Genomic DNA, 228,044 nt, shown 5'->3' with positions numbered 1-228,044 from the left:
GTGGCTGGATAGGAAAACCCAGAGTTGACTGAACTAGTTGATAACCAGCTTTGTAGTACCAGTTATCCAGACGACCAATGTTAGGGTTAGTCAAGCCAGATAATGAAAAGATATCCTGGGTAAGTTGAATTGGCTTTGTAGTACAGGCCTCAGGTCTGGCTCTTAAGTCTGCATCCTTGCCGCCTTGCTTATCAGTGACACTGCCTAGATTATGAAAGCCCTGCCTTCTAATGCTTGTGGTTTTAAGTAAAAGTCTTCAACAACTATTAGATGGACATTCGTCAAATTTTTCATCTAGAGCCATTTTCAGTTCTAATAAGAAATACTTTAGTTTATGACCAAATACTGACAAAACTAACGGTATCCCCATCAGCTATACTTTGTGCTTAGTGCTATTTAGCAAATGTTAGGATGCTAACCTGCTTAGACAGTGAACATGTGTAACATCAGCATTCGAGCATGTTAGCAAGCTAATATGAGGATTTTGCTTAAAGCACAGATGTGCCTACGAACAGCCTCACAGAGCTGCAGACTTATTTTTTGTGTCAGCCCGTTTTCCTGCCCTTGAAGTTCACTTTGCCTGTCTGTGTGGTATTTTTGGTGCCTGGTGCAGAGCGCATGGTGCACAGGTGGAGGAGATGCACAAACAGGTGGGAGGTGTATTCAGATTAATGATATGAATGAGAATAATAATTAATCTATGAATTAATATGAGTGAGTCTTAGAGTATCTGGTGTGTCCGCAGCTGCTTTAGACTGTCTGAATAGCTTCAGTTTATTAAATCCCTTCAGCCATCTGAAACAAGCATAACAGCTTTGTTAATAAGTCTGCGACCTCTGAGTAAAGATATGCTGCACCAGAGCTCAGTGCGGTTACACAAGGCTGTCCGCTGTGTTTACCTTGATTAAATTACATTCAAATGACACCAGGTGGACAAAGTAACCACACAAACGCCAACACACGTTAGATGGGTCTGTTCTAACTCATTCTGCTCGTTTATTAGGGGGACACAGCTTCCTTTACAACTTTTAAAGGACTAAAGTAACTGGTACATGTTTAATTCTTGAAAATGCATTTTGCTAAACGCTGCTGTGTCACCTTTTAAAACGTAAAACCCAGTAACACAGGACAGTTAAATAGTGTTGGATTGCTGTGATCACATGAACCGCCTCACCAAACTATTTTTTATCATTTATCTCAAACATCATTGTTATAATTAACCGTCTATGAGGCCCAACACCACCTGCGTCTGGCTACATATTTGTGGTGCTGCGTGTTCACATCATGACGTTCTGTTCTTCTCAATACACCTTCCTGACGAAGCCAGATTCTTCATTTGCAGAGCTGTTGTCATCATACATGTATTACTTATAACCACACCCTTCTATCTATTTTCATCTTCACCAAGCACTTTTTCACTTTGCACTACCTCTCATACATGAACCAAAAAACAGGTGTGCTTGTAGACATCTAGTATGGTGTTCTCCCAGTGCTGGAATTTCTAACTGTAATACAATACCTTGACTTTGAGGGCATAAGGGTAAAAATTTGTATTAAAAGATAAATATAACAAGGCTATACCAATAACCTTTCTTTTCTTTGGTAGTAGCAGAGAACAGCAGAACATCTGTATTAAACATTAACAACAAGAGTGAGAGAGAAAGCACAGCTGGTACCAGTGCATTGACGCAGCAGGAAATGAGTATTGAAAGTGTTTCAAATATTCTGAATCAATAGTATTAATAGAATGTTTTTGACAACACTAGCACCTACACAGTCTGTACGCTCAAGACCTACCACTCTGCAATGGCCGTTGGTCTTGCAAGATTAAAAAAGTGACTTTACTGCTTGTAATGTTGAAACTACAGAGAATTATCACTGAATTTTCTGCAGCTTCTCTCAATAGAGTTTTGGCTCTTTCTTTAGCTTCAGTGGTTTTGTTCACTCTCACCACTCTCATAGCATTTAGCATTTTTAGCTACAGTAGGCAGCTGTCTTTAGCAACAAAACAAACTCTGTAAAAACCTGTTGTACACTACCTGCTCAGTACCAAACTGCAGACAGACACAGTTAGCAACTAGCTGGTTCCCATAGTGGAGCATTTAGCAGCTAAAGAGACAGATATTTGCCTCAGGAGTTGGTAGAGACCAAAAACAGAGCTAAAAGAGAGTAAATCTTGGACTTACATTCATCAGGTGGACAGAAACATGACTTTGAACGAGTGATAAAGTTGCTCTTGTAGCTGCTGGATGTGTTAATAAGTGACCATAATAAGTGCTTATACTACACTATGCTAGCTAATTGCAGTATGTTTACCTGTGCTGCCATTAACAGACCAGATTTAGAATATCCTCCTAAAACTTACAGGCCTAGCATTGGGAGCCACTTTGGTTTTGCTGTGAATTATGAGGATGATGGGGAGAGAGAAACAACAGTATGTCACATCTGCTACACGACAGTAGGATACCTCAGTAGAAATACTCCAGACATGTCGGCTCATTTACCCCAATGTCACCCCAAAGTGTGTCAACCAGTAGAACTAGACGAAAACAAGGAGCAACACTCACACCAGATCAGGGGTCGCGTTAACCGGATATTCTCGGTCATTGACCAGTTTTTTACAACAATGAGCGGAAAATCTGAAGGCCGTCGGTTATTTTGACCGGTTGCAATTACCACCCCTGCCCACTTGGCGGCAGAGTGCACAGTCAGTGGTTTAAGTGGCTGCCGTTTTCACACTGCGGAGCAAAAGTCATTCATCTGCTTCATGTAGCATTAGGCTTGTTCGAGATGAACTGCGCCTCGCCTGGAAAGTAGACGAGAGCAGGCGGCCGCAGCGGGGGGCGGTGACAAAAAGCTGCGGTGAAGTTGGACAGTTTCCCGACAGTTTCCAGCAGCCTTCAGTCTGTGCAGGAAGTCAGACACACTCACATCCTGTCTGGAATGATGTCAATTCATTAAAAAAGTGATCAGACCCATATATCAGTTTGTTTTCACCATCAGTCACACAACATGTTTTCTGTTCACAGAATAAACCTTCAGGTCAGACAAATACAATCTTAATCTCTAAAATTCAACAAAAATGAGTCGTTTATCTAAAACGTCATCTTGTTGAGTCAACATCTAAACCAATCAACTGTTAGATCAGGTGAGAGCCAGGCGGTGCAGTCGGTGGAGAGCAACTGCAGCACCTGGCTCTACAAACTGCGGCCGCCTCGCTCTCGCGGTTTTATCGCCGTCCACTTTTGTAATACGTCAGAGCAAGTCGGGATGAAGTCGGACACAAAACTAACCGGCATGCATTATGCGCCGATCGCCGGTGATCGAATCTGCGCAGGCCTGGTTCATCTCGAACAAACCTAATGTTGACATAACGCCCTGGACACACTGGACGCGGAACCGAAGCGCAGCGCCCAGCAGCGGAGGCAGTTTTCCGTCAGCGCCCATGTTAACATGACTGTCCAGACAGGTCGCTGAGCAGAGCGGAGCGCCCGCGGAGGCAGCGCTTCAGTTCGGCGTCTGGTCTATTTTTCATGCGAGCCGCGAGCGTTTCTGTCAAGCTGGATAGAGCGGATCGTACCAAACAGGAAGTCGGACACAGAAAAGACGAGAGAATCTGGCCAATTTTCAAAATAAAATAACACAGCACGCACTGTGGGACGTGAGGAGAAAATACCGTGTTTATAATTTAAAAAAACACAACAGTGCATAACCGAACACATTTTTCAATACCATAATCACTTCATTACAATTTTAATTTTGTGTCACCGAGCCTACAGGCATAACTACTACGGGTGTGTGGATGTCTGTTCATCTTTTCGTTCATGTCCTTATTAATGCACACTTTATAACTTGCTTGTTGGATTTATTAAAAACGAACGAATGAAAACTAAATGTCTTTGAATATCTTGATTATCATTTAAAAACAAAAATTAAAATGGCCGGTAAAAATAGATTATGACCGGATTTTTATGACCCTGTCGGTCAAAATGACCGGCGACGAAAAAGTCTAGCGCAACGTCTGCACCAGATGCTAACATTATGCCCACAGCATTTAGGCAGCTGTTCCCAACTGATTCAGACAGGGCAAAAGAAATCACTGCAGTGATTGGTAGCAATGCATTTATAACCGCAGATATGAAACCCTACTCATGCTTAATGTAATTCAGACCTGTTAGTCCTGCTTTGTATGGAAAAAAAGGCAAAATTATGATTAGATTGGATAACACAATTTATCTGTCATTTCATCAACAGAACGGCTTCATTTGTTTGTACTTCATTTTATTTTATAAGAAGCTGTTTTAATTTTATATGCTGCTAGAAACTAACCCCAGATGGTGGGTCATTGTTTAAAGTCAAAAAAACATCATACTGTATGAAGTTAGGTTGAGAAATTAGAAATGTTAAAAACTGAAGGAAATTGCTTTTGGTATTTCTACTTTTTTTGCTGTATTGAAAATGTACCAAGCTGTGACACCACTGCAACATATGGAACCGAACTGTGAATTTTGTGAACAGTTACACCCTGTGTTAATAGTGGCAGTGGACTCACTCAATCTTTTGAGAGGCCAGACTTCAAAGCTTCAGGCTACAGAATTAATCTGATGAGCCGCTGTGATCTGACTAATTGGCACTGCTGGAAATTTTGCCAGTGAATAATTTGAATGTGAATGTATAATAATGAACGTGTTTTAGAGATGACCACTTTTTTTTTTTTTTTCAATGTAGCAACTGTCACACTAATTAGTGAATCCTACAATCAGCCCAAAGATGAGGAAGAGGAAAGAGAAATGGCGAAGAGTGTATTTGAGGCATTAGTGAAATAGATGTAAAATTAAGTCCCTTTTAAATTGGAAATCTGAACTAAAACAACATGTATCCATTAGTTACATGATCAGCGAGGCCAGCACAATGATTCTGTTTTAAATTAGCTGAACAAATTGACACATCAATAGTTATATTTAATCCTTTTGCATCATTTATAGTGTTTTTAGGAAAAGCCAGAGCTTTAGTTTATCTACAGTTATATGTCTGTTTTATGTTGATGATTAAATTATCATTTTAAAGCCTAGGGTGGAGAGAGAAAGCGAAGGAAAGAATGCTAAGACCACAATGTCCTGGTCAAAAAGGGGCACATCTGATGTTCTCTGTGAGATGTTTATTTTGGGCTTCAAAACTCTCTCACCCGCACAGACAGATGTGAAAATAAAGTAAAACATCTGAAACCTCTTATAATCGTTACCAGAATACATATTAATTTATTGTCATCTCATTGTTAGATTAAGTTGACTCAACAGTTAACAAGTGACTAATACTGTTTTGCTGTTGCTGCTCTAAGTGTTTCTCTCTGTCACAACATGGAGTAGCTACATGCCAAATTAAAAGGTGAAATTAATACAGAGACATTTTAATAGGAACATGGATAAATTAATAGCTCCTCTCATTACTCTGCTAATGGCACATCGTTCAGCTCACCACAAGAACACTTTAATTCGTCCTCCAGCTGTGAAAATACTTTTCATATACTCATTGGCTTTGCTTCTCTGTTTTGTTGTAGGAGCGTTTCAGAGGAGAAATAAAACCATGTGACAATTAATTGGCTGCACATACTGTACATAGGTCTGTTCGTTATTATTATCAGTCACTTAAGGAAGCAGCAAAAGTAATTAACTTGGTGACAGATTTGCTTTGTCTAGGCTGACATCATTACCGGTTTCACAGGGTAAAAACTGACTGCTAAAGCCAGGATATCAGCGTCCTCGTTAATATATCAACATCCTCCGTTGACAATTTATTATCTAGGGCAGAAGAGGACCAGTCCAAAGTTTTGTTTCTTCTCATTTTATGGGGAATGAAACTGAACTGGATTGAGAGTGCCAGTAGGACTGCTGAAAGAAATAAAGGTTCAGTGATAAGAATTCATCATTGAATGGATTAAACTATTAATGGCTGCAGATCGGGCTGCAGCTAATCATTATTTTTTAGTCATTTCAATCACTGATTTCTTTTTCAGGTTAATCGTTTAATCACTGAAATACCCCAATGCCCAGAGTTATTTGTTATAGCTTAACTAGCAAACACAACCTCACAGTTTTTGCATTAACAATGTGAAGTAATGAGGCCATTAAAGGAGTAGTTTCACATTTTAGGAAATAAACATTTTGGCCTTTTTTTTGCCAAGAGTTAGATGAGAAGATTGATACCACTCTAATTTCTGTACATTAAATATGAAGATAGAAACTCTGTCTAAAGCACATAACTCTCCATCAAACTGTGTTTTGTTTTAATGTCTTGGTTTGTGTACGGATTAAACTAACAAGATGTAACTTTTTAATTAGGAAGCTTTAGAGGTTCTGCTAGGTCAACCCAGTTGCCAGAATAAATGTTGGCATTGTACGTTTCCGCAAACTGTGGTAAGGAGTATGGTTCATATGCAGGCAATATGTTGAAAATTTGTGTTTCTTTTTTAGTTTCAATTTTTTGTTGTGACAAAGCTGTGGTTAGTGTGTTTAGGTTTAAAAAGGCATAAAAACCAATTGGTCAGGGTTAGGCAAATGTATTTTGCGGAGATCGGCGGGGGGAGCAGCTAGCACACCTAATGGCAGACAGCGCCCCAGACTAATGTCCAAGAACACAAAATTGAAACCACAACATGCTCATCCGTAGTGATCCAAGTGTCCTGAAGCCCTGACATAAAAAGTTGTTTCGAAAAACGTCATTTGAACTCTGTTTTTAGCCTCACTGTAGCCTGTAGCTCTGACTGCTTCTCTGTGCTCTGCGCTCACGTGTGCGCGCTTGCACGAGACCAGCGAAAGCATGAGCTTTCCTTACCCGTGTTTACATCACGTGACACGTGCACCGCAGGGAGGGACAACAGTAACCACAGTAGCTAAAAGATAATTTGCACTACGGTCTTTTAGCAAAGGACAGCTCAACATGTCTGAAGACTTTGAAATTGAGGAGGAACAGCATTTCTTTGTTGGGCCGTATTTGTTTGAGCCCGAGTATACAGACACTGAACTCAGGCTACTGGACGAAGCAGCCGCTGCAGCTCATGAGCCTAACCCTCAGCCAGCCGCAGAATACCGGAGTCGAGCACTGGAAACCTGGTGGTGTAGTTGTTTCAAATGCAAAGCAGTGCCAACGGATGAGGAAAGTCTTTGCTGCTCAGACTGGGAATTGGCGATGCCTGCACTTGAGCTCACCCTGAGCGCGCACACGTGAGCACGGAGCACAGAGAAGCAGTCAGAGCTACAGGCTACAATGAGGCTAAAAACTGAGTTCAAATGACGTTTTTCAAAACAACTTTTTACGTCGGGGCTTCAGGACACTTGGATCACTACGGATGAGCATGTTGGAGATATTTTGTAGTTTCAATTTTGAGTTCTTGGATGTTAGTCTGGGGCGCCGTCAGCCATTAGGTGTGCTAGCCGCTCCACCCGCCGATCTCTGCAAGGGATGTGAGGACTCTAAAACTTCACCAGAGCCTTCCTCTGCATGAGGGTGAGTAGATAATGGCTTAATTTTCATTTTTGGGTGCACTATCCCTTTAAAATACCCACCTTTGTCGCTACAAACATGAATGGAAATGACCTGACCACTCATAAAAAAAACCCCTGCTTTTGTGGCCACAGACACAACTGAAAATGTCCTGTCCTCTAATTAAAAAATACCTGCATTTGCTGCTCCAACCCGGCTTGAAATGTCCCGAACTCTCATTAAAAAGACATTCACTATTGTCACCATAAACATGGCTCAAAATATCCAGACCTCACGTTAAAACATACCCAGTTTGTCGCTACAAACATGACTGGAAATGTCTCAATCTCTTGTAAAAAACAAACAAACAAAAAAACCCAAAAATGCCTTTGTCACTAATAGCATGGCTGGAAAGGTCCTGAACTCTCATTTATAGAAACTTGCATTTGTTGTCATAAACAGGGCTGGAAATGTTCTAATATCTCATCAGAAAAAAACAAAACACTACACACTTGTAACTACAAACACAGCTGAGAATGTTCCGACCTCTCAAACAGTGGGTCTTCTGCTGTCTGCTGCTTGGCAACTGTTTCACCTACCACCATCCCCTCATCCTGATGATGAGAAACTCAGCTCATATACTGTACATGTAATCTGAACTACAACGCTTTAGAAATGTTGATATGATATGTATGTAACACACAAATGTAACACATCAGTAGTTTGCAGAAACTTTTACAGAAAACAGGAAATTTTATTCCAGCCACTGGGCTGGGTATGTATGTAGGGAGGAATTTATCTGTTTTCTCAGTGTTTTGATGCTGAGATAACTGTCTTTAAAATGTTTTATGTTTTCTGTCTCAGGTGCCATTTTTACCCCATTTGATACATTAGCTGCTAAACATTGTCTTATGAACCTGAAAATGATGTTGCTGTAAGAAAAAAGCCTTTTTTTAAATTATTAAGCCTAAAAAATACAGCAGCATTAAAAGTAACATCATAGGTTGTGAAAAATAATGATTCATGATGTATGAAATAGGAACCTTAATTCACATTGTGTTAAAAAAAGAGAGGCTGTGAGAGGAAATGGATGCTTGCTGTATATCTGCATGTGACCCTACATGTGCTTTTTCTGCTCCAAACACTTATCCAATGTACATATGATAAATTATTAAGTCCAGTATTTATGTACTCATGTGTACCTTTGTGCACTTCCTACTCATAAAATCTTTTCCCTCTGCGATCCTTTGTCTTAATCTACCCTCCACTTTGAGGACTGAGCCAAATTGTAGTTTAGGCACTTAACTCTGGCAATAATCCATCTTCTGTGAGTGTCACAGCAAAGTCAAAAGGAAGTGTTTAGATAAAGACTCAGTATTTCATCCTTGACACAGCAGAGGGTAGTTCAGGAAGTGGGTGCCAGGGTTACAGTATCCCTTTAAAACATTCATGATTTCCACAATATTCTGTAAGTCAGCTTGTCACCGATACTCTGTTCAGTATAGGGCACAAAAGCTCCAGTACAGCTTTACATGTTACTGCTTCTTGAAAAATGTCAAATCCTGGAGCTTATTACTAAGAAGCTCTGAGTCCTTGATTTGTAGTAACCCTCTCCTGGGCTTCCTTGTGTGTGTGTGTGAGCCAACTGGTATCAACGCCGTCCGCTGTCTGACCATCATTATAATGAGGACACAAACTCCTCTCTCACCTTAAGCTTCAGCAGAGGACATTATATAGGATGATTCACGTTTCAGACGGCTGCAGCCTTCTGTAAACTCAAACATCCTTTGTCCTCTGTGCCAGCTCTGCCTTTTGTGATGTGGGTGCATGCCTTGGCCAGTGACAGTTGGAGAGTTGTGCAGGGAGCATAAATCAGAATGGGATCCATGAGTGAGCAGTGAAGAGACTCTTGAGTCAGAAGAGACAAATTCACCAGAGCCCCCTTGACTCCCCTTTCTGTCCAAGTGTCGACTTGGAAACAAACAAGATTAATGTGTTGTTGTCTGGGCTTGTGTGAGACGTGAACTCTCAAGGGAGGGAGAGAGGAATACAGAGAAGACAAACACAAATAATTATTTACATGGGAACTAGGGCTGCAACTAACGAGTATTTCCATTGTCGATTAATCCGTCTATTATTTCCTTGATTGGTTGGTCTATAAAATGTCACACAATGGTGGAAAATGTCAGTCAGTGTTTCCCAAAGCCCATGATGATGTCTCGAAATGTCTTGTTTGTCTGCAACCCAAAGATATTTATTTTACTGTCATAAAGAAGTAAAGAAACCAGAAAATATTCACGTTTAAGAAGGTGCAATCAGAGAGTTTGGGCTTTTTTTCTGTACAAAAATACTCAAACGGATTAATGGACTATCAGATTAACTAGTGAATAGTTTGATAGTTGACAAGTAATTGATTAATCATTGCAGCTCTTCTGAGAAGTGACGTGAGACTTGCTGCGTAACAGAAGGAGGACAGTATTTCAGACAGTGCCCTGTTATATTCATTTATTTCTCTTACATAGCTTTTATATTTGTTTGCACTTAAAGTAATGAAACACAAGTAGTTTGAAGGTTGTGTCTAAAAGGTTGCTTCTGGAAGCAGTGGTGGAATATCTCTCTCACTTTCTGTATGTGTGCGCATCATTACCTAGGTTTTTATTTGTGTCTCCGGGTCGCTCCATCACTCGGCTCTTCCGACACAAATTCTGTGTCTATCTTTTCTGCCTGCCCTCCTTTTCCTCACCGGCATTTCCGTAGTTATTATTCACCACATGTCTGCGGTTAAAACGTTTGCACACAGCAGTGGGCTCATCTCCCACATAGCTGTCATTTTAATGGTTGTTTGTCCGATAGGAGGAACGGGAACTAACAGGCGAGGGTTATTAGCAAGGTCACCTATCGTCCTATTGTAACATCCACTGAGAACAGCACTCATAAAGATGAGCTGTTGGCCCAGAGAGAGAGAGAGAGAGAGAGAGAACTGTACTCCTCTGTACTGAGGTCCCCCTTGTCCTTCTGTATCACCTTGGAAATAATGCCAATTTGTAATTTTTCTCTGGCAGGCAAGGGCTGTCCTCATACACTTAATTTTTGGAACGGAGCCTGTAATTTATAATCTGCGTGAACATACAGTAGCTTCAGTCAAATCAAGGCTCCCCAGTTCCCAGCAGTCGACAGTATTAATGCTTCTCTTCTGCCCTCTTGTGGCTTTCCTGATTCTCTGCACCAACACCCCTCACCTCCAGTTTTGGGAATCCAGAGCCCAGTTGTTAAAAAAAATATTCTACATCAGAATGATGCAGATTTGGAAATCCCATTTTTTGTCTTCAAGGATCAGCTAATCCATTTTACTTTTGTGCCGGTTTTTCAAAGCAACACTGGATTGGATCAGACTTATCAAGATTACCAGGTCCAGCTAACCAGTGCTCTAAATGGGATTACATTATCACAGTGTGTGCTACTAGCTCTGTAAAGAACAACTAGTTTCAAAGCCAGCTTGGGGTCACTTTAAGTATTTTTTTGTATTCAGAGTGACAGAAAATAGGATAGGGGATGCAATTGTTAGAAACTAGATTTGACTTTGTTGATGTAATTAATATAAAGTAATAAATGAAAGTTAAATATTTTTGTTTGATAATGACAATATTTTAGTGGATTATTTTACTGGATTTTTTTAACTACTGAAAGGCTTAATAGGTATGATAATGTCATACTTTATGTGCTGTCACTGTAACGGTTAAAAAATCAGGTGCAAAATATAAATACATGTATATATATTTGAATAATTTTAAAGTTTTATTATAGTTTGTTCCTGAAATCCACCCTGAATCCACCCTACTGCTGTAATTAGGATAATCCAGGTTTTTTGATTCATTCAAAGGTATTTGCATTTCTACTAAAGACTTTTAACAACAAATACTGAAGGTCTGATCTTTTTTTTTACTTTGAACAACCCATTTTCAAAATTTGATTCACTTGCATAGCCAAAATCTGAGAAGATTACCTCTGGACAACTGGGTCCAGCTGTTTTAAAAGATGCAGTCTGCATCAGAATAACCATGAATTGGAAATTCCATGTTTGCTGTCCAGGATCAGTTAATTAATTTTACTTTTGTGATGGATTTTCAAATCAACATTGGATTAGATCAATCTAATTCAGATAAAGACTTTTCAAGATTACCAAATCTGGATAATCCGAGCTTTGAATGAGACTACATATCACAATGTGACAACAACACCCTGTTTTGTTTTGGGGTTTTTTGTTTGTTTTTTTGTTTTTATCAATGGTCTCTCAATCCTACTAAAAAGTAATGAACAACAGATACTGAAGGTTTGATCCTGATCAAAACCAAAACTGGATTACAGTACACGATCTATCCAATTTTAGAATCCTTTTTTTTATTTTGAACAACCCATTTTAAGGATTTGATCTAATCCCATAGCCAAAATCTGATCAGATTAGTTTTGAATAAGTGGGTCCAGTGTTGGACCAGAAAAGTCCTTAATATAATGTATCTATACATTTAATCCAATATATATGTATCTAACACCTCTCGTGTGACACATCTGTTGACCAAGAAAGCATGAATAGTAAAGAAACTTGTTTATTGAATTCTCAGTGTTGAAAAACCTTAAAAATAAACTGTATATCACTTGAAACATTTTATGCAGGTTTACAATCAGAATAGGAACACATGCTCACAAATTGAAATCATATAAAAACATAACATCTTGGATATTTCTAGTCTAGACATAAGAAAAATCAGTACAAAAACTTAAACATGTAAACATTGTTAAACAATACAATAATCTGTAAGCTTTGCAGGAACAGTACATTTAAACGTGCAGCTGTTTATCTTTCGGCTTTAACTAATGGTCCATTACAACAAGGAGTTAATTTAAGCACCTTTGTGATTCAGTTTCAAGATACTGCTTTATTAGTGCAGTTTTAGCTGCCATTTTTGTTTTTATTTTGTACTGTAACCATCTGTATTTCAGTGCAGATTCAAAACCTTTGTGTCTTACAATGCAAATAATAAGGTAGGGTTTTAGTGGACCCCCAGTACACCTGCAAAGTATTTCCCCTTTTTCATTCATTTTTTAAAATCTATCGTCCGTATAAACTGAGCTAATTCAAAGTGAAGGTGTCCCCTCGTTCCAGCTCAGGCTTCAGATCTAAACTCTGTTGTGTCGGCTCCACCTGGGAGGTGCAGTTTCTGAGTTCGCCTCTCAGCTCTGACAGCTGCTGAGCATGGCTGGACAGAGTCCCGTTGACTTGCGTGAGAAGCCCGTTCGATTGTCTCTCCAACTCCTCCCTGATTCTCTCCAGGTCATCTGCCAAGGAATTCAGGCCCTTACACTGGTCCTCCACACTGGCAACACGTCCTCCGACCTCAGTTACCTCTTTCTGGACCCCCATAGCTGTGCTCCGGCAGCCCCGGACCTCCTCAGCTAGCCGCCTCTTCATCTCCTGCAGCTCACCTTTAACGCGGGTCAGTCTGCGCTCACCTGCCCCAAGCATGGACGCCTGATGTCCAACCAGCTGCACCACACCCTTTATCTGCTGGGCCAGACGAGCCTCTCTCCCATGCCAGGAGCTGTTGGCTTGATCCACCTGCTGGACCACCGTCCCCAGGGAATCCTGGAGGTTTTTGAGGGTGTGGTTGACTGTGCGCATGTTAAACTTGAGGATTGTGAGCTCTCCCTGGATGGGGTACTCTCCTTCTGCTTGTTTCTGCTGGTCCCTGAGGGTCAGACGCCTCAAGATGTTCTGTAGTGTGACGTTGAGGCTATTCAAACGGCCACCCTGGATGTCCAGTGCCTCTTTCACATTCTGTTCCTCTGCCAGCTCAGTGCTTGGAGCAGCAGAGTCTCCCTGGATGGCAGATGGCTTTTGGGGTGAGGAACAAGAAGAGGAGCAGAGAGTCTCAAGGCTGCTCAGGTGCTTCTGCACTCTGTCCACATCCACCTCAAGTCTCCCTCGAAGGGACTCGAGCTCTGTCTCCAGAGTGGGAACAGCATGACCCTCCAGCAGTGCGGGTGCAGTGGCATTACCCAGCTCCTCCAACGCCGTCAGTAAACGGCCTTCCAGAGCCCTTAGCTTACTCTCCATTCTGGCCTCCATGCCCTGTCCTGTCTCAGCTCTGCCATGGATACCACTGTGCCTTCCAGGTTCATCGCTTTGAATCTGCCCAGTCAGGTTGAGCTTGGTCTCTACATACCCCAGTCGTCCCTCCAGTATTCCCTCTATGTGGTCCTTGTGTCCTCCCAGCTCCACTCTCAGGTGGCCCTGGGACTGGTTGAGGCCTGCCACTGATGTTTCCAGCATCTGCACCCTTTCAGTCAGTCCACTAACTGTATCAGAGCAGTTCCCCGTAGCCTTTAAACCATGTATCTGAACCTGGAGGTTTCTCAACTCTGTTCTCAAGTTTGTGTTGCTTTCCTCCAGAGCGTCCTCCATCTGCTCCTGCCTCACACTTTGCTCCCTCTGGCACTGACGACGCAAATCCCCAGCTTTCTCCTTGCACCGGTCCTCTGCACTCTCTACACGCTTCTCAAACCCACCAAGAATTTCTGTCCTGGCTCCACTCAGCTTGGCATCCATCAACTTCTCCATAGCTTTCTGGGCATTTCCCCCAAGATTGCCAGTGGAGTCCGATACCACTCCCGCTGTGTTTGACATCTTCTTTAGTGCCCCATCATGCCCCATCACCGTTGTTTTGAGTTCCTGCAGCTCTGCTGTCTTGGCTTGCAGCTCTGTCCTGAGCTCCTCTATTCTTCCATTCAGTTCTGTAAGGCCTGGAAAAACATGTCTGCCATCTAGACCCTCTGTCGCAGGGTCTCCCCCAGGAATCTCTACAAACCCTACAGTGGATAGAGCAGAGGCTACAGCTGGAGCAGGAACAGGACCAGGGGCAGCAGAGAGCAGAGCTGACAGCATCCTGTTGGCATCCTCTCTCAGTGAAGCTCGTAGACTATCTTCCAGTCCATTTACAGTTCCCCTCAGGGTCTCAAGACCCTGGTTTAGACGTTGCACATCCTCCTCCATTCGATATATTCGCTCCTCTGTCTCACTGTCTCGAGCAGGGCCTAAAGAGAGAAGGAAAAGCTGTAAACATTCGAATAAACCTAATACACTTTCTACTTTAAAATCTGGATCAATATGATATGATAAAAAAAAATAGTCTTATTTGGTGAAGACACTACATAGTCACACCCAGTTGGAATTAGTATGTAATTTGGAACTCGTACACACCTGTGGTCTCACCCTCAGGCTGTTCACCACCAGAGGGAGGAAGTGGGATTTCCTCTGGTATGTGTTCCTCAGGTCCTTGGCTATGGTCATGCTCATGTTCATGCTCATGTTCTTGGTCATGCTCTGTGTGATGAGGTTCCTGGTGCTCTGGCATTTGCTCTGGCTCAGACGGAAAAGGCTCAAAGGAGGTGTCTGGGTAGGAGGAGGTCCTTGGAGGCCCAAAGTGGCGCATTGGGTAAGAGTTAAAACTGCCGGTGGGAGGTCCTTTGGGTTGACTCCACGGGTTGGCCTTCACAACAGTGTTCATAGGTGGGCCCTTAAACATGGGACCCTTGAACATGGGACCTTTGTACTGTGGCCCCTTAAACTGTGGGCCTTTCATGGGCGGACCCTTGAATGGCGGCATCATTTTGATGGGGTGTTGGTAGACCGGATGTCCCTCCATGCAGCCATAACCAGAGTATCCAGGACAACAACGCCACTCCAGCTCTGTGACGGTTTTATGCGCCACCTTGTACATTGGCTTGTACATCAGACGATACCTTAGGGAAACAACAAGCCATCAGTCAGAAACATGCTCTTGACGTTAATATTTTGTACCCTAAAGTGATGTAAATCCCATTTTTTAAAAATGTCAACACAGCATGATGAGAGCTGTTGTTTACTTACTGGAGAGTTGGACATTTTTGACCCCAGGAACACTTGTTGTACTCTGCTTTTACATATGGAGCTGCCCCATCCTGCACCGTGAAGGATACTGTCTTTTCAACCACATAGGCACAGTGGTTTCTTTCAAAGAGGAGATAAATGAGACAGAATTGAAGTGTGTTTTAGTTGGCTTCAAAATACAAAATGTTGCCACTCAAAGTAAAATATACATTAAGATGTTAAGTGATGTAGTCTTGACTCCTGACAGCATGAGACAGATAGAGAGAGGACTTACTTGTGTCTGCTGGTGGGTTTCCCTTGGTCGTGGTGTTGCATGAGCCCAGCTTTATACTGGTTGAACTGAAATGGTCTGTAGAACTTAGTTTCAACCAGTGACAAAAATAGAGTCATGAACACAAAAGGACTCACAGCCATCACAAAATGCATCCTTAAATATCCAATGTCAAAAGCTGAGTGTAAAGAGTCTTCAAACTGAGGTAAAGGTGATCTCACAGAAGAAAGAAAAGCATTTGTCCGTCACGGTCAAGTAATACCCTAAATATTCCACTCCGTTCTCTTGATATGGAAATTACTGAATTTCCTGGTGTCTGACAGAACAAGATATCTCAAAACACAGAAACTCAGAGAAACGACTATAAAATTGCCGTCAGAAAAAGACTTGAGTCTCCGCAGTACAACCTTTTTGGCTGTGCTATAAAGCAGAATGCCACCCTGTGAATGTTGACCCTAACGCAGGCTGTGGGTGTGGTGGACTCTGTTAGAGTGACAACAGTCCACTGTGAGTTTGGCGGACTACAGGCGCCACTAATAGGGCCCCACTGGCACAATCTGCATATCTCCTCCCACTCAACCTCCTCAAAGTAACACCAGAGTGACACTGGAGGAGGGAAGAGAGCCCTCACCTTCACCGTTAGTGTTATCCCCGTGGTATTCTGTAGTTCTCATCCTTATAGAAAATCCAGTTTTTTATTACACATCTAGTTTGAAGGCTGCCTTCTACCAATCAGAGACTGAAGTCCCATAAGCTATTTTCCCATGGTGACATCACGGCAAACCAGAGGGGAAATAGCGCATCACATCCAGAGTGTACAGCACCAGGCCTTGTCCCAAAATAGACACTTTTAAGAAAACATTTTAGTGGAAATAAATAACTTTAACTGATTCAATGAGTCATTTGCAGTTTCACTGTACCAGCCGTGTTTACTTAGACTTGCATGTCTGTCTTTGACACAAGCATATGCTACTGGCAGGATAATGTTAAGGGACAACTTAGGGACAACTTAGGAATCATGTATTTCTTCTTTCGAGTATGAAGAAGAGTTACTCTGTATTGTGTATGATCATTAAGTGAAAGAGGCCTAAAGTACATTGACCTTTGGGTCACTTGGACATTACTTTGAACTAATGTAAATGAGAAAAGTCGCCAACTGCATCAATCAAAAGCATTTTAATGCTCCTTATAAGCATTATCCTCTGTTGCCAGTTCCACAGTGTGTCTGCACGTCCCTAAAAAGTCCTAAAGTATCTTAAATTTTATAAATATCAGGCCTTAAAAATCAATAAATGGACTTATGTTGGAATTTGTGAGGTCTTAATGGCCACAAACATATGATCTAGTTTCATTTATCAATCTTAAAGTTATTTTTTTGTCAATTAAGTCAAGCTCCCCTGTGTGAAAGTCCACATTTCTTTTTTGTAACTCTAGTTTTATTTAAGAAACAAAGAACATCAGGTCATCATGGGTGTGACAAATGAGGTCAAATCACAGTACATTTTTCGCTTACATCCTGGCATAGTGTCACACTTTTCTCAGCAGCATTTATACCTGTACCATTTATATCTCCCAATATTTTGTACAACTTGCAACCCTTTGCCAGTTATGGCTTTCCTACTACTTGCTATAAGTACCTTTAATAAATATTTATTTTGTGTGGGACAGTTTTTCTTACTGATTGATCTACTGATTCGTATTTCGATTAATTGCTTATTCTATAAATGTAAATATATGTCCATCCATTGCACTTTCCCAGAACTCAACATGCGGTGACGAAAGTAGTAAAAGTAGTAATTCCACAGTGTAGAAAATGTCTGTTATAAGTCCTGTATTTAAAAATATTGAAGTAAAAGCACACAAATTATACTTAAAGTACCAAAAATTAAAGTTTTCATTGTGCCAAATGACCCATTTCAGAATATTTTTATTATATTATTGGATTATAATTATGACTGCATTAATGTGTACATCCCTAATGTTGCAGCTGGTAAAGATGGCGCTAGTTTTACTTCTTTGCTACAACCTTATAGGTAGTTTAATCTAAAGACTAATAACTAGATCTGCTGCAGTAATGGATTAAGCGATTAGTTCTCAACTATTAAATTAATCACCAATTAATTTGATTATCAATTAACTGATGTAGTTTTAAGAAAAAAAAAATCAAAATTCTCTGATTCCAGTGTGTTAAACGTGAATATTGTGTGGTTTCTTTACTCCTCTGTGAAAGTAATCTAAATATCGTTGGGTTGTGGATGAAATAAAATGTTTGAGGATGTTGTATTTGGCCTTGGGAAACACTGATTGACATTTTTCATCATTTTCTGACATTTCATAGCCCAAACAACTAATCTATTAATCGTTAAATAATCTACAAGTTTATCAACAGTAAAAAAGTAGCTAGTTGCAGCCCCTACAATACATCCAAAATTATTAATTGGTTATCCGAATCAATAAAGTAACTAGTAACTAAAGCTGTCAAATAAGTGTAGTAACAAGTACAGTAGTTGAGTCTGGAAATGGAAATATTCTATTTGAATATCTCAAAATTGTAGTACAGTAGTTGAGTAACTAGCAAATAAGAAATATATAATATTGTATGAAATCTGTTTGGGAGTCCACACACACCTTATCTACATGCTCGAGTGGCTGATCTGTTATGATACTGTTGAGGTTATGTGATGGCCCGACAGCCTCTAAAGTGAAATCTGTGAAACATCTTGGGTTCTTTCACTTCACACATTGGCACAGTTTAAACCTAACAGCAAACCTCCAGGAGCAGGAACAAATAAAAACAAATACCCTGTGTTGGAGGCTGTGACGGTACACACCCATGCCTGAGTGCCTCGCCCCACAAGCCCACACATTCATTCACAACATGAGTCTTTGTACAGTTGAATAACCCTGACGCAGGCTGAGTATAGAAAGACGTCTGGCAGCCCCACTGTATCACAGCGAGAACACTCTCCACTTTAAGGCCACTTAGACAGAGCCACATTTCACCTGCATATATTCATTATGATAAATTTAGTCCTACATTTTTCCAACAAAGCTCAGCTTTCGCTTTTCAAATGAAATGGAATTTACAACATCGGCTTTTGGAGGGCAAACTGAACACTTGTGAATAAAGCCTTCAAATTAAACTTGTGCTACAGCGAAGTTTTAAACAGCTGTAAGTATTTCCTGTTGGCCTTTAAAACTGTTGATTGCACTTCTTGTTCCCAGCCTTTTCCACTATTCTATTACAGCAGAGAATGCAGGGCAGCATGTAATTCATTTACAAGGTAAAAATTTAATTATATGGTTCACAAGGCTTTCTGTGATTATGCAGATACTCCAGAGGACGTGGGGTGAGGATGGAGCAGGAAAAATACCAGTTTCCAAACAATAGTTTGAAGGTCTGTTTTTTTTTTCTCAGCATAAAGCAGTATTGAAAATTAACAAAGTACATTTACTTAATTACTGTACTTAAATTTGAAGGTGCTGAGTGGTTAGCGTGGGTGTCCATGTACAAAGGCAGTGTCCTTGCCACAACGACTGCAGGTTCAATTCAACCTGCGTCCCTTTGCTGCATGTCATCCCCTCTCCTTCTCTGCCTTTCATGCTTCATTTGTCCTGTCGAATAAAGATAAAGCCCGTGGTTCCCAACCATTTTGACTCATGTTTGATTTGGGCTAAAGCTGTCATGTTACCCAAATTTTAAACTTTGATACAATACTAGTATGAAGAATGATACTCAGTACCTCTTTTCATACCACGGCAAAATGAAAATAGGTCCTAGGGACACAAAAGAGGATTTCTTTTTTAAATTAACAACCTGCACACAGTGCTGGTACAGAAAAAGTCTCTGAACACGCCTCCAGTCACGTGGTGGGTTCGTTCCTGGAGAGAATGCTGTAACAGCCACAGGTTGAGGACCAGTTGATTTTCTTCACTGTTGTTTCATCTGTGCAGCCTGGGGTTGAAAATCTAATTGCACAGCTGTGCTTTTTTTATAGCTATGGTACTTTAAGTGATATCAAATGTATAATAATGTAGATTGTATTGTTTTAAACACGTGGTATTGAAACAGTATTGAAGTACCAATACTTCTGATAGCCTTAGCTGAGACCCTTTGTTACTTGTGTTTCAGTGTTTGGCAGTTCCACCAGAGAGTGATGTCCTTTCTAAGCTGATCAGATAGTTCCCTTTTAAATATTCATTCATTCATTCATCTTCTAACCGCTTCATCCTCTTGAGGGTCGTGGGGGGGCTGGAGCCTATCCCAGCTGACATCGGGCGAGAGGCAGGGTACACCCTGGACAGGTCGCCAGACTATCACAGGGCTGAAACATAGAGACAGACAACCATTCACACTCACACCTACGGACAATTTAGAGTTATCAATTAACCTAGTCCCCAATCTGCATGTCTTTGGACTGTGGGAGGAAGCCGGAGTGCCCGGAGAGAACCCACGCTGACACGGGGAGAACATGCAAACTCCGCACAGAAGGGCTCCCACACCCGGGATCGAACCGGAAACCCTCTTGCTGTGAGGCGACAGTGCTAACCATCACACCACCATGCCACCCACTTTTAAATAACTAATTAAAAAAATTTGATTAACAGATCTTATTTCCTCTCCCCTTAATTGTATCACAAACCCTCAGATTTACCTTGTGACCCTTTGGTGGGGCCTGACTTCTAGATTGGGAACCTCTGGACTAAACTGTCTAACTGTATATAAACTGGTTAAAACTAGCTCCACCAGCATCAGTATGAACAGTCTATCAGTGACAGGAGCACCAGGACTTTTACCTTTTGATACTTATAGTACATGTCACCAATACTAATGTACTCTTTCATGAGTAGAATTTGAATGAAGGACTTTTACGTGAAATGGAGGATTGAAGTTCTTCTACTGGATTCTTCTACCAGTGGTGCTCTCAGAAATGTTTCAGATGGGGCCACTGAAAGTCTTGGGGTGGCGCACCAAAACCAAAAACCATAACTGAATTTCAGGAATTCCATAGTTGAAAAGTATGTCAATATGACAGTACATTGATTGTCACGAACAAAACATGTACTGGGAACAAGCCCTCTCAAGTTTAGGGGAGATTCTTGTGTACCCATATAACCTTTTTTCATTCAGATATCTTAACGTGAGAGTTCAGGGGACCTCCCTATGAAAATGGCCATGCCAGTTAGTCCCTCGCCAACATTTAGCCTAATTTTGGAGCATTATTACGCCCCCTTCCCGACAAGCTGTGTTGACATGGTTGGTACCAGTGAATGCCTTACGTTGTCTAGTTTCACAAGATACCACTACCTACCCAGCTTAAAAATAAGCGCAGTAATATCGGCCTCCAATTATTTTCACCAGCGGGGGGCCATACATACTGCACACACACACCCCTCCCTCCCTACTGTCTTCTCCTGGCCTATATAGGTACAGAGCACCATTAATGCCACACATTCTTGAAAAATGTTTTGCCCTGACCATTGTAACATGACCTCATTTTGAACAAGAGTAACACTGTGTCCATTATTTAGCAGCGATCTTTTGATTGACCCTTTCTCAGAAGCAGGCCTATTTCCTGTATCCTGTTTGTACCAGGTCCCACCTCTTTTACCTGAAAACACCCTGCTCAGTGCAGATACACAACAGTATGAGTGTGTGTGTGTGTGTGTTACATATTCTCTGTGAGCTCTTTTACCCTCCTGATTTGTAAACAAGCTCTCATTGTATGATGTGAAACACGTTAGAGAGCACACAGCATCCAGGCTCGGACGTTCTGGTGCTGCAAAACAAGTGCGGCTTTATTCTGCAGGCCGGTGGCGGCTCCGCCCGGAGTTTTCCTTGAATGGCATCACACAGTTACAGCTGTTTTAGCTTCCACTCACCTGCCTGTCATAAAGCCTACGTCAGGCTGAAGCTGTTCATGGACTCCTCCACATTTCCACATGATGAACAGGGTGAAGCTAAACTTGCCTGCATCAAAAAAGTGGAGTGAGAGTCTATGCCACATATGGTTAGTTTGTGTTTATCCCTTCCCTATTTCTTTGTGTCTATTTAGTTTTAACACCAGTGGTCCAAATTCTGAGCTGGCCTGTAAATCTCCTTATGTGTGTCTTTAGTTCTCAGCAGAGTCGGTGTGTTGCTGGACTGTGTGGCTTTGGCAGTGCTCCCCCAACTGTGCTGGCTCATTTAATATTTGCTTTCTCAGCATTCGTTTTAACTTGCATGGAATAACAGATGAGTTGGAGCATGATCCAAAGAGTGTGAAGGTTTATACATTTTTCATAGTTTCTTCAAGCACTGAGGTGAACCTAACCAACAGCATGAGCCTGATAAAACCTGATTCTGAACACAGTTCGACCAAAATCTCAAGTCAGCTCAAGTTCCTGAATACAACATGTTGATTTATCAATGACTATAACCTGACAGGGAGGAATACATCACGCATTCATGCATGAGCATTAAAAAATAGTCCATGCATCTTTTATTCATCAGGTTTACTGTTAAGAGGAAGCGGTGCAGATGCAGGTTTAGAAACTGCTGTGTCTAATTTGCAGCATTGTGTGTTTATTTTAAAGTGGCCTATATCCACTCTCGTGTGTGCACAACCGTGTAAAAGAACAAACAAGAGTAATTGGTCTCAACACTTCACAAACCTGAACCCTGTTTCCTGTGGCGGTGCGCCCACACTGACATGCTTTTTACCTCTTATGTAAGATTGTTCTGTTTTAGTTTAATCTAGTTAAGTGATCTTGTTTTCTTTTGGTGCATATGGAAAAAGATTTAATTCTGAGGCGTCACCATCTGAAGAATTTAATCATTAGAAAAGACAAATGTTGGTCTGAACAAACGTAATTTGGTGGCCACATGGGGAGCCAGAGGTCACGGCACACTTCACACGTTAGCCAAGAAGTTCAGTGTGTTTGCTGTTGGCAGACTCATGGCAGTGTGTACACATCTGGAGACAGCCAACACACACACACACACACACACACACACGTCTCTGTCAGGATAGTCAGCACTATACAGAATCTCTCTTCTCTTAAAATTGACATTCGAAGCTTTCCATTTGTTCTGCTATAATTGTTCCTGCTTTGTCTTTTGTGTCTGATAAATAGCTCGACATAATTTACAATTGCCTGCACGCACCTATCTATATTGAATTCACTCGAAACAGTTTGAACAGAAGTGTAGAGACAGTTTCATTGCTATTCTGTTGAGAGGGGACCAGCTCTGCCCCCTGTTTATTTCGTGTGAGCTGCTGCATTAAACATTTCTTGCCTGATATCAGACAGAATTGTCAACTTGGTGGAGAGGATGGATTCAAAGGTCTGGAGCCAGGCGAAAACATTCCAGCAGGATATCAAAGTGTCAACTTAAAAGAAAAGGTCCATACTGGATCATTTTTATTGCTTTGAAAAAAGGCATTAAGCATCCACATATTTCAGTTCTTTTCTTGGTACGATAACTGTCTTTTTTTCTTTCTTTTTTTTACTGTAGATAAGCAAATGTACACAGTATGATAAATGTCAATTTTAATACCACAGTATAGTATTTTTACAGTTTACTGCTGCAACCCTACTCACTATTAAACTTTAATATTGTATTAAATCAAGATATTTGTAACATGGCCAAATGGTTGGTACTTGTATCTCAGATAAGATGCCCCAACAGTAGGACATACTGGACGGAGTTTGAAATATCATTGAAAAATGTCTTCTATAAGTATGTTTCCAGTATATAAATACTCAAATATAAATATCATTGGATATATGGATGGCTACGTGAGTTTTGTACTACAGTATTGGAGGTTTTACAGTATATTGCAGCCCATTTAAATCCACCCCTGTAACATAAACGCTGGTACAGTCACTAGTATTTTTCTGTTTTTTAGTTTTATTCAGAGGTGGAAAAGTATTCAGATGTTTTATTTATAAGTAAAAGTAGCAGTACTACAGTGTAAAAAATACTGTGTCACAAGTAAAAGTCCTGCATTCAAAATCTTACTTACATACAAGTGTTAGCATCAAAATATACTTAAAGTACCAACAGTAAAAGTACATTAGAATGGCTCTTTTCAGAATAATGCACATTATATTACTGGATTATAATTACGGTTGCATTAATGTGTACTAACTTAAATGTTTAAGCTGGTAAAGGTGGAGCTAATTTCCACCACTTTAAATACTGATGGGTAGCTTGATTTACAATAACACATCATAATTTATTAGTTGATTTATATTTTGTATTCATAATACAACTCCGCAGATAACTAGTAACTAAAGCTGTCAAATAAATGTAGTGGAGTAAAAAGTGCAATATTTTCCTAGATTTATAAAGTAGCATGAAATGGAAATAATCAAGTAAAGTATGAGTACCCTTGAAATTATACTTAAGTACAGTTGTAGAGACTGCAGGAAATGTCGCTGATACCTGTTTTCCACCAACATGGAACCCAAGTAGTTCTGGTTCCCGCACTCAGTTTCGAAACCGCTCAGAGCATTTCGACCAAAAATTAATGGATTCAGAATCCAAAAAGTTGGTTCACAGCTGGAACCAAAACATAGCAGGTTTTTCTTGACCTGAAGTGTGAACCATGACGACATCAGTTGGAGGTTGGAAAGAGAGGATGGAGAAGTCGAGAGAGAAATGATGTGAAAACAAATACCTTTCAGTGGACTGATTAATAGTTGACCCATGCATGTTTTATGGGTGAAAACAAACATCTGTAATATCAGAACAAAAATCTGCAAAAAATCAACGTAATCTGCGATTTTGCTACTATGGTTTACTTCTATTGTGCAGCGCGTCCTTGATTACAAGTGTTCCACCCAAAACTGGTTTGCTAGATAGAAGCACTGTTGCTGGAATCCTGAACAGAAGCGGTTAAAGAACCAGAGCTAATTCGGTGGAAAAGAGGTATGCGGGGCTGAGGTCGGGCCTAGTTTGCTTGTCCGATGCGTCAACAAAGACGATTTGCTGAGATTCAAAACATAAATGAATTTTAATATTGAAAAAGAATCAACTTATTGTAACATGCACAAACCTGTAATCAAAATAATGGTAGTGACCAAAAAAAGTGCTGTCAACAAAAAATTTGGTGACCCACTCACCCTCTCTCCTACTAACCACACAGGTGAACAGATGCTCATATCAGTCATGAGTGTCTCCGCCCATATCCATGCCCAGAGTAGTCTTTCTTTGTCTCATCATAAATAAAGCCACTTCTTATTTAGAGGTTAAATTCTGACCACCTTTAGCAGAAGTAAGGAGCAAAAAAAATAAATCAGCAGGACTTCTCAGGGGTTTCTCAACACTGAGAACAGATAAAAACACAGAGTCGAGACCTGAATTTGTTCACTGAGACAAATTTCTGAAATTGTACAGGCTCGTTTATAATAAGCCCGTCAGGTTTTCTTTTGGATCTTACTTTTATCTCAAGAGCTCATTATTTCAGACAAATAAAGATGACTGCAGGAAGGCTATTTCTCAGTTATGTCTAGGAGAAACAGGCTGGACAAGGAAGGCATCTTATTTTGAATTTTCCTCTCCTCTGGGTGTGACACAACTCTCCAATAACCACAATCACAAAATAATAAATAACAATATCCCAAACACTAACAAAAACATGTAAATGTACAAAATATAAACCATCCTAAACCTTATAAATGTTGTCAATATAGTGTCAAACCAACATCACTGTGATAAAGATATACAAGAGGCACCATTTTGATTGTAGACAGACTGCCGTTAGTTGATATATAATAAAAAAGACACTCAAAATACAAAAGATTACATCCTATAATGCTATTTTCAGTAGTCTTTATATCAATTGGGTTGCCTTTAAGTAATATAGTATGAAATGTGTTGGGAGTAGTAGTAGTCGTAGTAATTTATGTATTTGACTTTGTAAATATATTGAAAAATGGTCAAATATTGCTCAGTAACATCACACAGACACACAGAATGACACTGCCCCCCTGTGTTAACTACTGGTTTAGATGTTAAGAGGAGAAATTGCCTCCTCAGTTTTTGACTTTTATTGTAAAGATGCTTTAAATTATTGCTAAAAAAGAAACTATTAACTCTAATTTGTGGCCGTAGTGTTACAGTACAATGTGTAATAATGTGTGGACTAAAAATAACACACTGTGTAGGATTATCTGGATATATGAAATGACCATAGAAACAATTCCTTTGTTAAACATTAAAACAAAAGTCAGCTGCTTGGTGTAAACCTCAAATGTATTCTATTAATATTTTAAGCTCTTTGATGTTCTCTCCTGTGGAAACTATTAATTCAAGCGGTCCCTTTCATCTTTAAGCGCTCTAACCAGGCCAAATGTGTACATGCTTAAAGTTTAAGAGGAGCTCCAACGCTCCAGTCTGTGTTTCCTTAGAAACATCTGCACTCATAGCCGCACCATGCCAATTACACTCAAGCTAGTCAACTGGGTTTACAATCCCATGTGCAGTTTGTGGTGTAGCTGGGATAAATTACAATGTATTCCTGTGACCGCTGTTTCCAAAAGCCAGGCTAGAGCCAATGAGGCAGTAATCAGCAGTGGTGAATGGGAGATCACTGCGAGTAATTCAGGCATCGATTGTGGGAGGATGTAGGAGAATATCTGGCAGACGTCATTATCTAGTGCGGAGTCATTTCAAATAAACATCAATCACATAATGTAATATCAAAACCAGCAGGGAGCTCTGCCTCGCATCCACTCTTGGCATCTTTTTATTCATATAAACCCAAAGAGAGAATGTTAACTCAGGACATTCAAGGCAACCAGAATAACACACCATCACTAAATCTGATGATAGTGTGAGCAGGGCTGTAACCAGAAACAGTGGACCCCGTGAACTGAACAGCATTCTGGGCCCTGAGACTACCTGCTACCTGTGTGACACATAGATAAGCGAGTTACAATGTGTAATTTACGTGGTTGTTTATTAGCAAATATCAACTATTGCTTTCATAAATATATATTTACTAAAGTGTAATGCAATTCACATACAAATGGAAACTTTCTCATAGGCTTAGAATGATTTCTCTATATATACACAGACAGGGTGCGGTCTGATGGAGGCTGCCCTCTTGCGTCGCCATATTTGAATACAGTGGCCGAAAGGGATATACGCGCTTCACCTTTCGCGTTTACCTAGAACTTGCCGTCACTGGAGACAGAGAAGGTGAAGCTCAATCTGGGGTGCTTCTGCGTGAACCTGCTTTGTACTTTTATGATTCTGTTGCACTTTAAATGGAGGACCACACACATGTTTTGCCCCGTTAGAGGGAAACCACGCCACCAAATAAAAGAAAAAGATCAGATAAGCGAGGACGGGACAAAACGCGAGTGAATATCGGCGTTGCTTATTCCAGGTGGAAAGAACTCCTGTGGAAGAACACTCTGGAAACGCATATATTATAATCATACCAACCTATATTTGCCACACTGTGCCGTGACTATCATATAAAACGTGTTATTTTAGCATTACTGTGCTAATGTTTGCTCGTGTTACCAAAACAATTAGAGATAAAACACTCCTAACATAACGTTATATCTCACAGATAACCTATATCTCACTGGTAAGCTACAACATATTGTAGTGTCCACCAGGACGTGTGGAAAGGATGACGCAGTTATTCGGCAAACCACCGTTTATTACTGAACAGTACAGGTTACTGTTGGCCGTAACTACACCAAAACAACCAACAAACAAGAACTTAACTGTAACTCCAACTGTGCACTCCTGCTCTCTCCTCCAGCTCGCTCATACACACACCAGCACGCGCACTCACACAGCCCTCATCCCTGTCACACTCGCACACTCGCCATTAACTCACAGAACATTGACATTATAACAGAACATTTACTGCAGGGTTGCTACAATATCGTAACATGGTTTAGATTCCTAAATAAATATTCACCTCGTCGCTAGATAGGCCTACTCCTGAAAAACTCGTGGATGATGCCATCTCTGTCTGCGCATGGCTTTCTGTCCTACGAGGCCACCGTCACTTACCCGACGGGAGGGGTGAGCGAGTGAGCCCAGCAATCTAGAATTTGACCGCTGATGTCACTGTTACTCACCATTTTTACACACTGAGGCTTTAAAGGCACAGAATGTAATTTCTGCCGCTAGGGTTCTCTCAATCAAAACAATAACAAAAGATGGACTTTGATGACATTGTGAAGTAACGTGGAATCATGGGAGTTTGGTTGTTTGTTTTTTTTTCAACATAGATTGCCATTGAAAATCTATCTGACGTGACTCGGGCAGAAATCATGTTCGTATTAAAGTCTTATTCATGTTATACTTATTATAACAGAATTAATAAGTAGACTGGCTATGACATTAAATGCTGCTTATACACTGATGCATCAGTAGTAACAAGTCAGTTATAAATTATAATGATAATAATACAAACACTGAAAAAGTCCACTCTGCATAATCAGCACTTTACCTTTTGATACTTGAAGGTTATTTCCCTGACACCTACATACTTAGGAAAGATTTTGAATGCAGGACCATAACCTGTAAAAGAATATTTTGACGTTGTATTATTGCTGCTTTTACTTAAGTCAAAACTTTCTCTACCACTGGTGCATTTCACAAAAACATCTACCCTTGACCTTTTAAAGAACAGGTATTGAATTTAATCCGAGGTAGACTGAACAATAGCGTATTTATCTGTGTTTATTTGTTGACTGTGTTCAGTTGTGAATTATCTGATATCTCATGACAGTGTCAAGTCTCACAGCTTTGTAGTAAGAGAAAAGGACTGTACGGGGAGGCGATGCACCATGTGAGGCTGTGATCTGCATTTTAATTCAGAACAATAAAAATACTGTGTTAAAGCAGAGACGCAGTAGTAAAAGCCTTGAGTGTCAGCTGTCTATGAAATTAGCTTTTTATAGTAGGAGGATTCAGAAGTCTACAAGGTCATTAAACTTGTCCTCAGAAGGTCTTCAGATACTCTGTGGCAAACATCTGTGTCTCTCCAACAGTGCACAACAGTTTCCACTGATCAAGTGCCATCCACAGCCCTGTTTGATATTGTGGTTTTCACACTGATCTCTCTAATTAACTTTCATCATCACACTTTCACCATCACAGTTCCCTGCCAAAATCTGTTTTAGTCTGTACAGAAAAAAAAATCCAGTTTTTCCTCTGTTGATTGCAGTTTGTTAACACATGCAGCTGCCCTGTCAGATTTTTGTTTTGTACATTTCAACCAAACTGTTTTAAAAACCAGAGCAGCCTGATGTAAATGTATGAGATATTTATAAATACACAGATGAGAACCATGAAATTTTTTTAGTCCAGACCCTTCAGGGGCAATTTCTCAGCTACTCCCCAAAGCTCAAGTAAGATTTGTAGCAGTAGAAAAACAAAATTCAGTTTGCCCTCATTTTTTAATCTTTTTTATGTATTTGGTGTGCTGAATTTATCGTGGGAAGTCCCTGCCCACTTAGACATGTCCCTCCTGCTAATGCTGAGTGGATTCAGACAGGACTGATGTTGGGATGTAAAGTTATTACCAATATATGGAAAACTCCTCTTGCCTCTTGACAAATGGCAGCATTGTCATTTAAAGGTTTAGTTTGTAGGATTTAGGGCCTTTATTGGCAGACAAATGTTTTCAGTAGTTTACTGTGTTGTTCTACAGTAGCCCAGAACGGACACATCAGATGCTGGCTCTAGAAAGGGTCATCCACATTTTTGCCTCCTACATGCTAGAAGTTTCATGTGGTTGCAGTGTGCAACCTCACCACTAGATGCCACCAAACCCCACACACTAGACCTTTAAACGGAGGTCATGAATTGGTGGACATTAAAGGTCCAGTGTGTTAGACTTAGGGGGATTTAGTTGCATCTAGCAGTGAGGATTACATATTGCAACCAGCTGAAACTTCTCCTGGTAAGGATTCCTTCATTGTTCAGGAGGATTTTACTGGGAGCCGAATTATCCACAGAGGTCTCCTCCTCTCCAAAATAAACGTTCCAGGTGATTTAAATTGGTAAAAACACTAAATAAAGCAATTTCAAGTCAGCAATCAGTGTTTCTCTGACGTTTAGCATGTCGTAGATGGGCTGCTAGCCCAGCACCTGTGCTCACCTTTTTTCTCTAATAAATTAAAATGCAGGTATTCAAGAGGTTTCGACCATGACCCAAATTATCCACAGAGGTCTCTTCCTCTCCAAAACTAACAGAGCAGGGGCCTCATTTATAAAACTATGCAGAGAATTCACACTAAATGTTTGCGCATGTACAAATGAGATAATATTCTGATTTAATATAAAACCGTGCGCATGCCTGCCAGTACACTATTTCCTTTTATAAATCCTGAGTCATCTGAAATTGTGCACACATGGATCAGCCCCATATCCCACCCTCTACATGGCCACATTCAACCACAAATGGTCAGTGCAAAACTTCACATGAATGTCAATGCATTGACATGAGCCGGCTGATCAGTGGTTCTTATTGGTGAATCATGGCAGCGACCAAGAAGAATGAGTTTTTCTGACACACAAATCGAGGTGCTTGTCGCTCGAAAGCACTTATTGTTTGGTGGGGTCACATTCAAAAAAAAGAAAAGAAAAGAAAAGAAAAGAAAAGGCAGCAAATGGCAACATGTTTCTGCTGTTAATGTGAGTTCATCAAACAAGACTGTCCCTGAAATTTAAAAAGAATTGCACCCCGTTGTCTTTGCTAATTTATACAATCCATATGTGAAGGTGTTGAGGATGTGCCGGGTGAGGTGACTGGAGGAGGCAGAGTGTGTGTGGCAGCACTGCAGTGTCTCCAGTGCGCTCTGTGCGCCTGACAGCACAGTTGTCTTCCCTGCAGCGATTTTACACACAAAAACTATCTGAAAGCTAAAATTGTACTGATGATATATGCACAGTATTACAACTGTTGATGCAGTGTGCTGCATTTATTTAATGCTGTTTGATGTTATCTTTGAGTTCCACGACCGACAGTGATAATTTAGTCTAGGCAACGTGGTTGAGGTGAAAATGACTCAGTATATTCATGCTTATTATCATGCTTATTATCGAGAAAATGAGAGCCAGACTTTCCTGAGTCCTGCCACCTGCCACAGCCTGGCATCATCCAGCTGCTCTCATTGGCTCCACAGCTGACCACAGGTGTCAGCAGTCTGGCCTCGACCCTCTGCGCTCACAGGGCGGGGAACGTGATGGTGAGACAGCATTAATGAAATATTGAGTGGTATTTGATTTGAGATTTGAGTTGACTAATATAATTTACAATCAAAAGGTGCTTATGGAAAAATTATGGCTCACTGGCACGAATAACACTGCTGCATTTGAATGTTTATGAAGTGGATATATAAGAAACGTGTGATATGAGGTGAATTTAAATTTGTGTGAGAGAACTCATTATGTGAATAACGATTCCTCTCAGTCTGGCTTCAATGCACCACCACACCATCTGAGTGGCCAATTTCCCCCATCTCCAAAATGTTGGTGTGCATGGGTCAGAGTTTCCCTAAATTTATGCACATTTTCTCATCAAAGTTTTTTTTTTATAACTCCCAATTCATGCTAAGAAAATGCCATACGCACATTTCAAGCCCTTTTTTGGGCGTAAACAATGCTTATAAATGAGACCCCAGGTGATTTCAACCAGTATAAACACTGAATAAATCAGTTTCACGTTACAAATCAATGTTTCTCCAGTGCTGTTTGGCATGTCGGAGATGTGCTGCTAGCCCAGCACCTGTGCTCACCTTTTTTCTAATAACCTAAGATCCAGATGTTCAGTTTTTTTAGTGGGAGCAAAATTATCTGCAGAGGACTCTTCCTCTTCAAAACAAATATTCCTGGTGATTTAAACCGGTGAAAACACTGAATAAAGCACCTTCATGTTAAAAAAAATGTGTTTCCCAGACGCTCTTGTTGTAGAGGGGCTGCTAACTACAGCAGCCGATGTGAAAGCGCAACACATTGTCACTCCAACCTCGTCAATTCAAGTCAAGTCAGGATTTATTTCTAGAGCACATTTAAAGTGCTGCACATAGTTTACACATATCGACGTTTGGTCATGGGCTTTCCACGGTCAGATATGACGTAAAAGGTACCCTGGGTGTGTTGGTTGTTGACGTTCTGGGATGCTGTGTCAAGTTCTGCCTGTTACATGCATTGTCTTCTTTCAAAATACACTTCAGTTTTCATAGGACATGTACAGTTTGCCTACAGTCTCTTTCACAATAAAAGCACTACGTCTGTACAACACTGCAAATTGACTTTTTTTTTTTTCTTTTTTTTTCCTTCAATAACTAACACACATGGTTAGGTTTAGGAAAAAAGAACAGGGTTTGGCTTCAGAATCTTAGGGGACACGAACACCGCTCTCTCGGGTGAAAGTCATTCACTACCTCCCACCTGCCCCAGTTGGACTTTTGCTGCCTTAACTTTTGTCCTTGTCCCGCTGTGCTTCCCTCTGACACCGCCAGGCACTGTTAAACTATAAGAACAACTAAGCGTGTATCATTCTGACAATACAGACGCCTTTTTTCGTTGGTTTCTGACGCTGCAAGTCACTGCCCAAACGCTGTATTTTGACAACTTCAGAGGTGGACCAGGCTTGAAAACGCGAATGGCCCTTTCTAGAGCCAGTGTTTGGTTTGTTCGTTCTGGGCTTCTGTAGGAACATGGCGGTTCAACATGGCGGTCTCCATGGACGAGGACCTGCTCCCTACAGTAGATATAAACGGCTCATTCTAAGGTAACGAGAACACAACAATTCTTGTTTTCAGGCAATTATTCACTAAAGAAAACAGTTATTACAGTATATTTAATGTCTGTGAACAGACCTAAATCAATGGTTCCCAACTGGTGGTTCGTGGTCCAAAAGTGGGTCGCAGGTCCCTTGTGAATGGACTGGCAGTGAAAAACACACTTTATGTTGGAGTTCAGTTAATTTCCTGCACAGAGCTTTCATTTTGATCTGCTGATGACATTGTTAAATGCAAGTATGATGCCGGATGTATTAAACTGTGTGGACCTTCAACCAATGACTAAGGAGAAATGTTGACCCAGTGGCTGGACCAGTAGGGAACCACTGCTCTAAATCCAACAAACTGGACCTTTAATTGAGACCAGTGGGATGTACACTTACTTGTTTACCCTCCCCTTTTCTTTCACACCATCTTCTTATGCAGTGATGAAACTGTATGTAGTTTTTCCTGTTACTTTTACTCACAGCCCTCCTGTGTTCCCTCATGCTCAGTCATTCATTTCAAGTTTTTTAAATCATTTTCTTAAATTACTTTATATCTCGCCTTTAATCGTGGTGAAAAATAAAACTGTATAAACAGCAAAGTAAGAGAAAAGGAAATGACATAATTGTATGCTTATTTAAATGATTATGATTAGTTTGTGGAGGTCATAGGTCAGCTACTCCAGGGCTACCCTTTACTTTAAGAGATGTGATCAATAAATAAACAGTGGGGAGGAGGGAGCAGGATCGATGCTCTCTCCTCTCTGATGTCCTGCAGCTCTTCTGGACAAACCCCCCACACAGAGGGTCCATCACACAGAGGGCCCACTGCCCACAGGCGCGCACAGAGCTCCCTTTCTTTAAGAAAAGGCAGAAAGGAGGGAATTCCTCACGGTGGATGCTGCAGTGATGAGAAGCCTTTTCATCCGGCTGTTTTTCAGAGTCTCCACTGGCTGCGATAATTACAGGGCCCGGGGCTGCACTTTGAGCTCGCTGCGCTCATGCAGGCTCTTGAGAAAAAGCCGCGCGTCTGATTCTCACGACACAGATATAAAACCGCACACAAATTCACTCACACAGGCGCGCGCACGCTCCTCGCGCACCACTGAGCCAGCGGAACCAGTCAGCCAGCTGCTCGGGGGACATTCCTGTCGTGTCTCCTGCAACTTCAGTCCACAGGCTCCGGCAGAGAGTGACACCGGCGGACGGCGTGAGCTGGTTTGAGGGCATTCTCCCAGTCAGACCAGTTAAGACTGGAGAAGGATGTGGAGCGTCATTCCTGCTGCTGCCTGACGGCTCTGAAACTTTTGTCGGTAAACACAACGCGGAGAGGAGCAGAGGAGGAGAGGAGGGCGCAGGACCCGCTGCCTGTGTGTCGCTCACCGGAGACGATGGAAGACTCTGACTAGATCCAGTACGGCTCGGAAACACCATGGCAGTGGACGGTAGGCGCTTTCTGTGGGTTACTTTAATCGAAATTACCTTTTAAAATAGCTGGAAACTTCAACTTTAAAGCGCACATGGAGCTTGTTAGTTCAACTCAATACGCGTGAGACCGGTTAACCAGGTTTGTTAGTGGTCGCGTCAGTTGGGAAAACGCCTGCTGCACCATCATGTCAATATGTACATAAAGTGTGAGGTCATAACTGTACATTAAATCTACCTCATACCTTAGGAAATAAGATTAAAGCTCAGTAACTTAACCGTCAGTGCCGCATGAGTGCCTGTATGGACATTATATGAACATGATGGCGAGGTCTGCTCATGGTCAGTGTCATGGTGCTGAAACGGACAGCGCGCCAGAGGACACCAGTATCACCAGTCTGATAGTGGGACTGTTGCTGTGGCCAGTTTGCATTTTATTTAGGTTACTCTTAATTGCCACTATTTAAAGCCCCTATCTGTAGAATTGAATGTGATTTACAGCCTTTATGTCCTTCTCACTGTGAAAAGAAAACCCTCTTGAAAATTGATGCAGTTTGTGTGTTGCTTCCTGTTTAATGTACACTACAGATTCAACTCCAGCACCAAGTGAAACATACTGCAGGCAGGAAACACTTCACAGCATGTTTAGCGAAGATTTTTGTTCATAAAAGAGTTTTTCCATCCGGTGCAGGCAGTTTATATATGCTGGTTAATGAGGACTTTTTCCTCCCATGCATGAGGAAGTGAAGAAAAAAAAACCCGTCTGACAAGTGGTCTTAATTAAATGTGTTTTAATCCGGGATAAAGGGGCACATTTATGGTTACAGCAGCAGCCTTAGGGAGCAATAACACTGTGAAGAAGAGTTCGTGTGTACGCAGCCTTAGAGTTACACCTCAAAGAAACAAAAATGGCACACAGAGTTTTATTCGTGATAATCTGATGCCGCTGGTTTGCCTTGATGATTGCAGGACTCAGCTTTGCTCCGCTCTCAGCAGGAGACGATGAGTGACGGAAAGGAGAGGCACGGAGCCAGAACACCAAAAGACACCCTTTCATCTCCTCAAACCCTTGTCCCCTCTGACAGTCGCTCTCGTTATGTCCTCTTTTCAGATTCTCTTCTCAGTTTAAGATACTGAAAATGCAAGTTAATGCGCCAACACACACACACGCACACACACACACAAGCGCAGCTGCACACACAGCTTCAAACACGGTAAGAAAATTCTTCAAATCTGCCACATGAATCAGTAATGACCTGTGGCTTTCTGCCAGGATCTGTGCCAGTAACAGCGTGTTTACTGTAGTTCCACACTTTCTTTAATTACTGGATGTTGGGAAGCCACCTGCTGTTGAGTGGTTTTGGATGTCTGCCCGCAGGCCGCCTCATAATGATGAGAAAGTGGCTGGTCTCACAGCTCCGACATTCACCTACAAGCTCCGCTCAAAGTGATAGTGTTGTTTGAACACTGACTTCCGTGAATTACCCAGGAGCTTCTGTGGGCTCAGGTGACTTTGAACCTAATGCCTGCTCAGTATCAATAGAGCAGGTATGAGCAGGTACTTCATGATGAGATCATCTCTGAATGACAGGGTGTCCAGGTGGGTTCAGCTCTGGCTTTTGTTTTCAAGGCAGGCAGAGTTGAAGGAGTGTTTTCGCAGAGCCTGTCTTATGCTGTTTTTACAGTGTCAGTAGTTACACATAGATCCCGCTGTCTAGTCATTATACCTCCTGCTTTTATCTCTCCAGCGGCATCCAGTTTCAGTTTCTGCAGGCCAGCTGTGGAGTACAGGGCTCTGCCTGAGGACTTCAAGCACCAGCTGAGCCGACGGACAGGTGGGAATCTAACCTGGCATGATGGGCGTGGGCAGAAAACCGCAGGGGGCAGGACAGTGAAGCTGCTGCAGCAGCCGGGCACAGAGGGCCTGCAGGTACTGATCACACACATCACCCCAACATCTTGAATAGCACCCCTGGTTCATGAACTGATGTTGTGGGATAACCCTCAAGTTTTCTCACTCTCTACAGTCAAGGACATGTTTTTTTTCATCCATATTAAGCTTGATGGTACTCAACAAAAGGTAATCAATGTCACAGACGTTGATAAACCGAGACGACCCACTCTAGATTAATTTTCTGTATCTCTGCCATGGGTTTTGGCTCTGCCCTGCCGCTTTAGGAGACTCGCAGCAGCCCTGACTCCATTCATTCCAATGGGAAAAGTGAACATGAGTACAGAATATGACCGTTTCCTTCGGCCTGTGGTCACTGAAGTAAATAGTGGACCAAGTTTTCACAAGCCCCAAACCTTTTAAACATTCTGAAACTAACATGACATTTACTACACTTCTAAATAAGGTGGAGGTATGCAGGGGAAATATGACCGGGGCCCCTTAGGAGGCCAGAAGTTTATACTATTTTGTACCTTTGGCGCAGCTTGTTATGCATTATCTTTTCTTACAGAGTGTCTTTGTCGGTGTGTCCTTGGGGTTGTTAGCCATTTCTTGGTGCCATTTGTGATTTGAACACTCCCTATGCTATTCTGTGTCATGACTGAAATCACAGGCTAACATACGGAGTGGTGAGGTGCTGTGAGTTTTAACAATCTGGTAATTAACCATAAACACAACTGGGCCGTGAAAGAGAGACAGCTAATGCTAACCATACCTCCCCACCCCCTGACAACACAACACTGACTCAGTAGGTGTTGCAATAACATGAACCATAAGTAACACCTAGTGAGAATCAGTGCTAACATTTGCAAGCATGTGAAAGAAGTGGGGGGAAAGCTCACACAATATAAGATACTGCGAAGATACTATCACACACCATTAAGACTCCACAGAATGAAGCTGATGAAATATATTTTTGGGTGGAAATATAAACCTGAAATACACCATATATAAGAATGAAGTGTGGTCAGACCACTTTGGGTCCAGGTGTTTACTGCGGGACCGGTCCAAAAATACCAAACATATCCAAGTGTGCATTTTCTGTTATTATAGCGGGGATAATAACAGTCTGTCGGGTTATTTTGAGACACTGAAAGCAAACAAAGGCCCCAGAGCTGAAACTATGTGTTAGTGCAATGATAGAGGCAGCATCATATGAATGTATGTTCAGTAGAATAAGTGGAGATCAGGAGGAAGGGCCGTCTCCCTGGAGCCAGTTCTGGGTTTACGTTAAAATGGAAGATAGGTCTAAATAGATATCACGCTCCTCTGTGACGATGTGATCCTGTTGTAGGACTTAAGATATATGTCTGACATTTTCCTTTATTCAGTTCTTTATTCATTTTAATTCAATAAGCTTTATCAGCATGACACTTCATAGGTGTAGCCAAAGCACAATTACAGTTTCAGACAGTGAAATCAATTGACTGCGGTGGAATATAATAGGTAATTAAATTGTTCAAGAGACAAATAACAACATTTTATTAATATAAAATTAAAGACATACCTTGTAAAGAAAAAAAAAACTTGCTAGTGCTATGTACCAAGCCTTTCATACACTAATAGAAATTCCAAAAACATGACCAAACTACAATTTCACTTTCTGAGTACTGTAGAACACAAATTTAACAGCATGACAGACATCTTAAATCAAAAATGGTATGGAAACGTTCTTTGGGCTTGTTGGAAAAGGAGGAAAAAACCTCTTAGTGTTTGTAAGATATGTGGATTTTGTCATTTTTTTGATCAGTTGTAAAATATGCACAACGGCTGCAGTGTCAGCATCCTCTTGTTTCTTAAAATCTCTTCACACAAAGAGTGAGGAGCATTTAAATTTCTGTTTGACTTTAAAGGAGCTCCATGTGATATTCAGAGCATATCTATGATTCAGAGGTCGTCTGCACACGGCTCTCAACATGAATCACTGAATCAGTGGCTAGCAGCTAACTGGCTAACAGTGCTGACAGAGCTAACAGTGTAAACAGGGAGGGAACCAGATGGTGGGTGTTAGCTTCTGTGATGACGCCGTCCAGATATTAGCGGTAACCGCCATAGGAGTGCAGTGCAGAGCGGCAGTGATAAGCTAGCCAGTGGGATACACACACAGGCACCACTGGACCGTCTACCACAAAGAAAGCAGAGAAGCTCGGATTATAGCACACACAGACTGAGCCAGACTTTGTTCTCTGCCCAGGATGCCATCACTCCACTGTACCTTGCATAGCAAATAGTGGTTTGCTGCTTTATTGATTCTCTAAATTAGTGGTTCCCAACTGGTCCAGCCACGGGTCCAGATTTCTCCTCAGTCATTAGTTCAAAGTCCACACAGTTAAATATATTCAGCGTCATATTGCGTTTGGCCCTGTCGTCGATCTAGTTTGCTGTCTCTGTCGAGTAGCTGTCCATTAGTCATCAGCCCTTCAGCAAGAAAAGGCACTTCAAAATAAAAGCTATGTGCTAGAAATTCACCATACTTCAAAATAAAGTTTGTTTTTTACAAACTTGACACGTTTGCGAGTCACTTGTGGTCCATTCAGAATGAACCCTGACCCACCAGTTGTGAACCACTGCTCTATATATCATACAGAGCTCATTTAAATCACTAAGTACAGGCATTCGAGTTTCCTCACTTGGACTGATCGAGCACATGTCCTATATTAATATGTTATACTATGAAATGTTTTTATGGTCCATATTAACTGTAGTGGTGGCACTATTTGGAATATATAAGATACCATTATAGCCACATGACAATAGAAGGAAAGTAGTTGTGTTATGTGTTTTCATATTTCCTTTTCATTATCAGTTTCCCTGTATTCCTACATAAAGTAACGCAGATACAAAACACATCTAATACTTACTTGAAAAATCATTAAAATAAATATGTTCATTGCTGAGTATACATGGAAGCGATCCTCACCGGTGTTCAGTAACTCTTCTCTCAGATTTCTGTGCAGAAAAGTCCTGAAGAAAAGAAATCATAGTCAGACAAATGTGGCCGGTCACCACATATTGTTGCAAATGGGCACTTTGTTAGCAGAGAATGGAAGTGGCTCTCTCCCCAGCGGGTTGGTGGGCTCTAACAGCCTTTTAGTATGGCTTTAAATAGCACTGGCCCTCCAACACTGGCGCTGTGCTGAAGCAACTCTGTTGACTGAGAGCAGACAGACACAGAGTTTAGTTTGATACTGAATTCTTGATATACAGATTGTGATTCTTTTTGCAGGGTGTGCAGAGCCTTTGTTTTTATAGATCTCTTTATGTGAAACATCGTCAGATCCACTTCCAGCAGCCTTTCTGTTCCAGTCTAAGTTTTATATTTTTTAGTTGATATTCATTTTGTTATCAGCAGCATTGTCTGCTCACCCAGTCAACAGAGACGATCCATTTGTGCTGCAAACCGTCCTCATTTAAAGCCTTTATTTACAAGTCAGAAAGCGCGTGTCTTTGTCTTCACCCCATGAAAGGCTCTTTAAAGGCGGCAATGAGCTGCAGCCAAAGCTGCAAACATAGAACTGGGCTGGGCTGATAACAGTTGTACACAATGCGTTGTTTGTTTGTTTCAATCCTCTTGGATGCACATAATGTAGTGGCCGGTTTATTTTTGTTTTGAGGAACATAAAGTTAATCAGTGCTGTGTGTTCGGAAGACGTGCTGCACTGGAACACGTGAATAGCTCTTTAACTTCTTCCACAGTTTTGCTTTTCATCCCTCAGTTAGTTTTATCTGCTCTTTATACCCACTCTGCAGCCACAGCCTCCTCACTGGTTTATTGTACATGTTGGTTTGAGAGTGACCATGTGAAAACACTCATTATAGTCTCTGTCAGCAGCACAATAACATTCAGAAAGAAAATAATAATCATTTAGGTCTTTTTTTTTTAAGTAAGAATGCAAAACATTTTTTAATCCCAACTTCTACATAATGAGGATTTGCTACTTTTTTGTTTTATTTTATTAAAAAAAAGTGAACATCGGTCTAACAAAACAATCTGTTTGCTCATTGGGCTTAAGAAAATTGTGATTTTCACAGTTGTGTGACATTTTATTGGTCGGACAATTCATCACATAATCAACAAAATAATCAGGAGATTACTTAATAATGAAAATCATTATTCGCAGCCTTAGTAGATCGTGGGGATTTTGGGGACATTACTGCATTTTGGACGCTGTCTGTTTGGCAAACATAATTTATTTAAGATGTATTGAGGAAACTGTTTTTAAATCAAATGTGCTAGAACCATTACAAGGACAATAAAATGACTGCTACACAGTATGAGAAGTCTTTGTCCTTTGTGTGATATGAAGGCCCAATTCAGAAGTGACTAACACACAAATCACAGCAATGCAGAAATACAGGCAGCACTTAAAAACTGAGTGTTATAAGATGAAGGTCTGAAGTGAGATACACCGAGCTCACAACCAAAAAATGGAAGTGCTGCACTGAGTTGAACTGAGTTGAAAGGTAAAAGTAAAATGAAAGGAAAGGAAATCTGGTGGTATAAGTATAAATAATCTTTATACGTGGTGGCAGGAAGTTTAAAGATAAAAGCAGAAACTTAAACTGTAGGACAATGGTGGAGTGGAAGTCAGGAGGCAGAAAAACACTCGACTCAAACTTGCTGCTCTGAATGTGTCTACATTTGTTTATTTATTAGTTATTTTGATTCCCATTAGCTCCATGAACTGTGACAACAACAGCAGCTACTCTTCCTGGGCTCCGCATGTATTCACAATACATGATGCACATAATTTATGACATGACATCCCTACTCATGCTAAGGCTCAGCAGTATTCACTACAGAAGTCTACCTAGTACAATAGATAGATCTGTGCAATATTACCACCTCTTAGAGGACTGAAATAATCAATAAAGCAAATTACACCAGTCCTATATCCAGCTACTGATTAACTTCTTGTGTAAATAAATACAAACTTAAAGGGTAAGTTTGGTATTTTTTTAAAGATTATTTTTTGGGCTTTTTGCCTTTAATGGACAGGACAGATTGAAATGGGGTGAGAGAGAGAGAGTGGGGGTTGACATGCAGCAAAGGGTTGCAAGCCGGAGTCAAACCTGCGACCGCTGCAGCGAGGCATCGCCTCTGTACATGGGGCGCCGGCACTATCCACTATGTTACAGACAGCACAAGTTTGGTATTTTTTAATCCAGACCTTGTTTTCCCATGTTTGTGTGTCTAAGTGACTATTAGGAACAACAGTTTTTGAAACTGGTCCAGTACTGAGCTTGAGCAGCAGCTGTATATCCACTCAGGCTTGTAGTGAAGTGTAAGACCCCGATCACGCAGAAAGCATTTTGCAGGTTGCAAAATGCGAGGCACACCAAACTGCCCTTTTTTTTTTTCTTTTTTTTTTTAATTTAATGCCACAAAAAAATGCTTGCTGCACCCCATCACCTCCTTACGCTAACCTTCCCATGTAATCAGTCTTAATTAGTAAGTAGTAATTAGTAGCTAGTCACTAAAATGTTGAGGCAGAGGGTACTTCCTGTAGCTCTGGTTGAGGGTGAGAGGCTGTCAGCAGATAGTTTGTTGGGCACAGTGAAACAGAGATCTGTGTGGGTACATGAGACCCTAAAAAAGAGGGTGGATCACAGGGAGTATCCCCAGTTGGTCCAGGAGCTTCACCTCCATGATGGCCTTACAGCACTTACATGCTTCCATGCCTACTGTTTTCTATTGAAAAGGGGGGTAAGTGCGGTTTGTAAAGTTGTATACCTCTGGGTATCCAAAAAAACCCGCTACCACCAGTTTCTCCTCCATTGTTTACTAACTGCAAACTTGTTGTTGTGACCATCACAGAAGGCCCACCTCTCAGATCTTCCAGTTGGATAGTGGGAAGAAAACAGAGATAATGTGCGTCGCTATTCCATTCTGAGTTTTTTCAACTCGAGGAGTTGAGAGTTCAAAAATGCCAGCCGCCAAGAGCGCAGAAACACAAGGCACGTAGCAACACAAAAACAGCAAGCAAAAAGCTTCATTCTCATTAAAAACAATTACAAAATGTCACCTCCAGCTGCTGAGATGCTTTCTGTGTGATCAGAGCCTAACTCAAGTTGGATTTTGAGCCACTTTATTTTCCAGTGAGAAAAGATTATTGTTTTTGGCTCTGGGTGTTTCATCAGATCATTTAATGCAAACTGATTGTAGATATAAAGATATTTAATGGATGGATGAACACAAATTTACACAAAAACAACTAATTACAAAATAATTATACTGATACTGAAACATTAGCCTTAGAAGATAAATACTTCTAATGAGATGATATTAAAATATAATGAGAATTGTGGGCGTCTCAAAGATGTAGTGGTTAGCACTGTTGCCTTTACAGCAAGAGAGTTCCAGGTTGAGGTCCGCCTTCTGTGTGAAGTTTGCATTGAGTTTGCTCCCCGTGTCAGCGTGGGTTTTCTCCAGGTGCTCCAGCTTCCTCCCACAGTCCAAAGACATGCAGGTTAATTGGTGACTAAATTGTCCGTACGTGTGAATGTGAGTGTGAATGGTTGTCTGTCTCTATGTGTCAGCCCTGTGATAGTCTGGCGACCTGTCCAGGGTGAACCCCACCTCTCGCCCAATGTCAGCTGGGATAGGCTCCAGCACCCCTGTGACCTTCTACCAGGTTGAGTGGTTACTGATAGTGAATGAATGAATGAATAATTGGAATTGTATTGTAAGAATATTTCTTAGCTGGGACATACCGTATATATGCCTTGAAAAGTAACATGTTGGTCTTTATCAGATGGAGTCATCAGTCTGACACATTGCAGAGACCTCCAGCACTGTTTTGTCTCCACTCAGATCCAAGCCAGCCTTTCTTTCTGATTTCTTTTTGAAGCACCACTTTGCTCCAGTTGAGAAAATCTTGAGTAGGAGAAACGCTGAACCTGCTGAATTTTTTAAACTGATTGAGTGATCAAAGGCCCAGTTTGATTAGTCCGCCGTAGTTTTACATCCTGTACATCTTTTAAGATTAAAGAGCTGGATCTCATGATCACACTGGCCTACATGCTCCTCTGCCTGCGCTGTAACTGTTGGAGGAGCTGCCGCCGCTGCATGTTCGCTGATCTTCCAGACAACTTAGAAGTTCACATCTATGCAGAGCGTGTTTGATCTGCATGCACATATGGTCGCAGTCGTCCCTGTTTGCTTTGATTAGGAAACCTGTTCTTGATCTTATAGAGGCCTGATCTTGTCAGGTCCTCTTGTATAGGCCCATCTATACCTGCAGCCCACCATAAAACTGGAGTTTGTCATTTTGATATGAGCTTTAGAACTGCAGGAAGGAGGGATGTTATCTAACAGAGCCAAGCTAGCAGTTTCCCCCTTTTTCCAGTCTTTATGCTAAGCTAAGTTAGCTGTAGCTTGATATTGACCATACAAACATGAGAGGGCTAACAATCTTCTCATCCAATTTGCAGCCAGAAAGAGGATACGTGAATTCTTGTAATAATGTCCATCTTCTCTGTACTTAACTGTCTGTCCATCTGTCTGTCTGCAGTACCGTTCCAGTGACAATTATGGGATATATCACACGAGCCCAACACAGCCCAGTCTGATCCGCCCCGTCGTGCTCTGGTCACAACAAGATGTTTGTAAATGGCTGAAGAAGCACTGTCCGCACAACTACCTAACCTATGTGGAGGCGTTCTCCCAGCACGCCATCACAGGTCACACTGCTCAGACAATCAGAAGACATACGAAATAAATGTGCATTAAAGAATTACAAAATAAAAGTGACATCTGATTTTTGCTTTCACCCTCCAGGCCGTGCATTGTTGCGTCTGAACGGCGAGAAGCTTGAGAGGATGGGACTGGTGCAAGAAACTCTTCGACAGGAGCTGCTGCAACAGGTGCTGCAGCTTCAGGTGCAGGAGGAGGGACGCAACCTGCAGCTGCTCAGCAGAAGTGAGGGTGTGTGTTTTTATTTTGTACAACTCCATTCTCAAATCTCGACTGTAAAGGAATAGTCTGACATTTTGGGATGAATCTTATTCACCCTCTTGCAGAGAGTTAGATGAAAAGATTGATAGCACTCTCATGTCTGTACATGAGATATGGCATTACAGACAGCAGCGGGTTAGCTAAGAATTAAAGAAGTGAGACATAACTTGTTATTTCATGAGCTAAAGAGGTGCTGGTAGGTGTATCTGGACAGAGCTAATCTACCAGTTTCCCCCTTTTTCCAGTATTTGTGCTAAGCTAAGCTAACCGGCTAATGACAGTACCTTCATATTTACTGTACCAACACTGAAGTGGTGTCAATCTTCTCAGCTAATGCTGGGTTCACACTGGAAGCAGAAGCACCACGTGGAGTGCTGCCCGCTTCCTTTCAGCAACCATGTTAACAGATTGGGCTTTTCTGTGGTGCTGAACTCTGCAGCCAGCTCGTGATCTGTGGTGATAGTTTCTGTGTCTGATGTTTTTCCTACACAAGCTGTGAGCCAATCTGGCAAGAATGCTGATGATGCTGATAATCTATTATGCAGAATATAAAGGATGTATTATGTATTACATAAATGATCTGAATCTTATAAATGATAGAATATGCACCCCATACTTAGTTTTTCCACATATTTGTCAACAGAGAGCAAGAGAGACGAGCACATACAGCAGAGAGCAGAATCGTGTCCTGCTCATTAGGGAGAAATGCGCTTCAGGGGCCACATGTATGAAACTGTGTAGATTCACTACTAAAACTATGTGTACTCACAAAATGGAAATGTGCACACGTATGCTTTTCATCACATTCATAAAGCTGTGTGTCACTGGATTCAATTTTATAAATCTCAATCATTGTGGCGCTGGGTGCACATGTACAAGCCTTATTTCTACACTCACAGTCCGTCATAAATGGATGTAGAAATGCCCTTTAACATGTATTTTTATATCGATACTTGTGCCCCTCCACCACTAATAAGACCTGTCAATGAGAAATAAGGCACTTAAGTTGCAATATCACCACTGTGTCGCATCGGAGATGTTTTTCAAGAGTGTCAGAGCAGCTGTCATTTTGCATGGCTGTGGCTTTTTGTAGAGTCTGTACCAATAATTCATCACATTTCTGCAAACCATCATCGCAGTAAATTTTCAATCATCATGATTCTTATTAAACATCAGAGGGACAATCGGTATTTCATTCATTTAGCTTCCATGTTGAAACTGACTTCACAAAGTGTGCCACAATGATAAAATTAAATGTTCATTAACCAGGACATGAATGTAGATAAAAACGAGCTGTGTCTTGATTCTGGGGCTGCAGCCTTCGAAGGCCAAATTTGAAGACAGATTGCGTCAAATCAGCATGACCGAGACTGTCCCATTTCGAAGGCTCCGTCAAATGCAGCCTTCTTTCCCAGAATTTGGAGGATGCAACGGATGAATCCTTCGTGGTCCAGCCTATCCCAAGATGCATTGTGCGCCGGTGACGATTATATATTAAGTTAACTAACAGTTGTCAACATTACCGTTAGCAAAAAGCACACAGCTTAAACAATCTTAATTTAATAAGTTGACCTGAAAACAGTCCGTCAGCCTGAAATATATCAAACGGCGGTGTCTCCGGCAGTGAATCGTCTCCTCAAGTATCAAATAAAAAATATATATAATAACAATCTCTGGGTCCATGATTTAGCGCTAACAAACTTACTACCTTACTCCTTCGTTTGGAGAGCATTCGGTTTGGCTGATGCGGTCTTCAAAGGACATGGCTGATGTAGACCACCAAGGCCGCGTCCTTCAAAGGCTGCAGCCCCTGAATTTAGACACAGTTAATGAAAGAAATCACTCATAAATAATTTTAAATCAACTTTATAAATTCACCTTTGACATACAGTGCAATAAAATAACACAGTAGTGAAACTGACTAGGAACCTAAAAGCAGTGTTATCTGTCTCTCAATTTATATGGTTTTTGTGCATATTTATCATTAATGCGTCTGGCCCTGGTGTGAACAGCCAGGCCTCTGCGTCCAGTGTGAACACGGCCTAACTCTGCCTGAAAACAAATAAACCTGATCCCGAGTTGTTTTAAATGTTTGCAAATATCCACAAAGTATTAATCCTTCTGTCTTTCACAGGTTCCTTTGGAAGGATATCGTAGCCAGATTGCTGGAAGATGTGGATGCGGTGGAACTATGGGATATTTACTCAAATAAACTCCAATGTGAATCAGATCTGTGGGATAAATCCATCTGATGAGCAGCGATGTCCAGAGTTATGTTGCTGAGAGGAAGTTGGCAGCTTTTCACTCTGCATGATGAACAAACATAATCTCTACGAACTGACTATGAACTGTGATGAAAAAGCTCCAAGACAATCCATCAATTTATGGCTCTGTTCTGTGATTAATTATTATTAACTGTTTCTGTCTTACTTTCTCTACCTCTTTCTCTCTCTATCAGACTTTTTTAATGTCAGGAAACAAAACAAATAAATAAAAATATCAAAATATTAGTGCTTTTTGTTTTGTTTTGTTTTGTTTTGTTTTTTTCAAATGTCTACTTTAAGGTCAGGGTCGTGTTCGTTCCCCTTGAGAGAGCAGCTGCGAGGGAGCACGTGATGACGAACTACATTTCCCATAATCCCACAGCACCGTAAAGAAGAATCCATCCATGGCTTTAAACAGCCGACGTCGGCTCGGAGGTCGCAGGATCCCCATGGAAACGGAGTGCGGGAGAATAATGTCGTCCCGCTCGGACAGGTACACCATCCTATCAGTATTTTCTACCTGTGTTTGAATTCTTTGTGTCAAAATGTGATTTTAAGTTTATATTGAGTGCTGATCCGGTCATGTAACGCTAACCACACTGACTCCCCCTCTCTTCCTCCTCCTCCTCCTCTTCCTCCTCCTCCTCACACAGCAGAAACAGACGTGTATCGTCTTTAATATTAATATTATTGAATAAAAAGCCCTGTCTGTTGGTATATATTAATGATATGTACAGTGTAGAGTCTGAATGGAGGCTGTAGCTTCATCAAATGCGCTGGAAGCATGAATCTCTTCAGAAGTAGGTGAGCTGCATGTTGACATCAGTCCTGCGTCACAGGCTCACTCATGAGAAACCTCTGGAATATCCCTGAAATATACTTAAAGTTATACTTTAACAAGGCAGTTTTTGACACACAGGGTTTTTTTTTTTCAACATTATTGTTATGTTCCAGTTTTCTAATATAGAGTGACCTTAAAAAAATAATATGTCCAAAAGCATGCAACACTCCTAAACTATATATAAGAATGGGATTCCTCTTCCTCTTAACCTTCTGTTAAACATATTTCCCAGTCTGTGTGTAGCTGCAAATAGACAGTGTTAGAGGAAGTATTAACATCAGTGACAGTACTAGAAGAAGAAGTTTTTTGGGGCTTTATTATTTGTAACCCACACAAGACAATCTACAAATGTGTACCATCTACGAAGTAAATGTGCTTCACTACCTCCGTTACCTTCCACCACCACCACTGCAAACTGCAGATACAAATAATAAAGTCAGATACATTACATTACAATGACTATACTTGACATTTGTGGGTTGTATTTCCTACAGATTTGTTGCAGTAAGAATTGAACAAAATTATGCAAACAAATGGGAAAGAAGTCACAGGAGGCAATCCACAAATGCGTAAATATGACCTCACGTGTATTTGCTATGGCGAAACTCTTTACATTTGTAAAACCTGTAACATTTTTATGTGAAATTTAAGTATGTGTTTACAGAGTAAGTTATGCGCATTTGCAAATCACGCTGTATTTTTGTGGATTTGACTTCACACAGCTCAAATGTAAAAAGTCATGTTTATTGTGGATCGTGGTACACATTTGTAGATTGTCTTGTGTGGGCTACAAATGATTAAGTCCAATAAAAACTAATTAACTTTTTCACTCTGTTGTCATACACACACACACACACACAGGCCTGAAATACACACATGCACAAACAGGACCTATACATGCATTAAATGGAAAGATGTCAGAGCGAGGGGGCTGCTCATGGACAGGCGCCTTGAGCAGTTGGGTGTTTGGTGCCATAGGGTGCTTCGGCAGTTCCTCAGAGTTGAACTGGCACCTCTCTAGCTACCAGTCCCCACTCCATATTGGGTCCAGACATCACTTTGGCCGGTAACCCTCTGGCTCCCAACCCAGGTCCCTGTGGACTGAGCTACTGCGGAAGTCAAAGCCCTTAATTCAAAATTTTAACATATGGTAACATATGTACATAAATTCTCAAAAGTAAAAGTGCTCCTGCCAGTGTGATGTTATCATATTGCATCTTTAGAGACACTTTAATATTGCATTTGGTTGAGTTGGTTGCGTTTGGTTTTGGTTTGGTTTTTGACCCTGCTCTGTGATTTTACTTGGTCTTCCACTTTGTGGCTGAGTTGTTGTTGTTCCTGAACGCTTCTACTTTCTAATAATATCACTTACAGTTGACTGTGTATCCAGCAGGGATGAAATTTCATGAACCATCTTATTGCAAAGGTGGCATCCTATCATGGTACCACACTTGAAGTCACTGAGCTCTTTAGAAACCCAAGTGTTTGCAAATGGAGACTGCATGGCGAGGTGCTTGGTTTTATATACCTGTGGCAACGGGTCTCATTGAAACACCTAAATTCAATCATTATCAGGTGTGGCCAAATACTTTTGTCTTTAAAGTGTATTTCAGTGTGGCTGTTTCTCTGGTGTTGTAGAGATCTGTAGAGATCTGATGAGTTAACTAAGAGGAAGGATCAGCTGAAAGCGAACGTCTCGTCCTGCCTTTGCTTACAGGTGCCTCTATTAATACCAGCCAAGCAGCTCTTTGCTCTCAGAGTTACAGTGATCCTCTTAGTGTCTCTCACACACCCACAGAGGGGAAGGAGGACACATGGACATCAGCACTGAAGAAGAAGTAGTCTGATTTTTCATATGATCGTTTATCCTCCACAGACACAGATGTGTTGATGCATGCAGTAAAAGCAGAGTAGAAACAAACCTGTAATTTACGCACGTCTACAACTTTCGGTCAGTGTTACCACGGTGACAGGCGAGCTGGAGGGTAGGAAGTTGTCATCTGAGGCAGATATGACTCTGCTGGACTGTGCAGGAGCCAGAATCTCTGGCTGCTGGTCCCTGAGGTCTGACCGCAGGTAAGATCTCTGTGTTGTTTTCTCTCAGCGCAGACGGGATACTAGTTTTCATCCTCACAGAGCTCACAAGCACACTGTGTAAGTGTGTGAGTGGGTTATAAATATAGTCTCTAAAAAGAGGTTGTTGAGAGGTCAGAGGAAGTGCAGGATGTAGGTTAGTTTGCAGGGATTTTGGTGTGTTTTGTTTGTGCTCAGTCACAGTGGGTTGCCTGTAGTCTCTCCTCAGTTTGTGTGCACGTACAGTATGTAGCTGTGCATCACGTACAGTAGGAAGCAAACAGAATCACTAATTTAATTTCTAATTACTGCCTGTGGGAACGCGGGAGTGCCTCAATGTGGCAGCAGATTGTGACGCAACAGCTTGGCGGACTTTTACTCATTCCATAGTAAACATTTGTGTGAGAGCCTAATCGTAATTACAGGGGTTTAAACTGTGATTTGTTGGTTAGAGTATCAAAGAGTGGCAATAAGGCGGTGGTGGAAGAAGTTCTCAGATCTGTTACTCAAGGAAAGTACCAATTCCACAATGTAAAAAAACACAATCACAAGTTACAGTACAGCTTGAAAATGTATCATCGGGTAAATGTACTTACAGAATCAAAACTAAAAGCACTCAGTATAGAGAAATAGTCCATGTGTGTGTGTATGATATATCTAATGATACAGTATGTGTTCATTTTGGGCAGCATTTTACTCTTGGTTGTGGTGGAGCTAATTCTTAACAGTTTTATATAAGGCTGCAACTACTGCTTATTTTGTCATGAATACATCTCTTGCTTATTTTCTTGATGAATTCATTGATTGTTTGGTTTGTTAAACGTAAGAAAACAGTGACTAATATCCATCACAGTTACCCAGAGCACAAAGTGACACCTTCACAATGCTTTGCTTTGTCTGTCAACAGTGCAAACCCCTAAACTATTCAGTTTACTGTAATTTAAGACAAGTAAAAAACCAAAATTGCCACATTTGAGGAGCTGAAACCATGAAACGTTTGACGTAAACGAGGAATCGCTTATTATAACATATAATTGTTTATGGTCAAATTGTATACACTGTTTGTTGGTTTAAATATAATTATACAAATAAAATATTTCCCTCTGAAATGTAGTATAAAGTGTCATGAAACAGAAATGCCAAACGTACCTCAGATGTGTATTTAAGCATGTGGATGCCGCCCACTGCTCAGAGGGAAACTCATAAACAGTCACTCAACAATGTGTTTGTGTGACATGTTTTCTTCTTGCACCGCAGGTTTTGGCATATTTGAAACTGCACCTCAGCACTTTAGTTCAGACAGAAATATGCAAATACTTCTTTCAAATACTTTTCTTGCTTAAATGTACTCTACACACACATGAAATAAGAGTTGCTGATTATTTTTCTCTCATTTGACCTACTGATGAATCAACTAATTGTTTCAGCTCTGTTCTGTACTTCACTGCAGTTATTTGTCCTCTTTATATCTGTTTAAAATCTAAATCAAAGCTTGACATGTGCCACTCATGACCTCATATCAGTCTGCAGTTTCAATAGTTTGGAGAAAAAACATCATCTGACAAAATATTTTTAAATCAAGGTCCATTTCAGAGGTTTTTCTGGATCTTTTAATCAAATCTCACGGCCTTCATCAGCGGAAGGAGTTTGCTTAGTATAGTAGCGATACAGTGAGGAAGCTCTGATGAAGACTGTGGTTTAAAGCTTGATACAGTAAGTGGACCGTGAGTTAGAATTATTTGTCAAACCCTTTTCAAGTTCATCATACTCAGTGTTTAGTACTTTTAGTACACATTTAGTGTTGTATAATATGGAAGCACAATACATTCACTTGAGAAAAAATGCTGTTTATTTAAATTAGCAAGATTATTATCTCATTAATTCAGAAAAACAAGCAGATTTTTTCCATAAAAAACTTTTCTCCAAATTCTGAGATAATAATCTCGTTAATTCAGAAACGCAGGGAAGTTTTTTAAAGTGAATGCCCAATCGCCAGAAGGAAATGACGGCACTAAACGATTCTGCAAACCATGTAAACATTACATTTGTACATTTTATACATATATCAGTGTTTCTAAAGTGTTGTAGTGCTGATATCGGTTATATTAGCTGAATTTGTCGTCGGGAGGTGGAGGGGATGGTGGATGGTGAGACGGCTGCTAAGCTGCAGACTAATGTTCAAGACCAACAAGCAACAAAACTGTTTTTTAGTGAGACGTCGGCGGCATTTCCAGGCTATTATTGTCATACAAAACCTGAGTATTTTAAACCTAAATATAACACCTTTCTACCCATAACCATGTGATATTTGTGCCTAAACATAACCATACATTAACCACAGTCAAGTCAGCTTTATTTATATAGCACATTTCATACGACAAGCAGAAACTCAGTGTGCGTGAGATACAGACCAGACATGAAGATAATAAAGTATTACATATATGAAAACAAGCAGGACACGATGAAAGCAAACAAAATAAGAAGGTATTATCATTATTCTTAAGGGGAGATAATAGCAGTAATAATGATACTAATCCCTAAAAACAAATGAAAATACACTTAAAAACCTAACAAAAGCTTGGGAAAAAATATGTTTTTAGTTTGCTGTTAAAAGAGAACACTTGTAGCAGACTGTTGGTCATGTGGAAGAGAATTCCAGAGTAAGACCATAATGACTAAAAGCACCATGAACTGATTGAGAGTTGATTTTTGGTACAATGAGTCGACCTTTATTAGATGATCTAAGGGTTCTCTATACTCTGTGAGCATGTCAGCAGCATAGGAAGGAGCTAAACCATTAAAACATTTAAAAACAAGAAGTATTTAAAAGCCAGTGAAGATTAGATGAAATAGGATTTATGTGGTCAGACCTTTTAGTTTTCGTCATAACTGTGGCTGCTGCATTCTGAATAAGCTGGAGTTTATTTAATGTCTGCTTTGTCAGTCCAGCAAAAAGTGCATTACAGTAATACAGTTTACTGGAAATGAAAGCGTGAACCAGCTTTTCAGAGTCTGACCACAGTGTTGTTGAGCGCAAATGTTACATATCTGTAGTTTGCAGAAATGTAGTGTCGACATTTATTTTGGCGCCTGGATTGGAATGCAATAAGTGTAAAATAAAAACATGATAGCAGAGGACTTTTATTTTGACAATATTTAAGACCTTTACATCATAAATTGGTGAATGAAAATGAACCATAAAGCAAGAAATTGAGTGTTTGATGCTCAAAATTTTCTGGCGAAGGACCCCAAACCCTCCATTTCACGTGTCCAACCAAATGTTGAGAGGAAACATATGCCCTTGCATTACACTCCTGTATTGTAAGACCTGGGTTTTGTTTACAAAATATATCGTTATGTGTCGTCAGACTATCATCAAAGATATAAGAAATGATAAAAGAGATCTGGCAGCATACAAAAAGTACATTTCACCAGATCTCTTATGTGATTCTTTCATCTTGTATCTACACTGTGTTTTTAATGTGTGAGTGTGGCAGTTATTTGATCCCTCACACAGTGTAAAGCTCTGACTGTGTACACTGTGTGTGTTCAGGCTGTAACCTGCCCCGCTGTGTGTTGTTTTGCAGTGGGAGTGGGGAGGACTCGTTGGACCGGCTCCTGCCCCCCGCTGGGGCCCCTCGCAGGAAGAGCACTACCTCACTGAGTAAAACTGAGCCTCCTCTGCTCCGCACGGGCACACGCACCATCTACACCGCCGGCAGGCCGCCCTGGTATGACGAGCACGGAGCGCAGTCAAAAGAGGCCTTTGTCATTGGTATGACGCTCGCTGATAATGTTCTCACTCCTTTCTTCTTTCACCACCTTCGTGCCAAAATTGTGGCTTTGAGCTGCAGAACCTGTCCTTTTCTGTCCCCTTATACCCATAAACACTTTACTGCTATCACACATGCATACCGCCAGACAACATTAGACACACTCTGAAAAACACACATAATGGGCCATTGAAATGCTGTGTGGATCTGCAGGGTTGTGTGGGGGCAGCGCCTCAGGGAAGACCACCGTGGCCAATAAGATTATTGAGGCTCTGGATGTGCCGTGGGTTGTGCTGTTGTCTATGGATTCTTTCTACAAGGTGAGAGGTTCATGCATCTTAGTCTGTTTTTGTCTTATTTTATTTGGCTGTTAGCAATTATCTGCTGGTTCATTGTGGGAAGAAATTAATGTCTTTGGGTGAAGCATTTTATTATTACCTCCGCCAAGGACGTTATGATTTCAGTTTGTTTTTTTGTGTCTCAGCAGAATTACAGAAAAACTACTGGCCCGATTTTCATGAAACTTGGTGGAAGGGTGTAGCATGGGCCGAGGAAGAGCCTATTAAATTTTAGAGGGGATTCAAATCACAGGGCAAATACACAAATTATTTTTCACTTTCATTAGAGGGCAGCTCGTGTATTTTTCAACCTGGACCCTATTTTTCCATGTCTTTATGTCTAATGGGAACAATAATTTTTGAAATTGGTCCAGTATTGAGTGAGAGCACTGCAGCCAGCAGCGGCAAAACAGGTTGCAGTGTAATTTTAACAGGCAATGCAATGCCAATCATCCACCAAAAGAGCTTGTTTTTTCCACTGATAGGCTTAGATTGATATCACAAGTGTCTGAAAACATTATGTAACTCAACTCAGTTCAACTCAAATTTATTTATAAAGCACATTTAAAAATTACTCACATTTACGCAAGTGCTGTACAAAAGGAATAAAATGCTAAAAACGCATACATAGGAGGTGACATAACTGTCAGGTACATAGCTCACACATTTAGAGACACATGGGGTTTTACATACAGTAGGTAGAAAGGCTGCCGAGCTGGTCAGAAATTCCTCTGATGGACCCGGCGGGGCCAAAGAGGACAACTTCTTATTTGCCCTCATTCAGCTGAGGGAAGTTCTATGCCATCCAGTTCTTCATGTCCTCGAGGCAATTAATGAGACTGGCAACACTGGACTTGTGGTTAGACTTAAGAGGGCGATACAGCTGTGTGTTGTCAGCATAGGAGTGGAAGGAGGTGTTCTGTTTTTTAATAATATGGCCAAGAATAAGCATGTACAATGAAAAGAGAATAGGGCCTAAGATGGAGCCTTGAGGGACCCCACAGGAAAGAGTGGCTGACGAAAGGATCCCTACAGAGACAGACCTTTGTGAAAGAGTAACATTCTTTTTGCTAAACCAGAAACAGCCCCGAAATCTCTATCGCCAAACCCACCAGACTCCATTTAAATAAACAATATTTTATCATCTTAAAACACACTTAATTCAAAAGCCATCTTGGTTTGTCTTTTCACTGTTCCAACAATCACTAACTCCACATTGGCTGAGATAAACCTTTAATTCACCCAGTTAAATGTTAAAATATGTGGGGGGTGCATACGCTAAAATAACTGTTTATTTAAATGGGGTCTGGTGGGTTTGCCAATGGTGATTTTTAGGGGCTTACTCTTAATCAGAAAGGTCTGTCTCTGTAGGGATCCTTTCCATAATGTTGTCAGACACTTACAATAATAATCTAAGCCTGTCAGTGGCAAAAACAAGCCCTTTTAGTGGACGTAATTTCACGGTGCACGAATGCCAAGAGTGGTTACATTGCAGCCTGTTGTGCAGTTCCCTGCTGTAGCCCTGTCGCACAATACTGAACCAGTTTTAAAAAAATGCTGTCTCCATTAGTCACCTAGTCACAGTAACATGAGTAGATAGGGTTGAGATTGAAAATACAAGAAAGGGCATCTGGCCTTGGCGAAATCTTAAAATCCAATAGATGGTAGTAAATAGTGAATAGTGACAAAACAAAGCCAACTGTAGAAATACGATGACTCCTCACTCACAGGTGCCAGTCATCCTTTGGGGTCGCCTACACATGTAGCTGCTCAAACTTCATACAGATAGCAGTCGTCAGAGAACAGGGAGAACAGGTACAACTGTGACGACGCTTTCCTTTCAAACTAAGGTGTGGCAATGGAAACATAAACAATCACGTCATGCAACTAATGATACTCTCACTCACATTCAAATGTGAATTGTCTCCAATAAACTCTGCCACATGTAATCACTTAAAGTGGACTCAGTTGTCTTTGATAACAAGCTGTTCATGACGTTATTTCATATAGGCAATTTGTACATACTAATAAAGTGTTTTCTGCTTTTCACAAATGCTGCATATGTAAAATGTTTCCAATTCAGTAGCACGTAATAAATGCACAGCTGAGATGATGAAGCTTCAAACAGACACAACCATATCTGACATCATTCTGATACTTTTGGAAATGTATCCAGACATATAAAATGGTTGCAGTTGTAGATTTGCATATCATAAAAGACGATCAACCTTGGTGGAGGTCTGCGTTCTCTGAGTGCCCTTGTAGTTTTACATGAATTGAAATACACCTTCAGTCACAACCTCAAAGAGCTCTTTATCCTGCGCTGCTGTCACAGTTTGAGTTAATAACCTGTTGTAGATTACAGCCTGTGAATGACAATGTAGATGTTTTGTTCATGCAGGGAACCAATAAAAACTCAGCATGTACCTGCAGATCAGGATAAAGGGGGAACAAATTTCTATTCAGGTGAACCTAGAAACAAATTACACTGAAAGCACTATTATTACCTTTGTGCCCTATCGTAACAACTGTGTTGAAAAGGACAAAACTTTCACTTAGTAAAAAAAACAAACACTTTAATATCACTTATGATAGATTGATTTTCTCTCAGCTCACACTGCACTTTTCTTTATGCTGCATCTATCACTATGACAGGACATAAAAGCCTCAATTTAACTTCAACTTAAACTTTATTGTCCACAAGGGGATTTTTTTCCCTTCCTAAAATGCAGAACACCAGCTTGAACATAAAACTCAATAAATACATATAACAGTTTTTTTTTTTAGACAATGCTAAATATCCCCCACAGGAGCTCCCATAAAACAATGTACAATGACATCAAGTATAAAACCTAGGATACATCCAGCGATTGTCATCCTGCCCAGTTATCCATAATTAAAGAGCATCATCAAATGTTGTATAGAGAACTGCTCATCAGCTGAATTGTTTAACAGGCGGCATGATAAGTGGAAATGTAATCTACATAAAAAGACAGCCTATGAACAAATTAACTCGAAGGCTGTGAGGGAAGAGAGGGAGAGCAGAGAGCTTTATTGTTATTGATGTTTAGTGGAAAGATTTTTTTTTTTGGGTCCATAAAGGTACAGTATGCAGGATTTATCTTTAGACTCATACAGAAGTAATCCTCTTCAATCAAAACTAGAGGTGCGTGGTTGTGTATTTATCTGAAGAGATTCTTATTTTCTTCTTTAGTTGTGTTCAGGACGTTTATAGTCACAGCACACAGATGAGGTTGGGACTTTATAAAAAGGTAGCAACCAGCTGCCAAATCATAAACAGCACGCATGCAAGAGGAAGCTACTAAAATTGCGGACACAGCGCCCAAAAAGCACAGACATAGTGAATAATATTGAATCTATGGTTTCAATTTCGCTGGCGATACAGTTTACAAACAATAAGTCCTGCATAGTATACCAGAGAAATAGAGAACTGGGTGAGAAGATAGCGGTCCATGCAACTAGTAGTAGAAGTAGTTACAGCACAACTTGTGTTTACATTTTAGTTCGTATATAGCTTGTTAATCAGTGAGCTTTGGAAGTGCTGGTAGGTAGATTTACTTTTATTTTTTTAACCTGTGGACCAAGCAGCAACTTCCAGGGCTGAAAAATGAAGCTGATGCACAAGTGCCAATAACTGCAGTTCCTTGAGTGACCACTTGAGGCTGGCTCCAAAAGCGAGTCAATACCCAAAGACCTCCATGTTAAAATGCCTGAATTAATAGCAGAAATAAACATGTTTACAGCCTAGTACAAAACCAGTTTTGGTCTCTATAGCTTATTTCAACATTCATGACAACTGTACAGGGAGCGATTGTTTTTACATAAATCACCTATTTATATTTATTTAGGCTTAAAGTTACACATAATTATGGGCAGGCAGCTTTGAGTGACAGGCTGTCTGCCAAAAGTGTCCTCATCTTCTCAGTCAGATTCACCCCTCGCTCCGCAGTGCCAGTGTCTTGCCTAAATATGGTCACGTCACCTCCAAAAATCAAGATGGCAGCAGCAACCAATGGGTGACGGCAACAGCAAGTCAATCCCCACAGACCCGCATGTTAAGATGGTCAACATTACAGCAGAAATAAACATGTTTACAGCCTAGTACAAAAACAGTTTGGGTCGACTCTATGGGGAGTTAATTTTTATATAACCCACCAGTGTAAATGTTGTTAAGGCTCAAGGTTACACATGATCAAGGGCCTGGTTGCTCTGAGTGACAGGCTGTCTGCGATCCACCCCTCGCTCCTTCATAGCTCCAACTTCTTGTCCAAAATGGTCACTTCTGGCTTAAAAGAAACAACTTGGTGACAGCCAAACTCAAGGCTTCAAAACGAGAGTCCACAGAACTACGTCCATTACACAGTGTATTGTTTGGATGGAGCCAGGCTAGCTGTTTCCCTCTGTTTCCAGTCTTTCTGTTAAGCTAAGCTAAACTTCCAGCTTTAGCTTCATATTGACTGTACAAACATGTGAATGCTGATGATATTATCATTGAATAAACAAGTTGAATCTTTAAAATCTCCAAACAGGCTTCATCAGTAACATCCTGTACACTTGCTGTGTTTCACAGGTTTTAACCCCAGAGGAACAGACTTTAGCAGCAAGTAACGACTACAACTTTGATCATCCGGGGGCGTTTGACTTTGAGCTGCTGGTTGCCACCCTGCGAAAGCTGAAGCAGGGCAAGAGTGTGAAGATCCCGGTGTATGATTTCACCACACACAGACGACAGAAAGACTGGGTGAGGTGTCTCATTTCTGCTGGAAACTCCTCAGTGATGATTTCCTCAAAGACTTTGGCTGTTTAAAGATTTAATATGTATCCTGTAATTCTGGAAAGAAGAGACGTTGAACGCAGTGATGAGATGTTGAGTTTCCCTGTGGATTGATTTTTAAAGCTAAAAAATATATTCTAGGCTTAAATAAAATATTGTTATTTTTAAAAGTTGTTTCCCAACGTGACATCCTGCTGCTTTAATCTGAAAACAGCTGAACTGGCTGTTGATGAAGCAGCTTTGAAGACTGTTGGTTTTCTCTTTGTGCAGAAAAATGTGTACGGTGCCAGTGTAATCATATTTGAGGGAATTATGTCTTTTGCGGACAAAGAGCTTCTTCAGGTAAGGCAATATGTTTTCTTTTTGAAGAATGCTTGAGTGAAGTAAAGCAATCACCAGCAGGTATTATTGTTGTTTGAGCAGCTGCTTTTGCTGAAGTGAATATTATTGAACCGTTCGAGGTGTCTGTGTTTGCTCTCCCCACCTGCAGCTCCTGGATATGAAAATCTTTGTGGACACAGACTCAGACATTCGGCTGGTCCGCCGGCTGCGCAGGGACATCACAGAGCGCGGACGAGACATTGAAGGCGTCATCAAGCAATACAACAAGTTTGTGAAGCCGGCCTTTGAGCAGTACATTGAGCCGACCATGAGGCTGGCTGATATTGTTGTGCCGAGAGGTGAGACAGTGGGACTTCCTCTCTGCCGAGAAACACTTAACCATAACATTCAGACGCACTGTTGACTGCAGAGAACGTACCAACAACATGTCCTTGTTTTCCCCTCTCAGGTGGTGGGAATATGGTGGCCATTGATCTGATAGTGCAGCATGTTCACAGCCAGCTGGAGGAGGTGAGTAGGCAGAACACTTATTGTTGATAGGAGCGTGGCGCCACCATGTGTCCGAAAGCTGTAACATACAGACAGAAAGAGAGAGTCCCAGATGCTTGTACACACAGGGGGTCTGCAGGTCCTTGAAAAGTCTAAAAATGTTCTAAAATTTATTTTTTAGAAATATTGCACCTTAAAAACCATTAACTAGTCGTTAAATGTGAATGTGTGAAGTCCTAACTGCCACAAAAATGTTTTATCTAATTTCATTTACCATCTTTTAATTTCTTTTCTATGAAATTAGTCAAGCTTTTCTTCATTAAAGTCCACATTTATGCTACTTATAATCTTTAAACCTACCACTGAACCCGATACTTTTTTTTTTACTTTATACTTGCACTTACTTGTTGGCAAAATTTAAATTAACCTAACTCAGTAATAACCATATTCCTACGTAAAACCTGCCTCTGAATGGGGCCACATATGTACTACTTAGCTTTATACTAACCTGCAATGATAGAATGTGACAAAGATGATTTGTCCAAAAGTTATTCTTAAATTTAGTTAAAAAAAAAAATATCTTGAAAATGGCTTAAAAACATCAGCTTTAAGTGTGTGATAACTGCAGGGACCTGCTTGCGAACTAACCTGCTTACTCTAATTATTAAATCAGAATTTCTAATCACAAACTTTCAGACTATCACTTTGGAAAACAAAGTTTAGTTTAGTTTAGTTTAGTTTAGTTTATGTAAATGGAACATACAGTTTAAAAGACTTATTTGAACACCTCAACAAGAAATAATTTAACATAATTTTTTAATCATACAAATGTAATGATCATCATCATTATTAAGGATGGGTGCTGCAGTATTTTACTGAATACCAATTAGAGGTGAAACTGTGAAGATTTCATGTCACACTGATAGTGATTGTAGATATCAGTATTATCACTGTGTCATTAAGATGTGATGAAGAAGTACTGACACGCACACTGAAATCATTTCACCCAGTTTTATATTGAAAACTACAAATAAAATCAACAGCACTTTTGTTTGCATATATTGAAATAATTGCATAGTCAGTACCTTATGGAAACATATGAAAACCATGATGATGACGACGACGACGACATTGAAATAAGTTTAGGAAAAGCTACAATGCCCGGCTGATTGGGGAAACTATGAAGCCTTTTTAAAAATGAAACCATATAATTGTTACTAGATTTTAAAGATTTACATCATCAGCAGGAATTAATGGTTTTGGGGCTTCTCACTTTCTTTACTGTCTTTCTCTTACCCTCTCTTAATGCAGCGTGAGCTCAGTGTCAGGTACGCTGCAATGTATTTCGATTTTACCTTCTGTGTTTTATTGTGACTGGAGATTTTGCGTCAGTCTTGTATACCGACTGAGTTCTTTCTGTGTGTCTGTCATTCTGCGTTTAGTGACTTGGTCTTAATGGTAACTCAAGACACAATAACACAGTAAAACCTTGTGATCCTAACAACCTCTCCTCCCTCTCAGGGCACTCCTGGCCTCCGCTCAGCAGACTCAGCCGCTGCCTCAGACGCTGAGCGTGTTAGAGAGCACGCCGCAGGTCAAAGGCCTGCACACCATCATCAGGTATCCACCTGTGCTCAATTAATACAGTGTTGAGTCTCTGTAACAGTTCATACAATGAAACCTTTTCTCTTTCCGTAACACAGGAATAAAGAAACCAGTCGAGATGAGTTTATCTTCTATTCAAAGAGATTAATGCGGCTCCTCATAGAACATGCACTAACGTTTCTACCGTCTCAGGTGGGTAGACTGTAAAGTAAATGTTAAAGTGGCTTTAATTAATATTTACTCAGGACTACTTTTATGTGAAAGGTGTAGTGATAAACCCACAGAGAGTTATCACCTGTCATCTGCAGTTCCCCTCACGTCTGTGTATCTTTGTTTTGGTTTTACACCTTGCCGTAGTTTTACTGTTTTGGTTCACCCTATTCTGTAATCTGTGTGGTTTGCATACTCCCTCCCAGACAGCCATCAGTTTGAAAATCAACTTGCAGAGACATGAAACTTGCTTGAGATAATTACAATAATGACACCCTGGCTGTTATTATAATTATGGGTTTGTCGCAGTGTTTGTCGCATGACAACGAAGCTGAGACTATTTTGAAAACTTCAAACTCCAGCTCACCGCCCCGAGACTCAACATCTTCAAGTTGTCTTTTTCCCTGTATCCGTGTTTACTTATTGTTTCTCTCAAGTGTTTCTAAAGACAAAGCCTCAAGCAGCCGGCTCTCACATGTCAGTTGTCATAGTTTGAATGTACCAACAACAAAGAGTTTTCAAAACAGTTACAGCTCACAACAACGTACCTGACAGGAAATAAAGGAGCCCACACGCTGCCTGTGATGTGGTGTCTCGAGCAAAGTTCAGGTCTCTGCAAGTTGATTCCCAAAATCACCAGATTTCTACAAACTATCATACAAATGTCTGTGGAATATTGTTGGTGTTAAAGTTAAAGCTGTAGTTGGTAACTTTTTATAAAAAATAACCTTTTGTCTATTTGCTGAAACTCTCACTAAATCTACTAGTGATGCATGGGGTGACCCACAACCTGTGGGTCAGGTGGTTCAGTTAAACTTGTAAGAAAGTATTGCAGGTTTTGGGTGGGTGGGCCATTTAGTGACAAAGCAGCATTCTGAGTCAGTTATTAATAACTTATAGAAACATTGCACAATAGTCCACCTTCCACCCTTTCTTCCCCTTTTCTTCCTGAATAAAACACACATTTAAATTGTGACATTGACTGGAAATGACATACAAAAAGCCAACAGCAAATTGGTGTATGTCATGGTCATTAGCAGAAACTTCTAATCTCCAGTTTGTGGGTTGGGTTCGGTTCCTTGATAAATGCATATGTTTGTGATTTGGGTGGGACAGAGTAGCCCTCATAAGGGGCTGGGTCATTGCAGTTGTCGTCAGCTAATCTTCGAGTTATCTTTACTTCATCTGCACCGCCGCCTCTGTACTGTTCTCTGACTTAACTCTGTGGTGTGTGTGTGTGTGTGTGTGTGTGTGTGTGTGTGAGTGTGTGTGTGTGTGTGTGAGTGTGTGGAGGAGGTCAGCCCAACGTGCAGACAGCAGGAGAGAGGCTGCAGCGTGATGATTAATGAAACCAAAACTTTAAAACAGTAATGATAAAGGAGCTGATAACATGGGAGCTTATTAATACAACGGTGTGTCATCATTTTGCCCCAGGGCCATTTAATAGCGGGTCTGGGTACTCATCCCTAGCTGGGCCACTCAGAGGTACTTCTTGGCCGGATGTGGCCTGTGGGCCGCCAATTGAATAGGCCTGGCCTATGTTAATGTGTGTGACCATGCTGTAATACTGTGTGGATGTAGTAACAGTTTCAGCAAATATGACAAATGGTTATTTTCATAAAAGTTACCAGCTGTAGCTTTAAGTGTACACTGTTTATGGTGAGTGTGCCAAAGACAGTAATACGGTTTATATACACAGAAATGCTTCACATTAACAAGATAAAGTTCTTTATATACACACAAAAACATGCATAAATAGTTAAATTTGTATCTGCAGCTGTGGGAGTTGTGTAATAAAAATAGATTTCTTTGTATCTTCTATCAGTCGTGTGTAGTTCAGACTCCACAGGGCCATGAGTACGAGGGCCGCAGTTACAACGGCAAAGGGGTGAGTGATGCTCTTGTTTTCCAAGGTCTTGTTAACTTCCAGTCGAGTGTGTCCGCAGGGCTTCTGTCATCACAACCTGCTCCACTGCCTCGTCTCCACAGATCACCGGTGTGTCGGTCCTGCGGGCGGGAGAGACCATGGAGCCCGCCCTGAGGGCCGTGTGCAAGGACGTCCGCATCGGCAAGATCCTCATCCAGACCAACCTTGACTCAGGTGAACCGGAGGTAGATAAAATGAGTCATTTTGGTACCAAACGCTCCTCACGTCAATATCTTTGACACGTGTGTCATCTTTTTAAACTTTACATGATAAGATAATGTCACAGAAATCTCATCAAATCATCATCAAATGTTTTGATTGTTTTTGGGGTTTTTTTTCCTCTTTCTTCCACATGATGTGTGTCTCCGTGGTAACTACCCTTCCTGCTTTCGTAACCATGGTAACCTGTCTCCTCCTCTCTGGCCTCGCCAGCTGCATTACCTGCGTCTGCCCAAAGACATCAGCGAAGATCATGTCATCCTAATGGACAGCACAGTCTCCACCGGCGCTGCTGCCATGATGGCAGTGCGAGTCCTGTTGGTGGGTGGATATTAACATCATTATTCTTCCCCTCTCCTCTTGGCTGGTCACATGTGTTTTATTACTCACGTGTGTGGTTATTGATTGGAAGTTTATTTTTGTCCCGCTGAGATTAGATTAGCGTTATTTCTGCAAAGTAAAGTGTCAGATATTTCCTTCCCTTGCTTTCCACTTAACCCTGTGATGATGATCAGGCGCTGACAGTTGTTGCTGTGATGTGTGTGGCTGAGCAGGATCATGAGGTGCAGGAAGAAAAGATTGTGTTGGTGTCGCTGTTGATGGCGGAGCTCGGGGTGCACTCTGTGGCCTACGCCTTCCCGAAAGTCAAAATCATCACCACGGCTGTGGACAAGAGTCTGGATGATTTGTTACATGTAATTCCTGGTATCGGTAAGCCATTACATGCACACACTCCCTCATTCTGTTAAGGCATGTGTCACACATTTTGTCCAAGTAGAACTTATTCATCTTTTTTAAGTCTCTAAACGTCTGGAGAACTTAAATTGGAATCACAGATGACGTACAAAACTATAACTTCTACTTCATGAGTTGTTTTTAGCACACAACCCCGGCCTCAGTGTGCATGGTTTTTGCTTTCATGCACGAGATAAAAATGTCCACGGTCTTTGCAGCAGATAAAAGATAATAAACCTTTGTGTTTCAAGTTGACAGATTTCATTTCATGTCCCAGTAGATTCTAATTTTATGCTTGTGTCACTTCAGATCTGGAGCAAGCAATGCTCTCAATTAGCACTGTAACTAAACTACACAATATGCATATTGGGTAGGCCAAACTGTCGTCTGTAAACATAAATAATGACATACAATTACATAATGAAACATTACTTTCAACATTAGGATGAATATTCAGTGTGTTATGTTACACCAATTAATTAGTCTCTCTGTTTGTGGATCAAACAGTTTCATCATTTACGAAAACCATCACTGAGTGCTTATTTCCAAGTCTTCCAACCTTTGCAGCCATTTAGTTTTACTGTGCTTTCATGCTGTTTTTTCATTATTTTCTAACCCGCTGATACACAGCAGCTCTGGGTCCACTGTCGTGTGTTTTCAGGGGACTTTGGGGACCGGTACTTTGGGACAGACGGGTCCGACAGCTGGAGTGATGACGACCAGGACCAGCCGTCATACTGACACACACATCTGTGAGCCACTGTGAAAGAAAATACAAACACTACTTGAAAACTCTCGTTATTGTGCATCCTCCTCTTCAGACACAGACCAGCAAAAAACATAAAAATCACTTTGTGTACTTTACATGAACTTTTGTACTCTTATACAACACATGACTGTTGGTCAGGTTGTATGCAGGTAGGATATTCTGTTGTATTTACATCTGAGTGTTCATAATTTTCATATGGATGGGTGACAGAGCTGAAACGGTGCCATTACTTTTAAGGTACAACAATGCAATAACAGTGTTATTATATACTAAATGATTTTATCCAGGATTGCACCAGCTGTTCATGAATCCGCTCACAGTAATTTCTAAGTAGTTTCAAACTAAATTGGGTTTCACCATTATACCTTAACTACTAAGGACTTTATATGTAAATCGGTTGCTCACTAGCATCTGTAACATTGTGCAATGTAAACAGAAAGTCACTTAAAGCTGTAATACACTTTACCAAACAAGAGTTTACAGCTATGCCACTGGCTCTCTGAAGCTTTGAGCTAAACGCTAACACCAACATGCTAACGTGCTCACAATGACAGTGCTAATGTGCTGATATTTAGCAGCTAATGTTTACTACTGGTATGTTCATCCTTAGTTTAACATTAGCAGGCCAACAACTGTGTGAAATATGTGTTTAAGTGTTAGTAGCCTAAGCTATTCATGCAGTTTAGAATTAGCTGAGTGGGACATATCCATTTAAGCTAACCCAACTGACTGTGTAATCTACATTTTATGTGTGCTGTGGGTAATTTTGTGAAAAGTAATTTTAAATCTTCAGTTTGCATCATTTCTAAACAACAGATTATTCATCAAGTGTCACGTAAGACATGTCGACCAAACCATCAACTCTTTACTCTTTATATAAACTGCTCATATTAGCAAGCTAACATTACCTTTGTGAGTTGGTTTAGTTAGCTCTGCGACAATTTCACCAGGCAGTTAGCACCCAACTGACTTAAGTGTAATTTCCATTTTGAAATGTAGTAATTAAAATTCTCCGTTTACATCATTATTAAACAGCATTTTAATGTCAGGTCTAACGTATAAACCACAAACCATTACCTTTTTACTCTTTATCTAAACAGCTCATATTAGCAAGCTAACGTTAGCTTTGTCAGTTGGTTCATTTAGCTCTGCTACAGTTACACCTGGCAGTTAGCAGTAGTCAACGTCCGATTATGCTAACCCAACTGCCATAATCATATTTTGAGCTGTACTCAGGGTAATTTTGGGAAAAGTAAATTAAAATCTTCAGTTTTCATCATTATCAGGCAGTATTTTAAGTGTTAGGTGAGACGTTTGGACTAAACACCATTAACTATTTAAGCTTTATCTAACTGGCTCATATTAGCAAGCTAACAGTAGCGTTCACAGTTATCTCAGTTATATCTGCTACAGTTTTACCTGGCAGTTAGCAGTAGGAAATGTCTGATTATGCTAACCCAACTGGCTTTAGTGTAATCTTCATTTTGAGCTGTACTGTGAGTAGTTTACATCAGCAGTAATGTCAGGTCTGATGTGTCGACCAATAAAATGAACTTTTCACTCTTTATTTAAACGACTCATATTAGCAAGCTAACATTAGCTTTTTCAGTTGGTTCAGTTAGCTCTGCTATAGTTTCACCCATAGGTTTCACCTGGCAGTGAGCAGGTGTGAGTATCCAATTATGCTAACCCAACTGACTCTAGTGTAATCTACATTTTGAACTGTACTGTGGGTAATTTAGCGGGAACTGCCCATTGGTCCGACAGCCCATTATTCCGACAGCCCATTGGTCCGACATCCCATTGTTCCGATCATATTAAACCCATTGTTCTGAAGTCCCGTTGTTCCGAAATCATCATGATGCCCCGTGGTTAAGGTCTGGTTAGGTTTAGGCACAAAAACACTTGGTTAGGGTTAGGAAAAGATCATGGTGTGGGTTAAAATGGAAAAAGAAAGTGACAAACACATAAGCCGTGAGCCTGCTTTGCCTCAAGCCTTTCCCAGCTGACCCAGAGCCGGTCGCGGCGCACCATCAAGGCAGAAATACACCTGCCAGGAGCTGTTCAGCACTGCGGAAAGCTCCCCACACAACCCGGACCCCAGAGTTAATAACAGGAGGTTATGGTGTTTCATTCTCTCCTCTCTATGACACTTGTATCTCGACCAGTAGCCTACTTTTGTTGCGTTTGCTGATCCTCTATGGTACACAAACACAGTATAGCCTAGTACAATCACATATCGGAACAACGGGACGTCGGACTAATGGGATGTTGGACCAATGGGCTGTCGGATCAATGACATGGACCCAATTTAGCAAGCTAATGTTAGCCTTGTCAGTTGGTTCAGTTAGCTCTACCACAGTTTCACCTGGCAGTTGGCAGTAGTAAATATGTGATTATGCTAACTTAACTGACTTGAGTGTATTCTACATTGTCAAGTAGGCCTGTGTTAAACCGCTTGGTTTCATTTTTCGTAAAATCTGACCCAAAAACCCTGTGACTCAATTATGTTAATCCATTTGAGGAAAAAAAAAAAACGCGGCTAATTATAACTAGGCTTAGATTTAATTCATGATCAGCTGGTGCAACTGGTTCAAGAATATTCTCTGGTATAAATTCACTCATACTTTGCTCTAATAAAACATTTTTATATATGTGATAAATGCACATCTACAGTAGAGTAGAGATTTTATATTTAACATGTACCACAAATCTTAATCTTGTAGGTTTACACATTCACAATAAAATGCCTACAGAAGTATATAATAAATCTTAAATTCAGGGTAAAAGAAAACATGTTGGAGATTTAATTCAGTTTTCTGTCCTCACTGCCTCTTTCTACTTCTACTGGACATGTTTATGTGTCTGGGCTGATCGTCCAGCTGTGGATCAGATCATCAGAGCGAGGTCACGGAGGGTCACAGGCTCACTCCTGAATATTTTCCACGGTCCTCTGACTCTCAGGGTTCAGATACGGGCCACTCGGCTCCACAGTGTGATGCACTTTAAAGCCTGAGGGGGTCAGTATAGCTCACATTTAGCTTCTCTCTGATTTATAGTGTGTCTGTGAGAAATAACTGTGTCTTTACAGTACAGAAGAATGCACACAGATTCACCTGAAACACTTCATTTACACAAGTTAAAATAAGGATATCTGATGTCATGAATGGCAGGTTTACAGTCTTGGAAACGTTCTTTTTATTCATGATTTTACTGATTGATGTGGTGAAGGATACAGTGTTGTAAAGCTCAGTGACAAACATGAGATAATGGTGTTAATGTGATTTCAGGGCTACAAAATGAGCAATAAAAACCTGGAGCCTCGCCGTTTTCCCTCCCCCCGTTGTGTTCACACAGTTTACTCCAGACAACGAGCACACCTCGTGATCCGCTGGTGATAATAGTGATTCCCCCAGCTGGTTTGTGACCTCACGCTCAGTGTTATCTGTCTGATCCTGGTGTCTTTTCACTCGTCATGTACCTTCAATGAATCTGGCAAGTCTCATTCATGTGTTTATTCAGCCATTCATACTCCTCATAGTGAGATTAACACATCACATAAGCTGTGAATGTTGTATCATCTTCACACCTACAGCATCTCTCCACTCCTACACGTTTGTTTTGGGCTGTTTTTCTTTTTTTTCTCTCCCCCCGTGTGATAGCGCCTCACCGAGCGGGTGACACTGTGATCACGGATGTCATACGACGCACGCTGTATTCTCCAAGACAGCAGAAGACTCGCTCGCCCATGTGACTACTGCCTCAAGGTTAACCTGTTACCATGGAGACAAGCCCGCCAATGAAAATTCAGCAGACGGTTGCGATGTTGACTGCAAGCTTTTTGTTTTAAGGGGTGACCTATTTTTTTTTTCCTCTCCCCAACCCCCCCCCCCCCCCCCCCGACCACCACCACTACCACCCCTCCACAGCTACTCAGACGCAGACCCCACTACTCTGGCACATGTGCACGTGCACACACACATTCACACAGATGAGGGGGAAAAAGGCTACTCAGACACACGTGCACGTCACACTCCATGTGAAATGAGGTTGTAAGGTTGTACACAAAAGAAGCAAGGGACAAAGGAAACAAGCATATAAAATAATATATGAAACACATTTTTAGATCTTAATTTGACCCTGACATTATCAGTGCATAGGTATGTAAAGATTTTTCTTTGATACGAGCTGAAGACGTGAATCTACAGGCAGCTTTTAGAGATCAGAAGTAAAGGTTTAAATTAAAAGAGAGTCTTTGATCCATCTGTCGACAGCAAAATGAACTCTTGGTGATATTTAGTCTTTTACAAAGAAGGTCATCTTCGTCACTCAGCGAATTCCGCTGTCTTTCACTTTTTAATAACTGACACTATGAGATAAAACATCTTTTTTTTTAAAGTGCCACTTTATTACAAAAGTATAAACTTGACTGACATTTCATGAATAGTAATCTTGATATAAAACATTACAATCTTTTGCACTTTAGCACTTAATTACACGCTTTGTCGAGTACAAGACCCTGTAGTCTGAATAGCAAACACACAACATTAGCTGCCACATTTAACTTAGCTGTTGGCTTTTCCAAGAACACACCGTAGCTTCATGGCTTCAAAAACAACAAACAGAATTACACTGAAGAATTTACATTGCAGCTGTTTTTCGCAGTTTTTGTGTCACAAGATAAGTCATTCCAAAAACACAATTAAACATAATAGAAAAAGATAGATTTCTTGACACTGATGATATATTTATTATTCTTTCTCTTTTGTAATGTACATACACATTGCATCAACATACAGTATAATCACATTGTTTGCTGGGGATATTTGGTCAAATGAGATCGTCGTTACTGTCCAGGATTCAGGTGTAAATTTCCGTTATCTTCGGGGGGTGATGCTCTGCCGCTTCGTTTGCTTCACATTTTTGTCATTTCTGCAATATTTTTCACACTGATAACAGAGAGAGGAGTTCATCGATGGAGTGATGATGGGACATGACGTTTGCTAATACACATCAGTTCTACTGTAGCTTTCCAAGCTGCACTATGGTGAAACCCAAGCAGATTCATATGACCACAAGGCAGGGACTATGTAGATGAACGGTCCACAGACGTGAGTGAGGACTGAGCAGAGAGGGAGGCGTGTATGTGTGTGTATGTATGTGTGTGTGCGCGTGTGTGTGTGTGTGTGTGTGTGTGTGTGTGTGTGTGAAGGCGGGGGGTTGAGTGGACTGTCTCCACCTTTAGGACTCGAGCAGTTCTCTTTTGTTTCATCTGTACCGTGTGTGTGTGGCGAGAGAAAATTAACTCCTCTCCGCTGCACAGAGTCCCACTGAGCCAAACACATCCTTAATCTAACTGGCTTTGTGCTCTACAGAGAAATAAAGCAACACACTAAAAATAAATAAACAACCAACGACAATAGAAAAGAAAACATTCATATAGAGGTACCACATGACAGTGCTTGATTTTTTGTTTGTTTTTTTTATCCACTTTTTTTTTAAGCATGCAACTTGTAGCAGGCAAAGTGCAGAAACAGGATCAACAAAGTAAAACACTTCATTTACAGACGGCAGTGGAGACAGTGTTCAGTCCATGTCAGATGAAACAAAACATGACGGAGGGAAGTATCCGGTCGGTTTTTAAACATGATGATGGTCTAAATTAGTCGAAGCTTTTTAGGAGGAATGCAAAATGTGTGCAATTCTTTTTTAATAATACTCTCATAATTGTTTCTCTTGGTCCCTGAGCTTTCAAGTATTTTGATTAGTAATTCGTTCCTTTATATCATTTAAATTCTGTCCTGAATCACATCTTGACCAACTACAGGGAAGGCCTGCTCATGATAAGTGCTACCAAAAGATTTCACACAACGCTGTGTGAAGTCCCACTAGGACTTTTTTACCCGCTAGAATTGAGGAAGAATTTAGGCTTTTTACTCTTTTTGTGCTTTGCACATATTTATCAGTAAAATAGAAGTGCTACTGTTACCTACAGATTGCTCTGCGATGGTCTTGTGCTCATTTATTATTCACTACCTTTGGATTCCTTTTAAGGTTTATAGATTGGACTTTGTGTTCAGCCCAGGTCATAACAGATCAACATTATTGCCCCGAGGCCTCGAGAGCCTGTGAGAGGCGTGATGTTATGACTTGAATGTAAACAGTATGTGTGGGTGAGCATGACAGGGGCTCAGCCGTCACTCCTTGTGGTGTTAGCTCAGCTCCTTGTGTTGGAAGGATAGGGGTCACAGTGCAGCCACCGCCTCAGAGCCCTGTCACGTACATCTCCATGCCGTCGTTGAAAGTGAAGATGGTGGTGGTACTGGAGGTGGCCGAGCCCTGCTTCAGGTCGCCGATGCTCTCGTACAGGTTCTCCCCCGGCAGCAGCAAGGCTTTGGCGGGCAGGTGCTGTAACTTGGGGGTCTGCTGCGTCGGCGGCGGGGGAGGGGGCTGCTGCTGCTGCAAGGGCTGCTGGGCTTTCTTCCTCCTCGGCCGCAGGGTGGCACATGTGTTGGGGGGCCGTTCTCGCTTCCAGGCGCCTCCGCCTTCCATGTTCTCATAAGCCAGATCGCACTCCTCTGTCCCGATGGACTCGTAGCAGTGGTCGTCGAGGGGCCCTCCGACTGCTTTGCCCTCTTGAAGGGCCCATGTCTGGGGTTTTACCACTACACTAAACCCCCCGTCCCGGTCTCGGTCACGGTCACCGCGACCCAAGGTCCGGAAGCCAGGATTGGCTGGGGGAGACCCCGGCACAGCTCTCTTCTTCTTTCCCGGTTTGCACACCTTCGAGTACATCTCAGCCACCTGCGGTCAAACAACACCACACTGAGGTCATGGACTTGAAAGGAAATGTGCTTATTAACTAACTTTATTTGACAAGAATATCAAAACCTCTGTCAAGTCTGTACGTTAAATATAAATCTGGAGCCAGCAGCCGGTTAGCTTAGCTTAGCATAAAGACTGGAAACAGGGGGAAATAGTTAGCCTGGCTTTGTTTAAAGCTAACAAAATCTACCTGCAGTACCAGACACTCTATAGCTCACTCATTTGTTTAATCCCTACGAAAACCAAAAGTGTAAAAATGCAAACTGTACTCGTGCACTGTTTGTTCGTATACCTCCGAAAAGTAATGCAACATAATTGGTATATAACCCATGTCATCATGAGACAGTAATTCTTGTTTAACCTGCACAATGATCGAGGGTAAAGCAGGAAGTAGTATAAAGACCAAAAGTCCAAGTAGGGAGGCAGGTCGGGGTGACTTTACAAGAGGAGACTGTTGTTTGGGACTGTGTGAAACCAAGTGAACTTTGAGTTAAGGTAAGGTACATCGTCACCATGTGTCTTTGCCCAAACCAAACTAACTTTAAGTTAAATACGTAACATCATTCGTAGGGCGCTATTTCGTTGTGTATCACATGAACTATTGTATGTGAATTTTTGTAATTGATGATAAGAAATGTGGCGGGAGGATATGTTGAAAAAATGACAAGTTGTGGTTTTCAGTGGGTCAAGTGCAAGTTGCATGTTGTTGTAGACACAAGGAAGTCAGTACATCCCGCCAAGAAATTGTCTGACACATAAACCCTTGTAACACTTTGGTTTTTGTACAGATTAAACAGACAAGGTATAATGTTTAAGAGGTACTGGTAGGTGGATTTTGTTCACTTTGGACAGAGCCAGGCTGGCAGTTTCCCCCTGTTTCCAGTCTTTATGCTAAGCTAAGCTAATTCATACTCACCAGACAGACGTGTTCAACTGCAAAGTGACTAAGGATGTATTCCAAAACATCAAATTATTTCTTTAACCTTTTTTAAATATTCTGTCTGCTTTTCCCATGCTGTTACCTTTATAGGTGAATGCCTCCTTGTACATTTTTACGACACAAGAAAATGAAAAAATGATAATGAAACTTTAAAATTATGAGTCACATCATTCAAATACTGCAAAAACATTCATTTTCTGCTACTATCTTTGCTTGAATTATGAAATAGAGTTGCAACTTGGAGAGCAAGTTAAAAACATGTCTTTATTTTGCAGAATATTTCTGTGAGGATTTCGAAATACCCTCAGAAAATGTTCACTTTTAAAACTTCTTGGTGTTTAAAAGATCATCGAAAATTTAGTCTTACTGTAAACATGTGCTTTGATCAAATGCACTGGTAACAGTGTGCATGAGTGACACAAACCTGGTCTGGGTTACATCTGTTTAATGGTGATATAACAGACACAGAATACGGAAACTGTAAATCAGTCAATCTAATATTAAAGCTACTTAATTGTACATTAAAGGGGAACATTGAGAACAGGAAGCGTCAGCGCAGTAATTTAACTAATAAACCAGGCTGATGCAGAGACTGAAGAGTCCTCACTCACCACAGCAGCAGACGGTTGTATATTCTCCACTGTGTGAGCACCCAGCGGTCCCAGGGCTTTATTTTGGTGCATGAGCATGTCCTCATCCTCTGGAGGCTTCCAGATGTACTGCTCTCCGTTGCCCATAAACATCACTTCCTGTCAACAGAACAACAAATTGGGGCAGAACCTGTCACATGTTTATCTTCTTTAAGTATTTGTGAATATTAAAGCTGCTTTCAAAAAAACTGACAGAGTTCATAAAAGACAAATTAACCTCTTTAAGCATGCAGACGTGTTATAGCACAGAGCAGGCATTAGACATGTATTAGATTGATTTCATACGGTATTAAACAGATTTTCCCTGGAAGGTCGAGCTAACGTGAGGAACCATGTGCTTATGTTCTGGATGACTCAATTTCAACATGTTGCGTCATCCACAAGAATATCAGTGGCCAACAGCCCTGTGAGCAGACAGCGTACACATGTAAGCCTGTGAACTGTGCGTGTTACTGAACTCAGGTCACAGCAGATAGCGCGACCTCGCTGACCTCATGCAGGGCAGCAAATGGTCTCCCACTGTCACCTGGAGGGGAGCACAAAGCCTTTATGCCCACAGTAACAGCACAGTCTGCCTACACTCCTGCTGCTGCGACCATATGGAGGAGGTGACACTGCTGAGAGCAGAAATACCCCAGCATCACCAAGAAGTCTTCGACAAATAAACACAGCTCACTGCCCGCACTTCAGAGTAATGTCCACAGAAGTGCTAACATATCACAACACCGCGCACGATGAAGCCGAGTGCAGAGAAAACTGCAACGCTGGCACAATTACAACCGTGTAGATCCTCTGCAGCATCAACAGGAAATCTGACAGAAATACTCTCCACTGTACCTGGACGATGCGCTGCATATTAATGTGTCTGATACTGATGCTGACAAAGAACTACAGACGTTACATTCATCACAGACATTTTTTTCACGTATTAGTGCAGCCAGCAACAAAAATCTGAGCCTGACAATCAGAACAAAGATCCCAGAGATGTTTTAAAGCCAAACTCAGATACTCACTGCGTTCTGAATCACATACTTTGTCTTTTTACTTAATGCTCGCACTGCAGCTGCCCTTACAAAGTATACACTGTTACATAGAGTATGCACACACTGTTATAACATGCCTTGAACTTTGACCCTCTCCCTCATGTATCTGTCGCATACCGTAGTGCAAATTTTAAAGTTAAAAGCGATTTGGAACACAGCAGATCTTAATGTTGCCACTTAACGCTGTTTGCCGAACCAGAGACGGAGGTCAACCCACAGAGCTCTGCTGCTGTTACTTTGCAGTGTATGAAGTTTTAACTTCAAGTTTGCAGATTGTTTGTGATTGATTACAGTCGTTGCGTCTTCTGTCAGCTGTCAATGAGCTGTCATCTATTTGCGGCTCAGTCGATTTGACATATCCCCCTGCGCAGAGGACTGTGGGTCAGAGTAGCCAGAAAAGCATTCTGCTGCAGAATGTGCCCGGATGCATTAGAGCATCCTGGTATCTTGGCATACTGCATTTGACATACTGTTTATTGGAACATACGAAAGCTTACTCTGGCATACTAAATAGTATAGTAGTATGAGTAATGGAAAGCACCAACTCTGTGTGTTTGAAGCAGACTAAAGAGCCGCCTTCAGACCGACTCCAGCCCTGCGTGAAAACAAACGGCCCCCTTGAGGCCAGTCTGACAAAGCAGAGGGAAACAGCAAGAGAAGCTGTCTGCAGTGCACATTCCTGGTAGATTTCTTTGTAATTCGAATGCCATATTTTTACTGCTTACCTTGCAATTGTTGCAACCACAGATTATCTAATGAGCCTTCAGAGTTACAGATCTGTTACTTAAAGCTGTAGCCGGTAACTTTTATTAAAAATAACCTTTTTTCGTATTTGCTAAAAATGTCTGTGTATTCACACAGCACCAAATGAGAAAGATAATCTGTGAAAAACATCATATTCCTCTGCCTACTGTATTTTCTTGCAGTGCCTCTAAAGGCCTTACTGCAGGTGAATGGAGGAATCTCTAACACAGCTGTCAGTCATGTCGAACTGTCAAACGAGGCAGTGCTGATCAGATAGGAATCAAGATTCTGTCACTGCGTTGCCTGTTCCTCTCCTCAAATGTTTTTAGAAGCGTATTTTAGTGTACTGTTTTGCTGTAAATGAGAAAGTTGGTCTGGCTGGTGGGTGGTGTTTGGTTCCTCAGTAGCCTGTATCCAGCAGAGGGGCCAGGTCACAAACTTTCTAATTTTGTTTCTGCTGTGCTGGCATCTGATTCTAGCGAATTCCATTAGAGGCAGTAGTAGGGGAGAAGGGCACTTTTGACACTTGAGTCAAAAAACTTTATTTCCCTTTGTAGTATGATATTTGGCAGTATGGCTCTGTTCTGGGGCCTCTTTGCCTTTCTTAGGCCTACACAGAAAGCCTCTTCCATGTGCCTACATAAAAAACCTAAGGCAGAGATAGCACACCTTTCTGCCCTTCCATGTGCAAACAAGGAAGGCCTGAGGCAGAGAGAGCAAACCTCCCTACCCTTCCATGCACCTACATGGAAAGCCTAAGGCAGGGACAGCAGCAGCAAAGACACCCCAGGAACAGAGCATCACTAGCATCAATGACAAACAGAAATGACATTGATAAGTCAGACACAGCATGAAAAGGAGGAGCTGGGGTGGAGGTGGGTTGCAAAGCAGCTTGCAGAGGAAGCAGCAACAGTAGGCAGGCTGGAGCAGTTTAAATAGGGCACACTGAATGAGATTGGCCAATTGGTTGCACAGAAAGAAATCATGTAATCTATCAGCTGCTCCATCAGTCGATTGGCTGTTTGAGATCAGCTGATGTCCTGCCTGAACTAACACTATGCTCAATTTCTTTCAAAATATAGTGACAGTGTCAGCAAATATGACAAAAAGTTATTTTAATAAAAGTCACCAGCTGTAGCTTTAAATTGGACTTTCTGGATTGTATTTCACATCTCGTGTACCTAAAGCAACACATTTAGCAAAGCCTTGTCTTTAGCTAACACGACCATCTGCTAAGAGTCTACAGCCATGCTAGCAGCTCTTTGAGACTGTGCTTTGAGCTAAATGCTAACGTCAGCAAGCAAACAGTAACAATATTTACCATGTTCACCAACTCAGTTTAGTGTGTTAGCATGCTAACATTTGCTAATGTTAAAAAAAAAAAAGTACAGCTGAGGCTGATGGGAGTGTGTTCCAGGTTTTTTGCAGGAATTTGGTCATAACCCAAAGTACTGGACAAAAGTTTAAGATGATGGTGGCACTAGACTAAAAGTCAGAGGATCACCAAAGTTAATACAATTAATCCTGAATGTTAGCACCAAATTTAATGACATTCAGTCCTATGATTTCTAAGACATTTCACACAAATGTCAACCTCATGCTGGCATTAGAAGAAAAGTCAGTGGATCACCAAAGTCAATAGGATTTACCTTTTGAGACACATGAATGTCTGTACTGAACTTCATGGCAATTTATCTGACAGTGGTCAACTGAATGACAGACAAACATTTCCCTCCATAGAGCCACAGAGGCCAAATGGCCCATAAAAATGACCAAAATCTGGTCTTTCCAAAATTCTCCTGACAAACAAATTTAACCAAAAACATAACTTCCGTGGTGGAAGTAATGAACTGACACTTTGCAGGCCTTTCTAGTAAAGTCAGTGCACAAGGCATCAACTTCCATCTTAATCTGCTTTGAATGAGCTCATCCACTGCTCCGCTCAGACCTCTGGAGAACCACTAGCAACCAAACTTAGCTCCTCACTTCATATCCCCCTCAGGTCATCGCTTCCTCACTTTCTTCAGCTCATAAAACTGAATCCTGTTCACCTCTACAACATTACGAGATGATGCTGTTCAGGCCGATCGGAAATAGATGTGCTGTTATTGCCCTTTTGTTTTGAGAGGCAGCAAATACAAGGGCACCAAAATTATGTGAGGATTTTTTTCTCTTTCCATGAATAACCAGTTTTTGTGTGGGCATATTACTTATTTCCATACTATTTTTCTGCACTTTATCTCATCTCTTCCCGTACAGATAATCAAATTAAAGGCCTAATCTAAGCTCTATAATCAATAAAGAGTATCTGTCACTTGGAATTATCTGTTGTAGATGGTTAAAGTTGCTTACACATTCTAAATAGAATAATGTTAAAGCTGGGGTAGGCAGTTTTATTTTGGCGTCATTCTGCAAAAATCTCTAGATAAACTTTGAGCATATTGTAATTCAGGTGGACTGAGAAAAAACTAGACTCCTGGACCTCTGCTTGGCTCTACTTTCAGGCTGTAGATAATCTGTGATGGGAGACTTCTGGCAAAACCTGATTCACTGGCAGAGAGTCCTTCAAAGAATTTTGCTCTTTCAGCATTAACAATTGTCTACACTGCAAAGCAACTCAAAAAAGGAAGATGGACATATCAAAAAGAGTCTAAAAAAAGTCTGACAATAAACAAAATAAAATCTATCAATATCTGTGAAGACTTTCAGAGATGGAGAGAAAATGTGTGCGGATACAGGCTCACAGCTGCTGCTTCAAAATCACAATAATGTAGCTAATGTTACCTAGAGCCTAGCCTAGTGTGTCCTCCGCCTTATTCCTACCTTTGTGGGGGGAGAGTGAGCAGCAGCTCCCCAGACGGACCCCAGTCAGCGGCTGTAGCAAGCAGTGCAAACCCCAACTCCGAGGGACCAGACAGCCCGCTGGATCAGCAAACTTTCTGTTGCTGCTGTTACACCCAGCGCTGGGGGCTCATGCTGGTCAAATTCAAGCTGCTACAGCTGCTGACCAGAGGTCTGTCTCCCAAACTGCTGCCCGATTTCCTCTAAGGGTACTTTCACAACTGCCCCGTTTGGTTTGGTTCAATCGCACTCAAGTTTGCCCCCTAAGTGCGGTTCGTTTGGGCAGGTGTGAACACAGCAATCACACTCAGATGCGCACCAAAACACCCAGATCGAGACCTTCTTGGAGAGGTGGTCTCAGTCCGGTTACAAACGAACTCTGGTGAGGTTCGTTTGTGGTGAGAACGTGTTCCGGCCTGGATCTGAACCAACTGCAGTCACATGACACATTGTTTGGGTTAAACATGAGCATGTTACAGTCCTGGAGGATTATTAATGTGCACCTCCTCCTGTACTGCCTTAATATGCACATTCAGCACATCCAATGAATCAAAACATTGTTTTCTAGTTGGAGCCGCGCCTCGTTTTCAAACTGTATGGTTTGACTAAAATGAACAATGACAGCAATATAGTCCACGATGAGCAGCGCTAAAATCAACCTGTGTAGTTGTCCCTCCATTGTGACATTAGAAAGTGTCACATTTATCTTGCCAGTGTACTCTTATTCAACATTTTGTTTACTTCCTGGATTTTTCCCACATGGAAACTCTGACCAATCAAGAGCAGCTTTTTCACACGAGACATTTGATCTGGTCCGCTTATAAATGCTGCCTGAACTTTGTAACAAAATCAGTCCCTGATTCGGACTAAAGCAAGACAACTCTAGGTCTGAAAGCACCCTAAAGCAGTCCACAGCGGTGGGGAGCAAGGCGGAGGGACAGTGGGGGGTCTAGCTAAGTAATTTTTGTCTGATTTGTTGTCTGATAAACAGAGCAAGAGCCAGGGGAGGGGCTGAGCGTGCTACTCCACTATGAAATAAGATTAAATTAATGATTACTGTGTGAATCACGTGCATATACTCGTGGTCGTCTGATGGGATGTGCTTAGGATAGAGAGAGGTGAGCTGTGAGAGTGCACCTTGTCCTTGTGTTAAAATGTTTCTTGTCAAACTACTGAACTGTATCCAACTGTTTTGTAAACTTTTAAATCATTAGATAAAAAAAATAGTCCCTCTACCAACCTTTGGAAATGCCGGGACATTGAAAGCGTCCACATTTCTCCGGGGCAACTTTGTACTGTGAGGGTGTGGTGGAGGAGGGGCAGGATGTGACGGTGGGGCGTGTCTTGGAGGTGGCACTGGCGGCTCCCCCATATCCGTCCCGCTGTCCCTCTTCTGGGGAGCCTTGTCGGCCTTCCTCAGCTTCCTAACACAGGCGTACTCGGCCGTCTCTGGAGGATGAGGGGGAGACATGACCTGAGCCTCAGGTTCGGGTAGCCCTCCTTCTACGTCGCCGTCTGGGTCTGGGGGCGCCGGGGTGTTGGCGGGTACGGCCGGAGGGGCCGGGGTGTCCGTCTGCCCGGCCCTGCCTACCATGGCGTACAGGGCATCATCAGTACGTGTGGTGGAAGAGCTTCGGCCCACTTCAGAGTAAGTGTGCTCTCCGTCCTCTCCAGTCCCAGAGGGGATCTGGGGAAGCTGCCTGCCTTGAGAACGAAGGTCAGAGTTAGACCTGCTGGGCAGAAGGTCCACACTGGCTGGACCTTTCTTTTTAGATGCCTCTGAAAGGCATATACAGGCCATCACCCACCATGAAACAGAACTCACACACATTTACTCCTCTTGTTCTGGACAAACATTTGTGAACATGAATAAATCCCTCGCTGGTACAGAGAGACAATCTGGAGCTGACAGTAAACTGGGAGCTGACGTAGATGTTTAAGAAAACGCGTCCAAATTGACTTCATTCCACTGCAGTGGAAGCAGGACAAATATGAAGCAGGACATATGCTTATATTTCTTCAAACCCTCTCAGGCTACTGTCACTGTGCCCACAAACACAGTTCCCTGTTGACTGTCAGTGATGGAGCTCCAGGACTCGTCTTGGCTCTCTGATTTCTGTCTTTGAGAGAGAGAAAGATGCATGTTCAGAAATCAGGACTGAACAGTCGAGTGGAATAAGGCTGAGTTCAGTAAATGCAATGTGAATTCTGTTTCAGGGTAAACTGCATCAGGGCTTTGCACGAATTTAGGGTCAGATCAGATACGGAGCACGTGGAGGAGAGTGTGCAGTGACAAATGTTTAACATTTACCTAAATATTTATTTGCATTTTTCTGGGGGTAGCTACTGTTTTTGTGGACTTCAAGGCTGGCAATAATGAGGGAGGATGAGCCAAATCAGAACATGCTACGGTAACTTGTCATGCTATTTATCTGATAAATTCACCAATTGATTTTCCATGTTAGGCCATCTCATGGACTCCAATGATTCTGTTGTATCTCCATTGTTTTTTGATTTTCATGCTTTCAAATGTGGTGATAAATGACATGCTTGCAGTGGTGGATGAAAACATAAAATACATTTACTCATGCGCTGTACTCAAAGAAATACTTCATCTGCAAAATGGCCGTTTGTATATCAGGTTCTTACCCTGTGTAACCTTGAGTTCACAAAGAAAACTTTGTTTTTATCGTTTGGCTCCACAGTGAATGGCCTTATGCATTATAGATGTGATCTTCATAGAAAGTGTTTTGATATTTCAAGACCATTTTGCTGATAATATTTATGTACTTTTACTTAAGTTGCATTTTAAATTCAGTACTTGTAATATTTATGATACTTCTTTTGTTTCAGTAAAGGATCTGAGTACCTCCTCCACCACTGCATGTCTGTGTGTTTGAGAACGTTCCCCTTTAATGATGCCAAAACTGCTTTGTCATGCAGCTAAAACAAGACCAGACGGTTTGGTTCCATGGAGGAGTTTTTCACCAGACGACAGAGAGAGGTACCGTTCACAGAGCACAGGTCAGGATACGTATGTGAAGGATGCACTCACTTTTGCCATTGCAGTTCATCTTGTTCATCTCAGTGTCAGATTTACTGATGGACCGCAGCTTCGACTGCCTGAGTATACCCTGACAACATACACACACACACACACACACACACACACACACAGAGGGCCAGTTAAACTCTAATTAAGACTGAAGAGGTGTCCTCTGAATGATATTGTTCTCTGGTGAATTAAGTTGCTCCAGCTACCTCAGCTGTAGCACAAACAAAACATCAAGCAGCGTGTTGCCTGATACCTACCATGTCCATGAGACGGTGTTTTCCACCCTCGCCGGGAACATTGTGTGTCTTCCCCTTCCTGTAAACACAACCGCTCTGTCACACAGGTTGACACTTACTACAGCGATGCGCTTCAGTGTGTGTGTGTGTGTGTGTGTGTGTGTCTCTGTGTGCAGAGTTTGAGTCACTGTCCATGTCTGCCTGAGTCATCTTCTGACTCTGCACGTGTGTGTGTGTGTGTGTGTGTGTGTGAGAGAGAAAGAGACAGAAGAGTGTGTGTGCCAGTGGTGGTACATTTACTCAAGTAATGTATTTCAGTACAATTTTGAAGTACTTTAATTTTGACTTAAGTATTTCCATCTTATGCGACTTCATACTTTTACTTCACCTCATTTATTTGACAACATTAGATACTTTGAAAAATTCAAATTATTATCACAAAATATGAATCAACAAATACATTTTGATATATTTTTATAGATGGACTTAATCAGCAGTATATAAAGTAATTAAAATTAGCCCGACCTTTTCCAGCATGTACACATTAATACATCAATATTTATAACCCAGTAATAAAATACTGAATATGATTATGGATAAGTAAGTATAGTAAGATTTTAAATGCAGGACTCATAACAAAGAATTTCTACACTGTGGTATAACTACTTTACTGAAAGGGGCAGTTCACCCCAAATTCAAAAATATATAATTTGTTTTGGTGTGAGTTGCAGAGTGTTGGAGATATCAGCCGTAGAGATGTCTGCCTTCTCTCCAATATAATGGAACTAGATGACACTCAGCTTGTGGTGCTCAAAGTGCCAAAAAATTCATTTGATAATTCAACAGCAATGTCTCTTTCAAGAAATCATGACCCGGTTGCTCAAGATAATCCACGGACCTTGTTGTGAGCAGTTTCATGTAGGAACTATTTTCTTTCTACCAAACTACACCTACTACATGAAATTAGAGAAAAATCATTTATTGTGTTAATCCGAGTAAATACGGACTTTTAAAATACATGTAAACATGTTAGTCCGTCTGAAATTGTACTAAATCGAATTTCTCAAAGTCAAATTAACACACCCTGATAATGCATTTGGGAGTTGAGTTACCCCTGCATGTATACAGTCAATCAGACCCCAACTGGCCAAGGTGCTCAACACATGCTCCACAGTATCTGCCCCGGGCTTTGACCCAGAAACTTAAAGTATTAAATGTGTAGCAGAAGAAGAAGCCAGTAACAACATGGCAAAATCTTCATGTAGAGCCGTGAATTTTTGGAAGGACAAAACGTACTGCTGTAAAGTTGTCCATCAACCACAAAAAGGTCCAATCCTAACTGAAAGCTGAAAGGGGGCATACTGCCACCTATTGTAGCGGAGTCAGACATACTTTGGTTGATAAATCAATTCCCTTCCTGTGCTTGTATACAAGGACAGTAGTCCAATTAAATGGCCTAGTCGAGCTATAACTGTAGCTTGATGTTTTGTGTTTTTTTTTGGCACTTTGAGCGCACCACAAGCCAAGTGCCATGTAGTTGCATTATACTGGAAAAAAGGCAGACATCTACAGCCAATATCTCCAACACTCTGCAACTCACACCAAAGCAGTCTAGACTGATAAACAGCACTACAGGTAAGGTGTCCCTTTAGGTTAAAGCTCTGAGTCCTTCTTCTTCTAGTCACAGAGGACATTTTACTGCAGTTCCTTTCCTTTATGTAGATACTTTAAGTACATGTAGCTAATAACACATCTGAACTTTTACTTAAGGAGGACGTTTGTTTGTAGTCGAGTATTTTACATTGATGTATTGCTACTTTTACTTAAAGGGGAATTTATTCCTGAGGTGTAAGGCAGTCCAAAAATATTACAAAACATAAAAAACTCTCTCCTGAATCCAAAAACTAGAGTGCTAAAACTCAAATTTGTGATGTCATCAAGTATAAAGTCTGGAGCTGCTCCATAGACAATGAATGGTGAAGGATGTTATAGATGACACTGAGAGCACCCAGGGGAATGTTCTGAGTATAAGGGTACACATACCCATTCATTGTCTATGGAGCAGCTCCAGACTTTATGCCCTATGACATCACAATGTTGAGACTTACTTCTTTGATTTCTGGCTTTAAGAGAGAGAAGCTCATGTTTACAGCAACACATTGTCACTCCGACCTCGTCACATATTGACATTTGGTCATGGACCTTCCACATCCACATACGACGTAAAAGGTACCCTGGGTGTTGGTCGCTGACGTTCTGAGATGTGAAGTTCTGCCTGTTACATGCATTGCCTTCTTTCAAAATACACTTCTGTTTTCACAGGAAATTTACATACAGTCTCTTTCAAAATAAACTCACTACGTCGGTTCAACACTCCAAATTGATGTTATTTTTCCTCCAACATCTAATGCAGGTGGTTAGGTTTAGGAAAAAAGAACAGGGTTTGGGTTTATAATCTTACGGGATGTGAACACAGCTTCACAGGATGGAAGTCGGTGTTTCTTGGACCCATCCACCACTGCTCCCACCCACCCTACTTGGACTTTTGCCGCCATATCATTTGTTCTTGTCCCACCGTGTTTCCCTGTTGACGCCGGTCACGTATCATGCCAGCGTTAAAGGACTGCTTTTTTTCATCAGTGTCTGATGCCTAAAGTCACTGCCCAAGAGCCGGATCTGACGACTTCGGAGTGAGACCATGTGGTTTACAAATATTGGAATTCTCAATTTATTTGTTGATCTCCTGTAAGTAAAGGATCCCAGCACTTCTTCCACCACTGGTGTGTGCATGAGCGTATGTGTGTACGTGTGTGTTTGTGGTCATGTGTGCACGGCGCCTCACCTCTGGCAGCCCACGCAGAGCACCACGATGAGGATCGTGACAACAAAGGCTGAGGCAGCAGCGATAGCACCCAGCAGCAGGACCTTGCCGTAGGGAGGAGCCGTGAAGTTCAGCCCGTCCTGCATGGAGGCCATGTGGGAGCGCTGACGCTCACTTGCTCTCACACACACTCACACTCACACCCTTACAACTCATCCACGCAGGGAAGTGCCACGGTCTCACTGGGATCTGCAGCGAGAAGGCACAGAGTGGCGCTTAATTACAAAATTATCTAACCCTTTACAAAACATTAGGCAGGTTAACAAAGCAGCAGAACCAGAAGTAAAATATTCACAGTAAACGGAAGCAGCAGTTTGAGGAGAGGGAGAGTGAGAATTCCCGTCCAGCGCTGAAGCAGTGAAGTGAACAGACATTACGCCTCCGGCATGTGCTTCTGCTTTACCTTGTTGGGGGATTACTGAGCTTTGTGTGTCACACTTACATAGACATCAACAGCATACCTGCAGAGATTTTCAGTTATCTGGGTCTGCATAGCATAAAAGTGAGCTGGTAAAGTAATCCAACGATCATACATTTAATTCTCTGCTTTATAAACCAGACATAAATCATCTCAACACTCAGTCGACTGCCGATCTGTTTGCCAGGTAGCTGCTGCCATGCATATGTGTATATTTCTGATGGTTTCAACCATTCAAACAAGAACAAACATACATATTGAGAAGGTACGATGAGTCACAGCCAAAGATGAACATGCCAGCAGGCAGAGTAACCTGAAACACTGACGGAGACAAGTCTGAAAGCACCGCGAGCAGACAGAAACATCTTTCCTGCTTCTCCTCCGCTCCTCTCTGCTTGCCAGACGATTTCACGTTTTGGCAGCGTAATATGTTTCAAATAAACAATAAAAAAATAAAGAAAGAAAACACACGGAGCCATAACAAAAAGACCAAACAACAAGCCTGTTCTAATCTCTGTCAAATCATGCCATCTGTCTGCTGTGACTGTGTGTTTTCATGTGTGTTTATTTGTCGCTCGTCCATCAGCAACAACACCAGTGAGCGGCAGACTGCAGGAAACATACCGCCTGGTTTTGTCCAAAAGTCTTGTTGTTGTTGGGATGATGATACTTAACTGTCTGTGTATGTCTGTCCAAATGTCTCTCGTGTATTTGTTCAGTTTATAACGACAGATTTTCTTCCAAGCAAAACACTCCATGGTGGATCTTGTACTTTTAGACTTCTTCAATCCTCCTCACTATAACGATCAAATCTGATGCTGTAGTGTTATATATTCCACACAGATCCTCCTCTGTCCACACAGACTATAATCCTCACAGTTTAAATTACTTTAACAACTTGTCTGTAGTCTGAAAAATGTGTATCTTCTCTGAAGGTCTGCCAAAACCTTGGACACCTCAAGACTGCTGCCCTTTTTTTTCCGGCTCAGATAATTTATCTTTAGCACTGCAGTAGGGGTCTATCAAACATAGTGAGGTCTTATAAGGATTCAAGCAACCCAAGCTCGTTCTTGCCTCTTCATCTCTGAATCATCAGTTCATGACCTCCTAATTTGGTTAAACTTAATTTGGGGTTCATTATGCTTCAACCCAGACAGATATTACCCACTTAAACTGCACAAATATTATTCCAATCGGCCGGATTGTTGCACACCAGGAGTGTCAAACTCATTTAAGTCCATGGGCCACATTACAGCCCATTTTGATCTGAATTGGGCCGGACCAGCCTGTAAATAACAAAGCCTTCAAATCCCTCTCTTTTACTGTAAAGAAGAAACATTACGAGTAGCTTTACATTCTGAAAAGTCCCGTTTCCACCAAACACTTGCGGTATGGTACCTTTGGAGCCAAGAGTAACCCTTCAGACATGGTACCTAGACCCTGGTGTTTCCACTGCAAACAGTACTTTAAATGTGGGCGGGGTTGTTGTCACTCACTGCTCCGTCCAGCACTCACTGTGTTTCCTCATCACTGGTGACACAGAGGGAAGTCTGCACCTCGTTTATCGTCTACAGAACGAGGCTGCACGCCATCATTTTTAGAACAAAATAAAACAGGCTGCAGTGAGCGTCTCTCTCCATGGGACATTTAAAAATAGTGGGTTTGTGCATTTAGTCCTTCCAAGGCAAGCTCAGGGGTTTAGTGTTGCTGTAGCTCACAGGACCAATGCTCTGCGATGCATTTTTTCTCTGAGTGAGAATTAGAATATATGCAGTTCACATAACCTGGTCGAAATTAATATATATAAACACTTGAAGATCCACTTATTACTAAAAGTGTGTGTCGTATAAAAACTAAAGTGATGGCCAAAGTTCTTAAAGTGAAATTAAAGGTGTGTTGATTGATTCACGCCATCACCTCATGCATTGAGTAACATCATAAGTTAACGTTCCACCTTAAAAGTTGCCGGCAGTCGGCCCAGTGAATGAAGTTATTTTTTCCAGCTGCTGTGAGAGGCAGCAAAACATCCTTTCATTTTATAGTTACAGTCTACTAATAAAACTCTCCACAGTATGAACAGTGGTTACATGAGCCTCAAAACCAGCCACAACTCAGCCCTGAGCAGAGTGAGCGTCCTCTACTGACCAATCAGACTGCATTGTTCACAGCTCCACCTTTTAGTACGAGGTGCCATGCTAGGTACCCCAACAGAGGGGGGGCCAAAAATGGGGACCGGTTCCATTGGTACCATCCACAACTTTTCACTGTGGAAATGGGAAGAAAGCGTACCGAACTGAACCGAACTGTACCGTACTGCTCGGTGGAAACGGGGCTAAACTGTTCAAAATTAATTAACAACCCATTTACAAAACAAATGATGAACAGACTGAGATGAAGGCTGAAGGATGAAAAAAAGATAATTTCAACAATATGTCTCTTTTTCAGCAAACTCATCCTCAGAGTATGACTTTGGTGCTGATGCTATTTTGTGCTTTTATGTTTCCTCAGATCTGCCAACAATTAATTTATCTTCTCTGTTCTTAGTTGTCGTTGCAAGATGTTGTATTTTTTGCCTTAATGAGTTTGATAGTGGTGCTGAATATAATATTCTTTGAGTATACCAAGCACACTGGCTTCCTAGTTACCTCTGAGAGGAAACAGAAACTGGTTCATTTAGCATTATATGTAATTGGAAAAATTGGAATTAATGACTTCTCTGCCATTTTTACACTCAGCGAAGTCATTGAGTGGGCTAGTTTGGACCCTTTGGTTGTCTGGTTCTGGCCCAGAGGCCATATGTTTGACACTCATATTGTACACATTCAAGAACGTAGGTTTTTTTCCAACAGTGGGGGGGGGGGGGGGGGGCACATATGAAACAGGGGGTTTGGGGGTCCTCTGCAAGAACATCTTAATCGTCAAACACTTAATTTCTTGCTCTCTGGGGAGTTTTCATGCTCCAATTTGTGTATTTTCTGCAGCGTCTTATGTTGTAAATGTCTTTAATTTTGTCAAAACAAAATCCCTCTGCTACTTTTATGTTTTATTTGGAGGGACAAATTCATATGTTAAGTACTGAAGGGGAAGTTTTCCCTACATCCTTCCAAAATCTATACCTATGCACCTTTATTCACATATTCCTTGACTATAGTCAGGTCTGCTCATTTAGGCAATGCCCAGACCAGTTATGCAGAACCTACTTTTGCTATTTAGTCCATTTTCTGTCACCCAAGTGTGGACATATACATATATCTGTAAATATATGTTATCATAAAAAATTCTCTGGAGTCTGAAAGTGTTTGGGCCCACAGTATGTTTTGTGCACCATCCTCACAGAAATAAACCCTTCTGTCCGTCTCGCCAATATATTCTCCACATCTTGCCAAGACTGGCTGCGTGCGCTCTATGCCCAGCAGATTTGCCTAAATCTGGCACACATCTGACCAAATGTAGCACTGTTTTCCTGTTTTTGATTTTACAAAACAGCCATTTTCTGACATTCCTCCTGCACCATCTCCTCCATATGTGACATGCATCATCTCTGGACTTCCATGACTTAAAAAAAAGAGGAAAAGAAAAACCCAGCATACATCATTAGACACATTTTTACTGTTCTGACCATCCAGACTGTATGATGAATCTACAGCCATGCTAGCTGCTCTGTGACGCTGTACTTAGACACAGTGTTGCTTTGAGCTAAACGCTAACGTCAGTCATGCCCCTGTGAGGAAGAAAGCTGAGGCTCTGTCTTCATCTGTGCAGTGCTGCCTCTGATACAAACACTGCCTGACACTATTCACAGCAAATTAAAATAATAATTTCTTGTGATCACGTGATTCACATTCTGTCCTGCAGCTTTGAAACAACTACAGAGATGCTGAAGATAAAAAGATAAATCTCACTCACTAAAATTACACTAACCACTCAGACTGTTGCACACATCTTTATGTTTAATCCATATACGAGTACAGCCAGGTATGCAGATTGAGGCCACACCCATTCTCACCTGCCTGGGTGGGCGTGTTGATGTCTGTGATTGACTGCAGCTTGCACTGACAGGAAGACAGTGAGGACCACACCACCATCCAACCACGCTGAGGTGAAATCTAAGGTACGTTTACATGCTGTTAAAATGTGCTGCAGCTGTGCAGTTAATTATCTATGTAGCCGTCTTGGCATTAGCTGAGCACATTTCCCCGGTGAATATTTGTTTTGTGGCTCACATGCTGAGGTGCAGGACAAAGATGCATGTTCATGTTGTGCTTAAAGTAAGAATGAGACTGTAGCTGGGAAGCTAACGTAGGCTGTTGTTCTGAGTTTGTGGCTCTTGTGTTGTGAAGAATGACATTTCTGCATTATGCTGGTTTGCTTGGCTGATGCAAAATAAGTTCTTCATCTATGGATAGATAACGGACTCTGTTGGACTGATGCAAAACTACAGTGTTGTTAAAGTCCCCCTCTAACATATTTTAAAGTATGTAAAAAATACTGTGCTATGATAAATATTTTGTTTACATGGACCTCCCACATTATAAGTTAAAAAAAAACAAGTTGCTGGAAGCAGATCTGTTCATTCTCCCCAGGCCCTTAGGACATGTGCCAGGCTTTGGAGGATAATTTTTGGACTACCAAGTCTGTCATGTGATACACTGAGATGGCTAAAGAGACATCTGTAAATCAGTGGATACATTTTTTTGAACGTCACAACCCCTGCAAAATGACTCCTATGATCTGTTTGGTCTGATTACATTTGAAAAGTCTACAAAAAGCCATTCAATTAAATCATATCATCTCCATTCAAGCTAGGAGAGCACTGAACTGGAAGTAGCTGGCTTGGCTGATGAGGGTCTCTACAGCACCTGCTCTATTGGCCCCACAGTGCAGAAGCAGTGCTGACCATGCAAATCACTTTATACGCAGGAGTTGAAGTTTTTTGGCTTCATGCACCACTAAGGGGAAAAAAAACCCCCGTCACTATGCTAATGCTAACTCTGCTCTCTGTACTGACAAGTCCACTCTGTGCTGGAGGTTTCAGGTTTCTTTGCCGGTATTTTGTCAAAGTTTGTTCCTCCCTTTCATACGACTTTCTGTATTAGACAGCAGTTTGTGTTTGTATTAGTGACGCACTTGATCTTGTTTGTCCGCTGTATGTTTGAATCTCAGATTTTAGTGAAGCGCACAGACATTACCGCCTTCAGTAGAGGAATGTGAAAACACCTCTCTATAGTGACAAACTTTGCACAGATACAAGTCAGTATAGTCAAGTTCTGACATTTTAGGGGACATAAACAGAAAAAAAACACATTCTGAGTGGAGGGGGACTTTAAATATAAGTTTCTCCCTTTTGGTTTATTTTTTTTAAAAGAACAACATGGGACACATGATTCACAGAGCAGATATGTTGCTGTAGCAGACAAAAAAATGTGTAATTTAATTTTAGTTGGACTTTGACGTTCAGCTCAGTGGAGGGCATGGTCTGTTATAGCTGCCAATGTCTTAGATGTTGATTTTTGGTTGAATTTAGGTTGTAATATAATGTAGGGTGACTAAAATTCAATGCCAGGACGTCCAGTGCCAACGTCAATTTGATGTAGAATACGGATGATGGTGATATTTTATTGGTTTTAAGTTGCGTTGTTAAGTAACTTTAGTCACTGGTTTTAACCCGTGTGTGGGTGTAAACCCTGCGACTCCGCTTGCGACTCATGTTAGAACTAAAGATCTTGGATGAGAGGTGAAACGTCTTCAAGAAACTTAAGCAAGTCCAGTTGCCTACGATACAGCACTTTAGATTACCACCCAGCCAACATTTGTATGTGGGGCCCATGTGGGTCGTAAATGGGCTGAAAAATGGGCCGTATTTGGGAATGTCCACGGGTTCCATAATGGCCCCATGCCAGTTGCCCACATGGGTGGGTTTACCCAAATTGGCCCCATGTGGGTTACGCAAGCACCACCTGGGTACCAAGAGGGTATGGGGCGAAATGGGGCATCTTATCTGGGGCCAACTTGGGTAAACCCACCCATGTGAGCAATGATATAGGGTCAATTTGAAACCTGTGGACAGTCCCATTGGAGGCCCATTTTTCAGCCTATTTAATACCCACATGGGCCCCACATACAAATACTGGCTGGGCATGACCTGGATGACTCAAAATCTTCACCATTCCAACCAAAATTTAACGTCTGTCTGAGGTCTTTCTGACGTTATATTGACGTCTTGTGCCAGCAGGGCCTCTACTTTAAAGTTTAAGTTAGGGAATATTTACCCTGCTCTTTTACTTTCCTCTTCATGAATGTTTCTTCTTCTCTGTGAAAGTATTCAGAGCATATTCTTTGACTGACTGTACTACTGTATGTATCTGCAGAGACAGGACAGAAGTTTATCAGACTCCTCATGGCAGAAGTTTTGCAGACTTTTGCGGGTAATTTACATTTCTTTGAGGAGATCCAGCCATGAACCCAGCTGTTCTCAGCATGACATCCAATTTGCACCACATTTCATACGCGGATAACTTGGTGCTTCTTTGCACGCTGCATGTATTTCTCTTTGTAAGTTCAGGGCATCCTGACCAGAAACAACTGCTTTGTTTCCTGATTCAAACGAACCTCATGATATTATTAATACAATCCAGCTCAAATGTTCCAGCTCTGGATATCCAGCATAATTACCTGCTCCTTTTAGTCTTAAGAAAGTGATTGCAGCAGCGAACATGTTTTCTCAGCATGTCTGTCAAAACTATTTTGGGTATTTTAACAGCAGCCAGCAAACATGTCAATGATTTCTGTGACCTGCTTTTAATGCCACCAATTCATCCACCAGCTCCACCTTCACCACAACACTTCCTGAGTGAATATTATGGATTTAAAGAAGCATAGGCACCTGTGAGGGAACAATCATTTAATTCACAGTTGCAACAGTGTCAGTGTAATTATATCTGTGCTGATTTGACAACAGAGCCGAGGAGTTGGAGATAGAGAGGGTAATGAGAGAGAAGAAAGGGGAAAGGTGTAGGTGTGGAGGAAAAGAAAGGAGAGAGATGAGGGGAGGAAGACATGCGTGGGAGTCCTGTGGCAGGTGTTTGAAGACGCTGAAAGCAGATGATGAGAGGAGGCTGTCACATTTCCCAACGAGGTTTCCCGGCCTTCCTCCCTTCCTTCCTTCCCCTTCCCTGTCTCATTGAGTGTGTCCACACCTCCCCACCCATTCCTCTCTCCCCTCTATCCCCCTGCCTCCGCCTGCGGTGTTTAGCCAGAGTGACGCCTCAGCACTGCAGTGTAATCTCTGGCCCTAGAGCTGCCTCACGTGAGCCAACCAATTGGACGTAGCACTCAGAGCAAGAGAGATAAATGGCCCTCCCCCGGCTGATTTTTCTGCTAAACAAAGCCCCCATCTCCGTCAGCCACAGAGAGCCCCCCACCTCTGCCTGTGGCCCTCAATGTGCTTGTTACAAACTACCGGCGAATACCTGCAGGTGCAGATTTGCCAGGTGTTGCCCTGACCGTGCAGCACAGACCAGAAGGCTACTTACACTGAGAGGAGGGCCATATGTGGCGAGGGTACTGGAGCGCCATCGATCATTAATATCTGGTTTCCTTACTGAATCTCATGCATCATATCGTCAATTAAAACAACGTAAAGTAAAAGTTAATTAATTAAAGTTCCTTCTTTACTTTTTGGAACAGTTTATGCAGCAAACGAAGACTGTAAATGTTTGAGAGCTCTAAAAGTGAGTAAGAGGACCTTTGAGTCTAGATTATTTTGCTGCATATAAAAAAAGATTTCTACTTATTCCTCTGAAGTATCTTTCTATTTCTGAGTCGGTGGACACACAGGAGACTGCTAATGATTATTATTGATCGAGCTGCCAACTATTTCTTCAATAAATCATTTGATCTATAAAACACCGGAGACCAGGGAAAAATGTCTGTCACAGTTCAGATGTTTTGTTCAACCAAAAATATAAAAACACTAAATTTAATTTAACATAGGAATGAATGAGAATGAGAAGCTGAGACTGATGAGTGTTTGGCACTTCACTGTAAAGAGTACTCAAAAAAGCAATCGATTATCAAATAGGTGCTGATTCATTTTTAGAGATGTGACATTAACAGAAAAGTTGTCAACTAAATTAATCAACTGATTTAATAAGCGATTAATCTGAGTAATATTTTAGGACAAAAAAACTCTTAAAAGTTTCTAATTTTAGCGGGAAAACTAAATATCATTGGGTTGTGGATAAAACGAGACATTTGAGGACGTCATCTTTGGCTTTAGGGAACACTGATCAATATTTTTCACCATTTTCTGACATTTTATAGTTTAAACAACTAATCGATCAGACGAGAAAATAATCTTTTGGTTAATCGATAATGAATATAATTGTTTGATTAATCATCTCACAGTTGCAGCTGTACAGAACACTCTTTGTTGGGTGCAGGAATGAATGAAAGTTTGGTTCATAACAGCCGCAATGTGGACGACTGTAGATCAGCAACTATTAACGATGGATTAATTGTTTATATAGTTTTTTAGCTAAATTGCTAAAAAAAAATCTGACGTAATGTGTTGATTTTTTGTCCCACAGTTAATCCATGAATCATCTAGTCTATAAAACGTTGGAAAGTTTTCAGAGCCCAGTGTGACATCCTCTTTAAGGTTCTGTACGCAACATTCAGATCATTAATATAACAGCAAATCAGTATTTGCTATTTGATGATATGGAGGAGTAAAGGCATCCTGAGCAGAGAATGAAGTCACGCTGCCTCTGCGTTTGTTGTCATCCGAGCTACTCTGTGGTTTGTTGTGGTAGACAGTGTCGCCATATGTGCATGTTAGTGCATGTGTGTATCCCACTAGCTAGCCCATCCCTGCTGGTTTGCACTGCGCTCATACAGCAGTTACTGCTATTATAGGGATGCCATCATTGTGGACCCATTCTCCTGTTCCCCCCCGGTTAACACTGTTAGTTCTGTCAGCACTGTTGCAGTTGTTAAGTGCTGTTTATGAATTTAACCGTAGACTGTATAAATCATGGATGAAGCTTCTGTGACGTCACCCATTGGTTTGTGGACTGCTGTTTTGAGGCCTCGAGTTTGGCATTTCAGCCGTCGCCATCTTGGTTTTTGGAGCCAGAAGTGATCATATTTGGACAAACAGTGGAGCTGTGGTGGATCTGACTCAATAGCTGTGTCTCAAATCAGGGGCTGCAGCCTTCGAAGGCTACATTTGAAGACGGATTGTGTCACATCGGCTCGACCAAGGCCGTCCCATTTCAAAGGTTCCTTCAAGTGCGGCCGAGAAATGCAGCTTTCTTTCCCAGAATTTGGAGGATGCAACGGATGAATCCTTCGTGGCCCAGCCTATCCCAGGATGCGCTGCAAGCCGGTGACGATTATATATTAAGTTAACTAACAGTAGTTAAATAACTGTTAACTGTTGTTAACATTACTGTTAGCTAAGAGCACACAGCTTAAACAATCTTAATTTAATAAGTTTACCTGAAAACAGTCCATCAGCCTGAAATATATCAAACAGCAGTCAATCATCTCCTCAAGTTTTTATATTTTAGATTATAATATAATATAATATAATATAAATAATAATACAATAAATAATAAATAATAATATATAATATATTTATATATTATAATATACAGTACAGGCCAAAAGTTTGGACACACCTTCTCATTCAATGCGTTTTCTTTATTTTCATGACTATTTACATTGTAGATTCTCACTGAAGGCATCAAAACTATGAATGAACACATGTGGAGTTATGTACTTAACAAAAAAAGGTGAAATAACTGAAAACATGTTTTATATTCTAGTTTCTTCAAAATAGCCACCCTTTGCTCTGATTACTGCTTTGCACACTCTTGGCATTCTCTCCATGAGCTTCAAGAGGTAGTCACCTGAAATGGTTTTCCAACAGTCCTGAAGGAGTTCCCAGAGGTGTTTAGCACTTGTTGGCCCCTTTGCCTTCACTCTGCGGTCCAGCTCACCCCAAACCATCTGGATTGGGTTCAGGTCCGGTGACTGTGGAGGCCAGGTCATCTGCCGCAGCACTCCATCACTCTCCTTCTTGGTCAAATAGCCCTTACACAGCCTGGAGGTGTGTTTGGGGTCATTGTCCTGTTGAAAAATAAATGATGGTCCAACTAAACGCAAACCGGATGGGATGGCATGTCGCTGCAGGATGCTGTGGTAGCCATGCTGGTTCAGTGTGCCTTCAATTTTGAATAAATCCCCAACAGTGTCACCAGCAAAACACCCCCACACCATCACACCTCCTCCTCCATGCTTCACAGTGGGAACCAGGCATGTGGAATCCATCCGTTCACCTTTTCTGCGTCTCACAAAGACACGGCGGTTGGAACCAAAGATCTCAAATTTGGACTCATCAGACCAAAGCACAGATTTCCACTGGTCTAATGTCCATTCCTTGTGTTTCTTGGCCCAAACAAATCTCTTCTGCTTGTTGCCTCTCCTTAGCAGTGGTTTCCTAGCAGCTATTTGACCATGAAGGCCTGATTGGCGCAGTCTCCTCTTAACAGTTGTTCTAGAGATGGGTCTGCTGCTAGAACTCTGTGTGGCATTCATCTGGTCTCTGATCTGAGCTGCTGTTAACTTGCGATTTCTGAGGCTGGTGACTCGGATGAACTTATCCTCAGAAGCAGAGGTGACTCTTGGTCTTCCTTTCCTGGGTCGGTCCTCATGTGTGCCAGTTTCGTTGTAGCGCTTGATGGTTTTTGCGACTCCACTTGGGGACACATTTAAAGTGTTTGCAATTTTCCGGACTGACTGACCTTCATTTCTTAAAGTAATGATGGCCACTCGTTTTTCTTTAGTTAGCTGATTGGTTCTTGCCATAATATGAATTTTAACAATTGTCCAATAGGGCTGTCGGCTGTGTATTAACCTGACTTCTGCACAACACAACTGATGGTCCCAACCCCACTGATAAAGCAAGAAATTCCACTAATTAACCCTGATAAGGCACACCTGTGAAGTGGAAACCATTTCAGGTGACTACCTCTTGAAGCTCATGGAGAGAATGCCAAGAGTGTGCAAAGCAGTAATCAGAGCAAAGGGTGGCTATTTTGAAGAAACTAGAATATAAAACATGTTTTCAGTTATTTCACCTTTTTTTGTTAAGTACATAACTCCACATGTGTTCATTCATAGTTTTGATGCCTTCAGTGAGAATCTACAATGTAAATAGTCATGAAAATAAAGAAAACGCATTGAATGAGAAGGTGTGTCCAAACTTTTGGCCTGTACTGTATATATATATAATAACAATCTCTGGGTCCATGATTTAGGGCTAACTAACTTACTAGCTTACTCCTTCTTTCGTAAGGTGCAGCTGGTTGCTAGGTAACAGGAGCGAGAGCAACTGGTGATGCAACCAGGAAATCCTCCGCAGACCAGATTGTCCCATTTCGGAGACTGTTCAGTTTGGCTGATGGGGTCTTCAAAGGACGTGGCCGACATAGACTGCAATGACTGCGTCCTTCAAAAGCTGCAGCCCCTGAATTTAGACACATCTACAGACTGTAGCAACGCCTTGCAGACAGCTCTACCCTTAAATATGTGTAACTCTGAGCCTTGATAAATTGTAAATGGGGGAGTTATAAAAGAAAGTCACCCCCTGTACAGTTGTCATGAATGTTGAAATTAGCCATGGAGACCAACACAGTTTTTGTACCAGGCTGTAAACAGAATATCTGCTGTAGCGTTGGGCATTTTAACATAGTGGTCTTTGGGGATTGACTCGGTTTTGGAGCCAGCCTCAAGTGGCCATTTGGTGAACTGCGGATTTTGACACTTCTGCATTGGCTTCATTATTCAGCCTCGGAGGCTGCCATGCGGATTTAACGCTGTTAGCTGCTAGCTCAGCCACATTCATGAGAACCCTGAACAACTGATATGCTTTGACTTTCACTTACAGCCCCTTTAATGTTTGTTTTTTTTCCGATCAACAGCCCAGATGCCAAAGGTATTTGGTTTATGATGATATTCGACATGGAAAATTTCTCACATTAGAGATGCTGGAACCAGAGAGTGGACGACTTAAATGATTAATCGATTATCAAAAATACTGTAGTTTCCAATTAACTTTCTGTCAATTGACTTATCAGTTCATTGACTCTTTGTTTCAGCTCCAAAATCTGATGGTTCTCGTCAGTATTTGCTGTTTCCTCGTCTTTTATTGTAAGCTGATTCACTTTGGATTTTGATTTGTTCGTCAGACAATATAACACATTTTAAGACACCACTTTGGGCTTTAGGAAACAAGTGATGGAGATTTTTTACTGTTCTCTGGTGTTTTTCAAAGTCTTTGGCTCGGCGATATAAAGAAAATCAACGATTACCGTGTTGTCGATCAAATACAATGATTTTGATATTGTGACAATATTGTAGAGGTGCTCTGACAAAATATTTACACAATGGGATTTTTGATAAATAATCACCAGTAATGTGGATGTAAAGCTTAAGTGGGTAAAAGGAGATAAAAGAAGAGCTACAACAGTCCAAAAATGACATTCCTTTGCTGTAATGCAGCCTTTAACAGCAGGAAAACACAACACTTATCCAATATCTAAGACGATATCTAGTCTCATATCACGATATCAATATAACATCATGCATTGCCCTGCCCTATAACAGACTATTAAACACTATTAACAAATTAATAACCAAGAAAATACCCAGTGATTGTGCCCCTGGATGACTGGAGGAATGAAGTATCACCTGTTGACTTGGATCTAATCTCAACAATTAAATGTCTTTAAAGGAAACGTACTCAGCGACAAACTCACCCGATCACATCAGGCAAAATTTAACAAACAAAAATTACATATAATTTAGTTTCTTTTTAAACATAATAAAGACTCAAACTCCTCCAAACAATAAAAATAATGTTCCCTGTTTCCGCTCAGGGCAAACAAGGACTTCAATTGTAATCCTCATTAAAAATGTATTTTTTAGGAACACATTGAGCCCTACAGTGTCGCAAATCAACAACCGGTAGGCTTTTTAATTTTCTAGGAACATGCACTGGATTTACATGTGTGTTCATTATTAATAACACTGGAGCTCGTCTCAACAAACCCAGCCAGCCAGCCAGCAGTGGCCTCTCTGCCGAAGCTGCTCAGGTTTTTGATAAACCACCTGGGAGTTCATGTGGAGCAAAAACCTCACCCTCTGTGTGACACAAATAACAGCAGTGTGTGTGTGTGTGTGTGTGTGTGTGTGTGTGTGTGAGAGAGAGAGAGAGAGAGAGAGAGAGGGGGGAGAGGAGACTGCTATTGTGTGAGAATGTGAATTAGGTCAAATGTTTGCTTGCAACAACGATTAACCATGCCCCTGTGAGGAAGAAAGCTGAGGCTCTGTCTTTATCTGTGCAGCGCTGCCTCTGATACAAACACCGCCTGACATTATTCACAGCAAATTACGGGAATCATTTCTTGTGATCACATGATTTCACATGCTTTCCAGCAGCTGTGGAACAACAATACTGGAAGTTAAAACAAGGGGGGAACCATCACCATCATCATCATGTTTTTACACTGTGCATATAGTCTGTAAAATCCTCCCTGTGTGTGTGTGTGTGTGTGTGTGTGTGTGTGTGTGGAGGCTGTGTGTATGTGGCTCATGATGGCACCCACTCAAGCAGGCATCAATCACACGCTGGGTGACGGTTCTGCTGCCCGGCTCGCCGCGCCTCTGGGCTCTGACACCTCAAACTGCAGTGATGCTGGTGACAACAGGTTACAAACCCAAAGAGGATGCACAGGGAACACATGCAGGGTGTGAATGGGCTATAGAGAAAATGAAAAATTCCAGGTTGATGCAGTGTGCTTTTATCATTGTTTCATTAAGCCTGTAGCAGCAGATCTCTCCCCTCTCTCCTCCCTTTTTCTTCTCCTCTAATCATCAAAGCGTTTCCGATTCATTTCCAGATCAAAGTGAGGATGGCAAAGGATGTTGTGTCCCTGAGGTCAGCTGGCAACTTACACGACAAAGCCCCACACCCCCTATTTATGAGTAAGGGAGGGTGAGGAGGAGGAGGAGGGAGGATGAGGAGGGGGGGCTGCAAATGTTAACGGAAGGTCTAACGTTAATTATCTTTATGCTTCACAGTCGGCACACAGAAACCCGATTGGAGGCTTCCTGCGCCTTCCTCCCGTCAAATCACAATGAAGTTCTCTGATGAATGCGTTAATTTGAGGGCTTTAAATCACAAAAGGCAATGCAGTAGCGGCTGAGGTGGGTGCACACGTGTCTGTGTGTTAAATGTATGACCAGAGGAGATGGAGAGGAAAAAAGGCAGGGCGAGCACAAAGAGAGAGGGAACAGGCAGAGCGGGTGCGTTATGTTCCCTGGATGGATAAAGGGATGCTGAGCTGCGTGTGTGTGGCTTATCGAGCTCGATCTATAGGCACATATGAATGACCCCCCCACCGCCTCCATCCCCTCCTCCCTCCAGCCTGTCACATAGCCACGGGCACAGAGCATTGCGCTATAGCATCCCCCCTGTACTCACTCAGCTCAGAGATTTTGGGAGGCGCAGCGTCAACCCTGGTCGCTTCCTTCAGTTTCCCCTTGGACCAGGCGCTCCCCGCGAGCATAATCAATCACAGGCGATAACTTGGCTTTCTCGGGCTTCACAAAACACGAATGCAGCATATTGCATGTGACATCCCTTTTGAGCGCCCGCTGACCCGCTTGTGCGCCCTGTCCGCGCGCCTCTGCTCCCCAGCCGGAAGGGAGGCTGGGAAGTGTTTAACCTGTCTGCTGCTGCTGCTGCTGCTGCTGTTACTGCTGTATCTCCAGTATGATCTTCAGGTTTTCTCCTCCACGGTCCCTCAAGCCCCTTCCATCTGTACTCGCATCCCCTCGGCTCAGCTACTGTGCTTCCATGTGACACAGGCAGAGCTGGAGACCCCCCAATTTTGAGTTTGTCTTTTGATTCTAGCGTCATCCCTCGGATGGATGAGGAAGTGCGGGTGTGGATGTGTGTGCGTGTGTGTGTGTGTGTGTGTGTGAGAGAGAGAGTAATGAATGGGATGAGTTTAGGAAGGTTTCTCAGTCCCTACTAAAGGTGCACGAGACTCTGGTTAATTTCAGAGACAGATAAGACACCATGTAGAGTCTGTAAACGACAATTTTCATCCTCAGAGTCGAATTTAAGTCTTATTTTGCACAAGGAATTTAAATAACCTGTTGAAATTGGTGTGTGTTTTGCAGCCTCACTCTCCTGTAAATATCCTTTTCTAAAAAACATATTGTCAAAATATGAAATCAGCATGTTAGCCATACAAACACTGAGTCGGTTTGACTTAAAACCCCGTAAAACCTGCAGGAAGGAGCCAAAGAAAGCAGCAACACAACAGATCAAACAGTTGGCTGCAGCCTTCATTGATCTCTATAAATATGGGAGAGTATAGTGGAATTACACTGGATCAATATAAACTTCACATGACCCCTATAAGAGCCACTAATAACCCAGAGTAACCCCTCATAATGTCTCCTTTTTCCCACTTTAATGGAAGTAAATGTACAAAGTTAAACTAATATCAGTGTGTCTGACGGGTTGTCTCATTTATCTGCGACATATTTGAGTCTAAATATTATACAAAATATAAAAGTAGGCCACTAATGTCTCGCTTTAACCTTGCCACTGTCACACACCGTTGAAGCTACTACACCTCCACCGCTCTCTACCACCACCTACTGTTGTATTCAGAGCATTGCAGGAGAGCAACCGCCTATCAGGGTGCAGGAGACGGTGTTGCTGTATGAGGGTCGATCCGTGCCACACTGAGGGAGAAACTGAGGATTTATATGGGAGAGGTGTTTGTAATACAGACTGTCCTGTTAAGATAAATTACAGCATCAGCCGTTTCAGCAAAACAGGAAGTATAGACAGAAGAAAGGTGACAGAGAGAGGAGGTCTGGTCAACGAAACAAAAGACCGCTGTTTGTTTTCTGTTTCCTAATGACAGTCAATATTTGTCTCTTTTAACCACCATCCTTCCTTGACCTTAACCACCAGTGATGATTTTTTTCTGATGAATCCATTAATCATTTAGTTTACTGACAAAGAAAATATAGACAAAGCACATCACAAGTTCCAGGAAACCATAGTCACAGCTTCAAATAGCTTGTTCTGCTCAACCAACAGTCTAAAACTCAAACATATTCATTTACAATTATATATATGTGTAGTTACCAACAGCAGCACATTCTCACTCCAATCTCGTCACATGTCAACGTTTGGTCGGTGACTTTCTACATCCAGATATGTCTTGCAAAGTATCCTGGGTGCGTTGGTAGTCGACGTTCTGGGACACTGTGTCAAGTTCTGCCTGTTACATGCATTGTCTTCTTTCAAAATACATGTTGGTTTTCACAGGAAATTTAACATTTACATACAGTCTCTTTCAAAATAAAGGCACTACATCGATACAGCAGTTTTTTTCCTTCAACAACAGAAACACACAGTTTGGCTTTATAAGCTCACAGAATGTAAACACTGCTCTTCGTTGGACCCATCGATCTACCCTCCTGCCTGCCCCACTCAGACTTTTGCCACCTTATTTTGATTTTTGTCCCGCCATGTCATCATGCCGATGTTAAAGCCACTACAAGGAACTTTTAACTGGATATGCAAAAGTCTCTCATTTCTGCTAATGTCTGTGCGTGACCTACAACAGCAAATGAGACCATCGGTGTGAAGATAAGCTATTTCTATATAGTGTATATCCATACCTTTAGGAAACCCTGTCCGGGTCCGTCCCAGGTCGCTTCCAGGACGAAGCGATTTACGGCACTCAGACAGCACACGTCATCTTACCTAGCTGCTTACATTTATAGTGACTCTTATAAATAGTCGCTATTCCTCCTCCTCGACCCGACGTCCGCAGGGAGTTGAAATAGCAGCAATCATCGGGTAAAAGTTCTGTGAAAGCACTGGACTCACCAACAGTCAGCCACGTCTCAGTCACACAGAGAAAATCCAATCCTCGGGAAGTCAGGAAATCCTTCAGGATAAACGTTTTGTTCGCTAGCGATCTAGCATTTACCAGCCCAATCCTGGCAGGAGCCGGCGGGTCCACAGTGTTAGCTGTCGGGGGAGCCCCACACAGAGGCCGCAGGTTGCACAGATTCACCCCGCACCAGTGGGGACGAGGAGAGCAGGGGCCGCGGGGCTGGAACGCCTCATCCGGGCCGACGACAGGTACCAGCCAGGCGTCGACAGGGTCCAGCGAGTGCCAAGAAATAAAGAGGCGAGGCACCGCTCCATACTCAGTCCAAGAAGCCGTGGAAGTGCTCGCCAAACAGGCCTTCAGCCTTACCAGCCGACTGCTGCGTTTACCCCGGTGGTGGTGGCGCTTACACCGGAGAGGTGGAGATGGGGCGCAGCAGAGGTGAGCTGGGATCCCCGATAGGAGCGGGGGCTTGTTGTTTCATTCATCCCCAAAACAAACACATGCGCGAGCCAGGTAAGCGTCTTTACGACAATACGTGCTAGAGCTCATGGGAAATGTAGGCTTCATTCCAGCAAAACACTACCGCTTTTGTCCACAGGGTCGCCAAAATCAACTCAAAATGAAAGTTCCTTGTAGGGGCTTTAAAAGACGGCGTTTTTCGTTTATTTATGATGCCACAACTCATTGCCCAAGCACCAAATTTCAGAGACTGGGTCCGTCATCATTGCAAAATTTGGTCATGGTGACACTAATTGTAATGGGAACTACCACAGAGGTTCTTTTGAGTACTTTGGCAGATTTTTACCAAAGCAATGACATTGCAGTTTTGCAAAATACAGTCACAAGGTGTGTAGCTGAGATCAAAATGATTGCTGAGTTCGAAGATGGATGTGCTCCTATAGCAAGGAGGCTGGAAGTAGTTTACACCCCTGGGCAGCATTAGCTTTAACCTGTGTACTGCTGAATCACGGCTGGTGTGACTGACTGTGGCTCTGAGGTACAGCAGGTTGTCCACTAATCTGAAGATTGGAGATTTTATCCCCGGCTCCTTCAGTCCGTATGTCAAAGCAAAGTATCCTTGGGCAAGATACTGAACCCCAAATTGTTCCTGATGGCTGTTCCATCAGTGTGTGAGTGTGTGTGAATGCGTACTGAGAAGCAGGTGGCACCTTGTATGGTAGCCTCGGCCACGAGTGTGTGAATGGGTGAATGTGACATGTAGAGTAAAAGCACTTCGAGCAATTGAAATACTAGAAAAGTGGTATACAAGTGCAGTGCAGGTCTATTTACCATCTCATCACAAGATGGTCTCGTGTTTTTTATGTAGGCTATATAGATACTTTTTTAAAAGTATATATTTAAATCTTGTGTTTACCTTCTTCAGCTTGTTGTCATTGTTTCAGCCGTATGTTTATTTCTGTATATGTACATTTAAAACAAAAACAACAACAACAAAAATCTACAGTCAATTTCCCTTTTTTGTGATTCTGATACAAAAGAAGAAAAAAGCAGGAAATCCTCAAATTTCAAGAAGCTGGAACCAGAGAATGTTTGACAATTTTGCTTGGAAGAAATAAAGATTGATTATCAAAAAAGTTAGAGAATAATTTTCTGTTGATCGACTACTTGAGTTAAGTTTAGTTACTTTGGTTTTGTTTTCAGCTCAGACATCTTTCACGGGAAGTTATTGAGTCATAAGTTTAACAGATTTAGGGAAATCAAAAAACGTTTCAGTTTGTGCATTTAAAACATGAGTGAAAACACTGGGAAAAAAATCAAAGTCAAAGGTTTTTACACTTGGCTGACTACAGTGGAAGCAGACTCACTACGTAAATCAGGACGTACATTAAGAACGCTGCTATTGATCACACCTCTGTGTCACTCCTGCTTAGTCGTTTTTAGTGCAATTACTTTGAATTATTTATTGTTTACTGTCTTTGTCTGGATGTGTTTATGCCTTTGTGCCGCTGCAACACCGAAGTTTCCCCTCAAAGACTCTTATTATGTTTACCTTTGTGACTTATGTGTCCCTCCAGCTTCTACTGAAGAGTTAGAAAACAATCAAATGTAAAGTCGGTGTACTACCACAGCACTATAGTCTAATTTTTAATATTTTATATTCTTATTTATTATTTTTGTATTCTATATCTTGTGTTTTTAGCAGATTTTCTTGGACATTCAAATAAAAAATGTCGCTTAATTTGTATGGAAGTCTGAATAATATCAAAACAGCTCCTGGATTTTCATTTTAAACCCCCTCCCAGCGTCCAGAGGCTGACTTTGTCCTTCAGGGTTTCCCCCTCTCCTGCTGATGGCGGCACTAACCGCCCCTCATACAGGCTCCCCTCCCCCTCCTCCGTGGTTCCCACACACAGGGACAGCCTACGTGTTTTCCTCATGAGGTAAAGTGCACTCTGCGTTTCCTCACACATCTGGAGATCATGGACCTGAATCCTCGCAGGGTTTGCGCTTGTGTTTGAGCATTTAAAGAACACCCAGTCACTTCAGTGTTGTTACCCGCATCTTCATCATCATTCTCCTCATCATCATTATCAAAGGGGAAGAAGATGGGCTGCTGCTCGGCACGATGCATGCTGATCCTCCTGTGTTGTCTGCAGTTGGTAAGATGTTATTTCCTATGATGCTCACACATAAACACATCTGCTTCTATCTGTTATCTATGGTGATATTTAGAAACTTCAACTAATAAAAATCAATGAAAAGAAGACAAGTAAAAGCAGTTCATTGAATTAAATATATGAAAAAAAGATTTGTTTAATAGAAAAGAAACTTCATGTGTTGCTGCTTTTAAGTGCATATATTTTATATCTTCTCTGGTAATATAAAACCTAACATTTAGATTAAAAGCTACAATATTTATGTACTTAAATTCATTTTAAACACATGTTTTTGCTGTTACATTTGTTGACCTTCTGTTCACATCCTCATTATTAATTCAGGTTTCTGCATCAGCTGCAAACTAAAATGAAACATCACAAGTTAGAGGTTGTTCCAGCCTCTTAAATGTGAATTTTCGCAGGTTTTTCCTGGTGCTCTGCTCAAATAGATTAAATATATTTTGAGTTTGGAGCTGCTGTTTTGAAAATAAAGCAATTTAAAGATGTCACCTTGAGCTCTGGGAGATTATGACAAGCATGTGTCACCACTTTGTGATATTTTATACAACAAACAATTGTTAGATTAATGGATACTGAGTCTTAATAAACATATATATTTGGTGAGCAATGTTAATAGTAAGCTTGTTTTAGTTAGAGGTGCTTAAAACAGCAGTGCCCACCCACCCCTACACTCACCACAATGACGGGCTGCACCCACTTTGTCCTCCTCCTCCTCTGTGTTTCCCACCCTGCCCCCCTTCATGACTGATGGAGCCTCAAAGGACATAACACTAATAACAGGTCTGTCTTTGTCCCCGATGGCTCAGTCGCCTTGACAACTTGTGAGAATCAAAACTACGACCTTGTGGGATGCAGGGGGGAAGAGATCACAGTGTAACGAGCTGGGGCAGCACAGCCTCACCTGTAACTGTCTGTTATAAGTCATCATGTCTCTGACGTCTGTCTCCTGACTCTGTCCAGATAACTGCTCTGGAGAGGCAGGTGTTTGACTTCCTCGGCTACCAGTGGGCTCCCATCATGGTCAACTTCTTCCACATCATCGTGGTCATCCTGGGCCTGTTTGGTGTCATACAGTACAGATCACGCTACGTTGTCATGGTGAGGGAACTGCTAATTTTATCTTTATTTGTTAAAAAGTTTGTGTTAAAGTGCTGGATTCTGACTGTTGGTTTATACTCAAGTTTGTTTTGGCTTTCTTGCTGATTGTTATGTGAAGACTGATGTCGCTCTTATATGTGAGTCCATTAAATATGAAGCTGCTGCAGCTGTTACCTTAGCTTAACTTCAAGACTGGACACGGGGAAACAGATAGTCAAGGGGTCGGCAACCTTTACAATTAAAAGAGCCATTTTTGACCAAAACAAAATCTGTCTGGAGCCAGAAAACATATTTGAGCCTTATAATGAAGGTAACTAGATTAGCCTGTCAACACTAATGAGTATAAAGTGGGCTATTTATGATTATTTGATATTTTAACTTTGCAGCCTTGTTGTTGAAAGCAAACAAATCTGTCCTTGCACTAATAAAATCTTTATTTTCCTCTGAGACTTTTCCTTTTGTGGATTTAGACCTCATAGCTAGCCCAGGTAGGGAGACTCAAGATGAGCCACCACTACTTAGGTTTGGCAAAACATAGATGAAAAGGCATCAGGCCGTACAGGTATGGTGCACATTTTAGTTGACGAAATCTTAGTACATTTTCTTATTCTGTGTATGGGACAGCAGGGTGAGCAAAGTACTCCAGACGTCACTCTCTCCAGCGGCGCTTTCCAGCTCCACCTCTGGGATCTCAGGGTGTTCCCAGGCTATATGAGATATAACATCCCTACAATAATAATTAATGAAATATAAAGTGTTAAAAAGTAACTGTATTAATTTCCATAGCGGTAATTTTATGTCAAAACCACAGGGAGACAGATAGATGATAGTGAAATGGTAGCACACTCTGCCTGATGAAATCTGAGAAGATCACAGATGAACATGTTTTATTGTTGGGAGCAGACTTCAGGAAGTTACTGTTGCTGGCCAAAAACAGTCTGATGTATGGCCTCCCCACCTCACCCCTGGCAAACCTACAGTTTTACTCTTTGGCTTTTGTATGGATTATACCACAGGTGCTCAAAGTTTGAGGGCCACACAGGAAAAGTGCAGTTGAGAGTTGTCCACCAGAATCACTAACTTTAGCTAACAGCACCTGCATCAATACCAATATGTAATTCCTTGTCATATAACCAGTAGCTTTCTATAATTTGTCACCCCTGACCTGACAGATGCTTGTCAGGTGGCCGCAGTTTGATGCAGTCTTCATGAGAAAAACATGAGAAAGCAAAGAAAAAAATCATGAAGACATAAAGAGAAACAACTGCTGTGACATGCTGAGTAAACTAACGTGTTATTGATCAGATATTTGAGATGTGTTTGTGTATGTTTGTGTGCATGAGGGCAGTGTATGTTACTGAGGGCTGATGTGAGGGTTAGGGCCCTGAGCTGCACTACGACCACACTGACGGACTGTGACTTTTATTCATGCGCTGTAACAGTGTTTCTGTCTCCTCAGTACCTGCTGTGGACGCTGTTGTGGGTCGGCTGGAATGTCTTTGTCAGCTGTCTGTACTTGGATCTGGGCGGCCTCTCGAAGGTAAGTCTATGGTCACATAAGTGTCAGATAATTAGAGACCCACGCAGCTTCAGCTCCTAAACACAGTGTTCAGCTTGTCTCATGTGTCAGGACCTGCCATCACATGAGCGACACTCAGCTCACAGTTTGTTTCTCTTCTCAGTCACAGAATATTTACAGTGACGCTGTTTATGTCTTCCTACAGTCTGTATTCAGAAACACTGAACTGGCTTTTTTTGGACTTTAATAATGATGGTAACAATATTTAGACAAAATTTATCAGTGTTAGAATTAAATTATTATAATGATGATTAATAATAGTAGTGAAAATGGTGGTAGTTGTTTCCGTGTTAGAGGGCGTATGCAGGTCCTTAAAATGTCTTCAATATAAATAGTCTGAATTTGTGAATTTGTGAGGTCTTAATTGCCACAAAGATTTTATTTTCATGTATTCATCTTTTAACGTATTTTTGTCAAATTATTTGGGCTCTTCTGCATCATACTCCAGATTTGTGATTCAAATCTTTAAACCTGCCACTGAACCTCATATCGTCTTTTTACGTTACACTTATGGCAAATGCAGATTAATCTAACTTATTTTAATGACTTTATTCCTACATTAATCCCACCTCTGCACAGGACTACATATATACTACTCACCTGCAATGCTTGAATAAAAAAAACGATGATTGTCCAAAAATCAGTGTTTATTTTTTGATTAAAATCATCTTTAAAGGGTCTTTAAAAAGCATTGAATGTATGTGTCTGATACCTGTAGACACCCTGTGTTAGCAGTGGTTAAGGCAGGAGTTAAAATAATGAACTGATTATATGATTAATCAACATTAATTTCTCATTCATCAACTAAAAAAATGCAAAACATTTGTAACATATAGAGTTTTTTAATCATTAAGTTGTAATTTTTAACCTTGAGGAAATAGTTTTAAGACATCTCTGGGGTCTGATGATAATTTCTGAGTCAACATTATTTGTTGACATTTTGAACAAATGAATTAAATAATGAAGGTATACTTTAGTATTGTTTCTGCTGTCATTCACTTTGGTCCATTAGCGACCTGTGACTGTTTATTCTACATTCTAGATTCTACATTGTATATTCTGTGCATTACTTTGCACTTTACTGCTTGTTGCACTTCGACGCCAATATGTGAACAGCTTGGGATTTATATAAACAAGCCCATACCTTGTTTATATAATAATAACAGTTTAAAATCAATTTTTCTATACATATAATAAAATTTGGAATAAAATGTAATTTCACAATCGAAATATTTCTTTCTTCTAAATGAAAAACAACCAGTCTTTATCCCAGCCCTCCTAATTATGTCCGTGTATACGTTTTAAAATGTTTACACTGTTTTCTGTATTCTCTGTATTAAGTATTCACTTTTTAAAAATATGTTTGTTGCTCTGCCCTTAATATATAAAGAATACTTTGTTGTTTTAACTTGTCACTGTTATTTTTTTCTGTTTCTTTTAATCTGTTTTATTGCTTTTTCTGTACAGCTCATTGTTTTTCATTGCTCTGTGGTTTTTCAAGCCAAAAACTATAAATAAATTGAAACAAAATGAAAAATGGATAGCTTAATTGATCAAGAAAATAAGCGTTAGTTGTGGCTTCAGACAGGAAGCGAGGCACATACTGAAAAGGGTTGGGAACCACCAGAGGATCTACAACACAATATTGTCACAATACTTAAGTCATGATACAATTTTATTGCAATTTTCAATATGTCGCGATATGCTGAGTAGTGCAATAAAATACATTGCGATTTATTACCTTTTTTCAACTGTAAATTGTGTCCCTGAAGAAAAACTTTGTCAACATCTGTTTTCTCTAATAAGTTTTCGGTCTGTTCATCTCACTTCAGCCATGTTTTTTGCAGCAGCAAAATGTATCTAGTGGACTGAAAAAGCAATTGATTATATTATTCTAGTAGGCTACCTAAAGTTTAATTTATATTTGTCATGTTAATCTTTTACATGATAAAAAATCTATACTTGGCACTGTGTGACGATGCCATATTGCCACACAATAATATCGCGATAATATGTTGTATTAATTTTTCCCCCACCTCTAATACTGAACCACATCATGTTCACACCACACCTGATCCTCACATCACATTTCTCTGCTGTCTTTTTTTTTAGCAGTATTTTACACTCTCTCCTGCACACAGTCTGATAAAGCAGAAATACTGTTAAGAACCTGAGAGCTGAAGAGTCTCCTGTGTTGTCCCTGCAGGACAGTGACATCCTCTCCCTGGGAGTGTCCTCACACCACTCATGGTGGAAGGACAACGGGCCGGGCTGTGACAGCGAGGGCCTTCCCTCAGCTGGGTGGCAGAACCAAAAGAACCCAGAGCTGACCACCGTGCTGAGCTGCTGGCTGGAGTACCAGTACATCGAAGTCCTGCACTGCATCGTCCAGCTGCTCCTATCAGTGAGTCTCTGCCACACGTTAATAAGAAACTCATTCATCATATTAATTTGTTGTTTTAGTGACATCAAACAAGAGAAAATGGCGACACAAGAGGCTTTTAAAACTTCAATTGAAAAGCTTATTAGACCTTTAATATTGTTTTAATGTCAATAAGTATGCATCTGCACACACAGGAATGGACTGTTGCCTAGCAACAGCAACTCTAAATTGGAAAACAGGCCTGGAACATTTAAAAATGGCACCACGTTTTCACACTGATGTATAGTGGTAGTTAGTGTGTTGCTGAGCTCCTCAGCCACGACTCTAATTTCTGTTATTACGGATAAATTTAATTTACTGAGATTCTGTATCTTCGAGTTTGTGACAGTAAGTGACTCAAATCAAAGCTGAAGTGGCATCAGTCTGCTGGATCACCCCAACATGCATATTGGCTCTGCCTCTTCGTTTGTTTAGTGTTGGACTAAGAGTCTCATCCTACTCTCCAATGTGCTATGTGTGAGCTCAGTCCTGCATGTTCTTTAATGAAGCAATAGGAGAAGATATTCGGTCTCAGTTAATGTAGTTTATTAAGCAGTAAAGGAATAAAATTACAGAGCTCTGGGTCTCAACTTCACGTCCCTGACGAACAACAAAGGTGTGTCAGTTCACGAAGTCTGACCTCCTGTCCTTTCCCTGACCCAGTATATTTGAGCGTAACAGAGTGTCATTGTGCACGCAAGGCGTTGTCCTCTTCTCATTGGCAGTTCCACTTCCTCCTTCACCACACCACGCCCCTGCCTCGTGTTAATCTGACTCCTTCCCGCTGGCGGTGGGGGCGTGGTTCCTGTTTTGAAAGACAAGAGAACAACACAACTCCCTACACGTGCTGTACCTTACTATCTGTATATCACTTTCTATTCTTTTTACCATATATGAAACTAATTATCTAAGCATTGCGGTATGTGCTCCTCAGACTTCATGTCTCTTCCTCTCCTGTACTTCTCCACTTCTGCAAAGCAAACACATTCAGATCAGCTGAAATCATCTCAGTATTCTCATTGTTCACACATCTAAAACTTATATAGTGAAACACAACTTATAGTAAAACACATAAAATCATTCTATTCCCAACATTAGTCACAGTTTCCTCAATTTAATACAACTTAATTATCCCTGTAAGAGCAACTGTGCAGCACCTTGCCACCCAGACCAACAAAATACGCTGTTAATCACAAAACTAAAAGCATTCAAGAGCTGTGAGCTTAAAAGCAATATGTGGAATTGATCATAAATAACTGTTGATATTCAAACAACAATCTAAAAACATCTAAAATCATTACGTTGGCGATTACGTTCATTTTTATACATTGGGATACAAACATTTGTATCATTTGAAACATTTGAAAAACATTGTATGATACTGCAACAAAATCCCTTGCTGAGTTTAAGTCAAGCGGCACTCACAACAAGAGGGTTCCACAGAGGGGCTCTGCCACCCTGGTTCAAACCTCAGGGTGGGGGAGGTTTCTGAGGAAACCCATGCTGACACAGAGGGGAATGGGTTGAAAATGAATGAATGAATGAGTTTAAGTCATGTCAGTTTTATTTATAAAACCCAATATCACCAGTTTGCCTCAAGGGTGTGTACAGTCTGTACAGCATACAACACCTTCTGTCCTTTTTTCAACTCTTACCTTGGATAAGACGCTTTGAAGGGGGAATAATGGAAGAAAGTTGCCTGATGTCAGACAGAACTGTCATCTCTTTACACTCCCCTTCCATCTGTCATCAGTCAACCTAAACTCAGTAAGACAATATAAGATAATCCTTTATTTGTCCTGCAGCAGGGAAATTATATATGTATATATATGTGTATATATATATATATGTAAGTATGTAAAATAAGTGAACTATTTACATTATTATATTTATCAGTAGAGTGGGTGGATTCAAAGGTCTGGACCCAGAAAGAGCAACTGAGGAGGATCCCTCTCTCAGGACGACAGACTTGTAACAGATGTCGTGTGTCCAGAGTAGATGAACATAACCATAACCATAACCATTTACTCGCTTTCAAGACTAATCACATGAAAAGCATGGCATTGTTTTCTTTGAGTAAACACAAATTTCCTGTGATATCAACCAGATGTTGTGACTTCATTATAGATAACTACACCAACTGTCAGGACATAAATTATTTTTTAAAATAAAGGTACTTTTCGTTTTGATAAATGTAGGTCTGATTTTTCTCTCACTGCACATGTGAGACTGTCGATCTGCAGACACAACAGGCCTTTTGCAGAGCAGACATTTTGACTTGTCATGTGAGGAAATTATTAATTATTTTATTATTTGCTCCTGTGCTTTTCCTACTGTGATATGTCAAAATGTCTTCTGTAAAATATTTATGTATAATAACATATAATATATGTAATTGTTGTTGTTTTATATCCTTTTTCCCTGATAGACTTGTTTGTTGTTTATTTGTCTTTAACTTTTTGGTAATTTTACTTAATGCTGTGTCTCATTCTTGCCAGACACTGCTGCTAGTCATTTGTTTTCATAGACTTTTTTATCATTTTATCCTGGTTGTTTTCATATATTATTTCTCTTTCTAGCACGTATGAATGTGAATTCAAGGCATTTGTGTAACGGGGCTTAATGCTCAGTCATTTTTTCCTGAATAAAAAAAAAACACGATGATGATTTAATGTTAACACTGTCAAGTGAATGTTTGTTAGGTATGCTTTGTGTTGATTGTGCTTTGAAGACATAAAAGAAAAAAAAACATGGTTCACTTTTGTACATGTTTGTGTTAACTCCTGTAGCTCCCGGGATTTGTTTATGCCTGCTACGTTGTCAGCACTTTCTCAGACGAGGAAGACAGCTGTAAGTATGCGTCTGATCAATGAGACACACTATAGATATCTTTTTGAATATAATTTATTTTACACACATTTTCCATTTAAATTACATTTTTAGTGTTTTACACAACTTTTGCCATCCCATTTTGTTTTTACACTGAGGTTGATTTGCTTCATATCATTTATTTATGTTGTTCTTTCCCATTTTAATTCAGTTAATTTCATGGGTGAATTTCATCATCCATCCAAACCCTGTCATTTGATCTTCTAGTGTGACGACCTGCAGGTAGGTTTAGTGGCATGATTGCCATTGCCTCTTATTTTCCACCCACCCTGTCTCTGTTATCATCCACTTTATTTGTTCAACACCTCAAACACAATGTCTTCTTTCTACATTTTGCTTAGATTATAAATAACCACAAAACTAAAGTGGCCGAGGAGAGCTGGGGATGAACCGGAGCAGAAAGGGCGTCGGCTTTGAAGACTGTCACTGTGAAACTGCTTCGGCCTGTTTGTCAATAAAAACACCTGTCACAGATGATGAACCTCACAGTGCACAAACTGTCACCCTGTATAAAACGTGCAGGCCTTTTTATGATGTTTTTTTTTCCCGGAGGCCTCAAACACTGTAAATCTATTTAAATCTACCTCTGTGTGTGAGAGTGTGCATGTGTGTGTGTGCAAGAGCTAGAAATCACTAGATATGAAGCACTCAAAAGAAAAGTGTGATTCAAAAGATGTAAATAAGTCACAGTTTCTTTCACATGTTTTGTAAAATGTATAAATTATTAATAATGTGTAATTTCAGTTAGAAAAATGTCACCATCCCAACCTGTGTAGTGTACGATATATTTCAGTGAAATAAACCACCTTCACACAACAGCTTGTTTTGCAGTGTTGCACGCATTTTATTTTTATTAAACATGTATAAGATTTTTGTTTTTTTACTGCTTTAAACAACTATGTGTTCTCCAAAGTTCAATCTGCATGCCCTGTTTTATTTTTGTGTATTTCAGGTAACCTTTTTAACATTTTTTTGTTGTTTGTTTGTTTTAATAATTCAAATTTTTATTGATTTTGGTTAGGGTGGTACATGACGGTTCTACATGTCAAATGAGACATTCAATCTTGACAAACAAAAATAATACAAATGGTACTAAAGATCCATACAGGAGGGGGAACAGCACCAGTCTCAATCCGCCAGAAAACAATCCAAATAATAAAATTAAATTTGACTAAATAAACCCATTAAAATTGACAGTGAAAATAATATATATAAGATAAGGGAATAAATACAAAAACTTTTTTTTTTTTTACCATGAATATTAATTAATTTGCTCTGTTATCTTTCTCTAAAATACTCTAAAAAAAAATAAGTGCTGCTATTTACCTTCTGAGTTTTACAGAAGCAAAAATTGTGTATTCCCACCATTTTATAGGTTTTGGACAACGCTTATATCATAGTATTTTTTATTTGATTTAATTTAATTTAATTTAATTTTAATTTCAATTTTTTATTTAATTATGTTTTTTAATCCGTAAAATTTAATGTAAACACTACGTATCAAACCAGTCTGCTGCTGCTAGGTAGCCGCGGACGCATCTGCTACGTCACCGACGTCACTTCCGCTCCACCAGAACCCGGATGAAGCTGCCATTGGGGAGAGTGAGCAGGGCCACCGAGGCTGCTTGGATTTTAATTTAACGGCGAGGAGGGGGTCGGAGCGGATTGAAGCCCCGCTGGATTAATGTCGACAGGGCAGCGCGGAGTGTCAGCAGCGGCTACGACGAGCAAACGGTCCGCTCCGAGCAGAGACACCGGCTAACGGCTGCTGCTAACTGTAGGTAACTGTTAGCAAAGTACCGCGGAGCACCTTCTCCAGCTATTAGCCTCAGTTACACAGCGGAGGACTGTACGTGGTGTCAGCGTCGTTCAGGCTAACACAACACCTGGTGGATGAATGATGTCTGCCGCTAGTATTGACCCTCAGGTAAGCAGCGAGGAGAGACGCTTTATTCCCCACAGAGAGATGTGCGCTGTACGTGTGTGTGAGCGAATGTGTGTGCAGCCCACTCTGAAGACGATGCCACCATTCCTGAGCTAGTCAGCTAACATTAGCCCACTGACAGGGGAGGTTAGCATGAAAACTGTTATCTGCTGGAAACCAAAGGCCTGCACAACATCTTCCATGTTGGCTCACGGGCTAAATCAGTGTTTTTCTCACTGTGTGTGTGAGTCAGGTCTCCAGAGAAGATGAATATGCATGTCAGTGTGCAGCCAGGATAATGTGTGATGCTTTGAATAACACTGGAGACCCATGCAAGCGTTGTGTTTTCTCCCTTCACATGCATTCATCCTTTATTGTGACCAACAAGACATCGAAGGGACAAGATGCGAGCAAAGGTAAGAGATTATTCCTGTATCTAAACATGTTGCACACAAACCATTTAGCACTGTACACAGCTGACACCTGGTACCTCACATCTGATACAACCCACACATGTTTTGTTGGGGTTTTCCCTGTGTTCTGAGGCTCCTGTGTTCATGATACAAACTAACATTGCAAAAAGAATTGGTGAATTCAAACTGCAAAAGAATAAAGAGACATGGATGATTAAAATAATTTCATCCACTGTGGAGATATTAATGTTTAAAGTCAATAGCACTGTCTTGCCTGTAAATTTGGCGGTCTAGCTTCTGTATAACCTCAGCAGGCTTTTAGCTGCAGGTTTCAACATATTGACCCATGGAAACATACATTGAACATTTCACAGAGGGGGGAAACATGGCTGAGAGCATAAAACCACTTGAAAGGTCTCCTTTATGTGTCATAGTAAGAGGATATTGAGCTGGGGAACATAGGGAACATAGCACTCTGGGAACACAGACACATTTAGTTTTATGTCAGAGAAACCTTGTCAGCATCTACGTGGGGTTAAAGCTGTAGGTGGAAACTTTTATCAAAAAGAAATCATATTCCTCTGCCTTCTCTATTGACTTGTAGCACTTCAACCTGCTTTACGGCATATGACTGAAAACAACCAATCAGAGCTGAGGAGTCTCTAAATCAGCTGTCCATCATGTCAATCACTGCTCGTGAACTGCAGTCAGACTGTCAAACTCGGCAGCACTGATCAAATATGACTCAATATTCTGTTACTATATGGCCTGTTTCTCACCTCAAATGTTTTCACAAACATATTTTAGTGCTGTGGTTCCCAACTGGTGGGTCGTGGTCCAAATGTGGGTAGCAGGACTGCAAGGGCCTGCAAATATGTTGTTTGTAAAACCTGCAATTTATTTTTAAGTACAGTAAATTTTCAGCACAGAGCCTTTATTTTTAAATGCCATCTCCTGCTGTAGAGTGAGTGACTCGACTGGACCTCGAACTCATGACTAAAGAGAAATCTGGGCCTCATGGCTGGACCAGTTGGGAACCACTGTTTTAGTGCAGTTGCTCCGACTGATAGGCAGTGCTTGGTACTCACATTTAACTGTATCCAACATGGCATCAGGGTCACAAACCTTCTCATTTTACAGCTGAACAGTACAAAAAAATATGTTTCTGAAAACCTCTGAGGTGAGAAATAGGCAACGCAGTAACAGAATCTTGATTCATATTTGATCAGCGCTGCCTAGTTTGACAGTTTGACCACAGTGCATGAGCAGGTTGTTTGTAGTGCACCGTGGTTGATTGTAGTAAACGCCTTTAGCAGCAGTGGGACGAGGAGGAGGGACATGATTTGTTTCAGACTATCTGTCTCATGTACTACTGTGTGGATAAAGTGACAGTTTCAGCAAATACAACACAAAGTTATTTTTATATAAGTTACCAACTGTAGCTTTAAATAATGTCTTTGCATCCTCACATATTTATATCCACGTGTTTGCTAGATGTATGCAGAAATGAACATACATCACTGTTAGAGCAAACACCTTATCATTTAAAAAAACACCCTGCACTTTTCCAAAGGTCAGCTCCTCTAAAGGTTACGCAGCTGACAGGATGATCTATTTTAAATCACCATAGAATTCATGTTGGCCGCACATGGATTTCTTTTTTTAATTCCCTGACTATAACTTGAGTCCAGCTATAAGTGAATAGGGTGCACACTGCTCTGTTGCTGGGATCTTATTAGCATTATAAGCATTTGTAGGATTGTTGGTTACTGGTTACTGTAAACATGGCCGCCAGCAAAAATGAAAGTAAAGGCCAACCACAGATTCTCATTTGGTGTTTTGCCTCTATATTATTTTTATACTTCTGTGCCGTCTCTGATACCTGCTGCATACGATCTGAAACCTGGTTGCGATAAAGCTCAGGGTTCACCTGAGTGCGGTGGGGATACACGCCCATAAAGCTCTGCCCACACTGTAACTAACTGCACTCCCTGACGAAATATTATCATATTTTTGGATAAATTAAATAGTGATTCCAGAGAGAAGCAGACAGAGGGGTCTACAGTCTGTGTTTGAAGGATATATCCAGGATGTCAAACTGACTCAGCAGCAACAACAGGTTAAAAAGACAAAGATAGTTAGAAGCTAAAGCCGAACTATAGGCTACAGATCACAGTGTAAAAGTGAACCACCACATCACTGCTGAAATACAGTGATTAATATTATTATCCCAGGCCCAATTTTTGTTCTGGTTGTCTTTAAAAGTTGCAGATGCCATGACTCCAAGTATTCAGACACCAACATTATCAGCTCCTCCATCTTGTCTTTTATGTGCTTTCGTGATGCCCACTAATTGATCGCCCGGGCAGAAGTTCAACAAGGTGAATTCAGCGAAGCAGAGTATAATCTATGCACGTGGGCGGCAACCGCTTTATACCTGCATGGCCATGTTGGAAACTGCTTCCCCTCTGCCACCTACCCTCATTAAAATGACTGGAGGCAGCGATTAACCATGTGGCGGCGTGAAAGCCCCTTAAATGTCCCGAAAATAGAACATAATCAAAAAAAAAAAAAAAATACAGGCAGAGTCTCTGCAAAAAATCCATCACCACACACTTCAGGTGGCGCATCAGTGATGATTAAGGGCCGTTTCTTCTGCGTGAGTCTATACATTTTTTTTAGTAGAAACCTGCATAGTATATCTTTAATGAAGAAGACATTTTAGTGTGAAGGGGAAGTCTGTGATATTTTAGGCTTCATCACTGGGTTGTTTTGGGTGGGATGTGTCATAAAGGATGTCCAGGTTTGTCAACAGTTTGGTTTTATTGCAGCCTTTCCAGTGTCAGTGCAGAACGGCTCCCTCCACCAGAAGGATACAGTTCATGACAATGACTTTGAGCCTTATCTCACCAACCAGTCGAACCAGGTAGGAAACTCCTTTTAAATGTCTTTTGTGACACTGTCATGTTGTGTAACTGTCACCACATCCTGTGATTAATAATCTAAACTGTTTCTGTTTGTAGAACAACAGCTATCAATCCATGACAGACCCGTACCTGTCCAGCTACTATGCCCCCTCCATTGGATTTCCTTACCCCCTCAGTGAGGCTCCTTGGTCTACAGGAGGTGACCCACCGATCCCCTACCTGACACCCTATGCCCCCCTCAGTAATGGAGACCATCACTTCATGCATGACACTGTGTTTGGGCAGCCGGGCGGGCTCAGCAGCAGCATCTATCCTCACAGGTTTAACTTTTTCCCAGAGAACCCAGCCTTCTCAGCGTGGGGCACCAGTGGTTCTCAGGGCCAGCAGACTCAGAGCTCAGCCTATGGGGGGAGTTACAGTTACCCGCCCAGCTCTCTGGGAGGCACCTTAGTCCCTGATGGCCAGACAGGTTTCCATAGTGACACCTTGAGCAAGGCTCCAGGTATGAACAGCCTAGAGCAGGGCATGCTGGGCCTAAAAATAGGTGGGGATGTGACAGGAAGTGGCTCAGGTGTGAAGAGCGCAGGCTCTCTTGGAGGTGGCAGTGTAGCTGCAGCTGTTGCCACGGGCAACGGCGGCACACCAATTGGAATGCCCCCTCCGAAGCCCACATCGTGGGCTGCCATTGCTAGTAAACCTGCCAAGCTGCAGCAACAAAAGACCAAGAACAAACCTGGCACCCCCATAGCTGGAGGAGGTCTGCCTCCACCCTCCATTAAACACAACATGGACATTGATACATGGGATAATAAAGGCGCTGCTACCAAGATGGCTCCTCCTTTGCCCCCCCATCACCACCACCACCATCACCAACAGCACCAGCCCCAGCTTCACTCCCATGCTCCCAGTCTCCTGCCCCCCCTCCAACAGTCCCTACAGTCTGCCCAGTCCCTCGTGCAGCAGATGACCATGCAGGGTCCTCCACCTCCCCCTCCACAGTCATACCAGAACCACAACTCTGCTCCAACACCTCAGACCCGCTGGGTAGCCCCACGCAACCGCAACTTGTGCTACGGTGGTGGAAGCTTGGACAGCAGTGGCTCCTCTAACGGCGGCGGTGTTGGTAATGGAGGTGGAGGGGGCGGAGGCGTGCCTCCAGAGCCGGGATCGGAGTCCCACCCGGTGCTGGAGAAGCTGCGAGCGGCCCACAGCTACAACCCCAAGGAGTTTGACTGGAACCTGAAAAATGGCCGTGTGTTCATCATCAAGAGCTACTCTGAGGACGACATCCACCGCTCCATCAAATACTCCATCTGGTGCAGCACGGAGCACGGCAACAAACGTTTGGACTCCGCCTTCAGAGCTATGAACTCTAAAGGTCCCGTCTACTTGTTGTTCAGTGTCAACGGCAGCGGCCATTTCTGCGGCGTGGCTGAAATGCGCTCGCCTGTGGACTACGGCACCAGCGCTGGCGTTTGGGCACAGGACAAGTGGAAGGGCAAGTTTGATGTGAACTGGTTGTTTGTAAAGGACGTGCCTAATAGCCAGCTGCGCCACATCCGCCTGGAGAACAATGACAACAAGCCAGTCACCAACTCACGTGACACTCAAGAGGTTCCTCTGGAGAAGGCGAAGCAGGTGCTGAAGATTATCGCCCAGTACAAACACACCACCTCCATCTTTGATGACTTCTCCCATTATGAGAAGAAGCAGGAGGAGGAGGAGGTGGTGAAAAAGGTATTTCCTTTAGACTTAACACAGCACACTTTTTAATTAGAAGATATTTAGGGACTGTATGAAAATGATGGTGGTCGGGGAGGGACGTTTTTACAAAAGAAAAACACTCCCCTTGTGTTATTAATATTTTCTTTGGACCCTCCCCCTGAGTGAGATTATATTTCAAAATAAAATGATAGTATTGAAATGCTAAAATTTCTTTTAGTATAAGATCAAGTACACAAGCTTGGTGTAGCACAGTCCTCCAGTATGCTTATGTGTTTTTTATGTACCCCTATTTCAACATGCAATTTCTTAATAAATCATTATTTTTAGCAGCGTCCACTGTTCAACCCCACCATGCACATTAGAAGTCAAATTAGCGAATTCCAAATTAATGGCAAACATTTATATGAAATGAATCTTCACCGGATTCCAAATAAATGTGAGTTGATGATGTTTTAGAATATTCAATCAGTCATCTCTCTGTTATTAAACATTTCTCATAATTCTGAGTGCCATGACCAGGCATGTTAACCAGGTGTATTTTGGTATCGTCTTAACTACATGTCTGTGAAAATAAAGCCCTGATACAGAGACAGGACTGCTGTTTTCTGCACACAACAAAACATTCCTTTGTGACGCATGGCACACATGAAAGCCATTTTGTCAATTTAACTGTTTAATCTCTTTTTTTAATTTGATAAGTGTTCGGGCTGCCCCTGACTGAGAATTTTCCTAGTCAACCAACAGTCGTCATTTAGGGCCATTAGTCGACTAGTCGCCTGCATGTTTAAGATATTAATTTGATTATTAAATGATATATTTTTGGCGGGGCAACACAATGGTTTGAGTTGAAGGTGTGAGAAAGAATAGTATCAGTAACATTGTTAACACTGTGCTACATTACAGAGAAATACAAAACCGTACTAATGAACCTTCATTAATATAGGCCTATATTTTATCTACAAGTGCACGTCACACACTGAGCGAGCCGCCTGTTAATGACGCTGTCTGCAAAGCTGTAATGACTGCGCTAAGTGGCTAACTGTCTGGCCTTTTTTGTGCCAGCTTTCAAGAGCACGGTGGCAGGTTGTGTCTGAGGTTGCTAAGCAACCCTGACAAGCATCATATAGCCTATTTCCCTGAAATCCTGAGTGCAGAGCTGATCATCTTCCAGGTGCTGTTTATAAGTGTGTAGGCCTATCGTCCGTCAGACAGATGTAAAGCTCTGGGTAGCCCTGCACTAACATGATCAACTTTTCTGTATTTATCAGACTGAATATTTACAGAAGAAGGGAAAGATATCTGTTGGCTGTGATTGGTTTGTAACCTGACTCCTCTCTCACTGCAGAGCGTGGCCTCTTCCTGTGTCTGTCCTTTCAAATTAAATTCCCACATGGTCCAGTTATATAGGTTTTGATTTATTTTGGCAAGGCACAGCTACTAACAGTTTCACGTTTACTTGTTTGTTTTTTTGTGTGTGTGTGTGACTAAGAGACCAATGAAATCTTGCCGACTAATGACCTTTCTGGTTGACTAACGTTTGGTCGACTATTAGGGGGCAGCCCTAGTAAGCGTCAGTCTTAATTGTAAGGTGTCTTTTTACTTACATTTGTATTCACTGTTCATTGATTTGAAATGATATTAAGGTTCCTGATGAAATATTTATACAGTGTGGTATTGAAATTATAAGATATCTATTTCTAATGTGACTTATCATTAAGGCTTTGCATATTTTTTAACAGAGCTATGAGCCTGCCTCAATACAGAGCCGGTCCCGAATCGATCAGGTAAAATCCGTCTTCTCAGTTAAGAGTGTTTTTCTGATGTTTATATGATTGTATGACAAATGTATACAAAATCAAATATGAAGTCATCAAATTGATCTTTAATTCAGTTCACTTTGTTCCACTGTATGGAACAAAGTGAATTGGACTTGTTCAGAATCATTTTTTAAAAGAAAATTTCTGTCCTAAGCCCTTGCCACCAGACAGCCACAGGCATATGCATGTACTTCATACAGTAACCTAATGTTTCCCATACATTGACTTATTTAACGTTTTTTCATTGTAGAGTTGTATGCAGCTCATTAACTTAGCTCCTCTTTGCCTTGTTCCATGTCTGTGTTTATCAGACCACAAATGAGACAAGTATCAGCTAGCCACCACAGGGTCCCTCTGCCTCGTTCCCCGCTGCTGTAGGAGAAGAGTAGGCAGCAGCTCAGGAGACAGACCTTTGGTTGGCAGCTGTAGTGACTCAAATTCAGCCTGCACAAACACCCCAGCGCCAGGTGTCACAGCAGATTGATGGCCAGCAGCAGCACAGGTTCTAATCTGTGTAACGGCGGGAAACTAAAGTTAGCTGATCCAGCAGTGAGTCGGGACTGCCTGGTCCCCTGGAGCTGGGGTTTGTACAGGCCAGATTCAGGTTGCTGTGGTCACTGACAGGGGGTCGGTCTCCAGAGCTGCTGCCCGTTCTCCCCCAACCAGTTTGGTCTGTAGTAGCAGAGAATGAGGAAACGCCAATTCAAGCCTCTGACGTTAGCTACGTAAACGTGAACTTGAAGCCACCGCTGTGAACCTATGGCTCCGCTTAGCAAAGGGCTACATTGTAAGCAACATGTTCTCTCCAACTCTCAAATGTTTTCTTTTTGAGAAGTCGGTCTTCCTGTTTTTTTGGTTGCTTTGCGGTGTAGGCAGTTGTTGTCAATGCTGGAATAGCAACTTTCTCTGCAGGATTTTCCACCATTGAGTCAGGCAACCACCATCGCATTTGCATTTGTGGAACAGCCAATAGGAACACCTTCTCTCTGAAATGATCTGTGATTGGCCAAAATTTCCTGTTACAGGCTTGATTTCCTTAATTCCGAAAACAGAGCCAAGAGGAGGCGCGTAAGTCTGGCGTTCCATCAGGTCACTAGAATTACAATATGCCTAAACTTTATTATGGGATTTTTGCCCAGTGACGCCAGAATAAACCTGCCTACTTAAAAAACATATCATGGTCAAATTATCTTGATATAATTCCACTGAAAGTTTATTGATGGTAATACTGAATTATCTGTTCTTGCTGTAGGTTTCTTTATGATAAATATGACCTCCTATAATATGTCTTGGAATATTACACTTGTAAGTGATCTCATGTTGATAAATCTGTCTAACAATTATTTTTTTGTTCTCTGTCTTTTTTCAGGATCGCCAGAAGTAAACAGCAGACGGCTGTTGACGAAATTTAGATTTAAAAAGAAAACCCAAGGACATAAAGAAATTGAAAACTAATATTTTTTTCTATTTAATTTTGTTGACTTTGGCCCACGTCAAACTTTTGACCCACGATGCTCCTGGTTCCCAGTCTTTAAGATGCGTGCAGGGATGAAGCTATTTCCACCAGTCGAATCGCTTCAATAATATATATTTTCTTGTTTTTTCTGTATTTTTTAGCCTTATAAATCTCTATCGCTACCCCCCCCCCCCCCCCCCCGGAACTTGCATTCTTAACTAAATATAAGTAACAAATATCTGCACGTCTGTTTTTTGAAAATCTCTTGACAACATGCTGCTGATATTCAGTGACTGTTCACTTTGTGGTTTGTGTGTTGGAGAAATGTTAAGTGCTTGTATCGGTTAATCTTAAAACGAGTGAACAAGACTTTATTGACAAATGTCTGCTATCTGTTTGTGGCCAGTTGTATTTTATATTATCAGATGATAAAAAAATAACTTCTATAATGCCCCTTTTTTCAAGTGAGGGGCGTTTTACTTTGGTGGAGGAATGTGTACTCTGAAAGTTTCTGTATGCATAGACATAATCGTGCAAGGTTGTGACGTTAGAAAGCGTAACTTAGGAAATTATTTTGAATAATGTATCACCTGGCTTCAATTTAGAATTAAGGTAGAGAAAATGCGGGATTTTGTCTCCCCTAGAGCGGAGCCTTAACATTTCTTTTCAGCACTAAATTTGTATTTTTTTCCAGAACTGTACCTCAAAATTTTTCAGCTAGAGATTCAGGGAAAAGATGTCTAGAGATCAAACACTCTTAAAGGTGGTCCCTCTCTTTCATATTTAACGGACGGAAATACAAATATACTGTTCTGAGTTCAGGTTTTTATCAACACGAAATTTGCTTTCTGTCTTATTTCCCTGTTAACGGTGGCTTTTGTTTCCCTGCTGTTGAGACAGGACGTCTCTGTTTATGAAATTCTGGAGGAAATGTAGCATGTACTGCTTTTAAAACTTAAAGCCAGGCCTGTCTCTTTGATTTTCTTTTGTTCGTTTCTCGTTCTTTCTTAACATAATTATAATCTCGGCATCATTTTCATCGCTATAACCTGTCCACATCATCCTCAGACAATGTAAGCTTTAATGTACTGGCATTTCTAACTGAGATCGCCTCAAAATGTTTAACTGTAGCATTATACTTAACTGATTTATTGTCAAGTGTATGAAAACCCAGAGACTAGCCTATATGGTATATGTTTGTGACTCTTTTTTTTTTTAAACTTGCTTGCTGTATTGTGTGTATGCAAGAGTGAAAGAAAAGAGAGGGAGTATGATTGTGGAGCAATCAGAGTTATATAACTGGTATTGGATTATAGAAAATTTATGCAAAAAAAGTTTTAAAGTCACCCCTGAATTAAATATCCATTGTATCAGAGGTCACTATCACATTCTTAGATTTGATCATGTTCATTATTAAAGATATACTTATCTGTTCTCTGTGGAGTTTTTTATTGTGACAAGGATTTTGTGCGTGATCAGTGATAGTACTTTTGCTATAAAGGGATTTATGTTGTGTACAGTATGAAACACTCTGCCACCAAATATGACCTGTGTGTCACATTTTCAAACATCATTGCAGCCCAGTAGCCTGATAAACATGTTGGCAGTGAATGTTTCTGGTAGAAAAGACTCCCACACACAGTATAACTTGCAGAAATTATGATTTTAATGCTGCAACATTTCAGTGATTAGACCATCAGGCAAACAGTTTTGTAACAAAGAGCCATTCTCAGTAGGAGTGGCTGCGAGTTTGTGATTCATCACATTACCCACGTGCAGTGGAAAGGCTAAATACCAAACATCAAGTTGGTGAAGATTCTCAGTCATCCAGGTCATGGTAATCAAAAGTGCTATATCGTAGGCAACTGGACTTGCTTGTGTTTCTATAGCACTTACGATTACCAAACATCAATCACATTTTGGTAACAACTTAAGGCTGTTGGGGCTGCAACCAATTATTATAATAATCGTTGATAAATCTACTGTCATTGGATGCACGGGCAACACATTCTCACTCCGATCTCGTCACATATCGACGTTATGGACCTTCCACATCCAGATACGACTTGAAAGGTACCCAGGGTGCGTTGGTTATTGACGTTCTGGGACGCTGTGTGGATGGGTCCAACAAACACGGACTTTCACCCAGGAGAGCAGTGTTTGTGTCCCGTAAGATTCTAAAGCCAAACCCTGTTCTGTTTTCCTAAACCCAACCACGTGCGTTAGTTGTTGAAGGAAAATAAACGTCAATTCATGGTGTTAGTAGTCTGAAGCAGGGCGTTTATTTTGAAAAAGACTGTATGTTAATGTTAAATTTCCTGTGAAAAATGAAGTGTATCTTGAAAGAAGGCAATGCATGTAACAGGCAGAACTTGACACGGTGTCCCAGAATGTAAACAACCAACACACCCAGGGTACCTTGCATGTCGTATCTAGACGTGGAAAGTCCATGACCAAACGATATGTGACAAGATCGGAGTGAGAATGTGTTGACCTCTCCCACCCACCCTACTTGGACTTTCACCACCTTAACCCTCGTCCTTGTCCCGTTGCGTTTCGCCCTGATGCTGCCTAGCACAGTTAAACTATAAAGGCAACGGGCCACATATCATGCTGACGTTAAAGGACGGCTTTTTTCATCAGTGTCTGATGCTGCCCAAGCGCCAGATTTCTACAACATCAGAGTGAGACTGGGTTGGAATCATTCGCAAGACCCCACCCCCACCCTATGGGCCAGTGCAATGATATTGCCTGCACTGTCTATATTTAGGTCCCTGTGTACAATCATACAATAGATTAATCAACAGTTAAAATAATGAGAATCAGTTGCAGCCCCAACAGCCTATAACTTGTTACCAAAATGTGAATTCTACAACACAGTTTATTCAATAACCCTGCTTTTAATTTATGTATCAGCCTTTAACACTTTAAACCTGCAAGAGACACACTGTAGTTTGGTTAAATGTTGGTGACAGGCAGTCTTTGTTCCTGTGAGCACAGGCTGGTGTCCTCTCTCTCTCTCTGCAGTAGTTTTAAATCTCTCCATCTCCGTGAATGATGCAGGACGCTGAGAGTGTGATTCCTCTCTTGGCATTCACCGCGTGCCTTAATTGTATGGCTAATAAATCAAGGTCCGCCGTGAACACGAGGAGCGGCAATCCTGCAGCCTTGCACCGGGGAAAGTTGGAGCTTTAAGAGCATCACGGGATGAGACACACACACACATACACACGCACACACAGAAATGACTCGACAGGCCTGAGCGCCATCAACGCAACACAAGGGTATATGAAATGTCCTCAGATATTCTGCATTAATACAAATACCACATATTAATCATCTCTGTTTCTGTCATCATCATCACCTCCACACATTATCGCCATCATGACAGCTCCACTTCCTCCAGTGCTCTGCAGCTGCTTCATTCCGCAGCATGCATCTGATGCTCAGGTCTCCGTCTGACGCTCCTCACTGGAAACATCCCGCATTATCATCACACTCACAGAGATGGAGACGGAGGTGAAGCAGGCCAAACAATACCGAGCATCTGTGGATGCAGGCAGACAGGCCCGGTGCTGGTGTCCGGTGAGGCTGTGGGAGATACAGACGAGCTCCAGTCCGGTCACACCTGCAGGATAAAACACGGAGCAGACTCTTCCTCCTGTTGTGTTTTAATATCAGACATTTCTCTACATCTAAAGCCTCCCCGTCCTCATTTGCGTGCTCCGGTCCTCATAGGCTGGAGCAGTAACGTCATGACGTACTCCGCTATCAAACGCTGGATGCTGTCCCCGTTAAACCGTCTGTCACACCGGCTTAATGTACCGGGTCTGCTGTCGGCTCTGATGCAGACACTGCGGGATGGGAGCTGCGCAGACCGGGGTGCTGAAGCTGGAGCTGCTGTGGAGGGGAATCAGTGGATTACTCATGATATATTTCCACATCAGCGTCCTTCTTTTTGTTTTATTCATTTTAATTTATGTGCAGTAACTGTAAGACAGAAAAGGGGAACTCATAGTGTGTTTACAGGAGAACTGGGCTTACTGCACATGTGTGAAAAGTTAGTTGTACACTGCTTATAAAAAAAAGGTAACAATCTGTATGCATCTTTGTAAGTAGTTCCAACTCTGACCTTTTTGAGTAGATAATATAAAGTATAATAGAATCTGACAAACCCAATTATTTTAGTAGGACCCAACACGTTTTGCTTTGACCTCAAAAAGCTTAATTTCAACACATTCTCACTGCATCCTTGTCATATCGATGTTTGGTCATGGAGCTTCCACGTCCAGATACAACGTAAAAGGTACCCTGGGTGCATTGGTTGTTAAAGTCCTGGGACACTGAGTCAAGTTCTGCCTGTTACATGCATTGTCTTCTTTCAAAATACACTTCTGTTTTCACAGGAAATTCACTGTTTACATACAGTCTCTTTCAAAATAAATGCACTAAGTCAGGACAACAACACAAACTGACAGTTTTTTTTTCTTCAACAGCAGGGTTTGGCTTTATAATCTTACAGGACGTGAACACCGCTCTTCTCTATTAAACTGTAATGGCAACCAGCCACGCGTCATGCTGACATGAAAGAACCCCTTTCTTTGTCGTGTCTGATGCTGCAAGTCTCCGCCCAAGCACCGGATTTCGACAACTTTGGAGCGAGACTCTTGATTTAGTTGAACTAACATAATTTATCCAAAAGTTGTTGTGATATTTGGCGGTGAAATTGTTTTATTTACAATATTCTAACTTGTGAATTGTAATTCATAATTTAGAATATATTCCTAATTTAATTTAATTTATGATGCGCACTAGGCAGCGGCTGTTTCTGACGCAAAGGGCAACAACCCAACTCGTCAAATACTGTTGCTTTGTCCAACCGCACCTCACTCTGACTCATTCCGAGGGGATTTATGATCTTTATTTTGGTTTAGGGGAGGAACCTCTGATTTTTACAAATTGAAATGGCTGTATTTTGTATTTATTTTACTGCAGATTTGTAAAGAAAACATGCCCTCCAAAGACATGTAAAAATACAGTCTGATGCGCTGATCATTATTATACTCTCCTTGATCTGACATTTTCAGCTTAAAACAGTTGCTACAGTTGTGAAGAAGCCATCTATGGCTGCTGGCATGGCTCACCTGATCTGATAAACATCAAAAGAAACAAAAGGAAACAACCTTTTGTTTTCTCATGATAACAGCTGTCTCACTTTCACAAGATAATGAAATCATTAACTTGTGATCTTAAAATAACAGCATTAAAAGAAATAACTGAAAACAGAGCCATTCTCAGCCTCTGTAGGTTTGACCCCAAATTAATTCAAACCATAAACAGCATTTCAGTTCTCAGTTTTTACACATTAAAGAAACATATGGTTTATTCTTCACTAATCTTTTTTCCTCCAACCAAATGCTTAATTGTAGTGAGCAAATAGTTTTGTCTTTAATCAAACAAGCTTGTGTGATATCAGAGTTTAATTTGATTTAATGTCCTCATATTGAAATATGATGTCTTAGTTTTTTTTAGATAATGAATTTGTCTTTTTTGTGAAAACCAAACACTAGGGGGCGTGTTTGATGTGAAACTTTCACATATCTTAGAATAATGAGAAAAATCAATTTAACACTGTGCTCTAAACTCAAGAATGACCCTCCACACGAATCTCCTCAAATGTTTTTTTAATATTTGACCTTTTTATTATCATCTTGACCTTTTATTAAAACACAATATTAAGTTATAAATAATATTTAATACTGCAGACAAGACATAAAAGCAGACATGTGATGCCAAAGGTCCAACACACATACATGTATTAAAATATAATAAATCAGTTATTTTCTTATGCTGCAACCTTGTGCTCAAAAATATGTTTCCCAAAATCAGTTTTCACTCACTTCCCCATAAAGACAAAGTGAAAACAGGTGAGGTGAGGTAAATTATAGTCCCTAAGGAAAATTTATCTTGGACTTAAAGGCTATAGATTTTTATGCAAATGTGTTAACAAGTAAAAGCTGAAACATCCGACTGACATGAATATTCAGACTGTTGTGACGCTTGAAATTTAGCTTCTGATCATATTTGAGATCTGTTACCTTGATTAGAGTCCACCTGTGGTCAATTCAACTGATTGGACATGATTTGGAGAGGCACACACCTGTCTGTATAAAGGTCCCACAGCTCACAGTGCAAACCAGAGCAAACAACAAGCAGCCTGCAGAGCTCAGAGACAGAGTTATGTCAAGGCACTGATCAGGGAAGGGCTACAAAAAAATCTGCTGCATTGAAGGTTTTGGAGATCAGACTCTTTCTAGAGCCTGGCCAAACTGAGCAACCTGGAGAGAAGGGCATCAGAAAGAGAGGTGACAAAGAAACCTCTCCTCAATGAAAGACGTCACTTGGAGTTTGCTTAAAAGCACCCAAAGACACTCAGACTGTGAGAAACAAGATCGTCTGGTCTGACAGCCTGAGGGTCTCCAGAGAAGGTCGACAGAAAATCACCAAATCCAGGCGTGCAAAGCTTCTCGTGTCATACTCAAAAACTCTAGTCTGTAATCACTGCCAACACCATCATGTCCATGGATTTTTAGATTTTAGATTTTTCCCCCCAACTTTATTAAAAAAAAACTCATATCAATGAGTTTTTTTTAATAAAGTTGGGGGAAAAAATCTAAAATCCTGATTTTGCTTTGTCATTAATACAAATTTAAATGATGTTAGTGGAAAAATGCACAAAATGACAAAACATGAAAAAAGTTAAGGCATCTGAAAACTTTATGAATGCACTTTGTTTTTCATAACTATTTAATGCACTGGTGAGTTCCCTCTCATAAAAACAAATGTTTTTTCTGTCTGTCATCATAAACACAGATTCTTAAATGAAGAACACAATGTTTGATCAAGCTTTATCAAAATCTGTTGTGCAGGACTCAGAAAAAAGAAGAAAACAGACAACGGTAAACAAGGTAATTCATTAATATTATATATATTACAAAGACCAATCTGTGTACAAAAATGTGACAGTTTACACACACTTTAACCAAACTGTACAAAAGCACAGAAACACATTTTTTTTAAATGCTCAGTTGGAATAAATATAATATTTATGAGTGTTGAGTCCTTTTCAGGCAAACTGCACGTCTTTGTTTTCCCCTCACTCATGAATGACACTGTTCCAGTGGATTTGAAAGTTTGTCCAGAGTAAACCAAAAACAGAGCTACAGATATGATCATTAGTGCTCACATCCAATTCATAAAAATATAAGAGCACCAAATCTGCAGGAGAAAATAGTCCCTATCATCAAATGCAGCATTCGCTCCTGCGTGAGTAACGCTTGCTAACAGCAAACAACATTTTCAGGAAACTGTTCAGCCTTATAAAAGTATTTAATCATGGCCTTTCCATGACAGTTGGCTGCCTTGTCCTTTATACGCAAACTGTAAGTCAACTACTGTCTCATGTCACCAAATCTGACAAGCAGACATTCTCTCTTAAAGGTCCAGTGTGTAAGATTTAAGGTGTTTTCACATATAGTCCTTCTTAAAGTGCACCTAAAATTGGACCAACAGAAAAGAGACTCAGTTCTTTTTGTGTTCACATTGTCAGTTCATTTGAAGAGGACTCAGTTCTCTTTCTGTTCACACTATATTCTATATATAATATATACTGACATAGTTTTATTTTTACTTTGATGTAGCACTGCAGTGGGGTTATGAAGCCCCTCGCTTTCAGATGAACTTAAAATTGGAGGTAAACCTTAAGTGTTTCTGTGCTGTAGACTGTTGCTGGTTGATGTATTCTACATTCCACATCTGGAGACATGCAGTATCTTGTGTGGACCAAACTATTCCTTGTCCTGCGTCCTTGAAAGCGTTACAGGCCAACGTGGTTGCGTGGTTTTTTAAGTGTCCCAGTGCAACAGCATGTAATCTAGAGGACTAAATACAATGGCAAAGTGAACCCGAAGCACTCTGTGTTCACAGTGCACAGGTTAAGTGAACTGCACCGTGGACTTGAAGCGAACCAAACTCAGACCATCTCCTGAGGTGGTCTCGGGGCAGTTCGCCTCAGAGTCCTCTTGAAGTGTTCACACATGTGCAAAAAATGCAGTGTTACTGCTCTAAATCCATGTGAAAACACCTTTAGGGGGACGTAGTGGGGTCTAGCAGTAAGGATTGCAGATTGTAAATAGCTAAAACTTCTAAAGGTTAGAATTCCTTCAGTTTACTGTTCAGGAGATTTTTTTAACCAGGAGCCGAATTATCCGCAGAGGTCTCCTCCTCTCCCAAACAAACTGACGGTGATTTAAACCGGTAAAAATGCTAAATAAAGCAGCGTCATGTTACAAATCAGTGTTTCTCCAATGCTGTTCGGCATGTTGCAGACAAGTTGCTCCCCCTGCACCTGCTAATGTGTACTCAACTTTTTACTCTGATAACTTAAGATCCAGACGTTCATTCTAAGGTAACAAAAACACAAGGATTTTTATTTTCAATACAATATACATTTAAGAAAACATACTTATTATATTAAATTCTGTTTCTGGCAATAAATCCCCCTGAATCCTGCACACTGGCCTTTTAACATGTTTTTCGATGTCACCAGCAGCTTGCATTCTCTCATGTGGTCATTATAGATGTAAACATTTATGTGCGGACATCAAACTTTCTACACTGAATATTTATTCAGTCATAAATATTTGTACAATGTACGACTCACAGTAAACAACAAAAACTCAAACTATGTTCAAGTTCCTTCATTTTTCAGAGCGGATGTTTGCACTTTTATGACCAGCAAAATTCTGATTCCCTTGTCAAAATAATGACAAAGAAATTACAACTTTATTCCATCCAAAACAATCATTTCTGTTAAATACTGTACTGTGTTTTTAGTTTTTCTGTTGTTCCCAGCCAGGTTCACCAAAGAATAACTCAGAATTTACTCTTATTTTCTACAAACTGTGACTATAGATTGAGATTTAATATAATGTACAGTGTCAGAAATCAGACACAGACCAGTATGTGCAACAGAAATGTCCGAGTCAAATCACAATGACCTGGCTGTAATCTTCCAGGTCGACTCGACGGGCATCTCCAAAGATGATGTAAATCCCGAGGCCTGTGGCATTTACCAAAGTGATGAGGGAGAACACGTTGGCCCACGACTGCGTGACCTCTATCAGGTACCCTGACACAGAGACCATCACCACTCCTGTGTGACATGCACCAAAGAAAAGGACAAGAGGCATTTAATTTCAGTGCGAGAGCAGAGTGTCCTGTATACTGCAAAAACATGTTGGATACGTACCAGACAAAGCACCGAACATGTTCATAAAACCTGTTGTAGAAATGAGAAATTAATCAACATAAAGAGATAAGCAGATGGTTATGACACTGAAATATAGACTGCTACAAACTCACCAAAGAGGGCACCAGCACATGACGGGGCGAGATCCTGTACATTCACATTCACACCACTGAAACACATAGAAAATCATCACATAAACAACTAAATCTACAGCACATTGAAAAAAAGTAACTATTTTACAACTTTACAACACTATAAAAAATAAAATACTTTTACTCCACTACATAGAAATGTAGTGGAGTAAAAGTGAAAGTTGACAGAAATATAAAAACTCAAGTTAAGTACAGATACTCCCAAAAAATACTTGTATTAGTATTAAGTATTGTAGAGCAGGCGCCCCATGTACAAAGGCAGCAGTGGCTGTGAATCTGATTCCAACCTATGGCCTTTTGCTGCATGTCATCCCCCTTTTACCCTTCTGTTCTATTGATTACGGGCAAAAAGGCCTATAAAAATATCTTAAAAGAAAAGAACCTAAACTCAACCACTTACATATGTGTACGGAGACGACTGATATCCGATGTGCCAGCGAAACTTTATTTGGTGGATTTCAGAGACACGAGATCCAGTTTTAACACATTAAATCCGAGTAATGTTATTCTGCTAAAATATGGTTATATATTATACAGTCAGATCGTCACGATGACTCGTTCAGCCGTTTTGCTTTTTCCTTGAGCTGACTCTTGAGCTGCTGTAACATGTGAACATCCCTGGTGTGGGATTAATAATGTCTTATCTTTATTCTTATCTTAGGGTAGGACAGGACAAGCTAAGCTATCTTATCTCAGCTTATTTTAGGTTATCTCATCTTAGCTTAGTTTATCTTAGCTTAGCTTAGCTTAGCTTAGCTTAAACTTAGTTTAAGCTTAGCTTAACCTCCTCCCCTCTGTAATTTTGTGGTCTGGAATTTGTTTCAAGTGAGTTAAAAAAATTGAGCTTTTGCAGTGTATTTTGGAGAGACCGTATGTGTGCTAGCTTGGCTAACAGACTGCTAATTGGCTAACAGGCTATTTCCTTCAATTCAATTGCCTGTGTTTACTGTCAAGTGAGTTTGTTTGATTAAAAAGAACTTGTGTATCTAGTTTTAACACATTGTGAATCTGAGTAACGTTATTCTGCTAAAATATGGTTATATATTATATACAGTCAGATTGTCTTTATGACTCGTTTAGCCGTTCATATCTTTTTAATTGAATATTTCACAAAACATGCTGCATACCAGGCAGGTCAACATACTCATTTATTTGTTGCCATGTAATACTGGTCCTGTTTTTGTCCCAGTAATGTTTCATGCACATATTTCAAACTACTGGATGGTGAAAAGCGGACAAATTTAGCCTCTTCCTCATGGCTACAGGTAGTTTCTATCAGGTTTCTATCCATCTGTAAAGAAATGCACTTCCTTGCATTGTACACTAGAGGCATCATCCATATATGTACGGATCAACAGACACCAGTCACAGTGTGGTTCACCAGTGATCGAAGGTCATTTACACTTGGAAACAAATTCAGAATCAAAGTTTCTACAGTATTTTCCTCTGTTATGAAACACTGTGGGGACATCGACTAAATTCTTCTTTTTGGGGCCAAAAATATTTCAGATATAAAGAATACATTTGGTATCAGAGTTATACAGTTTTTATCTAAAGTGGCGATAACTGAAGGAAATTTTAAAAAAAAAGATGAATATAGCTGCTGATTCCAAACTTTTGAACTCCAGTGCGGCCTCTTAGAAAAACATCATCCTTTAAATATTAGCTTAGCTAAATTTACCAACAAATCACGCAACAGTTCAAATACACAGACAGGATCTTTTTCATAATGTAACATACCCGCCGCTGAAGGTGGACAGACCGACGGCAGCAGATACACAAATCACAGCAGTGGGATATGTGACAGCTCCGGACAGAGGCATAATGAACATGCTCATAACACCCATGGCGAAGAACTGAGGAGGGAGGAAACACACAGGTCAGATATTTAAAGGCACAATTCACAATCTAAAAGTAAAAATAAAAAGTTCACGCAAGTGTCTGATGCAGTTTGTTGAGCCCGTTAATCAAGTCAAGCTTTTCTCAGTTACTCAGTTTAGGTGTTATGACCTGAATAATTACTTCCTTTTGTGTTCTCCTACAGAGGTGTACACGTGTGCATTCACAGTACTTGAACATTTTTGCCTCAGGGAGGCATGTAATTACATGTCTGAAGCACATGCAAAAATTCCACCATGAGCTCCTCAGCAGCCAGTTGGGACAAACCTTTCACTGCATACACACTTTCCACCTCCTCAAAACACAACTACAGTACACTGAATTATTGTTTAATCACAACAGTTTTTCCACACTCACCTGCATTATCTTCCTCACCAGTTTTACACCATATCCTGCAGAAAAACAACAGCTGTAAACATTTTTTTTACATTAAAGGTACAGTAAGCGACCTCTAAAGACATAAAACAATAAAATAATAAGTTAATAATAATAATACCTTGGTTGATGAAAAAGTCTGAGATATATCCTCCGGTTAGTGCTGATGGAATTGCAACAAGCCAAGGAACTACATTATACACCCATCCCTGCAAGAACAGACAGGTTGGCATTTCAACGGTTGATCTGAGGTTGTTTAAAGCCTAGAGTGTCGACATGGAAAAATCTACTGTACTGTGCAGCAGGTTTATTGGCGAAAAGAGCGCTACCGCAGGTCCTTCATTCCAACAGCAGTCAGACTTTTAACAAGACAGCACATCATGCAACACTCTCTCCATCACCAACCACTGACAACACAATGTGCACTATTTCCACCTCAGGTTATATATATATATATATATATATATATATATGTGTGTGTGTGTGTATGTGTATATGTAGATTTTATTTATTCATAATCATATGTAGATTTTATATTTTTATTTTATCTAATTTGTATTTTTGTCATGTTTTCTTTCCTTTGTTGGCACTCAGACACTTTTTTGCTTTCTCCATTTGCTTCTGACTCTGCTGTAACATGTGATTTTCCCTGGTGCGAGATCAATGAAGTGGTATCTTTATCTTATCTTATCTTATCTTATCTTAGCTTAGCTTAGCTTACCTTATCTTAGTTTATCTTACTTAAGCTTAGCTTAGCTTAGCTCAACGTGTCTTATCTTATTTGAGCTTATCTTATCTTATCTTATCTTATCTTATCTTAGCTTACCTTATCTTAGGTTATCTCAACCTATCTTATCTTATTTTATCTTTTTTTTATCTCAGTTTATCTTATCTTAGCTTATCTCAGTTTACCTTATCTTAGCTTAGCTTAGCTCAACGTATCTTATCTTATTTTATCTTATCTTATTGCAGCTTATCTTATTGCAGCTTATCTCAGCTTAGCTCAACGTATCTTATCTCAGCCATAGACTGTATGATCTCAGCTTATCTTATTTTAGCTATCTCAGCTTAGCATAGCTTAGTTTAGCTCAACATATCTTATCTTATTTCAACTTATTTCAGCTTATCTTGGCTTACCTTATCTTATCTTATCTTATCTTATCTTAGTTTAGCTTAGCTTAGTTTAGCTTAGTTAAACTCAACATATCTTATCTTATTTCAACTTATTTCAGCTTATCTTGGCTTACCTTATCTTATCTTAGCTTAGCTTAGTTTAGCTCAACATATCTTATCTTATTTCAACTTATTTCAGCGTATCTTGGCTTAACTTATCTTATCTTATTTTAGCTTAGCTCAACATATCTTATCTTATCTCAGCTTATCTCATTTTAGCTTAAATCAGCTTAACTCATCTTATCTTAACTTATCTCAATTTATATTATCTTATTTTAGCTTAGCCAACATATTTTGTTGTATCTCAGGTTAGCTTATATTATTTTATCTTATCTCAGCTTATCTTATCTTGGTTTATCTCATCTTATCTTAGATTACCTCAGTTTCTCATTTTAGCTTATCTTATTTATCTTAGCTTAGTTTATCTTAACTTGTCTTTTCTCATCTTTTCTCATCTTAGCATAGCTCATTTCAGTTTTACACTCTGTTGTCAATTACACACAGGAAATCAAATAGGCCTACCGTGGCCTGTGGAAATGATTCTTTGAAGAATGTTGGCAGCCAGGACAATAAAGTGTAGAAAGAGCTGCACAAGCACATGTGAGCAATCACCATGGCCCTTAGAGAGAAGATGACACAGACAGAGATTTAGAGATGAGGTTAGGATAAAGACTCAACCATGTGTTGGTAAATAGTGAAGGATTAAAGAACATGAGCTGTACCAGACAGGTGGTTTCTTAAAGAGACTCAGCCACGGTGTTCTTGACAACCTTGAACGGAGGTCGCAACTTGTTTTCGTCTGCTTGGGGGAAAAATCTGTACCTGAATCACACATTGTACATTATGTTATACTGTTGTATGTCATAAGAGTTGCAAAAAGTGATTTTGATGAAAGAGCCCCATTTTAAACTCCAACTTGGTTTTGTGTTTATCAGAATCAGAATAACAATCTGAGCCTGTCAGTGGCAAAAACAAACACCTTTACTGGACGAAAATTGATGGTGCACATTTGCCAATAAGGATTACATTGCAGCCTGGTTCGGGATACATGACGGACTAGTGAAGTTACTGTACCTCTTAATAAATACAACCAGAGGGTGAGTGCCCAGAGTCCAGCCAGGAAACCAATACTGTAGAACATGCTTTCCCAGCCGTACTGGTCCAGCATCAGGGACCCCATCCCACCTGCTAACAACGTTCTGAAAGAGTAACAAAGAAAAGGTGTCACCAGAGATAGACTACTACTACTACTACTACTACTACTATAATTATGTAAAATTGAGTTTGTAGTGTGTTTCACCTGCATTTGATGTGGATTTTGTGCATGTAATAAATGTCCAGATGTGTTCGAGATTAGTAAGAGAGATGAGCTTACTGGAAATACTCATCTGCCCCAGAATGCATTGCATCTTTTTAGATTGCAAGGCAGCCATCAACAGAATGTGTACAAATGTGACGCACATACAATGTACTATACAAAACATATTTTACACCAAAATATTAATTAATATTCATTTGCCCTAAAATAATGCTGGATAATATTAAATTTTGTGTGCGTGTGTGTGTGTACAACATACCCAAGATGGCTACCACTGGCCATGGCGCTCATTAAAAACCCTCTCTCTCCTTCCACCACACGCTGTGAGCAAATACTGGCCAGAGATGGGAAAAACACACCTGTAAGACATAAGAGGACACACGCAGCTTCTCTTTTTCTGTCACTGTAGAGTTAATTTCCTGCAGCACTGGAACAATTGGACTGATTGTCGTGGTCATTTGAGTAGCACAACGAAAAATGGCTATTGTTGTTAAGGCCATAAAGTGTGTCACACTCACTAATTCGAGAATTCAGTTTTGGCCTCCTGACGCCTTTTAAGTGATCGAAGGTATTTACATCTTTGCAGAGAGAGCAGATGTATAAGTGGCCGTGTTGGGGGTAAGGCGTTAAAAAATAAGTTCTCAGATTACTTTTCTGTTGTAAGGAGTAATGTAACATGTTAGATATGCAGTTTAAGTAATCAGTTAGTCAGTTATGTTATCAGTTAAGCCAGGGGTAGGCAACCTGTGGCTCTTTAGACCCTCTCCAGTGGCTCCCTGTGGCTTTGACATTAAATTATATGGAAATGAATAACAGTTATTTTTTAACATTCAGATTTTCATTTGTCATTTGTTGTAGGCCTCAAGTGATTATTGCATTCTACGACTGTAAAAATGTGTAGCCTACACATCAAATTTAACAATTGTTTTCAAGTTTCAACAACTGAAATGTGCATCATACGTCTACGATGTGGTGCCTTTCCAAATTTTGCTTAACGTAAGTAGCGATGGCTAGTCTGGAGTCTCTCTTACATGGCTAGCTATGGATTCCAAATCCACCACAAGACTTTTGTCTTGGAGGGAAATAGAGGATTTAATAATGTGTGGACAGATTCATTTGCTTTCACCAATAATGCTGCAAAGTTCAAGTGCTAAATATTTATAGACTGTCCACTGCAGAGAAGCCACCTTGTAGTAAATCATATTAATGAATACTCATTTAGACCTATTCAAAATGTTGATGGCTAATTTAGACTTAATGGGTCATTACTTTTATTCGATTATGTTTTGCGGCTCCTGACAGATTATTCTTAGTTTCTTTTGGCCAATAATGGCCCTGAGTTAAGCAGTCCGTTACTTTCAACTTGATATCATACTTCCCTGTTTCTCTCTGTGTCATTAATGGCATGTTTGTTGAGACATAATGTAACATTACTGTAGCTGCCTCCGAGGAATGTTCGACATCTTGGGAAGCGTGCTTTCTCACTTACGGCAAGAGTTAACTGAAACATTAGATGCCACTATCATGTCTATACAGTAGGCTATGAAATGTGAGAAATATAAAGCCAGCAGCTGATTAGCTTGGCTTAATATAAATCTGGAAATGGGGAAGTGGCCAGCCTGACTTTGTTTAGAGGGAAAAAAATTTGCCTATCACCACCTCTGACTGGGAACAGTGACTTCCTGTTGTCTCTGGTGGTTGCTTGGCAACTGTTCCAACTCAAGAAATACACCGGCATGTGACTGCCATTAAACCACAGCTTGTTAACATTAGTCTTTGTACAGATCAGACAAACAAGGTACAGCGGGTGAATTCATGAGCTTTAAAGCTGCTGGCAGGTGGATTTTGTTTCCTTTGGACAGTCAGGCTAACTGTTTCTGCCTGTTTCCAGTATTTATGCTAAGCTACACTAACCAGCTGCTGGCTCTGACTTCATGTTTAGTGTACCGACATAAGAGTGGTATTGATCTTCTCAATTAACTCTAGGCAAGAAGTAAACACATGTATTTACCAAAATGCTTAACTGCTCCTTCAGGTGCTTATTTCAAACGGTACAGTACTCACCCTGCATTACTCCCATGAGAAACCTGGCCATTGTCATGAGAGCGAGGGTGTGTGAGCTTAAGTGGGCCAGAAGAGGAGTACAGGCTGTGAGCAGAGCCCACGAGACTGCAGACATGAACAGGACGCGCTCTCCTCCCACTCTAATATAATAAATAAACATTATAGAGTTAATAAAAAGGTTATTAGCTCGTTGTTTGAAGTCATACTGGTTGTTTTACCAGCTGAACTGCTTACTTGTCACTGGCATATCCTCCCAGGATCTGTGTGCAACAGTAACCCCAGAAGAATCCACCCAGAACTAGCCCAGAGTCGATCTTACTCCAGTGGAAAGAAGCCGCCATTGACACCGCACAGATCGGCATGGCCATCCTGGCACAGTAGAGGAGGCAGGAGCCCATAAACAGCATCACGATCCATTTTCGAGCCAGTGGTCTAAAACACGAAGGGAAACGGGTTCGACTTAATGACATGGACATAATGAATCTTTGACCTTGCTAGCTGCTCTACAAGCTTGTACCTAGGCAAAGAAGTGCTTTGAGCTATTTGCTAACATTAGCATGCAAACGTTCTCACAATAATAGTGCTAACATGCGGGTGTTTATCATAATTTATTATAATATTAGCTAAGTAGCACTAAACACAAAGTATAGCTGAGGCTGATGGGAATGTAAATAGTTTTGCAGGTATAGAGCGCCCCAGGAATGAGTCCTTAAACCTGGAGATGAGTTAGCATTTTAGCGCTTCAGGTTACCACGTCTCAAAATCGGTGGGTTCTTTGAATGCATTTTTGGTAGCATGCCTGAAATAAGGTCTGTGGTTAACACAAGTTTAAGAGACTTTCACATTTAGTTTTACGACATATAATAGCTCAGTTAATACCCTACTTTTTTAAAGCTATTATGTGTCCTAAAAAGACTGTTGCTAACAAGTGGCTAACAGAACATCATCATGCAGAACACAGCTTTGCAGTCTCGTAATGGTAGGGATGTTAAGTCATGTCATCATAGTGTAGTTTGTTAAAGCCAAACATTTGCTTTTTACTTCTGGCGATTGCATTTAGGCTTTAAAAATCATAAAAGTGGTGTTAATTTGTGAAGACTATCTCGCTGAACAAAACATTTGTTTGCCACAGAACTTGTTTTCAGCAATTTTTCAAATTCCAGTAGAACAATCTCATAGGCATTTTGTCAAGGGAACGAGGGCAACACTAATTGCGTCAGCCTACAGAAAAATGTCATCCCTGATGCACTCTATACAGAAGTAATTCCTCTCAGTCATCACTAATGACCCACTAGACATGTGTGGCGGTGTGTTTGTCTGCAGAGACTCTGTCCTCTGCCTGTATCTTCTTGTTTTCTTCTTATTTTTTGTGTTTGGGACGTGTATGGACGTGTAGCCTACCCCCACAGCACTGAGGAGAGGTCGGGAGTATACAAAAAGGTAGCAACCAGGTGCCAGACTATAGGCAACTGCCATCCAAGAGACATGGTGTCAAAATAAAATGCAAATACAGCAAGGCGAAACACTAAACAATAGTGAATGTGAGGTTGGCTTTTACTTTCACTTTCGCTGGTGAGCGTGTTTACAAACAGTGACCAACAAACCTGCATAGTGTACTTTTAAGACCTTAACGAGGTTATTAATCCTCTGGGGACCATGTATTTCTGTACCAACTGTCAGTGTCAAGACATTTCAGTAAAAATCCTAAGATGTAACCAGCTAATGCCAACCAACAAACTGACAGCCAGTGCGTTTCCATGCACAGTTGAGTAATCGAGCTACTGTCATAGCTCCACTAGGCCATTTAATTGGACTACTGTCCTTGGAATCGATCTATTGACCAGATTATGTCCGACTCCGCTATGATAGGTGGCGATATGCCAACTTGTTAGCACTGGACCCTTTTCCGGTTGACCCTTTATGTCACAGACCAAACAATCAACAGACAAATTAGCTACGGTTAGCTAGTGGCAAACTGGCACCATGGTGTACAACTTTACAGCTCTGTACATTTTGTCCATCTAAAAATCTGTGGCTCTGGATATAGATTTCGTCATGTTGTTACTGGCTTTTTCCTCTGTTATGGATTTAATGCTACTCAATTTCCAGGGGGCGGAAACTGTGGAGCATGCCTCGGCTAGTTTGGATCTGATCAACTGAATACATGCAGTATGGTAATAGTAATTTGACTCCCAATCACATTATCTGGTTGTGTTAGTCCGACTTTGAGAGATTAAATTTAGTACAATTTCAGTTGGACTGACATGTTCATGGATTTTAAAAGTTTGGTTTTAGTCAGACTAACACAATAAATTGATTGTCTCTGTCATGTAAATGTACTGATTGACATCCACAGAGCCACACCATGGCTAAACAATAAATCCAGTTCCAGAGAAGCCAACATGGTCTTTTATGTTCCCAGGAATGCAAGTACAGAACATATCAAGTTTATAATAGTTTCAGTTTCACTCAATGGATGCTGTTACTTTTTGCAATTTTTTTTCCCACTTAAACTTTTTATTGATTTGTCCACAGAATACATTCTTACTTAGAAACAAATCCCAGTGAGTTTGTCTTTACACTTCCAAATTCTTATTCAGCCACACCAGTTTTACTTTCTCAATAGACCTCTCAGTAAATGAATTTTGAAACCAAAACTCCAGTAACATGTATCAGGCAAAAGTAATAAAGATGGTCTGGTCTGAATTCCCAGACAACCCTCCAAACCACTTTGCCTCTCCTCCATAGTGTCATAATCTAGTGTAAATAGGAAACTAATACACTTTTCAATGATTAAGACAAATAAATTTACCTTACCCTATGGTTTCTATCTCATTTTCTCCTACTTTTTACTAATTTTAAGAAATCTTGAAGCCTACCATGAAGTGTAGACCGTGACAACATGAGGACAACCTGTTCCACATTTCTAAAATCCCAACTGAAGAAGCCTGTAGTATGTGTAGTCTGATCTAAATCATGTGCAGTCTCACCTGGACCACAGGTTTTGGTCCTCTGGCTCCTGTTTGGTGAAATCATTGGCAACGTAAACCTCACAGTCCAGAGGAGAACCACTGAAGCCATTCCTGCCGTCTGATGTGTGCTTGTCAGCCATTCAGACAACAGTGACGTCCTCTCTGGTGTCAGTGCAACTCTCCCACTGAGAGGTATGCCTTCGTTTTACATCGTATCCTCAGGCAGACAGGCCAAACAGGTCAAACGTGTTGGAACAAAACCCAAATAGAGAAGCTGATTTAAAGGAATGACAACAGAGGCTTTGCAGTGGGTTTACTGTGTTGCCCTGTTTAATCCACTATCAGGTTTTTAAGTACTCTAAACAACTTTTTTTGAAGTACCAGTAACTCAACTCATAGTATGGTTGAAGTATTCAGATTTTTTTACTTAAGAAAAGTAGGAATACAACAGTGTAAAAATACAGTTTCAAGTCAAAGTCCTGCATCCAAAATCAACAAAATATACTTTTAGTACTAAAGTAAAAGCACTCATTACCCAGAATGCCCCATTTCAGAATAATAATAGATGATCATTAATGATGCATTAATGTGTGAGCATCACTAATGTAGCAGCTAGTAAATGGATTCATACCGTGTACACTGGTGAAATGTCAGCATAGTATGAAGGTATGAAAAGATGGAGCCTATTGTATATTTTTAGACACAAAGGTGTCCCTGCTGCATGCCACACTGCATTTTTGCTACAATGCCTGTTTTAGGGCTTTGCACAAGGGATGATCACACGATGATCACTGTGTAATAATAACTTTATTTGTAAAGCACTTTTTGAGCTGAAAGCACAAAGTACTTTCCAAGGTGCAGAGAATTTTTCAGACGAGATTTAAAGACGTGAACAGGGTCAGCTGATCTGACTCTCAGCAGGATGCTGTTCCTAGGCCCAGGGGCAAGAACTGAAAAGGCTTGATAACCCTTTGTCTTTAACATTGGCTCTGGAACAGTTAGAAAACCCAGACTGGCAGACCTGAGGGACCTGTTTAGGTGTGAGAAGCTCAGTTATGTACTCTGGTGCCAGATCATTGAGAGCCTTGTATGTGATTAAAAGAACTTTAAAATGGATTCTAAAAGAGACTGGAAGCCAAAAATAGGTGTGATGTGTAAGGATTGTTTAGTTTGGTTAAAAGTCTAGCTGCTGAATTTTGCAGGATCTGGAGCTGCTGTATAACTCTATTGTTCAGGCAGGTGAACAAGGCATCACAGTAATCAAGGCAGGAGGATATAAGAACATGTTTGACTTTCTCTACTGCACATTTGGAGAGGTTCCTCAGCAGGTAAAAACAAGACTGGACTACATGTTTTACATGTTGCTCCAGAGTCAAAATACTGTCCAGAGTAACACCCAGATTTCTTGAACCTCATGTTATGGTCGGAGTGAGGGGGCCGAGGAGTGGCTAAATTTGTTTGAGATGCATTCAGGGCTAATGATGAGAACTTCTGTCTTTTCAGAGTAAATTTTAGGCAGTTTTTTTAAATGTCATACAGGCAACTGTGAAGAGATGCTAATTTACTGGTGTCACAGGGTTTAAAAGACAGGTGGAGCTGTGTATCATTTGCATAGCTATGCAAAGAGATGTTGTGATGATGTATTATCTGTCCCAGGGGTAGGATGTAGAGGGTGAAGGGAACAGGTACCAAAACTGATCCTTGTGGTATTCCTTGTTTTGACAGAGCACTTCTTGAGGAATATTTCCCAACTGTGACAATTTTTTCCCCTGTTGGTTATATATGAAGAAAATCAGTCCAGAGTGGTTCCAGTAATACCCGCCCACTGTCTCAGTCCCTCTGTAGGAATGGAACGGTCAGCTGTGTAAAAAGCTGCACTGAGGTCAAGCAACATTAACACAGAACATGCACCTGAGTCTGCAGCTTTCAATATGTCATTTGTGACGCTGAGGAGAAAACCAGACTGAAATTTTTCTAATACATTGTTGTTAAGTGTCTGTAAGAGTTGGTCCAGCACTACCTTTTCTAGGATCTTAGATACAAAGGTGAGTTTGGAGATAGGCCGGAAGTTTTTCAAATCTGTGGGACCTAAACCAGAGGCCTGTACTACGAAGCCAGTTCAAGTTACCTGGGATATCTTTTCGTTATCTGGCTTGATTGACCCTAAAATTATCCGTCTGGTACAAAGCTGGTTATCAACTAGTTCAGTCAACTCTGGGTTTTTCTATCCAGCCACGAGCGCGTTCAAGCGAAAGTGGCGGGAGTGTTAATTACAAGCAACATCATCAGAACTATGAATGAAGGAGGCTGATTCATAGTTGAGAGTTGAAATGGTACCTGAAGTGTCTGCAACTGTGAGACAGTAAAATGTCAATGGTGCTGGATATATGCTGAGATGTTGGCCAAGACTTAGATTACATGTAGGTGTCACTGGGCTATATGTGACATTAGTGTAGAGTATTTTTAGGTATTTAGTTGGATGATGATGAAACTACTCTGAATATGTCACATAAAACACTTCAAAGTAACACCAGACTGTTTCTGCTTCTGAAGTAAAGGGTGGATTATAACCTATTGTTAATGACTGATGAGGTGTGTCTGACCCAAATGTTGCTTTTATAATAATGAGAGCCAATTAACAGTGTGTTTGGAACAGAGTGTGTATTTTTCTAATAACATATTTTATCCTAGTTCTCATCAAGCAGGCGTCTCGTTATTTTGAGCTGCAGTGATGAAATCAGAGTGTAAAATAGCAACACTGTCACTGCAGACTAAAATTGAAATAAGTTAAATTCATACGTGAAAATCCTGCTAGAATCATGTGTTCAGTGTTGTTCACGATCTCTTTTTGTTAGAAGCTCTGTTTTAAAACTGAAATAGAGCACTGGAACAATGAAATGACTCTTCTGACCTGTAACAACATACAGGCTCCTCTTTTTTACCTGAAACTCGAGACTTTTGCCCATAGATACATTTCTCTTCAGTGATCTGATGGTCAGAGGTCAGGGTGTTGACAAACTGTGATCTGATACTCTGAAGTTAACCTGCTCCAGAGCGGGTTAGCTGTTCAGCATAAGTTACCACGGTGATTTATCCTGGTAAAAAGAGAACCAGGTTCGTAGTCCTGAAAATCCAGAGTTAATCTGACGTTACCTCGCTAACTCCAAATCCCGCTTCGTAGTACAGGCCTGTAGTTCCTTCAGCAGCAGTTCAACACAGGCAGTTTTCACAAGATCAGGTACAACTCCAGAGGACAGAACTATTGATGATGTCAGCAGCGCAGGGTCGAGTGACTATTGCTTCTTTTAACAGCTTTGTTGGGATGATATCAAGGGGACTCAAGGAGGGATTCACAAGTGACACAGTTTTCTCACGTTTCTGCAGTGATATTAGTCTGAAGTAATCTAAAACATTCAAGGAGGGGTAAGGGAGGTCAGCTGTAGAGGTGGGAGAGGTGATATTTGCTCTAATAAGATCAATCATATCTGAGAAATAAAGAATTTTGTTGCAGTTGACAGGAGAGGAAACGTCTACAACTGGAGGGGGGGTTACAAGCAGCACTGAACAGTACTCTGGGGTTGTGCTGGTTCGCAGTGATCAGCTGTGAGAAATGATGGTCCCTAGCTGCCTTTACCTTAGAAGTGTATGAAACTAGCAGTTCTTTAAACAGTGAGTAATGAACCTGCAGTTTACTGGACTTCCACCTCCGTCCCATTTTTCTACAGGTTCTTTTGAGGGTACAAAATTACTCATTCATCCATGGATCTGTTACTTATTTTAAACTACTTAAATAAATTCATAGAATAAAATCATAAAAATTGGGTAAAATATTGTGGAAAGGTTGTGAGCATTCACTTGTAAAATGTGCTGAAACCCTGTGTAAATATACAAAATGTCAGTGGATCTTCCTCTATAATTTGCATACATCCACACTCACAACCCAGAAAACAAACAAACAGCTCTTGTATGGTTCACAAAAGTTTTGTTTATTTTAATAATTGCAAATCTGATCTTAAAAATGTTGAATAATAAAAGGGATGTGAGCTCTCTGGGTCTCAGTATTTGTCAAAGCCAATATCTATAAAGACAATACAACCTTAAAAGAAATTAAGGATGGACAACTAGCAGCAAGTTTGTTTTTTTATATATAAAAGTAAACAAACCAAACAAAATAAACAAGCACAAGAGCCTTTCCCCATTGAGAAAAGAAAAAATAAAAGATACACTTACATGCAGTTAAAGTGAAAATACTAACGGCTTTAAAAGTGGTAAAATGGACAGCAAGTTCTGTGACTTTCAGATTCAACAATGCTTTTGATTATTTATCATTAAGTACCAAAACAAAACCAATAAACAAAATAATCAGTTCCGGTCTGAATAGATTTCAAAATGTGAGTTTTTGAACTTCAGAGTTGCCGTAGTTGGCACCGTCACTCTTTAGCAATTCTCAATCAAACAGCCCTTTCTCTCAAGCAGCGTATAAACCCTCCCTCCATCAGTGGGAATGGCAGAACATCATCCTCATCATCACCTCAGCCCCTCTTTGTAACATAAAACCAAACACTGTTGGAGCATGTCAGGGGGGATGTGCATACTGCCGGCTCAGGAAAGACCGAAGAGGGCTAAAACTCAGTAAGGAAGCCATTTCTGATTTTAACCCGTCAGTCAGGACGTATTTCACCCTCTCACACACACGTGAAATGATAAATTTTGCAAGGCAGTTCATCCCATAGACACATCGTAAAGATACAACAAATCATAAAATATTATATTAATTCAAACTATATTACATTAATAAAGCGTATCTTTCCATTTAATTGAAAAATACTCACATTTTGTGTATGAAATTTAAATCTTAAACTTATTTCTGATTTGAAACAATCTAGACTCATGCGGTGTGTCATTAATCGTGTGTCTGCTGTTTCAAAGACCGTTCCAAGTGTCCTCCCCACCATCCTGCAGAGCCTTGACTTTGGCTCCACGCACGCCACAACACTTACATTGTTTATTTATACCGCCAACACTCTCTCTTGCAAAATAAAGTCTCGGAGGGGTAAATGGTCACAATAATTAATACTACTGACTTTAGAAAGACAAAATATAAAACAGCAATCTGAATTTTGTCATCTCCTAGATTGAATTTAAAATCCAGGATCAGTATTTAAACGAAATAATTCCTGTCAAATTTGCAAATACAGCAATTTACAGTCTGCACAATGAGTTAAGTTTTAATCTCTCATGAATGAAACATGAAAAAAAAAACAACGTAGCATTTGTTTATACATATATGTTACCTGGTTGTCACACAGTCACTGACTGATCATAAATTAAGGGGACGTGGAAGGTGGTTGTTCTTGTCTGTTATGTTCACTTGGGGTCCTCGATGGTGCCCGTGCTAAGGTCAGTCATTTTGGGGTATTTCACCTTCTTCTGGTCGAGCTCATTCTGTGCCCACAGCAGTAACTTCAGGAGTTTTGCCAGTTTGGGCGTCGATTCCCTGTTTTCATAGTCCAGCACAGCTTGGTTCACCTCGCTCCACACCTGCACATCAAGATATGAGCTGCAGTCAGACAGGGTTGAGATTTTCACAGTATGATCGTCTCAGAAAATATCACAGTATCACAGTATTAGAGAAATTATATTATCATCAGCCAAAATGACCCTTAAAAGGAATGAAAATGGAAGGGTTATTGTTGGTTGAACAAATATTTTACTACTATAACTGAAACTTAAAACTATTGTGTTAATGGAAGTATGTGTAAAAAGTTTCCCCTTTAAATATAACTAAATCAAAGGGGGGTTCTTCGTCCAATTGCACTTTTTTCCCCCAATATCGTAGATAAGCAAATGTACACAGCATGATAACTGTCAACTTTGTATCACAGTATACCTTGAAATCAGTATATTGCTGCAACCCTACAGTCAAAGTAAAACTAACAAGTTATCACCTGCATTCACTGCGTGCATACACGCAGTCTGAAACACCTCTGCCACAACACGCAACGATTCAGTAGCCTCATTTCAGTGAGGCTGCTTTCACACTCAACCTGTTTGGTTCAGTTCTTTCTAACAAACAAACTCTTGTGTTTGTGCGTTTGCTTGTTTGATTCAAATTATTTAGTCTGAGGTGAAACGCTCCACTGAACTGTTCAGGAAACACTTTTAAAATAAAAAGACCTGTGTAAGCCATGAATGCATTTATGTAAATCTTTTGGTAGACATGTAAATGTGTATGAACGTCAGCAGGTGAATGCAGGGTTTTCCCTGATAAACATGTTGTGATAATATCCAACTCAGTCCATTATAAAGTGTATAATTTAGCAATCCCACATTAATACCCCACTAATGTTGCTGTTCAAGATGTTTCTTTTCTGCAGTCTAAGGGTTCCGACACACTAAGTCAAAGGTCAGCCGTGGGTCAGTGTCAGGCCTCTGGTGAGTGTCTGTGGCTGTAATGTTTTAAGGTGTGTCCTGCATTGTTGGAGATATCCGGCCCTTGTTTGCTGTTTTTTTGTAGATTCAGCATGTTGAATCACTGTTGGAGTCGGCAGAGCCCATCGGTGAATGAAATTACTCTGATTGGCAGTTTAACTCAGGGCACAAGAGGACAAACAGAAGTGGGGAAAACAAACAAACAGCTAAAGACAGGAGGGCGTGAGATCGAGACAAACTTGTTCTATTAGATAACTTTTTTTTTTTTTTTTTTTATCCATTGAGCTCTTCAGCAGAGATGACTTCTAAGCGTTTGTGTTATGGTTCGCCAGCGCACGATAAATATGCTTTGTTCTTTCAACATCGGGCTGTGTTGGTGGCTACCTGGTTAACTAGCGTCTTGACTCTGTCCTGTCGATCTTCCGCTTCCCTTTTTGAATGACAAATATAGACTATCGCAGTCTACTGGTATGCAGTTATTTCCTCTCAAACAGGTCCAGAGCGTACGCTCTAGTTGGCTGTGGTCTTTGCAATGTGTCCATGTACAACTTTTTAGCTGAAACACAGGAGATGTGACTACATATCAGTCACCCTTCACCACTAGTTCTTGAATGTAGGTTTGGCGTGTGTGCACCTTAATATTACATATGCATATGATGCTCACAATTATGTCCTTGGTCTGGACCAAACAAACCACTTAAAGTGTGAAAGCTCCCTATAACTGAATTGACGTGAAAGGTTGAACTGTTACAAAATAACAATTCAGTCTAATGAACAGGCAAAAAACTCAGATAAAACACCGGCTCACCTTTTGCCGCTGCATCATGTTAAGTAGGTCTCCAAAGGGCGACTCCTCTGGGTTGTCGAAGGCCAGGAGGGCTAGTGTTCTCTCCATCTCTGTCAGACACTCGCGGCTCTCCTCCCCCTGCTCGGCCAACTGCGTCTGGGCAAACTCCAGCGCTGACTCAGTCTCCCTTAGCCTGATTAACTCAATCAAATGTTGCTGCTGCAAGAGGGAAAACACAAGCAGTGAATGTTGAAGTTCAAGCTTTGTCCAATATCACAATGTTTTCCTGTTTAACTACGAAAGAAGACAAAGAACATGATGTCATCATGTATGACAGCAGTCTGGGTTATTACCTACAAGGGACTGAGGGGATTAAATGTTAACATTTTAACACCACTGTTACTTCGGCTTAATCTCACTGCTGTCAAGGGAAGATGTGCTCTTGCTTATTTCTAAAGTCTGAGAAGTTCACCAAATCAGATCTCAGGCTCACATATTCTGTCTACCATAATCATGACTTGCATTATATCACACCGACAACTTTCCAGTTCACAGGAGGCACACACTAAAATCACAACTACTGACTGCAAACCTCCACGCCAAATGTACCTGCAGATGAAAATACAAGTATCGATTGGTGTCGAGCAGCTCAGGGTGTAGGCTGTTGATGAGTGCAATAGCTTCTTGTATCTGTCCCTTCAGGATCATCTCTCTAATCTTTATCCTCTCATCCAAAGAGTCCAGGTCCACACTTGGCTCAATCCCAGACTCCATCCGAAACTTCTCCGCAGCCTCTTTGAACCCCTCTTGAAACATGTGGACACAGATACAGAGACAAAGACATTAAAGACAGTTAACTTATGAGTATATGGACTGGTACAAGTTGTACATTGAGCTCAGAGTCACTGCAGTCACGCCTCACCTGTCACCAGGTAATTCATAATGAGCCTGTTCATGTCCGCCCTCTGTATGTGAACATTGTTTAATTTGTCCATCCACTCTTCTTTTGTGATGTCCTCTGGCTTTTCAGCATAACTCATCATTGGGATCCTGGAAAGACAAAAATCCAGTGGAAACGTGAGCAAGACTGACACAGCTTGGTCACAGTTTGTACCTACACGAACAGAAACGTTACAACCGTGCAGAGACAGATATTAGGAAATGAACGCTAACATATGCTACTGGCAGAAAAAATGCCGAAGTAATATCTAAACAATAAACACGATATTTCTATGATTAAACAGCGGTTGGGGGCTTTCTAACACCGCTAAATAATAATTAGGAGATTCTCCGAGGCTTCCAAAACAAACCCATTTCCTCCTGGGCAACAGCGCTGGCTAGTTAGCAGCCTGTGTGCGTTGACACAACTCACCGTGCAAACACAACGTCCGGCGACTGTCCTTTCTCACGGCCGCGAGGAGACGATGACGAGAAAATAAATTCACAGTTTGCCCTCGGTGCTTTTTAGGAGCAATAAAGGTGTAAACTGCGGCTACACTGTCAAGCTTTTCGCGGCTAGCTAACTAACCAAGCTAATGTGATAACCTCGCGATAGGAGCGTCAGCCCTGCGAGCTCTGTGATTGGTGGGGGCGGTGACGTCACGGTTGCCGAGGAACAGTACAGTCGGTGCAGCGGATGGTCAAATCTGATCTGCTGTGGGAATGTTTGTTTGGTTTTTTGGCCTGTGTGTACACCTATATATCTATATTATACATTAACCCATCTCCCAACAAGTTAAAGGAAATAATAGAATAATAAAAACATAAATGCAGATGCTCGATTGTTGACTAAATGGCTTGATGACAGTCAATATGGAGGTGAATTACATGCCTATGACACATTCACCAGATCTCAACCCAATTGAACATTTATGGGCAAAGCTGGGTTAACCAACCGGGCAAATTGGACAACAGCCCCAGGCCCCAGAGAGCAAGCAGCCAGACCTGCCATCATACCTCGTCACTGCATGCCTGCCTTATGTGGGCTCGTTTGTTTGCTTTTTAGTCTGTGTTCTTCAAATTCTGTGATGTAATGTGATTTTACTTTGTCATGCCTGTGCTAACTGCCTGCACTGCACGTCCTGTTCTGCATGATGCATGCCTGACTCACCTAAGCTTTTTGTCCTGTTTATCTGCTTCATGTTACTCTTTCTCCTGTTCTAATGTTGTACAGTGTGTGTTTTATTGTTGTTTTAATGACTATTTTAACATTGATCATGAGACAACAGTTAAATTTTAGCATTTTGGCCAACACAGGCCCATTTACAGGGATTCACTGTCCTTTAAAAGAAATAAAAAATCTAATAAATCCATATGGACCCCCCAAAACTACAGATTTACTGCATGTTATTGAGGGATTGGATGCAAATTTTGCTAGGGCAGTTGCACCTCCAAAATTCAACGTAAGACAAGATGGGTCCTGCATTATTAGCCAATGTTGTTCCCATGTTTTGCAGGAGGGGCTGTCAGAATCTAATTATGTCAGATTATTGGTGCTCACAGGTTGCATTGTCTGTAATAATGTGTTAATTGGATCACTAAGTAACGTAACAAACAAACAGAAAACAAACCCAGCCGGCAGACTAGAAGGTCAGTTTTGGACAATTCTACGAAATCCTGGGTTGTGTTCAATGACTTTAGATTAATATTTATATTCTAATATTTGTGCTGTCAATGAAAGGCATAAACAAAGGGTATGATCAATGTGTCAAGGAGGGCGGGGACTAATACTGCAGTCAACCCCTTGACTAAAATTGAACTTAAATATATTGTGAGCTCAAACAATGCAAAAGGACAAGTTAATATAAATATTGTATATGCATGGAAGTTGTGGTGCTGTAAGTGGTTTCTTAGCTATGGGTCAGTGAAGTACTGTCATTTGTAGAATTGGGGGATTGCACTCCCTGTGAATGATAATAGGCCCGACATTTTGACATAGTGGGAAAACCACAGGTGGTGCTAATAGTTTTGTTTGCAATTGCTGGGATAACCCCAGCTGGACCGATCTCATATGGATATTTCTTTGATGTTTCTACAACAAGTTTGGTTCTTGGAACAAAATTAAAATTTGAGAGATGTTGCACAAGACAAGATGGGTCTTCCAGGGACCCCTGGATGGTTCATGGCCCTCACACAGCTGCCTTACTGTCCTTGTGGCATGTGGCATGATGCCTCTGCTGGTGGACTGTCCCACTCACAAAGTCAGATGTCTGACAAAAGCAGAAATATTAAACACTGCATAGATACTCTAAGAGTTTGTCCCACAGGGCATCACTCTGATGAACACTTAAATCACTCATACACTGCCAATAACCCTGTAACATCAAAACATCTGCATGCTCCCATTGTAGACTTTATTTAGTTTTAGTTTAAAATGCATTGTTTTTTAAAATGTACATATCATCATGCACTGTCTCTGTCAATATAAATCCTGCACACTGCACATACAAAAGGCTAGACTTGTGTACATCATCCAGTCCTTATATATCCATTCAGTATTTATGTTTTTACACTATTTGTATAGTTTACAAGTTATAGAACACTTTACTTATATATATAGACTTTTTTTTTTTATATATATACCTATTTTTAAGTACTTGTGTACATAATATTCCTGTCTGTTCTGCACCTTTATTTGTTCAGCTTTGTTGTCCTTATTAGCTGATATGTCTAGTTCTGTGTAAATACATTGAGAGCAATGAAAAACGGAGTCAAACTCCTTGTATGTGTAGGCTACACATACTTATCGTAAGTGCTATATCGTAGGCAACTGGACTTGCTTGCGTTTCTTGAAGACGTTTCGCTTCTCATCCAAGCAGCTTCTTCAGTTCTAAATGACTGGTACGAAGTTGCAGGCTGTGTAGGTGGGAACCCTTGCAGAGTCGTAGGGGTCACGTGAGCTCTTAGTTTCAGAGTCGTTTAGGTCACTTTATTTATTTGTGCAAAAACTGGTATAAATCGTTAATTTTTTTAATTTTTTTTAAATAATTTTTTATTGATAGCTTTAACACTGTCTGGTTACTTCCTGGTGTAACCTGTGGTTGCCTGGCAACTGCTCAGGGCCACGACAAATATATTTTATTTGACAAATAAAAGTGCAAAATCATAATTTTATATAGCATTTAATTATTATATGTTATGTAAATTAGTGAGCTTGTCTCCAGTCTTTGTGCTTAACTGCATAATTAACCGTATAATTAACGGACAGGTCGCCGAAACGATTAACCGTATTTTCCAAAATGTCGCACTTGCTTTACGTCTCTCCACTCGGTGTTAAGTGACTGAATGAGCAGTTTCTGTGTCTGTAGCAGCAGAATTCAGACTGACAGTGCTGTATCCGCACCCCCCTCGCATCCAGCATCCCCTCTCCATCATCTCAGTCCGCTTGTGCACGCGCACGTCGGGTCGCCATGGGGTGTTGGGGGGCGGGGCGGAGCCAGCGTACTGCTGCAGCTGTCCATGATTGTGTGGTGGGAGCCAGAGAGGGTCCGGGTACGTGCGAGATGCAGCCATAGTCACGCTACACTGTCTCAAACATTACAACCTGCTGGGATCGTCAGTGCTGCAGCGCATCAGAGCCGACTGAAAGGTGAGGCCGGAAGGTGCATTTCCATCTTTTATTCGTCTTTTACTGCCCCTTGCCCTTGAAAATTACTGCTGACGATCCATCCCTGGCACGCATCAAGAACAGGCCAGGAAGCGAACCAACATGGATGCTGTGCGCTATAGCAGTGCTGCTGATGATGCTTGCACAGAGATTATGCTCCTAGCATCGTATCCACACAGTCTAATCCTCCTTATAGACAATTTACAGCGGGATGCGACTCGTGTTTAAGAGGAATTTAACACACATGAGCCAGAACAGACAGTTTTTGGTAAAAAGGTGTTTAAAAAAAGGGCTTCAAATAGACTGGCTATTCATTTGTGTCAAGATGACACCCATTTGGAAGCAGCTATGTTCTCAGGAATGGCTTTTTCTTTTAACTTGCAGCCTCAATTTGCTAAATCTTTTCCTCTTGCAGCATGGTTGACTGTATAGATGTCAGTTAGTGATTTACTCACAGCAGCAGAGGCAGTCAGTGGTCCTGCCAACATGTCACTGTTACAGCTATGTAGAAATGTAACTGGACAATTTACATCAGAGGGGTGCCATTTACACTGAAAAACTGTGAACATTGAATTAGTGCAGCGAAATATGATAAATCTAGCATGTTGCCTTCATGGTTGTGTGACTGTTCCCTCTATATTTCAAACACAGCTGGGTCTCTCCTCATATAGCCCGTACAGGTCAGGTCTATTGACAGGATCTGACCAGCTGTTGCCTGCAGTCACACAGGCCTCACTGTAGTTAAAGGCCCCGTAATTCTTCTGCTAACAGATGTATATCATGATGAACAGACTATCTTAACACAGCAGGTCTGGTCATTACACACAGCCGGTCAATGCATTTAGTGCTCTGTTTGTGTGCCCAGCCTGTGGACGTGAGGCATCATGGCTGAGCATCAGAGGCAGCGCTCTCTGTCCACCGCTGGTGAGTCTCTCTACACCGTGTTAGGAGTTGAGAAGGTGGCCACATCCGATGATATTAAGAGATCTTACAGGTGAGCCCCCCCACCCCCCACCCCTCTCTGTGACTCAGCCTATCTCACTTAATTACCACATACACGTGTGCTGTGATTCTATTTTTGATATTTTACCGACTCTCTTCACAGGAAACTGGCGCTGAAGTTCCACCCTGACAAGAATCCTGACAATCCGGAGGCGGCTGATAAGTTCAAGGAGATAAACAACGCTCATGCGATCCTGAACGATCCCACAAAGCGTAATATCTATGACAAATATGGTTCTCTGGGACTGTATGTGGCTGAGCAGTTTGGAGAGGAGAATGTTAACACTTACTTTGTCCTTTCAAGCTGGTGGGCAAAGGTAAGACTGAGGATGGATTACTATTACATCTGTGGTTTCTCTTTACTGGTTATACTTCTCTTAAAGGGCCAGCGTGAAGGATTCAGGGGCATCTATATGTTTATATTAGTTTATAAAGACCTGAAAATAAGAATTGTGTTTATGTTACCTCAGCAATTTATATACTTGGAGTGGGTCCCTTGGAGGCCACCATGTTGCTCTACAGTAGCCCAGAATGGACAACTGGTTCTACATAGGGCCAATCGCGTCCTCGTGTTGGCCACTGAAATTAAAGCTCTGCAACCTCACAACTATATGTCACTAAATCCTCCACACTAGACCTTTAATTCTCGCTCACTCAATGGCGCTTGACTTCCTCCCGTGTATCTGCTCCCCTGCAGGCTCTGTTTGTATTCTGCGGCCTGGCCACTGGCTGCTACTTCTGTTGCTGCCTATGTTGCTGCTGTAACTGCTGCTGTGGTAAATGTAAACCACGGCCTCGGGAGGGCCAGGAGCAGGAGTTTTATGTGTCCCCCGAGGACCTGGAGGCTCAACTGCAATCTGATGAGAGAGGTGAGAGTGGCTCACCTGTGTCGACACCCCCACTTTGAATTTGTTAGAAGGAGGAGGCTGAAAAGTGACACACCCCTTTCCCTCCCTTTCCTTAATAAGACAGATATATTTAATACCTACACTGTGAATAATATTTACCTCCTCCCACTGGTATATATATATATATATATATCATAGTATGTTGTGTATTATTTATAGTAGTTTGTCTTCTATATAAATTTCTTCTGAAATTTTCTACTTCTACTAGTTTTTGGTAGCTTATGAGAATATTCATGTACTTTGTACCTAATATTAATGGTATTTAAATCATAATATATTTTGTATAGTATCCTTTGTCTTATATATAATTTTTTTCTGAATGTTTTGACATTTTGCTGCTAGTTTTTAATATCCTATTAAGAGAATATTCATATAATTTGTACTTAATATTTGTAGTGCATATATCATAATATATTATGTATTTTGTATAGTACCCTTTCATTTATATGATTTTTTTTCTAAAATGTTCTACTTTATTTTTTACTAGTTTTTGATATCTAGTTATGAGAATAGTCATGTATTTTGTACTTTATATTTCTGGTGTCTTTATGAAGATGTTTGCAGTCTGGATCTACTCATCCTTTGCTGTACTGTGACATTAATTGTATCTAATTATCTCATGAAATGTATTTTATATTGAAATTAATATTGTACAGGAGAATTTGACTTGCCATTATTACAATAATGCCATTATTATTGACATTTGTAGTGCACCTACTGGATTATTTGCCAATCAGCATGTAATTATTTAAAAGGCGCACCTGATGGGGATTAAGCACGCTGCAGATCTGATGAAGCAACATGTTGTTCAATTCTTTTCTTTTTTTAACCTCCTGCATGAGGACATTATTTTTTGGGTTTCCTGCACCTTATACTTCATTCTGTTTAACTTAGACCTGTTGTCCTCGTTCGTGGACACTTTTATGTGGCATATAGTGGTAGTAAGACCACTATACACCAATCCATGTAAAAACAAGTTAGCAGATATCTCTGCCAAGTCAATCTGCAGCCAGTCTTAACACAAAAGTGGACAAGGTGCAAAACCTGATCACAGTTTATGATTGGAACTTTAGTTTATTTATGATTAATGATGTTTGTAGTTTGATATGGCATTCATTCACTCCTGTTAGGGGTTGTGGGAGGGCTGGAGCCTATCCCAGCTGACATTGGGCGGGAGGCGGGGTACACCCTGGTGCTGTGAGGCAACAGTGCTAATCACTGCACCACTGTGCTGCCATATGGCAACAAATTTGACCAAATTTAGCATTAGTAAGAAGCTACGACACTGTTAATAAGGAGACACTCGTTTGAGGACACTGGGACTTTATTGTTGTATTATCGCAGCATTTCACACAGGCCGATGAGGTGTGACAGACTGTTCCTAAAAATGAAAAGGACGTTCGTAGCTTGGAGTTTGGAGCAAGAAACATTAATCTAGACGTACAAACCGAACAAGGCTTTTAAATATGTAATATGTATATGTATTGTTTGCAAATTTGTTTTGCCCCAACATTTCAGTGTGGCAATATGGTATCATCACACAGAACCAATTATCGATTTCTTTTATATAAATAATAATATTACAAATTAAACTTTAGGTAGCCTACTAGCATAATATAATCAACTGCTTTTTCAGTCCACTAGATACATTCTGCTGCTGCAAAAAGATGGCTGAGGTGAGATGAACAGACTTTATCTTATTCGATAAAACAGATGTTGACAAAGTTTTCCTTTGGGGACAATTTACAGTTGAAAAAAGGTAATAAATCACAATATATCGCAATATTTTATTGTAATACTCAGCAAATTGCAACATATTTAAAATCACAATCCTATTGTATCATGACTTAAGTATCGTGATAATATCGTATCGTAGATCCTCTGGTGATTCCCACCCATAACCCACAGAGTTACAAAACACTGAACAAATGCTGCACTGTTTGTCATTTTGTTTTTGCACCACAGTGATCAGGCATTTTATTATTACACAGCTATTAAAAATAAACCCAATGACCCCATATGAGGACAGATTTTTTTTCAAAAGCTACTTACTTTATAAAGACAGTGCTTAGTTTGTTTATGCTAGTTAGTTCCCACTAATTCATAATGGCTAGTAGAAATTAAACATACATACCAAACAAAAGCTGGGGTCTGAGGAAATTAAAATATAAGCTAAGTGTTAACCTGAGTATCCTTGTGTGTGCTGGAACTTTGATTTCCTTTCGGTTTTGCTGAAAACTGTCGTCTCTGTTTTGTTACACAGAGGCTGGGGGTGAGCCTATAATGCTGCAGCCATCAGCAACAGAGACAACCCAGTTGACATCGGATGGGCACCACTCCTACCACACTGACACCGGCTTCAACTAACCCCTCTGTTCCCGTCAATCCTGGCCTGCGGTCCTGCCTGCTTCCCTGCTCCACCTCCAGTGAGATGAACGAAAGGGGCAATCCATCTTTCCACTTCAGAAAGAGAGCCATGCGGAGGAGAGGGACTAGTAAGCATGGCCCATGAAAGGAACTAATGAAGTCACACATCCCTTACACCCCTCCCTGATTGGTCCACAACTTAACCCCCCCCCCCCACCCCAACACCCTCCCTCCCTGATATGAGAAGAAAAGAGAAACAACTTAAGTTTCCTTTTTATGTCTTCTTTTGTATTTCTTGGCCTTTAACCACACAGGTCGCCTACCCCACTCTCCCTCTCCCACATTCTGCATCATGGTGTAGCATGCACTGTTTATAAAACATGGTCTCCAAAGTTTCTCTCATCTTTTGCAGCATTTTTATTTTGCAAGACTCATAATGTAGGTGCATACGTATGTGCAATATGTTCAAATGAGTACAGTTCACACGGCGGAGGAGGAGGAGGAGGAGGGTGGAGTTTATGTGATATTTTATGCTGGAGGAGTGGAGAGCCATGGCTCAGGGAGGTGCTGGTTAGAGAGAGATGGTCAGTGCCATCATTAAACCTTTCGAGAACAGAGTTGTCATTTATTAGTGCAATTTTCACTTCTGATTCACAATCAATGCTTTTGCTTTGTTTTAGTTGAAAACGCCACCTGCCATCGTCAGACCAACAGTACAGTACGCCTGTGTTTGTCTGTAGTGTGTTCCCCTGAGAGTTTTTAACGTGAATCATGAGGTTGTTAAGGCACAGAGCTTTATTTGCAGACATTTTTTTAATTCCATAAATGCCTGCTGACGTAATAAGTTATTAATTAGTATTGGCGTTCCATTCCTCTGCCTCGGCTTTATTTCAGCTCCTTTCTGCGGGATGGAGACGGCTTTCCTGTCTTTCCTGCAGCACTGAACAGGCCGCCATGACAGTTGTTTTCAAGATAACTTTCATGTGGGTTCATAATTCTTACATCTATTTATGGCAGGTTTCAGCCCAGGTGGATTTGTCATGTTGTCACGACTTTATGTTGATCTGTTGTTTTCAGACCTAACAAGAATCTTTGTTTAATTTTGTTGCTTTCTTGTCACATCAGCAGATACAAAATGTTGGATTCAGAAATTAGAAGCTTGTTAACATTCAAATCATGTAGTTTTTCGCAAGTGAAGGAAATCTTGTTTTTCATTTGTGTAAAGTTTGGTAAAGCATCTTGGTTATTGGAGTAATATGATGAATCGCTGCCCTTTTTTTTCTTTGTATGTTCATTGCAACAGCCAAAATAATACATTTTTAAAGACGTCACGACTAATAGAGACTGAAAGATATTCATTTCATTTTATTTTTCTTATTGATCTGGCGCCATGTGAAGCCAAGGAGCTCCAGGTAACCCAGCTGGCTCTGATGAGCTCTGTTCATAGGTAGAAACAACAGATCTCCATCAGCAGCCGACCCGGTTCAGAGGGTGACATGTTTTTAACTCTGAGTTGTCTTGAATATGTTAGGTAGTTAATGTGATGTGGAAATAAAAAACATGTTACACTCTTCATAGTCGGGAGATAAAGCTGACGACAGAGCATCCGCATGGGGGGATGTTTTAGGTAGTGAGAAATCAGATTTCTTCATCATGTTTTTAGTCCTTGTGTTTTGAACTGAAGTCTGATGACATTTCGTCCAATGCTGTGATCGTTTTATCATTGTCGACTTTTTTGAATCCATGTAGAGTAAGAAGCTCGTCAGGCATATCATCTGTGAGCTCCGCGCTACAGGCAGCTCCACGTGAAAATGATTTTTCATATGACAGAATTTGCATATATTGCCACACATTTTGCAAATTGCCATAAATTGCCATGAAGATCTTTGCCACTCTGTCAGTTTCATAAATGCTAATAATGTGTTCCAATGGTTTACAATTGGTGAGCTCCTGTCGCCCACCCTCTGCTATTAACGGTATGGATGTTGACCTCTGTGGCCCTTGTATGATGTTTCCTGTAACCCTTGATGAAACATAGATGTTCCTGTCATGGCTTTTTCATTGAGATACTGAAAAATGCTACTGTAAATGTTCTAAGTTGAATGCACTGTGTGTTTAAAAAAACTATAATGGATCAATGATCAGGAAACAACTCCACAAAAAGACAACATAGTATATAGTGTAACTATAGTGAAATGGTTATATGATGCATTTTTGGAATTTTATTTATTTCATACTTGATGATAGCTATAATTTTAACTGGTATGGTGTTGTAATGTAACCATTACATTTTGCAAGGAATGGTTTAATGGTTACGGTCGCTTGTACATACACTTGGCCCATATAAAGTATAAACCTTAACGTTTATGTTGTAGCATGGTAATTGTGTGTCTGGAAGAAAACAAGTGGATCATTGATCTGATTTGCTGTTGTTGAATAAATGTTCCTGAACATTTTGACTTGTGACCTTCAGTTTGTTTAGTTTGGAGGTTTAAATCTGAATGACTGGAGCTGTGAAGGTTAAGATGACTAATGTTTAAAAGCAAAGCACAGACAAAACTAGCCAAAAGCCATGAACAGTGGTGGCATTAAGTATGGATTATGGAGGAACATGCACATTTGCACATGAATATACAACCTATGCCAGGTCTGCCAAGTAATATATGTATTTAAAACAAATATTAAATCATTTATTAACTTATAGTGATGAAATGAGGCACTTTTCCTTATTAAAAACATTCAAATTAATATTTATGCAGCAGTTAGAAAGAATCAAATGTTTAATTGCCAAGTAAATTTGCACTTTCAAGGGGATTTGACTGTGTGATGATTTGGTGCATAACATTTTAACGACATTAACAAAATTTACAATAGAACATGAAAAATATACATATATGAATATAAAAGAATATTGAAGTAACTGTTTTTAAATGGGTAGTTTTGCAGAAATATACAAATTATTGCCCAGATGATGTAAAAGTTGATGTATGATACAGGTAGAAACATGGGATGATGGGGCATTGGTGGCTTAGTGGTAGAGCAGGCGCCTCATGTACAAGGCTGTTGCCGCAGCGGCCTGGGTTCGACTCCAGCTTGTGGCCCTTTGCTGCATGTCCTTCCCCCTCTCTCTCCCCTTCACACTTAAGCTGTCCTATCAATTTAAGGCTAAACTGCCTGAAAAATATCTTTAAAAAAAAAAAGAAACATGGGGTGATAATAATGATGGTAGGATATGAGGTAATGTGATGCAAAATGTAAAAACAATAATGCATAATTTCAAATTTTTTTGGCAGAATGCAACTGATAATGACATGGTATTGTAAATAATCCACTAATAATGATATTAATAATGATAATTTATACTGCGCTTTTCAAAATAAAGTTACAAAGTTCTGGTCAAAACATTACAGGACTGCAATAAGGAAAATAGAATTAAAATGAAAATAAAAATAATAAAAAATATTAGAAAATTAAAATACTACACAGAATAAAATAGAATAAAATGTCTAGCAATAATATGAGATAACGGCAATAATAATAAAACAAACAGAACATGTTAGAAATAAAACAGTGTGTTGAAATTGATTTGTTGTCTTGAGAAGTGTTTTAAAGGTCAGAGACACGTTTCTAACATTAATAAATCCTCATCCTAAATGTACATGTTGTTTTGATGTTTATCTCAGTGTAACATGATGCTATTACCACAGAAAACTAAAGTCTGCCATCTTTTTAGGTCACTTGCTTTGAGGTGAGACTTTGTGCTCACAGCACTGTGGTGACGTGTTTTGCCAGCAGATGGAGACAAGTCTTTCATTTTTGATAAGTTATTGTGGGATGCTGATTATAAAGGAGAATTTATATCCATTCAAAAAACCTCAACTTTATTTTACTTTATTTTACCCTCTTTGACTCTAAAATCCAGTTGTCTCATTGCTTAAAAAGGGGAGAATGTATTTATATCATCACAGGACAAGACAATGGGTCTTGTATTTCTCATCTTAAATGTCTTGAATTCCAGCCGTCCTGGAATTAAACTTAACACATTTGCTCAGGTGCTGCACTTAAGTACAATTTTGAGGTAGCCTACATGTACTTTAAATTCTATTTTATGCTATTTTATACTTATACTGCATCACCTTTCAGAGGGAAATATTGCACTTTTTACTCCTCTAAATTTATCTGACAGGTATAGTTATTTTTCAGATTAAAATTTTAAATATAAAACATGATTAGTCTGTAAAATATGATGTCTTATTATATATTACACTAGGTCCTATCAAACTGTGTATGAAATAGTGATCAATTACAATATGATGATGATGATGGTGATTATTATTAATATTATTATATTCTACAACTGTATATAACATCCTTAAAATAATGACCAATCATATATTAATATTAATAAAATATTATTATTACTACTACTACTACTAATAATAATAATAATAATAATAAAACTGGGGTCATTCTGCAAAATAAGTACTTTTATTTTTCAAAATTTAAGTACACTGTTCTGTTTATTTTTAATTTTGATTTAATTTAATTTAATTTATTCTGTTCAACAAGATTTGCTACCAGTTAGTTTGCTCAAGATTCAAGATTTATACGGAATAAAGATCAACTAATTAACTATGATGTATGACTGTTGCTGATTTAATACATGATATTCTGAGATGGGCTATTCTGCAAAATGAGTTGTTTTGGTACTTAAAGTATATTTTGATGCTAATTCTTCTGTACCACTACTTGAGTAAGATCTAAATGCAGTATTTATACCTGTAATAGATTACTCCTCCACGGCTGTATTGCACAACACCATGACACATGTAAACAGCACCAGTCCAGTGACAGTCTGTGTGATCCTCAGTGTTCCTGCCTCCTGCTGCTCTCTTAGTCCAGCTCACTGGAAGGTGTCAGGAGGCTGCTGCTAGCTAAACTACACATAACTACTCCGGAGCTGAGAGTGAAGCAGCGATGAACCGACCAGGTAAAACCGTCTCACATTAATTTCAGTTCATTTTCACGGTTATTACGGTTAGTTTGAGTCGACAGTTAACGCGTTTATAGTGTGTTTGTGATGCTGTCGACGGCGGCTAACGTTAGCTCCGTGAGCAACAAGTAACGTTAGCTGTTAGCTTCAGTTAGCGTCAGTTAGCATCAGTTAGTTTCAGTCAGTTAGCTTCAGTTAGCTTTCAGTTAGCTTCAGTTAGCTTCAGTTAGCTTTCAGTTAGCTTCAGTTAGCTACAGTTAGCTTCAGTTAGCTTTCAGTTAGCTTCAGTTAGTCGGGCAGATAGAGTGAAGTTCAGCACTAAGGACAGCTCCGACTGTGTTTAATGTTCAATATTATAATTTGTATATTTGTATATTTATATATGACAACCGTTACTGTTACTGCTTTAAGTACTGAAGTTTTAAACTTAGTTAGACAATGATTTTAAATAAGTACGCAACAATTATATGCATAACGTGAGGTTATCTATCTATCTATCTATCTCTTTATCTATCTCTCTATCTATCTATCTATCTATCTATCTATCTATCTATGTCCAGGTTATTTGATGTTTTCTCCATACCTGTTAAGTTTTTGGAGGGGCTACTGCATCCATTAACTTCTCTAAAGTGCATATTAATATTAATATTAATATTAATATTGATATTAATTCACACACTATTATCTAACAGTCTCCTTTATGCTTGTGGTAACGTATATACTTGTCCCCATTTATCTATCTATCTATCTATCTGTCTATCTGTCTATCTAATATAATGTAAATAATATGTATTTATAGTCACATTAATATTATTCCCCCACACACTGTAGTCTAAGAGTATCCTGTATGCTTGTGATATACTTGTTCTTAATAACTTTTTTACTCTATCTATCTATCTATCAAATATATATATATATATATATATATATATATATATATATATATATATATATATATATATATATATATATTTGACTAATTAAATGTTTATTCACCTTTGCCTCTTTGAAAGGTTTTGGTGGGGTTTCAACCTCCATGAACTTCTCCACAAGGGTAACAGAAAATGGCTGCTCGCCCTCAGACCTGACAGAGGAGGACATAGATAATCTAAAGTTTGAACTTGCAAAGGTGATCCAGCTCTCTGGGACTAATAATCACAAAAGGTAAATGACTGCCATCTGTAAGCTGTTGTGCCTCAACTAATTAAACTGTTTTGTGTTTCCTCTCCCTGTTAGATGGAGGATGAAATTCAGACCTTGCGGCAGGTGCTTTTGGTCAGAGAAAAATATGCAGCAGACATCAGGAGGCAGCTGGGTATGGGTCCTCTTAGTAACATCAAACAGAACCTGGCCAAAGGCTGGCAAGACGTCCAGACATCAGCTCCGTGAGTGCATTGGCATCCTCATAAACATTGCATGTTCAGGCTTGCATATTCATTGTAAGGCGATGGTTGTAAACTCCATTACATGCCTCTGTAGTGTTACCTGGTTTAACACCAACCAACCTCTCTGCTAGTGGAACATTTGACACGCATTGTCTTAGTGTGACAGGGTTACATAACCATGGAAAGCACCCTAATGACTTCCATGATCTCTGTCTTAAGTCGGGGTAGTAACCTGCCAACTTGTGTGTGTCCTCCTCTTGTTTCAGATATCTCACAGCCTCTGCCACTCTGGAGGACATCAGCCACTCCAACGCGTGAGTGTTGGTCATCATTTTTGCATCATATCCTGAAAAAAAAAAAAAACTCTAAAGATTTGTACTACATATCATGGCGCAGGGGTTTCCCAGTGGTTTGCCCTGTGCTCACATGTTAAAGAGGATTCTCTCCTAAGAAACAAGTGATGGGATTTTCCAGGTCAAATAGGATCGGTGCCCCGTTAATAGCCTTACAGCCGGACTTAGCACAAGGAGCAGTAATATTAACAGGCAATGGCAGGACTAACCTGAGGCAGTTGTTTTAGTGAGCAGCCCCCTGCAGCCACATGGCCTGTAGCCACTGACGTATATGAGCCTGTTGTTCACAGTTTAATTTCTATTGTGTGTGTGTGTGTGTGTGTGTGTGTGTGAGAGAGTGTGAGAGAGAATGAGTTCATACCTTTGTGATCTCTGTGTATTTTAAGTGTCACATGTGTTTGCAGTGTTGTGACTTTCCTCCGATCAGGTCCTGACTTTGACTACTTCTTTCTACCTGTAGGTATATAAGGACACGGGAGACTCTCTCTCATGCAGGCCAGGTGACATCGACTGCACTGTCCACTATGGGCGTGACCCTCACCAGGAGACTGGCAGAGATGAGGTACCCCCAGCATTTACTCACCTACTCCATCCTAATTTCTGAAAAGAAAAATTTTAATCGTTTTCAAGTTTTATTTGTTAAAAAAATAAATCAGCAGTGAGTATTAACAAGCCAAAATGAGCAGAAAAAATAGGTTGAGGTAGTAGTTTTTAAAACACTGAACTCTGCATGTTAATGGTACAGAAGTTACCATTGAGGAGCCTGGTAAGTCCAGTATATAAATTTTCAAACTGGTTTGATACAAAGCCAAACACTGGACCAGACCAGTAAACTGAATTTTATTACTAGATGTTGCACTTGACATGGCAGCCGCTCCCAAGTGGAACATAACCACGCTGTGTCCTAACAGCAGACGAGTGTCCAACTATTGTGTCGCATCAGACGCTCTCTGTCCATGTTGAATCCGTTAAATATGCACTTCTGTAACATCATGTAAACAAACATGTACCTATCAGCTGTATGCTCAAGATCAGAGTGAAGAGGTAGCTGCTTAAAAGATGGGTGAGTACTTGCTATCCTACATTTGTACTTTTTAAACAGAAAACACAGGGTTTTTTTATTGAAGATTACACACAGTATAATAAACAGCAAGCAGGTTGAAGAAACTTTAAGCCTCTTGGTGATCTACCTCCAGCCAACCACAACCTTATTTTGGTTTTGTAGTGAAATAAGGAGGTATCGTACAGATAAGCTGTCGATTCATCTTAATGAATCAGCTGTTGATCTCCTTCCTGGTGTCAGTGCTCAGCTTGGCAGTATATTGCACACTGCTTGTCAGACACTAGTGGCTCCCCTAATGTGTTTCTAGACAAAAATAATAATATGTTAATCATGTTGTCATATTGCGTCTTACTAATCCAGTACAGGTTGGATTAAGCACAGTGTGACACTGTCAGCACAGGTTGCCGATTTAGGCTACTTTGCCAGAACGTGTCATAATGACAAATGCCGGTTCAGCTGTTTAGCATTAAAAGGCTTGTACACCGGATAGGACTGGCAAAAGTGGACATTGACCCAGCTCTATTTAATTTATTATCATTGTCAATGTAGGACCAGTGCAGTCATTATAATAACTAATAAATGTTAAATAACTGTTGTAATGTGTAACATGACGAGTCTGAAAGCACATAAAGTTTTTGTACAGTTAACCACTACAGCCATATTTTTTATTTAATTTCTTGAGAAAGTAGCATAGAAACACAGACATGTAATTTATTATTATAACATTTTTTTTTTCTTTTAAGTCTAAGTGTTTTGACACAAATAATCATGGTCTATATTTTCTAGTTGTCAACAAAACCCATGAATATACTAAAACCAACAGTAAACTGATTAGAGTAGCAGGTATTGCCTTCGTATCCACAGCCTGATACTGTATGTATACTGTTGCTTTTTCTCTGTGCCATCAAGATCTATTGTTTGAAATACATAAATGAGCCACACCATATTCCACTCACTCTGTCCTGCTTGTTGCAGAGTGCTTGGTCTTTTCATGGGATTTGTTCACAGCTTGAAACATTAAAAATAATTCCTGCCTTTTAAAGCTCCAAGCAATTAATGTCCCCTCATCAGCCCTCATTTACCCTTCATTGCAGGATATCTTTTTTTAGTAATTTTTTAGTAATATCTTTTTTTAGTAATTCATTTAGTAATTTTTAATAAACCTCTTTTGAGTATCAAGCATTCATCCTCTTTAGGACCGGATCATGATAGTTTATCCTCTTAAAAACTGTCAATTATTATTACTTAATTGTTGAAATCCACTGAAAACAACAAGCTGACCTTTTTAAGCATCCATGCCATGCAGTGGTGGAAGAAATACTCAGACCTTAAACTTCAGTAGAAGTACCAGTACCACAGCGTAGACATACTTTATTTTAGTAAAGGGGCAGCTGTGGCTCAGGAGGTAAAGCAAGTCCTTTTTCCAGTCAGAACACCAGTGGTTTGATCCCCTTGTCACAGTATCCTTGGACATGATACTGAACCCCAAATTGCCTCAGATGGTTGTGCCACCCATGAGTGAATGTGTGTGAATGTTTTTATTGAGCAACAGAGGGCACCAGTGTATGAATGTGACAAGAAGTGTAAAAGCACTTTGAGTGGTGGAAGGACTAGAAAGGTGCTTTAAAGATGCAAGTCGTCTTTTCAAAATTTTATTTTGCATTGAAGAGGCTTTCGCACACCAGGATAATCAGCTTCTGTCATCAGGTGTGTTGGCACAGCAGAAAGTGTTTAACATGGAAAGAAGGATTGCCCGCACACTGAAAATAAAATGGTGACCGTTGCTGTGTAAGTGCAAGTCAGTGTGCGGGCAATCCTTCTTTCCAAAATTTTATTTTAAAATACAAAAATATTAGCATCAAAATATACTTTAAGCACTAAAAGTTAAAGTACACACTATGTAGAATGGCTCATTTCAGAATAATAATCAATGGATTATAATTTATGATATATTTATGCATAATTTGGATGTTTCTAGATGTTAAAGGTTGAGCTTATTTTATATACTGGTATCTTAATCTATAAAAATTCATCATAATTTATATGTTGGTTATATATTAGAATAATCTGAAGCTGCAAAGTATAACTAGTAATTTAAGATTTAAAATAAATTGAGTAAAAATTACAATTTCCCTCTGATATTATATTAATATTATTAAAAAGTACAAAGTAGCATAAAATGGAAATATTCAAGTAAAGTGCAAGTGCTTCAAAGTTGGACTTAAAGGCACTGTATGTAAGAATGTGGCCAAAACGGTGACTGCACTCAAATTCAAAATACTGCCGCGAGTCGTGTCCGCCCCCCCCTCCCCTACAGATTCGAGGTTGCTGGACAGCGGCACGCTGGAGACTGATTTGTTTGCCCACGGGCGGCTGCCGTGGCAGGGCCACGTCGCCGCGTCCTTAATCTTCGGTTTTCCAGCGGACCAGTCGAGCAAGTCCGGCTTCTCTGCTGCTAACGCTGCTGCCAGGATACAGTGGAGGAGACTGCTAATGCTATGTACCGGGACACTGCTAATTCTGCTTGCCGTGCTGCTGTAGCTCAGTCGTAACTTTAACTGATGCTGAGACTCTACTGACTGTGTGACTGGTAGACGGCGGTGGTGCAACAGGCCAAAACAAATTCAAAACATAAACATGATTTGCAGACTGTAAAAATGTTTTTTAAATGCGAATATTCTGGCCGTACTATTGTTGTCGGTGAGATCAGTATGTTATATGAACATTATTCCTTAGTCTCTGTGACATATTAGGAGGATTTTATGACTATTTGCTTTAGATTTCTTACATATAGCTCCTTTAATTCAAATCAAATCAAATCAACTTTATTTATATGGCACTTTTCATACTACAGTAACACAAAGTGCCTCACAGAGGTTAAAAACAACAAAGATCCAAAACAGAAAACAAAAAGAAAAGAGAAAACCCAACCCTCCCACCCCACATAGAGATACAGTACAGGCCAAAAGTTTGGACACACCTTCTCATTCAATGCGTTTTCTTTATTTTCATGACTATTTACATTGTAGATTCTCACTGAAGGCATCAAAACTATGAATGAACACATGTGGAGTTATGTACTTAACAAAAAAAGGTGAAATAACTGAAAACATGTTTTATATTCTAGTTTCTTCAAAATAGCCACCCTTTGCTCTGATTACTGCTTTGCACACTCTTGGCATTCTCTCCATGAGCTTCAAGAGGTAGTCACCTGAAATGGTTTTCCAACAGTCTTGAAGGAGTTCCCAGAGGTGTTTAGCACTTGTTGGCCCCTTTGCCTTCACTCTGCGGTCCAGCTCACCCCAAACCATCTCGATTGGGTTCAGGTCCGGTGACTGTGGAGGCCAGGTCATCTGTCGCAGCACTCCATCACTCTCCTTCTTGGTCAAATAGCCCTTACACAGCCTGGAGGTGTGTTTGGGGTCATTGTCCTGTTGAAAAATAAATGATCGTCCAACTAAACGCAAACCGGATGGGATGGCATGTCGCTGCAGGATGCTGTGGTAGCCATGCTGGTTCAGTGTGCCTTCAATTTTGAATAAATCCCCAACAGTGTCACCAGCAAAACACCCCCACACCATCACACCTCCTCCTCCATGCTTCACAGTGGGAACCAGGCATGTGGAATCCATCCGTTCACCTTTTCTGCATCTCACAAAGACACGGCGGTTGGAACCAAAGATCTCAAATTTGGACTCATCAGACCAAAGCACAGATTTCCACTGGTCTAATGTCCATTCCTTGTGTTTCTTGGCCCAAACAAATCTCTTCTGCTTGTTGCCTCTCCTTAGCAGTGGTTTCCTAGCAGCTATTTGACCATGAAGGCCTGATTGGCGCAGTCTCCTCTTAACAGTTGTTCTAGAGATGGGTCTGCTGCTAGAACTCTGTGTGGCATTCATCTGGTCTCTGATCTGAGCTGCCGTTAACTTGCGATTTCTGAGGCTGGTGACTCGGATGAACTTATCCTCAGAAGCAGAGGTGACTCTTGGTCTTCCTTTCCTGGGTCGGTCCTCATGTGTGCCAGTTTCGTTGTAGCGCTTGATGGTTTTTGCGACTCCACTTGGGGACACATTTAAAGTTTTTGCAATTTTCCAGACTGACTGACCTTCATTTCTTAAAGTAATGATGGCCACTCGTTTTTCTTTAGTTAGCTGATTGGTTCTTGCCATAATATGAATTTTAACAGTTGTCCAATAGGGCTGTCGGCTGTGTATTAACCTGACTTCTGCACAACACAACTGATGGTCCCAACCCCATTGATAAAGCAAGAAATTCCACTAATTAACCCTGATAAGGCACACCTGTGAAGTGGAAACCATTTCAGGTGACTACCTCTTGAAGCTCATCGAGAAAATGCCAAGAGTGTGCAAAGCAGTAATCAGAGCAAAGGGTGGCTATTTTGAAGAAACTAGAATATAAAACATGTTTTCAGTTATTTCACGTTTTTTGTTAAGTACATAACTCCACATGTGTTCATTCATAGTTTTGATGCCTTCAGTGAGAATCTACAATGTAAATAGTCATGAAAATAAAGAAAACGCATTGAATGAGAAGGTGTGTCCAAACTTTTGGCCTGTACTGTATATTAATACGCACACACACACATATATACACACTAGCTATCACTAATTTCAGTATTTAAGTAGATGTACTTAGTAACTGTTAACCACTGATGCTGATGTGAAATATGAGTGTTTTGAAGCTTAAACCAGATTTTGGGTGGAGTATCCCTTTAACTTCGCAGCCCTGCTGTCTCGTGTTTTTGTATAGCAAGTAATCAGCCGTAATCCAATCACAGTCGTACCTCTGGACGTCGACAGCAGTAGCTGATAAGTCTGTTGTTGTCATCGACATGGAAACAGAAGCTGGTGTGACGTTATCTGTGTGTCTGTCTTTATCTCTACAGAGCTCTGCCTCTTCCCAGCCCACCACGGTAAGATTCAACTCAGATCATTGCTGTGAGGCTGAAGGGTCTGAAGTGGGTGCTGAATGAACCCTTGTGTGTGTGTGTCTGTGTCTGTGTGTGTGTGTGTGTGTGTGCATGCGTGTGTGTGTGTGTGTGTGTGAGTGAGTGTAGAAATACAAGTACAAAAACCTGCATTCAAGTGAAAGTACATACATTTTAGCACCAAAATATACTTAAAGTACCAAATGTTAAAGTATTTATAATGTAGAGTGGCCCATTCAGACTAATGTATAATATCACTGGATTAAAATTAGTGATGCATAAATGTGTTAGCATCACTTATGTCACAGCTGGTAAAGCTGGAGCTAATTCCATCTGCTTTATATACTGCTGAGTGTCCTAATCTGTAATAACACATCATAATTTATAAATTGATTATATTTTGAATTGATAACCTGAATCTGCAAAGTGACGAGTAACTACTGTTATGAAATACATGTAGTGGAGTACAAGTAATATTACAAGTGTAATATTGATAAAAGTGACATTATTTCCTCTGAATAATAGTAAGCAATTAAGTAAAGTACAAGTACTTCAAAATTGTTCTTAACTACAGTACTTGAGTAAATTTAATAAGTTACCTTCTATCACTGCTGTATGAAACACAAAATCACAAGTTATTAATCCATTAGTGAATTTTAGAACTCAATTAATTAAGTCATATATGACAGAAAAATACTAAATATTTTCTGTTTTCTGCTTTTCTTACTTTAGTATCTTTTTAAGTAAAGTGCATGTCGTAGGTTTTAACTGTTCCGTCATTTCAAAATGTCACATTGAGCTCTGGTAAATTGTTAAGGGGCATTTTTGCTCCAATGTGGGAATACTGAAGTTCTTAATATCATAAAAATAAGTGACAAATTAATCTATAAGTGCTGATGTGGCCTGACTGAGAGAAACCTGTGACCTTAGTTGTCATATAGACATTGTATACTGTATGTTGTTGTGCATTATTGCTTACATATATATATATATATATATATATATATATATATATATATATATATATATATATATATACATACATACACATATATAAATGTGTGTAGATAGATAGATAGATAGATCTCTTCAATCTCTTTTACTAGCCCAGTGTGGCTTCACATTTTGATAAATTAACACCTCAATTAGACACCTGGTTTGGTTGCCAAGCAGCTTGGCAAGTTCCACGTTCTTTGGATATATAAAACAGGTTGTTGGCGCACCCCTTGAGCTAAAGTTAGTTAGGTGCTTCGATCGCACATACAGATAATAAATTAAACTTGTCAATATGGAGATGCTACATATTGTTAGCTCAAGAAGTTTCTCTACAATTCAATCATTGGGTTCATTTTACTGAAACTACAGTATGAGCATCAAAGAAGACAGTAATTCATTGAGATTTACCGGCCTGGTAACTCCCTACCTCTGAAGCTGTCATAAAGTCAGAGTATGTGTCCATTCCTTGATTACTCACAAAGGTATTCATATTCCATCAAAGGAATCAAAAGGGTTTTTCATAAATTTAATCCAAGCTGTGAGTATTGTTTTAACAGGATATGGTGGTGTTGTGTTGCTATGCCAGGTGCTGTAATCCTCAAGTGGCGTAAAACGAATTAGTTAAAATGCAGTTAGATCAAATGAATGACTCATAATTGATGTGTTATTCAAAGCCTAATTCTGGTGTTACTAAAACAATTTGATTGTATTTCTGATCTTTGCTGTGCAACAGCTTTGTGTGAAAGGACTTAAAAGCCAGTCCCAAATATAGGACTGTTGAGTTCAGTGATTTCAGCACTTAATAGCGCGGGCTATTAATTGAACTTTTATGGTATATACAGTTTTTGCACCTACTTGTATGTGCATAATAGTAAAATGTCTGTGTTCACCTTGCTCAGTATAAAAATTAGAGTATATAATAAGGCTTGTGGTTTTATGTATTTGCTGATTTTGCACAATGTTTTTGAGCTTTGCTTATCACTTAAATGTTGAAACTCTCTTTTCTCTTCTGCCTCTCCATTGTGACACCCAGCACCCTGAGCCACACCATGAGTGTGCCAAGTATGAGGTAAAACGTCACTGTAATCCTGTATTTAATGCTTATTTATGTGTTCAAAAACACAGAGTTCAAGTTCATGTAGTTTTGATTTAGAGACAAAGTAATTATTAAATGTTATGTGTAATTTGTCTTCACATTTCTCTGCAGACATTCCTCTACATTCAAGTCTTTTGAGGAAATGGTCGGCAATGTGAAGGTGAGTTTGTCTTAACAGCCGCGGTCTCACAGTGTTCTTACTATGTGAATTATTGCGTATTGATCACTTGTTTCCTGTCTGGGTCACACAGGACAAGGTGAGTGGCGGTCTGACAAATAATGGAGACACCTCTGGCTTTGAACGAAGATCCTCGCGCTCATGAAACGGACCCGTCTAACGTATCACAAATAATTATTTTTCATACCTTGTAAAGTTATGAAATAATTTATGTAATGATATTCTGCTCCTCTGTCTGTGTGAATTTGTCCACTGTTATTTATTGTGTTAACACCACATGTCAAATAGAATGTATTACGTCTGCAAAACTATTTAAACTTCACTGTAAAAATAGTCTTTTACTTTGTGAATCTTATATTTCTGCGACTGGATAAATGTAATTTAACAGTCATTTATTTTGACATGACTGCTGTAAACCTGAACTCTACTTGGAATATGCATTCATTGACATTAATTGTGACATTTACAGAACTGAATATCACAAACATGAAGTATTTTTGTACTTTAACATTTTTCAATTAAAGTCAATTGAATGGTGAGTGTTTCTTTGTCATCGATGGCTTCTTCAAGTTCATTTAATGTACTTAGATTGGCTCTCTTAGGGTGTTTTTGGACTCAGAGCGGTGACTAAGCATTTTTTGGGCATATGTGAACACTCCAAGAGAACTCAGACCCCTCTGAAGTTCATTTAACCTGTGCCTTGTGAACACAGAATGCTCCAGGTTCGCTTTGCTCTTTGCCATTGCATTTAGCTATCTAGATCACATGCTTTTGCACTGGGACACTTGAAAAAACAGACCAAACCACGCCGACCTGTAACGTTTGCAAGGACGCAGGACAAGGAGTAGTTTGGTCCACCAAAGATACTGCACGTCTCCAGATGTGAAATGTAGAATACATCAAAGGGCAGCAATCTACAGCACAGAAACACTAAGGTTTTCCTCCTATTTTAAGTTAATCTGAAAGTGAGGGGCTTCATAAGCACACTGCAGTGCCATGTCAAAATTAAAACAAAACTATGTCAATATATATTATATATATGTTACAGTGGGAGCAGAAAGAGGACTGAGTTTGGTTTGTTTGAAAAGGACTATATGTGAAAACACCCTTAGTTTTAAAGAGAACCTGTTACTAAAGCCTAGGTTGCTGTTAGTGGTGGCCTTGTTCTACATCAAGCCTTTGGGTGGCGCCAGAGTCTTCAAATGTTGAGGACATTGAAGCTCGATGCACGTGTCCCTACTGCTGCATTTAGTTCACTTGTATTAAAATGCAAAGCTGATACCTCAAGAAAAATACAATGAGATCTCAAAAAACAACATTTAGTGCAGTGAAAGCCATTATTATTTATACACGTGTTGCACTTGTGTTGAAGTCAAAAGCTGATACTCAGAGGAAAATGCAGGAAGATAGTACATTAGTTTTTTTAAAATATATTTTATTTTCAAATTTTTAAATTTTATATTCAAGTAATATGAAAAACAACAAAGCAAAACGAAAACAACTACAACAGACTAGAAAACACAAAAAGGAAAAAAAATCAAATCAAAGCAGGAAAAGAGCTGCCAGACCTACATACCTCAGTATTATCAGGATGTCATATAATTTACATAGAAATTTATATATTTATATCTATTGTCTTTATATGTGTTTAACGTGTGGTGTGACCTGAATGTTGTAATCACAGCCAAACTTAGGAGGGGAAAAAAACAGCAGTTCCCTGACCGGGAATCGAACCCGGGCCGCGGCGGTGAGAGCGCCGAATCCTAACCACTAGACCACCAGGGAGTGATGTTTATAGAAAAAGTTTCCATAGGATTTAAAGCCACGGAAATTAGAGTGCTACAGATTGAATAGTGTAAAGTACAGGCGGAGTGGAGTTTAATGTACAGTGTAATGTTAGTTGGCTCACCTTAATAGACCCGAGAGTTAAAACAGATCATTTTTTTGTCTGTCTAGAAATCATGAGTTTACTCATTTACGAATTACAGTAAACGTACCCTAGCTAGCTAGCTTAATTATGAAGAAAACAACACGTTAATGTTTGTGACGTTGCTTAACGCATATAAAAACATACGTATCTATCGATTAACACTCGTGTCAGTTTGTCTCCTGAGACTCACCCGCTGTCTGATAAGCCTTTGACATTGACGGGTTAACGTTAAAGCCTCTCCAAAGCCTCCTTCTGTCTGATGTCATCGGGTCCAGTAACAAACAACACAACTGCACGTTTCGTGTCCTCGAGCTGCCACAGTCCCCGCCCCTTGCCACCGCAGCACGCACCGAGGCCAGACCATATAAAAGCCTGTGGTCCTGGCAGAGCAGTCAGTGACAGCAGTGGTGAATTGACCGAGTCGGGTCAATACAGAGAGTTCATCCACAAATGGGCCATTGAAACAACTAGCACCTCTTCTACATCAAGCCATCCGCACCTTACAACCGCATCCGGTGCCAACAACAACATCTCAGTCTTTAAGGTAGGTTAAAATACTTTATAAGATTACAAGTTCCTCTGTTTTGTAATGAAAACAAATTTAATGTCTTATTTAACTTTTTTCCAGCACTGGAATATTTTAGTCCTGCTCTGTAGTTATGATACCTGCCTGTTACATCCACAGGTGTCTGTTTTTTAATTTTTAATTAACTTCTCTGAAAGGCCACACATGTGCAGCTAACACTAGTTAATAGGTGAAATTGCCTTCTGGCAGTTGTATATAGCCAAGTGTTGTGATTATGTTTATCTAGGCTATGAAGTTCAGACAGGTTTTTTGCCAGCTCCTTGAAATCCCCAAAGCCATCTGCTGCTCACCTGTTGTTAAGCTTTACAGCCTTCAGCCGGTTCTCCAGCCTGTTTTCATATCCTGCATTTAAGAGCCTGGATTGCAAGTCAAATTTAAAATACATACACAAGTATATAAGTAAATGTTTATTCTTGCATAATTTAATATACATATGTTGCTGCACTGTGAATGAATTGAGAAAAAAATGTTATTTGGGGGCTTTTTTGGCAGTAGAAAATTCCCTGGCTGAACGCAGTAGTAGGCCTAGTGTCCTCCAAGGAAAGAACACTGGCACGACCTGTAGCTGGTCACACAGCCAACACGTGGACTAAAGCTACCCACGTTCAGCTGTACATGTGGACATATTCTCACACACACCCCTCTGGATATTTGGGTCATGGGGAAACTAGATTCTTGGAAGCAGCTGCTTCTCCTTAATGGCCTTGCAGTGACGGCTTGTAGACGTGCAAGAATGGAGCACAGAGGGCATGAATATGTGCAGTTAAAGCTTAGCTGAACTGGTTCTGAGTGACCTGTTGTGAATGCAGTCAGTGTACATGAGCTGTCATACCTGAGTGGCACCTTTGAACTGGGATGACTGCAGTGCCTTTTTAAGACAAGAGAATATAGTGATAAATGATAATGATTGTGAGAGCATAACAGCATCCATTTTATCATTTTATTTCCAGTCTAATAACACCTGCTCTTGTCTCTCCTCCAGGCTTCCATTTTCCATCTTTGAGCGGTTTTTCCACCTAAGGTCGGAGAAAATGGCAGCAATTCCATCAAGTGGCTCCCTCATCGCCACCCACGATTACTACAGAAGTGAGTCAGACGTGGCTTATATGCATTTATATTGCATTCATTTCAGTCAGATGGTTTTTCATTCTGCATCTGACGCCAGTATTTTTTATTTCCGTCTGTAATGAGATACACATAGATGAAGTTCTTTCACTGAAAGGGTGTGTCTCTTTATTGCAGGGCGTCTCGGATCCAACTCCAGCAGCAGCTCCTGTGGCAGTGCCGAGTACACTGGGGAGGTCATTCCACACCACCCAGGTATAAAAAAAGGACAAGGTTTTATTTTTCAAAGTGTCTGCATCAAACCAAGTTCCTGTCTAAACTTTATCCTGTTGCTCACAGGACTCCCAAGGCAAGACTCTGGCCACTGGTGGACTTCATTTTTCTTTGCAAAACAGAACCAGCCCGGCATGCAGAACGGATCTGAAAATCAAAAGTGAGTGCTGTAGTATCCAAACACAACCAAATTCAATCATGTGCAGCAAAGTTTGTTTTTCTGGGAAACACTTACCGTCCTTTGTGTTGCAGGAACAGAACCTACACAGTGGCCAACGGTCAGGTGACCTGCATCGCCAGGGAGATGGTTTTGAACAGACAAGTCAGTGAAAACAGTGAAAGTGGAAAGTCTGAAACAACGACCCCTCCACCTGCTTCCTCATAGACTCCAGCCTCTGTAGCATCCCCCCCCCCCCCCTCAGCTCACCATCCATCACATAGTCCATCACTGGAGATGTGACGATGGTGTTTGTTACTTTTTTAGTCAATGATTTTTTCCTTTTTGCATATGTATAGTATGTTTTTATTATGACCAAAAGTGTGGAAAAAACTCAAGTATGTAAAAAGTTTTTCATTGTATTCCTCTTGTGACTTTACACTGAATAATAATAATAAATAAATAAAATGCTTTGAATCAGCATTTACACTGTGTTTTACTGATCACACACATTTTTATAAATATTTTCCTTTTTATTAGGAATCTAAAAGCTCAACAACTCAAAGGAGTATCATGACACAAAAAATCCAGAGGATAGCATTTAAAAGCATCACTACATACACTCCAGTCCTCAAATAAAACAACAAATAACACATACAAGTCACTGCAAAGAAACATATTACATTATAAACCTACTCGTCACCGTTGCAACTCCACGCCAATGTGAACCATCAACCTGCCCCACAACTCCATGATTAAAAAATTGCCCCTGTTTGGCTTTGTTTAATAAGCAGGAGCAGGTTGTTTCATAGGGAGAGCCCAGAATGGCAAATTAGTGTTGCAATTATGTTAGCTTCCAACCATGTCATTTTCATGCTTCAGGTATTCTGGGCCTGTTTTGTGAATTACATCGAACATATGGTCACGTTTTAGTTGTTTAACCAGAGATATTGGATAAAGGAGATACCCCACCGTAGGCTTATCCAATGTTAAGAAAACGGTTACTCTTCCTGTCTCCTAAGTGGGCGTGGTTAGCTCTCCCTCCAATCAGAGCCTGTTCTCCCTCACGTTAATTGCATTGCTTTTCTTAAACCTGTGTTTAGTGCCAAATAAAATGGACTGTCTTTCTCCCCAAATGTAAAGACAATTAACCAGTCTCTACCAGTGACAGTTCTCAACTACAGCTGTGTTCACACTACAAGTGACAATGCAATAGCATGACAAGCTACGTTATCACAGAGTTGCCATTGAAGCGCTTCTTCAAGCAGTTATGTCATCACAGTGTGTCTACTACTTGCCACAAAGGACCTCGACTAAACGTCATCTAAAGTTTGTACTTGGTCATAAAAAAGTTTTTTTCTTTTATGTCTGAGCCCCATTTTAACATCACATTCTGCCACCCCATCGTATCCCTGTGAGCACCACAATGAACATAAAGTTAGCACAGTGTCAGCTAACTAAGCTGAATGATACAGTGCCACATCCAGAGACAAGAACATATGATTGGTTTAGCTTCACTGCGTCATTGGAGCGCTGAAAAAAGTTGACGCCAGCTCAACTTTGATTTATAGTGCAACAAGTGTCTGGCATCAGTTTGTAGCTTCATGTCACCGGCCTCCACTGAAAATGACTTGTAGCCTGCGGCTCATCGTGTGAACACAGCACAAGAGTTTCTTGTATTACTCTGGTGTCTCTATCAGATACCAGTAAAGGTAGAGTAATCTGTGCAAAGCACAATTTTAGATGCTGCTGCTGCTGGCATATCAATAACATCATTTAAAAACAACAATGGTCCCAAAACTGAGCCCTGTGGTACCCCACATGACCTCCATACTGTGCAGAGGGCCTCACCAACTTTACACACCTGATTTAAACCAATTTACTGCTCAGTCTTTAAGGCCCATACATAACAACTTTATGAAGAGAATACCACGATCAATAGTATTAAAAGCCTTTTGTAATACTGCTTAGACTGCTTTCCCGTTGGCAGTAGCCAGATCCACTGCAGTAGGCAAGTATGCCTTTTTGTTTTGTTTTTTTTTCGTTTTTGTTTTTTAAATTGTTTTATGGTGTGTCACGTTCAACATTACACACGTTTTTCTTTTTTGTTTTGTTGCATTGCGCTAGTAAAGGTGCTTGAATTAGCGCATCTACCCAGGTGTTGTATTTCCATCACTGAAAAGTTGATCCGAGCTGAAACGAAATAATATCTGTCCTGGGAGTAAATGCTGATTGTAACCTTTCCCATTAAATACAAAAGCCAGATGTTATTGGATGTTAGTGGGTTTTTGTGCAGTGGGAAAGGGGTTTTAGTCTAACATGACCATACCTGTAAAATTTACTTTCATTATCTCCATTTTTTTATAATGAAAAAGATTGATCCAACATCTGCTTGTAGATTGAGCTGTTCTATATTCAGACCGGTACTTAAAAGTAGTTTGAGTTTGAGTTTTAGAGGATTTTCTCCCAGTTGGTTATATACCAATCTCTCAAAGAATTTGGGTAGTATGTTTAGGATTGACGCAAGCCCATGATTACTAGCCTGTGTTTTTAGTAAACCTCAGATCTTCAGTGCTATTGTCACCTCTCCACACAGCAGAGCTGCTGTTTTATAACTTTGTCAGGGAACACATTAAGCCTGCTTACCAAACTAATCTGTTTAGCTGTGATATGATTAGCAACAATTAATACATTTGTTAATACAGCTTACATAATGCCTCACCTCTGCTTGAATGTGGGTCAACAACTTCTGGAAAAGTAATGGTTAAAGGCATGTTGTACCCATTGTAATGGTTCGACAATCATGTAAATTAATTAATGAACCAGCAGCCAAAGTTGGCTGACCCAAATATTTATGCAACACATCTCTAAAAGCAGGTCATTGGCATGTTACCAGTTTCTGTCAGCACCAACTTGCTGCAGAGTTTGCTAGGCATCCTTCCAGAATTACCACATGGAACACTAATGAAGCAGTCCACCTGCTGCTATTAAATTTTAAAGTTGTGCTTGACTGTTTTAACAGACATTTTCTAAACGTCTCAGCACGTTGTAAAAGATTCAGTCTGTTCATGCTACAAATGTTGCAAGGACAGAGCTTTAATGTTGCCCTGCAGTCTGTGTGTGATTTTATCTAAATGCAACATATTGCTTTGAAAGTTTTTGGACAAACGACCGTGCTGGAAGAAATATATATGTAAAAAAAATTGAATTCACCAAATTTTACTTTATTAGGACCAGGTATCCAAAACCAGGGCCACAAATCCCTTGTAAAAAAAAATAATTGTATAATTTTCATATAATTTATAATTTTGGACCTTAAAAATATTTTAAGGTACTGCTGACCTGTGAGAAGGATCAATAAATGCACTGGTTCACTGACTTTTCCCTGAAATGATACGTACGGAACATTTTGCAACGTGAACACTGTCAACTAAGAATAGATGCAACAAAGTCTGGTTACAGTCCAGTTCTGGTTGTAAGATAATCTTTCTGTTCAAACAGGAAAGTCAAATATTTACATAGCTGTATGTGAAGCATTTAGGGCAAAATACCAGGACAAATGTTTTGGCATTTAAAGGACCAAAGACATTATTCCTGTCTTCAGACCTCAACTGATTTAAAGAGTGCATGATCTGTCCTGCCTGCCCTCCAAAGCTGCACTATTCCTGGCAGCGTATCAGAGAAGCACTCGGGTCTAAAAATGTCCTGTGATCCCGGCCAAGTACAATCACTCTCGTGTCACTTAACTGACACAGGAGTCTCCCATCATGCAGGTCTTTTTTTATGACCTCAGAGGGTACGCCGGGTTTCTCTGTGCAAAGTTCATAGAACACTGTGAAGGACAAACCTCCAGACTATTAACATCAAAACAACACAGCTGTTCTGACCAAAAAAGGATGAGAAAAAAACTAACTAGTTTCCTGACTGCATGAAATTTTCAAATGTAATATATTTGTGGTTTGCAGAAACAATCCCAATATTTTCTTCTGGAATGGGGCAGTGTTAGTACAAGAACCAATCATTCATTAAAAGGCTGAAATACACTAGAAAGAGCTTCTGTGACCTTTAACAGGGAAAAAGTTTCAACAATAACTGCTCCAACTCAAAATGTGCCTCTTGCTGGTAGAGCTGTGTTTGATTCACCTGATCACAGATTGTTTCTAGGCAAAATTTTTGATGACACATTTTTAAGTGTACAATCCACTAGTTGTGGTATACCTCAAGGAAGCTGTCTGGGACCATTATAATTGACTATTTTTCCAAAGTAGCGACCATTAACTTTAGTAAAAATGTGCAAAAAGTTGTATGCTGATGATTCAAAAATGTATATGGCAAAGCCCACTCTTTAGGAACTTGAATGTGAATTGGACAGAGCTGCACTCAGCAGTGGAACTGGTAACAAATAATAATAAGCTACACTTAATAAAACAAAAACTATAAATATGGTATTTGAATCAACACATTAGTTAAAGAGCAGAGCTGAAACTTGAAAGGAAAGGAACTCCACCTGATTTTACACACCAAGGTGTGTTTATAGGACTGGGGGAGGGCTACTGCAGGTGTGAAAAAAGTTGTGTTAAAGTATCCTTTTAATAATTTTAAGAGCAAAAGAGCCAAATATTTTCTGGTTTTAGCTGCTAAAATGTGATTATTTGATCCATATTTTGTCATACATTGCAGTAAACTAAACATATTTAGGGTTTCAACTGTTGTTCAAACAAAACAAGACATTTGTAGCCATTACCTTGAGCTCTAGGAAAATATAATGGGCATTTCTGACATTTTATAGACCATATATTGAATCAACTAACAGTCAGATTATTGATTGATAATGAAAACAATAGTTAGTTGCAGTAAATTGTTTGATTAAGTTCCACTTTGTTTGCAAATTCACCTTTAGAGAAGTAAGGGTGAAAATAAGTGCTGATGCTCAGGGAAACTCCATCTTCAGGTTGGAGTCTTTTTTTAAACCCTGATCTGCTTTAATTTATAGTCATTGGAAAATGTTGGCATCCACACACAGATTGCTCCTGCGCATGAATGGCTCAAAGATAAGAATCTGTGGCAAAGGCAACGACTATGACTCAGTGGTGGAGGGAAGTGTCCAACCCCCCAGACACCAGACTTCCACAATGCAGACAGTACGAGTTCATACTGCTCTGATAAGATGAGATGAGAGCAAAGATAATGTGTTATTCTCGGTATGAGCAGACACACACTGTATCGTTGTATAAATCCATATGTTTGTCTTTCGAGATAAAGGAATTCAGACTGTGTGCAGGGGCTCAGGTGTCATCCTGCTGCAGGTCTATATTTGACTTGCAGCATGTACAGACAGCGTGAACAGAGCTTCGGTTGGTCCATGTGTTACTGGGGGACTTTCAGTGTCAACACATGGTCTCACTATGATTTATTATCTCCACAGGCCACGCTTGTTTATGTGTGTGTTGGATCAAGTTTGAGATTTGATGCTTCACATCCAGGAAAATTGAAACCAAGTGAATCTGATATGAAAGTCAGCTCAGGCCTTCAACCTTTACTGGTAAGGTAATCACAAATAATGCAGGTGCAGCTGCGACTTTAGTTAAGGTTATTCCTTTTTTCCAAGTGTATTTATTGACTTTAATTCTTTTTACAAACATTATCGAGCAGCTCTGCGCAACCATCAAGAACGACAAAGCATTCAGATATGAATACAAAACAACCGTACAGTCCATAGGTGGTGATAGTTAGTCAAGCTCTTGTTTGTCTAAATAAAAATAATGAGTAGAGGTGGGTGAATGTAATTAATACATTTACTCAGATACTGTACATAAGTCATTTGAGGTCCTTCTTGTATATTTTTATTTGTTGCTACTCTACAGTTATAATTCACAACATTTCAGAGTGAAATATTGTATTTTATTCCACTGCATGTATTTGGCAGCTGCAGTTGGTAGTAATAATGATCCAATATATCATAATCAATATACTAACAACCCTCACAGGAGCCTTTCTTTTTGCATTTTATTCTCAATAGCCTCCTTTTAAAGGTCCAGTGTGCAGGATTTAAGCAGGATTTATACTTGTGCTTTTGTGGCATCTTTGGACAGAAATGCTGTATAATATTCATAATGTTTTTATTAGTTTATTATCACCTGAAAATAAGAATTATTGTGTTTTTGTTACTTCATAATGAGTCATTTCTATCTACATAAAGAGCAGCTCCTCTTCCACAAAGTACACCATGTTGTTCTACAATAACCCAGAACATACAACCCACACACTGGCTCCAGATAGGGCCACACGTGTTGTCATGTCACTGTAGCTCTCTTACACACTTGGCACACGAGACAAGTTTATGTTCAAAGTCACCACTAGATGCCACTTAATCCTACACACTACACCACTGTATTACCACAGTGTTGTTTTACTTTTTTACTGTAAGTAAAAGAAATAAATACTTTCTCCACAACTGGTGATAAGAAATGACTGTAAAATTTACTTTCAAAATATGTATTTAAGCAATAATTGTAACTGCATCTGAAATTGTACAGTTGGCAAGAGTTTTAGAAGCATGTAAACAAGAGGAAAAATCAGGTCGCTGTTGGTGTATTTTCACTGTGTGAGAATATTGACTTTGGTCTGCAGAAACCTGGCTGGAACACAGTGTTCACTTTCTCACATGAGAATCTGTTTTTGACAACAGCTGACAACTTTCCCTGACCCAACGTGAGCTAAGCCAAAACGTTGGTTTTCAAGTGCATGACCACCCCCTGGACATAATAACCGAACATGTAATTTTATCTCTAGCAACGCCATGGGGACAAAATGGTTTGATGTGTGATCCAAAACCTGCAAAACGTGCAGTGTTTAGCATGCTAAACTAAGATGGTGAACATGGCAGTCATTATCCCTGTTAGTCATCAGTACAGTATGTTACCGCTGTTTGAATGGTATGAGCAATGGACTTTGTGAGACTCTTTGAGAGTTAATAAGTTAAGGTGTAGTCTGAATCACATCACACACGTACAATGTGTTCAGCCTACGTTCTGTATGACAGTTTCCCCTTTCATTATACCTGCATGTTAAGTGTATTTGTATGGATATGTAGCTTATGTGAATAGACACACATTTTTATGAATTACTATCTTTATATCCTGTTTTGTAATTAACCTGTGTGGCTCTTTTCTATCCATGTTGTTAAGCTTATGCTATCAGCCTGTAGGCTACATATGAATTCCAAGGAAAGGTGACATGCGGAATGAGGAAGGACACAAGTCGTCCCCTTTGTTCTATGTATTTAGCTTTAATCAATTAAAAAAAACAGGATTTTAGAAATGTTTGCAAATTTATTAAAAAGAAAAAACCTGAAATATCACATTGACGCAGGTATTCAGACACAGGTGCCTCTCATTTCTCTTGATCATCTCTCAGGTGTTTCTGTACCTTGTTTAGAGCCCACCTGTGGTAAATTCAGCTGATTGGAGATGATTTGGAGAAGCACACACCTGTCTATATAAAGGTCTCACAGCTCACAGTTCATGTCGGAACTAAGACAAGCCGTGCGGTCGAAGGACTGCCTGCAGAGCTCAGAGACAGGGTTGTGTTGAGGCAAAGATCTGGGCATGGTTTATTTTAGGTTCACAAGAGCACAGAGGCCTCATCGTTCTTTAACTGAAGACACTCAGAACAACCAGGACTCTTCTCAGAGCCTGGCAATACTGAGCAATCAGAGGAGAAGGGCTGAGGTGACAAAGAACCTGATGGTCACTCTGGCTGAGCAGAAATCCTGTGAGGGTGTGTGAAGAAACTTTCAGAAAGATAACCATCACCAAACCCTCCACTGATGTGGGCTTGAAGACTCTCTGGTCTGATGAAGACTGAACAGTGTAGCCTCAATTCTAAGCATCATGTCTGAAGAAAACCAAGCACCACTCATCACCTGCCTGCACCATCCCCACAGTGAAGCATGATGGTGGCAGCAATCCAGAGTCAGTGTGATATTTTCTGATTTGTTTTTTCAATAAACTTGCAAACGAAATTCTAAAATCCTGTGTTTGCTTAGTCATTATGGGGTATTAATGTCAAGTGATGACAGTAAAAATGACTTAAGCAGAAGGTTGTACCATGACGTTGAAGAGTGAAGTGGTCTGAATGCTCTGAACCAACTTTTCTCCTGCTGCTTTCTGCTGACCTCTTGTGGCAGTAGTGGGAACTACATTAAAAGTGCAGTGTACAAGTGGCTACTCAAAATGAAAAGTAATTAAACTACATCTCTCAGTAAATGATCACAGTCTTGAGTGTGGAAGCTCATATTGTTACATGAAGGTATAACTGAACTGACACTGAGTAAAGTGTAGGTGGACCGGGGCAGACCCTTACTCACCACAGCCCAAGTTGAGGATGTGTTTTAAGGAGAGGATGAGGAGCAGTTGTTGAGGTGTAATCAGGAAAATGCTCAACTTTTGTGGAAATTCATAGGCCTAGTATTCGACTGCAGACATCCTGGTTGCAAACCAGAGGTGATTTTAGTCAAACAGCAGGGGATTATTGCTGAATGACAACCATGGCCATTAAGCTGTGACATTGTGCCACACAGTATATGTATGCATGGAAGGGTTACTGGACAAGCCTACTGGGCTCAGGGTCTCAGATTGCCAGGGGCCCCTCTGACCTTCGCCTGCAAAATGTTTCTCAAATAAAGACATAAAAAGACCAAAAGGAAATACAGAACAACCACAAAGAGACAAAAAAGACCAACAAGAAAGGCAACACAACAACAAAGACACAAAAGGACCAAAAATAAATAAATAAAACCTACAAATAAAAAAGAAACTACAAAGACACACAAAAAGATTAAAAAAGTAATGCAAAACAACTGCAAATGGAAACAGAAAGATAAAAAGGTAATGCAAAAAACACAAAGAGAGACGAAGACCAACAATAAATGCAAAACAACCACAAACCACAAACGCAAGAACAGGTACAAAATGACCAAAAATAAATTAAAAAAAAAAACTACAAAGACACACAAAAGATTTAAAAAGTAATGCAAAACAACCCCAAACAGACAAATAAAGACCAAAAAGAAATGCAACACAACCACAAAAAGACAAAAAGAAAATACAAAAAAAAACACACGAAGAGACACAAAGACTAAAAAGAAATAGCCTACACACAAGAACAGAGACACAAGAAGACCAAATAAAAAAAAGAAACCCCAAAGAGACACAGACTAAACAAATGCAAACAGAAACAAAAAAACAAAAAAGAAATGCAACACAAGAACAGAGGCACTAAAAGAAACAAAAATAAATACAAAAAGAAATCCCTGGGAGACACAAAGATTTAAAAAGTGATGCAAAACAGCCACAAACAGACAAAAAAGACCAAAAAGAAACGCAAAAAACCCACAAGGAGACACAGCATGACTACAAAGAGACAAAGTGAGCATCAAGAGACTGAAACAACCACCAGGAAACACAAAATGGCTACACATAATTATTACAAAGACACACAGACAAAAAACACAACCTAAAAGAGATGCAAACATCATCAAGAAGAAAAAGGGGCAAAACCACCATTGTCTGTGTTTCTTGTTCCTGCATGTGTGTGAGTGGTGGTGGGGCCTTTTGATGAGCCCAGAGGCCCGTTGTGTCATAATCCATCCATGATTATATGGCAGAAGATGTCATGAAAATATGTAGAAATATGAATATGTAGTTTGTGATTAACTACATTACCCAAAGTAGTGAACTACTGCTAACTGAGATTTTAATGTGATTAAACTACCACTCAAATACTACAAAATGTAGTTAAACTAGTGATAAACTACATGTAGTGAACTACTCCCCAACACTGTTTGTGTATGAAGAACTTCACTCACTAAAAACCATAAATATGAGCTGAAAATGTTTTTGACACAGAAATAAAAGACAAAAGCAAACAACAGGCAAGGTCTCAGTTAGATAGCTCATCGCACTATTTTATTCAATTACTGACATCTCAGGAGAAGAGGAGAGCTTTGCAACTCTGCTGTTGGTAAACCACTGGTGTGTTTTTTTTTTCTTTTTTTTTCATTTTTTATTTCATAGCGTTGATGCAACACTGAAAAAGCGCTATTTCCAAACAAACACAGGTCCCTCATCAGTGATATGTAAGAGGCAGAGAGAATCTCACCTGGACAGTTTTGCATGAAACATACAAATGAAACAGGTTCAACCTTTTCTTTTGTCTTTTTGTTTCACATAGAATAATAAATATCCATACCTATAAACACTCCAAAAAAAAAAAAAAAAAAGAAAGAAAGAAACGAAAATTAAAATATTAAGTCACAGATACTGGAAAAAAGCTCCACTTTTAAATCACAATGATAAATGTACAAAACAATAGACATCTCATATAAATGTTAATGGGTTTTTTTTTCGTTAAGAGATTTAAATCTCATTTCAGAAGAAATCAGTGGATAAAAACTAAACTTGGAGATTCAGTATTTCCTGAGGTTTATGGGTTCCCCTTAAAAAGGCCAGGAGAGGGGAATGGCTTTTATGTTACCGAGGAGATATTACAACAGGTCAAAGTGTACCTTTCAGGGTACCAGTCGTGTTAAGGACAAGGAGTTTTCCCTGACAATACGGCCGGGATATTGAAAGATTCTGAGCACTTAACGTGGAATAATAAATGTACCTACACCCCACCGATCTCCATTTAGGCCACAATAGTTTTCTAAAACAGTTGATTGAAGTTGATCCTTAATAAATCTTTGCTGGTCCACTTTGAGAAGTTGTGAAGCTCCCTTTTTTACTTAAGATTTACCTTCTTTTTTTTTTTTCTTTTTTGTAAATGCTGGAAGCCACCACAACACCGAGCCGACCACAACCAGCTGTCACGGCACACTTCATGACCGTGTGACCAAGTAGTCAAAGAGGTCACGTCTGCACTTTGATGCAATGAAACAACAGAAGGAAAAATATCTGGGCAAATGTACACAGATTCGGGGGAATAGGTGCGGAAAAAGAAACTATAGCCTGAATAAAACGCAAAAGTATTCTGAAAAACTGTACATGTAAACATCACACTTTCACTGAGTCCAAAACCAGAGGGGAAGAAATACAAAGCTTCACACAGGTTTACAGTACAACCTCCTGCACAGAGCTACAGTCTCTTATCAGTGCAGGAGAGGCAACAATTGAAATAATATAAATAACAATAGAAGTAATACAGACCACCACCAAATGATAAGTTAAAACAAGCAAGGGCTAAAACCACTTTGATTTTTTTTTAAACAGTGCTGTACCCACAGAAAAAAGGTTTAAAACATCTTTATCACTCTTTGTACAGCTATACAGTACATTTATCTGACCACTTTAGCAATCCACAAGCTACCAGGGCATTTTAATCAACACCAATAGATTACATTGTCCAGTCAATACAAAGAGAAAATCCATTGGGCGTTATTAGAAAAAAACAAAACAACAACATGACAACAAGTGGTTGTCGTTGATCACAGTTAACTCCAGCACAAATGTTGCTCAGCGTAGACTTTAAGACAGTTTACAGATCTGCAAGCTAATGTTTGGTTGGTCAGTTGAAAAATGGGACGACGTGGCATCACTGAGTTCGACGTGAAGTGTAGAGGATCTGCTATGGCTGCAGTTAACAAACGAGCAGGTTGGAGGAGACGAGGAAGACATGTGTGAGGACTCAGGTCCCACGTACATCTATGATTACGTCTGTTTGAGTCCAGAGGGGTGTTTCATCAAACAGTCAAAGCAGGCTTATTCCAAACCGTCATTCTGTTTCATGAAGGAGGTTCAATTAGACCTACGTTACCATGGAGGCTTCAGACCAGCCTGGTTCAGGTGTCAGCTTTGGCAGACTGAAACATGCCGTTCTATCAAAGCTTCCTACCTGAAGGTTCCTCCTTACTGCTGCACTGTGAGCAGGAGTCTGCTTGCACTGCATTAAAAATGTAGGTCACAGAAACGGGATGCACTTAATGACACAATTAAAATGTGACCTAATATCTTTTGTTATTCAATGAGTCACTAAGTGTGCTTCTAAATGCACTGCAACTAAATTAAAGATGTTGCATCACTTGCACAAATCAAGTACGTTGTGATCTCATCCCTACACGTCATATTTTGATACCAAGGGTCACTATAATGATGCAGGGGGCAGTGTTTTGTATCGTGACACAGAAGGAGTCGGTTGATCTCGATGCAGAGGGGGTTGGCAGTTAGGTTTAGGCAACAAAACTACTTGGTTAGGCTTAGGAGAAGACTGTGGTTGATGACAGTCACATCAGTCAGCTTGCAAGACTAGCAACTAATGTGACAAAATAGCTCAACACTGACTTTTAGTTTTACACATGACACCAACACCAGTCTTCCGGGTCAAAGTCCTGTGCTTGTTGGACCCGTCTCCCTACATGGACTTTTGTGCTCTTTATACGGCATCCATTGCTCTGAATATCTAAAAGCCCAGACACACCAAACCAGCGTCAAAGAACTTGTGGCAAAAAGTGGCACCAGAACACACCGCAAAGACTATAGCAAGTATATTCTGCGCATGTGTGAGAGGAAATGATACCAGATTCAGGACACTGGTTAGCCAGTTTGCACATTAAAATTTGATGCCGCAAGAACAGAGTATATTTACTGTCCACCAGTGAGCATTAAAAACAGTTACAAACTGTTTCTGCTAGAGCTCAGTGGCTAAAAACATAATCTTACCTATAAAACAAGTTTGTTTAGCCGTTTGTTTGCCTTCCTCACTTTCGTTTTTCCTCTCGTGCACTGAACAGAACTGCCAATCAGAGTGATTTGATTCAGCGATGGGCTCCACCATCTCAGATGTCAATTGAACATGCTGGATTGGCCCAAAAAAAAAAAAAAGGCCAAGAAGTGCCAACAGTGCTGGACACACCTCAAAACTAGGGTGAAAGATGTTCACCGATGGACGATGCCAACAAACAACCAAACGTTGGCTCAGGGCTCTAATAGCGACGCAAATGGGTTTACATTGGAGTTGGCTTAACAGACTAGAGCAGTGGTTCCCAACTGATCCAGCAATGGATTCAGATTTCTCTTTAGTTATCAGTTCAAGGTCCACACAGTTTAATATATTCAACATCAGACTTGCATTTGGCCGTGACATTGAGCTAATTTGCCGTCTCTGTTAAGTAACTGTCTGTTATTCCCTCACTCTACTGTGCCAGAAATTTATTGTACTTTAAAATACAGTGTGTTCTTTGCAAACTTGACACATTTGCGAATCACTCCTGGCCCATTTGGAATGGACCTGTGTCCCACTTTTGGACCACTAAACACAAATTGGGAACCACTGCACTAGAGGGTGCCCCCAGCGGCATTATGTAGTCTGCTGTTTTGTGCTGAGCAGGAAATGTACAGTGTGTTTTTGGAGATTTTTTCACTGAGAACAGCCGCCTGCTGTCGGCCTAGTTGAGAACGACTCTGATGCTGTGTCAATATAAAGACGCCAATAGATGCAAATTCCCACCGGTCAGTGCAAATAACATGGAATACACGAATTAAGCAGTGCAAATTAAACATGTGGCACCATATGCTTATTTGTGAGAGTTGAAAAATCAGGGACCAATTTGTGCCGTGATAGCTAATTGGTATTGAGATCCTCCAAGGACGTACGATGCCGAGGACGTACCAGCAGAAGCTAATTTATTGATTCAGCAATTTCATGTGCGTATGACGCAAGTTATTCACGTGAATGAAGCGAGTCAACACAAAATATTCTAGTGTTCAAACTTGTGTGAGTAATGTGACGTGAAAATTCGCAACACATTTGATATGAATACAACATGAGAGCAGCAATAATGAACCAAAACAGTAAAGCTGAGCGGAGCAGCAGATTCAGGTGACGGACCCCTCTGATCGTCATTAAAGAAACCAGATTTGGCTCCAAACCAGCTTCATGAAACAGATTCATCCTGGTTCTGTTTGTTTGGCTGATTCAAGACAGACTTTTCAACGTGAGACCTGCTTTTCTGAGAAACACCCCTCTGTGATGAGTTCACTCTGAGCTCCAGTAAAGCTTTCAGACAGGAGCTGTTTGATTTTCTTTTTTAAAGTAATCAATAAAGCAGATTGAGCTCTGCTTCTGTCCTTTGTTATAATCACTTCTCAGTATGTTCCAAATGAGGTAAAGACACACACAAATCACTGCGTCATGTTACCTTAATCCTGAGCTATAAAGTGCTTCCAAACTTGCAATAGATAAAAGAATTTAAATGTGAATGTGATGCAGCCCAATCGTGACATGGGAATAAAAATGTAAAATGGTCAGTATGTAAATTCAACTCTAGAGCGGCCTGGTGGTGGTGAGGAATAGACTGATTCATGATAAATAACTGATAAATTTGATCTGTGATAAATACAGAAATATATCTCTCTAAACTTTGACAAATCATCAATAAGGTGTGAGCCGCTTTCTCGGCTGCTCGAAGAGTCATTGTCCTTGTTTGGAATGTTTCAGCCTACTGAATTAAATCTTTCACAGATTGATGTCATACAAACTGGGTCACTCCACTTATACACCAACAGAAAAAAATCAACATACTGTCAATAACAACACTTACGCCATCAACAACAACACAAAGGAATAAAAACACACACATACACACACTTACACCACATGTTTTTGTGCCGAGTGACTCACCATTAAAAGTGTCTGTTGTGAGACTGTGCTCTAGATCTGCTTTGAGTACTCTTGTGTGCCCTCAGACCACACACACACATACACACATACACACATGCGCACACACACGCACCAACACACACCATAGCAGAAAACTGGGAGAGTAAACTGTGATGTGATTACATCTTTTTCAAAGATTGTCTCTTGCTTCTTTTCAGACAGTGTGTTTTCAGACATGAGATCGATGATGGAGATGAGAGAGAGTTTGACACAGCTGAGGTCAGAGGGGATGAGACAGACGGACAGACGGACGGAGTTTCTTTTGTCTGAGCAGCCCACACACACACTCACACTGCATCCAGTGAAGCCACATGGATGTTAGGGTTACACCGATGCATGTGAGCTCAATGTGCTCCTTTTTTAACTTAAAAAAATACTCACAGGACGATTCCTTCACAAAACAACCCTAAAAAAACTCACTTTAAATTAAAACAAGACGTGCAACATTAAGTCTCATTGTTCTGCCAGGTCCCATTTCCTCTTTATCACTACGGATGACTGATCCCGATACATGAAAGTGCCTCAGTTATGAGGTTAGCGATAAAGATCAGTATTCACAACAAACAACAACATTGAAATTGGCTACAATGCTGCATGGGATATCATTTCTTTTTTTTTCTTTTTTTTTTTTTTACAACTCGACAGTTGCAGCGGGAGGAGATTGTGGTAATGTACTCCGCCTTTTTGCCTTAGAACACCTCAGCACGTCTGACAGAGTCATTTCAGTAAGCCCACCGTTACTGATTATCTTCAATATTGCACCTTGTTCCTCTTTTCCAGTAGAACTGGTTATAAACCAAGAGTCTAAACAATATATTAATCTCCTTTTTTTTTTTTTTAAATCCCTGACAGGTGTCTGCGACCTCAATTTGCATACCCAGGCTTCTTAAAAGCCGCCTTTCCTTTTAAGTCATGAGAAATTGCCTGTGATAGAAATATTCATAATAAAATAACTGAAAATAAAGTCACATTGGGTAATGAGTCTTTGTCTCTCAGTGACCACATGCCAAAGACCCCGTCTACACGTGTACAGGCATTAATGAATTCATATTTTCCTCCACGTTCTGGACTCTCGTCCACACGCAAACTGAGTTTTAGAGTTTTTCCTCCTTAGGAAAACAGAACAGGGTTTGGCTTTATGATCTTGCGGGACACACACCACTCTCCCAGGTGAAGGTCAGTGTTTGTTGAACCCATCCACCATCCCTCCCACCTGCCCTACTTGGATTTTTGTCGCCTTAACTTTCATTCGTGTCCCGCCGCATTTCCCCCCTGACGCTGCCGAGCACCGTTAAACTAACAGCAACAGGCAGTGTGTCATGCTGATGTTAAAGGACGGCTTTTTCAACAGTGTCTGACGCTGCAAGTCACTGTCTGAGTGCCAAATTTTGACGACTTCGAAGTGAGACCGGGTTGAACAAACACACTGATGCTGAAACAGCTCGACGCTGTCATTAAACACATTAACTGTTAGGTAGCATTAGCTGTGTGATGCTAACAGTTAGCCCTGTCACTGTGTCCTGGACTCCGCGCTGCCTAGGAGGACTGATTGGTTGAGAGAAACGAAATCAAGCCAACGACTGTGGTCATATGGTAATATGGTGATTCGAAAACTTCCTCAAGTGCTGACAAAGCACTGTGGAGATAGGTCAGGCTTCGCTAAACTATTTTACACTTAAACTTAATATTGGCTGCACCCCTTCACAGAGAAACGGCGGCATTTGCTGTATCCGCTGTTTTTTCGGTCCACCTCAGCGCCCATTCTTTGAAATTCGCCAGATTGTTGTTGATGAGTATTGGAAGGAAAACTTTGGCTTGTCCAGAGCTTCACTCGTATGTTTGAGTGAGCTCCATCCTCCTTAAATTAAACACACATCAACAGTCATGAGATCCCCAGTAGGTGTTTTGAAAAAGGTAACGTCCGCCTGTACACTTTGCTGCCTGTGACGAGAGGCTGCTGAAGACAGCTAACGCCGGCGAGCAGTTGGAGTCGTTTTTGCGTTCTAGTGTGGACAAAGATATTTTGTAAAACCAAGGTTGTGTGGACAGACATATTTGAAAGGAGGGGAATAATATCAGTTTTCAAAAACATCTGTACACATGTACACGGGGCCGCAGACTCTGGAAACCACTCCAACAGAGCAGGACCGAGGTATCGTTTTGACGGATCTGCTGGTCAAACCTTTCAGGTGAAAACTGTCAAACACTGTCCTGATTTTTTTTTTTTAACCTTTCTCTACATTGTTTTTTTTGTGTATATGTAAGTCAGCACATCCTTCAGTAGCTGTTGAGGTTAACAGGTCAGTGGATTTAGCAGCGATTTATCTACTTCCAGAAAGCACAGAAGTGAATTTGGAGAGTTATGGTTTAGAAAAGACTCGAATCAGACGACCCAATCAGATCATGCCACTGTACAGCATATTTTACAATTTGTGTAAAAATAGACACAAGGTAATGACGCTAAATCACTGCTATTTAACCGTTAATTTGTCCAAACATCTGCATAAACGAGCCAATGTGGCATTCTGGTCACAGCTAATTCAAGGTAGTGGTACTCCCCTGTGCACCAATGCAGATAATTCTTTCACATAGATCATCGCTTCCTGAGACGAATGGAGGTTGAAGTGGTAAAATGAACTGAATGGGATGAATGGCTACAGATAACAGGGCACTAAGGTCAAAGTGAACCAAATGCATAAATAAACATTTTCAGCCTGTGATATGTTCTGGCCCGTCCAAATACAGAAACACGTGGGACTAAGTGACGGTACCTACAGGACCCACTGTGTGCGCTGCAGCATCACTCGTGTACCTTGGTGTCTTTGTATGAACGTCTGCCCAGATGTGTGTGACTGAGGGCGACAGAGGTGGACAGGCTGGGAGAGGGTTTTGGCTCGGACTCAGTTCTGCTGCAGGATCAGGTTTTCCAGCTCGTCTGCAGAGCGGAGCAGGAAGGCGGCGGACTCTCGGTATCCCGCGATGAGCTGCCGCACCGCCGTGACCTCCGGAGGGCTGAGCTGGGCTGAAGCTCCGCCGCCGCCGCCGCCACCCTGACCGTGACTGTTAGAGCTGGAGGAGGTGGAGTTTGGGCCGACTGACTTCATGCTCAGATCTGTGGGACCTGCGGACACAACCATGATGCTTCAATAAAGACATACAATACAGGAGGAACACCAGGAGATGTGAATAAGGGCCAGAAATAGGGTTGTAAAGGGCTGATTAATTTCTGGAAAACTTTCCAGGGAAGAAGCTCAGAAATATTGGGAATGGAAAAAAAAAAAAATGCAAATTGGACCTTTTTTAATAGTGAACTTATTTGGGGGAGAAGTACATATAAATGTACGTAGTCATTTGATTAAAAGTATGTCAAAGGTTGGCTCAGAAATTTGGGGAATTTTGAAGAAAAAAAAATTTAAATTTCCAACTTGGAACTTCAAAAGTGAACTTATTTAGGGTGGAAATATGCGTAAAAATGCTAAGTTATATGGCATGTTTTTCTTTTTAAAAATGTGCTTATGGTTGGTAAGTTACGCTCTAAAATTTGGGAAAAACAGTTTTTAATTTTAATTCATTTTTCAATATATACTTTTTTACTTTTCAATATCTACCCTTAAATTATATATTTATTTATCTATTTTTATCTATTTAAAGCATATTTTACATTAGTTGCACAAAGTGCTGTACTGTCAAAAAAGTAGCAAAAACTAAAAAATAACATAAAAATACATTTTTAAAAATGGTTATCTTATTCATACACATAAAATCCAAGTCTGACAGAGGAAAAAAAGAATTCAAATTCATTTCTTGAGGGTTTTTTGGAAGATGGATCTAAGGAAATGTTTGGGGGGTTTTTTTTCAGTATAATGTTGAATAAGTCAACTCATTTTTTAAACTTAAACTCCACTAGATTGTTGTTGTTGTTTTTTTCATCTCTATTAGATGGGTTTATAATTATGTCTGCTTATGATATGGTAACAGGTTTGCCTCTATGACCAGGGGCGGAGCAGAGGGGGGGCCTCTGGGGCTCCAGCCCTGAAGGTTTTTCTGAAAAGCCCTGAATCTGTGCTGTTCCCTAAAGAAATCTAATATAATTGAGTCAATGTTCTTCTGTTGGCCCAACAGTCAGCTCAGACCAGTGAAGACCACATAATTTGGCATTATTGCTGACACTTGATTTGCAGTCAGAGCAGCCCAGATTATTATAGCATGAATTTGTCTGCTTGACATTAATCTTTGAACTATATTCTAGCACAGTATAACAAAAATAGCTTTCAAGATTAGTTCAGTCAGACAACTCACGTTTTAGATGTTTGGTTCAACAGCAGAACGTAGTTAGAGTTTGGCGTCTAGACTCATTGCTCCCTGCAGATATGTTTACATGAGATATCAGGGAGTGATGATTCAATATTTCCCTCCTTAGCTGGAGCCTGCAGGTGGGTGCAGGGGTGGAAGTGGGGCTGACAGAGCGAGCAGCAGTACTAATGCAGGGCAGCAGCCACATTAACAAGGCAGAGGGAGAGCTGGGAAGACTTTGCAGCTTAAATAGACCGCCACATTTGGAGGGTGTATTTTGTGGATGACACATGGAAAGTGATGTATGACGTGTGTGTATGAATCAGTGCAGCTCAAGTTGACTGTCTGAACTAGCTCGCAGGGGTCACTCCATTAATGCTGTTGACACCAAAGTCCTACCCTACCTATGTTATATAACTTAAAAATAGTAACATCAGATATTCTTTGCCTCTTTAAGCTGCAGGATTGAAAATTAGTCATCCACTACATTTGTTGTGTTTTGGGTTAAGAGTTGGAGAACAGTTAGATACAAAATGGGATGTAGGCCCACGGGATGATTTTTTTCTTTGGGTACTATCATGTTTTTCCCAAATGATACACAGATTTTAAGGTATTCTACTGTATCATCTCAAGGAGCCTGAAAAATAGTGCAATTAGCTGCTGTAAATGGGGAAATCTCCCCAGGGGCCCAGATCTTCTACATTTGGGTTGAGCCCTGAATGTTTCAGGATCTGCCCCTGTGTATGACAACAATATACTCCCTATATTTCTATTTTTATTCCTGTTGATTTATCATTTGTTCCCATATAAGAATTGCTGTTACTATGAGTGTGTTTACCTGGACATGAGTAACCTGTTCATGATCGGGTTTTTGGAGTGTCACGTTCATGTGTTTGAGCATGTTAACAGCATATTCTGTTTATGAGTAACCTGAATATGCTAGCAGAAGTACTCTAGAAGTAACCGAGATGTATACAGGAAATATGAATAACTTGATTTCTTTATACTTATGTAAACACCATAAACCGAAAATGATCCTAGATGGGATAAGCCCCATAAATGGGTCATTCATGTCCATGTAATCACACTCTATGTCGGGACTAAATAACCTGGAACTAGCTAAATAAACGTCCGCACACATAGTTCGGCATCTGATGATGATGCTATAGCAGAAGTTAGGGGATCGCTAAAGTCAGTGTGGTACATCATCTGGTAGAATTTAGCACCAATCATCCTGAAGATGTTGAGATATTCTACTGAAATAAATTTTAGATAGATGGTGGTGTTAAAGGAAAAGTCTCAGGGTCACCGTGGTCATTAGGATTCATCATCTTGGTACCATGAATGTCTGAACAAAACAATATGGCCGCACATTCAATAGCTGCTGTTATAACAGCCAACATACTAACATAGTCGTTCCTACAGCTATGTACTAGCATGGCTAAAAGTATTCAGCAGCACATTTTTCTGAGAAGTATTTTAGGTAATCCACCAGCGTCCATTCTATTCACCAATACTGTTTTAAGGTGGACACTCATGTTAAGATGAAGAGTTAAATGAACCAACGCTCTAATAACAGGAGCTGAATATTCTTCTCTGAGCGTCATTATTTGGTTGCTATAATCTCCTCACCGTTGGTTTGTGCAGCTCCAGAGTTCTGCTGGTTGCTGCCGACCGTCCCGTATCCCCGCAGGTTGTAGTTGAGGCCTCCGTTGGTGTAGAGCTGGTCTTGGGCAAAAGCTGCGCTGGAGATGGTGAACCCTGACGGCGCCACAGAAGCCGGGTCCCTCGAGTTGGACTTGTCAGCACAGGCAGGTTCATCCTGTGAGAAATCAGACGTCTTCAGTTTTGGGGAGGATATTGCAGTTTATTTGTGCCGTTTGGCGTTAATGATGCATAGCCATCCTAGCACATTTCCAAAATCCCTGCTGGTCAAATTCACATACACCAACTGCCAAGACATTTACCGCTTGGTAGACATCGAGCCGCATCCTCTTGGCAGCATTTCGGGTTTCGTTCTCGCAGGCAGCGGCGAGGATGTTCTCAGCCATGGCAGAGGTGAGGTGAGGAGGTGTAGGTCGTATCTGGCGGGAGGGGGCAGCGAGATTTTAGCACATTATGAATGCGAAACTCTGGATTCATTGAGATTTGTTATGTTGGATAAATATGGACGACATTTTGACTGAGGGCACTTTGTACCTCAAAGCCGCCCTTCTTCATGCGGCGGCAGGATTTGAGGTAGGTGCGGATGCGCTTGCGGGAGCGCTCCTGGAACTCTGGGAACTGGCGGCTACAGGACTCAATGATGGCCTGGATCTTCTCCTTGGGCTGTTTGGAGATGGGCACCATGCGGTCCAGATTCTCATCCACGAACAGACGCACAAACATCTGACAGAGACAGAGCGAGAGGGGGGAGGGGAGAGAGGGGATGTAGAGCAGAAAAATGGGAGTGGGGGTGCCGGGTAGAGAGCGAGGGGGAGAGGGGTGTGAGAGTCGAAACAAAAGAGAGGGAAGGGAAGGCAGGGGATGGGGGAGCATCAGATTTAGAGAGGGAGAGAAGATAAAGAGGGAGGGGGAGGTGATGAAAACAGGAGCGATGGAAATGGAATCATTGCTCATATTCAGGACAGGATTTCTACTGTTTGCTCATTCACTCATGGATGCATCTTTGCTACTGTACTCTACTTATTAAGATCAGAAATGCACAGACTAGTTTTCACAGGATAAACAGTGAGCATTGTGTACTCGCTCATATAGAGTTTAAATATGATATTGTAATATTTCTGAGTACACTATCTACGCTGACAGTACTGTATTCTGTCTATACTATAACAGGTAGACAGGTTACTTACATTGAAGGCTTTGAGTCTCTCAGGGTCCATACCCTCAGCGTCATTGATCTTGTCGCTGTCATCGTGGTCGTCATGATCATCATCATCATCATCAATTATCTGTGCCCGACCAGAGGTCAAGTCCTCAGCGCTCATGCTCAGTTCAGTTTTCACAGAGTCATAGCTTCCTGAGCTGTAAGGAGGGGACTGAAAACACACACAGAAACACACAGACATAAAATTATTATAGATTACACAGACACAAGAGCTGATTTTCTAAAGGTGACACACCCCAGGTGAAAACATGTGGGCTGTTTTGCTTTCATAACATTTTTTATTCAGACCAGTGGAAAGAAAACATCAAAAATACACATATTGATGTTTGTTTTATAATATATATTTTGTAATGCCTAAACATCACAAAAGTTGATAAAAAAATAATTGTCTTAATATAAGGAATCAACTGGGGAAATTTCTTGGATGTCTTTTAGTTCAAATGTTTGCCCTGTGCACCTGTAGTCTTATTTTTAGTAATACATAAAAGTAAAGGCCATTTTCTCAATTTTTTTCATACTCTGAGCCAGAAATGTCCACTTCAGTAGCACTCTCATTCACCAAACTCCCCAGTTTTGTTCCTGTCTATATTCTGAAGGTTTTCACAGAGGGGTTTGTTAATGTATCATTCATAGCCTGATTTAGAGAACATTTTATTCCTAAAAACATGTTGAATAGTTTTTCATGGTCATTGACCCTATTATCTGATTTATGTAGTGATTAAGAGAGAGATACAAACTTCCCTTTATAAAAACCTTTCACTGTAATATGTCCACAAAAATGAAAAATAAAAGAATTTGAAACTTGCTTTTATCCAATGTTCAGATTTTTGTTCCGAAAATAAATTAAAATCAGCACATATTTAATTCAATAATGCCTCGTTTGCATTTTTAAACATGAAATTAAAAAAAAAACTTGTAACGCTCGTCAATGTCAGTGATCAACTGGGGAAGTTTTATGTTGATAACTGCTAGGTAAAATTTTTACCATATTCATCCACTGAGTCTTATTTTTGGTCTAAAAATGTATGAAAATTAATACTACATATAATTTTCTCAATTTGTTTTTTCCCTCATACTCTGAGCCAGAAATGTCCACCTCAGTAGTGTTTACTTACACCAAACTTTCCAGTTTTAATTCCTGTCTAGATTCTGAAGGTTTTTATTTATCTATTTATTTGTTTATTCATTTAACCAGGAAGTCCCATCGTGACTGAAATCTCTTTTACAAGAGACCTGGCCGAGGTAGCGGCCAATCAAACACATTAAAATGCAATAAATACAACATATAAAACAAACATCCACAATAAAACAACAACTAATCAAACATAGTGGCCTCTCAAGAAAAAAAGCACATGTCTCTGTCACCACATTCTTTGCAATTCTTTGCTGAGGGGTTTGTTTATGTAACATTTACAGTAACAGCCCTAATAGTATGGCGAAAATGGATTTTTTTTTTTGGTTTATAGCTGTTGACAGTTATTTTTGATTTATAGTCAGGAACAGAGGGGTCTCAAATTCCCTCTGTAAAAACTTTGGACTTGTCAACAAGTCAACAAAATCAAAAAGATTTTTGAACCTGGTTTTAGCCAATGTTCAGATGTTTGTTCTGATAATGTATGAAAATCAGCACATTTCATTAGATAATGTTTCATTTGTATATTTAAACATAAAACAAACACACAAAAACAACTTGTAATACAATAATTAGTTGTCTTTATGTAAGTTATTGTCTGGGGAAGTTTCATGGTGATATCTGTTAGTTCAAGATATTACCCTGTTCACCTGTCTCCCCTCAACTGCTCATTGAGTAACACAGAGTCAGCTCCACATGAGACAAATGTATCTGAAGTCATGACTAATTAAGTTTTTATTCTTACCTTGTTGGTGTACTCTGTTTTGATGGGGTACTTCCTGTTGGGGTCCGCGGGGTAAGAGTTTGGCGGCGAGCTCCCAGCCGGCAGCAGTCTGTCGCTCAGGTTGACCGGTTGCTGATCCTCTGAGGAGGACGAGGGCGAGGTGGTGCTAAAGTCCAGCGGAGCGCTCAGCCCGTTCTCTGTCACCTCCCCGTAAGGGGCCCCACCATCTGGGGGGTTCCCACCCACAGCCAGCACCTCCGGGGAGGTCAGGGCCGGCAGCCCGTTGGCACTGCCGCTCTCCGAGGAGTCGTCGTCTGGCAGAGGAACAGAAGACACGGAGCTGAGCTGTGCGTGTGTTTGTCATCATTTTGCTTTAATGTGAGTTGTTTACTACAATAGGCACTATTTCTGTCCTGGATAACAACAGAGTGGGCGTGTGAGCACAGGGGGATGGGACTTCCTGCCTCGTGTTGTACTCTCAAACTGTTAAGGAAGTGGGTATTGGGGTCAACTGTCAGAATAAATAAAAGTTAGGGCAGAGGGGGAAATCTTCAGTTTTAACAGAAGAGAGAAAGAGATGAGGATGAGGAGGGACTGATGGGGGAAGGGAGCCTTCACTTCCTGGTGTGTGTAAATTACAGCTTTTTCACCCAGTTTATGGCTGTGCACTGATTTCACTGTGATTTCTACATGGGTCACGTTCCCACCTATGTTCACTGTAGAAAGGATTGATTCTCCATCATAGCAGGTCCTTTCTATCATGGTGCCTAATCTGTGAAGGTTAATATCAGCCTTTGTCCTACTTCTCTAAGCCCTGAACCCTGAGAGAAAGAGAGGGGTGCGCAATGGGTCGGGGCTGCGGTGGTGTCCCACCCCCTGTAAGGATGGATTTATTTGGATTAGTCCACTAAGAACGAGGCAAGCTGTTTCCTGTGTAACAATCTGTACCTTCCAATCATATACCTCCAGATGCAACTAAAACAATAAAACAAACTGTGGACACAGATACACTGTCCTGGTTGTTGTTGGCATGTGTTTGTCTTACCTTCCTCTTCTTTAAGGGGGGCTGCTGGGTTGCTGACTCTCTCTCCGTTGGGTGGACTGGGCTCAGGCACTGGAGGCTGCTCAGCTGCGACCCATGTGGTCTCAACGCCGTTCATGTCCTCGCTGCTCACCGAGCTATCATCCTGAAAGGAGAGAGAAAGGAAGAGACCATGAGGCGGGGAAAGGAAGCTTGGCTGTGAAGAGGGAGTCGTGTCAGGATGGAGATCCTTTTGACAAACTTCCCAGTTTCCCATTTTGTCCTGTAGAGATTAAAAAGGGAGAAGAAGAAGAAACTCTTCTATCACAGGTTCAAATCTACAATTCATCCAGTCACAAAGGGCCTCAAGTGGACTTTCTGCAGACATCCAGAAAGTCTGCTTGGGGTGCAGACTTGAGAGAGTTAATTGCCCGCAATTCATTACAATATGGAAGTGACAGTGTAGTTTTTTCCTTTTCAATAGCCGACTAATATATGTAAAACAGTTACTGTAGCCTATTAAAACAGTACTTGAATCATGTAGGCCAGAAATAATATTCAACATCATGATACAGAAAAATGTAGAAATATAGGCTGTAGAGGGAATGAAAATGCATTGTATTATTCGAGCCTACCCAAAAGGTTGCGCAGTGTAATGCCAAATATATAGGCTAGAAAGCAGTATGTACAGTACAGTTGTACAGCCTCAGTCTGCAAGTCCAGAGGGTGGACACTTGGATCCAGCCATGGTCACTTCTGGCTCCAAAAACCCAAGATTGCGACGGCTGTAATGCTGAACTCAAAGCTTTAAAACTGGAGTCCACAAACCAGTGGGTGACATCACGGCAGCTACTTCCATTATTTATTCAGTCTATGAGGCCAACCCGGAAGTTGGCACCACCCTGGTTCCCTTGTCAAAAAGCCAATGGGCTTGTTGTTGTTTTGTTCAGCAAGATCATCACACATGAGCAGGGGCTGATTGTCAATGGGCTCTGCCCCCCCACGTAGGAGCGAGACACACACACTTTATACTTGTTCAGCCTCTCTTAGTCGTTGTTTTGCATCTCTTTGTAGTCGGAATACATCCTTTTGTAGTTTTTGTCTCTTTGCAGTTCCTTTGCATTTCTTTGTGGTCATTTTGAATCTCTATCTGGTTGGTATGAGTTAATTTGAGTGACATTTTGCAGGTGAAAGCCAGGGCAACCGCCCCAAAAAAACACATTTGGGCCCGAGAGGCCTGTTCAGTAATCCTTCCAAACAAATAAATACCACTTTTATGAATTTTGAAGTGTAAATGCAATCACCCAAAGTAAAAAACTAATGTCAGGCTATAAACAAACTCAACCTCCATCACATGACTTTAATGTCGCCGCCACAACGAGGCTGTAAAGCCATGTTCGGTGTGATGACGTTCCGTAGTCTCATTTAGCCACTTGTTAGCAACCGTCTTTTTCAAGACCCATGAAAGCTTATAACTCAGGAGTGGGGTATTTACTAACGTATTTTATGTCATAAAACAAAACATGAAAATCGCTTACGCCTAGATTTGACCTGTGGAGTTTTTCCTCCATCACTGACATGACATACACTGCTCACTGAAATAGCTTCAGACAGGAATCTCTTAGAGGCCAGTATGGACCAGAGCAATAGTTACTGCAAAGAGGCTTTCAATGTACATTTGTGACATTTTCCTGATTTCAGTCTTGATAAAATGTGCTGAAGTCTGATTCAGAAAAAAGCAGGAGGCTCCCTGTTAAGTAATATGTTTCTTGGAGCGCTGCTATTTTTAACTCTGTTACATAGAGACCCTAAAGATGCTTGTTGTAGCGCAACACGAATATGAGTAAACCATGAGGATTAGCCAAGGAGAGCGGAATAATCTCAAACTATTCAAAGGCTGTCCTGAGCTTCGGCTCCAAACTACAGGCATTATATCATCTGCTAACAGCCATGAGCACATCTCAGAGCGACCCAGGCCACTTCCTGTTAACATACATGATGACTTCTCTCTGGCCTTTGTGCTCACCGTCATGTATCAGCTGGCAGAGAGGGGAGCAAAGCTACGACTGTGTGATGGGAACAGAGCGGAAATATCATCTCGCCATCTCATTCCCGCCACACGAGCACACAAATAGGCCTAAACTCTTGGGAATATGCATCCGTCCCTCTGAAAGGGGGTTTGAGGAGGACCAAAATGCTCAGTGACGGCTCCATTAGGTACCAAGTGAGCAGTGTAGCATTAAAGAGCGACGGAGACAGGAGAGGGAGAGAGGCTCTAATTACACAGCTTCTAAGTAGTCGGGAACGTAGCATCATTAATGCTTTAGTGTATAATTCATAAAGTCTGGGGATTTACTTTTAAGACCGAGACCCAAAAGAGTTTTACAAAGAGATAAGCTGGAGCATTTAACTCACTACACGTTACTTGAATAAACTTTATTGTCTCATCAATCAAGACAACAAACATATGTCTCCAGAAGTTGATATGACTTACGGTATAATAATGTTTTTGTAAAGAGATAAAATAATTAGTCGATCAACAAAAAAATATATATTATTTTGATCATCTCTGAACAGTTTGGGTCATAAAAACATTCAGTGGTTCATGCTTCTAAATTATGAGGATCTGCTGCGTTTCTTCTTCTCAGTAGATTTAATTTTAACATTGCTGGGACACAGGTGAGGTTGGGGGTCTTCTGCTAGGAAACACTGAGCACTGAACACAATTTCCTTCATTCTGGTGAATTTGTATGCACCAATTGCCTGTCCTGCATCTGTTTGTAATGGAAAGGTCTTTAATACTATCAAAAACAAAGTCCTCACCTACTGTACTGGGGGGGGACTAACCCCTGCGTCCCCCTCAAAATCTACGCCTATGCTTGTGTGTGATAGTAAACTAAATACTTTTTGACTGTTGTATTGGAAAAAAACAAGCAATCTGGAGATGCTACTGTGGAGTTTAGGGAACTCTGGTCAGCATTTTCACAAGTTTCACAAGTCATCGGTTTCAGAGTCTGTTTTTGATGTGGTGTTTATAACTAAGTCTGTATCTATTCAAAGTGGTCGAATGGAGGGGCATCCGCATCAGATTAAGGTTCACTGCCAAATAGACAGTGGTGGATCTTCCTATTTCCTTTTTTAGATAAAAATAAAAAAATAATGGACATAAAACATAATGGATAAGCTGGAGGGGAGTGTGTGTGCAGAGCATCGGAGTAAGAGAAAATGAAAATAGAAAAGACATTCTGGGCGCAACACAAAAAAAGAAACACATTTGCAAATTTATACAATTTTTTATTGTGTTTTTTTGTTGGTATTATTTGTTAGCTAAACTGTTAATTTGTGTTGATATTATTTAATTTAATTTAATTTAATTTAATTTAATTTAATTTAATTTAATTAAATTATTTTATTTTATTTTATTTTATTTTATTTTATTCATTTTTTGGTGTGGGGTGAGGTGACAGGTGAAACTTGCCTAGGGTGCTGAATGTCTGAGGTCCAGCACCGCAAGTAAGTTTTCACTTACAAGGTATTTGCCTTGGTGTTTTGGTGCATACAATAAATGTTCAATGAACCAATCAAGGCGAAATACTGTAAAACTTCAATTAATAGCCCGGCTATTATTTGATTAAATCACTGAAATCAGAAGGCCTATATTTGGGACAGGCTTTTAATTCCTTTCACACAAAACTGTTGCTCAGCAAAGATCAGGAGATATAATCAAATTGTTTATTTAAACCAGTATGAATATCACTTGTATAAAAACCAAGCTTCAGATAATATATCAATTATGAATCATTCATTTGGTCTAGCTCCAACAGACAGAGCATCAGAGAGAGAGAGTTACATCACTTGAGGATTTTGGCACCTGGCAAAAAATAATTTCCACAACTTGAATACATTTTTTTGAAAAACCCTTTTGATTCTTTTGATCTGAGGACCCTTATGGACTAAAAGAATATGAATAACTTACAAGGTAATCAAGTAATGGACACATAATTTATACATCTGAAGGACCTTCATAGAAAACAATGAACTGCTTGGCAACCAGACTAGGCGTCTAATTGAGACAGGCCTTTATTTGTCAAAATGTGTAGCCACACCGGGCTAGTAGAAGGAACTGGGCTTTTAATTGAAGTTTTACGGTAAAAATAAAGGCAAAGTACTGCAACAGTCAGGAACATGAATATACAATAGAAAAACTACAATAAAAATATGAAAAAGAAACCATAAAATACTATAAAATAGAAATATGTGTAATACCTCTGTCTCAGGATGAGAGAGTTGAACACTTTTGTTGGGTAAAATATTAAACAGTGAGAGTGTTTGGTATCTGAGGCACGTTTTGTCTCCATATGTAGTTTGTTTCTTTACTGTACCATAACAATCAGCAAAGTTCTGCAGAACAACATGCAAACAGTTTGCAGCAGACTGAACACACACTCACAGACTCTCCGCTGATCTGCTTTTGTCAACAGAACAAACCTGCTGCAGTTTGAACCAACTGCTGCTCTGAACTGTTGTGCAACGCAGCGCAGCAGAAATATGGAACAAATCACTACAAGTCTCCTACAGCAGTTGAAACAGCCCTCTGTGATGGTTAATTATTAAATTATTGGCCCGGCTCATTCTCAGTCTGCACACAGATGTGACCAACACTCTGAGCATTTGTTAATTTGTACTCACCCGCAAATCACAGTCTGGGTCATTGTTCCGGATAATCCTAATTATGCGTGAGTGAGGTTCTACATTATCATCATCAAGTAGCGCTCCCTGCACTTCAGTGACAGTGGTTTCTGAGTGTTTCTGTCACAGCCGCACATGGGGAGGGGCCTCACACGTGATGTCAGAGGGCTTACTAATCCTCATTTCACACTGAGCTCCTCCTCCCAGCAGGGGCACCGCTCTCATTGTTCAGGAGTGAATTAAAAGTTAAGAAGAAGTATGTTTTATTCTGCCTGCACAGAGTGTTTCTGCTCACAGCCTCCATGAGAAGGAACAGAATACAAACCAGATGATGTGTTTAGTCAGTACAAACACAATTATAGTGAAAAGGAGACGTTAGCAGCAGTTTGATTTTTTTTTTTTTTTTAATTAATCCCTCAGGACACCTTGTATCTGTTCCCACGCTTCACAAACATGCAGTAAAGAGGCACTCACCCTTTCAGTGGCAGTCATGCACTGCAGCTTCATCTGTTTCAGGTAGGTGGCAGTAAGAGGCATGTTGTAATCAATGAGGTCCGGGACCAGGGAGGTGGGTCGGTCATTTTCTGACAAAGACAGCACAAAAACCACACAAATTATGAACAAATAAAAAACACTTATTATAGATCCAGTGGGCAGGGTTTAGGGGCACCTATTGGCAGAGATAGTTTATAATATTCATAACTATATTATCATTAAATCATCTGAAACTAAGAATCATTGTGTTTTCGTTACCTTAGAAACAGCCGTTTATATCTACATAGGGAGCAGCTCCTCGTCTATGAAGATCGACGTGTTGCGCCGCCATATTTCTACAGTAGCCCAGAACGGAAAAACCATACACTCGCTCTGGATAGGGCCATTCACATTTTTGCATTTTGTGTTTTTGTGTCAGCCACCATGGTTCTCCTACACGCTGGGAACATTCTGCAAATTCTGCAACTTAAGTGCCACTAAATCTTTAACACTGGACCTTTACATCAGTGGTTCCCAACTGGTGGGTCACGGATCCATTCTGAATGGACCACAAGTGACTCACAAAGAGTTTGTAAAAAACACACTTTATTTTTAAGTACAGTGAATTTCTGGCACAGAGAGTCTACTTTGAAGTGTCGTTTCCTGCTGTAGAGTGAGTGACTAATGGACAGATACTTGACAGAGACAGCAAACTAGCTTGACGACATGGCCAAACACAAGTATGATGCTGTGTATATTAAACTGTGTGGACCATGAACTAATGGCTAAAGAGAAATCTGGACCTGTTGGGAACCACTGATTTATACAGTTCTGATTTAAAGGCCCAGTATTCTGCTCATTTTCAGGTTTGTACTTGTATTTAGTGTTTCTGCCAGAACATGTTTACACGCTTTAATGCTCAAAAAACACAGTATTTTTCTTCAACTGACTGCCTGAATATACCTGTACTCACTCTGTGTCTGAAATAAATGTAATAAATATAGTGTCAACTTTCATTTGGCACAAAATTTTGGGCTAAATCAGCGGATCAGACATGAACTTCCTGTTTTTTTAGAGCATGGTGTACACCTCTTTGTCAACCACACAAAATCAGCCGCATAATTTAAATAGGCACTATTAAAGGTGAGCTTAATTAGCTGTGACCACTTCCTGTTTGAAGTGCAGTCATTGATGTTCACACAACTATCACTAGATTATTTTGACACTGATGAAAACTAATAAATATAAAATTGTCACCATTCTCAGACAAGTTCTCAAGTTCTGGTATTTGTGGACATTTATTTGGGATAGAAATCAGAGATATTATATCCTCTGAAAGTGTTTAAGTCACAATTAATTGAAAATATGTAGATAATGTCTGTGTGCTTGGAAATGACTAAATTATGACTCAGAGAAGGAAAGCCAGTTTTGGAGTAAACTGTGTGCCAAATCAGCCGGCCAGACTGCAATAATAAACTTCCTGTTTTTGTCGTGGACCAGCATGCACCTGTCCATCAACCATGCAAAATAGCTGCTGTAATTTTAGTTGGCACCATTAAAGTATGTCGAATTAGCTGTTACCACTTCCTGTTTGAAGTGTACTCATACCAACTATCACTGTAATACTTTGATACTGAAGAAAAATGTGATGATTCTTTGGCAAGTTCTGGAGTTATATGGTGTGTCTTTGTTTTCGCCTCCTAAAACAGATTTATGGACATTTATTTATGATGGACATCACAGATAATGATATCCTTGGAAGTGTTTAAATGACACCGAATCCAAAAATATGTCTATCATGTCTGTGTGCTTGGAACTGACTGAGTTATGACTCAGAGAAGTTGTGCCATTCTGGGTGCAAATTTTGGGCCAAAGCAGCCGGCCAAACTGCAATAACAAACTTCCTGTTGTTTTTTTAGAGCACCAGCATGCACCTGTCCATCAACCATTAACTATTAAAAGTATGCAGAATTAGCTGTTACCACTTCCTGTTTGCAGTGCACTCACGGATATACACACAACTATCACTGGAATACTGTGATACTGAAAAAACGCGTAAAATCGTGATGATTTTCCGGCACGCTCTGGCATTATTTCTTCTTTCATTTCTATTTATAAACATGTATTCGCGATGGACATTGAAGATAATGACATCCTCAGAAAGTATGTGAGTCACACTGAATCCAAAAATATGTCTATCATGTCTGTGTGTTTGGAATTAATGAGTTACTGTGACTCAGAAGGGATGCCAATTTTGGCGTAAATTTTGGGCCAAATCGATTGGCCAGACTGTCATAATTAACTTCCTGTTGTTTTTTTAGAACACTGGTATGCATCTGTCCATCAACCACACAAAAGCAGCCTCCATACTTTTAATTAGCACCATTAAAGTACGCCGAAATTGCTGTGACCACTTCCTGTTTGAGATGTACTAATGGATATAAACACAACTGTCACTGGATTACTTTAATATTGAAGAAAACTGAGACATCTGAGGTAATGATGTGGGAAAGTGTAAGTCACACTTTAATCCTAATAATTGTAGATAATGTCTGTGTGTTAAGATGTGACTGAGTCATTATGACTCAGAAAGGATGCCATTTTTGGCGCAAATTTTAGGCCAGATCAGCCGGCCAGACTGCAATAACAAACTTCCTGTTTGTTTTTTAGAGCACCAGCATAGACCTATCCATCAACTATGCAAAATTGTCTCCATAATTTAAAATGGCGCCATTAAAAGTATGCAGAATTTGATGTGACCACTTCCTGTTTGAGATGTACTCATGGACTGTCACTGGAATACTTTGACACTGAAGAAAACTTAAAACTGTGACAATTCTCAGGCAAGTTCTGGAATTATATCCTCCTGAGTCCCTGTGTCCTTATTTGAGGACATTATATTTTGGGTTTACTTGACCTTATACTTAATTCTACTTGACTTAGACCTGTTGTCCTCATTTGTGGACAGTTTTTTGCCATCTAGTGGCAGTAAGAGCACAATACACTAATCCATCTAAAAAGCCATCTCAACCAAGTCAGTCTACAACCGACCCCGACACAAACGTGGACAAGGTCCAAAACCTGGTCACATTTTATGATTGAAACTATTGTTTGTAGTTTGCTACGGCAACAAATTTCACCAATTTTAGCAACGGTAACAAACTAAGACACTGTTAATTAGAAAGTACTCGTTTGAAGACATAAGGAATTTATCATCAGCTCGTTGACGGACATTGGGACTTAATTATCATTGACGGTGTTTAGTTTTTTCATACTTATCAGGTCCTACTGATCTAACTAGAAGAAATTAAAAATGCATACCAAACAAAAGCTCAGGTCTCAGGAGGATAAGGGATGTCATTTTTCTTTGACTTACTAACAGATTTATGGCCATTTATCAGTGATAGACTTCAGGGATATTAAACCCTCTGAAAATGTTTAAGTCACACTGAATCCAAAAAGTATGCAGATCATGTCTGTGTGTTTGGGACTGACTGAAGTATGACTCAGATGGGTGCCATTTTTGGCGCAAACTGTGGACCAAATCAGCGATCCAGACTTCCTGTTCTTGTTTTTTTAGAGCATGGCGTGCACCTGTCCATCAACCATGCCTACAAATTCTTTGAGTGAGGTAGATTTGCTGCACTATCCTGCAAAAAGGTTGAAACCGATGGAGTAACCTCTGCTGTTTATACCACCTGAACCCAAACAAAGTGGCTGTGAGCTGTCTGCAGTCTCCATACTGGCCACTGGAGGGACTCTGTGATCAGTTTGGTGGGTCTATACAATCCCAGAAATGTGGTCCTCTTGGGTCTTTGTTACAGCATGTCGGTGATGGATACATATACAGCATGTTTTATTAATGAAGGCTCAGTGTCGAAACTCTTCCAAGTATAAACAGCTAAGATCACATCAGCTGATATCTAGTGTCTAACAGGACAATGGAGAACTCAGCTCTATCTGATATATCAAATCAACATTTCTATGAATCTTAAAATGAAATTATTGCAGAAAATCCCACAGCGAGAGGATTGATTGGTTTCTATAATCCTAGCATGCATTGCAACACAGCAATTAAACCTTTTCCATGTCACAGGATCTGAGCATTATTCACTCTTAAAGGTTGATCTAAAAAAAATCGGTTAATGTCTCTAGAATTAGCCAGCCTCTCCACGGGTCAGATGTGTGCCGTTACCTTTGAACTCTGCAGTGCTGGGGTTGATGTGCATCCTCTTCTGACACTCTCCACAGCTCATTAGGAACCGAGTCACCGCCTCTCTGGGCAGGAAGGCGTAGGTCTCTGCTATCTGTGCCGGGGGAGTGAGCAGAGGAGACTGGGTTACGGAAACAAAAATGGCAGCGGTTATGGCTCAGGCTGTGAACTCAGAATGTGTGTGTGCAGGTGTTTTTTTGTACGGTGCATGTGTGAAAGTTTGGGGTCAGTGATTATGTGTTATCTGGATGTGGCATGAGGAGGAATCCTCCCTCCAGGCAATCTCGCTGCCTTCAAACGGCCTAATTCCAGCTGTACGCATTTCTGCTGTGATGCTCTAAAACATGAGTGGTGCTCATCATCCTACTCTTCCTGCTCTCTCAGGTCCAGTCGACTTGTATCTCCACCTCTTTCTCATGCTCAGCCTTCCTTCTCTGTTTGTCTCCGCTGCTATGCCACCCTCCCCTCCTCGCCCCCTCTGGCGTTTCCCTGTAAAATGCGACCTTCACGTGACCATGGAGAGGCAGCAGGGGTGCCCACCCCCACCGGCCCGCCATCACCACTGCCACAGCTCCCCATCCCCTTTGCACCCCCTCAACCCACCCCACCCCTCACGGCCCCTTGAGGCAGCTGAGAGGGAAAGGCCACCCAGAGGAGCGTGCAACTCCCAGAAGGCCACAGTGACAGTTCCATATTATGCCCTGCCCCAGTGATGCTGCCTCCTCAAAAGGGTACACTCTATGAGACGTGACAGGACCTCTCTACAGGGCAGGAGGACGTGGCTCTATGATTTTTTTTTTCTCCCATCCTGCGGGGTGGGGGGTACCAGAGTCCTGCTAAACCCCCCTCACCAACGCAGCACTAAAGCTACATACAAAGCCCCTGTCAGGACACCACACCCGACCCGAGACCAAACCTCACTTGGTTTGTAAACTCATATTCTGCCTTTGTTCCTGCGACATCCATCATGTGACACAATGAAACTCCTGTGCACCATCAGTACTTTGTTTTACTGGTAAAGGTGGTTATTGGTTCCCTTGGTAACTCCTGATGCTAGACATTATACATGATGTCGCCAGAGCGAAGGAGTACAGCCTTTTGTCTTTCACAGAAATAAATATTCCCACCGGTCTCCAGGTGTTGAACATTTAGTCAGGAGCGACTGGAAGTTTTGGCCTCCTAAAAGAAAACTGGGCCCATTTCTTAAAATGAAAAAACCCTACTGTTTTTTTTTTACCTCACTCCAGCTGTGGACACAAAGGAACAAGAGATGGTGTCTGCATGCTGTAATATGCACACTTAACACACAATTATGTGTGTTACGTGTTTTTATGATTTTATGGTGTATGCTTTTCATTTGCTCTGGACTATTGTTGTGAAGCAGCAATACCTGTGCAGCTCCTGAGCCCAAGAGTGTCCCAAGAGTGTTAATTGTCCCAACAGGCACAATAAAGTGTATCGTATCATATTGCAAGGCATTTGTCAGACCGCTTATCCTGCTGAGGGTACCTGGTTGGATTCACTCACCGCTTTGTAGGTCTTCTTCTGGCCTGCATGTTTGGGTGCTCTCCCGGGGTCGGCGCCCATCTCCACATGCATGGCATAGATGATGTCGAAGAAGTCTTCTACCACAGCTACACGCTTCAGGGAGGAGTTGTCTTGGGCCGAATTCCCATCTGAACACTGAAACACAGACAGAGATTGGGATAAGGTTTTATGTCCCGTCTCACAGAGATTTATCAGTGGTTCCCAACTGGTGGGTCATAGTCCAAAGTGGGTCGCGGGCCCATTCTGAATGGACCGCAAGTGACTCACAAACATGTCAAGTTTGCTGGAAATTTAAGTACTTCAAAATAAAGTGGTTTATTTAACAAAGAGTTTTTATTTTGAAGTGCTGTTTTCCGCTGTAGAGTCAGTGACTAACTGACAGCTGTTTGACAGAGACAGCAAATTAGCTCAACACCGTGGCCAAACACAAGTATGATGCTGAATGTTTTAGGCTGTGGGACCTTGAACTAATGACTAAAGAGAAATCTGGACACTGGGGCTGGACCACTTGGGAAACACTGGTCTGTTAAAGCTGCAAATGGAGCTTCCTGCATCCATGAGCAGGATCTTTAGAGCACATGAGTCATGTGGTTACAGTCACTCACACACCCTGCACAAGGTGTCCTAACCCGAAACAACCTGCTTTGTTTTGTCCATAAATCAGTCTGTCTTTATGTTTCCCTCCCAGATGGAGAAGTCTGGGCCAGGCCAGGTCGGCAGCCATCACCTCATCTCTGCAATGTTTAAAAATAACACCACCGACACTGTACAAGACCAACAGTCCCTCCTACTACCACCTCTGGCAGCCATCCTGCCTCCCGTACTGCTGACCCTGTCGCCATAGAAACTGCCACTGATTTCTCTCGGGCAGGTGTGCTGGGCAAAGGGTCATGTGACACACCATAGAAGTGGGATCGCCAGGACAACGGCCTCCATCCGCAGCACCACATGGGGCTTTCCTCTCCTTTCTGCCTCCATCTTTCTTTTTTTTCTCCAAGTAACTCTCTCATCCTCTCCTTAACAAACACTTTGCATTTTCCACCAGATCTTATCTTAATATTTCTGCACCTGCTGATATTTTTAAAGTGCCCCAGCAAGCATGAAATGAACACAAAAAGGATTTGGGCATTTAATTAGTTTTTTTCATGAGTCCGGCTCTTTCACGCAGATGTGAGACAAGCGCTGACATTTTCTGGAGATTGGGTTCTAGCTGGGGAGTGATCTTTTCTTGTTTGAGTGAGAGGAGGGTCCAGAGTTCAAAAAGTTGTCCCCCCGGCATTGAGGAATCACACTTCTGTCCCCCTCCTCTTCTTGACATTTCTGCACAGTTCCTGGGATCTGACATTTCATTTTCTCGTTTTTCCCCCAACTGCGTCCCCGCTCCTGCCTTCACGTCTTCATCCCCTACCTTTCCGTCCCGTCTCTCTTTCTTTCTTTCTTTCTTTCTCTCTCCCCTCCTCCTCCTCCTCCTCTTCTTGCTCCTGCTCTCCCAAGTGCGAGGTAATGATCGTTGCCATGGCAACTAAAACCAGCTCACAGAGCGGGTTTGTTTTAATCCGGCCCTCTCTCCCTTTCTCTCCCTCTCTCTGTCGAGCCACTCTCCCCTGTCAGCACGGGCTAAATGTAATGATAATAAATGAAATAATAGCGATCCTCCACCTCATCATCACAGCTGTAATCTGTCGCACTTGGAGGTATCATCATCATTCCCCTGGTGACATCACCACCACCGCCACCACTGCTGCTACCGCTGCTGCTGCTGCTGCTTCTTGGGACAATGGTGTCAGGTCCATTCACGCTGGATTTAGATAATCTCATACAACTGTGGGGTGTGCATTGCACCCACACCGCTGCTGCTGCATCCTCCACTGAATTCTACCCCGACAAAATATCCAACATACATGCTCAGGATATTCAGCTGGGAATGTATTCTCTGAGCTGAAAAACACACACATACAGAATATTGCAGCCTGCCAGTGTAAGACCTGGTGGGAAGTAGGGCTGGATATTGGAACTCAATGCCTTCAAGGTGTCGACTGAAACAACACAGTACCAAGTGGTATTGAAACTTCTCCAGTCAAACGATACCTGTATACAATCATTTTTTTTACCCAGATCTAGAAAGAAATGACTGTTTGTATGGATTTGCTTGCGGGAAATCATCGCAAGCATTCTTCCATTTACTGCATCCTGAGATTTACCCACAACTCATGCAGTCTGTGGTGTGGTGAAGTCCAAGCAGCAACCTCCAGAGCTGAAAAATGAAGCCACAAACTGCAGTTCTTTGAACGGCCACTTGAGGCTGGCTCTAGAGGCCAGTCAGTCCCCATAGACTTCCCATGTTAAAATGCCCAACCTCACACTGAACTTGAATGCTTCCATTCACATGATGTGTATTGAATGAAGTATTCTGTTGGTATCAGTATCACTTTATGGGTACTGATATCGTAATTTTTTTAAACGACACCCAGCCCTAGTGGGTGGTCTGAATCTAATACCAATATTTGAAATGCTTTTGTTTTGTGTGGTTGCCAAAATCCCTTCCAAAAAAAAAAAAAAAAAAAAAATCCAAAATTTGAAAAAGATTTAACAAAAGGGAAAAACGATCCAAGAGTCCGGTCTCACTCTGAAGTTGCCGAAATCCGGCGCTTGGGCAGTGACTTATGGCGTCAGACACTGACGAGAAAAGCCTTCCTTTAACATTGGCATGATACATGGCCGGTCGCCGTTATAGTTTAATGGCGCTCTGCGGCGCCAGGGGACACACGCCGGGACAAGAACAAAAGTTAAGGCGCCGAAAGTCCGAGTAGGGTGGGTGGGTCCAACAAACACTGACTTTCACCCAGGAGAGCGGTGTTCATGTCCCATGAGATTCTAAAGCCAAACTCTGTTCTTTTGTTGCCAAAACCTACCCATGTATGTTAGTTGTTGGAGGTAAAAAAAATTGCATTTTTTAACTGAAGTGCGTTTACTTTGAAAGAGACTGTATGATTACAGCGTTAAATTTCCTGTGAAAACGGAAGTGTTTTGAAAGAAGACAATGCATGTAACAGGCAGAACTTGACACAGCATCCCTGAACGTCAACAACCAACGCACCCAGGGTACCTTTTACGTCATATCTGGAAGTGGAAAGTCCAAGACCACACGTCAATATGTGATGAGGTCGAAGAGAGAATGTGTTGGATCCAAAGATCTAATGCTAACGGTTGGTCTACAGTCCTGCCATTGCTGCTCACCTTCGTCAGTGCTCATCACAGTCTAAACAAATGAAAGGTAAAATCCATCCTGGGCGCAGTACAAAAAGAAAAAGAAGGCAAAATTGGTAAATTTGCATACACCGCATTTTTAAATTGTTTATTTATTATTATTACTCTTTGCTCGCTAAGCTGTGTATTTGTGTTGATTTTGTGTGGGGTGGAGGGGGGGGGGGCACCATGGGAAGCTTGCCCAGGGCACCAAATCTGTTTGGTGCAGCTCTGCAGTTTACAACACATAGAAGAAGCACATTTAAGACCAGGAGCTGAGGAATGTTTGCATTTTTGTTTGAAAACTATCTCCAATGATTGATCGATTATCAGAATAGTTGCTGATTATTTTACAAATCAATGAATTGACTTATCGTTGCAGCTTTATTTGTTAAACATGTAGCCGAGGCCTACTGCTACTCCCCAACTTACAGGGGAGACTGCTTCTCTTTCACCAGCCACCACATCTGTCCTGCTACCTGAAGGCCATCTCGGGCACCTCGGCTTCGATAAGCTCTTATGTCTCCAAACACAAGTCAACAGGGAGTTAAACATTCACCTCTAAACACGACGTGCTTTGAGTGTGTGTGTATTCGTGAGCGCCGTGTGTGTTTAAGTGCAGCACGTCTACCGGGCAAAGCTTGTAGCCGAAGCATCTCAGAGGAGAACAGCTGTTGAACAGCGCTGTAGATATTTGGTCTCATCAGCAGCAGCATGCCGCTTTTTAAAGAGCAAAGGAGACATGTCAGCATCCCTAATCGCCAACAACACCGCAAAAAAACTCCTCGCCCTCCTCCTTCTCCTCCTTCCCTCTATCTTTCTAATCCCGTAGGACTTTGCTCTCCCCAGCCACTGTACAACCAGCCCCCATCCCCTGCTCGCTCTCTCCCCGTCCCGCACCAAACCGCTCTGTTGCTAGGAGACTGGAGGGGTTGAGTCGGCTGCCCCCACCCCCGCTGGCAGTCACACACACACACACACTGTAGCAGAGAGGGGAGAGAGGAGCAGTCCTGCACACAGGCAGGTCAGGAGGAGGAGGTGATGAAGGAGGAGGAGGAGGGGAGGTTCACAGGGAAGCAGCTGGGTCACAAAGACAGGCCGGCAACGAGAGCAGAGATGCAAGATATTAACTCCACACAGGAAGGGATGCTACATCTCAAATTTAACTTTTAAAGTCAACATAAACACGGAGACGGTTTTTATTTTGTGAAGGTGGCTGCAGAATAAGTAGCTTAAGTTGGAGCAGCAGTGATGTGTGCTCAGGTACTTTCTGTGTGTGTGTGTGTGTGTGTGTAAGTAGGGAGTAAAGATGGCTGTGTCAACACTACTCATGACTCAGATTATCTCACTGCAGATGTGACAACAGGTCATCTTTTAAAGCCCCATCTTCCCCTCTGTAAATCTATCAACTGGCTAATGGACGCGTAAATGGAACAATCTTCATTCCCTGTGTGTTTTTGTGTGTGTTCGTGTGTGTGTGTCTGAAGATGCATATGACAGAATAACTGGGATAAAACAGACTATTACCTCCACAGAGTGCCCCAAATGTTTTATAAAACCCCGTTCCCTTCTCTTCCTCCTCCTCCTCACGTCTCTCAATTCATGAAGCCCTGTCATTAAATCCACATTAGGTGCTCTACCCCTCATGTCCGACATCCCTGTGTATGTGTGTGTGTGTGTGTGTGCTTCTCTCCCGGCTGCTGCTCCCATGATGGCCACTATTTGATAGAGTGTGTGACATCCCCAATATCCAACCGAGCTGGAGACACAGACAGTCCCACCAGCCCCGGCAGACTGGCACTGTTGACGTTCCAGTCGCTGACTCAAAATGGTATGTAAATGACTCGCACATACATCATCACCGAGTCCATTTTCAGGCTATTATCATACTGTCCCAGTTCGTTAAATGTTGGCCTTGCAAAGGTATTAAAAATGACAGTAGCGGTGTGGTAGGGAGATTATTGCCGTCTTAAAGACTCTGTGTGTGTGCGTGCGTGTGTGTGTGTGTGTGTGTGTGGAGCAGAACTCAGACTATCTCCCACACAGGGGGGAGGCCCCCGGGCCAGTTAAAAATGGTGTTAATTTCTCCTCCTATGGGAAAGCAAAGAACGGTCTCTCCATGGCAACAGAGAGGGTGCTGAAGGGAGGAAACACAGAGCATGCGATCAGCGACCCCCTCTTTGTACGAGCACACACACACGCACACACACAAACTATCACATACGTGCAGTACGCTTTTCATCACCCGTTTACAGTAAGTCACAGTAACACAGTCTGCGATGAAGACACGCTGACACAAAGTCCAAATTTCCTCATGAATGTCGTTTAACAAAGAAACAGACGCATTTCCACCCTTCAGTGCAAAAGTCAATCTCCGCCTCACATCCACTGTGGCGAAACCAACCAGGTGAGCCTTGTTTGGGGCGGTGAGCGTTTGCCGTTTGAACCCACAAGTCTGTTCCCATGTGTTGTGCCTAATAAGCGCTGCCAGAGAGCGACCGAACACAAAAACCATGGGACAAAAGCTCCGGAGATTCTCTATGCAAAAATAGCATTAATGCAAATGCTGTTGAATAATAGGGCCAGTATTCTTTTGACTCTGTGGCCCCTCCACAAAAGAGGAGCTCTCAGGGGAAACGTGGACTAATTAATCAGATAATAATGATGATGTTCCTCCTCTCGTCTGACGGCAAAGCACAAACATTTAGGGCTCATTTTCCAGGACGCAGATTAGAAATAGTGGTTTCTGATTTCTACATGAGGAGAGGACGTCCCGAGACAAACCTTTAGTGTGTAAATTGATAGCATTATTAAATCCTCCATTCTGGAAAACCTCTTTCTGTTTGATTTCATCCTGTTCTGTCACTTTAAAGCTGCAACTAAGCGTATTTTGTTTACTGTCAGTGAATCATTTAGTTCATAACATACTGAAAACGTCCGCCCCAGAGCCCAATACCTTATTTAATCTAATCAAAACCTAAAGACATTCAGTTTACTGTCATATATGACCAAATAAAGCAACAAATCTCATGTTTGAGGATCTTGGAGCAGAAAATGTTTGTATTTTTGCTAAAAAAAATGGCTCAAATGATTATTATTATTATTGATTAGTTGATCAATCAAGAAGAATTTTTGATAAACGATTGATTGTTTTGGGTCATTTTCAAAATAAATATACCAGATTCCTCTAGTTATGGCTTCTTACAATGTGAATACTTCCTGTTAACTTCAGTTTTCTATGGTAACTATATTGAATATCTTTCATATTTGTAGATTTGAAGGGGTTAGCGAGGAAAACGTCTCCATCTGTATTTCGAATATGTGCATTTGCCCCTCTACTGAAGCATGAAAGTAACAGAGACTTTTATTTTGACAAAATTAAAGATATTTACGCCATAAATCGATGCAGAGAAGCACAAATTGATGCTCGAAATGTCATCAGAATGCAGGAAGTTGTTTGATGCTAAAAATTTCTATATGTGTCCCCCACAATGTTGAATCAAAACCTTCACCTTGATATGTTTGGACTGTTCTTTGGACAAAAGAGGACATTTGAAAGCATCACCTTGAGCTTTGAGATTCTGTGATGAACTTTTTTCACTGTGCTCTGACATTTCGTGGACCAAATCGAGAAAATATTCGACAGCTCGATCGATGATAAATTGTTAGCTGCAGCTCCAGTTGCAGATTCATTTTCTGCTCAACTGTTAATCGTCTCAGCTTTGGGACGCTTCTTTATTTTCAGCCTGATAGATTGTAAATGAAGGTTTGGGACCAATCATATGAGTTGAAATATGAAGGTATACACCTTTATAACTTTAGTTTGTGACCACCAGTGAACACGATTCAAGTTTTACTTTTAAACATCATGTTAAGTGTCTCTGAACAGTTACATGAATATATATATATATATATATATAGTTTATATATAGCCAGCGTGTCTGTGTGTGAGAGCGTGTCCACCAAAACCTAGTTGTGAGAGACGAACAGAGATATTTACAGATTTCAGTTGGCATGGCAACAAAAAGCAACAGCTCGCAGTACTTCAAAATTTTCAGTACAATGCTCATGTCAGCCGAAAGGAAATGCACGGGGCGTTTAAGCATTCCTTTTGAGAACTGGCTGCACTCTGACTCCCCTCGTCTCGGGGAAGTGTGTTCACATCGTGTGCAATTTCTGTGGTGCATCTCTGTGTCTGTTTCTGGTCCTTTTCCCCCTCCTCCTCTGTAGCGTCCTCTAATCAGGACATAATGAGAGCTAAACGAGGTTGCATCTCCACACTGAGGGCTGCTGGATCCTCCGAGTTGTGCAGAAAGAGGGCGAGACGACGTGAGCTGGGAGGACAGAGACGGACAGAAAACAGAACATAATTCTATGTCTTGAAAAGAAGGCGTCCACGCTGAGACTGAGCCACTGGTGCCCCGCGTCTCTGTCCCGTCACACACTGAAGCAGCCTTGTATGCTTCACTGACACATAGAAGAGACCTTCTCTGTCTGCACATCAGCCACCATCATCCCTACCCCCACCCAGCCTCCCGTCATTTAGCCCCATGCCTGCCCCCATACAGAAACTTGGCACACCCTGGGAGCAGCTGCAGCGGGGCTTCCAATGCTGGAGCTCCAGAGACACGCCCCCGGCCCTGCAGCCGCACGAGGAGGCAGTGACCATTGTGTGTGTGTGTGTGTGTGTGTGTGTGTACGTCTGCTCGTGTGTGTGTGTCACTTTTCCACTGGCCCAGGACGGCCTATTTATAAAGCCTGCGAACAGTGAATTAAAAAAAGCCAGTCAAATGCATTTAAATAGGTTGATTTGTTGCCTCTGACTCATCATTAGAAGCAGCTTGTGATGTTTTGTTTGTTGTTTGAATTTTCTCAAGTGGAGCTGAGTCAGGGGGATGCTTTCCCTTATGATATTAGCTACCAAGCGTGTGCACTCCTCTCCAATAGATACTTTTTCAGTCAGACTTTCTCTCCGATGGTTTAAACAGACCTCAGAGAATTACTTCATCTTAAATGGGCCTGACAAAGAAACCACGCTCACCTGGAGGATGTGATATCGATAATATATATCAAACAGGAGACATAAGGATGTATATCAAGGAGAAATGACAGGAGCCACAGACAGAAGCTAATCAACAACACATTTCAGGCACCATCTGCACCTGCAGAGACAGATCACACCTGCCCTTGTGCCCAGAGGGAAACATAATCTTGAGTGGAGATTAGAGGAGTTTTGTAAAGGCAGTTGGCCTAAATCTAAACCGTGCATTCACACAGGTATAACACCTGTGGAGGGATCAGCGCCATTCAAACCAAAATCAAAGCATTCAGGCAGTAATCGGTGCCAATATCTCCTCCAGTTTGTGAAGAGAAAATGTGTTTCTGCTCTTTGAGGTCCAGAGAGACTCGGCCCCAGCAGGGTGGGTGGGGGGAGATTACTCCCTGAAGGCGCTTATTTAAAATGGTGGTTGTCTCCTTTCTGGCACAGCAGGCCCAAACACCATACAGAGACATGGTGCGTGCGCGTGCACCTCAAAGAGAGCCACTGGGGCACTGCTGACAGTTCACCGTGTACATGTTTATCCTGGAGAAGAATGTGTGATTTAACCCTTCACGCACCAGCAGCCTCAGTGATGCTCAGAGTATGATGGTGACCTGACTTCCGCCACACTAAATAAATACCTCACCCTCTCATCCGGAGACATGGAGAAGTGAAGTCTGAACTGTGGGCGTATGTCGCTATCAGTCCCGAGCAGACCCTTTTGTTTCCGCCACAGCCCCTCACGTGGTCACCAATTACGCACAGATTCAACCCCCCATCAAATGTAGGGAATCGTTTTAAAATGTTTCCCTTGCAAACACAGTCTTAAACGGGCTTATGGGGCTTAATAACGTACACAATGAAATGCGGCAGAGGCAGGCTATCCTGGACTACACAGGTGTTGCCAGAGCAACGAGTGCCTGCGAGCCGATCCGCATCCTGCCCAGGACAATGAAAAGTGGGGTGCAAACACTGAGACTCAGACTGTCTGCCACACATTCGCATTTTTATTAAAAACACAGACATATGAGTATTTCTGAACCACATCTTTGCTCCCTCAAATTAAGACAAATGAATCTCGCCGACGCACGCGACACAGTCCGGTTTGCTCGACGGGACAGTGAGGGCGCGTGTCATTTGATGAATCGCTGACAATCAGCCCTGCTGAGTCGCACAGCAGAAAGGTGAATCACACATTATCTAAGTTGGCGTTAATGGCCTGTGGTCCATCAGGGAGCACGCACCGGAGCACCCTGACATACCCGACCCACGAACATGCCGTTGCATCCACGCGCGCGCGCGCAGCATCACCACATCGGGCTGCACGAGACCCTGAACAACACGGTTCAAACTAAACGTTGTCAATAGTCAATTATCTCGTGCTTTGCGCCCGGCAGCGCGCCGCTGACAGGACTTCAACCTCACTGTCGAGATGGCTATGCATGATAGCCTACCTTTTTACAATTGCTATTGCCAGGAGGCACCGGCGTTGCTATGGCAGCAAGGGATGAGAGTAGGGCTGTTCTGGTTGGGATGTGGACAAAGTGAAGCTTTATGAGGAAAGACGAGGGCGAGCCGGGACGACAAAAGATTATAAGTTGTCGTTTTATTCATGTGACAGGTGCGTGTGTGCAGCTGGGAATAATGACAACTTAAAGGCGAGGCGGCAACGGGACAGCTCGTGCGCGTGAGCACGCACGTTCTCTCTCTGTCACACACACACACACATACACACGCACACACTTTACCGTTGACTTGACCGGGACATATAGGACGGGTTTCCCTGGAGCTCCCTTCTTGTTGTGCTCTCCCAGCACGTTGGTCCCGACCTGAAATCCTTTAGACTTCACCCAAAATTTGAATTTGGCGTTGATGTGGCTGTTGTCGATATAAACGCCATCCGACTCGTCGTTCTGCAACAGTGTCTGCATGATTTTGTTATATTTTCGCCGGGTGACGGTCTTTGTTTTACCCGAGTCTCCATAAGTCCGGAGACACCAGTCCTGAAATTCACTGAACATCTCCGCCTCCAACACGACCGGACTCCGGCTCCTTTTGGGCGCATCCACGCACGCCTTTTTCGTTGCCATCGCTCCCTCTCTCCCTCACACTTCCTCCCTCTCTCCTCTCTCTGTGTGTCTGAACCCGTTCAAACAGCCCAGGCTAATAAAGGCTTGACCGGGTTGATTCTCCTCCTCTGGTCCCCGCTGTCCCGCGTCAAGGATGCTTGGTTCCGGTTTTGGGACGCTGCCTCTCAGTGGCTTCCCAGCAGAAGTGACCCGGACGGTAGCACACCTGTTTGCAGCGGAGCAGTGCTGTCCCGAACCGCAGCGGTGAGAAATGTCACTTCCTCACATCATCCGCTGAGGAGCAGAGAGGGGGGCTGTCCTACAGTACGCTGAGCGGGTATCTCCCACCTGTGCGTAAAACGCTCTCCACCAAAGGGTAGGCTATGAAAAAAAAACCCCACAGTCCTCGCTAAACAACAAAGAACAGAGACAAAAGCGTGGAAACAAACGTCGCTCTCAGTTCCTATCGACCTACTTTCTAACAGCCAACACTATTCTCGGATGCGGGTTGCTCAACCCTTAAAAAAGGCGCAAAGATGCTCTCAGTGTGTTTCAATGTGGCCACATATCCGATCAACATGCGCCACCTGGGATTGTTTCTGCTCCTCACACCTGTTTGAATGTGAATCGCGCCTGCACTGTCTGCTCTTTCTATCCCGTAAAAAAAACCCCACATACACTAATATCTGCATCACACTGGTAATTTGCAGCAAAGCCTGGCTGCGGTTTGCAACAAGACGCAGGGAGAAAATGTCCGATTTGGAGACGAGGAAGGTGAAAGAGGGTGGGGGCAGAAAACATTTATACTATCTGGAGAAGATGCTAGAAAACACTGATTAGCCTACACCATTTCCTTTTGTTTCGGAAACACTTTTTTTCTGCAGATACAGACAGACAGAGATGTGTAGATAAATATAACGTGGGTTAAATAGTTACAGTCACGAGGCAAACAACCTCAAACAACCCCATAAAAATAATCTGTAAAGGACTCATATAAAAGGTTAATTCAGGCCTACCTAATGTGGATTTTTGTGTTTTGGTGATGCCACCCTAAATAAATTGTGTAACTTTTCTTTGCAAATAGAAAAAAAAATAGGCCTAGCTAAAAAAAAGATAGTTTATATTTGTTTGCAACCCAATATTTTTTAGTAAATAAGTCTCTCTTGTGACGCTTTGGGTGATTTAAAATCTCAACAATACATCTATCTCAGTAAAACAGAAAAAAAATGAAATTAAAAATCATTTTAACAAATAAGAATCGAATTGGTTCTCCTGTCACTTTTATATAAAGAAAAAACAAACTGCACACATTTAGGATTTGGATTTGGGTCCTGTGTCGTGCTCTCAGTGTGTGTGTGTGTGTGTGTGTGTGTGTGTGTGTGACTCCTCCTGGCCTGTGCATTATAGGCCCATGCTGGCGGTGGTGACTGCTGCTGTTGCCATGACAGCAGCGCAGCAGTGTCTCCGGCCGTGCAGAGGGTGAGTGGGATGCCCCGTCCTCATCTCTCCATCCTGACTCAGACAACGGCATGCTGGACAAAAAAGAAAAGCCCCACCCCGACTGAACGATGAACACATCCACTCAACGCACATGTGTTTTCGTGTGTGTGTGTGTGTGTGTGTGTGTGTGTATCTAAGGGGTGGTGGGGTTTGAATGGCCGAGGCCTCTTTGCATGTTATTTCATTTCATTTCATCATTTGGTCTCGTGTTGTGTCTTCTCTCAGGACTGGCCTGCTGCAGGATGAGCTGCAGGGCTCCCCCATCCATCCCTCAGGGGAGGAAACATCTCAACACGCACTGCTCTTATTTTGAAAGGTTTGGTTTCAGACACCAGTACCCAGTGTACTGTTGTTAAAAAAGTGGATATGACAAAGTAATAGTTTAACTCATGTAGCAACTGTACTTCAGTACAGTATTTAAGGTACTTAAAGGGACAGTCCACCCCAAAAATCAAAGATAGATATTCTTCTTCTTACCTGTAGTGCTGTTCATCAGTCTAGATTGTTTTGGTGTGAGTTGCAGAGTGTTGGAGATATCAGCCGTAGAGATGTCTGCCTTCTCTCCAATATAATGAAACTAGATGGCACTCAGCTTGTGGTGCTCAAAGTGCCAAAATAATACATTTGGAAAACTCAACAGCAATGTCTCTTTCCAGAAATCATGACCTGGTTACTCAAGATAATCCACAGACCTTGTTGTGAGCAGTTTCATGTAGGATTTTCTTCATACCAAACTACACCCACCAACCATATCACCACACAGAAGGAAGTGTGCATCTACTGCTAACTCACTTGGCATCACTGAGCTAGGTAACATTTCAGCTCACCCAAGGAGGATGCCATTAATGTTTATATCTTGAGCTGTTACGAGTGCGAGCCTCTTGTTTGCTAATAGCAAGCCCCGAGGAGCAGCGCCAGGCTTTGTAGCTAATTTGACATAGTGGCCAAATGTGGAACTACAACTTCTGGGTCTATCACCTGATGCCATTGGGCCAAAAGACTTTTTCCCATAGACTTACACTGTGAATGAGACGTCTGCAAATCAGTAGATACATTTATTTTAGGTTTACAGCCCCAGCAAAATGACCCGTTTCACTATTAGGATTTGATCCATTTCATTGATAACATGCCAAAAATCTAAAAGAGACTGTTGAATCATTTTAACCCCATTGAAGTTAGCGGAGAGCTAAATCAGAAGTTAGTTGCTCGAATGCTACAAGTCTTAAGTGCACTTGAAATATCAGAAGATCCAACTTATTGTATGATTTATTTCATAATATGGAAGTAGAGCTTTTTTGGCTTCATGTGCCACCGAGCAACTTTCCCCAGGTTCCGCCTCCAAAGCTGCATCCAGTTCTCTTCATACATCCATAATGAGGTCATGTGCACTTCCTTCTGCACTGTGATACAGTCGGTAGATGTAGATTAATAGAAACTACATGAATTCACTCACAACAAGGTCTGTGGATTATCTTGAGTAACCAGGTCATGATTACTGGAAAGAGACATTGCTGTTGAGTTTTTCAAATTTATTTTTTTGGCAGAGTGCCAACTAGTTCGATTATGTTGGAGAGAAGGCAGACATCTCTACGGCTGATATCTCCACCGCAAAACAATCCAGATTGATAAATAACAAACACTTTGATTTTATGCTAATACTTTATTGTTTTATACTTTTTACTCCACAACATTAATCTGACAGCTTTAGTTACTTTGCAGATGTTGATTTTATAAAAGCAACATATCAGCTCATCGAATATGAAGTGTTAGTATAGATTAAACGACCCAAGAGAATATAAATAAAATTAAAATTAGCTGACTTCAACCAGCAACAGCAGTGTTTCCAAACCTTTTTGGTGTGTGACCCCTTAAAATGAAGCCACTTTGTTTAACTGAGGCTCTTAGTGAAATTAATATGGTCACACTGACCCAATTTGGCTCAAGCACCAGCACAGCACTGGGTTAACTTATCCTGTACTGATAGGACGAAACAGCCTCAGACAATGGGTTGTTTTGACCCAGTTTTAGTGTTGTGTTTTGACTTAGTTACCCAAACTAGAATATGTTTGTGAACTGTTCTAATCTACTGAAGCTCTTTTTAAAGTCAATCTGTGTATCTGATTGTTCTCAGGTTTGCAGTAGCTGCTCCAAAGCTTTGGATTAATCCCCACCTCTCAATTAAATGCTCCCCCTCCAGTGATGCTTTTAAGACAAATCTTAAGATGCACATGTTTTCATGGGCATTTGGTTGCTCTTGGTGGTTTAATATTTTAATATTTTATTATATTTTTATGTATGTAATTGATGTTACCAGTGTTATTCAGTTCTTTATTTGTGTACATGTTTTATTGCTATATATTTGTGTGTCATTTTTTTAATTTGGACAGAACTTTGGTCAACTGTGGTTGTTTTTAAATGTGCTATATAAATAAACTTGATTTGAAAGTCATTTTGAACACATGTTTTAGTTTGTGTAAACAACCCAACAGCCATAGAAATAATAATAAGACTAACTCTATGTCAAAACAACCAATTGGTAAAGTTGTATGGGTCAGTTTTTAACCCAATGAATTCTCCATCTTGGCTTTGTCGTACTTGAAGGACTTTTAGAAGTGTGACGAATTGAAAGTATCCGGTATTTTATGTATGTTAAGAATCTGTAGGAGGTAAAGGCATCAAGAATTTCATGTATGTAAAGGATGTTTAGAGGCTGAGGAGGTGAACGTATCCAGTATTTCACAAGAAAAACATACATTAGAGAAAAGCAAGGAAATACAAACACATTTCTGTAACAGATTTTTAAACGTATCCCTTTAATCATCATGTGGCCCCTCAGATTTACCCTGTGATCCTTTGAGGAATCCCTTCCCCCAGGTTGGCACCTGCTGAGCTACGACATCATTTAACAGTCACAGGAGCTGTTTTCTGCCTAATGAGTACTTTTGATGCTTCACACACATTACGCTGATCTGTACTAAATGCAGGGCTTGTGCTTGTAGTTGAGTATTTTTATATTGCAGTGTCACTACATCACTCAAGTAAAGGATGTAAATACATCTTCCAACACTGGACAAAACATACACACATGTAGCAGGACTATGCACCGATCCCTGAGATCATCTCTCAGCGCCGCCATCCGTGCAGTTCAGCTGTCAGACCTGTAGGCAGGGTCACGCCTCCTCACTCCTAATGAGGCAAAACTGCTGTAATTACGCTCCCAAACCCCCACTGAGCGCTTTCCTTCCACCATGAGGTGGACGACTCCTGTCCTGGAGGGCCACAGCGAGGGCTGTCTCTCACAGAGATGCCCCACACTCAAAAATAAAAACCCCATACTTAAAAACACCCGCCTGATGACAGCAGCGTCACACCCACCTGCTTACACTCTGACCTGCGCCCCACTCACCTCTGGACTGACTGGATAGTATATCAACATACAGTGTTGTCTCCATCCTGCAGATTAGCATGCTGGAGTGGGCATGGTATCCAGGGGTGGAGGATGTATTCAGATGCTACGACTCATAATACTCAGCCTGAGAAAACAGTTTCTAACGTCTTCTGTGGCCCTGGAAAGAACTTTTCAAAGTCTGAGTAGGACTGAAGAGAGTTGTGAAGTGGGAGGAGATATTTTTGCCGCCTCCGGTTCCAGAAGTAAAAGTCCCATTAATTTTTTCCATAGACGATGTTACAAGACATGAAGTCATGACACTCTCCTGGAATATAACTGGTTATTTGAGAGAAAAACTAAAGATACAAGGCTGTGTGCACATAGAAAAATAAAGTAAAATGAGAAAAAGAGAAGATAACTCCTACCAAGGTGCATCCAATCATAGAGCTCAAAATTCTGTCATGTGCTGAAAACTGATGTTACAATCTGCAGCTTAAATCAATTCAATTTCAATTTCTGGATCAGTTTTGGTTGAATTCAGCAACTGTGGCAATCTAGCAGCAACATTCAGGGCTGAAAAATAAAGCCAACATGAAGTACCAAAACTGCAGTTCCTCAAACGGCCACTAGAGGCCGGCTCCAGGAATCCCCATAGACCTCCATGTTAAAATGCTCACTTTACAGCAGAAATAAACGTTTACAGCCTGGTTTATAACTAATTTCAACATTCATGACAACTGTACAGAAGGTGAATTTTTATATAACTCACTTGTTTAAATGTTATTAAGGCTTAAAGTTGAGCATAATTGACCTTTCGCTAAGCCCCTCCCATTTGTGATGGTACGACTAGTTGTCGCAGTAAGCATGGAGCCCACACTGTAACTAACTACACTCCCTGAAGAAATATTATCCTATTTTTTGAAAAATGAAACAGTGATTCCAGAGAGAAGCAGACAGAGGGGTCTACAGTCTGTGTTTGAAGGATATATCCAGGATGTCAAACTGACTCGGCAGCAACAACAGGTTTAAAAAGACAAAGATAGTTACAAGCT

The 228,044-nt window shown here is 40.9% G+C and overlaps 12 protein-coding genes and 1 non-coding gene across 19 annotated transcripts; 7 read left to right on the top strand and 6 right to left on the bottom strand.

Annotated features, from left to right (window-relative positions):
* Positions 1–12,065: 12,065 nt before the first annotated feature.
* Positions 12,066–16,111, bottom strand: emilin3a (elastin microfibril interfacer 3a). Its single transcript, XM_033629716.2, has 4 exons — positions 15,678–16,111; positions 15,404–15,523; positions 14,735–15,276; positions 12,066–14,568 (listed from the first exon to the last, which is right to left on the bottom strand). The coding sequence occupies exons 1-4, from the start codon at positions 15,827–15,829 to the stop codon at positions 12,608–12,610; spliced, it is 2,775 nt and encodes a 924-aa protein (XP_033485607.2). The 5' UTR covers positions 15,830–16,111; the 3' UTR covers positions 12,066–12,607.
* A 17,430-nt stretch (positions 16,112–33,541) lies between these two features.
* On the top strand, positions 33,542–46,271 carry samd10a (sterile alpha motif domain containing 10a). 2 transcript variants are annotated; one of them, XM_078169830.1, is made up of 5 exons: positions 33,542–33,873; positions 35,602–35,783; positions 43,319–43,487; positions 43,585–43,725; positions 45,896–46,271. In XM_078169830.1, exons 1-5 carry the CDS (start codon positions 33,861–33,863, stop codon positions 45,916–45,918), a joined length of 528 nt encoding a protein of 175 aa, XP_078025956.1. In that variant the 5' UTR covers positions 33,542–33,860; the 3' UTR covers positions 45,919–46,271. The 2 variants fall into 2 exon arrangements, with proteins under 2 accessions (XP_078025956.1, XP_033485611.1); XM_033629720.2 differs by having other exon boundaries at positions 33,545–33,873; positions 43,585–43,731.
* Positions 46,272–46,390: 119 nt separating this feature from the next.
* uckl1a (uridine-cytidine kinase 1-like 1a) lies at positions 46,391–67,473 on the top strand. Of its 3 annotated transcripts, none has more exons than XM_033628161.2 (15): positions 46,391–46,518; positions 52,527–52,714; positions 52,926–53,032; positions 57,642–57,812; positions 58,116–58,187; positions 58,336–58,525; positions 58,636–58,697; positions 59,988–60,004; positions 60,198–60,296; positions 60,380–60,473; positions 62,317–62,379; positions 62,481–62,603; positions 62,851–62,958; positions 63,192–63,348; positions 64,034–67,473. In XM_033628161.2, exons 1-15 carry the CDS (start codon positions 46,430–46,432, stop codon positions 64,111–64,113), a joined length of 1,620 nt encoding a protein of 539 aa, XP_033484052.1. In that variant the 5' UTR covers positions 46,391–46,429; the 3' UTR covers positions 64,114–67,473. The 3 variants fall into 3 exon arrangements, with proteins under 3 accessions (XP_033484052.1, XP_033484056.1, XP_033484054.1); XM_033628163.2 differs by lacking the exon at positions 46,391–46,518 and adding an exon at positions 48,706–48,942; XM_033628165.2 differs by lacking the exon at positions 64,034–67,473 and having other exon boundaries at positions 62,481–62,592; positions 63,192–63,330.
* A 1,054-nt stretch (positions 67,474–68,527) lies between these two features.
* LOC117257661 (uncharacterized) lies at positions 68,528–98,744 on the bottom strand. 2 transcript variants are annotated; one of them, XM_033627910.2, is made up of 7 exons: positions 98,327–98,744; positions 83,318–83,545; positions 80,497–80,554; positions 80,240–80,318; positions 78,425–78,771; positions 72,518–72,655; positions 68,528–70,945 (listed from the first exon to the last, which is right to left on the bottom strand). In XM_033627910.2, exons 2-7 carry the CDS (start codon positions 83,449–83,451, stop codon positions 70,406–70,408), a joined length of 1,296 nt encoding a protein of 431 aa, XP_033483801.2. In that variant the 5' UTR covers positions 83,452–83,545; positions 98,327–98,744; the 3' UTR covers positions 68,528–70,405. The 2 variants fall into 2 exon arrangements, with proteins under 2 accessions (XP_033483801.2, XP_033483800.2); XM_033627909.2 differs by having other exon boundaries at positions 78,425–78,888; positions 98,327–98,743.
* A 4,400-nt stretch (positions 98,745–103,144) lies between these two features.
* nkain5 (sodium/potassium transporting ATPase interacting 5) lies at positions 103,145–112,220 on the top strand. 2 transcript variants are annotated; one of them, XM_033628380.2, is made up of 7 exons: positions 103,145–103,396; positions 104,375–104,512; positions 105,972–106,052; positions 108,298–108,495; positions 111,303–111,363; positions 111,554–111,624; positions 111,744–112,220. In XM_033628380.2, exons 1-6 carry the CDS (start codon positions 103,343–103,345, stop codon positions 111,607–111,609), a joined length of 588 nt encoding a protein of 195 aa, XP_033484271.1. In that variant the 5' UTR covers positions 103,145–103,342; the 3' UTR covers positions 111,610–111,624; positions 111,744–112,220. The 2 variants fall into 2 exon arrangements, with proteins under 2 accessions (XP_033484271.1, XP_033484272.1); XM_033628381.2 differs by lacking the exon at positions 111,554–111,624.
* A 758-nt stretch (positions 112,221–112,978) lies between these two features.
* ythdf1 (YTH N6-methyladenosine RNA binding protein F1) lies at positions 112,979–123,099 on the top strand. Its single transcript, XM_033629752.2, has 6 exons — positions 112,979–113,329; positions 113,715–113,742; positions 116,571–116,665; positions 116,763–118,403; positions 120,131–120,175; positions 121,578–123,099. Exons 1-6 carry the CDS (start codon positions 113,300–113,302, stop codon positions 121,590–121,592), a joined length of 1,854 nt encoding a protein of 617 aa, XP_033485643.1. The 5' UTR covers positions 112,979–113,299; the 3' UTR covers positions 121,593–123,099.
* A 5,537-nt stretch (positions 123,100–128,636) lies between these two features.
* LOC117257846 (voltage-gated purine nucleotide uniporter SLC17A9-like) lies at positions 128,637–141,099 on the bottom strand. Its single transcript, XM_033628194.2, has 13 exons — positions 140,946–141,099; positions 138,190–138,387; positions 137,956–138,095; positions 136,151–136,250; positions 135,648–135,772; positions 135,296–135,395; positions 135,096–135,192; positions 133,522–133,609; positions 133,383–133,417; positions 132,867–132,982; positions 131,088–131,143; positions 130,975–131,004; positions 128,637–130,878 (listed from the first exon to the last, which is right to left on the bottom strand). Exons 1-13 carry the CDS (start codon positions 141,065–141,067, stop codon positions 130,709–130,711), a joined length of 1,377 nt encoding a protein of 458 aa, XP_033484085.1. The 5' UTR covers positions 141,068–141,099; the 3' UTR covers positions 128,637–130,708.
* Positions 141,100–144,894: 3,795 nt separating this feature from the next.
* LOC117257792 (glucose-induced degradation protein 8-B homolog) lies at positions 144,895–149,703 on the bottom strand. Its single transcript, XM_033628115.2, has 5 exons — positions 149,519–149,703; positions 149,069–149,196; positions 148,756–148,952; positions 148,168–148,365; positions 144,895–146,468 (listed from the first exon to the last, which is right to left on the bottom strand). The coding sequence occupies exons 2-5, from the start codon at positions 149,187–149,189 to the stop codon at positions 146,295–146,297; spliced, it is 690 nt and encodes a 229-aa protein (XP_033484006.1). The 5' UTR covers positions 149,190–149,196; positions 149,519–149,703; the 3' UTR covers positions 144,895–146,294.
* A 2,881-nt stretch (positions 149,704–152,584) lies between these two features.
* On the top strand, positions 152,585–159,485 carry dnajc5aa (DnaJ (Hsp40) homolog, subfamily C, member 5aa). 2 transcript variants are annotated; one of them, XM_033630248.2, is made up of 5 exons: positions 152,585–152,734; positions 153,618–153,746; positions 153,858–154,071; positions 154,452–154,623; positions 156,926–159,485. In XM_033630248.2, exons 2-5 carry the CDS (start codon positions 153,637–153,639, stop codon positions 157,027–157,029), a joined length of 600 nt encoding a protein of 199 aa, XP_033486139.1. In that variant the 5' UTR covers positions 152,585–152,734; positions 153,618–153,636; the 3' UTR covers positions 157,030–159,485. The 2 variants fall into 2 exon arrangements, with proteins under 2 accessions (XP_033486139.1, XP_033486140.1); XM_033630249.2 differs by having other exon boundaries at positions 152,611–152,747.
* Positions 159,486–161,886: 2,401 nt separating this feature from the next.
* On the top strand, positions 161,887–172,580 carry LOC117257791 (tumor protein D54-like). The gene is made up of 9 exons (XM_033628114.2): positions 161,887–162,019; positions 163,036–163,151; positions 163,259–163,407; positions 163,674–163,721; positions 164,221–164,322; positions 169,730–169,756; positions 171,801–171,836; positions 171,975–172,023; positions 172,115–172,580. Exons 1-9 carry the CDS (start codon positions 162,007–162,009, stop codon positions 172,184–172,186), a joined length of 612 nt encoding a protein of 203 aa, XP_033484005.1. The 5' UTR covers positions 161,887–162,006; the 3' UTR covers positions 172,187–172,580.
* Positions 172,581–173,754: 1,174 nt separating this feature from the next.
* Positions 173,755–173,826, bottom strand: trnae-cuc (transfer RNA glutamic acid (anticodon CUC)). The gene has a single exon. It is a non-coding gene; the product is annotated as a tRNA-Glu (tRNA).
* A 530-nt stretch (positions 173,827–174,356) lies between these two features.
* On the top strand, positions 174,357–176,535 carry ppdpfa (pancreatic progenitor cell differentiation and proliferation factor a). The gene is made up of 5 exons (XM_033628323.2): positions 174,357–174,515; positions 175,540–175,643; positions 175,800–175,877; positions 175,962–176,055; positions 176,148–176,535. The coding sequence occupies exons 2-5, from the start codon at positions 175,589–175,591 to the stop codon at positions 176,278–176,280; spliced, it is 360 nt and encodes a 119-aa protein (XP_033484214.1). The 5' UTR covers positions 174,357–174,515; positions 175,540–175,588; the 3' UTR covers positions 176,281–176,535.
* A 16,446-nt stretch (positions 176,536–192,981) lies between these two features.
* nol4la (nucleolar protein 4-like a) lies at positions 192,982–222,254 on the bottom strand. The gene is made up of 11 exons (XM_033629212.2): positions 221,784–222,254; positions 211,728–211,883; positions 210,183–210,294; positions 205,988–206,097; positions 200,849–200,990; positions 199,825–200,117; positions 197,913–198,098; positions 197,260–197,448; positions 197,028–197,144; positions 196,693–196,882; positions 192,982–193,888 (listed from the first exon to the last, which is right to left on the bottom strand). The coding sequence occupies exons 1-11, from the start codon at positions 222,123–222,125 to the stop codon at positions 193,668–193,670; spliced, it is 2,058 nt and encodes a 685-aa protein (XP_033485103.2). The 5' UTR covers positions 222,126–222,254; the 3' UTR covers positions 192,982–193,667.
* Positions 222,255–228,044: the final 5,790 nt, after the last annotated feature.

This window comes from Epinephelus lanceolatus, chromosome 8, assembly GCF_041903045.1.
Source record: "Epinephelus lanceolatus isolate andai-2023 chromosome 8, ASM4190304v1, whole genome shotgun sequence".
Lineage (NCBI taxonomy): Eukaryota > Metazoa > Chordata > Actinopteri > Perciformes > Serranidae > Epinephelus > Epinephelus lanceolatus.
Note: the sequence above shows the minus strand (reverse complement) of the source record. Positions and strands in the feature narration are given on the sequence as shown.

Coding starts and splice junctions, on each gene's coding strand:
- ppdpfa (XM_033628323.2), top strand. CDS start 175,589: ATGGCAGCAATTCCATCAAGTGGCTCCCTCATCGCCACCCACGATTAC. Junction 175,644..175,799: donor CACCCACGATTACTACAGAA/GTGAGTCAGACG, acceptor TCTTTATTGCAG/GGCGTCTCGGATCCAACTCC. Junction 175,878..175,961: donor GGTCATTCCACACCACCCAG/GTATAAAAAAAG, acceptor TGTTGCTCACAG/GACTCCCAAGGCAAGACTCT.
- LOC117257792 (XM_033628115.2), bottom strand. CDS start 149,189: ATGATGAGTTATGCTGAAAAGCCAGAGGACATCACAAAAGAAGAGTGG. Junction 148,953..149,068: donor TATGAATTACCTGGTGACAG/GTGAGGCGTGAC, acceptor ACATGTTTCAAG/AGGGGTTCAAAGAGGCTGCG. Junction 146,469..148,167: donor ACATGATGCAGCGGCAAAAG/GTGAGCCGGTGT, acceptor CTTGATGTGCAG/GTGTGGAGCGAGGTGAACCA.
- nkain5 (XM_033628380.2), top strand. CDS start 103,343: ATGGGCTGCTGCTCGGCACGATGCATGCTGATCCTCCTGTGTTGTCTG. Junction 104,513..105,971: donor GATCACGCTACGTTGTCATG/GTGAGGGAACTG, acceptor CTGTCTCCTCAG/TACCTGCTGTGGACGCTGTT. Junction 106,053..108,297: donor ATCTGGGCGGCCTCTCGAAG/GTAAGTCTATGG, acceptor TTGTCCCTGCAG/GACAGTGACATCCTCTCCCT.
- nol4la (XM_033629212.2), bottom strand. CDS start 222,125: ATGGCAACGAAAAAGGCGTGCGTGGATGCGCCCAAAAGGAGCCGGAGT. Junction 206,098..210,182: donor CAGCACTGCAGAGTTCAAAG/GTAACGGCACAC, acceptor TGTCTTTGTCAG/AAAATGACCGACCCACCTCC. Junction 200,118..200,848: donor CCCCCTTAAAGAAGAGGAAG/GTAAGACAAACA, acceptor TTCCTCTGCCAG/ACGACGACTCCTCGGAGAGC.
- emilin3a (XM_033629716.2), bottom strand. CDS start 15,829: ATGCATTTTGTGATGGCTGTGAGTCCTTTTGTGTTCATGACTCTATTT. Junction 15,524..15,677: donor AAACCCACCAGCAGACACAA/GTAAGTCCTCTC, acceptor CCTCTTTGAAAG/AAACCACTGTGCCTATGTGG. Junction 14,569..14,734: donor GCCTGAGGGTGAGACCACAG/GTGTGTACGAGT, acceptor TTCTCTCTTTAG/GCCCTGCTCGAGACAGTGAG.
- LOC117257791 (XM_033628114.2), top strand. Junction 163,152..163,258: donor TAAAGTTTGAACTTGCAAAG/GTGATCCAGCTC, acceptor TCTCCCTGTTAG/ATGGAGGATGAAATTCAGAC. Junction 172,024..172,114: donor AAATGGTCGGCAATGTGAAG/GTGAGTTTGTCT, acceptor TGGGTCACACAG/GACAAGGTGAGTGGCGGTCT.
- uckl1a (XM_033628161.2), top strand. CDS start 46,430: ATGGCTTTAAACAGCCGACGTCGGCTCGGAGGTCGCAGGATCCCCATG. Junction 52,715..52,925: donor AAAAGAGGCCTTTGTCATTG/GTATGACGCTCG, acceptor GTGGATCTGCAG/GGTTGTGTGGGGGCAGCGCC. Junction 63,349..64,033: donor ACATGTAATTCCTGGTATCG/GTAAGCCATTAC, acceptor GTGTGTTTTCAG/GGGACTTTGGGGACCGGTAC.
- LOC117257661 (XM_033627909.2), bottom strand. CDS start 83,451: ATGGCCTCCATGCAGGACGGGCTGAACTTCACGGCTCCTCCCTACGGC. Junction 78,889..80,239: donor GATGAACTGCAATGGCAAAA/GTGAGTGCATCC, acceptor TTCGTTCTCAAG/GCAGGCAGCTTCCCCAGATC. Junction 70,946..72,517: donor TACAACCGTCTGCTGCTGTG/GTGAGTGAGGAC, acceptor GTTTGACCGCAG/GTGGCTGAGATGTACTCGAA.
- LOC117257846 (XM_033628194.2), bottom strand. CDS start 141,067: ATGGCTGACAAGCACACATCAGACGGCAGGAATGGCTTCAGTGGTTCT. Junction 135,773..136,150: donor GCCAGTGGTAGCCATCTTGG/GTATGTTGTACA, acceptor TTACTCTTTCAG/AACGTTGTTAGCAGGTGGGA. Junction 130,879..130,974: donor CATGTTCGGTGCTTTGTCTG/GTACGTATCCAA, acceptor CATGTCACACAG/GAGTGGTGATGGTCTCTGTG.
- samd10a (XM_033629720.2), top strand. Junction 35,784..43,318: donor CGGGCACAGAGGGCCTGCAG/GTACTGATCACA, acceptor GTCTGTCTGCAG/TACCGTTCCAGTGACAATTA. Junction 43,732..45,895: donor GCTGCTCAGCAGAAGTGAGG/GTGTGTGTTTTT, acceptor TGTCTTTCACAG/GTTCCTTTGGAAGGATATCG.
- dnajc5aa (XM_033630248.2), top strand. CDS start 153,637: ATGGCTGAGCATCAGAGGCAGCGCTCTCTGTCCACCGCTGGTGAGTCT. Junction 153,747..153,857: donor GATATTAAGAGATCTTACAG/GTGAGCCCCCCC, acceptor CTCTCTTCACAG/GAAACTGGCGCTGAAGTTCC. Junction 154,624..156,925: donor ACTGCAATCTGATGAGAGAG/GTGAGAGTGGCT, acceptor TTTGTTACACAG/AGGCTGGGGGTGAGCCTATA.
- ythdf1 (XM_033629752.2), top strand. CDS start 113,300: ATGATGTCTGCCGCTAGTATTGACCCTCAG. Junction 113,743..116,570: donor GGGACAAGATGCGAGCAAAG/GTAAGAGATTAT, acceptor GTTTTATTGCAG/CCTTTCCAGTGTCAGTGCAG. Junction 116,666..116,762: donor TCACCAACCAGTCGAACCAG/GTAGGAAACTCC, acceptor TTCTGTTTGTAG/AACAACAGCTATCAATCCAT.